Source organism: Syngnathus floridae, chromosome 16 (genome assembly GCF_059516105.1).
Source record: "Syngnathus floridae isolate MCC-2025c chromosome 16, RoL_Sflo_1.0, whole genome shotgun sequence".
In the NCBI taxonomy this organism is placed as follows: domain Eukaryota; kingdom Metazoa; phylum Chordata; class Actinopteri; order Syngnathiformes; family Syngnathidae; genus Syngnathus; species Syngnathus floridae.
Window position 1 is genome coordinate 1,491,488 of NC_142428.1, and position 243,226 is coordinate 1,734,713.

The 243,226-nt window shown below is 42.1% G+C and overlaps 12 protein-coding genes and 3 long non-coding RNA genes across 29 annotated transcripts; 9 read left to right on the top strand and 6 right to left on the bottom strand.

The window, feature by feature from the left end:
• The first annotated feature begins 494 nt into the window (after nt 1–494).
• On the top strand, nt 495–25,282 carry kif6 (kinesin family member 6). 3 transcript variants are annotated; one of them, XM_088401065.1, is made up of 22 exons: nt 495–653; nt 2,102–2,211; nt 3,028–3,102; nt 4,684–4,831; nt 5,185–5,294; nt 6,414–6,543; nt 8,107–8,313; nt 8,401–8,544; nt 8,664–8,750; nt 10,743–10,846; nt 11,316–11,421; nt 11,887–12,055; nt 13,348–13,506; nt 17,599–17,704; nt 17,847–17,902; nt 21,230–21,280; nt 21,370–21,457; nt 21,532–21,667; nt 22,193–22,275; nt 23,467–23,547; nt 24,400–24,515; nt 25,119–25,282. In XM_088401065.1, exons 1-22 carry the CDS (start codon nt 594–596, stop codon nt 25,133–25,135), a joined length of 2,343 nt encoding a protein of 780 aa, XP_088257191.1. In that variant the 5' UTR covers nt 495–593; the 3' UTR covers nt 25,136–25,282. The 3 variants fall into 3 exon arrangements, with proteins under 3 accessions (XP_088257191.1, XP_088257189.1, XP_088257190.1); XM_088401063.1 differs by having other exon boundaries at nt 24,400–24,511; XM_088401064.1 differs by having other exon boundaries at nt 17,602–17,704; nt 24,400–24,511.
• A 244-nt stretch (nt 25,283–25,526) lies between these two features.
• On the top strand, nt 25,527–29,124 carry LOC148384858 (potassium channel, subfamily K, member 16-like). Of its 5 annotated transcripts, none has more exons than XM_088401070.1 (8): nt 25,527–25,589; nt 25,660–25,737; nt 26,375–26,546; nt 26,686–26,934; nt 27,457–27,571; nt 27,645–27,811; nt 27,895–28,063; nt 28,510–29,124. In XM_088401070.1, exons 4-8 carry the CDS (start codon nt 26,722–26,724, stop codon nt 28,716–28,718), a joined length of 873 nt encoding a protein of 290 aa, XP_088257196.1. In that variant the 5' UTR covers nt 25,527–25,589; nt 25,660–25,737; nt 26,375–26,546; nt 26,686–26,721; the 3' UTR covers nt 28,719–29,124. The 5 variants fall into 5 exon arrangements, with proteins under 5 accessions (XP_088257196.1, XP_088257193.1, XP_088257192.1 ...); XM_088401067.1 differs by having other exon boundaries at nt 26,709–26,934; XM_088401066.1 differs by having other exon boundaries at nt 26,375–26,934.
• A 143-nt stretch (nt 29,125–29,267) lies between these two features.
• On the top strand, nt 29,268–32,665 carry LOC148384859 (potassium channel subfamily K member 17-like). Of its 2 annotated transcripts, XR_015863502.1 has the most exons (5): nt 29,268–29,903; nt 31,175–31,289; nt 31,348–31,515; nt 31,578–31,746; nt 31,818–32,665. XR_015863502.1 is itself a non-coding variant. In XM_088401072.1 (4 exons), the coding sequence occupies exons 2-4, from the start codon at nt 31,426–31,428 to the stop codon at nt 32,048–32,050; spliced, it is 492 nt and encodes a 163-aa protein (XP_088257198.1). In that variant the 5' UTR covers nt 29,268–31,289; nt 31,348–31,425; the 3' UTR covers nt 32,051–32,665. The 2 variants fall into 2 exon arrangements, 1 of the variants encoding a protein (XP_088257198.1); XM_088401072.1 differs by having other exon boundaries at nt 29,268–31,289.
• A 7,664-nt stretch (nt 32,666–40,329) lies between these two features.
• Nucleotides 40,330–48,746, top strand: kcnk5a (potassium channel, subfamily K, member 5a). Its single transcript, XM_088401338.1, has 5 exons — nt 40,330–40,942; nt 45,157–45,268; nt 45,371–45,537; nt 45,620–45,788; nt 46,201–48,746. Exons 1-5 carry the CDS (start codon nt 40,460–40,462, stop codon nt 47,163–47,165), a joined length of 1,896 nt encoding a protein of 631 aa, XP_088257464.1. The 5' UTR covers nt 40,330–40,459; the 3' UTR covers nt 47,166–48,746.
• A 2,216-nt stretch (nt 48,747–50,962) lies between these two features.
• rab3gap2 (RAB3 GTPase activating protein subunit 2 (non-catalytic)) lies at nt 50,963–60,808 on the top strand. Its single transcript, XM_088400786.1, has 35 exons — nt 50,963–51,316; nt 51,453–51,544; nt 51,797–51,911; nt 52,151–52,232; nt 52,352–52,399; nt 52,471–52,546; nt 52,644–52,745; nt 52,935–53,034; nt 53,240–53,338; nt 53,417–53,565; nt 53,655–53,734; nt 53,901–53,993; nt 54,063–54,202; nt 54,308–54,503; nt 54,597–54,740; nt 54,933–55,015; nt 55,294–55,358; nt 55,509–55,599; nt 55,675–55,796; nt 55,892–56,105; nt 56,187–56,284; nt 56,358–56,466; nt 56,531–56,691; nt 56,762–56,936; nt 57,011–57,154; nt 57,229–57,335; nt 57,403–57,469; nt 57,571–57,641; nt 57,711–57,746; nt 57,828–57,902; nt 58,448–58,663; nt 58,729–58,818; nt 58,994–59,218; nt 59,300–59,464; nt 59,620–60,808. The coding sequence occupies exons 1-35, from the start codon at nt 51,214–51,216 to the stop codon at nt 59,770–59,772; spliced, it is 4,086 nt and encodes a 1,361-aa protein (XP_088256912.1). The 5' UTR covers nt 50,963–51,213; the 3' UTR covers nt 59,773–60,808.
• A 2,779-nt stretch (nt 60,809–63,587) lies between these two features.
• On the top strand, nt 63,588–67,309 carry LOC148384862 (uncharacterized). The gene is made up of 3 exons (XR_015863464.1): nt 63,588–64,811; nt 64,886–66,203; nt 66,461–67,309. It is a non-coding gene; the product is annotated as an uncharacterized LOC148384862 (long non-coding RNA).
• Nucleotides 67,310–80,301: 12,992 nt separating this feature from the next.
• Nucleotides 80,302–85,265, bottom strand: LOC148384863 (uncharacterized). Of its 2 annotated transcripts, XR_015863561.1 has the most exons (7): nt 84,865–85,264; nt 84,696–84,753; nt 84,158–84,615; nt 83,754–83,865; nt 82,462–83,654; nt 81,230–82,396; nt 80,302–81,155 (listed from the first exon to the last, which is right to left on the bottom strand). It is a non-coding gene; the product is annotated as an uncharacterized LOC148384863 (long non-coding RNA). The 2 variants fall into 2 exon arrangements; XR_015863560.1 differs by having other exon boundaries at nt 83,754–84,615; nt 84,865–85,265.
• Nucleotides 85,266–87,076: 1,811 nt separating this feature from the next.
• iars2 (isoleucyl-tRNA synthetase 2, mitochondrial) lies at nt 87,077–94,119 on the bottom strand. Of its 2 annotated transcripts, XM_088401402.1 has the most exons (24): nt 93,759–94,119; nt 93,562–93,684; nt 93,333–93,486; nt 93,117–93,265; nt 92,976–93,025; nt 92,730–92,839; nt 92,581–92,668; nt 92,393–92,508; nt 92,150–92,319; nt 91,974–92,064; nt 91,719–91,870; nt 91,482–91,642; nt 91,302–91,404; nt 91,139–91,232; nt 90,851–90,931; nt 90,389–90,497; nt 90,131–90,233; nt 89,909–90,031; nt 89,680–89,811; nt 89,235–89,341; nt 88,949–89,094; nt 88,686–88,876; nt 88,407–88,551; nt 87,077–88,340 (listed from the first exon to the last, which is right to left on the bottom strand). In XM_088401402.1, exons 1-24 carry the CDS (start codon nt 94,023–94,025, stop codon nt 88,198–88,200), a joined length of 3,108 nt encoding a protein of 1,035 aa, XP_088257528.1. In that variant the 5' UTR covers nt 94,026–94,119; the 3' UTR covers nt 87,077–88,197. The 2 variants fall into 2 exon arrangements, with proteins under 2 accessions (XP_088257528.1, XP_088257529.1); XM_088401403.1 differs by lacking the exon at nt 90,851–90,931.
• A 406-nt stretch (nt 94,120–94,525) lies between these two features.
• On the top strand, nt 94,526–95,658 carry LOC148384865 (uncharacterized). Its single transcript, XR_015863316.1, has 2 exons — nt 94,526–94,754; nt 95,107–95,658. It is a non-coding gene; the product is annotated as an uncharacterized LOC148384865 (long non-coding RNA).
• A 1,023-nt stretch (nt 95,659–96,681) lies between these two features.
• qrsl1 (glutaminyl-tRNA amidotransferase subunit QRSL1) lies at nt 96,682–101,254 on the bottom strand. Its single transcript, XM_088399876.1, has 11 exons — nt 101,099–101,254; nt 100,644–100,803; nt 100,458–100,556; nt 100,278–100,374; nt 99,938–100,099; nt 99,689–99,864; nt 99,493–99,608; nt 99,117–99,309; nt 98,823–98,940; nt 98,549–98,754; nt 96,682–98,278 (listed from the first exon to the last, which is right to left on the bottom strand). The coding sequence occupies exons 1-11, from the start codon at nt 101,120–101,122 to the stop codon at nt 98,031–98,033; spliced, it is 1,599 nt and encodes a 532-aa protein (XP_088256002.1). The 5' UTR covers nt 101,123–101,254; the 3' UTR covers nt 96,682–98,030.
• A 20-nt stretch (nt 101,255–101,274) lies between these two features.
• On the top strand, nt 101,275–103,527 carry rtn4ip1 (reticulon 4 interacting protein 1). The gene is made up of 9 exons (XM_088399877.1): nt 101,275–101,753; nt 101,923–102,074; nt 102,140–102,208; nt 102,282–102,406; nt 102,476–102,524; nt 102,592–102,728; nt 102,869–103,052; nt 103,166–103,258; nt 103,361–103,527. Exons 1-9 carry the CDS (start codon nt 101,498–101,500, stop codon nt 103,484–103,486), a joined length of 1,191 nt encoding a protein of 396 aa, XP_088256003.1. The 5' UTR covers nt 101,275–101,497; the 3' UTR covers nt 103,487–103,527.
• An 88-nt stretch (nt 103,528–103,615) lies between these two features.
• crybg1a (crystallin beta-gamma domain containing 1a) lies at nt 103,616–122,276 on the bottom strand. The gene is made up of 23 exons (XM_088399872.1): nt 121,786–122,276; nt 117,462–117,603; nt 114,199–115,484; nt 112,468–113,429; nt 109,400–112,335; nt 109,290–109,328; nt 109,088–109,206; nt 108,742–108,919; nt 108,494–108,633; nt 108,206–108,332; nt 108,091–108,126; nt 107,843–108,006; nt 107,614–107,740; nt 107,396–107,541; nt 106,936–107,062; nt 106,825–106,851; nt 106,260–106,372; nt 105,952–106,084; nt 105,727–105,866; nt 105,419–105,542; nt 105,160–105,318; nt 104,767–104,929; nt 103,616–104,417 (listed from the first exon to the last, which is right to left on the bottom strand). The coding sequence occupies exons 1-23, from the start codon at nt 122,115–122,117 to the stop codon at nt 104,329–104,331; spliced, it is 7,809 nt and encodes a 2,602-aa protein (XP_088255998.1). The 5' UTR covers nt 122,118–122,276; the 3' UTR covers nt 103,616–104,328.
• ccr6b (chemokine (C-C motif) receptor 6b) lies at nt 121,783–126,082 on the top strand. Of its 2 annotated transcripts, none has more exons than XM_088399879.1 (2): nt 121,783–122,259; nt 123,804–126,082. In XM_088399879.1, exon 2 carries the CDS (start codon nt 123,813–123,815, stop codon nt 124,896–124,898), a length of 1,086 nt encoding a protein of 361 aa, XP_088256005.1. In that variant the 5' UTR covers nt 121,783–122,259; nt 123,804–123,812; the 3' UTR covers nt 124,899–126,082. The 2 variants fall into 2 exon arrangements, with proteins under 2 accessions (XP_088256005.1, XP_088256004.1); XM_088399878.1 differs by lacking the exon at nt 121,783–122,259 and adding an exon at nt 122,571–122,792.
• On the bottom strand, nt 125,180–151,127 carry pxdn (peroxidasin). Of its 3 annotated transcripts, XR_015863315.1 has the most exons (24): nt 150,870–151,127; nt 145,884–145,955; nt 145,726–145,797; nt 143,899–143,970; nt 142,366–142,437; nt 141,528–141,599; nt 140,890–141,059; nt 139,840–139,957; nt 139,570–139,739; nt 138,966–139,238; nt 138,598–138,873; nt 137,138–137,250; nt 136,748–136,904; nt 136,199–136,307; nt 134,961–135,118; nt 133,439–134,445; nt 132,864–133,360; nt 132,639–132,773; nt 132,307–132,515; nt 132,092–132,203; nt 131,869–132,001; nt 131,370–131,483; nt 130,367–130,873; nt 125,180–127,174 (listed from the first exon to the last, which is right to left on the bottom strand). XR_015863315.1 is itself a non-coding variant. In XM_088399874.1 (23 exons), the coding sequence occupies exons 1-23, from the start codon at nt 151,055–151,057 to the stop codon at nt 130,739–130,741; spliced, it is 4,434 nt and encodes a 1,477-aa protein (XP_088256000.1). In that variant the 5' UTR covers nt 151,058–151,127; the 3' UTR covers nt 128,909–130,738. The 3 variants fall into 3 exon arrangements, 2 of the variants coding, with proteins under 2 accessions (XP_088256000.1, XP_088256001.1); XM_088399874.1 differs by lacking the exon at nt 125,180–127,174 and having other exon boundaries at nt 128,909–130,873; XM_088399875.1 differs by lacking the exons at nt 125,180–127,174; nt 143,899–143,970 and having other exon boundaries at nt 128,909–130,873.
• Nucleotides 151,128–151,889: 762 nt separating this feature from the next.
• myt1lb (myelin transcription factor 1-like, b) lies at nt 151,890–230,922 on the bottom strand. Of its 3 annotated transcripts, XM_088400622.1 has the most exons (25): nt 230,482–230,922; nt 226,201–226,325; nt 216,856–216,974; nt 196,297–196,406; nt 192,907–192,952; nt 191,641–191,674; nt 175,617–176,053; nt 172,520–173,710; nt 170,007–170,141; nt 167,685–167,775; nt 165,758–165,865; nt 164,789–165,015; nt 163,826–164,103; nt 160,779–161,015; nt 159,375–159,496; nt 158,869–158,931; nt 158,431–158,499; nt 158,093–158,155; nt 157,926–158,009; nt 156,735–156,956; nt 156,510–156,604; nt 156,005–156,108; nt 155,761–155,904; nt 154,978–155,040; nt 151,890–154,452 (listed from the first exon to the last, which is right to left on the bottom strand). In XM_088400622.1, exons 5-25 carry the CDS (start codon nt 192,950–192,952, stop codon nt 154,315–154,317), a joined length of 3,951 nt encoding a protein of 1,316 aa, XP_088256748.1. In that variant the 5' UTR covers nt 196,297–196,406; nt 216,856–216,974; nt 226,201–226,325; nt 230,482–230,922; the 3' UTR covers nt 151,890–154,314. The 3 variants fall into 3 exon arrangements, with proteins under 3 accessions (XP_088256748.1, XP_088256749.1, XP_088256750.1); XM_088400623.1 differs by lacking the exons at nt 226,201–226,325; nt 230,482–230,922 and having other exon boundaries at nt 216,856–217,229; XM_088400624.1 differs by lacking the exons at nt 216,856–216,974; nt 226,201–226,325; nt 230,482–230,922 and adding an exon at nt 216,339–216,597.
• Between the last annotated feature and the right edge of the window lie 12,304 nt (nt 230,923–243,226).

The following is a 243,226-nucleotide window of genomic DNA, read 5'->3' on the forward strand; positions in this document are numbered from 1 at the left end:
CCCGCTTGGTTATATTTTGACAGACATCCAGGGCTCAGGTGAAATAGAAGAAACAGCATCACATGCATACGCTGAAATTGGAGACGGGTAAAGCCATCAATACCAGCCAACAAACGCAACACATATGGTCCTTTGTTCTATAAATACGTATGATGTATGTAAGTATTATTATTATTATTATTATTATTATTATTATTATTATTATTATTATTATTATTATTATTTGTAGACTGTGATAACTGTCCAACGGTAATGTTTTTTGACAATATTATTAAAATATTTACTACCATAGCAAAAGATAACTTTGATGGATGATAACTTGAATGATTCACTGGAGGCACGCACATATAAACGATCTCGAAATTGTGGTGTGATTGACGGCCAGGCTTTGCCTCCACGCAAGTGTTGTGGTTTCTATTTTTTTTTTTCCTTTCTCCGAGAGATCATCTTTGCATAGACGATCTCTGGCAAAACTCCTTGCGACTTTTGGTTACTATGCAACCAAGTAAAACACACAAGAGCATCCTGCCAAGTGTGGCTAGCAAGCTCTGCAGCCAGCATACAAAAGCGGAAAGTAAACAATTAGAAAGAAAATGGTAAAACAGACGATTCAGATATATGCTCGTATAAAACCCACCAAGAAAAATGCGGCGGTAAGTTGACACGTATCATAACTTGGTTCATTTTGCACATGAAACTTGCTTTTAATGCGCGTGCAAACGCAAGTAGGAATTTAAAACTTCACTATGTTTGTAGCTTGTGTAAAAAAAAAAAAAAAAGTCTCAATAAGTGTGCAAAGATCTTGTCCTCTTTATGTGCAGAAGTTGATCTTTTTTCCCCTTTTGCAAGCCTTTGTGCAAGATTTATAGTAAAAAAAATGAAGCAATGCAACAAACCTGTTGGATAATTAGTGGAGAGCAGGAAAATGCAAGCAGTTTGCACAACCTGCAAACATTAGCAGTAAGCGGTCATTTGTATTTAGCTGTTATTAGATCATTTCAGCTTCTATTGGATTGACAAAGTCACCATAGAGAGAAAGAAAAGTCCTCCTAAATGCAGTTTGTCTGAGCAACTGATGGCAGGAATAATCAAATGACACAGATGGTTTTTGTGGCCATTTAGCTTGCACGGACAATATTGAGCACAATGAAATGACCACAGCCACCTCATTGTGGCTTTTTGACATTCTGCACATGTCTATGAGAAAGAACAAAACATGCATGTCAGTGAAAACAATCTAATCATTAACGTTGTATCCTTTTCCCTGCCTAAACCCCTATGGGTTTATAATTCCATTAGTGTGTAAAAAAAACATATGCCAGCACATATGTTGAAGATCAAAACCAAAGAGTGGGATTGTTCAACTTGACCCAGCTGACCTCACTTTAAATGCCATCGACTGCCTGAATCCAGTCTGTTGGTTTAATGTTCAACAGTTTTTCTTGTATCCTCCCAGGCATGATTTTGGCCTGAGTAAGCGAGTTTCTACACTGCGCTCACTACACAACAATGAAAGTTGTTTCATTTCTATAGCTTTCCACATAGTGTGTCTTAAATTTCAGCTTTTCTCTTTTGGGGAAGACAATGACCTCACCACAAGAATCTAAATTTGCAGTGCAATAAACAGATAGTTGCATTTTAGGGTGAACTTCATGGCACTTTCACCAGATTGACAATTTGCGTCACTCATATCAATAGATTAGATAATATTTCAATAGAAATTGTCTTTATCAGGGTTGTGGCTAGTTGGAGCCTGCATCAATTGACGTGCAAAGCCCCAGGGTTCATCCTGGTTTGTTTGTCTGCCAATTGCAGGGCACATAACAATCCCGCTCACAAATGGACTATTTAGATTATTCAATTAACCAAGCATGCATGTTTGGAGCTGAATGATTTATTGTTTGTGGGATCAAAATCACAATCTCATACAATGCGTTTCCATCATTGCCAAAGCTGTGTTTTTTCTAAGACTAGAATAGAATTATAACAAACAAAAAAAATCACCAATCAGAAGCAGCATACTTTACATGTCAAATGGTTTCTTTAAAAAAAAAAAAAAAAAAAGTGTTTTTTTGGAAGTTGATTAACTCCGCTCCTTCAGGTGTACTCTATCAACAATGAGCAGCCGACAAGTGGCTCTCTGGAATTAGTGGTGCCCAAGGACATGGCTGATGGCTTTGTTAACAACAAGCGAGAGTGCTTCAACTTCAGGTACGTGCCTTTTAGAAATATATTTCTGTCTGACTCAATGTAATGATTTATCTACTTAATCTCTTGAATATTGATATGGGTGATATTATGAACTCAGTTTTTTAGTGTCAGCATTTTCTGTGCCTTCAAAAAAAGTATGCACTGTGGAGTTTTTTTTTCCTCCTATGTTGTTGTATATCATGGCACAATCTTGTCCCAATACTTCTGGATCTCACTCTAGAAATGGCTAATTTCAAGACAATGAAACATCAATCATGAGTGTGCTGGAGCCTTGGTGTGCTGAGTAAATAGCAGACAGCAAGACAGTGCCAAAATAAAGAGTTGAAAAGTTAAAACTGTTGTTTCCCAGGTTGCATATACAAAATAATCCCTTTAGCAGCTCTGTCATTGCTGAAGCAGAACATCTGGTGGTGAAGGCTGCAGCCTTATATACCCTCTGGTCTAGGCAGGGCTCACGCCACGCTTCCAAGCCCTAAATTCACAGTTAGGGACTCAGACAGTAGTGGACACGGCGAGTCTTTGCAAACCGCAAAGTCCTATAATAGCTTGCGGAGGTTCCCTTATGCCCTTGTATAAATACGATTTCCACATTTAACAGCGCTCCTGGGCGGATTCCACTCGCATCCCGCTCATCTTATTTTGTGGCCTGAAACAAGATTTGAGACTTCTTTACAAAACATAATGACTTCTTAATCCATTTGCGAAAATAAAATACGAAACTCTGGATGCACCTGTTTGTGGGTGTTGTTGGTATTTTTGGAGCAATTTAAAAAAAAAAGTTGCAAACAGTGTGTCATAGTTTCTTCTGTTGTCTAGGTTCCAAAAAGTGTTTGATCAAGCAACCAAACAAGAAGAGATTTTTGAACACATCGCAAAACCAGTAGCAGACAGGTAAAGTGATGAAGCCATTTTTATTTTGAATATTATTTAATTCACAAATTCAAGATCCTGCAGCTATCAGAGCTCATCCAAGATGAAGTCCAGTCACGTTAACTTGACTGCTAACAGGAAATCAGTCCAATGCAAGTGTTTTAAGATGCAAATGAGGGGTGCCTGATTTTTGGTGTACTTGACATACTTAAACCGCTAAGTGGACTCAGTTGGCAGGCAGGATGGAAAGTTCCGCCATTGTGAGTGTCAGAACTTTTACAAGCCAACAGCGCAGAGGGACACTCTCAAGATCAACTCGTTACAATGTGAGTTTTGAAATTTGTAAAAAAAAACTCAGTTGTTGTGTATTTTTAATGATGTGTGTATTTTTTGCAAAACAAAGTTCTCCACCCAAGAGAGTTTTTTTTCATTGCTCTCCAGCCCAAAGCAAATCTTCAGCCTTTTTAGGGATTATTGTGAAGTAGAAAAGTGGTTCAAGTTAAAGACTATCCCATTCTAGGTGGTGCGGAGGTCAGATGCCAGATGGTAACTGTGGGTACGCTTTGCTTTCCAGAATGTTCTGAAGTTTATTATTGCCTCTGCTAATATTAAAGGAAATCCCACCAAATTGCTTGGAGTAGCAGCAGTTAAATGTTTCGCTCCCTAACAACCTTTCCGCCCAAACGTCACTTTGGTCCAGCGGTTAGTCAACGCTTGCCAAATTTGCAACTTGTTCTCCAGTTGGGAAAACAGCCAGGAGAGGGAGTTTACGTGGAATTTCCTGTGTTGTCATGTAAAAAGGTGATTCCTCCTCCTCCTTCACAAACATTCATTAAGCCTCAACATCCCTTCATCTGTGAAGACCAGTATGACAGTGCAGAAGTATATTCTTTGCAAATGGGCCTCAGCATCATTTTCAAGTCATCAACTTTAACAATCAAATTTTTGCAAAAATAAATAGTTACATGTTTCCGCCCTTACCATGACTCAATCCGTGACCCTCCCTCGGGTTGTCCTTAAGGGTGGGTGTGTGGTATTACCCAAAGTGGTCATTTCAAGCCCGACACTAGTTCCAAAAAGCAACCATCATTAATAGTTTTATGAGAGGAAGAGCCAGTGTAGCTTTGGCAGCTACCTTCTACCCGAAAATGAGTTCAGCATTTTCTCTCTAGAGAGTAGCCAATGTCTAAGAAAGCCGAGGAATGAGCAGTGGTAAAAGCTCCAGTGTTATACTGTATTATATATCAACACATTTTGTAATGTGGATGCCACTCACATGCTGCTTTCAATTTTTCATTTCCCTCAATTGCACCGAAATACTATTGGTTTCCATTGGCCCTATTCCGAGCCAAACCAAAATGTACCAGTTGGGTGGGTTTTCTTTCACTCACACTTGAAGACATTTTTCCTTTACCGTCGCCGTAACGTCTCTCCACTCAAGTATATCCATCTTTTCTTGGGGATTTATATTGTCACATTTGATTTATTTTGATTTTGCTCTTCAGGTGCAGTCGTTTGGCCTTCAGTGTTGAATACCTCGTTTGTGTTGCCAATTCAAAAAGCCACCTGACCTATTTCTTTCTTACTGTTTTGTCGCTGCAGTGTCTTGTCCGGCTACAATGGCACCATCTTTGCCTACGGTCAAACGGGCAGTGGGAAGACATTCACCATCACAGGAGGAGCAGAGCGTTACAGTGATCGCGGCATTATTCCCCGCACGCTTTCATACCTGTATGAGTGTTTCACTCAGGTAGGAACATCAGCACTTACATTTTGAATCCCTCAACTGTGACACCAGCTATCCCATTATGTTCAGATCTCAACAAAGTTGGACAAAAGTTGTCTTATTATAGGGCAGAGCTCAGTGTAGATCAGTTACAAGACATTTTTAAATGGTCTTCTCTAGACTTTCAGTGTGAAAGGGAGAGCATGAGTCATTTCAAAAGATGCCAGACCCAAGATGTAGCTGAGGTCAAAGGTCAGGTCGGTACCTATATTTTTTTTCCAGCGCCCTTGAAAATGATTAGACCACACTCCAGTGTCCAATGCAGAAATGTCAATGACACTTGAATCAGCTTTAAATATCTGCTTTCCACCCCGCAGGACAGCAGTACCATGTATAGTACACACGTATCGTACCTGGAGATTTACAATGAAATGGGTTATGACCTCCTGGATTCCAGACATGAAGCATCTCGACTGGAGGACCTACCGTCAGTATGCTTTTCACACATCTTTTTGATTGCAGACATAAAGTTAGACTTAAATCTTGTGCCAAAGTTAGTTTTAGATCACTTGGTGTGGCCGTTTTTAATCAATTTGAAAATTAGAACTATAAATCAAACAGTGGACATGAACAGAGCAATTTTGCTCTTTCCTTTATTTTTAATGCTTGCTACAGTTGAATTGTTTAATGGATGCCAAAAAGCCATTTGTCCTTTTTTTGTTTTGATCTGATTTTAGCTACTCCCACACACAGGCTTAACTGGATTCAACTGTCCAGTCTGACAATCACCCAGCAAAACTAGTGGTTAGGTTAGCAGGTCTATTTTAACAGTGAAAAAACAAATCACCAATCATTCCATCATCATTTGAAACGTGTGGGTGTAACTGGGCCTTATTCCTCCACCGCTATTTCGCTGGCTGGAATGGATTTAGTGTGGTAAATATGGAGACGACAGGATTTGCCAGGCCAATACGGATTGCCAACAGGACGATTCAATAGCAATTCATGTGGTCAAATTGGTGATAGATTTTGCACTGAAGGGAAGAATGTGAAGAAATGTTATGGTTGTTTTTCAGAACTTGTTATTGCCACTCGCCATAGTCTAGGCCAGGGAATTATCATGATGAATTGTTTGAGCCATGTCTTTCTTCTCTTCTTCTCTTTTATATTTTATTTTTTTATTTTAGCCAATCACTTTGGTGTTTGTCCTGGTAGCATTTCCTTTTGAGGCAATTTCTCAATTTTGCAGATGATTCTGCTCAAGGTTTAGATAGCCACAAATCATAGTCTTCCGGAAATAGACAGTGCCCGACCTTAACCATGCTGTGGCTGCACTTGCTGATTCAAGGAGAAGCTGTGGCACTGTTGATCCGCCTTTCTCGTCCACTTCCTGTGTCTCATGGACTCTTCTTGTCCTTCTCGGCGGCATTCCGCTATCACCAGACAGACAAAATAATTCACTGTATCACTGACTTTCCATTCAACAATGGATGCCTACGTTACTTACAGGCACCGTCTTCCCTATGCTAGTTTGCACTTGTCTCTCATGCTGTGTTTTATTTCAATCATGTGTTTTCTTACAACACAATAATTTTTCTATTCCCAGAAAAGTCATGATCATGGAAGATACTGAGCAGAACATCCATCTCAGGAACCTGTCCTTGCAGCAGTCTGCAAATGAAGAGGACGCTCTCAATCTGTTGTTCTTGGGCGACACCAATCGAATGATTGCAGAAGTAAGAGGGGGTGTGGCCGATCCGGACATGTTTTTCTTATAGAAAAGTCAAAATTTGCAAGGGCCACTTTTAATTTTCTTTGACCTAAGCACAATAAAATCAATTTGGCCAAGCAGTCATATCGTTTATGCTGTTGCATAATGTATTGTTTATGCTGCTCTGTCAAGGCTCAGATGATAAAACATTTTTTAGACCTTGGGGTGGGCCGTGGCCCTGCAACCCTCTTGAATAGATCAGCCCCTCAACTGAACAGCAGCTGAATCAACATCTTCACATTCAGAACAAAAACAAGAGCGATTTGTAGTAAGATGACCATTGTTGAGCACAATAACACGATATGTTCACAAATAGGACACCAAGCAGAAAGCGGAGCAAAACATTTGACTTCGATTCACCTCGAGGACGTTGCGCTGGGATATCGGCAATGAAAACCAAAACTGTGTTTTGACGTGAAGTCTGTTGATCAAGCAGCTTGATGTGTATTGGTGAGCCCCCGGCAGCCAGCCACCCACTCAGAACCTTTTGTGAACTCACCCTCACTAGGACCTATTGACAAGAAGCTTTCACTGTTCGCCTGAAGCGAACAAACAGCATGCACATTGTGGATTGGTTGCTGCCAAATTTATCCCGGGAGTCTTTTGCTCCCTATACGAGGCAGTTCCAACAAATGTGCACAAAAGATCTTCTTTCAATTCTTGCCATATGGACACACACTCAGCAAAGTATGAGCTCATTCATTTATGACAATCCCCACTACTGTTTTATTGGAAATAAAATTCCGCTTCACTACTTCTCACCTTTCTTTTGACCTAATCAGAAAATATTTCCCCTCATCTGTTTTTTTCCTTAATGTCTCATGTCACACACGACGTCTGTCTTTTGAACTTCCTGTCCTTATGTCACCTTTGTGAGGACTGGAGTGCAATGAAGTTCATCCCAGTTTTACCGTGTTTGATTGCTGGCTCGTCCTAACACAGTTTGTGATCAACATGAACATTGTCATCTTTGCAGGTCTGGCCAGTAAGTCATTGGACCCAATTAGACAAACTGTGGTATGCATAAAGAGAGTCCAGAGTCAGAGGATAATTTCATAATGAATGAATTTATTCAAACAGCATTATATTTGAAATGAAGCACATATCAAAGACATTGCTGCCATCTTTTTTCATGAAGCACCATGCAAGTGTTTCACATCTTGTTTTTGTTGATACAGCTTGTTTGCGCAGAATGAATCACGATTCTATTTTTAATCTCTTCCGTGTCACAACCCACTGTAACTTCTGCTAGACTGGTGAGCATCTGAAAATCCACCTCAGCTTTTGCAAAGCTACCACCATCTGTTTACTGCTCATTGTTTCCACATGCTGCAACGTACGTAGGTTTTAATCAGTGGAAGCAAGAAAAAGAAGGATGAAAAGAAACCCATTCGTTGTTTGAATGAAACACAGATGGAAACTCAATGTTACATATTTTTCTTGTTTGTTTCCAGGCCTAATACTGTTGTTGATTCACAACATGATGTCTGTCGTTTGTACTGACTGCCCTTTCTTTTCCGATCTTTAGACCCCCATGAACCAGGCCTCTACACGCTCCCACTGTATTTTTACCGTGCACTTGTGTCGGCGCGAGCCAGGCTCTGCCACTCTCCGGCGCTCCAAGCTCCACCTGGTCGACCTGGCCGGGTCGGATCGGGTCAGCAAGACCGGCTTAAATGGCCAGTTGCTCACTGAGGCCAAATACATCAACCTCTCCCTCCATTACTTAGAACAGGTAGTTTCCTAATAAAGCCAATCAACCAATTTATGAGCTGCTACCATCATTTAGTTTCAGAATCTTTTCCATTTTGCTTTTCTTCAGGTTATCATTGCTCTGTCAGAGAGGAATCGCTGCCATATTCCATACAGGAACTCGATGCTGACCTCAGTGCTGAGGGATAGCCTTGGAGGCAACTGCAAGACCACTATGATTGCTACTCTGGCAGTGGACCAAAGGAACCTATATGTAAGACACTAAAGTGATGCTGTTACCAAAGTCACATTTTTGATATCTGTCCAGATGATGAACAAAATATCATATTTTATGTTCGTTAATCTTTCCAATTTATCTTACAAAAACCGCAGGAGTCGATCTCGACGTGTCGCTTTGCCCAGCGCGTGGCTATCATCAAGAATGAGGCAATGTTGAATGAAGAACTTGATCCTGCCTTGGTGAGACAGCTGCATACTCTTCAATACCTCACGAGTCATAAATACTATAAGTCAGACACCATTACACCACATCTGCCATTACAGCCAGGCCTTTCACTGGGCTTCCAAGCCCTAATTTGATCAGCAAATGAGTCGCTGTTACTGTTTTAGCTTCAAAATGGAACTAAGCGTAACCTACCATGTGTTTAAATGTCCTCTTTAGCAATCCAAAACCACTTTTTTCCAATGTCAGTGAGTCGCTCTAAAATAATCCCATTTTTTTGCTCTTCATCACATCAACGCCTACTCCTCTCGCTATATTTCAACTATTTGCAGATTACATTTGCATTCTCTCCATGTCCGGTTTACATGCCTTCAATTCTCTCGTGACATTATTTAGCCCAGCACTTCATATCTTGAGAAAGCATCCAGCTGAGGAGTATTAAGTTTATATTGTTTCTAGAAACAACTTCTCATAAATAGAGATATCTGATAGATATAGGAAATGAATCTCAAACCCTGACAAAGATCCTCAATGGAATTGATGGATCAATGCCAAATTTTTTGCAGTGTTCTTCAATTGTGTTTCAGCGTTGGGTTCATCTCACATGGTAAAATATACAGTAAAAAATATTCCAGACAAGTATGGTTTCCTCAAGAGCGTTAAGGGTTGTCCCAACCCTAAATTTAAAAACGTCAATTCCGTCTAGTTTCTTCCTAAAGCCGTGACCTCAATGTTGAAATTATGGCCTCCAAGACTCAAAGCCATACTTAAACTATCTTGAGTTAAACCGTGTCATGATAAAAGTGCTGAAAGGTTCAAAATCATTCATTTTAAGACGTAATGACTCACCTAAAGCCCCTCCTACAATTTTCAACACCATATCATCTATGAGAAAATGCATCTATGATTAGCGCATGGCTTTAAATGCTACACAGTGTTGGCGAGGAATGTATGAACGTCTCTATATTTGGTTGTATTTGTATTTTCATTGTATTGTGCCCCCTGCATTGGTCCAAAATGTCCACATCCTGTCATTTTGTTGTCAAAAGCTCGTGTTTGGATGTTGTGGGAAAACATGCCTTTGTTTCCTTCATAAAGCTGGGCCCCCTAATTGCAGCATGTTTGTGTGTGGCAAACTACGTAATAGTTGAACTTAAGATGGAACCTGTAGTTAGGCAGGAGTGCTTACACTTTACTATGTGTGTGTGCGCATAATTGTTTGCAAAAACAATTTGTGTCTATTTAAGTCATGACTATTTTTGCTGCTTGTTGAATTTATTGACGTTGTCAGTTTTTGACTTGTCGTTTCCTCAAAATAAGAGCATGAATTAATTTCCGCATCATAAATTCTGCATATAGCAACGCTGCACTAACCTGGCTATGCTGACATCATCAGTCACGCATTCTTAGTTCTTTTTCCGAGGATTTGAAATTCCGCCATGGAGTTGTGGTACCAGTGTGGGCTCTGCCCGCTGAAATAGACTATGCTGATTGTGCTGTCCGACCACTGGTGGTCAGTTGTTGAGGATGCAGCTGGGAGTCTTACATCAGACCGCAGGGTCCAAATAAAGGGACGCGCTGCAGCTTCGGACCGCAATGTCAGCTATGATATTTAAAAAAATCAAATAGAGGTGGATTACAGATGAGTATTCTTTTATACATTTATAAACTAAACTTTCACATATTATGGGAACAAAGCAAAGAAAAAGGAGAATTTGGCAATTCATACCTTGGGAGCTAATGTGCAACAGAAGGTTTACTTACAGTATGTTTGGCCTCTTTCATTTTCTTGTCGCCGTATCCAGTTGTCTGGAATCACTTAAATGTTCCTAAAAATGCATTAGCGTTCTAAACCACAAGATTGTCTCATCACTTGGCAACGGTGACATGACCTGGATTTTCTGTGTGAACTGGAGTTTTGTGTCATATATCAAAAAGTCCATCACGTCTGCCTCGTTTTACATGTTGCATACATGCGTGTTAACTTCTTCTTTTTGTGAAAATTCCAGTTGATTGCACGCCTGAAGCAGGAAGTTCAGTGTCTGAAGGAGGAGCTGACCATGCTGACGGGAGAAGAGAGAGATGACCAGCTAACTGTCGAGGAGATGAACAAGTGTGTGTTGTTGCTTATTTGGAAATCTGAAATGTCCATGGAGTCACTCTAATTCTAGTCCATATAAAAAAATGATAACCACTCAGCACTAATGATATATGTTTATGTATGTTTTATGATTTTTTGTTTTTTATGGCCTGTAATACTTATGCACATTTCTGCATGTTTGCGTGAAAACGAAGGACTTGTTCAGATAGCTTGGAAAGTCGCCTCCTCGTCTTTCCGGGTGCTGCTTGGGAAACTTGAGAAACCAATGTTTGGATTATTATCCAGAGATAGTTTATCAACTGACTGGCCCTGTGTAGCTGGAGCGCCGATTTAAATAAATAGTAGTCTTTGAACAGACCCAACTTTAAAGACTAGAAACACTTTTTAAATATAAATTTGCACTTTTGATCTGGTGCTGAATGTGATTGATTGCACAACTTGAAAGTGCAGCGGTTTCATATTTCTTGTCTGTGTGATTTAGGTTGGAAGAGTCGGTCAAGGCCTTTGTAAATGATCGTGATCCGGGCGTGACAATGACTTTGGGACCAGACATGAGAAAAATCCATCACTGCTTTCGTCTGCTTAAGGTAATAGATTAACAATATGGAACAATGCCCATTTTTATCCAGATGTGTAAGAATTCCTACAAAAAATACGGGAAAAGATTTTTCTGTGTTTTATAACACTCCTACATATCTATATCAGAGATACACTACAAATGGCACTTTTTCAATTGCACCATAGCTTTTCCTATCCCAACAGCCCAAAAAAATCATTGCAATATCTCACTGTCATTAAAAGGGAAGAAAATTTACAGTTTTGGTATTTTAACAAGAAACGTTAAGTTGACACATAAATTGTCTTTGCGGGCCGTATAAAATGATGTGATGGGCCAGATCTGAACCCCGCGCCTTGAGTTTGACACCTGTGAACTATCAGTCATCGTCATCATAAAGACAGAGCTGGATTTCTGACCCTTGTCCTAACGTTTCTCCTCCTTTGCATAAGGTCTCATAAATGTGTTTTCTTTTTTTTGTTATTGGTGGGGTCAGACAATGATTCTTGGCACTAGAAGTGGAAAGTGCAGTAACCATGATATACAGGAGACAGCAGCAGCAGCAGCAGCAGCCATACCAGAGGAAAAAGATATTCCCGAGCACCAGACTACAGAGGACGTTAACAAACTAAAGGAATTGCTGCAGCAGCGTGATCATGAAATCAGTATCCTTTTTTTAATATTTGAACTGTCCTTCTTTTAAAATGTTCATCCCACAATGCAAGTGGTTCTCATTGACAAGGATACAAAGAGCTTCTAAAAGTTATGATGTGGTCCAGCAATATTGATCTATATTTCCTGTGACGTCTGCATGACAAATGACAAGAAAGATGGAGCACAGAGATTGACTGAACAGCAGAAGCTGTGTGTAAGTGTGACCACAATATTTGTACTGAATGGCTTTTGAGGATCCAATGTGGAGCCCCACAAAGAAATATTTTTACCCAGTGCTTCAAGTTTATGGTCGTGCTTAGCATAAATGAAGATATCAGATGCCAGACATCTTCGTGATGGAAAAAAGGGACACCAATCCGAATACACCATGGGTGTAACAAATTTGTAGTGTGTTCAAAACTTGGCAAATTCAAAATGAATGCATAGTCAGTTGACTGAAAGACTGTAATGGATGCATCAGGCTGTTGTTCCAACTAATCCCTTTTATTGGCTCGCAGCAATATAAAGGTTGTGCCATTGCGGTGTTATTGAACATCCCAAATGTTCTGCTGACCATCACACTTTTGTGGTGCTGTCTGTCCACAGCTACACATCTGCTTATGTCATGAACATGAGCGTGCATGAGGAACATACAAATGTGTTATTTGGGAATGTGCTTCAGTCATCAATGTGCGTACAATGGGGTAAGAAGGGATTCAAGTATCTCAAACCCGGGAAGCCGCAGTACCTGTATAGGGGAGCCAAAGCGTGTGGCAGTTCTCTTGTTCCAGACTTCTCGGGTAGCCAGCCAATGTCTGTGTCATACTCACGCAAGTGCACCCGGCCGGCCAGCCGGCCTCACGAGCATTTTGACACTTGGACTCCAATAGACAAACACATACAATCTCATCAGTAGAGAAGATTTTGTGGAATCTTGGCAAAGTCCCCGCAGCCTCTCTGGCTCCCCTTCTCTTCACTGATTCTTCCCAGACCATGACATCTCCCCGAGTCTGTAATGTCTGACAGGGAGCACATGTCAGCAATCTGCCATTATTAAAAGCCTACTATTGTGCATGCCGTGAGGAAGCTAATGTGCTTTACTTTGTTGTCATTTTTGGCTCACCTCATGGAAATTTCTCTCTATAAGTAACTCATATTCATCAGTCTTGCTTTCAAGCGTATCTGCTGGCCTTCAGGTACAACATATTTCCTCATCTAAAGTATGATTCACATGAACTATGAATATTTCGTTTCGGTCGTCACAAACAAAAGACATGTTTGTTCCTTAATTCAGTGCCTATAGGTGTCCTGGTCAAGATTTTGAAGAAGGAAAAAAAAAGGGCCAACGATGCCACGATGCAGCTCGCGAGGATTTCCGATGTACAGAACACGGCCAAGAGTGATGCCAAGACGGGGAACGATGACCCTGCCTCAACTGGGACTGTACAGTACATGACAAGAGGTACTTAAAGTTACTTTCTTTTTCCAGTTGTTTGTATTTGAAAACACACACAGGACGAAGGACGGACCTGAACATTTTCCACGTTTGTCCTTTCTTTTCATCTTTTGTCATGTCATCAGTTAGCAGGATTGTTCAAAAGTTGAATGGGTGTTTTCAATCAATCCAAATAGTTGTGGGTCGGTCAGGTCCAAGTTTTATTGTGGAGTAAATATGCTTAAACGGTTGTCCTTATCCTGGCAGAAGTAATCAAACATCATGAAAACATCATCACCTCACGTTCTCAGCACTTCATTGTGACTTCTCGCTGCTGTTTAGTAGTGAGAATGAGACACATGGAGCCCGCTAACAAAGGAGTTTGGGAAAATGTTTTGCAGATGTTGTCTCCTGTACAGCTGACATCTAGTTTTTCTTGCTGGACGAGACAGAGAATTTGGGATGGATTAGATGCAGACACAGCAGTCAGGTGATTTCCTTCCTATGGAATGTGGGAGCCCAAGATGATCTTTAGCGTGCCGGTTTAGATTTTCGTACAAGCATCAAAAATCCTTGACAACCTGGCATCCCTCTTTTAGTCCATCCATCCATTCGTCCATCCACTCATCCTTTCATCAAATACAAACACAAATATTTGGAGGGGAAGATGGAACAGATTATTGGCATTTCCATTCATTTTACTATCCGAAGATGATTTGAAACAGGAATATTTTTTAGTTGACTGCATGGTCACGGAACAAATTAATCTCGCATCTCATGGCAAAATACTTGAATTTCCACTTTGAATTTTATACTCTGCTAAATATAGCTACAGGACTTCTATGATCATATGTAGCATCTTAAATGTACAAGATAAATATGTCGAATTTTTCTTTTCAGTAATCGTATACGTAAATATTTTGAATAGAAATTTGCTACACAGTCATCCCATTATCTGTCGGATTGTTCCCAGATGTGTATTTGTGTTCTGAAAGTAAAACGTCATCGCGCTGCCACATCCTTTCTGGAGCTTTAGATCCTAATCTAAATAGGAAAAAAAAAAAAAACATACCACTAGCATGCTGACGTGATGAAGACTGCAGAACAAGTCATTCCCAGTTTCTTGTGGCCGAGTCAGCGTACTTTCAACCTTACGTTGAATGCAGATGTTAGTGAGAGTCAGGCCATGCAAGCATTGAGACACGCTACTTAGCTGGGGCAGCTGCATTTATTTGAATTTTCCTGCCTGGTTTTGTCTAAGTAGATGATGATGAACCAGAGCCCTCATAACTAGTTCAGTCATAGCCACCGGGCAGTGGATTTTGAGCCAGTAACTCATCAAATTGAGGCTGTGCTGCTGTCTGCCTTAACCACACTTCCTCTCATTTTTGTATATCTGTGCCGAGTGTGGTAAAAAAGGCCAGTGGAGGGCTAATTGTTAACAGTGTCTCTGAAAGAGGAGCCTATTAGAAAAATAAACACACATTTGAATCCAGTCCAGACAGATGAAGGGGTGTAAATCAATCAGTCTGGTAAATGGAAGACTATGAACAATGCTCAATTTGCAGTAGTCTTTTTGAATGCTACTATGGAGCACAATTTTACCTGGTCTGACTCGTCTTTGTCTTTTTTTTTTTTTTCTTTCATTGCACTGAACATAAAAGTGAAGCATGTGTTGCTCTTCAACTACTAAATCATACACAGCGCTCGGCTCTATCTCGGCCACAATGAGGTTTTATGCATAATGTCCATGCCAAATCTTTCATTTAAAGCAAATACTGTAATAACATTAAAAGGCAGTCATTTGATATATATATATTTTTTGTATATTTTGTTTACGATGCATGCTTTTACATGTAGGCTACTCCAATGATCATGTTCTGGACTAAATCAGAAAATGTCTCCATCCAGTCATGGTCCACTTGCATAAATATACCTACTCCACATGAGACGTCCATGTAAATGATCCAGTTGCTCCATAATCAAATCAGAGGACTCGGGTCACTCCTGTCAGTCTCTGGCACACAATGCATCGAAAAGAGTCTTTTGCACTCCAAGCATAATAAGTGACCCTGTGAACAAATTTTGCATCAAGTTAGTTTTGGCGAAGGCCACTCAATAAAATCTCAAGTACAGGCTTTGAATAATATTTTTGTACTCGTAGCTTTTCATATTTAGCGATAAACTCTATCATGAAAAATGTGTTAAATAGTAGGTGGGAAAACGGACCTTGGGACCTTGACAATGAAACAAAGTGTGCCTCATACAAACACAAGTAAAATTACGGACGGTCATTCATGTGCCAAAACGGACATTCATCACCTGCCTGAAAAAAAAGTTATTTTGAGACTTAGCCACTAATTACTCACATTGTTTGTGGGCCAGTTAGGTCATCCGATGATTATATTTGAGTGAAGTTTTTTCTGCGTCTGCATTCTAAAGCCTCTATTGTGATAGCGATCTTAACAGATGTCTCCGTTGAAAAACCGTAAACGTAATGATGACCTTTGCGTGGAAAGCATCGCTGCTATAATTTGCTCCGCTCTTTCCACTGCACATCCTTCTATGTCAGCTCCCAAACTTTGCCAACACATAAAACATGGCCCATAGGGAGTTGATTTTTCTTTTTGATGACCACACTGGAAGAGATCTGCACTTACTACTAAATGTTGATGTTGTCAGAAGTACGCTTCCAATGTGTTCTCTGCACGTTGCAGTCTAAACTCCTTTGTGAGTTTCCTTTCAGGTTGATTTATTTTCGTCTCTCGCAAATACAGACGAATGTTTTTTTTCACTGTACTTAAGATTGTTATTGGAGCTAATGAATATACAAGGTGTTCCTGTAATAATTCAGAGCGGTGATGACTTGTTTTAGGCTTATTAGGACTGACAGGAGACTTGAGACGTCAAGACTTACATCTTACTATAAACTCTGCTGGTGTGTAATGAGATGCTGATGCGTCTAGCAGACCTTCTCCACGCAGCACGCCATCTTTGAATTAGGTTGAGGCTTTCGTGGCAGTCTACCTGTCAGAAGATTTCAATAGAAGCAAATGTCATGTCATGTACTGAGGCAAATGCATCATTATACTTCACATCATGAAAAAAGAAAATCTGTCATCCTAACACATTCCTCTGCGACAGTCTCACTACATGGGGGGGGGCATGGAAAAGAATTAGTGAAGTTATCCATGTGATCTCATTATCCCGCAAATGATGTTAGTACAACATAAAAGATGTCATATTGAAAATACGCCCGGAATGTTGCGCCTTAAGTCGAATGAATTGCAAAAAGCCCAACTGTTGAGGTTGGCTGGGGCAACACATGCTTGCGAGATCCCTGCTGGTTTCAATCAGGACTTTCCGAAAATAACGACCGAATTCCCCACTGTCCTTATCCCACATGAGTAACTGTCCTCCGTGTCTGCTTTGTTGCAAAATTCTCCTCAATGATGCATGGAATTCATCAAAATTTGTATGAAAGCAAACTGCCAAATAATGTTATTGCATCATTTGCATCATTACTGCATTTTTTAAATAATTTCGTCTGCCCCGTACTGAATATTTGATGCCAAATCAAGGAAAAAATATGTTGCTATATAATAATAATATATTTTTTCTTGAACCTAACCTACAGAAGTAGTGTAAAGTGTTTCTTCCACCTTCTTTTGTATTCATGATTTTTAGTATCTTGCTAATTAGATTTCATATTCACAACATTCTTTCCATTACAAGCATAAACCCGTGTAAGCGGATGTTTACAACGTCAATAAAAATGCTTGTTAAAGCGTATTATGAGCAACTACCGCTGGGAGGTTCCGTCCTTTCTTTGCATGTGGTAAATTGTGGTGCGGGGAGTTTCTTTCCTATACTGCTGATGTGTTCCAAATGAATGTTTGCTCTATACAGTGTTTGTGTCTCTGTTTACTGGAAGACACCAAGTTCTTTATTGTTGTTACAAGTGGGAGGTCGACATCGCCGCACATCTGGCAGCCAGACACCGATTGGGTATACCTGTGGAAGTGAATCGGCTCAGATGCTGCTGAGATGTCGTATCAGTCGACTAATTTATTTCAGAAGTATAGAAAGCTAACAGCTGAAGTATTTGTGTTTTATTAGCAGGACCGCAGCTCTCCATTGGAAAGCAGGAGGCCTTTGAGAGCTTTGTCGCTGATCATGAGGACCATCATGTCATTGAGGACAACAAGAGTCTGCTCAAACAGAGGTAGGGTCATAGATTTAATATGATCATTAATAAATAGAAAATTCAAGACTGGTTGTTCAAGCGGTTTGAACTTGCTGAGATCGTGTATGCTCATGAAATTGAATGATTAGAAAATAGTTAACGCCCTTTTTATTTAAAACAGGTCAGCAGAAGCCAAAAAACTTGGGGAGCAACTTCATGATGCCAAACAAAAAATCAGTAAGTGTTTTTTTTTTAAGAAATGACAAAAATAAAAACAGATGCTCTGCATTAACAATTGAAATATTATAAACTGCAGTATCCTCTTGAAAAAAAAAAAACAGTCGCATGTAGAGCAGTAAATACAGCAAGCCACTTTTATTATTTATTGGTGCGTCTCCCAAAATCTGCGGCATGTCCAACTGCCAGACATCCCACTAAAATGGAAAACATACAATTGGCATGTCACTGGTGTAGGCCTTCATACGGTTCACATTTACACATTTGCCAACCACGTATCCAAGTTTGATCATACACACAATGCTGTGAAAAAATGTTTGCGTTCCTCTCAGATGTTTGTTTTTTTTAAGATTTTTCCCCCTTTACAAATTTATCTGCATTTGAAGGTGTAAACGTTGATTCGATTTTCGAAAAAAAGGCAACAAACGACTGGGTTTCTGTTCAATATTACTGCATTATTAGACACATGGAGCTGCATTCCTTTTGGATGAGGAGTGTTTTTAGTGGACGGTGGTTGCCTCTTCTGGCTGGAAAGTGGTGCTGTAATATTAAGCTCCGCGTACTTGCCTGCCATCTTGGAAGCTCCGCTTGGAAAATAAATGCAATATTTGTCTCTCGGTTGATGTCGAGTGTAGAAGGAGCACAATATAGATAGAAGCTTTTTTACTGCTTTGTCTGTTGGATGCTTTCAGCATTGGGCTCCAAATCAAAGCAAGGAACAGCAGCCTCTGCAGACTTTTGTCCAAACATTTCCTTGGTTTACAGGATTATTCTTGGCCACTTTGTCTGCTTGTGGAATGGAGACTCAGCAAAGGAGCATATGCTCTGAGGCCTTCGGTCCAAAAAAGTGCGCAGACATATATTTATTTTGAACCATCGTTGGTGCACATATTGAACAGTATGCATGGCAGCAGGATATGGACAGGAACTCTTCATTCCTGCAGCAGACGTGAAGGATAATATTTATGCATTACATTCCTATGTCCAGCATATGCTATTTTGTATTTCATTCTCCTTCGCTTGAAATATGGAAAGCATATATGTTCTTTGTATCCATTTTCCATTAGATCCAACATGACCACTGCTCATTGAGCCATTATCACCTGCTGACACATCAATCCAATGAAAGCACCGATTGTGTGCCCAATGTTGTGGAAATAGCAATTAATTCCTTTTAAACACTTGACATGACATTTGATGGTTTAAATATCTGGGTTGAGGATTTGAAATGACAACCTATAACAGGCTATTGATTTTTTTTTTTTAAATGCACTTAAATCAACACACACAGAAACTGGATAGCATTTATCATTTCGCCATGGTGCAAGTTTAACGAGCAGCTGACAAATCATTAATGTGGCTTATAACTGGAAATTGTTGTTTTACATCCCCAACATGACTTCTGAGGAAATAGCATGGGGCTTTGGGGATCCATCTACAATGGAGGAAATGAATCTTTGATTTCTGATATGTCACAAATTGTCTTGTCTTTGTTATCCTCGCATCTCTTAGCATCATTTCATTTCCTGATTTATGAACTGACTTTGAGTTGGCTGACTGTAACTTTGAGTTTTTAAATCCCACCATAGCCTAACTGGATCCTTTTACTTTCCACAATGTATGAGCTGGAGTTAATCATTTGCATAGCCGCCCATGTAGTCAGAGCGGTTAATTGTTAATTTGTCTGTGTTTGGAAAAGTTTTTCCCCCATGACATAAATGGAAAAAAAATAGGGACAATTTATAATCATAAAACCTCTATTAACTGTACAGACAACATTTTATAATTATTATTGTAACTGGAAAACACATCTCAATGTTAACTTTTATAACTCTAATAAGAAGTATAACCACTGCTGGTACCACTAAAGGTGTAACATGTGACTCCTAGAAAGAAAAGGAAAAACGTGGGATGCCCGAAAGAACGATTTTGGCCAGCACGTGGTGAATCCTGCTGGATAGTTTAAAGGTACCCCCGATCAAACTCACACCCCCAACAACTTGCACTTCAACTGGCTGCGGGATCGCTTAACAGAGTCATACAAATGCACCGTCTCCATGTCCGAGACTTGGGGGATTGTAATAGAAACTCACCGCAGAAGATCCTGCCATCCAATCCCTTAAAAAGCTTTCACTCCTACACATAATTGCCTGGGTAATTTACTTGTCTTGCTATCTGATATACTGTCCATTTCATTTCATCTGAAGCTGAAATTGCTTCCTTTCTGGTTGATATTGTTTATACCCCGGTGTTGCTAATCATGATTGAGTTCAGTCGGTTAACATTTACTCAACAGTTGTGGCTCTGAGACGTCACTCGCGTATGAAATTGAATCTTTTCATTCGAGGAATTCAAGCTTTTAATTATTGGCACAGAGTATGACGAAAAGATGACTTGGCCATATGTGTTAGTCCCACAAGTGAGGCAATTATCTAAATAGCCTTGCCCTCTCGCTCACATTCTCCCTTTGTCGTCAAAATGACAGATATGCAGATGATAAAGAAGAATATTTTTCCCGCGTCACTTTCAGAAGCTCTTTGGTTCCTCTCATTTCATGGGAATTTGGGCATTGATCCTATCAGCGGTGAATGTTTTCACGTTTCAGACAGTTCATTCAAAGTAGCGGTGAGTCTTGGCTCACTCGTGAATTCACTTCTCATTGCTTCCATACATAAATCGGAAGGCTAATATTCCTGTGGTCACGTGTGGTGTAGCACTATTGTAAGCATGTCCATACATAATTTTTTCCAATGAGATTATTTTTTTCTTCTGGATATCTTCCTTGTTATTTTGACACTCTACATGGAAACACACCCCTATTTCTTAATGGCAGCTTGAACTGATGGCACCTTTGGTCAGTCTCTCGGTGGCTTCGGCATATGGAAGCAGAGCGTTACAAAAAAGCAGACATAACCCTGGGCTCACCTCTCAGAATAAATGAGTCTTGCATAAAAGCACATCCTAAGCAGCCTGGTAATCATCATCATGTAGCCTACTGTAGGTGCACACGCATGCATGCACGCACGCAGCTTGTCTCTGGACAGGCATGGTCGACATCTATAAACCAGACCTGCAAATTGTGGTCAAGCGAATGGACAAAACCGCAGCAGTCTCTGGTACTGCGTCTGGAGAATAATTTTGATGGAATGGCAACAGCAAGTAGGAAAAGCAATCTGCTACCTTTTCCTGCTGTGGATTAGCATGACAGAACAATGAATGTGTAGTTTGTCGTGTGTGATTTAAAAATGAGACAAACGATTTCATGTAGTTTAGGATTCTATAGATTCCAAATAAAAAATGACATTTGTTTCCATCTCACTTTGTCAGATGAATTTAAGAAGCAGTTGGAAGTGCGTCGAAGACAGAGAGCCGCTTACGGTATGTTGGTTGTGCATCCCCCCAAAAGAATCTTTAGTATATCTTCAGATGCATCAGATCGTCAATGCTGATTTTTTTTTCTGCACTAGGTGTGATTGGAAATCACAAAGACGTTGGTGTGGAGGTGGATCCAGTAGAGGAAAACCTGCGGGAACACATTGAGCAAGAAAAAAAGATGTGAGCTTGATTCAACTTAACTCCATTACTGGAGCTAATGCAACATATGTTGTCCTACTCATATCTTCCATCAGTTACAAGAGCACAGCTTGCCACTTGAAAGCATTGAGAACAGAGATCGAACACCTGCAGCTGTTGTTGGAGAGGGCCAAGGTCAAACTCCACAAGGACTTCCAGAAGTGGTGGAACGAGGAAGCTTCCAATGTGCAGGTGACTGAGCTCATCGCTCTTCTCTACCCATCTGGAAAGACCACGTAAACTCTGGCAAGGGACACATAATGGTTAAATCTCAAAACTACTCCAGAGGGCCTTAAATGTGTTTTTTTAAAAACATCAATCGTGGCCTCTAAGGACATTTAAGTGCATGTAAGTTGATATGCACATGTCCCTGACTTTGGAGGCCTTTATTGCACCAGTGTGACCCTTACAACCACTGTTCAACATCATACAAGAAAGGTCCTTGGTTATTTATCATTTTTCACGGAAAAGTATTCCAGAATGCGTTCACTGTAGGATTTATGTTGAGTAAATATGAAAAACAAAATGCTTTTATTCATTAGGCTGTCTGTTTCTGATATCAGGCTTGAAAGCCGTAAAATTGTAATTGTAAGAATTCACAGTGAATAATAGAGATTCAAAAACACCTTGTTTTTGGATGTGCCTTTGAAATAGTCATCAAAGCCAGTGACATTTTCGCTCATAAATTCTCTCCGTGACATGTGACATGATCTACAGGAGTCGAAAGATGAAGCCAGAGGTCACACAAAAACCCTGCATGGAACCTCACCCTCATCCTCACCTGGCACTCCAGACTTTGAGTGAGTTTCTTTCGTTCATCTCTTAAAGTCCATGTTTATGATCTTCTATAGCAGCTTTACCCGTACGAAGGCGGCCCAGGTCAGTTTTTATTTGTCGTGCAGAAAATACTATAAGCTGTCATATGGTATTTTTATTCCGGGTTACACTGTCAAAAGTGACTTTAAATTGCCTTTGATGCATTTTACACCTTGCCTACAATGACCCACCATAAGCTGTCACTTTATCATGTTTGGTTTGTGTCCCAATGATCCCCGGAGATAAGTTGGATGGATGAATGGAACATTTTTGAATTTAAAAACACAGTGGTCCCAAAAATCACTACCAAAAGTAAAGTAAAAAGTGAGAGCAGAATTTGCCAAGCGGCATGATGACAAGCCACAAAGCTTTTACACATTTTTGCACATCAATCGTGGCCTCTAAGGGCACTTAAAATTTCCTATTGACAGATGAGAAAACTGGGACATTTTGGCAAGGCACATCAACTCACACAAAAATGAAGCATACCAAGAAAAGAACAATACCCCTACTGTGAAACATGGAAAAGCTTGTGTTATGTTCTGGGACTACTTTGCTGCATCTGGCACGAGATGTACAGGGCACAATGAAATCTCAAGACCATCAAGGTCTCCTAGGAAGAAATGTGCGTTGATTTAAATTCTATTGAACATCTGTGAAAAGAGCAATAAACGTTAAAAGGGTGCCAACGAGCCTGTGTTTTTAAATACCACAGTTGAAAAGCATCTATTATTGGTTAAGTTTAATATTTTATTCATTTATTTTGCTTAATTTATATCTGTGGGGGTGATTAGCAGAGGGGGTACCGACAATTTTGCCCATGTGTGTATGTTTGCAGTCACGCAAACCATCTTTTCAAGCTCTGCATATTTTCAACATGGGATATTAATTGGCTTTTGATGAAGAAAAAAAAAAAACAGGGGGGAGGCTGATACTGACAACAATGCTTTGTTGTAATAATTAGCATGCTTCCAATCTATAATAACAACCATATTCTTCAGTCTCATTTTTTTAATTCTCCTTTCAAAATCATTCAGTTACTAGCATTCAATATTTCATGTTTGTTTGAATATATGTTCAGTAACCAGCTAGTATTTACATGTTGGAAGTATCAAACCATCTGGTCATCACTAATTTGTCTTTTTAATGCAATTTCAAATGTCTTTCCATTTTAGAACTCTCATTCCCAAGCCAGCATGGTCCAATACGGTGCAAGAGGAACCAGCGGCTGACTTGAGTTCTTCACCAGAGTGGAAGTAAACCATTCCTTCTTAAATTCTTGCAAAATATTTCTAAAGTTATATTTCAGTTCTTTTTCCTTTTATGAGTACAGACTACACCCTTTAAATTCGTCACCCGAAAACCACAGAGACAGACAAACATTCACACAGCAGCAATCAATCCCACTCCATAGATTCAAGAAAGGAAAGGAAAGGGCAGAAGGTCAAAATCATCTGATTCCATTTTGATGGTGCATTTAAAGCGTCACAGCAGTGATAAGCTTGCTTCACAAGGCAACCTCAAGTCTGCATTCATTATACAGACACATTTCAAGTGGCAATCAGGAGAAAATACGGCTGCAGAGCCACTTTGCATCCAAAGCTATGTTTAATCTGACATATGTATATTCACGCAACCATAGTAACACCCAGGGGAAAAACAATGTATAGTGTAACATACCACAAATGTTTGAGGTAAGCGCTCTTTTAGCCTCTAAAGCAATATTACATTTCCTCCAAGATTTGTTTTCTATAGAAATTCCATCGCAGATAATATTTCTAACTTTTGGAAAAAGAACAACCCGCAACCATAATGAGGATCAGCGGTAAAGAAAATGGATGGATGGATGGAGGCAAGAACTAAATCGAGCGAAAGGCTTTTAAAATCTTGCCCCTTAATATAATCATACACATTTGGAAAGTTATAGCTTACTGAATGGATGCCGCAATATTTTTATTGAATAAAAGATATTTATGGCTGCAGAGTTCAGCATAGAGTTAGCGTCATTCATGATACATACTTGATCTTGAAGAGTTGTAGACTAATTGATAAAAATAAAAATATACAGATATTGTTAAGCCACATTAAGCTTTGCGTTTGTGTTCCAGGGCCCTTTCCAAGTCTTCTCTCTCCCCATCTTCTATCCCCCGGACTGGAGACAAGCAAACTGATGCAGACATCCTGGCCTTCATCAGAGCCCGGCAAAACCTCCTCAACAGGGCAGGTAATACACAAACAAACACACTTAAGTCGTATTGATTCCCAACCACATTGATGTGCCTGCTACGAGGAAATTATCAACCAAACATTTTGATATTAATTAACAATCAATACTGCCCTCTAGAGGAAGCAGGAATGAGTCTTTTCCTGAGCCTGTTCCTGCACATATCTCCTCTCTGATGTAGAAGCCTGATTAGAGACCACAAATGAACTGAATATTTTTTCCTTTTTTTTTCTGCCAGTGCCGCATTATGTGTCTAAAAATCATACTATTTGTGCATCTTCCTGTTATCTTTTGTGTCATTTTAGTAACTCCTTCAACTTGACCGATTGAGCATAAAAATAGTTTTTTTATTGTCGTGGTTTTTCCAGCAGATGTTCCCACGTCCTTCCACTGTCTATTTTTTTGAGGTGATAAAAGGCTCATTTGCATGCTTGTGGTCATGGTGATTGTGCTTTGACAGCAACTTCATTTCTGGGGTTATTTTATCACTATGGTATTGGTTTTTATCCATCAGAAGCAAATTGGATGAAGGATTCGGTTTCCAAATGGGTTGAACAACAATTTCCCTAAAACGAGGTACGATATGTGACTTGTGTTTTCCAGGCTCTCTTCAGAACTGACCTCAAGTTGTTTGGAAGGAAACCCCATGATACCTCAAATTGTCATAAAGGAATAAAGGGACGCATCACTACACTCATCTTGCGCGAGTCACTAGCAGCACACTTAATGAGCAGTGGCAGAATATAAATAAAAGCCCTCGTCATCCATTTGATATGAGCAAATGTTGTTTCAAGATATGAGAGGGGAGACAACAAGAGGAAACCAGCTGACTTGAGTACGTCATGACTTGTAACATCTTGAGTGTCAATATGTGGCTGTAAATATAAGTAGCTGCCAAAAAGAGCAAAGTATTCAAGTATTTTTTTAATCCTTGCCAAGTTAAAACTCTTGTTAGGTCTTTTATGATTGTGAATCTTATATAAATAATCATCATAACCAATGCGACAGGGTGTTTAACAAACAGTTGGACTGCCTCCTTCATAATAGTTCTCCGAGCTCTGAGCCGACTGACAGGTATGAACAAGACCCGGTTGTGCTATTTATCCTTTGACTTGACTCCATGAATGCAAAGTCCATCCCACAGATTCATCCCATCCGGTATCCTGAAAGCTCCTGACTGATTCATTGCTTCTGTCAGCATCTGCGGGTCATCAAAATCAAGGCAAGACCGCCCCCTCACCCTCAAACAGAGAACAACCAAGTGGGAGCACTTTGTTTGTATGCCTTTGCATTGATTTGTTTGACAGATGAAGCAGCTGCACAATTTGCATCAGGGTGTCAGAGTTGCCTCCAAGAAAGACCGAGTCTTCTTCAAGTCATGACGTGTGTTTTTTCAACTGAAGACTCGCATTTATTCATAGCTGATTTGTTTTATGCATTTTAAAGAAATCCATCTTGAAGCATCTTTCAACTCATCGCTTTATGGCTTGCGGTTAAGTACCGCTCAGTCCAAAATATCAACCCTTCTCAATCTGGTAAAACCGTTGTAGGATTGGTCATGCAGGCGTCTGGTTAGCAAAAAAAAAAAAAACTGAAGCTTTCAGACTTAATGATATTTCAAATGACTCCCCTTTGACACGTGTCAAGCTGGCAGTCTGTATTATTTTGACAATTTCCACTAGGGTGTTAAATCATTTGTGGTGGATTTATATGATGTCTGGGTTTCCACTCGACTTGTCTGTGTCCTTACAACGCGCGACTCTAGCAGCAGTCAGGTGAAATATTAACTTTTGTTCTACAGACAAGATGCTTCCTTATTAGTAGAAACGGTTGAAACGGTTGTCTGTGTGTGTGTCCAGATGTCGCCCTAATGGAGAAGAGGTGTTTAGTCATCACCCCCAGCGACACATAAATCATGTCCGAGCAGATACTGGGCTTTTCTGGCCAATCAGAGGAGGAGCAGTGAGTAGGGATGCTCGAGCTTAGGAGGGCAATCCACTGGTCACGAGATGCAGCTTTACTAAAGAACAGGTACTAAGAATATACTTTTTGTTTTGGTTTTGACAATCATGGCAGCACTCTCCATGGGATATGTCCAAAGATGCTGCTGAGCTTTGCCGTCCGTCTACGTAAGGTCTTTAATGTTTTTAAGTCTCGATCCGATCACCAGCCTGCACGTCCATTGTGGCTTAGGGAAAATTTTTCAATGGCGAGGATTCAGCTGGTGCGTGTCAAAGTGAGCTGGACGGTACTTTTGGCTCTGGCCCACCTCACCTACTTGCTGTTTGGAGCCATCATTTTCCAGATTCTGGAACGAGAGGCCGAGAGCAACAATCGGAACCACTTCCAACTGGAGAAGTTGAATTTCTTGGCAAATTACACCTGCCTGGATGGACCGGCTTTGGAGAAGTTTGTTCAGGTTTGGCTTGTATTTTCTAACTGTCTTGATAATCTGCTGCGGAGCAAAAGTGTGATGAAAAACAGACAGCTTCATGGAGCTGTAAGCCTGTCAACAGCTTGTAGACACAAGTCTGTTTCAATCGTTGAGTAAATTTGTCATGGTAAAAGCAAAACATCAATATCATTAAAGGGTGAAGTACAGGCTAATAAAATACTTAGCGGTTGACTGGCCGACCCAATAAATCAACAATCGATCACTCCTGTCAGGGTTTTACTGTGTTTGTCTTGTACTTGTTCGTAGAACTAAATTGATTTTGGAAATCTGATTTATACCTTCCATTTATTTTTCAGCGCAAGGTGGTCTAATGCGATTTTGGTGTATTTGATCAAGGCGCAAGCACATCCATCTTTTAATATGATGCCATGAATATGAATCAATTCATTTAACTAATTATAGTCCTCCATCTTGACATGGAATTTATAAGGAAACTGCAATTTCTTCTTCTGATTAAAAAAAAAAAATGTGTGAATTGATTCACAGGTGATTTTAGAAGCCTGGGAGAGGGGCGTGAATCCCTCTGGCAATTCGACTAACCCCAGTAATTGGGATTTCAGCAGCGCCTTCTTTTTTGCCGGCACTGTGGTCACAACTATAGGTGAGAGATCCTCGCTGGAGAATCGTTTGAATTCCGACCTGTGCTGAATGACAATTCCTCCCTTGATTGACAGGTTATGGCAACCTTTCTCCCAGCACCGTGTCCGGTCAGGTGTTCTGTGTTTTTTATGCGCTGTGCGGCATCCCGCTCAACTTGGCCTTCCTCAAACAGCTGGGAAAGTGTCTCACCATTCATTTGGGGCATCTGGAGAAAGGCATGGTCTCTGTAGTTCCACACAAGGTAAGAAAAAAAAATCGGACATCCTTAAGTGTCATGTCTGATGGTGAAATGTTCAAGTATGGCTTTGCTGTGCACTTCTGTAGCAAACTGTTGAGGCATTGGCAGTGAGCTCCTTCTTCATCACTGGTAGTCTGCTGTTCCTGGTCATTCCTCCCCTGCTGTTCAGTTACGTGGAAGGCTGGACATTTGGTGAAGGCTTTTACTTTGCTTTCATTACCCTCAGCACCATTGGCTTTGGAGATTATGTTGTGGGTGAGTAGAAAGTGCAAAAGAAGCATTCAATGTTTGCATAAAACATGAGGATCTATGGGTAAGGTTTTACAAAACACACCGTTCTCATCCTTTATTGTTCAAATCTCACTGGACCTTCTCGTAAAATTTTAATCGAGTTTACTTGTTGCGCCCTCTGCGTTCTTGAAATCCAGTGTGAACTAAATCAGGACTGATTAGATTATAAATCACAGCAAAAAATAAAACGTGGTAATGTCGTCTCTACATATTTTGTAGTGTTGACAGTTGCCATGCCAATGACACACATAGACACTAGTGTTGTTATTAAAAGCCAGTGTGCCATCAAGATAAGCAAGCATAAAATGGTCAAACTCACAAACACATATTGTTTGTTGAGGGTTTCATTATTTGACTTGGAGTTAGCGAGTTCCAGGAACTCTTCAATGAAAGTATGTCTACTCGTACAGGGACCGATCCAGGCAAGGAGTACATCTCTCTGTACCGTAGCCTGGCGGGCATATGGATCATCTTTGCCTTGGCCTGGCTGGCTCTTATCCTCAGCATGGGATCAAGAATCATGGCACATGTGATCAGCTTGACTCATCCAAGCTTTAAGAAACAACAAGAGGAAGACAATGCGTCATCCAACAAACTGGAAGACGCCTCAAAGATCTGATAACATGTCAGATCGAGCTAGGTTGGAATATTCGTATGTAATGTCGTGGATTTGCGTTTTATTTTACCCCTAGAGGGTAATTCATTTTACATTCCATACTTTTGAAGTAGCATGCATTGCTGCTGTCACCACCGGAAATCATTCTCCACTTTAGACATGGATATTGTACATTTTTCTTTTTGCATCCACTTTTGCTTAGGCGAGCAAAATGCTACCGTTTCACAAGTCTACCTCAATAAGCCATCCGGAGTCATCACACACTACAAACATTTGAGTCTAAGGAGGTTTGGAATTGATATGTGAATTGTGTCATTATTCTGAAAGTGTTTACGTTCCATTCTTCCTGTATGTACTGTTTATTGTAGGAACTCAAAAGACTTGAAAAAATAAATTCTTACAACTTTGATCCATCCAACCACCCATCCAACCAAGCGAAAAAGATTTGAGTTGTGCAGGTTATATGTCGCATTAATGGTGCGGCTCAAATTCCGAATGATTGATCTCAATCTTCTTTTTTTATGGCTCAAAAGCCTGCCATTTGAACAGTGTCGACTTTGTATATCCACTGTGTATACGCATTAACATGAGTCAACATCTGTGTTTGTGTGCTGACGGAAAACTCCAGTGAATCGAGCGTGTTTGGGCTATCTAAAGCAAACACATTAATCAGGATGTGAGGTAGCCTGAGAGCACATTACATGCAGAAGTGGCCCCGGGAAAGAAGAGGAGAAAAGTGGCTTTGAGCTGTCTTATTTTAGAGTTTGGTTGTAAAATGGACGCTAGGCTCACTTTGTGGTCTGGAGTTGACTTTTGTCAGGTCTTCTTGCCTGCGTCTTGCTCCAAATTTGCATGACAGAACTCTGTTGTGATTGTAGCACGGGTGGAGTTTGATTTGCCTTTACATTTATGCAGGCAAGTCATGCCTTGTTGTCCACAGGCTATCTGGAGTTTCATGCCCAGGGAACCCAGATGGGAATAAAAGAAATGTTCAATTTGGCCCGAGTGCCTTCCATCCTTCTGTTGGGGGTGCTTTATGTCTTCTACGTGCTCATTGGAGGGGTGGTATTTTGGAAGTTGGAGGGCGATCTCGGGGAGAAGGACATCGGTCTCTTATTGGTAAACAAACAGAAGCTGCTGTTGACGTACCCATGTCTGGACCGAGGCGGTCTTGAGGAGGTGGTTCAGGTAAGGAACATGGCTAATGGGGCACGTGTGAACATTGCATCATAGTTCTGGGAATACCGTATATATGATATACAGTGGAGGAAATAGTTGGATGAGCGCACATAGAATCAACTAAAATAGACAAGTTGTTGAGAGTCATGTGAGAACTGCTGGAATCATTCCGAATAAGAAGACAAGGCAAGTAACGCCCGCAAATACTTGAAGGATCCTACTCAGACTAGTTTATCACCACGTGGCTTTAAATGGGGGACCATGACCACCTGATTTCCATCTGACCGTTTTGCTTTTTTTTTTATTTTTTTTTACTGTTTATACAATTTGCTTTCAGACTGCATGTCTCCTGTTAAAATACTTCAACAGATGTTCTCTTAGGCTGTAGCTATGCAAAACATTTTTTTTTTTTTGCTCTGATTCTACAGCTGCTTTATTTAATGCGCTCCAGTGAGCCTGTGAAAGAGTTTAATTTTAATGCGGCATCATATTCATTTGCAGTGGGTATGTCATTATCGCAATTTCTCAAGATTGCTGCTCAGTTATTATTTACAGCATGTGGCACTAAAAAGTGATAGGCCCGAAAGCTCTGACCGTGTCCTGTTCACAGTTGGGCCCTTGGGCCACATTTGAACCATCATTCACTTCCAAATGCGCACCACATCCGTGCGTTTTATTTACCGCACATCCTCGCCAAAGGAAATTTTGCTTTGGTGACGATGACAGCTAGAATAACTGCATGTCACGGTTTTACTCTCAATTTTCAGTTTTCCTTCACAGTAGTGGCCAAACTGAGACAAGTTGCCAAGTTAAAGACATCTTTCATAGTGACACTTTAATATTCACTTCCTATCATTTGCGGAATCCACATCTTATTTGGGGAAACTTGTCTAGCAATACCTATGTGGTTAAATTCACCCCCCAAAAATATATTTTCTTGAGACACTTAAAGACGCATCACTGTGGCTGCATTGTTCATGCGCAAGTAAAAAGTCGGCTGCTGTTGTCAGAAAACTAAATAGGCCTACAAAAGTCAAAGCCCCGGAACAAAATCTTTTGTGCTACACTAAGCTACTGTTTTCAAAAGAGCAGAGGAGGTTGTATTGCGTCATCGTTAAAGTTATAAATCAGAAGCTCGTCCTGATTATAATTCACATATTGACGATGAGTGTTATGTAAGTCACTGATTACTGAGTTCGGAGAAGTATCTTGACCCTACGTCAAGAACATGCTGTGTCTGCAGGCATTTTGTTTTTTCCGCTGTTGTTCTCAAACACCAGGTTATTCAAGACGCATCCAAAGTGGGCCTGAGTTTGAAAAGCAACAGCACCGCAGATGGATTTTGGAAATTCAAAAGCTCCGCTGTTTTTGCCGCCACTGTGGTCACAACAATAGGTGAGTTGCTTTGTAGGATTCAAAACATGGAAACTGTTTTCAAGTTTATTATTTGCAGGTTACGGAAACATGAGTCCCAGATCCACCAGTGGTCAGATCTTCTGTGTGTTCTTCGCCCTTTTTGGCATCCCCCTCAATGTGGTGGTGCTCAACAGGGTGGGCAAGCACATGCTCGTCCTTGAGCAAAAACATCTGCGACTTCCTTGAGGGCAAAACTGGCCGACGGGTAAGGAGCTCTTTCATGATCTATTTGTTGATGCCTCACCTTTTTTTTTTTTTACCTCTCAGAGGTGTTCGCGCTTCTTCGTCCACTCGGTGTCCTACCTGTCCGGAGCCGTCCTCTTCTTCGTTGTTCCCATGCTGGTATTCCAGCTTCATGAAGGTTGGACCTACTCACAGGCCATCTACTACTGCTTCATCACCCTGAGCACCATTGGATTTGGAGACTTTGTGGCTGGTACATCTCAGTCATTGCTCGTCAGGTTTTACTGCCGCCATCTTTATATTCAGATGTTTCTTTCTTTGCAGATAGTAACCCGGACAAAGTGTACCCTGAGTGGTACAACGTCCTCATGGCCTCCTGGATATTCTTCGGCCTGGCCTGGTTGGCGCTTGTCATTAACCACTGCATTGACATCCTGGAGAGGTTCAACAGGTATGTCAAACTGCGGTGGGGGGGTTGCAAGCAGGAGGAACGGGAGAACCACGACACACAGCCGGAAGGGGAAGATGAGGTCAAGCAGCCGCCTTCAACTCAGTAAAGTACCAAGCAAGTGGACTTACTTATTCATATGGACATGATGTAAGTGACCTAAGAATTGTGTTTATCTTCTCATTGACCCTCATACATCTTTTGGCTATGTCAGTGATCACTGTAGGCTATTGTTTGTATATTTTAAACTTGGAACCAATATTATCTTAGACGCTATCGTCCGACGGGCTGCAGTTGGCCCGCAGACCACAGTTTTGATACGAAAGTCCTAGAGGAAATTTAGTTGATTTGTATTATTTATGAAATGTGTTTGAAATACAAAAATATTTGAAATGAGGGCTTTAAAAAACATGTTTGACAATGTAATTGCTGCACTGTGAGGGGGAAAAAAAACACAATTTTATGAAAATATTTCACTAATTTAACCTTATCGTTTTGACATGTTGCATAAATTTCAACATCAGCGAGGCCCTGGATCCAGATCTTTTTCTGTGCTGTAATAAACTCTCCCTCCACTAAGTGGTGGTATTATACAAACAGCACCTAAGGGAACTGAAACCGGAGCATCAGCTTTCTTGTTATTGATTTTCCCTTTTGCAATTGTATTGCAAAAGCACTTTTCACTCGGCTGAGTTTAAATACATTAAAATCCACATTCAACACACCGCTTACTTTTCTGTATTGAAAGAGTAAGTGTACTTTTCCCACATGGGGGAAATAAAAGATGAGCTGTACTCTACTTACTGGATGCTCATAAAGGTCACAGTGGGCCTTTTAATGTACAAGCTCTCATCGTTTTGTTTATCTCATAGAAAGTCAGCAAGGAGGAGCAATGTTAAAGGCAGATGGCGGGCAGAAGGAGCGACAGAATGGAAAATGACAAGATGCCAAAGGCCACAAATATAGAGTCGTGCAAGAGGGAGAGAATAATGTGTGCAAAATTCCAAACAGTGGAGGAGGACAGAAAAGGCATAGTTCTGTGTCTCCCCTCCTTTGCTTGGTTATGGGAAGCTATGGGGAGTGAAAGTGACCGGGTTGCAACCATTGCACAAGGAAAAAAATTCCCAAACAAACATGCATGTTTTGCCATGGTTCAGTGAAGACTCATTATGCGTAATGGGAATGGTGCTTTTCATTTCCACATTTCAGTCACGAGTGATAGGCCCTGTCTACTGAGACCTAACTTTTAGTTTACAAAAAATAAAAATTTCATAAAAATGTTCATAACGTTACACAGAAAATAAGCGGTAGGTAGATTATTCGACTATATGGAATGTTAATGGCATAAATTCTGGAGTACCGAGGTGAAGTTGAGGTCTCACTGTTTATTGTTAGAATAATATTTCATGGCCAAAAGCACAGTGGCTGCAAGCTACTCATTAGCGAGAAGAAAAGCAAGGGCTGGCTGGAATATACTAAAAAGAGCCTCAAAAAATTCTGGCAGAAGCTGGACTGCTGATGCAAAGTTTCAACGATGCAAAAGTGATGGAAAGTTTGGGAAAAGATGAACATTTTCCTAAAGTGACTCATGACTAGATGTACGCTGCAATGCGTCCATCCATTGTGTACTATGAGTCTGTGGCAGCATCTCAACATTCACATGTTGTCCTTTTGAAGTTCCAAAAGTTTCATATAAAACCTGGTTTGCAACTATATTAACCAACGTGCTTTGGGGATTTTAAGTTTGTGGCATCATGTCCTCAGCATTCACGTGTCAGTCCTGAGGGGCAAGGTCATTTGAAGTCTTAAAAGCTTCCATTGAGGGCTTGTTTTTTGCTTTTATGTTTTTGTAAACGCTGAATGAAAATGTTTTGTGTAGAATAGAGGAGCACGCTGTACGGGAAAGTCCAATGTTTTCTACCCTTGAGGTAAGACAGCAACTTTCATGGTACTATTGATTTGATTCCACCTGTTCCCAAAAAAAATGATGAAGCGAGCCTTAAAAAAAACTGTTACTCCAGCCAAGGAATACGTATTGCTTAAATGTGTATTTTGAAGCGGTTAACGTGAGGTTAGGCTTTGGAGATAGGTCGCACTTTCACTTTTTCTTTTTCAGTCCTGCTTGTTAAAAACAAAAAAGGAATGAGTCTGATTCACTGATCAAAATTTTAATGCACTGCAGGTGACAGTTAGTAGGTTACCAGGCTGGTTATTCCTTCCTTGAGTTACAGTAAACACCTCCAGGGCAACAACAACTAAAAAACTTCCATGGAAGCCATTCAAGAGACAAACATAGCATTTTAGACGCATTTAGCTCAATTCTTGACGCTAGTTTCCCCCCCTCTTTCATATTTGCAGACTAATCTGTTTGCCCTAAACGTGTGCCTTTCCAGGCACAATCATTGGCCCTCTGTGAACCAATAAGACAGCAAAACATTTGTGTACATTATTTGCCACCTCACTCTCATTCCCTGCAATACTATGCACCAAATGAGTGTTACCTCCGCTGACTCTTGTCCAACCTGTTTTTTTACTTCCATCAGCTGATGAGTGCAATCAGGCCGCTGCTGAGCTGGCAGAGTGGCACGTGTGATACCACAAAGGCGTGCATCTACAGAGGAGCATGACGGCTGTAGGCTAGATTGAAGAAAAAGGCTTTTTATCAGCCAGAGAAGTGTGAAAAATCAAATCGGAGGTCCAACACGAACCTTTCTTGTTTCCTGTAAATGAAACGTGTGATGAACTAAACGCTCCTCAGCCAGCGTTTGACAAAGACCCTTAGCGTCTCCTGAATCTTAAGCCCCCAGGCAACGCCTACCTTTTTATGCTTTTAATTTTCTTTTCCTCATCTTAATGTGGTGTAGCATTTATAAATAACCATTTCTCCTTGAATTCTGCAAATACCGTGTAAGCAGGGCTGCTAAATTTCATTTCAAGGTCTTGTGCCCATTTGGTTTAGTCACGCAGTGAACTTCTGATCCATGTTTTCCCGTTTCCTGCAAGTAAGTTTAGATGTTCAAATGAGGCTTTTTTAAACACTGACAATAAAGCAACACGCACACGCGCTGAGTCACGTGTTGACCAGCGTGTTTGTCGTGAGGCTACCCATCTGTGTTTACGTTAACGTCAGCATGCGACTGTTATGTACAAAACATACCCAAACAGACGTTAAGTGCAAGAAAAGGACATTGGCCAAACAGTAGCTCAAAGGTCATAATGAAATAATTTGCGTCTCTGCAGATGCACAACACTCCCAGGTCACCTCTGACATAGCACACACATATCAAAACATGTGTGGTTGTGCACACGGAGAGGTCAAAGCCACGGCGTTAGGGACAAGTCACTGTACTTCTTACTACTGAACTGAATGATGGGTACAAATATGTGTCATACTTCCGTAAGTCGATTTAACAGGAATATGGGAAATGGCCACGACCTATTAACATCGCTTTACAGTATGTGCTCGTGACGCAACTCGTGTAAAAACGACACGGCGGTGCCTCAGAACAAATGCTTACACAATATTGCGGGATTGTGACATAACATAACATTAATTAGGTTGGTCGTAAATCAGCTTGTTGATATTCCTTATTTCATTTTTGGGGGAGTTTTGGATGTGCTGATAATTTCATTGAAAAGCAAATGTCATTGTCCTTGTTGTGCTTGAGATGCGGTACAACTTTGTTGTTCTATTTGTGCAAATATAATACGATCTAAAACTAGAATAATAATCCATAGCATGAGAAATGATTTCACAAGCAACAATGCGAACATTTTAAGACTTAATTGCCATAATTACAGCACCAAGCATTTCCTGTGTGCTAATTATTCGAAGACGCTTGTCTGGCTGAGGTGTCAAAATGACTTTGACCCTGTTCAGCATGTGTCACCGACGCACACATAGACAAACATGCGTTCACACTCACAATCACTCCTACGGACAATTTGGGGTGGTCAGTCAGCCTACTATGCATGTTTTTGGAATGTGGGAGGAAACGGGAGTACCCAAAAGCAACTCCAAGATCACTCCCATGGTCAAACGCTTTCTCCAAGACTGGTTGGACGTAGCAGATATTGTTTTCTCAAGTAGATAGTCCGTCCATCCATCCATCCATCCGTCCATCCATCCTCTCACCACACGCACACACATAGACACACAATGAGTGCATTCTAATGAACGTAGATGTAGGTCAACAATGTCTGTCGTGTTTTCGTAGCACACTGAAAGCTATTGTTTTAATCCAGCGTGGTGGTGCAGCTTCTGCTCTAGGGTGTCATGCAGTTTGTCATGCAGTGGTTTGTTTTGGCAATTTGGCCTTTCCATTTCGGGAGAGAAAAATGCTGCATCCCCACGTGCAAATTGCAATACTGTCTCTCAAGTTGCAGAACCTAAAGTGACCTTGACTTGTCTGGTTAGGCAACAACCATAAATTCCAAAATACGTATCTGTGGAAAGACTTTGTTTGCCCATCTGAAGATTATCTAGGCGCCGACAAGTATTTAGTGTCACTTCAGGGGCGTTTGGTGGGTAGACATGTAGACTGTGTGTTTAGTCTGTCCATATCTGTTTTTTATTGAGTGAAATGTGAGTATGTTTATAGGTCAGTCACTTGAGAGTATAATAGATGACTGATTGGTAAAAAGTCCAATTATGAAACACAGATGAAAAAACTATAGAGCTACAAATGATTTAAATTGTGGGGAAAAGGCTTCTGGCTTTAATTGCCCACATGATTTTGAACTGACATTCAGAATGATGTCATATAAGACGTCATACAAAAAAAAAAAAATCCTTTCCAAGACAGTACATGCAATTAAATGAAAATATATTTCTAAAGTAAAATGACTACATTTTACTGCATCTGAATGGGCAATGAATCTACGAGCTGCTACAACAAACATCGACTGAACAAAACCATATTGTCATTTTCAAAGTAAAACATGACCTTGAAGCAGTTTGTGTGACAAGCACAAGAATCATGCACTGCGGGTCGTAAAATTACCTCACATCATCGTGCAGGTTCTTATGTAATATTCACAAAAAGGTAATAGGCACAAGCAGAATTGGTTCGCATGACATCCTTTTAACCTGGAGCCCAATTGGTTTTTTTTGTTTTTTGGGGGGGTTTTTTGTAGGGCATACCTACTTACATTTAAAAAAAAAGAAGAAGAAAAAAAAAATGACCGTTACTTCACAAGCCCTGCAGGATGTGCTCCTCAGGCTGAAAGATCACATGCTCGTGTTATCCCAGGGTAAAGGGCAAAGCCATCAAATGAAACCAGTGACTGCTGTCAGATGAAAGATTCATGTTGCAAAATGGTGAAGATACTTGGAGATTTTAGGAAGTAAAAAAGTGGACTAAAAGTTGAGAAAAAAAAAAACTAAATTGCATCCATGTCTGAGTCATATGATGAAGTGTGTTCCGTCAACTTGCTTAGGTCTAAGTAGTCGAAATGAGTTATTTGGTCCATTGCCTGAAAAAAAAAATGAATGCAGGTTCTTTCTAATGCACATTGTAGGATAAGTTTTAACTTGGTTTTGTAGTAAATCTGTTGGAAATTCCTCCCAAAGTTAATGTTTTATTACAACCTTTAGCCTTGAACTGAAGAACTCAGTTTTGGTTTACTCATAAGTCACACAAACAAGATTCAGATTTATTGTTGTTGGGTTTTTTGCCTTGACCTCTGAGCAGTGACTTGAGTTTACAGTGAGCTCTTCACATCTCCAATGAAGTGAAAATGTTAGTAAGTTAAATTCAAGTGTCCGCCCCCGAAGACAGGAAGAGAACCTCCCACCCGCCAGCCCAGTCAGGGGACCCATCAGCCTGCTTAGCTTCTGGTGACATGAAAACATCACAACAAAAGCCATTTAACAGATTGCAGGTTTCCTTAGCGTAAAGGAAAAAAGAATACAATACAACAACAAAACAAAACAATAGATGTAGGAAGCGGTTCCTCTGTCTTATCACATGGTCCACACACCGAGGTTAAAAATAACTCAATCAATGGAATGACATTACTAAACAAAACAGGAAACACACACTCTTGACATTCAAAACATTTCAATAATGGGGAGGTACATATGCAAACTGAGAGGTAAAAAAACGCCACCCATCCATTATCTGTACCGGTACTGGTACAACTGGTTGCATGACGTCTCATTGTTTCCCCTCTTATTACAATAATTGCCGAATTTGACAGCACGTATACTGTTTAAAATGACAACTTTCAAGTCATATTTAACACTACAAAATGAATAAAAATACTCAGAAATTGCGTATTTATTTTGCAGATGAACATACTGTATATAAAGCAGTGTTTCATAATTATGATCTGATTTCTAGACTTTTCGTCACCAAGCGAAATAATGAATGGTGTGTTGTCCGATGTTGGTTGACTCTGGAAGTCCCCACCTCATTGATTACAAAAGGACTGAAATTGGCTACTTTGATAGTTGGCATGATTGCACTGCTCATGCTGACTGCCCCAGGGGCCCAAAACAAATGCATCAATCTTGAAAATCAGATGTCATTAAAAACCCCCAAATGGGAACAGACCTTACATTCTCAATTATTGTAAATTGACTTAGCTCTGTGTCACATGCAAGACAATCCTTGATCTTATGACGGCAGCATGCAAGAATACTTTTGCTATCGTTTTGGAACAGGAGGAGATGAATTGTTGACGTACCTCAACAACTTTGAATTTGATTCGGATCCGAGTTACTTGATTACGGTTTCCAACAATTCCCAATTCTGTTTGTTTTCGGAGGATGGGGGGCAAACCAATTTTTTTTGTTTGGTATTTTTGAGGCATCAGGTTGTTTCCAAATTGTCTCTCACAGGAGTGATAACTTCCCGTTTAGATTCTTAATTATTAAGAGAGAACAGTTTCTTGTCATACATGTTGGTTCACGTGTTTGTACACACCCGCTGTCGGAGGAAATCCATGAGAACAATTTTAATAAAACAATCCAGTCTAATGTGAATACAACTAAACTACAGTCTTGCACGGATCTATTTTTTGGGATACCGCTCCAACCCGACAGGAAAACCACAAATGCAACCCATAATTCCAATCTGTTATATCAGAAAGGAGCTTTATGCAGCAGAACTGAGGTGTAGTTTTCTCAAAGAATATCAGAAGTTTCTAAGTCAGTTGTCCTCTGAACGTAGAACATGTGTAGACGCAAATGAAAAGTGTTGGGGGGGGGGGGTTTGCCTCAGGAAAATCAAATAGCAGAGATCATGATGCAACGTCTGCCAGTCTTGCATGCCGGGAATCCCCAGAGAGACACAGTTTTACCACAGGCATATGTTGAAGGCTTATGGTTCTAACTTTGAGCTAAAGAGCGGTTTACATTTGACAGTTTCATTGGGAATTCGCTGAAACTGTCTCGGTGTTATGTGCTCTTTGTTATTTCCATGTCAAATATTCAAGAAGCTCTCCGGGTACCACCAAAGGTACAATCGTAAATAATGTAACCTTGAATGTGTGAAATATTTGTGCAAATCTTTGTTAATGAAGAAAAATGCAGTTTGTGATTTCCTGGATTGTGTACTGCAATGAACAGAGTTGAAACAAAGGAACATAGCTCGGGATGCCATTTAGAAGGATAGTCAACTCAAGTTACATGCAAAACTGTTGAACTTTTGCACATCACCCTCGATTACTGCAAAGTGTTTCCAACTCAGTTAGCCTTTTTTTTTATAGAGCACTTTAAAAAGAAGATGGAACCCATGTGCAACAGATACAATGAAAACAATAGAGGCCCCAAAACTGAACCTCGTGCAACACCATACCAGAATGGGGCAGAGTCTGACTCATAGCAAGTCCTGCTTGCCAAAAAAGATCTAAAGCACTTTATCAAGATTAGATGAGACGGGCGTGGGCACAGCAGGATTCCTCGTGGCTGTCCAACGTTTAACTGACGTGTAATCAATGTTTTCGTTCCTCTGGTGAGTCATTTATTATAACCACCAGACATAAACAGTCAGAGTCCACCGTATGATTGTTCATGCCCGAGCAATTATTGTTCTCCTTGCTGCCAAGCTGAAATAGTTCAAATATTGGAATGATTGATTTAATATTTTCAGAGCATGAAGTGGGCTCGTGTAGGGATGTGCACTATCATTTTGATTGATCACAGTTGTCGAATATTAAGCAACGTTATGGTTTTCTTTTTTTATATATACAGCAATTCATGCATTTTTTTTTCTTTTCGTATATAACTACATTTTAGTCACACCCACCCCCCTTTTATGCACAAGTATTTGCACTTTTACTTCAATAATTTGAGTACTTTAGTCCAAATTACGCATGACTTTCTGACGCATGACTTCCTTGCGCGTCTCCTCACTGTGAGGCGCGCACCTGTGCAGTGGTTAAAACCGGCAAAAAAGAGAGAGAGAGAGAGAGAGAAAAAAAGGGCAAAAGACGAAAGCAAAAGTCGACACCCCCCACCCCTCCTCGCGGACGCTCTCCAGCCTTCTCCCTCCTCTCTTTCTGGGCGGATCTTATGAGTCCTCCACTCCGACTTCACCGTACTTCTCCGACTGCACGTGGAAACAATAGCAGAGTGGCTGCACTTTATCTGCTGGCGACAATATTTGACCACCCATGTTTGCCTCTTCGGCTATGTGCGAGGACAAACGCTGTCAAGTGTGGCGCGCGTCGACTTTCCATAAAGCTTGCGTGGACCAAGAAAGCTCCAACATTCTCCGACAATGACTGCTTGAGCTGCACTCTTCCTAGCGCTGCTGTCAAGCTCCCCCTCCCTACTTTCATCCCCCACTTTGAGTCACTCCACACCAGTATGGTGGATAAGGGCCCATTGTTGACTTCTGCAATTATTTTCTACCTGTCCATTGGGGCAGCTATTTTTCAAGTTCTGGAAGAGCCCAATTGGAAGCTGGCTGCAAAGCACTACAGACGGCAGAAGGAAAATTTACTTAAGGACTTCCCTTGTCTGACGAAAGATGACTTGGAGAAAATACTGCAGGTATGAATAATAATTTAGCTGACCTTTTTTGTGACGCGTAAGACATGAATGGAGTTCACTAGTGTTGAGGAATTTAGTTAAGTCATGTCAGTTCATCTTGTGGATCAATGCTGTCATTGCTTTTGTGACTGCAAGGCTTAATTTTGCAGCCCGAGGGTTTGCATTCACACATACCAACATACTTTATGTATGTGTGTGTGTGTGTGTGTGTGTGTGTGTATAATAATGTGTGTGGAGAAAAACAAAGGAGCAACTGTTGATTAGTATTCCTGTTATCTGTGATCTTGTGTCCATGCCAACCTAATACTTATTTTATGTTTTATGTTGGGCACTTACAAACCTGATAGTCACTATGTGCACTTTGTACATTGTAAGCATACATATATGCACGGGTCAGCATTTTCGCGGGTGCATGAAGGAAGTTAACCTTGTGTCATTTCATCAACATGGTGTTCTATTGCAATGTCCAAAGTTGCCAATGTCAGAAGTGCTGGGCTATTAAACCAGTGACCTGTGGGTTCACCCTCTCCCTCCCTCCCGCCCTTCAATGAAAGCATTAGAAATGTAGCATTCCTCTTCCACAGGTGTTTTTCTCATAATACGGCTCACTCCCTTGATTTTTTTTTTTCCTCCCTTTCTCCAAGGTGTGGGTGCTTTTTCCTGAACCATGACAAATTGTTTTTCCTTTTCAGTTTTGTTCTGTTTTTAGTTTTTTTTACACTTGTTTCTTTGCAGTTTTGAGACAGACGGCAAGCATGTCTCAACATGTCCCCCATATGGGCCGACATCAGTATTTGGGAGATTTATTACCTTACCCATCCCCCCTTTTTTTTCTTTGCTTTTTGGGGTGCTGAAAAGGATACACCCATGAACCTCCCCCCATTCATTGGACTTGAGTAATCCCTGCAAAGGCCTGAAATGTATGGGAACATTAAGCACCTAAAGATTCTGGAAGTGTAATTTAAAGTTGCTGTGGGAAAAAAAGTAAGATCTTTTTTTGTGTGTTTCCAGTACAACTCCAGACATGAAATTTAGTTTCTTCCACTGGCACGCACTTGTTGCAAAGGCAGGTGGGATCTCATCAATACGACCACTTATTAAGAAAGTTAGCCCTCTTCCTTTTATTAACTCCAAGTTTACCATTAACGTCACGTCCCTTCGAATGGTTAGTTTTTATGGTCACATCAATGTAGACACTTAAGAAACTGTCATAAAAGTTCAGCAAAGTGAGGGTGGTGTTGGTTATCTTCCTTTTGCAAATAAATGATCATTATGCAAGCGTCCTGCTCCATGCGTGAATTGTGAGCAATCAGGTTCAGGGTGCAGTTTCAAGAACTTTGAATTCAAATATGATTTGCGTATATTTCCTTAGTTTTAATTATTCAGTGACTAAAATAGTTGGGGTTTTTTTGGGTTAAAGGAACTGCAAACCCCAAAAGCAGTGTCTTCTGAACAATGTCAAGAGATCTACAATAGGGCTAGTGTCCATTCACTTCATGCATGAATTCCACAACATAATGGCCCCATAGAGGAGATACTTGACCAACATAATGGGCAGTTCATATTGAAATGAAATGAAGAGTATTTGCCAAGAAAAGGGAACATGTTTATGATGCATGCAATGATTGAGACTCTCCCACCAAGCGTTCATGAATCACTCACGATGATGCAATCTTCACTTTTTAAACATTTGTCTTTTGGAACTCTTTTTAACGTGACTTTAAAAGTGCTTGTAGAGTCCAATGGCACATGCCTGGCTGGTCACGTTTGAGATCTGAAAAGTGTGCTCATCAATGCTACGGTCTCATCTTTGTCCAACATGGCCCGTGGTAAGATTAATTTGACAGTGAATGAAATAGCGTACTGTTTTCTGCACGAAATTGAACTGTGTCATGTGCCTACAGTGCCGTTTAAGCTACATATGTGGCTTGAAATAGCAAAGTGTGACTTTCGATCACATTCTTTATTTTTTCACACATTAGTAGTTTCTGACTGAATCTTTGATCCTTGACCTTGATTTTCTGTCATGTGTCTCTCTTTTGGAAACAAACATTTTATTCAGTTCATTTCCATCTGTCAACGGGTTCCATTTGGTCAAATAGTGACGCTATGATCCGGACCCTAGTTCACACCAAATAAGCCACACCACTCTAAAAATACTGTGAAGTCTCATGTGTCACTTCATCAACTGCTGCATGACAAATGACGGCAAAAAGGCCTTCGAACGTTGGCCCTGAAAAATGGCTTTTTGAGATTACAAATGGTGTGCAGTGAATAAGTCAGATGAAAGTTTATTTTGTCACGCAGCATAAGCATAATCTGCATTTTCAAATATTTGATGTAAATATTAATAGTAAACTGTACAAGTATTATTACAAATGCAGGTTCTACCTAAGTTGGAATGCATTATAGTCTATTAAAGGACCCCCTGTCATTTTTTTACTTGGTGTCCACAACAAGTAAGAACAGCGACTGTTAGTTTGACAAGTCTTGTGGTCTCGTGAAATTTTACAAGGAACTTTAAAGCAGCCACTTGCAAATGTGTTTATGGTATATGTGCGGGTTTGTTCTTACTTTCTAATGTCGAAAAAAGCAAAATGGGAAATAATATTCCTATGTCTGTTCAGCAGCAAATGTTTGATTAAGACATTTTCAAAACATTTCATATTTTTATTTTTAATCAGAATCAGAATCAGAAAACCTTTATTGTCATTCTACATAGTACAATGAAATTGGAGACCTCCATCCAGTGCATGAGGTAGATACGAGTAACATAGTCAAGTAATCGGCTAATAGAAAAGTAGATGAATAATCGGAAACAGTAGTGCGGACAAAGGCCCAATTTTCAATAGCACAGATACTTGAGCACGGCTTGTCCTTTTTGGTGTTTGCAAACTCCAAAGTTGAAATCAATCCAGAATGATATGAGCGAGCATGAGTTTGTGACTTCATTCATCTTGCCTACAGGCAGCTGTTGCTCCTTGGCTGCGTCACGCTCCTACCCAGAAGTGGAAAAATATCTTCGGAATGGAGTGCTTGCCAGCTGCTAGATAACAAATGGTCTTGCGGTTTTCACAGTTCTTTGCTTATCACAATGGCAGCATCAGCTAGCTCAGCCTGAAATTTGGTGATGGTTTCACTTCTTTAGTAGTATCAAGGAATCCTTTCTTTGTGATTTGAGCCAGGGCACAATAAACCTCATTTTCAAAGTGAAATACTCATTGTTGGATACTACTATAACAATACCTCAAGGCACACTTTTTCTATTTTGTTTATCAATGTAGAGCTTTGTTTTTATGTCACCCGCCCTTGTGACACGGGTGGGTTACCAGAAATAAGAGCAAAAATTCCCTTCATTAATTATTAGAAATTTGTATCTCTGTGTACGTTTACACACAATTTAAACAATATGTAAATACCTACCTTTACCTTTTGATTAATAACTAATGAATTTCAACTATTCGAGCCAAGAAAATTGTGCCAAGGGAGGCAAGGTTGTCTATTATCGGGTACCCTTTTTTGTTTTTGATTAAGACGATCAAGGTCGCTGAACTTATACAATATTATGAATTTTGAGAACATGTTGACCTCTGTCTTCCATATTACAAAGGTGGTGCTACTTTGCCCCCATTGTATTCCTGCGAATCAGCTCTTTCTTAAAACTCAGCACTTTTTTTTATCTGGCAGATGAAACGAATACATGCATTCAATGCCCTTCCCACTGAAAGAAGGTGAAACTATGCTTAGTTGGCAAATATTCAATTGTGTTGTGTCAGAAAAAAAATAAATCACAGCGCAAGGTCGGGTTGCTCCACCATGACTTGTTCATGGCTCGGAGCCGTTGCATATGCTGTGTTGAGCAGATCTTACTAAACACGTTCTGGGTTCGAGGATGGTCAAAGTTACGTAACCGTTTTTTGTGCACTTTCTGCACAACTTTAGATTTTAAAGCTGATAAGGTGCACAGTGCACTCTCCTTTGTACGCAGTGGAAAGATTATTTGAAGCCATCAAAACAGTCTATCTTACCTCTAGTGACTCAAACCTCAGCTACAGGATGTATGCGGTGAAGAAGAAAATATAAGCTTTCAGCCTCACACACAAAATACAAGTCCAACAAAATTGATTATTGTCATTTTTTGTAAAGCCACTTTCCATGATTCGTGCAGACAAAGTGTATTTATCTCACATCCTTTTTGTCATGTTTGTCTCCAGATCGTTTCCGATGCTGCCGGCCAAGGAGTCACTATAACTGGCAACAAGACGTTCAACAACTGGAACTGGCCAAATGCTGTCATTTTTGCTGCCACAGTCATAACTACTATAGGTAACTACTTTTACTTCTCAATCGTTGGAACAAAATGTTCTCCAAGTTCTGTTCAGCGGTTTGAGGAATTTCCTAAAACTCTTTTTTTTTTTTTTTTTGAAGGCTATGGAAACATTGCTCCCAAAACAGTAGTGGGCCGTATGTTTTGCATCTTCTACGGGCTCTTTGGTGTGCCTTTGTGTCTTACGTGGATCAGCGAGCTTGGGAAGTTCTTTGGTGGACGAGCCAAGCACATTGGTCATTTTCTCACCAAGAAAGGATTTTCACTGGTAACTTGATATTTGCTCTATTATGATGATATCAATGCAAAAGATCTCCATTTGAACAGATGTTTTGTTGTTTCTATTTCAGCGAAAGTCTCAATTTACCTGCACGGCTATTTTTCTTCTCTGGGGGTTGCTGATTCACTTAGTCCTTCCACCTTTTGTGTTCATGTCCCAGGAGGGTTGGACCTACGTTGAAGGCTTGTACTTCTCGTTTGTCACCTTAACTACGATCGGATTTGGTGACTTGGTAGCAGGTATGTTTGTGAGAAAATGCTGTATTTGTTATTAATCGGGGAAGTGATACAATATATTGCTGCTAATGGTTTGAGTCCATTATCAGGATGATTTAATATTTTGAATAGATAATTAACAAGGTTTTCAAAGTCGGGACTCTTGATTATGCTTATTCGTTCTGCTTTGTGACTTTTGTTTGATAACTTTGTTCTCACCATTTCAAGTGGAAAGATGTAATTGGTCTGTAATTATCCATTCATCATAATCGTCCTTTATTCAAACAAACAGACATTCCTGACAAGTCAGTTTAAACATTTCAAAACATTCAATCACACTGAGACTTTGGGCTTTTATTACATTAGTTTTATTACTTTTTTTTTCTTACAATACCTTGACGCGGTTTAAACCTTATTTTTTTGAATGTCCTTTCAGGTGTGGACCCTACCAAAAACTATCCCACTTTATACCGCTACTTTGTGGAGGTTTGGATTTATCTGGGCTTGGCTTGGCTCTCTTTATTCTTCAACTGGAAAGTGCGAATGGTGATCGAGGCTCACAAAGCGCTAAAGAAACGCCGCAAGTTACGCAAACTATCCCTGGACGAGCTACGGCACTATAAAGAATCTCACAAAGCCGCGCCTCGTCTGCCGCCCACCCCCAATGACGTTAACATCTTCAGATTTCTGTCCAAAAAGCAGGAAGGCTACAACGACCTGATCAAGCAGATTGGCACTAAAAATGAAAAGCAACTCGACTCCAACGCGGGGAACGCCATCAACAAGGCAAAAGCCAAAGCCAAAGATATGGCTCGCTCCAAGAGCTGCAATGATAGCACCACCTTTAATGGCCACACCATTCTCTGCTTAGACCGTTCGCCACGACAGAAAAGAAGATATAGCTTCAGTGATCGTGTCACAGTTGCCTTTTCCAAGTCCAAAAACTACCTCCTGGGCTCTGATAATGGTTTGCTGCTAACAGAAGAACATGGCGATAGGGATGTTGAACTCGACCAGGATCAAGTCTTTGAAAACCAGCTTGACAAAGATGTGGATCAGGATGGTGGAGGTGGAGGACATTGTGGGAGAACGACTCGAAGGACATGGGCTTCTAAAGAATACCAATCTCTGACGTTCCAAAATGCAAACATTACTTTCATTGATGAGGAAAACTTTCTTGGCAATAATCTAGAGGATGAGGAGGAAGAAGAGGAGGAGGAGGATGATTCCAAAGCAAAACTTTCTATAACAACATGCGATGAAAACATTGAAACCGTTTCCAAGGAGGAGCAAAGTTCCGAGTCGGACGGCTCGGTTTTTGCCGGTGATGTTTTCGAACACGGCCGCTCTTACGAGACTCTTGTTGAGGAATATGCAAAAGAAGACAATACAGAACCTTAGTTGTGAACGCTGATGCCGTTGAAACTTTTCTAATGTGAACTCAAAAAATCCCATTGCACTGTTGGCTTTGGAAAATGATCACTTTCCAAACCAAATGAATGTTCTTTTCCTTCATTTGAATGTTCTTTTTTTTTTTATAATGAATTCAAATCCCTATCATTTGGGACAGAAACAGCCTAAATGAATATTGACTTGAGACTTCATCACCTCTTGTGGAGATTTAGCAAAAGATTCATCAGGTATTGTATTTCCAAATCAACTGTTTTTCCTTAAGTGCATTTCTTCTACATCGAATAAATTATCGATATGTTTCAACATATTAAGAAGTCGCATACGCCATATTGGTGTTTAAAATATATTTGAAATGCTGGGCATGGTAGTCGTCTGGAGCTACGCGAGTGTTTGCGTCACTCGCACCATTCCATCAAAATGATCACAGGCCAAAGTCCATTGCAGTGCAGATGTTTTTTTGTTTTTTTTTCCTTGACCTGAGCCAAACGCTTTCTCTTTTTTTGTTGTTTCTTTTTCCAAAATCCTTGATGAGTAGCTGTCTGAGATTGTATTTTGTTTTGACTGCATGGAAAAGACTTTGCGAAGGGTCCATCAATAAACGATAGGGAGGTACTGTAAACCCAAATGTAAAGCTGTAAAGTAAAAAAAACAAAAAAAAAACTTGAGCAGGTAAATATTGCCGGTGTATGTAAATGATGTATGAAGTGGCCCTTTGACATGGCAATGTGACGGAAAAGTAGGAGTGAAAGTATTCTCCGCAGCACGGCTTCATTGTGTTTGTCAAGTCAATATTGTCTGAAAGCCCATCGGCAGCCACAAACACCTCAGCTGAGGACATGGCCTTGCTACTTGTTTGCTTTTGGGGGCTCGCACTGACACAGTAGTAGCGCAAATGACGGACAGCTAGGTTAACGCTCCGCAGATCCATACTCTCATGACGTACGTGTGCGTGTGTCAAAAAAAGTCTTTTTTTTTTTCACTTCCTGCTATTTGCACATGCATTTCAGCACAAGAACGTTAGGGTTACTTCTTATGGGAAGATGCCAACAATTGCAGTGTCAAACAAGGCTATTGTGAATTTGGAAATCCGAGTAATTTTAAGATTGTAAATCTTTGGGAATCCATTGTTTTTGTGCGCATGGAACACCTCCTGCCTTTTAGACTGCCTTAAATAAATCCACTGCAAAGCAGGGGAAATGAAGTATAATGCTGAAATCTGTGTATATTTCACACTGGGTCTTTTTAGACATTTCTTTAGGCCCCCCACCGTTTTGGGTATTTGGTCACATTTTGTGTACATTTCTGCCATTGTCATTTTTATAGCGGATACATTGGTGCGCCATTGTTATGCAGTCCTGGTACTTGTCAAACTTGTCCGAAGATAATTTACTTGCAAGTGGTTAAACCTATTGACCTGCATTTGTGTCTTAATGTCGCTCCATTGTGTAAAAACTCCAATGTTTGTGTAAATTGACTTTTTTTATGACGTTTTAAATTATTGTTTGTAGGCTGTTTGAATTAAAAAACAACTGTATATTTCAAATAAAAATAAACTTTCACTGAAAAATGGCTGTGTCTTCTTCTTTGTTTGGCCAATTTGGAAAACAGATTGGTGGATTTTTTTGTGTATGCTGAGATAACATGCTGAGTATTAAATCAAATTTTAGTCAGTAGCCTATTTGTTCCAGAAATTGTTGACATATTTTTAGACTTTTCCATCTAATTTATTTTACACCTTGTGATGTAGCTTTATTCAGATTTTTGTCTGATCATTTTGAGCAATTTGAAACAATTAATAAAAATCTTTGTGACCTCAGTTGACTAAAAAAAATGCTGGAAAATGGACCCTTGGTGTGATAAGCTATTGAAATTCTGCACAGATATGTTGAATAGTGTCACACAGGCCAGAAATCACAGGTAAAGATAACACATCAGTGTATCGTAAAATACGAAAGCAAAAACACATTTATTTTGTTCAATATGAGGTACCGTGACTGCAGTTCTGCTTTACCGTTGAGAGGTTTGTGTTTTTCCCAAAACATACATATCAGGTTAAACTGCAGATGTGGGCTGGAGTCGGCTCCAGTTCACCTGTGACCTCACTCAGAATAACTGCTGTCAAAAATATAGATGGATGGGTCTCATTTAAAGCTCAGTATAGCTCCTCACAAAGAAGCCAACAACACTTCAAGAGTTTTGGAATTCTGAACCTATTATAGCGCCCTCAGAGGAATACTTTCTGCATATGCATTACACAAGGAGTCCTGAAACCAGACTCGGGTTTTCACACTACGGTATTTTCTCCAAAGTTTGTGTTTCACAGGAGTAGAGTGTACCTGTGAAGAGATTACTCCTGCAAAGTCCTTTCCGATGGTTACATAACACGTCAGTGCAGTTTCCGGATATTGCAATATATAAAATGCTTTGTCTAGGCAGAGTTCCACACATAACAGGTAACACATTTGTTTGGTGCTTGAGATTCTGAGAAGCGTTATATGTCATTTCATGCAAAACTGGTCAAGAGCAAATTTTAATCAGAGATGGCTTCATGTGTCCCTAAATGTATTTTTGACTGTTTAAAAAAATATATATACTTTTTTCTAGCACGTAAGATATTTCTGCTTCAGAAAAATTCCCACCTGCTTCTGACCCTAACCCTTGATTCATAAATAGTACTAAATACTTATTTTATTATTATTGTTGTTGCTGTCGTTTGATTCCGGCTCCGGCCTTCCTGTGTGGAGTTCATAAGTTCTCCCAATGCTTGCTCCAGTTTCCTTCCACATTCCTAACACATGCATGGTAGATCGATTGAGCACTCCAAATTGCCCGTAGGTATGATTGTGAGGATGAATGCTTTGTCTATACGTGCCCTGCGACTGACTGGCAGGGCAAAACAAACCTCCAAGTTCTACAAGCTCAGACGCTGAAGAGGTCCTTCGATTAAATAAAAGCCCCGTTTATCCAGGGACACGGTGATGCCAGTTCACTTGCTTGTCAACAAGGGAAGAAGGGGAACCAGATGGAGATTTGTTTCTGCGGCTTATAAATCAGCAGACCTAACAACAGCTCTGTACCTAACGGACCAGGATGGGGAAATGTGACTGAAACCGACCCAAGGACCTCTCTGACACCCAATTATTTCCTGAGTTTCTGTGTCTGGCTTTCCGGGCCGGAAACTTTTGGTCACCCCCAAGAGGAGAATTTGTATGTGTTTATTTATATGTGCACGCACTGTACTCTGCGCATTTCGGATGTGGGCCTTAGTGTATTTGTTAGTGAAGATGCAGGAAGTACCCTGGTAACACGCATGCTGCTTTTTAAATGGATGAAAGGATGGGAAAGAAAGACAGTTTTGAACAATGAGACCAGCAGATGCTTATGTTGATCGTTGCATTCACAGGAGGGAAACATTCTCTTGACCTTTGACCCTGTAAGTACACGTTGGAGGGTTACAGTCATGACATAATAAAAAATAACAAAAGTGGAACCTTGAGTTATAAATGTGCTTGTTTATGAACAATTATTTTTTTGGGGTGGAAAAATACTGTTTATTTAAGTACTGTTTGTAGTATATTGTCTTGGTGAGGTTTTTTTTTTAGGTCTAATTTGATGTTTGTGCACATTTTGACTAACTGTGTCAGTGACATCAGCAAAGTACGAGTATTTTTTTTTGCTGTGCGGATAGCATAAATATATAACCATTAAATTGTGCAAAAAATATTCTCTTATTTTCATATCCGAATCGCTTTTACTTTGAAAAGGCTGACCTGATCGTAACCCGGAAACAAACCAATGTTATGCTAGATGCTCATGAGTTGACGTCAACAACATAGTAGACGCGTCTTAGTATTTTATGGCTATATATACAAATATTTTTGTAACGCCAATATCGTGTGAAGGGTGTCATAACACGACAGCGGGGAGTTTAAGCGCACCCCTAGACTGCGTTGCTCTTCTCCAAGAAGACTTTAGCACACATCAGGCTAACTGGAAATATTTCTGTCAAATTGGGTCCAGGTAGGACGGAGACGACATGTCCTGCTGCTTGTTGGAGTTTTGTCGTCTCCAAGAGCTCAAGACAGTGAGAGACTATTTATTCCACGGTCAGACTGAGCCAGTGGAGAAGAATCAAACAGGTAATCATCATTGACAAACAGACTAAATCATTATCGGATCTGGGATGAAGTGTTGCACACACAAGTATACATAATAACAAATGGTACGAGTCTCTTGTACACTTTGAAATGAACTGTTTGCCTTCCTCCTCCCTAGCTCAAAATGAACTCTCGTGGGACACCGATGACTGGGAAACAGCCTGGGAAAGTGGCATCAACAAAGAGCAAGAAGCTACATCGGCCACATCGGTTTGTGGTTTTCTTTCATAATCTGTTTTTTCTCCCCTGTAGCTGCATATTAGTCCATCTGCAAAAGTTAATGGAATGACAGTTGTTGTTTTTGGATTGATTGATTGATTCAGTCCATTAAACCACAGTGCAGGTGTCAAACTCTTTGTAATATATTCAAGCCCTATAAAAAAGGATGGAGGAAGTGAGAAATATTCGCTGTTCAGATGAAGGCCACATTGTTATTAGTGATGTTTTTCTGCTAACCTTTAGGTGGAGGAAAGCACAGAGTTAAGTGCACGGTGGCTGCAGGACTGTGTGGTATCCCTGTCCCCCTGCTCAGACCTGCTTGTGGTGGCTCATGAACAAAAGGCTGTTTTTCTCTCAGGTCAGATGTGCACACATGCCCCTATAAAAGTCAAAATCACGTTTCATTGCCGCCTGTCTCAAAAGACAAAGGTAGTATTTATCCATGTAGTTACACAAAACACGTTGCCACATGTGTGAGTGCACAGTAGATAGTTAGCTGCGTGACAACTCTTTGCTGACAATCCCCAAAGAAAATGTTGACAGTACGTAAATCATTTCTTGCTAAAATGGGGCATTATATTTGGCTGATTTTTACAGCTAAGTGGCGAACAGATGATGGTGGCAGAGAAGAGATGACCCTGGCTGTGTCTTGGAGTGGAGTACTCAGCACTGAAGAAGGGTAAGATCAGATGATTCTCATTTTTGCTAAAAAGTAGTCATGGGAAATGAAACTTCAAATTTGCTTCATGAACCAGTTGTATTTATTATGGGATTAGTTACAAGTATTCCTCTCCACAGAGAGCGTGTGAGCAGCACCATCTGTATACCACTGGCAAGCCAGAAAAGGTATGTTTTTGGTCCGCCCCGTCAGATTTGTAATACGAGTAAAGGTAACATTAGGTGGCTGTCATTTGTAGGAGTTCTACTGGGAGACCGGATTGGACATGTGTGGTTGTGGGTTTCACTTCTGGCTACGTCCGCTTCTACACAGAGGTAGAGTCATTTGAAATCCATCACCTCCATATTGCTTGCTGCATCGTAAATTTTCATGAGGAACGATATGACAGTAATGTGTAATGCTTTTCAATAGAATGGGGTTTTGCTCCTGGCTCAACTCCTTCACGAGGATCAAGTTTTAAGGTTAAAGTGTCGCACATACGAGATCCCTCGCCATCCCGGTGTAACTGAGCAGGTAGGAGATATGTAAAATTGTTCTGTTTTTATCGTATTCATCTTCTTCTACAATTAGTAACAAAGAGGTGCAACAATTAATCAACAATAGTCAAAGGAATCAAAAGCTATTTTGAGAGGTGATCAATTATTTAGAGCCACTGTTTATCCTAAGATTCTCTAGCCCTAATAGTAACTTTTTCCATCTCAGCATGAAGAGTTAAGCATCCTCTACCCTGCTGCACTGGTCACCATCGATGGTTTCAGCCTCTTCCAGTCACTGCGTGCTTGCAGGAACCAGGTGGCAAGAGGTACTGCCACGTGCTTGTTTGTTTGTTTGATTTCCCAGTGTTCTGCGCACCCATGTACTGTATACAACCAATGGTTTTAAAGTGGCTCACGTCTCCAAGCTAAGGGGAAATTGGATAATGGAATCATTGTTTCATGGGTTCTGGGAATATTGTCATTCTTTAAAGCTTTCTCATCACCTCATCCCTCTTTATTTTATACCTCTAGCGGCAGCTGCTGGTAGTGATGCAATACAACCTCCTCCCCTGGCTTATAAGAAATGGGGTCTCCAGGATATGGACAGTAATGTAGACCACTGTAGTGTGGGTAAGTGTATCAACAAATGCTTGCAACACTCAGCAAATTGCTTAATTACACGGATTTCTCCCTCTTTCTGTTTGGTAGGTGTCATGACACTCAATGTGTTTGATCAGATGAAGAATGCCTCTATTTTGGGGGGGTTCAATGCTTCAATTAAAGGCAGTCCTCCAGCCATGAGCCAGTACGTCACAGTAGGAAGCGGCCCGTACACTGGCTTTTACTATGCGGTCGAGGTGAGCCATCACAGTATACACTTGTGGAAAAGTATTTACATGCCAGCGATAAATGGATGGCTTTAATATTGAACACTTTGTGTTCCCAGGGAAGCACCCAGCCTCATCTTTCTCATGTGGCTCTCGCTGTGGCCAGTAAACTTACATCAGCCCTATTCAGTGCTGCCAGGTATGGATGCATATAAAAAAAAAACATAACAGCTTAATTGGTAAAAATGTGAATGTCTAGTAGAACTTCTGATCCCAGCTCAATTTTTGTTATGTCTGTATATACACTTGGACACAATATCAATCGTTGACAATGCTTTTGTCTCGTCCCTTTGCTCCTCTTTCAGTGGTTGGCTAGGATGGAACAAGAACAAGAATGAAGATGAGACTGTTCAGAAACACAAGCCCAAGGTTGAACCTGCAACACCACTGGGGATCAGGTGCCTCCCATAATACATTGATTCCTTGAGATTTGGCATTCAGTTATCATCCTGCTTTCTCTTGTTCAGATTTGGTCTCCCAGACTCTCGCCGCCATGGCGAGTCCATTTGCCTATCACCTTGCAACACGCTAGCCGGGGTGACGGATGACTTTGGTCGAGTCACTCTGCTGGACCTCAACAGAGGGATTGCAATTCGCATGTGGAAAGGTAAGGCGAAAGCAGCGGGAGAAGAACCAGGCCAAAAACTGGACTACGAAATGAATACCATTGTTTCATATGAAATGAGTAACAAATCATTTTATTTCCTGAAAGGTTACAGAGACGCCCAGTTGGGTTGGCTGCATGTTCCAGAGGAGCAAGTCGGTCGGGAAAGTTCTTTCTCAACTTCGCTCCCCAGACGCCATGCACTATTTTTGGTTATTTACGCCCCCCGCAGGGGAATCCTGGAGATATGGGCGATGCAGTACGGACCTCGAGTGGGCGCATTTACCGTCGGCAAACACTGCAGGTAGACAGAAAACTGGTGTTGTATGTCAAACAGCCAGTGTATATTTGATTGAAGTCTGGATTTCTTAGGATCTCTGTGTTTGTTCACCTCCAGGCTGCTGTACGCTGGTTACCGTCTGTTAGGGGTGAACAGTGTAACCAGTCAGGGCTGGAAGATCCACACACATCAAGTGTGTTTGCTGGATCCCGTCACAGAAGCCCTGAGGACTGTCAATGTTCCCTTCCACCTGGCCCTCAGGTTAGTTCACTAAGCTAGCATGCATGTGCACACACTGAAAATAATATATAAAGCATATATACATTACAAGTTACAATGTGTGGCACACATACGGCAGATCCTGACATCACGAACTCTTTGGACACAAATTCACCCACTACACGTTTTATTGTTTTGCTCGTTGATCATTTGAATGAATTGTGTTCATTGCAGTGACAAGAAGAGTGAAGGAGCCAAAGATATGCATTTGTTAAAGAAACTGACAACAATACTCAAGAGTGGAGAAATGGAGCCTGGTGAGAGATTACTGACCTCTGACAAATATAAAAATGATTATTTGGTCCCTGTTGACTTAGCAATTTTGAAGGCATTTTTATTTACATGTGATTTTTTTTTTTTTCTTTCTTCTGTCTCCCTATTAAGAATAATCCTGTCATAGAAGCTGTTCATTTATTTTTACGTGGGAAAATCAGCAGGGCATCAAATAATTATTTTCCTCACTTTAGTCAAGTGAACATCAGTTTTTGGTTAGACTTTGTAGAATCGCAGACATTCAATTTACTTCTCTTTTAAGATATTTTGGAGAGTGAGACCAAAAGCCTGTTGCTGGATATCAAAGATTCCTCCATTCAAAAACAGGTATGATTAAGTTACTTCCGTGCTACATACATTCATACTTTAATATTGCCTGTCTGCCTGCACACAGCTTTATAAATGAGATCACATGGTCACAATCAAAATCACACATTTCTAAGTATGATTTGTGCTCCTTCTTTTCATGCTTTGCAGGCTTTAGAGTCTTTGCTGTCCAACAAGAACATTCCTGTTTCATGTCTCACAAACATCACGCGCGCCTTACTCAGCAATCTGCAGCAGCAAGGTGGAGCGGCATGTCTGAAAGAAAGCGTTTTGACTTGAGCATTCCTCATGTCTAAATTTGTATTTCTCAAACAAGCTGGTGAAGAAGTGGATCCAGTGTTAATGCAGCTGTGCTCCTCCCAGCTCAAACTGCTCCAGCTTTACACCGACATCCAGCACATGAACTCTTCTGCCGACGCCGAGGAGCATCATGAACCTGTAAGCGTACGCACAAACATAAAAGTTTGCCTTTTGAACTGAATGTCATGATTCAGACTCATATATTATGAAATAATGATTTCGCCTCCCGGCAGCTGGACTCCCTTGATGGAATTGAGAGTGATTTGGCACGTGTGACTCCCACTTTGCAACGCTACGCCAAGTTCAACTCCAGGCCCAGCGTTTGTTTTGTTCAAGATGCACCGGACGCACCTCTGACCACCCAAGCCTTCCTATCGCAGATTGAATGCACAGACGACGGGCACTTGAAGCTTATCCAGTGTTCCGAAGCAGAATGGAAACAGCTAGGTACACACAGTTATCAGTTTATTATTCATATTGTGCTAATAACCCCAATACAGTTTCTCACATGAAATCCATTCTGTGCAGGGAGCTTCATCTTCTGGGCTTGTCTATGTGGTAAAAGCTCCATACATCAAATCTGTGACAAATTGCAACAGGCTGGCATCAGTCCACAGCAGCTACTAGTAAGATGAGAGCTAGAAATATCATTTTAAAAATAACCATTTTTACTCATCTTATCCCTTTGTCTTGTTTAAGTCTCTATCGTTAAATGTCTGGTTGCAACGGGAAAAGGATGTGCTCCAAACCCCGACAGAATGTCTGAGAAATCTTCACGCGCTTCTGGTTCTGCTTAGTAACATGGAAGGTATGTATGATTTCCTGTATTGTAATTTTCTTTCACAACCTTCCATTTTGCCTCTTCTCTTCAGGTTCCATAGAAGAGTCATGGGACCCCCAGTCGGTCTCACCTTGGTGGCAGCAATGCCGTAACATGTTGGCACAAACGCACAACTCTGCAGCCGCTCTGCTGGCTGCTTTTGTCGCTCATCGTGCCGCTAAGGCCAGCATCACCAGCAGGGCGGACAGCAAGGTAGAACACACACACACACGCCAAAGACTATTTACTGCTTATTAAAATTGCAAGTATCTCTTAAATACAGTTACAGTCCGAGTGGGAAGCAGTGTCTTTGGAGCTGGAGCAATGGGTGGTGTGTGTTCGTCAGCTGGAAGATGTACTGGTGCTTCAGACGCTACTCTTGGTGCCGCCCATTGTTGGATCAGCAGGAGGCCCTGCGTTGCTGTGTTCCATCAAAACACTGCTGGAGGGAGGCTCAGGTTCATGTCCTGATTAGGATTTTTTTTTTTTCTACCTAATTCACAAGCCTGAAATCCAATTATTGTCTCCAAAGGTGGCATCACTGACAATGTCTCCAAGTGGGTGTTCAGGCATAAACTGGCTCCCGAGCAACTAAATGAAATCCTTCAGAAGCCAGAGGATGAAGGTGTAGGAGAAGATGTGAAAGAAAGTCAAGAGAACGCAGATGGAACAGCAGGTCAAGTGAAATCAAATCAGGCTGTTGTAACATGCTGGACCTTTATTTACAATCTTCTTGGCATGCTCCCGCAGGGCTGTTGGTGGCACTGTGCAAACGCTTTCCACACTCCCTCTCGCCAAACTTGCTCTTTGCTCATTGCTGCTGGGAGTATGTGGTGCAGTGGAACAAAGATCCAGAGGTTAGAATCACACACCATTATGATTTTTCTTTCAAATGCATCATTGCTGATATTGTTTCTCCTCTAGGAGGGTGTCCACTTGTGCCGGGCCATGGAACATCTGAAGCTGGTTTCCAGTCCGCATATCCAACTCGGTGGGCTTTTCTAACATATTCCTGAAGCCTGCTACACAATGCCATGAGTTTGATTCCAAGCAATGTCATCAGCTCATTTCTTGATCAAATCTTTCCCACAGGTATTTGCACGATGATGTGGAGTACCTTTCTTGTCAAACGTTTCTCTGCAGCAGCCTACCTCATTGAGAAGGTAAGCTGTACCCTCACAATGACAACGAGATGTTTTCCAGACCAACATGTTTTATCTCGTCATTTCCAGGTGGGCAAAGCACCCAAGGATCGCCTTTGCCGACGGGTACGCATCTTTAAAAGATTGTCATTCAGTCACTTTTGTAAAAGATCAATTGTGATGGGTTCTGTTTTGTTTTATTTGAAGGATGTAGGAATGGGAGACAAAGCTTTGACCTCCTTTTTGGGATGCTGTGTCCAGCTGCTGCAGGTCCTCATGGAGGTGACTGGACTCTTGGTTAAGAATCAGTGCCCATTGTCTTTTGTCAACTACTTTGTAAGTCAAAAGAGTCCACAGCCCGGCATGAAGAGTGGCCAGTGGCTCGTAGCAATCTGCCGAAAGCATGAGCTGTAAATGATGCTTATCAGCTCCATTTGTGCTTTTTTTTTTTTATACCTTCCAAAAATGTCATGTTCATGGAAGACTCTAAATTGTCCATACAGTAAATATATGTATCAAGACTCTAAACTTAGTCTCTGATTGGCTGACTTTTGGGAAGGCAGCACGTGTTCACTTCCCACTCATCGATGTTGGGAATGAAAGAGTGAATTGTTGTTTGTGCATGTGAGACTGCTATTGACTGCTGACTCAGGCAGGGTGTCCCCCGGTGTTGATAAATGGACTATTGTGGCTGAAATTCACAGCATTCACATTTTACGTTACAGCTTCATTTCAAAATAGAATAAAAACTGTTTTTGATATTTGCGCCTGCATATAAAAAAAAATAATAATCATCATTTTTCTTTGCGTACCTTGCTCCTCTCCAGGCGGACTCCGCTGTAGCTGAGGTTCCTCCTCCAGAGCTTTCGGTGGAGGAGGCTTGGTGTGGTGCCGAAGGCCCGGCCTCCATAGCTGAACTTGCCATGGAGCAGAAAGGTGTCCACTATCCCCTGGTGCAGCACCACTGTCTGCTCGCCTCCTTGCTCCATGCCGCCTTGACTTTCAGCCTCAAGGTCAAACCCCTCAGCCTGTTTGACAGCAAGGTGAGGAGAGAGGGTCCTCCATCTTCCTTCTGTTACTTGATAAATAATTTGACTCCTTCTTCCAGGGTAAGAATGCTTTCTTTCGAGACCTGACCACCATTCAGCTAATGCCAAGTGGAGATATGGACCCAGCACTGGTCCTATCACGACAGGAGGTGAGACTTCTTTCCTCTTTTCTGTCTCATGTATTACTTATTGTGACCTTTAAAAAATAAAAATCTTGCACACATGAAACACTCAAGAAGAAAACGGATACTAATGCTGTGTTGTTATTGTCTTGTGTACGGTAGTCACTTGTTCATTTTCTATTCACTCTCCTGTATGCGTCAGTTCCTTCTGCGGGTGCTAACCGCCTGGGTGCAGTCCATCGACGATGCGTCCGTGGCCGACGCGAGTGCACGGTCCCGGACGCCGCCCTCGAGCGGTCCCCGGGCCGAGTGGTGGCCCTCGCTGTGTCTGGAGCTGGGCGGGCTGCTGCAGGTCTCCCCCGACAACCTGCGACGACACCTCGTTTGCCAGCTCTACAACCAAGGCCTGGACTCGCACGCGGAAGAGGTCAGTTCGAGGACTGGCACATTTATTCATGAGCAGATAACGGGCCCACATTTGGACCGGACGCACTGTTGTGCCTCTTAGGTGATGTTAGAGGTGGAAGACAAGGACGTGCTGGGCTCTCAGCTGCTGATGATCACAGGACAAAGGCTGAGCTACTCGCTGCTGCGCAGTCAGAACCAAACACAGCCTGCTATGGAGCTACTAGCCCGCCTGCCTCCAACCCTGTGCACATGGCTCAAAGCTATGGTGAGGACTCAACCACTTTCTTTTAGGATCTTTGGGTAGTCGGGGATCCGAATCAAAAATATCATCAAGAAGTGTTTTCCACAGAAATGTTTAAAAACACATTACTATAGTCCTGTATGCTTCTGCAGTGTATTCTATTTATTATGTGTTTGCAGGACCCCAGTGAGCTGCGGTGCCCCCTGGTGCCTCTTCATCAGACCAGCAGGCTGGTGGGCCGCGTGATCGAGATGCTTCCAGAGAACCACGGCCAGTACAGCCTGGCACTGCACCTATTAGAAGCCGTGGACGTCCTTACAGCGGAAGACTGACTCACCAAACATTGACAGTTAAATACACAAAGGACACCTTATGAGCTCCTCAAGTAAACAAAGTTCAGTCAACAAGGGTCACATTGTCTTTATTTTCCTTTGGGATTCATGTTATCAAATGTTGAACCATGTTAATAGAGCTTAACTATTTGTTTTAATGTCCCATATTTTTGTATGTAACAAATTAGCAATGTATGATACTTGAGTTGGTGATCCTCATGAGGTGTACCTAATCACACTTGAAAATAGTGGTGTACCTAATGGAGTGTCCGTGTGATTCCCTCGTTAAGTGCAGGTGCGGGAAAACTTTTAGCTCCTTTTGGACGTGAAAGAAGCTAAAAGTTTTCCCGCAGGTGCGCTTAACGAGGGTCACTTGGAAAACATGTTGGAAGGCGGCCCGAGTACTAGAGCTTGACACTTGTGACCTTTGACCATGATATTTCCCTAATAAAGTGGCCTGTTATTAGGCACACTTGAAAATGGCGGTGTACCTAATGGAGTGTCTGTGTGATTCCCTCGTTAGGGTTAGGCTTGCTCTTGCTGTGCTTAGGGTTAGGGTTTGTGTTAGGCTTGCTCTCGCTTTTGCTGTGCTTAGGGTTAGGCTTGCTTATGCAACCAAATCACCTCAGTTGTTTATCACTTCCTCTGATATTTTGGAACTTACCGTAATTTTCGGACTGTAAATCGCACCGGAGTATAAGTGAGCAGCAGGGGGGGGGGGCCCCATTTCAACCCCTTCCACTGAGTGCCAAGCAGGGAAGAAATGGGTACCATTGTTATAGTCACTGGTATGACTCGGCAGGGGTTTGAACCCACCACCTCCCAGTCTCAGGGCGGACACTCTCCTCTTAGGCCACTGAGCTGGTAAACACTTGTGTCGTAGTATAACACTTATAGTCGTTTTTAAATAACGTGTATACCTATATACGCCTAAATATTGTTATCCAATATATCTACTGCAATTTCACATTAGATTGCTGGTTTGAAATTTGCTTTTGATATTATTATTTTTAATAAACATTTATGTTAAAACGTGTCTGGCGTCTTATTCCTTGTTTTTATATTCGCCAATTAAAACATAGAAATCAGACATTTTATATGACAATATGTGTAGGTACACTACACGAGGTTAAAAAAAAAAAGAGAATAAATAAATAAAGGGTAATAAGGGTTTCAACGGATAGTCCGAAGCAAGCCTTTCCACAGTAGTCACCATGACAGGCGACCACCTGGTGGCGTCAGTGTGCCGAGCGCCGTTGGACGATCAGGAGAAGAAGATTTGAATCGACGGATGTGACGTCAGGGCTTTAGGTCAATTGAAGTCAGGTGTGCTCGCTCAAGGGGAGTTATCATATGCAGGTGCCACCGGGCGCGGGCCGGCGGCGGCGGCGGACGGTTTCTCAGGTAAGCGAGCATGCTAGCAAATGTTTGTCGTCTCCTGCCGTTTCTCACGACGGCACGCTTTGTTGCTTTTTCTCACAAGCCTTTTTTTAAAATTTATTTTGTTTGTCGCAGGATTGTCGTACTCTCGTGACTCGGCAACGTCACGTCCACCGCGACGGTGGGCCGGGAGGTAAATTGTAGGCCGCAGGCCATTTAGCCCGTGAGCAAATGTTTGCAGTTTCTTACGATGCCATTTATTATTTCTTGCAGGATTTTCGCTGTCTAGGGAGTGCTTGAGGTTTCGGCACGGCACGACACGGCACGCCACAATCCACTTTGCGTCGCGTCGCGTCGTTGCGCGTTTTGGTGGTATTTTAAATGTCTTTCGCGGTTGTTTTTTTTTCATGCTGGCCAGCATTTTTTTCATTCGTCTGTCTGTAGACGGTTCGTAAATGACGCCGCCGATAAGTGCGTGTTTGTCTGACTATAGGAAATATTAGTTTGACTCTAGTCAACTTAACCATTTTTTTATTATATTATATGATGCGTGTGCCATTTCCGTGTCATGCAAACTGGTGAATGCAACGTATGTTACGTCATGTCCAAATCGGACCAAATCCATTCAAAGATGGCGCCCGCCCGCTCTCGTTCCGTTACGCAACAAACATTTGCGCGGCGGGTTATTTTCTCCCGTCTTGGACGCCGCCAACCTGGATCATCTGTCCAATGTGAGGGGAGTTGATGAATGATGAAATTAAAATATGAATTATAATCCTGAATAATTATCATAATTTACTACAATGTGATGGTTATATATTTTTTCAAATGTAAAACTCTACTTAGAATGTATCAAATTCAAATAGGAACTATAATTTTGATCAATTATCATAACTTACTACAATATAATATTTTTTTTCAAATGTAAAACTCCTAGTATGTATAATTGTTGGTAAAAAATCATGCCATTGGCACTCGACTCAATGTCTATTTTTGTTGCAATCATTTGCTTGTCTTTTGTAGCACTAAAAACTGCCGCCCAGCCAGCATCCTTCTATACGAAGCAAGCAGGAGGCTCTTGAAGGAGCCCTTTCAGTGATGTTGAGTACACTGAGGAAGAGTAGTCCTAAATCAGGTGAAAACCTGTTTTTGTCAAGTTTCAATTCCCAACACACAATGGTTGTCGAGTTTTAGCTTCCCAGCACACAATTAATGGCTGTCTGTGTTTTTGTAGGCTGCAAGAGGAGCCGAATGGGATAATTCCATATGAAAAGGCACAATGGCCTATCCAAAGGAGCGATGGCCTATCCAAAGGAGCCATGGCCTATCCAAAGGAGCCATGGCCTATCCAAAGGAGCCATGGCCTATCCAAAGGAGCTATCCAAAGGAGCCATGGCCTATCCAAAGGAGCCATGGCCTATCCAAAGGAGCCATGGCCTATCCAAAGGAGCCATGGCCTATCCAAAGGAGCCATGGCCTATCCAAAGGAGCCATGGCCTATCCAAAGGAGCAATGGTCTATCCAAAGGAGCAATGGCCTATCCAAAGGAGCAATGGCCATATGCAAAGGAGCAAAGGAGCAATGGCCATATGCAAAGGAGCAATGGCCATATGCAAAGGAGCAAAGGAGCAATGGCCATATCAAGTCAAGAATCAAGCATCGCGCTGCTAAAGTCGACGTGTGCGGATCATGTGCCCAGGAGGGGGCAGTGTGGTTGCCTTTGGTTATGGGTGCACGACGGAAAGGTTGCAGGTGTGGACAGTGTTTAGGGCCCTGATGGTTGGTCTTGCTTTCGAGGTGCGCTGTGGTTGTGGCTGGTCTGGATCCAGCGTTGTCTTGTGCTTGGTTGCCATTGACGGCCCACTTGGGGGAGGACGTGGTTCCGGGGATGGACACAAAACTGAACTTTGACGTGGAGCTGAATGTCCAATTTTGCCATACGACTTGTACCATTGTGTATTTTTTTCTAACCTGCCACTGTCGTAGTTGCTGCGTTCTTTGTTCTTTCCCCTCGGTGTAGGGTGGCGTCGGAGCGAGCCGATCCCGAATGTCCAATTTTGCAATTTGACTTGTGACATTTTCTTTTTCTAACCTACCACTGTTGCACTTCCTCTAACCCTAACCTACCACTGTGGTACTTGTGTTCTTTGTTCTCCCCTAGGTGTTGGAGCGAGACAGTCACGTTGTGTCTTTTTCTAACCTAGCACTGTCGTGCTTGATCGAAGCCTAACGTACCACTGTGCGTCCTTTGTTCTCTAGGTGTAGGGGCGGTGTTGGGGCGAGCCGGTCCACGGTGAAGACTTAATGATGTGAGCAGCGCCCAACTCATTGCATGTTCTACCTTTTGCAGGCCGGACGTAAAAGGGGGGTGCATGGCCCGATTCGACCCGGTGACCGTCACCAAGAGTACCTAACCGCTGTGATCAAGTAAGCAAGTGACCTACAACTTGGGGTGCTCTTTGAGTTTCTAACATTTGTTTCCGTTTGTGCAGATGGCGACCGGGACGCGACACGATCTGCTCAGAGGTGGACGGACCGCTGTGGCATCGCTCTGAAGTAGCAGAGTTCTGAGGGAGACCCGCTTCCCTGGAGGCGTCGACCTGCGCAGCTTCAGCATGTGAAATGGATTTTTTTCTTTTCTTTTTAGTTCACACCGGTGGTGTCCAAATGTCTGTTTGAGGGCTGCATACTGAATCAAATTGAGAATTCTTTGACACAAATTCATTCAATCAATCACAAAATGTTGCCATTCATATTTTGTGCTACAAAGCAGTGTTGCGTTCATTCGTGTGGTGTGTTGATCAAGTTGGCCCGAGGCTACCATTTGGACACCAATGGTGACGTGTGTGTAGGGCTGCACCTGGATTGGAAAACCGTCATATGGTGGTGTAGGTCGTTGACATGCACTTTAGGAAAACAAAGATTTTTTTTCTATTCATGTGGCAAATGAAACATGTTTTCTGGCCTCCTAACTATTTGTAATGTAATTAGAAGATAACAACTCATTGATGCAAGTTAAAGTTAACTGGTCTAAGTGATGTCATTGGGATCAAATAGTTCCTCTCCATCCTAGAATTTTGCACAACTTTGCTCAATGCTGTGGTCTGGCCCAATACTGCCATATCGTTGGTATTCCAAAATGTTGTGCAGCCCTCATTGAGTGCCAAACGCGCAGCGACGGCAAGCGCAAGCGACGGCAAGCGCAAGCGACCGCGCAGCGACGGCAAGCGCAAGCGACCGCGCAGCGACGGCAAGCGCAAGCGACCGCGCAAGCGACGGCAAGCGCAAGCGACGGCAAGCGCAAGCGACGGCAAGCGCAAGCGACGGCAAGCGCAAGCGACCGCGCAGCGACGGCAAGCGCAAGCGACCGCGCAGCGACGGCAAGCGCAAGCGACCGCGCAAGCGACGGCAAGCGCAAGCGACGGCAAGCGCAAGCGACGGCAAGCGCAAGCGACGGCAAGCGCAAGCGACGGCGCAGCGAGACTTTTGTGCTTGTCTTGCAAGGTGGGAGAGACGATGTATGAAACGAAGAGCCGGTGGACGGAGGCCACCAGACCCGCGATTGGTGAGCGGGGTGCAAAGGAAGGAATCACCCAAAGAAAGCAGTCGCCAAGTGTTGAAGAGGAGCCTGATGCACGACTGGCCAAGGCTGGCCAGAGGTGGTGACATGGCAAGCCAATATGCAACGCACTTGTTAGTTTTAATTTGATTTCCTTATTTGTCTGCCGTTCAGGGTTGCCGGGGCGGCGGATGGGACGAGCGCCAGCCTGCACCCAGAGGGACTAGGCTGCACCCACAAGACCAGGGAGGGGGCAGGTCATGAGTACGTTGACAGATGTGAGCCGCATGCAACTGAGTGCCGTTTGTCTTTTTGCACTTGTGCGAGGCGGAAGACGAGTCCAACACCGGCCGGAGCAGACCCGGACCTTGGCCCGTGATGAGCGGCCCACACGAGACTGATGGGTGCAGATGCAGCCAGCGTTTTGGGGGGAGTATGACTTTGTTTTTTCTTTTGTGCTTTCCCTACCCCTGTCGGTTTGAATAGGGTAACTAGTAGCACGCACGGGCATTTGGGTTGCTGTGACCCTCTAGATACGAATCGGCAAAGTAGACACCCCCTCCCTGCCCCCCTCCCTCCCTCTCTCGCTCTTTCTCCAACGCGCCCGGCAGTACCTGCATGGCCTGGTGCACTCAGGGTGGAACGTGCACAGCAAAAGCAAGCCTAAGCCTAACACAAACCCTAACCCTAACCACAGCAAGTGCAAGCCTAACCCTAAGCCTCAGCACAGCAAAAGCAAGCCTAAGCCTAACACAAACCCTAACCCTAACCACAGCAAGAGCAAGCCTAAACCCTAAGCCTCAGCACAGCAAAAGCAAGCCTAAGCCTAACACAAACCCTAACCCTAACCACAGCAAGAGCAAGCCTAACCCTAAGCCCCAGCACAGCAAAAGCAAGCCTAAGCCTAACACTAACCCTAACCACAGCAAGAGCAAGCCTAACCCTAAGCCTCAGCACAGCAAAAGCAAGCCTAAGCCTAACACAAACCCTAACCCTAACCACAGCAAGAGCAAGCCTAACCCTAAGCCTCAGCACAGCAAAAGCAAGCCTAAGCCTAACACAAACCCTAACCCTAACCACAGCAAGAGCAAGCCTAACCCTAAGCCCCAGCACAGCAAAAGCAAGCCTAAGCCTAACACAAACCCTAACCCTAACCCTAACCACAGCAAGAGCAAGCCTAACCCTAAGCCTCAGCACAGCAAAAGCAAGCCTAAGCCTAACACAAACCCTAACCCTAACCACAGCAAGAGCAAGCCTAACCCTAAGCCTCAGCACAGCAAAAGCAAGCCTAAGCCTAGCACAAACCCTAACCCTAACCACAGCAAGAGCAAGCCTAACCCTAAGCCTTACCTTTGTCAAGGTTGGGGGGGTGCTAGTGAAATTTTTCCCCTTGCCTAATCCACCACAATATGTCTGCCTTTCAGGATGGCTGGGGCGGTGGATCGGACGAGTGCCTGCACAGAGGGACTGGACAGGACCGCGAGACCAGAGGGTAATAATAAAAAACTTTATTTGTAGAGCACCATTCATACAAGAAATGCAGCTCAAAGCACTTTACAACAAAGAAAGAAATTATAAGCATTGAATTCTTCATATAGGAACAGACATAAAAAGAAAACAAAAACATTCATGTATGCATACGCAATTGATAAAGGGAGCTTAAAATAGGAGCAAGCTTTAATAGACAGGTAATGAGTACGTCCACAGAAGTGAACCGCGTGCAACAGAGTGCCGTTTTTCTTTTTGCAGTGGCACGAGGCAGAGGATGAGTCCAAACGTCAAATACCGGCCGGGGGGGAGCCAACCTTCGCCCGTGATGAGCGGCCGACACGAGACGGACGGGTGCGGATGCGGCGAGGGCAGAGCGCCCAGCCAGCATTTAAGGAGAGTATGACTGTTTTTCCTTTTGTGCTTTCTTTCTTTCCCTCCCTCCCTCCACTTTTTCACTGGGTGTGCACACTGGCCGTTTGCATGAGGCCTCTCTCTTTCTCAGCGCTGCGTCATTTTGCAATATTGTTGTTTTATTGTTATTGTGTTTTTTAAATACATGAAGTGAACTGTTTGTACTGTAATTGTGTGTGCGTGTACCTCTGAACCTGAATTAAACTGAACTGAATTTAAGTGGTCCATTTTAAACATTGGCATGGGCAGTCTATTGTGCATACAAACTGGAATCATTTGAAACCTTCTCAATGACAAGACATTTGTAAAGTTAGTCTCAAACCAAATTGTCTTGTTTAATATGCAGTGTCAGGCTTTTTATATTTTTTTACTACACAAAGAAAAGCTGCATGCATTCTAAATTGTTGACAAAAGCCAAGTAGCCAGACACCCATAGATGCAAACGACAAGCGTACAAATGGTGTCTTTTGCGATTAATAAGTCATCTTTGGCAACCCTGCTTTAAAATGGCCACCGAACTCAGAATCTTGCAGAATGTTGGTACATTTTTCTGTACGAGTAAAAGCTGGTATTTTAATCTCGTCGGAACCATTTTTTGGTTTGTTTTGAATCGTCATGCATCATGTGGGCATTCTTGTGAATAAAATCAACAGTGGTGTGTTTGCTTCCTGTTGGTGGTCTTGTAAATAAAGTCAACTTTGGTGTCGGTCATCATTCGCGATGTGCCTCAATCGATGGTGCATCTCTTGAATGTGAAACTTCTTGCATGTTTTGTTGCAGGGCTGGGCGTTCCCATTGGCTGACTACAAAGAAGGCTGTTTCTCTACAGTCCAGGTTGTTGCTGAGGTCAATTGAATGTGTAAACAAAGCGTGTAACGTTTAGGACCTTGGCTTTCCATTCAAAGCACAGTTGCTTAACTACACGGCTAGCCTCGGTACATGCACTGGGTGGTACCACCCAGTTCAGAGTAAAGTGAAGGCCAGAGTGGTCGTCTTAATACCAGCATCCTCATGAAATTGACCATATCAGAAAGGCTAGATGAATTCCAAGTGCTACCACCGGGTGGCAGCATATTTCCCTCAAGCTGTCTGGTGCTGGGTCAACCTAATACACACTATTTGCCTCAACCTGTCTGACATTCTATTGAACTGTATGCAATAATTTTTAACTTGAAACAACTACATTACAAATGGTAGGCGCCCTAATTAGACAGCTGGGTCAATGTGATCCGTCTTTTGCGGTTTGTTTTGCCCAAAGCAACCTAACAAATACGCATAGGTACTGCCGCTATCTCGTCGATGTGCATGTCTCTAAAATGTACAAAGCAAATTCATTTGCATAATAAACTTACAAACCAAGCAATGCTTCTTTCTAGGTCTCCTCATGTCCTCAGCACTGCAAACGTTTGTGCCGGTACACCATATGAAGTAAATGACGGAATGTTTTTTTTTTTTTTTACACCTCTAATGTGTATCAAGCATACCAGATGATGTTTTAGAACAGCCTAGAATATTAAGTTACAAAAAGTTAAAAAAAAGTTTAAAAAGTTATTGATTATATATTTGCTCCAAGGACGCAGTATTGACAAACGTCACCTCCTTCATAGTCTGCGCATTGTTTTGTGCTTCGCAGCGCGGTGTAGACAGCAGGTAGCGTGGGGGGCGCAGGCGGCAGGGGGCGCAGGCGACAGGGGGCGCAGGCGGCGCATGCAGCAGGGGTGGGGAATCGAACCCTGGATCTCAGGTGTTCGAGCGCAGCGACGGAGCCACTCGCCAAGCGTGGCGAGCTCGGCAGTGACCCCGCTTTCACTTCGAGTCATTCTTATACGTTCAGTATTGCGCTCCGCGCGCGCTGGGTAAGTACAAAACAGAACTGGCGGCCGCCAGCTGCCATGTCACGCTGGCCGACCGGTTCGTGACACGGCCTCATGCCCCGCACAGCCCTGGTTCGATCCCAGTGGTGGGAACTTTCTCCGGCCCACTTTTGTAAGCGTCTGAATACATGCATATAGCTTGCATGTCGACGCATTTATTTATGTGAAAACGCCCAGTGTGGCCCCGCCTGCAAGTGGGCGGGGCGATGCAGCTGGCCCCGCCCCCATTGAAATGGCCCCGCCCCCTACAAAAAGACAGTATATATATATACAGTATATATATACTGTATATATATATACTGTATATATACAGTATATATATACATACTGTATATATACTGTATATATACAGTATATATATAGTATATATATACTGTATATATATATACTGTATATATATATACTGTATATATATATATACTGTATATATATATACAGTATATATATACTGTATATATACAGTATATATATACTGTATATATATATACAGTATATATATATACAGTATATATACTGTATATATATATATACTGTATATATATATATACTGTATATATATACTGTATATATATATAGTATATATACAGTATATATATACAGTATATATATATACTGTATATATATACTATATATATATAGTATATATATACAGTATATATACTGTATATATATATATATACAGTATATATATACTGTATATATATACAGTATATATACTGTATATATATATATACAGTATATATATATATATATACAGTATATATACTGTATATATATATATACAGTATATATATACTGTATATATATATACTGTATATATATATACTGTATATATATATATATACAGTATATATATACTGTATATATATATATACAGTATATATATACTGTATATATATATATATATACAGTATATATATACTGTATATATATATACTGTATATATATATATATACAGTATATATATATATATATACTGTATATATATATATACAGTATATATATACTGTATATATATATATACAGTATATATATACTGTATATATATATATATACTGTATATATATATATATATACAGTATATATATACTGTATATATATATATACTGTATATATATATATACTGTATATATATATACTGTATATATATATACTGTATATAAAGACAGTAGGGTAGGGGGCGGGGCTTTGCCCCGCCCCCTACCGTCTTTTTGTAGGGGGCGGGGCGGGGCGGCCCCGCCCCCTACCCTACTGTCTTTTTGTAGGGCAGGGGGCGGGGCCAGCTGCATCGCCCCGCCCACTTGCAGGCGGGGCCACACTGGGCGTTTACACATAAATAAATGCGTCGACATGCAACCTATATGCATGTATTCAGACGCTTACAAAAGTGGGCCGGAGAAAGTTCCCACCACTGGGATCGAACCAGGGCTGTGCGGGGCATGGGGCCGTATCACGAACCGGTCGGCCAGTGCGACACGACAGCTGGCGGCCGCCAGTTCTCTTTTGTACTTACCCAGCGCGCGCGGAGCGCAATACTGAACGTATAAGAATGACTCGAAGTGAAAGCGGGGTCACTGCCGAGCTCGCCACGCTTGGCGAGTGGCTCCGTCGCTGCGCTCGAACACCTGAGATCCAGGGTTCGATTCCCCACCCCTGCTGCCTGCGCCGCCTGCGCCCCCTGCTGCCTGCGCCGCCTGCGCCGCCTGCTCCCAGTGCCGCCTGCGACCACGATGAAGGAGGTGACGTTTGTCAATACTCCCTCCTTGGAGCAAATACACAATCAGTCACTTTTTTAAACTTTAGTAAGTTTTTTTTAAACTTTTTTTTAACTTTTTGTAACTTAATATTCTAGGCTGTTCTAAAACACCATCTGGTATGCTTGATATACATTAGAGGTGTAAAAAAAAAAAAAAAAACATTCCGTCATTTACTTCATATGGTGTACCGGCACAAAGGTTTGCAGTGCTGAGGACATGAGACCTAGAAAGAAGCATTGGGAGCTTAAGATCAGGGGATGCTTTGAGAATAATTGTGAATTATTGTCCATGTGAAGCCCTTTGAGACTGTTTGTGATTTAGGGCTATACAAATAACCTTGACTTGACATTGCTGATGTATCAATGCCCGAGCGATTAGGCACATGGACGGGCAACCCCCAGCCTCGGGTTCGGATACGGCATTGCTCAAATTGGCAAATCTTAGCAAGCTACAGATGACTTTCTGCATCATATGAATATTTTTTAGCATGTGGTTTGGAAGTTTATTATGCAAATGAATTTGCTTGCTTTGTACATTTTAGAGACACGCACATTCAAGAGATGCACCATCGATTGAGGCACATCGTGAATGATGACTGACACCAAAGTTGACTTTATTTACAAGACCACCAACAGGAAGCAAACACACCACTGTTGATTTTATTCACAAGAATGCCCACATGAATGACGATTCAAAACAAACCAAAAAATGGCTCTGACTAGATTCAAATAACAGCTTTACAAAACCAACAATACATACAATACATACAAAACAAAAAAGAAAAAACAAAAGAAAAAAACAAAATACATACAATACATGCAATACAATACATACAAAACAAAAAAACAAAACAAACATACAATACATACAAAACAAAAAAACAAAACAAACATACAATACATACAATACATACAATACATACAATACATACAATACATACAATACAATACAATACAATACAATACAATACAATACAATACAATACAATACAATACAATACATACAATACAATACAATACATACAATACAATACATACAATACAATACATACAATACATACAATACAATACATACAATACAATACATACAATACATACAATACAATACATACAATACAATACATACAATACAATACATACAATACAATACATACAATACAATACATACAATACAATACATACAATACAATACATACAATACAATACAATACAATACAATACAATACAATACAATACAATACATACAATACAATACATACAATACAATACATACAATACAATACATACAATACAATACAATACAATACATACAATACAATACATACAATACAATACATACAATACAATACATACAATACAATACATACAATACAATACATACAATACAATACATACAATACAATACATACAATACAATACATACAATACAATACATACAATACAATACATACAATACAATACAATACATACAATACAATACATACAATACAAGACATACAATACAAGACATACAATACAAGACATACAATACAAGACATACAATACAAGACATACAATACAAGACATACAATACAAGACATACAATACAAGACATACAATACAAGACATACAATACAAGACATACAATACAAGACATACAATACAAGACATACAATACAAGACATACAATACAAGACATACAATACAAGACATACAATACAAGACATACAATACAAGACATACAATACAAGACATACAATACAAGACATACAATACAAGACATACAATACAAGACATACAATACAAGACATACAATACAAGACATACAATACAAGACATACAATACAAGACATACAATACAAGACATACAATACAAGACATACAATACATACAATACAATACATACAATACAATACAATACAATACATACAATACAATACATACAATACAATACATACAATACAAACAATACAATACAAACAATACAATACATACAATACATACAATACAATACATACAATACATACAATACATACAATACATACAAAACAAAAAACAAAACAAAAAACAAAACAAAAAACAACAAAACAAAACAATACATACATACAATACATACAATACAAACAAAACAAAAAACAAAACAATACATACAATACAATACACACAATACAATACAATACATATAGTACATACAAAACAAAAAACAAAACAAAAAACAAAAATAAAATAAAAAAATAATACCTACAATACAATACAATGCATACAATACAATGCATACAATACAATACATACAATACATACAAAACAAAAAACAAAACAAAAAACAAAACAAAAAACAAAACAAAAAACAACAAAACAAAACAATACATACATACAATACATACAATACAAAAAAAACAGAAAACAAAAAAAACCCCAAAAAAACCAATAACATACATACATACAATACATACAATACAATACATACAATACAATACGTACAATACATACAATCAATACATACAAACAATACAATACAAACAATACAATACAAATACAATACAAATACAATACAAATACAATACAAACAATACAATACAAACAATACAATACATACAATACATACAATACAATACATACAATACAATATAATACGTACAAAACAAAAAACAAAACAAAAAAAACAAAACAAAAAAAAACAAAAAACACAACAAAACAAACAATACATACAAATCTTGGGATTTCCTGGGTTGAGCTGGATGAAGTGGCTGGAGAGAGGAAAGTCTGGGAGTCCCTCCTAAAGCTGCTGCCGCCGCAATCCGACGTCCGGATAAGCGGTGGATGGCTGGGTGGCTGGATGGATGGGTGGCTGCCTGGATGGGTGGCTGGATGGATGGGTGGCTGGCTGGCTGGATGGATGGGTGGGTGGATGGATGGATGGGTGAACAAAAAACAAAACAAAACACAAAAAACAAAACAAACAATACAATACAAACAATACATACAAACAATACATACAATACAATATACAAACAATACATACAAACAATACAATACAATACATACAATCAATACAATACAAACAATACAATACAAATACAATACAAATACAATACAAATACAATACAAACAATACAATCAATACAATACATACAATACAATACATACATACAATACAAAAAAACAAAAAACAAAACAAAAAAGAAACAAAACAAAAAAAACAAAACAAAAAACAACAAAACAAGACATACAATACAATACACACAATACATACAAAACAAAAAACAAAAACAAAAAAACCAACAAAAAAAAAATACATACAATACATACAATACAATACAATACAATACAATACAATACAATACAATACAATACAATACAATACAATACAATACATACAATGCAAAAAAAACAATACATACAATACACACAATACAATACAATACATACAAAACAAAAAAAAACAAAAAAAAAACAATACATACAATACAAACAATACAAAAAAACCAAAAAACAAAACAAAAAAATACATACAATACATACAATACAATACATACAATACATACAATACAAAAAAAAAAACCAAAAAAAAAAACCAATACATACAATACAATACACACAATACAATACATACAGTACATACAAAACAAAAAACAAAACAAAAAACAAAAAACAAAAAAATAAAACATACAATACAATACAATACAATACATACAATACAATACAATACATACAATACATACAATACAATACATACAATACATACAATACAATACAAACAATACATACAAACAATACATACAATACATACAATGCAAAAAAAACAAACAAAAAAAACAAAAAAAACAATACATACAATACAATACACACAATACAATACATACAATACATAGAAAACAAAAAACAAAAAAAAACAAAAAAAAAACAAAAAAACAATACATACAATACAATACATACAATACAAAGAAAACAAAAAACAAAACAAAAAAAACAAAAAAATACATACAATACAATACATACAATACAATACATACAAAACAAAAAAAACAAAAACACAACCAAAAAAATCAACAAAAAAACAATACATACAATACAATACATACAATACAATACATACAGTACATACAAAACAAAAAACAAAAAAATAAAAAATAAAAATAATACATACAATACAATACAATACATACAATACAATACATACAATACATACAATACGATACATACAAACAATACATACAAACAATACATACAAACAATACATACAAACAATACATACAAACAATACATAAAATACATACAAACAATACATACAAACAATACATACAAACAATACATACAATACATACAATGCAAAAAAAACAAACAAAAAAAACAAAAAAAACAATACATACAATACAATACACACAATACAATACATACAATACATAGAAAACAAAAAACAAAAAAAAACAAAAAAAAAACAAAAAAACAATACATACAATACAATACATACAATACAAAGAAAACAAAAAACAAAACAAAAAAAACAAAAAAATACATACAATACAATACATACAATACAATACATACAAAACAAAAAAAACAAAAACACAACCAAAAAATCAACAAAAAAACAATACATACAATACAATACATACAGTACATACAAAACAAAAAAAAAAATAAAAAATAAAAATAATACATACAATACAATACAATACATACAATACAATACATACAATACATACAATACGATACATACAAACAATACATACAAACAATACATACAAACAATACATACAATACATACAAACAATACATAAAATACATACAAACAATACATACAAACAATACAATACAAACAATACAATACAAACAATACAATACAAATACAATGTAAACAATACAATACATACATACAATACATACAATACAATACATACAATACAAAAAACAAAACAAAAAAGAAAACAAAACAAAAAAAACAAAAAAATACATACAATACATACAATACAATACATACAATACAATACATACAAAACAAAAAAAACAAAAACACAACCAAAAAAACAACAAAAAAACAATACATACAATACAATACATACAATACATACAATACAATACAATACATACAATACAAAAAAAAAAAAAAAAAAACAATACATACAATACAATACAATACACACAATACAATACATACAGTACATACAAAACAAAAAACAAAACAAAACACAAAAAAAATAAAAAAAATACATACAATACAATACATACAATACAATACATACAATACAATACATATGATACAATACAATACGATACATACAATACAAACAATACATACAAACAATACATACAATACAATACATACAATACAATACAAACAATACATACAATACATACAAACAATACAATACAAACAACACAATACAAATACAATACAAACAATACAAACAATACAATACAATACATACATACATACAATACAACACATACAATACAATACATACATACAATACATACAATACAAAAAAACAAAAAAAAGAAAAAACAAAAAACAAAACAATACAATACATACATACAATACAAAAAAAAAAAGAAAACAAAAAACAAAACAATACATACAATACAATACAATACACACAATACAATACATATAGTACATACAAAACAAAAAACAAAAAGCAAAAAATAAAAAAAAATAAAAAAAAAGAATACAATACAATACATACAATACAATACAAACAATACATACAATACAATACATACAATACATATAATACAATACATACAATACATACAATACAATACAATACATACAATATATACAAAACAAAAAACAAAAAAAACAAAAAAAAAACAACAAACAAAACAAACAATACAAAACAATATATACATACAATATATACAATACAAAAAAAACAAAAAACAAAAAACAAAACAAAAAAAATACATACAATACATACAAAACAAAAAAAACAAAAAACAAAAAAAAAACAAAAAAAAAAACAATACATACAATACATACAATACATATAATACAATACATACAATACAATACATACAATACAATACATACAAAACAAAAAACAAAACAAAAAAACAAAAAACAAAACAAAAAACAACAAAACAAAAAACACAACAAAACAAACACTACATACAAATCTTGGGATTTCCTGGGTTGAGCTGGATGAAGTGGCTGGAGAGAGGAAAGTCTGGGAGTCCTTCCTAAAGCTGCTGCCGCCGCAATCCGACGTCCGGATAAGCGGTGGATGGCTGGGTGGCTGGATGGATAGGTGGCTGGGTGGATGGATGGGTGGGTGGGCTGGGTGGGTGGATGGGTTTTGGATGGGTTTTGGATGGGTTGGATGGACGGATGGATGGGTGGATGGGTGGATGGGTTGGGTGGGTGGCTGGATGGGTTGGGTGGGTGGGTGGGTGGCTGGCTGGGTGGGTGGATGGGTGGGTGGGTGGGTGGATGGGTTGGGTGGATGGGTTGGATGGGTTGGATGGACGGATGGATGGGTGGATGGGTTGGGTGGGTGGCTGGATGGGTTGGGTGGATGGGTTGGGTGGATGTGTGGGTGGGTGGATGGGTTGGATGGACGGGTGGGTGGATGGACGGATGGACGGACGGGCGGACGGACGGATGGATGGATTGACATAGAACACATACAATACCCTGCCATACGCTACCATACACACAATGCATACAATACAATACATACAATACAATACCATACAATATCATACCATACTATATGCTCTGCATCTGGGAGTTACAATTATAGACATTGAGTAGAGTGGCAATGGCATGATATTTTTGCAACAATTACACATACCTACTCCAGTTTTATATTTAAAATATGTATACAATTATCAGTATATTGTAATGAGTTATAATAATTACAAAAGTATCCGAATTATAATTTAATTTTATCATCCATCAACTCACTCAAAAATGTCGGCATGAATCGAGCAGTCGACTAAACGGGAGAAAATCACGCTCGCAAATGTTTGTTGCATAACGGAAGGCGGGCGGGCGGGCGCCATCTTGGAATAGATTTGAACATGACGTAACAAATTTGTCACATTCATCAGTTTGCATAACACGGAAATAGCACACTATATGTAATGCAACATTGTTAATTTGACGAAACACAACGCCAAAGAGATTTGAAATACTGTAGCGGCAAAACGACAGTCGCGGTGGCCGGGACGAGTGTGAAAAGATTTTCAAGATATTTGTTCGCATCAAACAAACAAGGCGTCCGTCGTGAGAAACGGCAATGAACGCCAAACATTTGATAGCTTACCCGAGAAACCGCCACACGGTCGGTGGTGCCTGCATTTGATAACTCGCCTTGAATCCTGCAACAAACAAACAAGGCGTCCGTCGTGAGAAACGCCAATGAACGACAAACATTTCCTAGCATGTTAGCTTACCTGAGAAACCGCCCGCTGCGCGGGTGATTGCACCTGTATTTGACAACTTCCCCAATTCACCCGAAGACATGACGTCACATCCGTCAATTCAAATCTTCCTCGCCTGCTCGTCCAATGGTGCTTTGCACACTAGCGTACCACGTGACAGGCCACTTCACACGCGGGCGGTTGCACCTGTCGCTCACCTCAAGACTGAAAACTGCCTTCAAAAACCTAAGTGCCACTTTGCCCGCCTCCTACCTCTGCCCAAATTCAGTCTGACCAATCACAGCGCAACTGAAATTGGCTTGACCACGCCCACCTCTCCGACAGGTAAGACTGAAACCTGCCTTCAAAAAAAAAAAAAAAAAAAGTCACAAACTTTATGCAGAAGTGAGTGAAAATCGACAAAGTACAGCTCGTGGGTAAGGTCGGGTCCCGAACCATGGTTCCATCGTGTTAGAGGCAATGACGTTTACCACTTGACCAAAGAGTCGTGTCCATGACAGTGACAGAAGGGCAACCAACGCTCACCTCAAGACTGAAAACCCAGTGTTGGCTCGTGAGTGAACGATTCGTTCAAAGAGATTCTAAAGATTCAGTTCACCTAAAAGAACTGGTATGCACATCAGTACTTGGGGAGCTTCCGTAGTTGGTCTTTTAGCAGGCCCCGCCCACAAGTACCTCCACATTGGGTCACGTGACTAACAGCTATTTACATACAATAAAGTATGAAAACGTTATTTAAAAACACACACAAAATCATACATACACAAGACCAATGCCGCTGGAACCAGCTGGACTAAAGGAACACATCAGTTTAAATTTGGTCAGTTTTGAGAAATAAGGAAATCATGAATATTAAAAGAGGATTTTATTTTTAAATGGCAATATTTTTTCATTTTTACATAGCTTGGAAATGTATTATGATGGAGTTTACAGGTGCAGGCCGGAGGGGGCTCAGCCCAAAGGAAATTAACAGATGGAAATATTTAAAAACACTTGAGGTCACCATTAGATTCAGATTTATCATATATATACACACGTATATAAATTAAATTTCCTTGAAGGGGATTTACACTGTACATGAAAGTATTTGTAACACCATCATCAGTATCTATAAAAAACTTCAGAGGGGAAAGAAGACAATAGCAAAGTGAAGGGATGGACTGATTTTAGACATCACCATATTTCATATTTCCACAGACAGATATAATTTTGATGTAATTCAATTCAATAAACAAATCATAATGTTAATGTACATTCTTGAAGCATACATCAAGTTGTGCAGGACTTGTGCCATAATGTATACATGTCTGATCATTTCTTTTTTATGGAACAGTCACCCACCACCCTGCCCAGCCCCCCCTTGCTGGCACTACAGTGCTAACAAAAGTTCCACAAGCCTTTTTTTTAATTTTATTTATTTTTTAAACTCTCATACGTTTCACCCATTCAGTAACATTTTTTATAACTATATATTGGAGGAAATTCGACCTTTTAATTACTCTTTAAAAAAATAAAAAAAAATAAAAAGCCTGACACTGCATATTTAACAAGTCAATTTTGTTTCAGCCTAACTTCACAATTGTCTTGTCATTGAGAATGTCTCAAATGATTCCAGTTTGTATGCACGATAGACTGCCAATGCCAATGTTTAAAATGGACCACTTGAATTCAGTTCACAGTTTAATTGCAGTTCAGTGGTACACACACAATTACAGTACAAACAGTTCATTTCATGATTAAAAAAACAACAGTAAAAACAACAGTAAAACAACAATATTGCAAAATGACGCGGCGCTGAGAGAGAAAGAAAGAGGCATCATGCAGATAGCCAGTGTGCACACCCAGTGAAAAAGTGCAGGGAGGGAGAGAGGGAAGGAAAGAAAGGACAAAAGAAAAAAACTCATACTCTCCTTAAATGCTGGCTGGGCGCTTTGCCCTCGCCGCATCCGCACCCGTCCGTCTCGTGTCGGCCGCTCATCACGGGCGAAGGTTGGCTCCCCCCCGGCCAGTATTCGACGTTTGGACTCATCCTCCGCCTTGTGCCACTGCAAAAAGAAAAACGGCACTCTGTTGCATGCGGTTCACTTCTGTGGACGTACTCATTACCTGTCTATTAAAGTGTGCTCCTATTTTAAGCTCCCTTTATTAATAGCGTATGTACACATGAATGGTTTTGTTTTCTTTTTATGTCTGTTCCTATATGAAGAATTCAATGCTTATAATTTCTTTCTTTGTTGTAAAGTGCTTTGAGCTGCATTTCTTGTATGCAAGGTGCTCTACAAATGAAGTTTTTTATTATTACCCTCTGGTCTCGCGGTCCTGTCCAGTCCCTCTCTGTGCAGGCACTCATCAGATCCAGCGCCCCAGCAATCCTGAAAGGCAGACATATTGTGGTGGTTTTTGCAAGGGGAAAAATTTCACTAGCAACCCCCCCCCCCCAACCTTGACTAAGGTAAGTTTGAATCAGGTAACTAGCGGCACGCACGGGCTGGCGCATGTCTCATACGGCCCTCCCGCATTGGAGCGATCCGGGTTATGAAATGTTTAACCCCTTACAAAAAGGGAGGGAGGGAGGGAGGGAGGAGAGGGAGGAGAGGGAGAGGGGGAGAGGGGGAGAGGGAGGAGAGGGAGAGGGGGAGAGGGGGAGAGGGGGAGAGGGGGAGAGGGGGAGAGGGGGAGAGGGGGAGAGGGAGAGAGGGAGAGAGAGAGAGAGAGAGAGAGAGAGAGAGAGAGAGAGAGAGAGAGAGAGAGAGAGAGAGAGAGAGAGAGAGAGAGAGAGAGAGAGAGAGAGAGAGAGAGAGAGAGAGAGAGAGAGAGAGAGAGAGAGAGAGAGAGAGAGAGAGAGAGAGAGAGAGAGAGAGAGAGAGAGAGAGAGAGAGCGAGAGAGGAGATAAGAGGCTTTGGTGCGCACTGAGTAGAGCTGGCTTGGCCCCGAGTGGAAACAAAAGAGGAAAACGTGACCTCACGGAGAGTGTCACGGAGAATCTCCTTGTCCTCGACACCGTCGACGACACTGGGACCCAGTCTGGCAGACATTATACCCTGGTATTCCACAAAGGGCAAGGTATAGCCACGTTCCACCCTGAGTGCACCAGGCCATGCAGGTACTGCCGGGCGCGTTGGAGAAAGAGCGAGAGAGGGAGGGAGGGGGGCAGGGAGGGGGTGTCTACTTTGCCGATTCGTATCTAGAGGGTCACAGCAACCCAAATGCCCGTGCGTGCTACTAGTTACCCTATTCAAACCGACAGGGGTAGGGAAAGCACAAAAGAAAAAACAAAGTCATACTCCCCCCAAAACGCTGGCTGCATCTGCACCCATCAGTCTCGTGTGGGCCGCTCATCACGGGCCAAGGTCCGGGTCTGCTCCGGCCGGTGTTGGACTCGTCTTCCGCCTCGCACAAGTGCAAAAAGACAAACGGCACTCAGTTGCATGCGGCTCACATCTGTCAACGTACTCATGACCTGCCCCCTCCCTGGTCTTGTGGGTGCAGCCTAGTCCCTCTGGGTGCAGGCTGGCGCTCGTCCCATCCGCCGCCCCGGCAACCCTGAACGGCAGACAAATAAGGAAATCAAATTAAAACTAACAAGTGCGTTGCATATTGGCTTGCCATGTCACCACCTCTGGCCAGCCTTGGCCAGTCGTGCATCAGGCTCCTCTTCAACACTTGGCGACTGCTTTCTTTGGGTGATTCCTTCCTTTGCACCCCGCTCACCAATCGCGGGTCTGGTGGCCTCCGTCCACCGGCTCTTCGTTTCATACATCGTCTCTCCCACCTTGCAAGACAAGCACAAAAGTCTCGCTGCGCCGTCGCTTGCGCTTGCCGTCGCTTGCGCTTGCCGTCGCTTGCGCTTGCCGTCGCTTGCGCTTGCCGTCGCTTGCGCGGTCGCTTGCGCTTGCCGTCGCTGCGCGGTCGCTTGCGCTTGCCGTCGCTGCGCGGTCGCTTGCGCTTGCCGTCGCTTGCGCTTGCCGTCGCTTGCGCTTGCCGTCGCTTGCGCTTGCCGTCGCTTGCGCGGTCGCTTGCGCTTGCCGTCGCTGCGCGGTCGCTTGCGCTTGCCGTCGCTGCGCGGTCGCTTGCGCTTGCCGTCGCTTGCGCTTGCCGTCGCTGCGCGTTTGGCACTCAATGAGGGCTGCACAACATTTTGGAATACCAACGATATGGCAGTATTGGGCCAGACCACAGCATTGAGCAAAGTTGTGCAAAATTCTAGGATGGAGAGGAACTATTTGATCCCAATGACATCACTTAGACCAGTTAACTTTAACTTGCATCAATGAGTTGTTATCTTCTAATTACATTACAAATAGTTAGGAGGCCAGAAAACATGTTTCATTTGCCACATGAATAGAAAAAAAATCTTTGTTTTCCTAAAGTGCATGTCAACGACCTACACCACCATATGACGGTTTTCCAATCCAGGTGCAGCCCTACACACACGTCACCATTGGTGTCCAAATGGTAGCCTCGGGCCAACTTGATCAACACACCACACGAATGAACGCAACACTGCTTTGTAGCACAAAATATGAATGGCAACATTTTGTGATTGATTGAATGAATTTGTGTCAAAGAATTCTCAATTTGATTCAGTATGCAGCCCTCAAACAGACATTTGGACACCACCGGTGTGAACTAAAAAGAAAAGAAAAAAATCCATTTCACATGCTGAAGCTGCGCAGGTCGACGCCTCCAGGGAAGCGGGTCTCCCTCAGAACTCTGCTACTTCAGAGCGATGCCACAGCGGTCCGTCCACCTCTGAGCAGATCGTGTCGCGTCCCGGTCGCCATCTGCACAAACGGAAACAAATGTTAGAAACTCAAAGAGCACCCCAAGTTGTAGGTCACTTGCTTACTTGATCACAGCGGTTAGGTACTCTTGGTGACGGTCACCGGGTCGAATCGGGCCATGCACCCCCCTTTTACGTCCGGCCTGCAAAAGGTAGAACATGCAATGAGTTGGGCGCTGCTCACATCATTAAGTCTTCACCGTGGACCGGCTCGCCCCAACACCGCCCCTACACCTAGAGAACAAAGGACGCACAGTGGTACGTTAGGCTTCGATCAAGCACGACAGTGCTAGGTTAGAAAAAGACACAACGTGACTGTCTCGCTCCAACACCTAGGGGAGAACAAAGAACACAAGTACCACAGTGGTAGGTTAGGGTTAGAGGAAGTGCAACAGTGGTAGGTTAGAAAAAGAAAATGTCACAAGTCAAATTGCAAAATTGGACATTCGGGATCGGCTCGCTCCGACGCCACCCTACACCGAGGGGAAAGAACAAAGAACGCAGCAACTACGACAGTGGCAGGTTAGAAAAAAATACACAATGGTACAAGTCGTATGGCAAAATTGGACATTCAGCTCCACGTCAAAGTTCAGTTTTGTGTCCATCCCCGGAACCACGTCCTCCCCCAAGTGGGCCGTCAATGGCAACCAAGCACAAGACAACGCTGGATCCAGACCAGCCACAACCACAGCGCACCTCGAAAGCAAGACCAACCATCAGGGCCCTAAACACTGTCCACACCTGCAACCTTTCCGTCGTGCACCCATAACCAAAGGCAACCACACTGCCCCCTCCTGGGCACATGATCCGCACACGTCGACTTTAGCAGCGCGATGCTTGATTCTTGACTTGATATGGCCATTGCTCCTTTGCTCCTTTGCATATGGCCATTGCTCCTTTGCATATGGCCATTGCTCCTTTGCTCCTTTGCATATGGCCATTGCTCCTTTGGATAGGCCATTGCTCCTTTGGATAGACCATTGCTCCTTTGGATAGGCCATGGCTCCTTTGGATAGGCCATGGCTCCTTTGGATAGGCCATGGCTCCTTTGGATAGGCCATGGCTCCTTTGGATAGGCCATGGCTCCTTTGGATAGGCCATGGCTCCTTTGGATAGCTCCTTTGGATAGGCCATGGCTCCTTTGGATAGGCCATGGCTCCTTTGGATAGGCCATGGCTCCTTTGGATAGGCCATCGCTCCTTTGGATAGGCCATTGTGCCTTTTCATATGGAATTATCCCATTCGGCTCCTCTTGCAGCCTACAAAAACACAGACAGCCATTAATTGTGTGCTGGGAAGCTAAAACTCGACAACCATTGTGTGTTGGGAATTGAAACTTGACAAAAACAGGTTTTCACCTGATTTAGGACTACTCTTCCTCAGTGTACTCAACATCACTGAAAGGGCTCCTTCAAGAGCCTCCTGCTTGCTTTGTATAGAAGGATGCTGGCTGGGCGGCAGTTTTTAGTGCTACAAAAGACAAGCAAATGATTGCAACAAAAATAGACATTGAGTCGAGTGCCAATGGCATGATTTTTTACCAACAATTATACATACTAGGAGTTTTACATTTGAAAAAAAATATTATATTGTAGTAAGTTATGATAATTGATCAAAATTATAGTTCCTATTTGAATTTGATACATTCTAAGTAGAGTTTTACATTTGAAAAAATATATAACCATCACATTGTAGTAAATTATGATAATTATTCAGGATTATAATTCATATTTTAATTTCATCATTCATCAACTCCCCTCACATTGGACAGATGATCCAGGTTGGCGGCGTCCAAGACGGGAGAAAATAACCCGCCGCGCAAATGTTTGTTGCGTAACGGAACGAGAGCGGGCGGGCGCCATCTTTGAATGGATTTGGTCCGATTTGGACATGACGTAACATACGTTGCATTCACCAGTTTGCATGACACGGAAATGGCACACGCATCATATAATATAATAAAAAAATGGTTAAGTTGACTAGAGTCAAACTAATATTTCCTATAGTCAGACAAACACGCACTTATCGGCGGCGTCATTTACGAACCGTCTACAGACAGACGAATGAAAAAAATGCTGGCCAGCATGAAAAAAAAACAACCGCGAAAGACATTTAAAATACCACCAAAACGCGCAACGACGCGACGCGACGCAAAGTGGATTGTGGCGTGCCGTGTCGTGCCGTGCCGAAACCTCAAGCACTCCCTAGACAGCGAAAATCCTGCAAGAAATAATAAATGGCATCGTAAGAAACTGCAAACATTTGCTCACGGGCTAAATGGCCTGCGGCCTACAATTTACCTCCCGGCCCACCGTCGCGGTGGACGTGACGTTGCCGAGTCACGAGAGTACGACAATCCTGCGACAAACAAAATAAATTTTAAAAAAAGGCTTGTGAGAAAAAGCAACAAAGCGTGCCGTCGTGAGAAACGGCAGGAGACGACAAACATTTGCTAGCATGCTCGCTTACCTGAGAAACCGTCCGCCGCCGCCGCCGGCCCGCGCCCGGTGGCACCTGCATATGATAACTCCCCTTGAGCGAGCACACCTGACTTCAATTGACCTAAAGCCCTGACGTCACATCCGTCGATTCAAATCTTCTTCTCCTGATCGTCCAACGGCGCTCGGCACACTGACGCCACCAGGTGGTCGCCTGTCATGGTGACTACTGTGGAAAGGCTTGCTTCGGACTATCCGTTGAAACCCTTATTACCCTTTATTTATTTATTCTCTCTTTTTTTTTAACCTCGTGTAGTGTACCTACACATATTGTCATATAAAATGTCTGATTTCTATGTTTTAATTGGCGAATATAAAAACAAGGAATAAGACGCCAGACACGTTTTAACATAAATGTTTATTAAAAATAATAATATCAAAAGCAAATTTCAAACCAGCAATCTAATGTGAAATTGCAGTAGATATATTGGATAACAATATTTAGGCGTATATAGGTATACATGTTATTTAAAAACGACTATAAGTGTTATACTACGACACAAGTGTTTACCAGCTCAGTGGCCGAAGAGGAGAGTGTCCGCCCTGAGACTGGGAGGTGGTGGGTTCAAACCCCTGCCGAGTCATACCAGTGACTATAACAATGGTACCCATTTCTTCCCTGCTTGGCACTCAGTGGAAGGGGTTGAAATGGGGCCCCCCCCCCCCTGCTGCTCACTTATACTCCGGTGCGATTTACAGTCCGAAAATTACGGTAAGTTCCAAAATATCAGAGGAAGTGATAAACAACTGAGGTGATTTGGTTGCATAAGCAAGCCTAACCCTAAGCACAGCAAAAGCGAGAGCAAGCCTAACACAAACCCTAACCCTAAGCACAGCAAGAGCTCTGGTCGAGTGGTTAACGCCATTGCCTTCAATCAAATGAAAATATTTGTATCGAGAGTTCATCCTAAAATGAATTGTTCTTGCAAAAATTCTGCCGCCGTTGCAGTGCTCCCGTGGACTCATTTTCAAGTCAGTTGCTAAGAAACACCACACCGTTGCACAGAGACAATTCTTGAGTCATATCAAATCAATGATTTTCAAACGGGTCCAAACAAGTTTTTCCCTCATGGCTACTTTAGATCTTTTCTCTTCACTCTCGTTCACTGAAAACATTCGTTCTTTTGAACCCATCGTTCACTCACGAGCCAACACTACACTGCAGTAGTGATACACACACACACACACACACACACACACACACACACACACACACACACACACACACACACACACACACACAAACACAATGATACGACAAACACGACGACACGACTTTTCACGCACCTGCACTTAACGAGGGAATCTTGGGAAACATGTTGGAACGCGGCCCCGAGGACTAGAGCTTGACACCTGTGACCTTTGACCATGATATTTCCCTCATAAAGTGGCCTGTTATTAGGTACACTTGAAAAGGGCGGTGTACCTAATGGAGTGTCCGTGTGATTCCCTCGTTAAGTGCACCTGCGGGAAAACTTTTAGCTCCTGCGGAACGTGAAAGTGACCAAAAACTTTTCACGCACCTGCGCTTAACGAGGGAATCACACGGACACTCCATTAGGTACACCGCCATTTTCAAGTGTGCCTAATAAAGTGGCCACTTTATTATCTTGGAAAACATGTTGGAACGCGGTCCCGAGGACTAGAGCTTGACACCTGTGACCTTTGACCATGACATTTCCCTCATAAAGTGGCCTGTTATTAGGTACACTTGAAAAGGGCGGTGTACCTAATGGAGTGTCCAAATGACGTCACACATCAAACAGTCAATCAGGAGGTTAGGGTGAGTGAACCGATTCTAAAGATTCAGTTCACTTGAGAACTGGAATGCACATCACTAGTACAAAATAGTGCAGACGACCATTAGCTGCCAGGTCGAAATAGTCCACTGGTGAGTGACACGGGCTCATGTTCGGGAAGAACTTGGTGCAAACCCAGGTGTGAGAACATACCCAATTGTGCTTTTACCGTGCAATTAACCCTTTATTTAATTATTCTTTTTTTTTTTTTCTTTACCTCGTGGAGTGTACCTATTGAAATGTCCATGAGGTGTACCTACACATATTGTCATATAAAGCAGTAAACCAAATGTCAGATTTTTGTTTTCATGCCCCCAAAAATAAAAACAAGGAATAAAACACCAGACAATATGTATATATATGTGATTTACATTGTTATATGAGTTGGTGTTCAATATTTTATTCCTTAGTCTAAAAGCTTTTTTCAAAAACTGTCACTTTCATTTGCAAAAGAAATACAATTTAAAGTATATTCTGTATTTATTTTATTCAATTATTCTACTCTCCATACATATACAGGAATAGAACTTTGCGTCTTTTGTTGTAATATAACTGATTTTTATATGGAAGCTGGTGTTACACTTAACAGATTTTTGTTGGTGGTGTGCCTCGAGATTTTTCCAATTAAAAGGTGTGCCGTGAATGAAAAAAGGTTGGGAAACACTGCCTTGGAGAAATCGTGCATAAAAGAAGTGGTCTTTCAGTGAGTGGTTCTTTCTTTCCTTGGCAAATCGTCAATCGACATTCTGGCTTCCATAGTTCACGCCAGGTGGGAGACGCAACACGTTCCCTGACTGATCCGTTGATGCACGGGGGGAAGGAAGGCAGTTAACCCATGAACTCGTGCGTGAACGGGAAAGTCACAATTCGTTCCCTCACTGATCCGTTCTTCCGATGAACTGGAAATGCAAATCACTCACTCACGGACCCATTCACTCACAGATCCGTTCCGTTGGTGAATGAGAAATGCACTTCGCAACTCATTTGTCAACAGGAAGTTACATCATTTTCTTCTTCGTTTTCTTTTACAGCGAGGTGGCACCAGCTTCAATGCGCATTACCGACACCTACTGGTTGAACTCATATGAACGGAAAACTGTAGGCAGTAACTTTATAGAAGTTTAGCAAGTTTTTTTTTCTTTTTTTGTTATTTACTTGTCTAGGCTGTTCTAAAACATCAGCTTGTATGCTTGCTACATATTAGATGATTTATGATTTACATGATTTATTCCACAAAAGGTAGATGCCTCATGTCCTGCTGTCATAATCACATAGTGACGCTTCTGTAGAGAACTCATTCTTGATATATACACAAAAGTAAAACACCCTTTGACTGGCCCCCTTGCTAGACTCAACTTCAGTGCACTCCATTATAATATAAATACAGTAAACATCCTCAACATCATGAAGTTGTAAAGTCTTTGGGAAGCCCTTTGTGTGACCGATTACTTACTGAGGACACAAGCAGCAAGTTTCCATGGCGATGAGCTGGATCTGATCCATTACTAAGCTTTGGCAAGAACAGTCTGACACCGTGGGCACAGGCAATCTGGCGACTCCGCCGTGTAGCGTCGGCATCGCGGGCATCGATCGGCGCAAGTGGGCACGGCCGCTATACTGTAGCTGCCCTCCTCTCGAATAACACCACCTGATCACATGTACACGGAACAATCAGTAACTGCTTTTTGACTAGGCTTGCGGTGTGGCGTCTCACCTTCCAAATTGATGAGGAACGTGCCGCGGGTAACGAGGGTGTCGGAAGCTAGGTCACGAGGCAAGGCGCTGCTCAGGTTGACCCGAGCCGCCATCATGAGTTCAACAAGCTGCGAGGAAGTAGATGAGGGATCTTCTTGGAGAGACTGAAAGATGAAGCCCAGATCATGTTGTTGTATGATGTGTGTATACACACACACACACAACACAACACATACTGTTCATATACAGTGTGTGTGTTATTTATTTGTGATGACCTTGTTGTTTTGTTATGTCTTACCTCCATAAGTTCAAACAGTAGCCCGGGCTCAATGGCAATGGTGAGGTCGTAGTGGGCCGCATTTTTGCCCGGAATAGAAGACAAAAAGGAGTCCCTGATGGCGCAGGCCCCCTCCACCGCCTCCTCCAGTCCAGGTTGCTTCCACACAGAACTGGATTTGATCCAGCCGCTCCTGAATAGCGTTTCCTCTTCTGCACAAAATCCAGCAAAGACATTTTAGCCTACACGGCGAAGCCAAACGGTTTGCAGTGCGTTTCACTCACCGTCATGTCCCGGTGCATGAGTGTATACGTCTTCAGCCAAATGAGGCAAGATGGGGGCGATGGATCTCATCACCCCGTCCAAAATCTCCTCTAAGGCCGTCTGACATGATCTTCGGCCTAGCGAGTCTTCCGGATCGCAGTACAACCTAGTAAAAGAACGAGTTCAGAGTTGCATGTCGTAGTGAAAGCTCGAAATTGATGCACAATTTGTCTTTGCGGGCCACATAAAATGATGTGGCGGGCCGTATCTGGCCTTGGGTTGGACACCTGTGTGTTCGGACATTACCTGTCTTTGATAATGCTGAAATAAAAGCTGGAGAGGTCTCTGGTGATGAAGGCTTGGAGGAGGCGTATGACTCGGCCAGCGTCAAACTCATTGTAAGCGTCTGTCACCTTGAAAAAGATGCATCACAATTTTAATGTAAAGCAGGAAGTGCAACTTGTGGGCCTCTTCTAAAAAAGAGCTCACTGCTGATGCGACATTGTGATTTCCTAGGAAAAGCAGAAAGCAATTGGAAACAAATAGCCTGCATAGAGCAGCTGACAGAGTTAAATGTTACGTAAGGTTAAAGGCTTTAGAGTTGGCCTGGGCTGACCTCTGACCTGGTTCTAATCTAAAGATATTCAAGTCCAATAGCTTTAATCTCTTTACATTGCCTAGACGCATTTATCACTTGAGAGCCAAACAAATGAGAATTGTGTCAGCAAGTCCAGCTTTAGTGATGTGTTACCTTCATGCTGTACTCGCGCAGCAGGTGTAACATGTACTGGTCGATGTACATCATCTCTTTGGCGTCCACAGCCTGAGCCCGAGGGTCAAAGCCGTGCAGGTTGCCCAGCAGGAACCGCAAAGTGTTTCTGACCTGCCAGACACAAAGGAAAGTGAACAAATTGAGAAAGAGCACAAGGACCAAAACACGCAATAAATGCAAGTCTAAATAATCCAAATGGCACCACTACCTTGTTGATGTTGTCCCGGGCTGACGTTAGGGCCGAAGGTCCGATCTGAACTTCGGAAAATATGTTTGACTCTGCCACCCACCATCGTAGCACGTCTGCCCCGTATGCTGGGAGGCTGCCGTCCTGGGAAATTGTCAAGGAACACAAAATTGTGTGGGTCTTCTAAGATCAGACCAAATGTTCAAAAATGGCTACCAAAAAAGATGAGACTTTTGTTTTTACCTTCCTGCCATTGATGACCGCATCCGGATCCACGACATTCCCAAGGGACTTGGACATTTTGTCTCCCTTCTCATTGACTGCAAACCCGTGGACCACCAGTGATCTGCCCGCACACACATGAACTTTGTCAACAATAGACACATACACATCGGGGATTTTTTTCCATTAAATAACAGAATAGTAGTTCTGAAATGTTTCTGCAGTTGATAAACATCTGTAAACCCTGTTAAAAAAAAAAACGGGTTGTGAAAAACTCACTTGTAAGGCGCCTTGTTCCTGACGGCGACACTGGTGAGGAGCGAGGAGAGAAACCAGCCTCCAATCTGGTCCTTCCCTTCCACGTACGCGTCTGCCCGGCTGTCTGTCTCTTTAGGAAAAAAGGAAAAGAAGTCCATTCTCATGCTAGCAATAGAGCAGTGAGAGCATCATAACGTTTTGTTAGTTCTTGTCCGCAGAGCGTGGAAATAAATAGAGGGCAACGGCCGTTAGCAAAGAGTGCAAAAGTGTGCCAGGTCAGAGGCAACTAGAAAAATGGCGAGACCGGCAGTCTGTCTCATCCTCGACCAGACTGAACTTTGGCAAAGATGAATAAAGCAGGAGAAGTCCTGCATGCAAAGGAGGGTGATCTGCAACCAAACCCCAAGTAAGGAAGGACGAGCATTTGGAGCAACAAGAAGAGTCAAAGATAAACAAAACGGCTGGCTAAATTGGTCCAACAACCTGCGACCAGCGGCTTGCGCAGTGGCGCCGGGAGCCAGCTGAGACGAGACTCAGGCTCTTCAGAGTCAAACTCCAGCTCGTCTGGAAATCACAACCCGACAGTGGAATACTTTAATGCAACTTTTACGGCAACTGGACTTTTTAAATGGTTGGATACAAATGTTTGAATTTGTCTCTGGAGGACCTAACCATCCCACCTCAAGATAAAAATCACACAATATCTTAGGCTGTGGAGAAATCATTTAAGCTATGCATCCTGAAAGATAACAACTGATATCATTTTTTTACCTTCCAGGACAGCCGCCCATGAAGCTCCGCTGTCAAACCAGATGTCAAGCACGTCCTCTCCACGGACATAGTCGGTTACTGGTCCTGCTTTACTCTGATCATGATATCAAACGGGGAAACAGTGAACAAATGAACTACCCGTCGTGTACTTTGAGACACATACCTTCTTGAGCACTTTTGCTGGCAGTAAAGTGTCCATTGGAAGCTCCCACCAACAGTCGCTGCCCTTTTCCTTGAAGAGTCCGGCAATGTGGGACACCGTGTGCCTGCACAGGCAGAAAGTATTTATTTTCCCAATCTTTTTGTTCTTCATGATGATGCTGATGTCCATCCACAGTATTACTTGTTGATGAGCGCCTCGCCAGTGTCTTTGTGGTAGAAGACGGGGATGGGGACTCCCCAGCTGCGCTGCCGTGAGATGCACCAGTAAGTGCGTTTGTCCAGTGTGGTCACAAGGCTGTTCCGTGCCGACTCTGGTAAAACGCGAACTTTTTGCAGTGCGTCCTAGACACACAAACATGGCGGCCATTGCTTACGTGCCACCACAGTAACAGAGTGAAGGCCATTCACAAATCTTCACCTTAGCCTTGTCCTTGAGTGAGCCTGTGTTAATAAACCATTGTTTGCTGGGCCGGATAAGAACAGGTTTCTTGGTCCTCCAGTCGTATGGGTAACTATGAACGAAATCCTCTTCTTTTGCCAAAGCCCCGCAATCCTTCAGCATGTTGATCACTAACACAGAGGAAGAGGTGGCAACGTACATCAGCGTGATGAGAAAACAAATCCCAGACAAAAAAATGGAATGCTACCATTTTTGGGACACATGTCTCAGTACCTTTTTCATTGCCTTCTTTAAACACAGACAAATGCTGGAGCTCCGTTCCCGCCAGCTCTGTGAACTTGCCGTCCTCATCGACCATACACTCCTTAAATAGAAGCAGAACAGTCGACTCCACGCCAAGCACCTTCGATCGTTCTCATTGAGGTTAGCCTCACTGAGATAAGACGTACCACAGGGAGTTGAAACTGAGAAGCCACGCTGTAATCATCCATGCCATGAGCCGGTGCTGTGTGGACCAATCCTGTTCCTTTCGCCATTGTCACATGATTAGCGGGCAGGAGCGGTACTTCCTTGTCAGGAATAGTGGGATGCTTGCAGATCCCACCCTCGAGTTCCGATCCTATTAGAGGGATGCCAGATATTCACGTATCATTTATTTCTTTATTTTCTGACAAGAGTGTGTGTGAAGTTACCAGTGAAAGTGGCGACACTCTCCAGTTCTGTTCCCAACACTGCTGCCAGAGTGACAGAACGCTCAGTGGCCATTAAGAGCAATTGGGAGTTGTCTTTTCTCCTCACCACTGAGTACCTGGAAATACATGTAACCCTTAATTACAGAAACATCTGCAAATGCCTGAAATTTTAGCACTATATTTCTTACTGGGCATTTGGCATGTAGCAGACTGCCTGGTTAGCAGGAATAGTCCAAGGCTGTGTAGTCCACACCAATACAGAAACATCACCCTGACCTGCAAAAATTCACTGACATTAGAAAATAATCCTCCCAATAGAATAATTTTTTGGCAATACCTGTTTTCGATGCTATCTTAGGTGGAAGCGTGACCAGCGGAAATGTGGCGTAGATGGTTTTGCTGAGATGCTCAGGGTTGTACTCCAGTTCTGCCTCGGCTAAGGCAGTTCTATCAGCACAAGTATGAAATAATTGGATCAAGAAACAAAGGCTGTGCGTTAAAAAAGAAAAACTGAGTGCAAATGGTGAGATTTGCTGTTGCAGAAAGTACAGGAGCAATGGCTAGTCTACAAATATCTTTATACCTTGATGAAGGAGACCAAAATACAGGCTTGTAATCTTGATAGATGAACCCCTAAGGGACAACGCAGAGAAAATGAATACACTTGAATCAAAGAAATCTCACCAAATGTGGATGTTTTTATCTGTTTTTATGAATGGCCTACCTTGCTGTGCATCTCCTGGAAGACTTTCAGCTGAGCGGCTTCATAGGTACCATCATAGGTGTAGTAGCATTGGTTCCAGTCGGCCATCACCCCCCAGCGCTGGAAAGCAGCCTTCTGACGCTCGATGGCCCCGTTTGCAAACTGACGAGCTGCATAGAAATGAAGCAGATCCAACACCCAGGCAGGTTTAGGAGACCACTTGCATTTCTTTCCTACCTTGACGCCTGATCTGCAGAGGGCTGAGATCCACAGCACCCAGCTCGCCCAGAGCCTTCAGCTCAATAGGAAGACCATGACAGTCCCAACCCGGGACATAGTGGACCTGTCGGCCCCTCAGCATCTCAAACCGGTTATGGATGTCTTTCAGAATCTGAATCAAAGGAATGAAGAGTTTGAATTTATGGAATGCTGTAATAAGCAATATCAAAATTGGCAAAATTAGGACCTTGTTGAGGGCATGCCCCACATGTGGGTCTCCATTGGCGTACGGGGGTCCATCGTGAAGGCAAAACTTCTTCTTGGCCTTCCTTTCGCTTTGCCAAGTGTACAGACTTGCAAAGCCACACTTCTGCAAACAAAACACACGCACTCAATAAGGAAGTCATCAAACACCTTGATGGTTTGGGAACTGAAGGTTTGTACCTCCTGAATTTGGACTTCTCTGTCAAGTAGCTTCTGCCCCGTCAGTTTCATTGGGAACTCCGTCCGGGGAAGGATCACGGTGTCTCGGTACAGTCCCTGGGCAGAGCCCTGCTCTGCAGACTGAGCGTTGCCTTCGCCTGCAGAAACACCATGACAGCGGCTCGAGCTACACAAGAAAGATCGGTAGGGGAGGCCACCTTCTCGGTGTGACCTCCGTCCCCATCTAGTTAGCGTTCGGCTTACTGCCGAAATACGGCACAGCAGCATGGAGATGCTTTTGGGGGAAAATGTCTGCGACTTCTCTATGGAATGACAAAGATAACCTTTCACAGGTAGCGTTGTTTTGCCCGGAAGAAATACAAAGGAGGACAACTACGGAAAACCTATACGGTCAAAAATGTGAGGAAGTGCAACAGTTTGACAACTCTCCACAGGACGGCGCAATTGATCAACTTTCCATTAACTAATTGACTGCAATCTGCAGCTGCTTTTCATTTTTACCACTTTAGACTAAAAGAGCAGGAGTGTTATAAATAAAAAATAAAAAAATAAATTGTGAGGTTGATGTTCTGTATACAACAGAAATGTTACTTCACCAAATCAAAAGGACTATTCAGTATATACAATTGATATATTTATACATTTCATTAAGCATGTTATTTGTTGGGCAGTGCCACACAAAACAAATTACGTACTAGAATAAAATCGGATGAGTATGTTACTCAAGTAAAATTCCATTATAATTAACGTTTTTATGATAAAGTCAATGGAAAATAAAATCCGCAAGACTTCCGACCGCACCTGAATGCACCAAATCAGAGCGTGACGTCTTGTGGGGTATAAATACGGGCTGAGCCTCACTTTCAATCATCTTGCAACTAGTCGTCTACCTTCGTTGACGTCCGATCACTGAACATTCTTTGCACCCCCAGCAAGATGAAGCTGTGCGTTGTCTTCTTTGGAGTTCTCCTCGTCGTTCTTGCACTTTCAATTCAGGTAAATTCAAAACTAAATGTTTTCTTAATTTCTAGTTTAACACTTATTTCTAACAAGCTGAAGCGGGTTGCCCTCATTTGTAATTAACAAGGCTTTTTTTTTTTCAAGCAACCCAACTTTTTGGCTGCTTTTTAGAGATAAAACCTAGCACAATGTAGGCGCAAAAAAAAAAAAAAAACCCAGTTCACCATTTCCATTTATTTTCCCCACGATGTAGGTAGAAGAGTCTGAATAGCTGGCCCTGATGACTCATAGAGCGCACAAAATGATCAGCTCATGCAAAGAAACTGCAATGTTCATTTCCTTGAAATGAAAAGACTTTAGCCTAAACTAAATTTGGTCTGTGTTGCAGGTGGTCCACGGACAGAACACCACAGATGCGCCCCTGAATACAACTTTGGCTGCACCAACCAAGATGCCAAACCCCACCACCAACAACACAACTGATAAGAATGCATCCTCCAGACTCAACGCCCCCGTCTTGCTCACGCTGGCCCCCGCCTTGGCCCCTTTGCTGCACAGTTGGTGGTGCTGATATGTGCGCTCGTGGCTCCTTCACTGGACACCAAGAAGAGTTCAACAGCCTTGCCACTTGGCTTCTCCCAAGATGACACCTGGAGTTTGATGTTCTGAATGTGCAGCTGCTGCTCTTCATGTCGCGTAAAATTATTTGTGGGAGTCTTGCATGGACTGGACTATCACCAGGAAGTAACGCACTGTGTGCTATCTAATCGTTGATGTCCTTGTCTTAATGTCCAGTGATGGTTTACCCCCCCCTTTTTTTTTTTTTAGAGGATGCCAGTTGGGGAAAAAAGTAAAGCTATCTTTGTACTTTGGAGTTCTGAAAAATTGTGCTTTTTAGGCCATGAAACATTTTTGTAAATTCAATAAACATTCAACTTAATGACTTTGCCTGCAGTTTTTTTAGATGTTCACTTGGGTTTTGGGGTACTCCAAAATGTTAAGCTGAGTTGGTAGTGCAGTTGCCGTAAAACACTTGTGTTTGTAGCGTTGGAAACTAATTGAATTGGTATTTAAGATGCTTAAGTGGACAGCTCTGGTGTCATTACATGTGTCCTGTACTAAGATCTAAGTTAAAGCTCTTAGTTTAGTGAAACTGGGCTAATAAGACAGAAGAAATTGAGTAGCTTAAGCTGCCCCCTTTTGGCATGGCCCATTTTTATTTTTTTAAACAGCACCTGTTGGGTTAGGGTTTAAAGCTCTAACCTTTTGAATAAAACCCTAACCCTAGTTTTACACCTTACACTGAAATCCTGACCCTAATCTTGTGCAACTAGCATTTGGTAAACAATTGAAAAGGTCACTGTAGTGACAAAGTCAAACAAGCAGCTCCTAACAATTACCGAACGATACGACACAATGAAGGCCGTGAGCATGTGAAGCTTAATCATTGACTTTCAGCAGGTCATACTGACCAATCCAATCTTCACCTGCTGCTTGGACCTTCAAAGGGACTCTTTCTAAGCATGACACATGGAATTCTCTAAACTCCCCCTTCGTTTGGTTCTGTGTGGGAATTGCTTCCCAATCCGCACTTTTGAGACAATGGCTTCATTGTCCAAGCCCATCTTATCTTCTCAAAAACAGCCAGAAAAGAGCCCCGTCCCTCATTCCTTCCTGGTGCTACACTTACCACCATTACACAAAAAAGTTTCTTCCCCTGTGTTTTTTATATTTTGAAAGGAGAGCAACATTGGCATTCCTGCAGCTTGGTAGCAACTCTTGAACGCGGGTGGAGTGTGGTCAGGTGATGGAGACAAGACTTCTGTTTTAGTTGACCAATAGAGTGTGACCACTCAAAGGTCTTTGCTACTTTCCTTTCCCGCCACTCCATACATCCCCTGAAACTTCCAGAAACCTGAGATCAGGTGCGCTAACAAAGTGGGGGAGGAACGCAAACAGGGACTGAGAATGGCTTGGGATTTATTTTTCAATCTCTCACTACATACTAAATAGTCATTCTTTAAATGATAAAATCATCAATCCAAATCCAATGTTAAAGTAGATCACAAGACCATCGAGTAAAAAAAATACTACTTTCCATACATTGAAATTGTGCAACCTCTCTAAACTATGCAACCACGATGACTTCAGTTGCTTATAGTCAAGTTTTTTTGTTTTTGAGTAAATTCACTAAAGCTTAGTAATTGATTGAAGATAAGCTGATGGTGGTCAGATATCTAAAAACATACATGGGTTTGTTGCTTAAGCATCAAATCGACCACATTTCTCCACCCTACACAATTCGAGTGCGTCACGTGCCCTCGCCGCACCACATCCTGTACCCAGAACCCGAGGAATAAAGGCTTTATATCTTATGATCTCCACTGAGTTCCTTCTTGTGTAAACGTGAGAACAATTTGTATTCCCCTAACTAATGAACATTATTGGCAAGATAATGAATACCTCCATGACATGATACTTCAATGGGCATGGTGTCAACTTTGCTAGCGACAGTTATCACATTCCACGAACCCCCAAAATGAGATAAGGCGGCAAAAACATTTGCACAAAATATGGCCAATCATTTGACTGCCATCTGTATAGTACGTGTGACTCTGCTGCTAGTTTGCTCCAGATAAAGTTTGCATGACCTGCTTTTGATGCAGCATGCATGTGAATAATCTGTCGGTAAATGCGCACCTCTTTTTGAAATGCTGATCTAAGACAACACTACTTTAAACAATAGAACAATCCAGTCTTAACTAGATTTGCTACAGAAAAAAAGTGACTTTAAATACAGCGTATTAATTGTGTTACTCCAAGGAGTAATCTAAACCCTCACCAACAAGCTAAATGTAGCAACTGTGAGCTGGGATTTGAGGATTTGGAGTTGTACAATTTTATTTAAGAGCGAAAGAGTAGTTAGTATTTAATTGGCTTAATTCAAACTACTAAAGTCTTACAACTTTGTAATCAATATCATTTGCAATGTACAGTAGTACCTCTTTATACAGGCGATATGTATACCTCAAGAGGGCACATCCAAAATTCCAAAGAGCAACTGAAACACAGAAAAAGAAAGTGCACATTAAATACAATTTTTTTTATCTTCCATTGGTCACGATGTAGTAAGTCACTGTAATCATTTGGAATGGATCTGTTCCTTTTAAAACTGTACTGACTGCTGTATTTATCATCATTGAGAAGAAAAACAAAACAAAACATGATTTTCACTTGAACCCCTGAAACCACCATTCCACAAAGTTGTATGTTGCCGCTTTGTCCAACAGAAAGGAAACTAATGGTGAACTTTCAAGAGTTTTTGATTCTGCTGATTTCTTTGGTGTTCATCTCTCCCCCCCCAGAAAAGCTAATATTGTAACTGGAGCTCTGCCCGTTGGATTCCTCAAAGTCACCGATGGAGGGAAACCCAACCCTTTGTTCGATCCACTGGGCAACACTAAGGAGCTTCTTGTCTCGGAAGGCGGGACCTATGAGCTGTAAGCCAATGGGAAGGCCTCTTTTGGATAAAGTAGTTGGCACAGAAACAGCCGGGAGACCTAGAGTGAGGAAAAACCACAGCTGAAGGACGGTTCATGGAAAGGTGATGATTAGGATCTTAAGCGTAGTTACAGGTTAATTTGGAGAGTGATAACAAGCAGGAAGAACCGACATGAAGGTAAACATCTCAGGAAAGGTGCATTATTCAAAATATTTGCAAGTAAAATAACGAAAGAGAGCAAAAAAAAAAAAAAAAAAAGAAGAAGAAGGGCTGATCCAAAAACCTTCATCTGAGTTAATATGCAGCATTTATCTTGCTGCGTCTGTACCTGCTGTGTTGGCGGAAACAGTGAAGATATCCTCCTGCACGCCGCGTGCTCGGTTGTCCTCTCGCGTGAAGTCGACATAACGTGCGGCATCCGAGAGCGTGATGGGTGTCAGCAGCACGTCAACACCTGAGTCGAACACACGCTTGAAATCGTCCGCGATCAGTCGACGAACCTTCTGGGCTTTCACAAAGCAGTGCTCGTAGTTTCTGACAAAGTGGGAGGAAAGGCTTACAAAATTGGATGAATACATTGGAAACATCAAAAGTTGCCGTACTGTTTGAGTAGGAAGTAGTTCCCAGATAATATCCTGCTTCTCACAACGTCATTGAAACCCTCGTGTCGTGTGGTGGCATACATGGCCTCCGTGGAACTGTCCACTTCGCTACGGTGGCCTGATCATGGGATGTAAATATATAAATGATCATCAATCAGCAACATCTTCAAACTGCAGTATTGTATTACCATCTGAGGCTACGGGGAAGTTCCCGCCTTGTTTCGAAACTCAGAAATCAGATTTCCTGTGCGACCCCAACGTGGGATGTGGTCTAGAAAGAAAGCGCTTTCTTACCATACTGGAGGCCATCGAAACGTGCCATGTTCGACGCCACCTCAGCACAGCACAGGACGTAGTAACATGCGATGGAATACTGGCTGTGGGGGAGGGACACTTGCTTCACACGTGCACCCGATTTCTCAAACATGTCAGTGACCCGACTCCATTGTGCGGCCACCTCCTCCGACAGTCCAGGGGTGTAGAACTCCTAATAGTAAGAAGGTGCCACCAAATCTTACTTTTAGGACACAGGTTAAAAACTGCTGGTATACTAATCAATCGATATAATTAAAGGCAAATCATCATTATTGGACACAAAAGGTTACTACAATAGTAAATGTTTAATTTGCAAGTCAATGAGTGTCCTACGAAAACATAAGAATGGATGAACCTTTGGAATGCCGACGCAGAGGTTCTTAACGTCAAAGTTTTCAGGCAGCTCTGCTGATGACGATGCAGGAGCAGGAACTGTAGTGGAGTCTTTTGTGTCGAGTCCTTGGAGAATATCTGAATGATAGATTATCTGGTTAAGTTTTAACATTTGTGTTTACAATGCAACAAATGTATCATTTCCAGGCAGAAAGTACCTAAAACAATGGCTGCATCTCTGGCACTTTTTGTCAAAATGCCTGGAACATCAAAAGAGTTGACCAGCGGGATGAGGCCATGCCGCGACAGTAGTCCATACGTTGGCTTCAAAGCCACGATCCCGCACTGCGCGCCCGGGTTACGGGTGGAACCGCCTGTATCCGACCCTAAAGCGCTGAAAACAATGTTGCAATATCATCCTCAGTCACGTCATCAAGATTTTCAGACTGAAATATGTGACGCCTCACAGGTAACTGGTCAGTGAGGCCACGGCTGCTGCGCTTCCCCCAGAACTGCCTCCAGAAATGACCCAGTCAGAGTCTGATACCGCTCCTGTCTGCTCACAGTAGGGAGTAGCGTAGCCCCACGGGTTCCTCACTGGTCCAAAGGCACTGTCAGTGCTGCCTGAACTGGAAGACAAAGAAGCAAAATGCTGACAAATATATACTAATATTTCCTTAGATTGTGGCAGGATTTTATTTTTGAAATATAAAAATAGCATTAAAAGTGAAAACCAAACACATTTACACTCAAAATGATTTAAACAAAGATATTAAAATGTTTCTTGATTCAAAACAATGCTTTTACCCCATAGCAAACTCATCCATGTTGGTCTTCCCAAGAAGAACAGCTCCTTGGTCAAACAGCTTCTGTACTACTGTAGCATTGTACGGCGGAGTGTAGTCTGCAACAAGGAGCATCAGCTAATCAACAATGCTTAGAAATAATATTATGTGCACACACAATGTGTACATTTCCACATACTACCTTTGAGCATCTTCGAAGCACATGTGGTTTTAATGTTCCTTGTGCAAAAGTTGTCTTTGACTGCAAATGGGATTCCATCCAGAGGACCTTTAGAGGTCCCTACAAAAAAAATCATAAAATATTGTTGTGACGTAACAAAACAGACATGTTACAACAGATGTAGATGCTTTTTTTTTTTTTTTTTACCTCTTAGCAGTCTGGTCTCTGCTTCATGAGCCTGCTTCAAGGCTAATTCCTCTGTCACCGTGATATAGGCATTTAGATGCCGGTTTTGCTTGATGCGGTCCAAACATTTTCGACACAGCTCAGATGGAGAAATCTTTCCCTCTCTGAATGCAATAGAAACCTGGAAAATGGAAAAAGTACATTCTTGATTTATGTGCTGCTTGAGTGAAAAATTCAGTCGTGAAATTGTAAAAGAAATGTTCCAATTTAAACATGAGGAACATACCTCTACGTATTTTTGGTATGGTTAAAATAAGATATAACTGTATTTAGCTGGTGATATGGTAAGTATAGTGATAGTATAAAATTCGATATTTAACATAGCCTACACACATGCCTGGTTGCTGGACAGGAAGTTCTATCATGTTACATATAAACACAAAAACAGCAACTTTTAAACATGAAGTCGTACTAACCTCTCGTAGAGTGAGGTTGAGCATATTGACGATACGCTGGGGATTTAATAGTCAACCTTCACAAAGGTGTGCGGTATCAGAGGGCTGCCATGTTTGTTTGGAAAGTCGTGTTGTAACAACGCTTTGTTTCATTGGCCTGTACACGCAGCAACCTCTGCTCTGATTGGTTAAACCTTCTTGTTGCAGGAAGTGGGGTTTTTTCAAGAGAAGCGCGTCGTATTGAGAAGACACCAGAATATATTTCTTTAATATAATAATTAAAAAGGAGAAAATGCTCACATTAAAAAGGTAGCACTTTAAGAAAATTTAATAGTTCAGCGAAATGACGACTTTGCATGTCCATTTACTTACAAAGATGGAAACGTTGGTCTGATGTTTTAATAATTTAACTGTCAAGAAATGGCAACTATTAGACGCGTGGTGGACTGCAGATTGTTACTTCACCGTAACATTTCAAGGACATCAGTTTCCAGATTTTTTAAAACCTCCAGCAGCTCCAGAACTGTCATGCCCGCATGGGTCATTGATAAGTATGGAGGCAATGATGTTCTGAGGTTCACCAAAAATGCCAGCTTCCCCGTCATTACCTACCCCAATGAGGTTATTGTCAAGGTGTTTGCTGCAGGACTGAACCCGATTGACGTCAGCATGAGAGGCGAGTGACACCTTTCTGCTCTTGATATTCAATTGTGAATCTCAAAATACTGTTTTTGGAGTAGTGGTGGTGCATATAACATATCACTGAAGAAATATTTTGACAAGACCTCTTTAATGAGGAATACTGTTAATAGTGTGTGCACTAATGATGTCTTGCATTCGGCTAGGTGGCTATGGTGCTGCAACCATGTCTACGAAGAGAGATCCTCTGAACATAAATCAGAAGGGCAGTGAGTTCCCGCTCACCCTGGGGAGGGACGTGTCTGGGGTTATCATGGAGTGTGGCCTTGATGTGAAATACTTCCAAGAAAGGGATGAGGTAAAAACATCGCGTCATGTATTCAGCCCTTCAAATCAATAAAAATTGAAATTATGCCTCATCAGGTGTGGGCTGCCATCCCACCATGGAAGCAAGGAAGCTTGGCTGAGTTTGTTGTGCTAAGTGCCAATGAGGTACGAATCACGTCCTAATGATGCAATAAAGATTTTGACTTGTGAAGGTTGGCATGTGTGCGTTTCTTCTCAGGTGTCCCTCAAACCAAAGTCACTGAGCCACACGGAGGCTGCAGCCATCCCTTACGTGGCAACCACTGCTTGGTCGGCTCTCGTCAACACCGGCGGGCTCACTAAAGACAACTGTGCCAAGAAACGGTGAGGGAACACGCTTGCACGCATGTGTACATATATACACACTCACACTCTCGCTCTTCTTTTTCATAGTGTTTTGATCATCGGAGGGTCTGGGGGAGTGGGAACGTTTGCCATCCAGGTATATGTGTGACGTCTCACGTACTGTATCGTAATATAATCTCAAATAATCTTGATTATTGTTCAAGATGCTGAAAGCATGGGGAGCCCATGTGACCGTAACATGCTCCCAGAATGCTGAGCGTTTTGTCAGGAAGCTCGGCGCGGACCATGTCGTGGACTACACGTCGGGACCTGTTGAAGTGCCGCTGGCTGCCCTGGATAAGTGAGAACAAGAATGCACATTTCATTTCTACATGGTGCTCTTCACAAAGCTGGGAAATATGGCCTTAAAATCTTCCATTTTCTTTTCGTCACTTACCCATACTTCTCTTTACTCCCACCATCCTCTTCCTCCTCATGAAGGTTTGACCTGGTCCTGGATAACATTGGAGGCAACACAGAATGCTGGGCGCTGAATTTACTCAAGCCATGGAGCGGCGCCAAGTACATCACCCTAGTGACGCCATTCCTCCAGAACACCGACACCCTGGGGATTGCTGATGGAATGCTGAAGACTGCTGCCACTGTGGCCAGTAAGGCCCTCAAGGTAGGGAAAAACAGATTTGACACTAGACCACTAGAGGGTGCAATACACCATCTTACTGGTGTTATGAACAGACCTCTACAATTAACTTTACCTTTTGCTCTGTTCTCATGCAGCACCTTGTTAAGGGAGTCCACTACCGTTGGGGATTCTTTGCACCAAGTGGTCCAGCACTGGATGAAATCAGGGAGATGGTAGATGCAGGGCAGGTATGCGATGCATACTCATTTTCAAACCTCAACAGAAATGCACACAGATTGAACTAACCACAGATGCAACACTCACATTTCCTGGGCTGGTTTCATTTGCAGGTCCATGCAGTTGTAGAAGAAACTTTCAGCTTTGCACAGGTTCCTCAGGCTTTTGCAAAAGTGGAGAAGGGCCACGCTCGAGGAAAGACTGTGGTCCAGATCAACGTGGGGACAGATGATGCGTAGCAGCAAATTACAAAATAAAAATATGTCTTTGACTGCTGAAATTGAGTGTAAAGACTATTTAGAAATGTGTTTATTTTTGTCATCCTAAATCAGATGAGTTATTTTCCTGTGCAAGCTAGCTTTTCTCACTCTAGGAATTTCCATTTAATTGAGCCAAAGTTCAAATAGTTAAGCAGAGTGAGCCCAACTCAATCTTTAACAAATGCATGGTTAGACTTCACATTCAAATTCTTTACAATCATGGCGACAAAGTGCATCATAGAGTTAAATGATACACGGGAACATAACAGGTATTTTCTCTTTTATGTTTACATATTTACAACAGTTGATTCAAAATTTGTCTGATTGAAAATTAATCTAATCTACAAATAATATGAATCACATTCAGTGTTAAAACTTTAACAACGCTTTACAATATTATCAACAGCAGTGACGAAATATGTAGTAAATAAAATATATCTTTGGAGTTTAGACTTCATTGCGTCCATCGACATGAGATGAGGAAACAGACACCATGGAGTAAAGACGTTAACGTACCATAAAGTCAGGAGAGCCACCACATTAAGATGGAACTGACGTTTTGCTCCGAGCAATGCAACATATCAACACAATGCTAGATAAATAAGAACATACTTCTTTTGCTGATATAATACAAAAAATATGAACAAAAGTGTTAAGTTAACGATAACTGTATAGAACATTGTCAGAACATGGTGACCCTCCTCCAGAAGGGTCCAAATGCTACAAGAGTGCAATGTTTGTGCAAAGTCCCACTCAGGACTGAGTGGTTGTGTGCTCCACGAGCAGAGCCACGTTGGTGGGCCACAGCATGGCCCGGAGTGTTACAAAACCTCCAGTGTCCATCTTTGGTTTGCTTTTCCTTCCACAAACGTGTTGAGGATCACTTGGTTCTGGTCGTACTGGCGACCTCCTATGATACAGACCAGAGTGTTATGTTAAGTTACTAGTCATGAAGTTATTTCAAAAAGCTCAAAGGAATGTGTTATTGGCAGATCTGCACATTTACCAGCAGGTGGTGCTGTTGCATTGGAATAGGTCAAGTACCAATATACATCAGGAAATTAAGCCCTTAAATTAAATGGTAGTAAATTAAAAAATATCATTAAAAATAACTTTTAGCTTTTAATATGTATTTAATATGTGTTAAGAATATTAAAATGCTACTGAAAACACGGCCTGCCTGTACACACATCATATAAATGACTTCATTATTCCAGTTTCCATTAATTCCAGTTTCAGCAACAACAGGGGAATCTGACCTTTGACCTCAAGGACCAGGCCAGGTTGGAAGTGGCAGCGCACCACACCATCCGAGGTTATATCCCACAGCTGGTTGTCTTTTCCTCTCTCTGGAGACACGCAAAGCCGACTACCTGCCATCACCATGTCTCCTGAGGTCTGCAGGCCACAGTCCTCGGCCAGCTGCAACAATGCAAACGGTGCAAACGACTTCGTTTTTGGGGCCATCGAGAGATATTGTAAATATTCTGAACTGATCATTCAACATTCCTTGCGAGCATTTGTTGCACAACCACAACAATCTGCTTAGTGTCTACAAAATTCAAACACATCCTGCTCAAGAGAGAAAGCCAAAAATAGTGATGTCCTGCATTTAAGAAGCACATTAAGTATTCAGTATTAGGCATGCTTACTTTACAGATAAGCTGACCATCTCGATAGAACCAGAGTTGCTCATCGCCACCAGTGTCTTCTATAGCATTCACCCTCATCAGGTGGACATCTTGTAGCGCCCCCGTCAATGACATCAGACATCCCGTCTCCTTGTTCCGCAAACGGATACTGATCTGTTTCTGTTGGTGAAACACATCAACATCGACTTAGTTAGCTGAACAATAGTGTCACATTGCGCAAGACAGATGATGACATTTGGCATCGAAGGTCTCTCACTACCTGCCGCAATGGCCGCAACGATCCGATTCCCTTCCATCCACTGAACGTGCACCAGTCGACAAATTGACCCGGCTGAAGGAGGAGCTGCCGACCGCGGTAGTTGCTGCCTTCGTACAACACCCAGCTAATAGGGTCAAATGTTAAACAACGCCATGAACGCCATGTGAAAAAGTCTTTGTAGTATTAATCATTCGACGACTCGATACCATATTCTGGATCATTAAAAAAAAAAGCATTATTATTTGGATTTAAGTCAGCAGCAAGTCAAAACTAAGCGCTTTGTTAGTAATAAATAAGTCGGTACTTACATTCCTCCTTCTACCGTCAGAGAGCGTACGTGAGCAAACAATCCTGCTCGGTGTAAGTTGACAGTCCCTCGAGTCAGCACCACCCTGCGACCTGCGCAAGCCACCTTGCTGAATAGCAAGAGGGAGGGTAGGGACAACTCCTGCACAAGATAGCGGAGAGCTTTATGACTCACGTGCAATATGATACGAACCCGCCGCACAAACACAAGAAACGAAAGCACTCACATGGGCAACAGTTTGCATGGAACGGATCCTCACGTCTGAGGACGGGAAGCCCATCAACTCAGTGTCGGCATATTCTCCTTCCTCCAGCAAGTACATGTTGTTAGTGAAGTTGCCCCCTTCGTATGCAATCCAGCTGAGTGTGAAATAAACATGATTATAGATACTGTACACCACGTGTTATTTGCATTTCCAATATCTTGAAAATTTACGCTGCCTCAAATGTAGTTGTCACATTGTGTTTATGTGACCTACATTATTTATATCTTGCAAATATGTAAACATTATCTGTTGGGTTGTGGCTTGCGTACCTGCCATCCAGCACCTTACAGGACCTGGGCACAAAGTCCTCATCCAAAGCTTCTGCGGTGTCTTCCAGAACCACCAGTTGACCCTTAAAATGGGGCTCAGAGAACAGCTTCACCTGGATAGAGGTTTTATACAGTTAGATTTCACACATTTGGGATTTGAAACTTACAGTATCCTCCCATTTTACAAAAAAAATGCATAAAAAAGTCAATTGAATACATTGTCAATAGTTGAAAATGGCTGCCTCTTTTGACCCTGGACAAGGAACCCCATTAGACCACATAAGCCATCAAAAAACTAGCCTGATGAATTGTATTTTTTCATGTCAGCGTGACATTTGGGATAATTGGCTTTCCGCACGGAATCTGTTCTGTTCTGGCCCAAATACACACAGCAATAGAGATTGTTATAGCTCCGCCCTCTTGACCGACATTTGCGACCTGTGACATCACAAGCGTCCTTCTGGATGAATGGCTACAAATTCCCACAGACCCACCCTAACATTTTGTACAATGCAATACTTTTGTTCATTTACTAGAAAGGAGGGGAAATGGTTACATAACATACCTTGAACCGAGATTCCAATAATGTTTCCTGTAAATTAAAAAGTGAGAGAATGTGAATGAGGGTTTCAAACTAAAGTGACTTCTTGATTCAAATGGAAATTTTTTTCTTTACATTGAAAACTGGCTGAATGGATGATATCTTGAAATTCTGGGCACCCCAGTCTTCTGGACACAAATACAGGCCTCTCTCCAGGATGTAAAGCTCGCCGCTGAATGCAGAATTCTCAAATGCCACCCAGCTGACACCAAGAAGAAAAAAAAAAACCATCTTATTTTGATATGTATCCTCAGGGGCTGTTTGTCTGCATCATAAAGGTGTGTCAAGTTTGAAAAGCGACAAAACTCTTAGCTACATTTCTAAGAAGACTGGCACACACCTTAAATTCCAAGCGTCTGCATGAGAGGACAAGATCCCAAACAATTTATGTTACGCCTTAATGTTTTTACTGTCTCAATCCTCTGAATGTCGATTCTAAAGTCTACAGCGGCAGTTTTGTCCCCTTAGTCAGTACGTGGGGAGCATTTCTGTTTACAAGTGGAAAATAAAAAGCAAAATATCATGTTTGACTTACACCCCACTCAGGACGTTGATGGATTGGGTTTTGATGGCATGGCCGATTTCCTGCATGTTGACAACGGGGCCCATTAGATCCACACTCAGCCCCCGCTCATCCAAGTTGGGCTCACTGAACAATTTAATGTGTGGGGATAGGAAATCCTACACAAAAATATTCTGTCTCATGATCCATTCACATTCAATGAAGGCACTCAAGAATAAAATAAAGCTTACCGTCCTAATGGGCCGAAGGGATAATAGACCATCCTCCGATCCGCCCCAATGGCTGCAGTGAGAATATTCCCCTTCCTCCAGGATGTATTGCTGACCCTCAAAATCTTCCTCTTGATAACCAACCCAGCTACCAGACAAAAGCGCAGAGAAATGATGTCACATAGTCCAACAGTTGGACCTTTCTATTATTTATCCCACCCGATTGGCATGGATGACCTCAAATACTCACAGGCCACCGAGTATCTTGATGGACCCCACTGTGGAGATTGTATTCTTCGTTCCACCAGAGCTGCTTTGTTCTGCTTCTCCCTCTTGCACACTCTGCAGCGTGTACAAGTCACCATCCACCTCTAAACACTGTCCTTCAAAATTGGCCTTCTCGAACACGAATGCCTGAACAAGACAAAAAAAGGAAATCAACTGGAATGAGTGACAGTAGATACAATTTCCAACATCATGAACAGAATGAATGCAAACCTTGACTTCTTCAGGATGTTCCACCCTTATCGCTCCCTGTAAAAATAGGCAGAGGCTGTTGGAATTCACCAATAAACAAAAGAACAATGCGATTCCATGCACAGTCAATGCTTACAATCCGAAGGGGCCTGAGAGAGCCAACAAAGGGCTGAGGGAATCCCCACGTCTGCGAACAAGGAAACTCGCCGACTTCCAGCACTCCTACCATACCTCCGAAGCCCGGATCGCTGTACACCAGCCAGCTAAACGAGACAAAGTCGATTCATAAAAACAACGCAGTTATTACGGGCGCCTAATCACTAGTTTTACCGTCTTCTCATAATAACAATCCCTTGTTGCACTTAGATCATGCAAACGACACAAGATTAGATCTTCAATCAGGCAACAGTTAACGTCCACTTACACTCCAGAATGGACCTTGATGGAACCAGTGGCTTGGGGGATTCCAAAGGAGCCAATTTCAAGAGTGTCATCGCAGTAAGATGACACCCTTCCCAAACCATTTACCTCCGTGAACAAGTCAATTCTGGGTTGGCTATAGTCCTGTAACAGATACAATATTTGCTGATTAATAATGACAAAAGTCCAGTCACACTTGAGATGGAAACTGGAAGCAATGGTTGGATAGCCAGATTCAAGTTAGCAACTTACGTTTACTGCCAGTCGAACAGAACCGATGGTCAAGGGTGTCTCGGATACAGGCTGACCCTTGTCGTCCAGAGTCGTTGGGGCGCCTTCGTCGGCCCAAATGTTCGCTAGGTGATCTGTGTGACCTTCCTCCAGGGCAATGACACGACCCTGGAAGCCCTTGTGTTCGTACAGGAGCCAACTAAATTGAAAACAATGTGACGAAATAATTTACAAATTCTAAATGTAATTGATTACACTACAAAGGCAAGATATTTAATGTTCCGACTAAAACGGAACTTTTGGCAAACGTATCAAACATAACATAAAAAAAAAATAGGACACGGGGGCGAAAAAGCAGCCAGTTTACCATCCTCTGATGGCCCGCACCAAGATGACAGGAGAGAGTTTCATCTGCGTGGCATCCTCCACGTCACCACACACTTCGTAGACTTCACCTTCTAAGTTGTCGTATTGGTGTATGAAAAGCTGGAGCGGGACACAAGGGCTTACTCATCAAGAGAAATGTGCAAAAAAAAAAAAAAAAAAATGATAATAATAATCACTTGTACCTTTGCAGGTCTTTTGTGGACCCCTTTGACCACAGGTGTCTGCAAGGAAATATCAAAATGAAGGAAAACGACTGAAGTCAAGAACTTCCTTAAAATAATCCACTGCCTACCTTTGAAGGATTCTTCGGGATGTATTTGGTGGGTGGAGGTAGCTCAGCATTATTGACTTTAGGCGTTAAGGCCTCGTCCATAGTATAAAGTGGTTCCGGATCCGACTTGCTTTCGGGTGCCCTTGTGGAGTCCTGGTCAGTATCTGACTCTTCTCTTGGTTTCGTTTGTGAAAGCAAAGGCAGAGGAGAGGGGGCGGGAATTATGGTTGATTCACAGGGTGCGTCTTCGGGAGTCACGCCCTTGCTATCCGATTGATGTTCAGGAAAGGTCGCGTCAACTGCTTCCTGTTTTCCAAGTGAGGGCACATTTTTCTGCTGTTTGTTATTTTGGTCGGCGGCTGCCGTTTCCTCTTGGCTCCTCTTGGTGGAACGGGGGGAACTCAGCAAGCTCGAGAGGATGGATAACCTTTCTAATCGGGAAGATAGCTTTCCGGGCCCCTCTCCATTGTTCTGCTCAACCTGTATCCCGACTTTGACGTTTGTTTTGTCTTTTTCCTCATCAGGTAATTCATTTTGGTCTTTATGGACCGGCTCGTGCTTTTCCATGGCCCGCGCTCGCCGGCTAGCGGCTTTTTCTTTTAACATCATGGCTGGAGATGGGTCCTTGAAAGCTTTGCTTTTCTTTCTCAAGCCAATTTGGAATTCTTCGGGATCAAAGGTCTTCTCAAAATGATCCTCCTTGATGGCCGGCATAGGGGGAATGGGGGATTTTTTACAGGGGTGCTTTTTTAGAGGTACCGGGAAGGGGATGCCGCCTGCTTTAATGCTGCTGATGAAATGGTCCAAATCGTCTTCGCTGGCCGAGGCGCCCGCCTTCCGTCTGTTGTCCTTTTTCGGTTTGTGACGATGTTCCACGTCTAACCAGCTGGATGGCGACTCCTTCTTCAGCGGAAGAGGGGAGATGTCCTTAAGGAATGCTTTTATTGGCTGTTGAGAAGCTTCTTGCGTTGTCTTTTTCTTTTCTTGGGATAATTGTTTTAAACCATCAGCGGCCATGTCTTTCTTAATCAGACTGAGCTCGGACTCATTTTTTTGTTGAGACGCTGTTTCTATACTTTTGTCCAAATTTGCATTTTCTTTTACGTCAATCTCACGGTCATCGATTTTGCTCGTGGACAAGTCGGCAGGCATTTCAGGATCTTTGTTCTCGATAGGTTCTGTTGTTATCTTATTTGCTTTGCTAGATTGAACGCTGGATTCTGCATCGTTAGTAACATCCTCAACTTCATTCTCATTTGCAGGGGGCGCTTTTGCTTCCAAAACTTCTGGGGGAGAATCATTTGTTTCTTTTTGAGTCACCGATTTGTCCAAAAGTTGGCTTTCAAGTGCATTTTCATCATTTGCAGTATCAGCAATTCCATCGTGTTTGTCAGCACTCTTTAATTGTACTCCAACAGGTTTCTGGTCTTCAACTTCAGAGTTGGGACTCTTGTGTGAACTTTCATTTCCCAAACCTTTGGGTGATGAAGCATTTGTGTCACTCTCTTCAATTTCACTTTGCTCCTCGTCTTTGTCACTGGTGGTTCCCCCATCCTGAGCTAGCGGTACTTTGGGTTCCAGATCTTTCATTGTTGATATATTAATCGGCTCCTGAGATCCCTTAGCTGCACATTCCTTCAAAGAATCATTTACAGCTTGGTGGGAAGCCAACGTCTTGGTTGTACTTTCACAGACTGCAGTTATTTCTTCTGAATTGTGAAGTACATTTTTGGATGTTAGCTGGGTCGATTGAGTAGATCGGCTGATTTCTTTCTCTGTGCTTAACGCCTTGAGCTCCCCCATGCAGTCGTTGCCCATCGCTGTTGTGTGCTTCAGCTTTTCACTGGACTTTGATTCTTGTCCCTCCTTTTGTGAAAGAGCCACTTTGTCTAGCGAACTCTCAACATTCTTGGGTGCTTCTTCATTCTCTGCGTCTATTGACTGTGTTGGTTCCTTGCCAAGCTCCTCTTTAGGTTTCTCCTCTTCTGTAGTAGTTTTGACTGAATCTGTGGTCAGTGCAGACGGCAACACATTCTGATGAACTGTAATTTGTTCCTCAATTTTTTTTGTTTCCTCAGCAGTGTTTTGAGAAGTTTTCAGCTCAGAATGAGGCTCTTTTGGAACACATTCAATTGGAGGTACATTTGCATTTTCTTGAGGGTGTTGAAGGTGGGGAGAGGCTGTTAGGTTGTCACCATGGGCAGTGTGAGGCACCACTGCTAAATCTTCTTCTGAATGGCCCTTTTCCAGCTTTGCGTCATTTGTGGGCCGGGCTGATTCTGAAAATACTTCATTATCCTTTGCCATCTCTGTTTTCACTTCCGGTGCAGCGCTGTCATCTTGAAATGGCTCCAATATGGTTTTCTGTAGGTCTTCATGCTCTTTGACCTCGCAACTGGGTACCGACTCGGTCGGCGCTACCTCGGCTATTTTAACTTTTACCGGTTTAACTTTGTCTTGGAGCGTGACTGTCACCACTGTTCTATTTCCTTTGACTATCGGAGTCTTTGAAATGTTTCCTTTAGGACGAGCGAGGCCCTCTTCGGATCCTCTGGCTTTTTCTTTGGTTTGGCTGGCACAAGAATGATTTGCGAGTGTCACACTGTGCTCTTGTTCCTGCTGAGACACGGATTTAACGTTCCTGTTTTTCAAACGATCTGCATCAACAGCGTCTGCAGGTTTGCCAGCTGTCTCGGTATTACCGTTTGGATGTAAAGTGTCCGAATCAGCGCTTGAAGTTTGTTGATTTCTCCTGGATTTAATATTGGGGGAGCTCCTTTGGCCTCTTGTGGGGAGCTTGCTGGGAGATGGGGGAAGAGAACTTTTTAATGGAGTCTTTTCTTTGGTCATCTTTGAGTCTTTTTTATCTTTCTTGGTGACGACGGCGGGGTCGCTTTCCTCTTGGCGTTGTCTTGTTTTAAAGATGTCACTTAATGGTTTGAGGGAAAGCGTGCCTCCTGTTGGGCACAAAAACACAAACAGAAATCAGAAAATTACATAACATGACGTGCTTCAACATTAATCCACTTAAAAGGCCACTTTTTATGTCAAGCCATTTTGTAGGAAAGATTTTTTTTTTTTCTTTTTACCTTTCTTGGGACTTCCAGGAGGAGGAGGAGGCATGTCAGTAGCAGCTCTTTCAACATGTGCTGCTGCTTCTTGCTGGTCTGGGCATTTCTGGGCTTGTTTGGGTTTGTCCGACTCTCCTTGGGATGAGTTCGTTTTTCTGGAGTTAGTGTCACTCAATTTAGGTAGGTCACTTTTCAACTTTTTAGGAGATGAAACAGGCAGCCGGCTCTTTGGTATTGAGGAAGCGTGTTTTTCCTGACTATCCTCTTTCACTCCATTCACCAAGTCAATATGTTGAATGACATCATCATGGTCCTTTGACAATGGCCGGCAGGATGCTTTAGTAGGAGAAATATCAGCCTTGTTTTCCTCACAACTTGGTTTCCTGACACATTTGGGAGTCACCACTGCAGATTTCACAGATTCGTGAGCTAGTTTGGGAGTTTTCTGTAGTTTAGGAATAGCTGAAGATTCATCTGCTTCTGTTGTTTTGATCTCACTATCTGATATTTGCCTTTTGGGGATTTTAGACTTTGTAGGACTACTGCTGGATTTGTCTTTTGATGGTGTGATTGTTTTTTCATTGTTTTGTTGCTTCAGTGGCGGTAGATCACTGGATGGTGTAACTTTAATGTCCTCGGTGGAGCCCTTGGCTTTTGTTGCCGCATTTTTGGCCTTGCCTCCTGTTGCCGAGGCTCGCGCTATGCTTTCAATGGTACGCCGGTTTTCTGCTGCTACCGTTTTGGAGCCCGTTGCTTGCTTAGTCCCATTGCCTCTTATTCCAGATAGTCCAGGTTGTAGTTTGGATCTGTGCATGTCAGGGGTCGTAGGGGTATCTTCCGTTTCAAATGAGTCTGAGACGGAATTTTGGTTGATTAAAAGTTCCGACGCGTTTTGGTCTTCATTTTCATCAGACGGTGTAATTGATGTCGTGTCTACGTTCCTGTTTTCATTAGATTTGTGTTTTGGGAGACTTTGTAATCTGGAAAGAAAGACAAAAGAAGACAGAGTAGATACATAAATATGGACAACATGGACATCTGAGTTCCCACAAAGACAATAAATTCCTCATAATGCAGTTTTTGAGGAAAAATATGTTTCCATTCTAATTGTTGCAGTGCATTTTTTTAAATTGCATTCATTTTTGCGATGCAGAATTGTGACAACAAAAAGGGGTATAATATTTTCAGAACTACTTAGAATGGGCCATGCCATTGCAAATACGTAGTTACTTAGGGAATACGTCATTTTGTAACTAATACACTCGTACTTATGAACTTTTAAGATAAAGCTGTTAGGAACTTGATCCATGGTGTATTTATTTAAGTCAAAAGATAAACGAGTCCAACTCATTTTTGACACTGAGTTCATTTACAATCTTGCAGTCTTATAGCTGGCTCAGTGTCTATGGAGCTTCTTCACAAATGTGCAGTAGTTGGGTTGTCCAACAAGTTTTATAATGACTAACCAATGCCACACAGGAATGATGACGATTTACACTGTCGCCGAGTCCGAAAAGTGAATGAAAGTTAACTACATCACATCTTGCGCTTTAACTGTTTTAAAACTGTCATCACTCTGTTTAATTAGACTCTCACAATATAAATATTTCAGCGCCTCCGTCGGTGTCTGTTGTTCCCTTCTGGTACAATAGCGCAGGAAAATCCAAAGCTCAGGTTGCATGGACCCACCTGCTTTTGTGTACTCCGTTCAAAGGAGCCTTTCAAACACAAACAATCAAAAATACTCACAAGTTGTTTGTCTGCTCCTGTCCTGTCTTCAAACAAGAATTGTCGGCGTCTTCCTCTGGCACTTGCTTATTCCGTTCCGAAGTTATCTCTGGGTTACTGAGCACTTCACGGGCCGCATGCTTGGGCTTTGAAGGCAGATTCACAGTCTTGCGTGTCACACAAGTTACTTTTGACCCTTGTCTCTCCTTAAAGGGGTGTTTCTTTGAGTCGCTGCCAGTGCGAGGCTCCTCGGGCTGCCGTAAAATAATTTGCAAATGATCGGGAGTTGGCGCGGAGGAGGAGGAGGAGAAGGAGGAGGAGGAAGACAACTCTGGCAAGCTGCTTGTGGCGCCTGGGCTCCCCTGAGTCATGGAGTCATTCTCTGGAAATACTGTGACAGGTATTGCTAGCACGGGAGGCGAAAGTGGTGTGGAACCCTCCTCCTCTTCTTTCATCCGATCTTCTGTTACCTCCTCCTTCCCAATTCTCTCCTCCTCTCCCAGGTAGGTATCAACTAATATGGCTTTGAAGAGGTGAGTAGGAGATGCAATAGGTTGTGCTGAATTTTCCCCGCCGTCATCTGGAGGACCCTCCTGAGTTGAGATGAGGTTAGTTGAGCCCAACGTTATTCCCGTTAAGGTCGTGCTGTGGACATGTTCGCCAACTTTTACTGATGCTTTTGACGTCGCCAAGCTTATGGAAGTTAAGTTAGGTGATTTTGGAGGTGCGACGTTACTGGGAAAGGGAATTTGAAGCGTTGGCAGCTTGGTTGGGGTATTACCCACAGTGATGTCCTCCAAATTCATATGCAACCTTTTGCTCACCTCCTCCACCACTGACTCGGCAAATCCCACCTCTGAATTGGAATCAGAAGAAAGCGGCAGAGTGGGGTTTTCAAAGTCGAATGCAGTGGGGGTCACATTTCCTGAATTCCTTTGACTGTTGGAGGTGCCGAACACAGGAACCTCCCTCACGCTGCTACAGCCACTGCTGCTGGAGTCTGAAAATGGAACATCTTCCCCATCAGCCAATAGGCAAACCACACTGGAGGCACTGGGGCTGGAGCTTTGGCTGAGGGTCTCCTCACTCTCGGAGGTCAGTCTGTAATCATTGTGGGAGGGGGTAGGAGTCTTTGAGCCATCTTCCTGCTTCAGCGGAGATGAATCTGGAGACATGGGGGACGTCGGGGAACCGGGAGAAGATGCATTGAGTGAAGTGTCTGAAGTCTCGCTGCTTCGGCTCCTCCTCTTCTTGGGTTTGAAGAAGTGACTGAGACGGCCCAACACGCCCTTTTTCTCCTCGGAATTCTAACAAAAGACAGACACGAGATAAATGTCCAAGTGGTGAGAAAAGCATGTTGTCTCTTGGATCCCTATGTAACTTGTTTAAAAGAAGAGAAAAACCAATCAAGTTGTAAACGCTTCAGATTAATCTGCTTATTAATTGAAATAGTCTGCTAATTAAAAAAAATGAAATAACAAAATCAATAAACAATTTAGCAGTACTACTATTGAACGAGACGCCTTGAATTTATTCACTTTATTATTTTGGACATGTTTTCCTTCAAATACATATCTCAACATCCAAAGAGAATAAACAGCCAAGCTAAGGTGAATAATTAACTCTGGATATAAATATGAAACTAGATGAGAAGATCAAGTATAGGGCAGTTCTATAAAGCAAACTGACATTCAGTTGTTATGTCATAAAATTTGCAAGTGTATGTTAACTTTAAGCGTCTTTTCATGTAAAAACAAAATGTTAGCAGCAACAGCTGTGACTAAAATGTGAGCAGCACGAGCCTTTGTCAATCACTGGACTTATTATTCACAACCCAATGAGTATGAGAATGCAAAAAAAACAAGTTACATACCATTTAACTAGCTGTAAGAGTTCTTTGCAGACTATGGTGAAAATCATTCAAAGAGCACCGACAATCTCCTTTAGAATAATCTCTAAAAAAGCATCTCTCCTATGTTGTTAGTCCTGCCCCGGACGAGTGACAACAAACAGCAGTGCTGGCGTGTGGCTCTGCTTAAGGGCACGGCCACGATAACATTGGAGGCTTTGAAAACGGCGGCAAACAAGAACGTTACAATACGGTAAAATTGAAAGGGTGTGGGAAAAGAGGGGAAACCCCACCCTTCCTCAGCCTGAAGGGATATCACGAGAGCTGCTTTCTCTCAAGCCGACGTTATTTATGACATTTGTTCCATAACATAAAAGTTGATCTCTTTTCATATAGGGAATTCAAGAACCGTTTGCCAAGTGTGTATCACAAATCTTTTTGTAATATCAAAAAAAAAAGGTCAATAAACACCACAGTGTCAAATGTTACCACTATTTGAATAAACAAACAGCCACACTTGGCTGGGATTTCCAGTTCATGTTTAAACAGAATAAAGAAAGACAGACAACTATGTATGAAGTCTCGCTTAGAGCTTGAGTCCGTAGAGTAACACATCAACTTTAACACTGTTCAGTATTTGAGTCTTAATAACACAGCGGTGTCCCCTTTGTATATATATAAAAAACATTTAAAAGTTAATTGATAAACATGTGCATGCTCACACTCACTTTAAAACACACTTAAAGTCTCACACAGACAAACAGAACACTGCCGTTACAAAATCTCCTGAATGAAAGTACAGTAACTCAAAGTTCAAAGTACACTTTGAGTTGAACTCAATGTTAAAATTTGAAAAATGAGCGTTCTACAGACATAACGATAATGCAAATATGGGGAAAAGGGTAGGCAAGCAGGTTTGTCAAGTTCAGGTAGTAAAAGAGCCCGAGGGACACAGACATCCCAAAGGATAATGCTCATCAGTACGAGTTTGGTTATCTGACATGTTATTTTGCGCTCTCTGCCGGCTGAAATGGGTTACGACTCTTCAACAATGACAATCAAAATAACAAAAAAAATACATTGTGTCAAATAATTGCAATCAATCTGACAGATATTACTCTGAACTATGTCATCCAAGTGAACTCTAACCTCAAAGAAAGATTCCAGTTGAACTTATCAAGAAGTCTACAGATTATTGCCGGTTTTACGACATTGTCGGCCTATTAAATGACAAGAGCAGCGCATCTTATCAAGTGCTTTATCAGAAAAGCAAGTCAGACAATAGGCATAAGAGTTCCCTTCAAATGCAGAGGACAGCACTTTTAAATATGCATTCATATCAAATTCAGAAACCAAACTGAGCGCATAGGATGTGCACATTTTTTTCAATTCAAGAACACCATTCATAGTTTGTGCGAATGAATTAAACACTGACCTTGTAGTATTTGGGTGGTGAAGAGGGATTTCCTTGCTGAGTCATGTTGAAGTAGATCATGGACTTAGTGTCAGAATGAAGGTCCCACTCGGATTCGGTTTGGAATGAGCACGCTGTCGAAACACTCATCTGGTCGTAACTCCTGGTAAAGTCAGGCGGGAAGCAGAAAAGGAGGGGTGGGAGAGAGAAGGGGAGGGGGTCAAGAGGATGTGAGGTCATTAGGTTTTTTTTTCCCCCCTCACTGTTCAGTGGGTCTTGACAAAAGATTTCACTCAGGCTTTGCTCCTATATTTGGCGCTGTCCTGTTCTCTAAGCCAAAAGGAGTGTTCCAAGGACGAGGTGCACTAACATTTAAAGTTGCATCAAAATCTTTGGCGTAAGTTTAAATGTACAAAAGAAGACAGAGGAGAAATATAATAGGAGACTTGGCAGGATACACAAGTTCAAAGTAGGGGAGCAATTAGAGGGCCTTTGCAAATTCTGGCTCATGTGTGAGGCATGAGGAGCATTTATCTGCAGCTAGAGATACCACAATATAGGGACACAACTATTACACCCTAATCCAAAAATAATATTGTGGTACTAAATGAAAATTATAAATAATAATTTGTTAAATTTACATTCATTTGAAGTAAAGTCAGCTTGGCAGTTTTTAGACTAGGTGTCAGCAATGATGTGTTTTCTCCACAAGAGGGCGCAAAAGGTTTGTTTTTCACTGAACATTAGCCATTAAATATGGCTTTTACTTTCCAACATTTAGAATGCCAGGACTGAAAGCTGACCTGAAGATGAGCTTCCTATCACCAAGCATTTAATATGAAAAGAAAAAAGGAAAAACCTTGTCAATCAGGGTTCTGCCTTGTTTTGCACACCATAGCAGAAGTGGAGCTATACGGTTTCATATTTACATTCTTCTCCAGGGCTGATCTTACCTCAGCACACCACACCTCACTTCATGGCATATTTTGCTCAATTATGGGCTCTTTTTGTTTCAGCATGAGCACCAAGTGCACAAAGCAAGGTGCATAAAGAAATGCTTTCATGAGTTGCACTTGAGAACCCAGATCTCATCTCGTCTCAAACATTTTTTGAGGTCAACTAGAGTTGATTTAACCTCAACGATGGCCAACCATTGAAGAAGCGGACTGATCTCAAATATGTTATTTATCATTCAGTGTGGTCAGTGAGATGCACGTCTTCAATCAATTGAAAACAAGGAGGGGGAGCGGTCATGGATTACATAACCTTTGACACTGATGGATTCACTCAAGTTTCCAAGTGTGACTTGTGTGATCAAAGTTTGCTCAGTTAATAACTAGAACTAGAGTCTAATTGATTGACTGATTTAAAGTCAATGCATTTAGGTGAAATTTAGCTCTCTGGCACAAACCAGCCCCAACTTGTCTGAACTTTGTCAGTGCACAGCAGACAAAGGGTCTGCTTGTTACTCCACTCCACATGAAAACTAATGTTCACTGATAGGGAACTGATAAAGAATGCCACACAAAAATACTTCAAAGTAAATACTTCAGGAAAATCCATAGGACAAAGGGTAAAATTGAACAACAACAAAAGAAATAAGGGCCAGGGCATTGTTGAAAAGCTGCAAGTATTCTAGGCCCCCAGTAAGTACTGTGTGACCTCATGCTGCAAACATTGCACGCACGGAAGGGCAAAATAAATGTAGCAGTTCTTTACTGCTGCTATCTCTTCTCTCCATATTTTTTTATTGTACATGATAAGAAAATTGTTGTGGTTTCAACAATAAAACTGTGGGATCATTTTAGAAAGTAGTAATCTCTGATTTGAATGTTTTCAAGATCATAATAAACCACAATTCAAGTCAGGATTAAAATATAATTGCTCAGCGCATATGTCATACAGGTACATGCACGCACGCACACAAGCAAACACTAAACAGCTGTCAACAGCTCCTCATCTTGCCATTATAAACAGGCAATCTGAACAAACACACAGGTCTACCACTTAATAGAGGTCCTCTCCATTATTTAAGCAATGGAGAAGAAACAAAGCACATGACTTAAAACTATGAGCAAACCTGTTTAATTGCAACATATTTTCTATGACTTCCTGAATTGCTTCTGATAAGAGAAAAAGCACGCAGCAGCAAGTAATTTGTCTGATAACACAAGACCTCAATGTTTGTTTAGAATGAGAATGTGTGTTTGGAAAATGACAGTTTGCCAGATGTTGGGTGTGTCCTGAATGCTCTGCAGACTGCAACCACTTCCCTTGGAACTAATAACCAACAGGAGAGTGGAAGGTGAACCAAAAGCATTATATCATGTGTTCAGCTGTAATGATATTTTAAACTTTGTTACGGCAACAGCTCGTAGTGAAACGCTGTATAAATAAAGATGTGGATTCTATTGTATTGTACTTATGAAGGCAAAAAAAAAAATCATCAACTGCAAGAATAACATTCAAACTCAGTTGGGATATTATTTGTTTTGATATTCTGACATTTCTTGAACAATAAGACCTTTCTTCTGCTACTAAAAATGTGCTGGCCTCATCCCAATTGGACTGTGCAAAAAGCACTCCAAGCCCAGAGGTATGTTTGGCTAAGAGCTTTGCTGTTCTCGAAGTTGTGCACACCTTCAGGAAGAGCATTTGGCCTTAAATAAAGCTGCATTATTGAGGCTTAATTTGGACAATTGTCACCAAGGTGATATTGTTGCATTTTTAACACTGTGATATGACAACCTGAAACGTGTGCAGTCAGGCAAATATTGCTTAATCAATCTGGTGAGTGGACTCTGTACTGCATCACGCACGCATCGAGCAGGGGAGTTCGTTACTGAATTCTTTGCACATCATCATTGCATGCAAAACTGAATACGTGATCCGGTTTGCGCAATCTTGCAGGGAATATCTGGGTTAGATACCGTGGGGTCATATACAGTCTTTATCGCAAACAAGAGTTTCAGTTTTGGTTTGCACCTGTGTACAATCTTGCGTTCACGCCTTCCAAAACAAGCTGTACCAGTGTGGTACAAAAAAAACGAACCAAACACACATGATATTATTTGCCGAGCACCATAATAATGAGATCACGTTGGTTCTTTCTTATTGAAAGGCAAATGGGTGTTAACAAAGGTTGGCTAAATACAGAGTTCAATTGGCCAGGTGTGGGCACACAAATAAATGCTCACTCCTTTAGGACAAAATGACATTCGAGACAGAAGAGCAATGTGGAGACCTGGATCCAGCACAGTCAAATCTCTGTGGTGTGCTAATAATGCAAGATTATATATTTACATCTAATGGTTTTCAATAATGATTGAGAAGAATCCCATGAAATCAAATCTTGCAAAAAAATTTAATTGAAAGCTAATTTGAAAATTGAAGCCAACATAATGATGTAAAAAGAATAAATTAAAGCAGATAATGATATCCATTATATTATTATATCATATATGCAATATATTAATGTACAGGCTCAGAGGGATATATTTTGAAACTAAGAGGAGATGCAAGACAAAGTAAGATTAAAAACAACAAAGGTTAATATTTGTCACGCAATTAAAATCTTGTCTGACTGTTTCGTCTGGAATGACTGTTGTTAGTTAACAAGTGGCATAGCTAATCATGTCTGTCACGTGGTGATGAATTTGCGGTGTTCTCAACTGTCTTTTGTGTCTGACATTTTGCTGAAGTGCCGCATTAAGTTGATTTAATGATTGAGGCGTCATACCCGCATGACAAGTTTCTTTAATGCTGCTGCTGCTGCCTTCTACAAAATGTTATTGTAGGTCAACCTAAGTGACAACAGACGTGGAGGCAAAGCACACTTGAATGGACAGTTAAAAATCTTATATGAACTTTTCATGCATGCTTTGAAAATGTCGGAGGAAGCTAGAAACCCGCAGAAACCCCACACAAGAAGGAAGAAAGAGTGCCCTGGAAAAATATTGTGGTTAGATTTGCATGTCAATTTGTCACGAGGCTGCTTTTACATGTTGACGTAATAAGAATCAGTGGGCTGGGTTTAATTTATCTCTTTCTATTTGACTTGCATATGGAAAGAAAAAACTTGTTACCCAAGACTCATTCTGCCTTCTCATGATTCTTTTTCAGCATTCATGCTTAGGGTTCAGAAAGTAGGTTAATAAGGTGCTGTCAGTCATTGCAAGAATATCTATGGACCTAATCACCTTGGTGCTTTTGCATTATGTCATTTCTAGAGCAAAATAGACAAAGTTCCATCATTGCACAAGAGCATTTGAGATAAAATATGGTTAGCTCCACAACAAGTCAACATGTATCAAATGTGAAGGTGTATAATTGAGTTCATTCTTACATGTGTCTGGTGAAGCTGTCCAGTTCATTGGGGAACAAGTCATCGTCGCCAACAACTCGGTCTTCTTTCTGCTTAGATTTCTTTCGTCTAAACCTGAACGACAACGACCGCTTTCCTTTTTTTTCCTTGGGGGAAATGAAAACGCCATCACCGGGTCGTGCAGCTGCGGCAGCTGCGGCAGCTGCGGCGGCGGCGTCTCCGGGGCTCGCCGGTGAAGTCTGCGACGTGTCTCCATCTGTGATGGAGTCCGATTGTTTGGATGCCTTGCCTTCTTTATCCGGTGACTTGACTTTGAACAAATTCTTCACTTTTAAAGAGCTCGACTTACTCATGGTGAATTGGAAAAAACGTCAAAGAACACAAATGGATTGAAAACTTAGAGAAGAGTGGACCAACTTGAGTCAGTTGGAGGCGTGAACGACTGGGAGAACCTGCGGGGCGGGTTACCTGCCTGCCTGCCTACCTGCCTGCCAGGTAATCAATCACGTGGTGGCTTGATCAATTCCGGTTAATTATCAAAATAAACGGCTAGTGTTGCTTAAGGATCAAACTCGCGAAGACGACAGAATACGTGCTTATTGTCCTCAATATTGAGGAAAACTAGAATAGAACATGCCTTAGAAATAAATCATTAACTCTTACTTTCAGTTCGTTGGAATGATAGCGCTACCTGCCGGTCATATTGGGGAGTACACCAGGGTCACCTTCTGGAAAATGAGAAACGAAAGTCGCATGAAATGTGATTTGTTGCAAACTTTTCTTCACAAATGAATGTTGCTTTATTTTTGGGAGGGGGATCTCTGGTGCCAGGTGCCGAAAAAAATTCTACAGAAAATGAGCAGGAAGCAGGAAGATGAAATCAGTTGAGAACCCCCCTTTGGTCTCCTTCCTTTTTTCTTTTTGAAACTTTGCTGCTTACCTCTGTGACTATAACCTCCCCTGCTGAAAGCTTTTTTCATAAGCAGCCAAGACATTGTGGAACTTTTTGCCAGCATTTGACACAGAGGGTATGTTTTGAGTTTCATGTACATATTTTGGATTGGTTTGCATAAAAATAGAAGGCTCAAAAATGAAAACTTAATTTAAAAATATTATAATGTCTAGGTACATTATTAATTATTAATAATAATTATTATTAATTATAATTATTAATTGTGCTTGTCTTTTAAGAAAATGAATACAGTAAAACAAATTTAGGGATTAGATATTTTGCATTTATTTAATTTGATCAAGCGATAAACAGAGCAATAATTTGCAAAGGTCGATTTCCACACATCTTTAATAATATTGGCTGTAACCATTCAGTGTGCATGTTGGTTAAATTGTCTTTTCAAAAGGTTAAATTAGTATGAATGAATAAGTAACTTCAATCAGTGTTAATGTTGCAATTCCTGGTATTAAAGTATCCTCCGAGACAATATACAGTAGTATTTAAAACACTTCTTCAAAAGGACATCTAATAAAATGCAGATTCCTCTTTTAAACTCTCAATTCAATTCTTTCATATAGAATCTAGCTACCACTTATTGACAAAAGGTGCTAAGTTCTGCAAAATGTTATTCAACATCTGTTCGACAGTAAACATGAAAAAAAGTTTCTCAGAAGCCAGATTGCTTTCAAAACATACATCATTATTATCTGTATGGATGTTTGATGCTGTGCAAAAGATTTTTGGGTGATTGACAGAAAAAGCTATCTTGAAAATGGATGGATAGATGTTTTTTGGTGACCTGGTTTCATTTCTGCTTTAGATACGTGACTTAACACGCATACGCTTTGATTCTTGTCTTAGATCATCACTGATAAGGATCAGATCAACTTTAAAGATCAAATGAAACCCTAACCTGTCAAAAAAAAAACGCTTAAATTGGGTCATGCACAACCAGAGGAACAGACAAACTAGAACACTGCCTTTTATCCTTCACACAGAGTACGTGTGAAAAAGAACTTTTGCTGACATTGGCATTGCTTATACCAGAAATGTTTAGTATCACTCACCACTTGTTTTTCTTCCCCAGAACCAAAACATGTCTTCAGTGGCTCCAGACTATTACAATCCCGGCACTGAGGACTATTCAGACGCGGAGCTGTGCAACCTGGATCCAAATCCCGCTGAAGTCATCACCCAAACCTACATGCACTCCCTCATCTGTGTCTTTGGCCTAGTTGGGAACATCCTTGTGGTGGCGACTTACTTATTCTACAAGAGGACCAAGACAATGACAGACATCTACCTGGCCAATGTGGCGGTGGCCGACCTGACCTTTGTGCTGGCCCTGCCTTTTATCATTTACAACGAGCGGCACAACTGGGTGATGGGCACGGCGGTCTGCAAGGTGCTGAGGTCGGCCTACTGCATCAACCTTTACAGCGGGATGCTCCTGCTGGCGTGCATCAGCGGCGATCGTTACATCGCCATTGTCCAAGCCAGACGCTCTTTCGGGGCCCGCTCTAGTTCTCTCATCTACTGCCGCATCATGTGCACTGTCGTGTGGCTTTGCGCGGCTGCCCTAACGCTGCCCACCCTGATATACACCGAGCGCTTCGAGGAGAGCGGTCTGGGGGCCGAGAGCGCTCATGCGACATGTGAACTGTCTTTCAGCAACGACGAGACGGCCAAGTTAATCAAAATGCTGATCCCCTGCCTTCAAATGGCCATTGGGTTCCTGCTGCCCCTCGTGGTGATGGTGCTGTGCTACTCCAGCATCACGTGCACGTTGATACGAGCACGAAGCAGCCAGAGGCACAAAGCCATCCGTGTGATCTTGGCCGTGGTTGTGTTCTTCATCGTGTGCCACCTCCCCTACAATGTGGCTCTGCTCAACCACACGCTTGATCTGTTTAAGCAGAGAAGTTGTCAGGGAGAAAGGCTCAATCTTCAAGTTCTGGCCGTTATGGAAACTGTGGCCTATCTCCACTGCTGTGTCAATCCCATCCTCTATGCCTTCATTGGCTCCAAATTTAGGAGCCACTTTAAGCAAATACTGATGGACCTGTGGTGCTTCGGTAAGAGGTACATCTCCCCGGCCCGCTCGTCACGCGGCACGTCTGACGTCTGCATCTCGGGCTTCAGGTCTTCAGATGGTTCCAACAACTTCTCATTTAGTGTTTGACTTTGACTCAACTTTATTTATTCCTTGGGATTCCTCGCTCAGGAAACTCTGGTTCAAGTAGCTTACGCAGAAATAGTAGAAAAGAGAATATTGTCTTTTAAATGCATTGTATTGTGTGCTCTCAAATGCAATCTGTTTTTTTTTAATTAATGTAGCAGTATTTTTGGGCATTAGTGAAATATACATTTTTCTAAGTGCTAAAATGCTTTTCAAACAGACTCCATTGTTGATTTGAAGAGAGGAGAACTTCTAAATGTATAGCTTTGATTTGTTGCCTTATTTGATCCTAGATGAATTCAAATCAGACCTGATTAAAGAGCAGAAGGTGGGGGAAAAAGTTTTTGCTTCTTAGTTTATTTTCTTTGCCTATTGAAATGCATATATTCTCCTCATAAAATAAATCAAAGACACCTGGCTTACGAATCATCAGTAATTGAGCTGCATTAGTAATACATTTTACTTCCACTAGATAGCGGCAGTGAGCTTTTGGAGTTTTGGGGTAAACTTGATTACACTGTATTAAGTATACACTCCATTATGATTAGAGGGTAAAAATAAAATTACATCTGTCACCTCTGTTCATTCAGTCTTCATTGTCCATCTATCTGCTCCTCAATCTGTGTGTCCTCTCACAGTCTCCTATATTACATAATATCTTGTATCTCTGTACATTGTCTAGAATATAAAGACATTTAAAATCATCTCAAATGTGTTGACATCTATTGCACAGTATTCCAATAACAAAGAATGAACTGGAGGACACAGGGTGTGTCTTAAAATGTTTGAAGGTCTCTGTTGGTAGGTCTTTGCGCTCTCTGGTGAGGCATTACACCACGGGGGGATATGTCTTTTCGCATAGTTCACTGCAGTGATTTTGGGAGGTTTAAACCTTGGCCTCATTCCAGAAAACTCTTCTGTTACGGTAACATGAAGTAACTCTTGATGGTAGCTACGGGACCTTGTTGGAACCTTCTACTTTGAGGGGAAATGCTCTCACTTTTTAGCCTGGTTGAAATGTGTTAACCTCAACATCTGGTGTCTTATAATGAAGTCACATTTCTCGCTCTTATGTACTGTCTGATTCATTTTGCCTTGTCAGCAATGCTCAAGAGTTTTGCCTCAACATGCTCTCACTGGATGATATGAAAACACAGATTTGATTAAAGGAAGAAATTACAAAAGAATGCGACTTAAGTATTTTTTAAGGAGATGCCCTAGTCTCATGCAACTAGTTCCTTGGCGAATAGGAATTTTTATAATGAATGGGATTTTTTTTCCATCATAATTTGATACGGCACTGCTCAAAACGCACAAAGGATAAAGAATGGTCACAAACTTGATACTTCTTGGTGGGGCAGTTGAGCGTCATGCAAAAGCCCAGAAGAGTTTTCTTACTATTACGACCAGTGCATCCAGGGTTGCTCACTTCATTGCTATATTCCTCAACTTTTCCAATCACTATTTTTACCCCAAAAGTGAATCAACAATTTTATATGGTGATGTTATTACACCCCGTATAGCCAGAATGCAAATTAACAACTGGATTTAACTATATCCCCACTTTTGTTATTTTTACACCAAAAAAAAAAAAAAATGGTTGCAGCCCCAATGTAATTTCATTTAACAAACCAACAAACACATGTTTCTATTTAGGCGTGTATTCAAAGCACCAGGCAATTTTGCTTGGCTGGCAAGAATTCAGGTCTTTCAGGCAACTAATGTGGCTGCCTTGTAATCCTTTTTCATGTCAGAGTGGTTCTACTTGTGCATGGCAACACATTCCTCGCCCCCAGCCTTCACTCCACTCCACTCCACTCCACTCCTCCTATTAGTTGGCTCATTTTAGGCCCAAAGCAGAACTGATAAGGGTTCCTGGCAGTTTCAGGATTATCGTGCTGGGTCAGACTGTACCCTGCTGCTCTGCACCAAGGAATGCAAGCAAAGTAACAAGTAGGTAGGTCACGCACGAGCCTTCCCATCTGCCACTCACCCAAAGTGCAAGTGAGGCTCTCAGCCAACCTTCACAGTCCATCATCTTATCAGCGACATTTATTTGGGAGAACAGTACAGTAGCGTAAATGTGTATTTTTACACGGCTCTCTTCTCGAATTGTCTTTATGCACGTAAAGAGAAAATACTAACCTCGTCTCTTCCCATCTGTCGTCTTGGGAGGATACACTCCGTTTTGGCAGTCACATTTCATAGAGCTGGGAAACGAGTTTGGTATTTTGATACAGAGTGAGAGGCCAAGAGAGGACGCGGTGAAAATCTGATATCTGTTGAAAAATGGCAGGTGTTATTTGAGTCAGTGAAACCAATAAAAACAAGCAATAGAGAACAACAGCAGAAACACACTTGTTCTGTTGAACAAAATGTAAATATGACATTTTGAAAATATTCTTTTCAATGTGGATAAGATCAAACTCATTAGGAATACACTAAATGACTATTCTAGCTGCAATGATCAGGTTTCTAATGCAATCTAGCATCCCTCCAGTGCTCTAATGACCCATTGTGTTTGCTAATTGTGTTAGAAGGCTAATGGATGATTCGAAAACCCTTGTGCAATTCTCACAGAAAACGCTCAATTGTCTGGGTGACTTCAAACCTTTAAACGCTTGTGTAGTACTTGTGTTCAAATAAAAAAAAAATAAAAACAGAATTAAATCAAATAGCCTAAACAGGGATGGTAAGTCTACATGCTGCATGCTTTTCCATCTGCAATTGTGTAATCACATGCTAAAGTGTGTGGGCTTGTTTGTCAAGGGACTGGAAGCCTTCCTTCATCACATTTCTCTCCCACACTCTGCTGTACTTCCCAGGAGTAAAAAAAAAAAAAAAAAGCCATTTAGCCTCTGTGGGACACAGATTCTCCTCTTTGCTCTGGAAACCAGGATGTCTTTCCACTTGCAAAGGTGAAAGACATTCCTTAAGGTCATTACAAAAAACAAAAAACCCCAAGAACCAAAGTTGCTGAAATGAAATTCCCAAATGTGATAGTGGGCTGATTTGGCTCCATTTCTCAAATTGCTCCATTTTATTTTTGCTCCAATAGTCTGTCCATCTTCCGGTTCAATGAACAAATTAGAGATTTTATTGTAAACACCACCTGCAACTGGGACGGACTGCTTCAGGGATGGACCGAAAGGAAAAGAAATACACATTTAGAATAGACATAATACTGACTAAGTGATGTCTCTTACTGTGGGGGTGATAATGTCTTTTCCTGTTTAGTAAAGAGATGGAGGTTTTTATCTATGCACCAACTGGAAACTTAATTTCCTGCTAGTTTTCATTCCAGGATCTCTGACCACTCATGGGCCAAAATGGTCCTGTCAGCTTGCAGCACTGAAGCTGTTGACCATTTTTGGGAGCACTGAAGTTGAAGTAAATTGAATGTAACATTCTTCGAAAACATTCGTGGCAGCTGGAGAAGCTGAGAGGGTAATACCGCTGACCTTTGACCCAAGGGCTCAAGAAAAGCATCTGGTGGGAAATCTGTGCCAAAACTATCACGTGAATGCTTACAGGAAAATTCCTTTTTCTTCTGGTATTAAAATATTCACTATTACCTAACCCTAACCATCCTGATATAGATCACCCAACACTCCGGTACTGGCTGGTTAGTAATCTCACTAGTATGGGTTTTGGGAAACAGGCCAATATGCAATGAGAGGTGGAGCGGCAAAAGTCCAGCAGCAGGACGACTAACTGCTCCTCTGTGCAAGAAGCAACAAGAGTGTTGTTGCAGAGAGCTAAAAATTGATGCCAGATCCACATCTGGGGGGACAATCCCCACAAAGACCATCCATCATCTCATCAGACACGCGGAGGGCATACGGGTAGAACAAGGTCACACACCCTAGCAAGCCTGTGATCTCATCTTCCATGGGTGTAATTCTGAATCCACACCTCGACGAGTTAACGATTTAGACTCTATGAATGCACGTGATGACATTTGCAAAATGTGATCTTCAGCGTTGCATGTTCTCAAAAGAACTAACAATGGGTATCTAAAACAAATGTGGCTGATTTGTTTTTTTATTTATTACTGTTGAGAGGCATACATTACAGTGCAAACCATTCTTTGGCATTAAAAGCCACATTGACCACTTGTAAGGGACAGTGTTGGTAAGGTATGTTCAGTCTTGCAAAGCAGTGCATTCCATTGACACTTGGGAATGATTTGAAGCGGTGAACAGGGGCAAGTTACTGTAAAGAACCAGGTAACGGAGACCTCGCAATGTTATGGCACACAACATTGGAAGTGGGGCCAAATTGCATTTTACTATTAATGAGCTAAGGACATGGGCATTCAAGATTAAAATGGAAACATTGGAGCAACATATTAAAGTGGACTAGATGCTGGCACGGGAAGAGAAGAACTGTAAACACGTAGTTTAATGTAAAAACCCGTCCTGAATGGAACATTCCAGACAGTATTATTTCGGTTTAGTGACAGATGCTTGCTCAGGACGTTACGGCATAAAGAAAACAATGGAGGGGAACATTGCGGCTGCTTTGTCACAAAACAGGAAGACAAAGAAAGAAAACATGATTTATGTTACATAAGTGAGCTGCCGCTGCATTGAATGGCATTTGTTTTATGTACATTATATGTGCTTTGATTGTGTGTGTATGTCAACATTCAGCACATTATTTCCTACCTCTCATATGGCTTCCATTACAGCGGAATGAGGGTCAGCGGGTTAAAGAAACCTGTGCTCTCTGCAGCGTGCTTGGCTAAATGACGTAACGCAAAGTTTGGCAATGAAACACTTACAGAAAATCGCTCCAAATGTATCAGTACTAAAGAGGACCCGCAAAGGGGGGTAGGTAAAAGCAGATTTGTGTAAAAGTCGATACGTTTGACAACAGAACGCATGCAATCCAGTGCTGCAGGTCCATGGCAGGCAAAAAAAAGTCAACAGTAATCATTGCAGTCCTTCAAATTGTGTGAATGATGATGACAAATAGTGTGGCAGTAGATAAAACAGCACCACAGATGAAACCTCTCCTCCGACGTGGTTTCACAGTTCCATATATTCTAGATGTTAACGTTTGGCTTTGCGCACTGAGGACAATAACGGGACGGTCGTGACGTCACGACGAAACAGTCATCGGAGAGGGCCGGTCGGCAGAGACATTTAGGAGCAGAAATCAGTAGACATCTCTCTCTCTTTTTGTCCGTTCAATTTTCATAGGGCTTCACATTATATTCGTTTGGATTAAAAAAACAAAACAAAAAAACCATCCATTTTTATAACATGGCATGAAAGCACCTTAGATGAAAAGAAAACCTCTTTTACCTTGCATTAACTGATCTCAATTGTGATTTTAGCATAGAAAATAGGCAGATATCAAGTGGATATAGGCTGCTTTGCATACAAATGGCAATACTTCAAAGGTATTTAGTGATTAATTCATTCATAAGGGATACAATAGCACCAGTTTTCGGCATCTCTAACCTGAGAAAACACTGGCCGGCCTCCTCAATCTACTTCCCTTCTCCTGCTGGCTGATGGCAACCGGCGGTGGCGGCGGCGGCAGGCCCTGTGATTTGGCAAACTAAATTGTTGCACTGCAGAGGCCTCCGGGAGCAGACATGAATCCATTTCATCCCAGAGGAGGCAGCGATCCAAAAATAACAAAACATGACCCCCCCCCCCTAAAAAAAAAAAAAAAAAAAGAATACAAAAGAACAAATAAAAAACAATGAGGCTATGGGGTGTATCGAGGCCACTGGCGGGCGCCGACACCTTCAAGAGTCTCCTCCTCTCAGTGGAAGTCTGAGTGCTTCAGACACTCGAGTGTGATTAGCGGGAGGGACGTCCTGAGGATTACTCCTGGCTGCCGTCTGCTTTTTGCCACTTGGCTCCATCCAAGCACATGGGGCAGCAGGCGCCTTTTAGTTTGACAGGCTGTTTGCACGGGGCCGGCAGACAGGACTCCACAAAGCAGGTGATTCTGGTGTCCTGCGGGAGGGAGCACAGAAACAACGGGTTGCTTACTTTATTAGATTAGGGAGGATTGAAAAGTTTCCCGTGGTTACAACTGGGACTTCCAGCCGACAGCAGAACAAAAGGGAGACCGACCAAACAACTATGACACACCCTTTTTTTTTTTTAGCACCCTTATTCGGTGATTGAACATTATTTCAGGACCCCGTCGAGTCGTTGAAGTGGGCAACAACAAGTCGTGAATGTGTCAGCCGTTTTCCACACGCTGCTGGGAACAGCTTCAAAATAAAAAAACTAACACCATAAATTGAAACTACGGCATTTAAAAGCATACTGTAGAAAAGCTAGTAATGAACGTGTGTTTCCAGATGAAGTGAAATACAATAATTATGATGATAATAATATTAACAACACAATTGTTTGATTGCACTTTGTATCTCGGTACAAATACGTGCGCAGCAAAGCGTGCAGTTCATTATTTGGTGGTTTCCTGTCCATATGTTGAACCTACTTTGCATTCACATTGAGTGCACGAATCCTGTTTCCACCGCTCTCCATCTGTCCGCTCACGCCCGTTACCGTCAACGCAGTCAGTCTTGCTCAAGCGGGCTTCCAGTCGTCGAATCTGAAAAGACAAATCAAAGGTTGTTGTTTCTATGGGCAGAGACCAACGACACCATAAAGAATGGACTTTCTATTGATTTGGTTTCATGCTGTTGTTCCTGATTTATGAGTTACTTCCTGTCCGAGTGCTTTTTAAATATGTAGGGAGCATGATTCCTTCAGCATAGTTCAGGGGCAGCGATGCTTGAAACGCAAAAAAAAAAAAAGAAAACCTGACTTGAATTAAAAGAAAATGCAAGGAAGAAAAGGGAAGGAACGCACCTACGGAAAAATTGATGAAAAACACATTTGCCTGACAAAAAGGCAAAAGACTCAGTGATCGAGTCTGACTAGACCGCTGTACAGAACATAAAAATTCTGCCAATGTCCACATTTGGGAAATTTACCTGTTTGCGTAAGCTTGTAATTGTCTTCTGCATGTCGGAGACAAAGTCTTGGAATTCACTCGCTGGGGGATCAGTGCTTTTTTTTGAGGTCACCGTAACATTGACATGTTCTGTTCTGGTTTCTTCCAAGGGACTGCAAACCAATAAAACAATAGCAAAGTGGTCAAATGACACTCATGGAAACTAAAGTGTTGCTGTTTTACGACGGCGGCCGGTGTGTCACCTGTTTTCCTTGATGCCGTCAGCAGCTCTGCTGTCTTTGTAACTGTGATCAGCTGACCTGCGCCCTCGAAAGTGGTAGGACAGCGCGTTGAACTGACCTTTGGTCCTGCAGTCTGGCAAAGCGAAATACAACAAAGCTCAATTGGTGTGCACAACAGCAAGAAAGGCAAATTGACAGATATTAGATTTCTGTGTTACAAATAAAATCAAGGTTACCTTCGCAGCAGTCTTGCCACATGCGCAAGTCAATGTGCGGGATGTTGTCGCAGCTGCCGTAGCCATGCGGCACCTCTGCCACCCTGAAGACGTCCGACTGCACGCGCGTGATGTTATCGCCGTTATCGCACAGCACCCGAGAAAGAGAGGCCTGCTTCAGCTGAGTCAGTTGGGCGGGCGTGAACGTTCCAGGGTTTTCGTACCAGAACCTGCACATTATGAATATTTGCCAGGTTCAGGAATAATAAACGTACAACCCGGAATGGCTCAGTTCAGTTCAGCATGAAATTTTGGATGTTTACATCCTCCATATGACACAGGCAAGGGCTTACCTGTCTCCATCCCGCAGACGTTTGAACTGAGAAGCCAGCAGACACATGAGGGTGGGTCCAAGCCTACTGCCAGGAACCACATCTTCAGCCATCAGGGCAGGGAACAGGTCAATGTTCAGAGGCGTACCATAAAGCCTATCACACAATAGATACGGTTTGGGTGACATAAATCCAAAGAGTATCTTCGGTTTTTCACCGGAAATGGAGCGGCAGCTCTCAAATCACCTCTGTAGCTTCTCTCTGACGTCAGGATTCTTAATCTCGTTCCTCAAGTCCTCAAAGGTCTGAGCCGAGGTCAGGTTACAATAGGTCCGGTAATCATTGTACGGCGGTATGCCGTGATCTCTTCCTCGCTGTATGTTCATGGCGGCCAGGTCCAAGGCCACAGCGTGGGCCATCGAAAACAATCTCTCGGTCAGCTCTGTATTGACTAGCTGCGAGGAGACCCGCATTTTACCCGCCACGCCAAAGAGCCCGCGGAGCAGCGGGTCAATGCCACCCTCGTTCACGATGCGAAAGGGCGAGAAGAAGGCCCGATGCAGGGAGATGTGACCCTGGGGGATGGGCTGGAAGTCCTCATCTAACCTGTAGAGTATCGGGTTAATGAGGGTGTGCCCGAAGCGGAATGCCGCAGTGGCGAAAGCATTGAGGATGCCCGCGTTAATATTGGGGTCATAACCTGTGTACGGCCCCATCATCTTCATGCCTGCCTCGCCTAGGATCTAGAAAACACAAAGAGTTAGGGTTGTCCGTAACGCCGCTCCCGCCGTTTGGCCCAGGCGAAAGGAAGGAATCGTTACCTTTGGCAACCAGTGACTGTACGTGATGTGTTGCATCTGGGCTCCCACTATCTTCCTGGCTTCATGGTAGATGGTGTCCCCATCCCAGTGGGGGTTCAGCCTGAGTAACTCTGTGGCTACGCGGTTGTGCTCCCTGAACCACACGGTGTGCATGGCCGTTAGGCCCAGCTGTTCGTTGGCACGGTGGTCTCCGGCCAAAAAGCAAGGAATCGGACTTTCATTCTCGTTCCTCATGCACTCGGTGGGCGGTCCCGTAGCGAAAGGCAACAGCGGCTTCCCGGTACGCTGAATGATTCCCTGCCGGAGCAAACCCCGTTGGCTGGCCAAGTCGCGGATCTCCTCGGATTCGTGCCGCGAACTACCGTAGACGTTTGAGGCGTCGATGTAAGCCGTGAGCTGGTTGATTTGCTCTCTCGGGTACACGCTGTTCATGAGTAGGGACGTCATCCCGCTGCCGCACACGGGGCTGGAGCGCACAAAGAACATGCAGCGGGCGCCGCTCCTCAGCTGCCGGGGATCGTTGGGAGGGAATTGGATGGGGAAGCATGGCGGGTCATTGGTGCAAACCTGAGTGCACAGCTGTCCGTCAGAGAAGCGCGACTGGCTGAGGGCCGCCACGGTCGAGTCCAAGTCATGGTCGAGGAACTGACCCCATTGCATCAGCATGTGGGTGTAGTGATCATCCGGAGTGATGGTCTCGGTTCCGATCAAAGTGGTGGATACAAATCTGGGCAGAGGCAACCTGTAGCTATTGTGCGCCTGCTCCGTAGCTCCCCTCGGTAGATTAAACCCGTTATCGTAGACGGATTTCAGGAGTCGTTGGAACGGGGTGAGCGAGGCCCCCCACATGGAGTGCTGCAGGTTGTTGCAAGTGCCGTCGTGAGTGCGGTACTTCTGGTGGAAGCAAATGTCGGAACAGTTGTTGATGCGGCGGTGGGCGGTGCAGCCCGAAAGGTTGGCGATCACGTCCAGAAAGTGCGGGGACACCAGGTCGTTGTAGCGAAAGTCTGCGGGAATGCAAATGGTGGTATTTATTTACTTTGTATTTATAGAAAAGTAACCCACTCAAATTCTGACATGTCTCATGATAAGTGCTTTTAAGAGCGTATAAACTTCCAGTTGGACCTTCTAGAAAGAGGAACTGCCAATATCGAAGTTGTGACCTTGTGATGCTGGGCAATGATTCAGGAAAGAGCTGCGTTCTTTCACCAAATATTTGGGAGCTTTTGAAATCCTGATTTGGGTCTGTGTACGCGACCATGTCTTTTTTTATTCCCTTCTATTTTTTTAAACTGAAGACTCCAGATTGTCTTTGGGTATTGATGATGGTCAATCCATATGTGTCAGTCCTGAGCAAATGAGGGTGTAACCCGCCTGTCAACCCAAGTCAGCAGGGATAAGCCGCTATTTCCGAGTAACCTGAACCAGAATAAGCAGTCAAATAGAATGAAGGAATCAATTATGAAATATGTAGCATAGATTTAGAGCCACCAGCGTTTATTTATCGACTAATCAGCCTCACCGGTGCCGTTGGTGTCGACCGTGAGACCCTGGTTGACGTGGTTCTGGATGAGAAGCAGGGTCTGCTCGAAGATCTCGCCAGCGCGAGCCTGCTCCACTGTGTAAGGGTCACGTGGATAGCGGAAAAGTGCAAGTAGCTCTCCTGGGGTACGAGGCTGACTAGAGGGATAGGGAGATGTTGGAAGGACAAAAAAACAAAAAAGTAAGCAACCGAGTCTTTCGGATAATTAACTCAGGTTCAGACTTTAGACAGAGGAGGAACCAGAAAACGACAAGAGTTCAAATAAGCACTTTATTGTCGATTGACTCAGGTGACTCAATATCTGCACGAGCTCTTTGACAGAGTGAGTCCGTATACCTGTTCAACCTTGCAAACAAAATGCCTTTGACTCTGTAAGCACAGTGATGTCATATTATGGACTGAATCCAAATCCAACATGAATGCCTCATTTGGCATGCTGAGTCCTCAAACACACATTTGTCAGTCACACCTCAGTGTATATATATATATATTTTTTTTTTCATGCCTGGTCATGCAGGAATAAATATACACCATATACTTCACAACTACCGTAACAAACAGGAACGAAATGAAGGGCGTATGAGAAGTTTCTCGGAGTAACGTCTTCAACAAAAATGCGCTATTGAGTTACCTTGATTAGAATGAATTCATCTTTATATTTTTTTTACAACAGAGCTTTGTGAGTCAGGCATTTTTTAGTTCAACCAGCGGCCTGTGATTGCCATTTAAAACGGAGGCTGGAAATCCCCTCGTCTGATTTTTGGCTTGGCGGTTTGACTTGTGTGTATTTCTGTTCTTTGTTTATGTGTTTGTTGATGTTCACTGCATCATGCATGCGCGGGTAAGCCAAGTGCGGTGCCGTTTGTGCATGCCAAGATCAACACAACTGCTTACCACATTTTTTAAACAGGATGGAAACACTTAGGATGTGCACAGAACCTGCCAACAGTGACTAAGATCACTTCTTCTTTATCTTCTCCGCAATGAATAACTGGCCGGATGAGAACATTAGTAACCTTGATTATGAGTAAACTCATTCAACTTAAAAAAGTCTGCGGGAAGGTACGGCCAGCCAAAATATTCCAGTACAAATTTGAGAGATGTCGCTAGATTCATTTTAGGAACCCTTGGTGATGTCATTTTTCTTATTAAATGTGCTGGTGTACCTAATGGTGCGGCCATTACGGTACATATCGCACGAGTCATTCACAGCTTACCCATCAAACAGCCGTCTCCTCGTCGACTCAATGGCACTGTCCACATTTCGGATTGCCTGCTCAATGGACGTGCTCACAAAGGTGTCGCCTTCTCTGCTTACTGCTGGAACTGCAAGACAAGTAGACGTGAGAAGAAGTGTTTTAAGAGTAATTCTGGGAAAAAGAAAAAAAAAAAGTTCCTTAGTTTTATGACTTTACTTGAATATTACAACCTTATCCAGCTCTCCAGTAAGCGGATGCCAACATTAACCAAATCAATAACTCAAGGATGCAATGTGGATGTGGCCAACAAAAACAGAAACAGAGTGCAGGGATGGACATTCGAGCAGAATGAGAAGAGCTGACAGCAATCTGATATCACTGACTCAAACAGTCACACTTGGGCGGTTCACTCTGTGGACTGACTCTACAATAACATGACAAGCACAGCCGGACAGGAGAAAAAAAAACAAATCCTGCTTCAATGTGAATTGCGGGGATGAACTTCATCAATTCACTACAGTCAATATTTTATTCACTAAAGTGGGAATAGAACTTGTGTCTTCTCACCTGTGACAGTTAGCACCATGCTTGCGACCTCATAGCCAATGGGATTGCGGGCTACGCACTCGTAGCGGCCAGCATCGGCGGTGCCCACGTCTTTTACCTCCAAATAGCCATCAGGGCTGATATGAAATTTACCACTCTCTGTCACCTGCACACCATCCTGAGAGACAAGATGATGCAGTCGGGGAGGTTCGTGATCTTGGGAGCTCGCATCTCCAAGTCATTCACATAAGATGCTAAATTAACTTTTCCTGTAAAAACGACCAATGCTGATCAATGCAGCATTCAAACCAATCTCCCTTGAGGAACTAGAAATCCTTGAAGATGGTTTTCCATCTCCTGAGCCTCAAGGAGGTCAAGGCTACTCCTAAAAACATCGTCTTAGCATCTAACCTTGTTCCAGGTAAGGACAGGTTGTGGCTGGCCCTGAGCACTGCAGGGAATCTGGACGTCCTCGCCAGACTCCACCGTTGCGTCCCTTGGAGCATTTGTGAAAACAGGCGTTACTGAATGAGTTGAACATACACACACACACACACACACACATATGCGCACGTGTTAATGATTGTGTGACAGTACAGGACAGGTAAAGTGAGAACAATCATTGCAGAAGAAACTCAAAGTCTACTGTCTTGTTTAAAAGCAACACTTTTAAAAAAACCAATGCTTTGTTTTGTAAGAGTGTATTTATAAGTACACATCACATAAAAACTGATCCGTATATTAAATGTCTTTGGGTCTTGTGGTTGTTTTCACAATAATAATGCAAAAATTCCAGAAATTTGCACTAAATCTTCCTTGAAAAAAAAACCCTATCCCATTCTTGCCTTTGTGCTTGCCAAACATAAAGTGTTTTTTTTTATTTCCCTGCCAAAACATTGAGGTTGAAACTGTTGTGTACTGAAACGGTAACAAAAATGGACACATATGGTTGCAAGCAAGTGTGAATTTGAATATGACGTGTTGGTAAAAGCAGCTGCTTTCCATTCTGAGTCCATCATCAAACACTGGGTGTCCCTGAACTATGTCTTTATCATGCACACAAATGAACCACTGAGCATTGCTACACAGTGACTCACTCTGTTTCATTGTCTGGGAGCTGAGATGACACTTGGAAAGCCAAGGTGTTAAGACATCTCACACACACACACACACGGCATGGGAAAATCCTGCTAACCTCTCACAAATACTTTGTGGTCTCGCCTAAACTGTCTACTATAAATCAGAGCTGAACTTCCTAAAAACCCATTGTTCACAGCAGTCTACAATTAACTCAACGCGGTCCACTCCAATCCCATCATCAAATATGCATGCAAACTGACAATTATTAAAAGTAAACAATTTCCTAAATGTCCCTAAAATGAATCTCGTTCTCGTCTTAAGCGCCAGGATACAATGCACGAGGCCTGTCAGTCCATATATCACATTCATCATGACTGTGGCCTGTGCGTCATTTTAAGTGGAAGCATTAAACAACGTATACTTTGAGGCGTGTTACGAGCCATTACTACATGGAAAAACATGGAGTCATCTCAGAGTTATGGTCTGACATGCTTCCCTATTTATAATAACAAGGCTGTCATTTCAACACCGGTCGGTTCATCCCGCCAACACATGCCAACATAGGCTACACGTGATAAACAGCAGCTACATTTCTTTCAGCGTGTAAATACTTCATAGCAATTTACAACATACATGTACAAATGCAACATGAATTAGTTCAGAAGAGTGCGTCAGCTTCACTCTGTTGACAACTTTGCCATCTTGCACACCCTAACTCCTCCAAAACAAAACATTAAAGCAATTTATTTATTACCTTAGGTGGACTTTCCACTAACTTGAAATCTCCTCACCTCTCTGTTGGATGTTGAGCTGCACGGCGGTGCGCACAGTCCCTACTGGGTTGACCGCCTGGCACTCGTACTGGCCTTCGTCGTGGGCCGCCACCCGAGTGATTCGAAGGGTGCCAGAAGAAAGGACCGAGTGTCGGCGGTCCAGAGGTAACGGGCTGCCTCCGCGAGTCCAGGCAATAACGGGCTGTGGGTAACCCGTGGCCTCGCATGGAAAGTCCACGGTGTGGCCGTCAAGGACGGACTGATCCTGTGGCGTGACTGTGAATTGGGGGATTGCTGGAGGTTCAAGAGAAACACAATGACGTCAATGCATCAATATGTAATCGTATATTCAATCATGTAGCGGTGAAAGACTATTGTTAACCTACCTTGGACAATAATATAAGCTGTGGCGTGAATGGTATCAACATTATTGGAGGCAAAACAAGTGTACTGCCCTCCGTCAGCCTGGACCACATTCTGAATATAAAGCCCTCCCGATGGAGTGATGTTGATGCGAGCGTCAGTGGGCAGCGGTGTCCGATCTCCTTTGGTCCAGGAGATTCGGGGCTGTGGCTGGCCCGTGGCGCTGCATTCCAAAGTCACACTCTCACCCACCAGCACTTCAGTGTTTTGGGGCTGGATGACAAAACTTGGCCGTGCTGCAGGCAGAAAGGAACCATTAGTTGATCGGAATGATAATCGTCAGGTGCTGATAGAGAACACGACATCACATCTGTATCACAGATTGCGCTCCGTGTCCATACTTGGCCAGTGATTACAGTAGAAAAATGGATACAGCGAGAGCCCTGCTGTTTACAAACACCCAAAGAGACGAAATGCATAACATAACATTCCATGGCCACCTATCAACCGAGGAATGACCTGCTGGTTTACAAAACCCAGCCAATTTGAAAGCCATTGACGCAGTTGCGGGTTATAAAATTGATATGCATGATAAAACATAGCCAGGGATGATTAAACTTCACTTACAAGGTGCTCCGAAATATCGCAACGTGACCTCTGAGGTCTTGACCTCCCCGGCCACATTTTTAGCCATGCACTGGTAGACTCCCTGGTCGGTCTCTCTTGTATCCTGGATCATTAGAGTCCCATCCTCCAGCAGGTTCAGACGACTGTCATCTCGCATGTTAAGAGCATTGCTGGTGTCAGAACACAAGAGATGAACAACACAAATCATGGCTGGACTTTCATTGATGCAATTTTGTACAATATTTAGTGTCACACATCCAAAAGGCTTACTTGTTGCGGAGCCAGATGATCTGCGGTTTGGGGTTTCCCTCAGCCCGGCAGGTGAAGTAGACCGTGTTCCCTGATGTAACATCTACGTCTTGAGGCTCTGAGGTAATTCGGGGTATTTCTGGAGAGAGTTTTATAATGGAAGGTTTGAGGACGGTATTATGGTATGTCTGTACATATGTACTGTATGTTCCATTACGCAACAGTTATCATCAATCAGCTTCATTCTTGAGCGAGCACACCATTCTTTTGTGGGGGGTAATTTTGTTGTCTTGCCAGAATTCAAACTCAACTCCATAAATCACGATAGCCTGGAAATCAAGACTGTAGGAGCCTGGTGTTCATCATAGTCAATTAAATACAGAAAAGTGGAGTAGACAGCGTAATAAGGTTGCATTTTATTGCATCTGTTCTGACAGATGCCTTAATTGCTGTGCATTGCATTTGATGCCTTTAGTGTGGAATGATTTCCCTGAAAAAGAACTTTTACTCCTTGTATGCACCCAAATGGAAAAGGTAGTCATACACGGAGTAAAAAAAATGAGGGCTCAAATGAGGCAGATTATTTACTTGACCAAAGAAAAATACCAACACATTCAAGAACTTTTTTTTTTTTAAACCCAAATTGATAACTTTTTGAAAGCAGCTGGGTGCTTGACTAACCCAGACACAAAGAAGGGATGCACCTGTGTCTAACTCCATGTGGTCATGAGTAAGACCAAGTGACGGGCATTAACCGCCATCTGCAGGAAGGAAGCCCGGAGGGGATTCACTCCATATACTGTAGTCTGTTTATTGTTTGTATGCCTGTCTAGCTTGAGAGCTGTAATCCTGATGTCAACATTCCACTCAATGCTGCACCATCCTTATTTATTTCTATATTACTTATTAATTTGTTGCTCCCCAAAGTAAAACTGGAAGCCCTTCGCACTCATCAGGAGCCAAGAAGCAGATCTCGGTTTCAATCTCTCATCTAGACTGGTTTTCATTGTGAATGTGCCTGCAGCTTTTCAATGGCATTCTCGAAATTGTAATTTTCCTCCAGTTCCATACCGCAGCTGAGCTCCTCTGCCGTGAGCGTGGCCACGGATCTTCCCTGCAGGCGGCTCGGGTAGTCGCACGTGGCGGCAGCTTGGGCATTTCCTGACTCTGCGTATTGCTTTAGAAGGTCGGCCAGCCACAGCAACTCGCAGTCGCAGTTCAACGAATTGGAATCCAGTCGCCTTGACACACAACGTGCACACTCATTCAGTTAGCAGTCATTGCAGGAAAATTTGATCATTCATTCCAGCTATAATTGAATATAAATAGCCAAAACATTTCAAGCTAAATTATGTTGACGTATTGATTCATAGCCATTTTTAAAATTCTGAATATTACAATACAGAGACAAGATGGCTTTCGTAGTGACTAAAAGCCCAGATAAGGCATAGGCGTTCTTTTTTTACATTTTTTTCCTCTTCTGCAAAAAACCCAGCCAAACATGGCCAAGAATGTGCTGTGATCCTTTAGATGAAAATCATCTTGCCCCTCCCAAAAAAAAAAAAAAAACACCCAGCAAGACCACAGTGGTGGCGTGTAACTGCAACTGATTAACACGGCCAGCTTCTCACTGGGCGACACGGTTTGGAAGGTGGACATGCATTCCCACACAGCTGTTTTAGAAGTTGACATGGAGCTTTTCCACTTACAGTCGTTTCATGGCCTGCAGATTTGAGAAGGTTCCCGGGACCAGCTGTGTGATTCTGTTATTGTGCAGAAACCTGAGGGAGAGGCACAAGCAAATTAATGAGTCTAAATAAATGCTTGAGACTGAGGGATCACTCACAGCATACCCCAAACTTTAAAAAACATTACTCATGATCTTTGAAGATATTTATGTGATTTTCCATCGCAATTTACTTGGAATTTTTCAACGTGAGTGTGTACCACAGAACTACTTTGTCACATTTTGTATGGTACTGCTGTTCTAAAGTTTGAATAGAGCTGGCAGCAAGCAGCCCATAAAAGGGCTCAACGCTATTTAACCAAATTCCTCCATCTGACAATACACCTTTATAGAAACGGGACATTGTGCTTCAAGTTATGTTTTGTTCATTTCAATAATGGAGCCAGGATGTGTTCTCAGTCATCGGTCTAATCCAGGAGTTTAAGTCGCATGTCGTAATCTCTTCCTCTTCCGCTACTCTCGTTTTTCCCAGGCTGATTGTACCAAAGAGAATATTTCTGGAAGCAGATAAATAATTGGCCGAGCAATATTTCCTGACAGCTGTTGAACAAATATACAGCAGAGTGAAAGAACACTTGCATCATCTCACTACTCTGACAAGACAAATTAAACTGGCGGAGACTAAATATTGACATGACTCCACTCTTACAGTCTTCTATATTTATATGCATTATTTTTTCTTTTTATCAGATATTGTTTTCCGGCTCGTGGGATCCTGCAGAATTCAGCAGTTGTACTATTGATCTGTTGACTAAAAAGATAATAAGAGGTTCCACGTCAACGGCCAAAAGTGGACTTACAGTCGTTCAAGCTTTGGTAGGTGACTGAATGATTCTGGTTCCAGTGAGTCAATGTGGTTGAAGTGGAGGTACCTGAAGAAGAACAAATGACACATTGTACATTATTGCCAAGTTAAGAGCTCTCCTGTCATTTCTTTCATCGCTGACAATTCATAATAAATTCATAATGCAAGGAAAACTGGAAGGCTTTGCATATTTTATCTTAAACATGCCAGTGATAAACAATTTACATGATGGAGGATGGCTATAGAAGTGGCAAATAGACAAATACATCAAGTGCTGTGAACACATTAAAAGCCAAACAAATACTTAAACTGTACTTAACAATAACGACAATAAAGATCAAATCTAACTGAAAAAAGCAAGAGATTAATATGCGCATTTAAACAGGAAAGCAAGCGACAGCAGGCCTTGAAGTCAACAAACAACGATAATACAAATTATTTCATCAAACGGCACATTTTTAGAACGGAGCTGGATGGATAAATTCAATCCCACTAATAGAACAAGCAGTGTAACATTTGCAATGGTGAATTTGAATGCCATTATCTCCTTTTCATTCCAATTTCTAGTCAACATTTTTACCCACATTTAGGATGCTTAGCTCAAATGAAATCAGTGTTGGCGAGTCATGTTGGAATGTGCCTTTGAATCAAGTCATTCTTCCAAAAGAAGCATGTGAGATCAGGTATTGGCATATTTATGTTGCTTTGTGGCTTGTAGTCAAAGTATTCCTTTGTATGCATGCTGGTTCAGAACTTGTCACTTGCTAATAAAACTCTATATTCTTGCACAATTCAAAGCATCTGTTGGGCAGCCAGCCTGGTGTTGGAATGGGATTTAGGGAATTAGCCATTTGGTCTACATTAACGCAGCTAAGCCAAGTCACATATAGTCAGTCTCGCTCGGAAATTGCGGGAATCATCCACGTTGATTATAGATGATGCTTAGATTTGTTTATAACAATACAAACAATGTATCAATTAAAATGACCAAACCACTGATGAGCTTTTTTTTTCTTCTTAATTTGTGCAGTTAAAAACTATCGGCCGTCGCATTTTCTGACATGTGGACAGCAAACAACAGCAAAAGCAAGCGTAGCAAAAGAAACACTCCAGCTCGCCGCTATGACGACACGAAGAGCAGCACAAACATGGCGCTACAAGCACGGGGGGTTGGGGCGCTGTAACTGCGTCCAGACTAAACGACATGCGAGTCATGCAAAAAAAAAAAAAAAGGGGTCAAAGGGGGTCAGCGCGGCACACAAGGGTGGGTGCACACACGGCATGCACGGTGGAGGAGGGAAGGTGAATAGTGGCGCGTACTGACAGACAAATGTGCAATGCGATCATGACACTTGCGAAAGGCCTACACAGTCATGACATGAAAAAACTCATGTTAGAACCATAGAGAACTTTCTATTCTTCATGACTTGTCGGTAGCGCCTGTTTCCAGGGCAACGGTGAGAAAGTAGGCGGGAGATGCGACGGACAACGGAAAAAAAAAAGCTGGCGGAAAAAGATGGTCACTTACAGTTGCTCAAGAGAGACAAGCCCCTTAAATGCTTGTCTGTCAATTGATTGGATTTCATTCTTGTACAAATAGCTGGAAGGAAAGATAACCAGTAACATTAGTATCACACTCAGACATCCGCATCATCTAAATACCGCCTGGTGGTTTAGAAAGGAGGTAGACAAAATAAAGACTTGTTTAGGTTGAAATTCTTCAGCGAGGGTGGCCTTAAGGCTGTTTTCAATCGGCTCACGTACTTGGAACTGCGTTGCGGGGCAAACCAAGCAAACAGCTGCTTATCCACTTCTTTGTTCTCTCTTTAGCAGTAGACCACAACGCAATTACATACTGTACACACGCCAATGAATAATCACTACTATATAGTGTTTATGCAAAAAAAAAAAAAGTACAAGCAACAAACATTACAATGGCACACCACAGTTGTTTATAAGAAGGAACCGCATTTGGTAACAACACACCTCGTAATGGGAAAGTAGAAATTAAAAAAAACAAAATTAAAAAAATATGAATTGTCTAGCTCCACAATTATTTATTGCAATAATTCAGAAACTCACCATATTTCAGAAAACACCCTTTAAAAAAATGACAAAGATGTTTTCAACGTCATAAATTCCTCGGGCTTTATTTCAGCTCTGCTCTGAGACAGACACCCCCCGCCCGCCCCTCCTTCTCAACGTGTAAACGTTTCCTCTATTTTACGCGCCAAAAGAAATGTGATACAAGCAAAGCAACGGCTTGCAGCTGTCTTTCATGTCCCGTCTATTTTGCACTCTCCATCATCGCACCCGCAGCTAGATATGTAAGGGGCTCCTTTGTGGCATATGTGATGTGGTGCATGGAAAAATAAACACTGCATTCTTGCATCATAGCTAAAGCGTGTCCGTGGCGGCGATATCAGCTTTCGGTTCAGGACCGAGGATAATGTTGCATGAACTGGAGGTCGGGCCGGACACCGACTATGAGGAAACATTAGAGGCTAATCACAAGGGTCAAAACAATGGCGCAAGTTTACACCAACTGCTTTAAAAGGAGCCGATCTCTGTCATTAAAACAGCTTAATTAAAAGTAAGAAGAGTGAGGGATGTAAACAAGCACTTACATGTTTGGAAGGTTATTGAGCTGCCAAAACATAGAGTGGGGAAAACTTCCTTGAAACTCCCAACCCACTTAAATCTACTGATCCATCATATTAGGTGGAGTATTTCATTTTTTCTGGTTGATATTCGATATCAGATGGGGATACGCCTTGGAGCAACATATGCCGACATCCAAGCAATGTCTTCTCTAGGATGTCCCTACTTATTTCAGTACGACAATGCCAAGCCACATGCCACAACATTGTGGCTTTGCAGTACGAGTGTGACTAGTAGACGGAGACCCCACAGTGATGTGGACCTCAAATTGCACACCAGGCAAGTTTATGAACTTGAACATTCCTTGGAGTGTATTTGATTTACATTTTTGAAAGGGATTTGCAGGTCATTTGGTTTTTATTTACATTTTACTCGACACTATCTTCATTGGAATTGAGGTTTGTATATCATTATTATTATTGGACAAATAAATACCTGACAAGTATGAGATGAGTCTCAAAAAATACTGCCGTGTTCTGGCGCACACCCAGAGGTGTGTGCAGCACATCCTTGTACCTCCTTTAGCTAGCACAATTAATTCAAGTCCTTGAATGTGGTGCAAAACCCAAACCAACTGGCAAAATATTTCTATCACTAAAATTCATTTTTACCTTAAGGCTGCAAGAAAAGTGCTCACTATGTTATGTGCAAAGGGAGAGTATTGTTTGCAAAAATGCAAAACCAAACAACTTACAGATATTTGAGGTTTTCAAGATCTTCAAATGCTCCTCTGGGTATTCTTCGTATATGATTGTTGTTGAGGAGGCTGCAAAGAAAGGAATTTTGAGGTTGCACATTACATAATAGTTCTGTAGATATTAAATAAGTACACTAAAAGACACCAAAACTTACAGTGTGTTGAGATTCTTTAATCGACTAAATGATCCCGGTTGTAAATCCTTGATTTTGTTGAATCTTAGGTCCCTGCAGAGCAAAAGAAAACATAAATGATATGATTAGGCAAAATTTGTGAGAAAAAAAGTGATTGTAATTGCGTCTTTTTCATTTTTCTTTTGAATATAAAAAAACCCTGCAGTACCCTATATGGTATTTATAATAATAAAAATAATAAGGGGCCAATGAGAAAATGAACTGCTAAGTTTGTAGGTCACTCTCTTTGTACAAGCTCAGCTCCTACACACATAAGGATTCAATCAGAATTGACCGACTTTTTTCATGCATTCACTTTTTCATTCAGAGCATGTGTATCCAGTGCGGGTGTCCTATTTCCTTTGGACCCTCCCCTAAATTGGCTATAGTGGAATTTCTAAGGTTGCCACTTCCTGTGCTAAGAACACTTTTTTTTTCAAGCAAAGCCACAACCACCACGTTGTTTCTGCCGGATTTGAGAATATTATAAATGTCAGTCTGTCAAAGGTGTTTTAAGCGGTGCCAATGGTCCTCTGTGGAAAAAAGCAGGGATCACTTGCAGGGTGAAGAGAATGGCCACCCTCAGGAAAACACGGTGACAGGCCCCAAGATGCAGAGTGCACTTTGCGGGCATGCTGAGACAGCTGTCTTCAGCTCGGAGGGAGGGAGGGAGGGAGGGATACATAAAGGAAGGCATGCTGGAACTCAATGCAGGTTCAAGCTGCAGTGATTTAAACGTGCGTCTTGAAGACTGTAAGCTGTCAATTTTGCTGAGAAAAATGTTGCAGCAAAGCAGAACAAAATTTAACATACCATGATTTAGGACCGTGCTTATTTCTAAGCAGTGGGTCAAGATATGCTAAATATAAAATACCTGAAAAACCTTGTGGTTCCATCAAGTTCATCGCCCCCGCTGTTTTATGCATAACTGCTGTCAAAAAGAGTCCGTGACATGTTTTAAGAGTGACACTTCAATTTTTTTGGATGAATAAAAGGCTTGAAATATTTGTTTTCTTCATCTTTTGGGATAATCACAGGGAACTGAAGCAATTAAACTATTACAATATAATGAAGGAACAATCATTTGTTTGGTTTTAATGCAATTTTAATGTCATTCATTTTTTTAATTGCGTGATCAAGGCTCATTTCAGCTTAATTAAAGAGTAAAAAATGTGATTAATCGTGATTAAATACTTTCATCGTTTGACAGCACTAAAAAACACAAGGGCGGGTTAATTTTCAGCCAACAGGAAAAATAAAGGCGTCACTGTTCCACTGCCTGAGTTAATGTTTAGTTAAAGTGAATTAAATGTTACATGTCGACCATATGTCGCTCCACTATATGCAGCATTACAAAAACTTTCTTATAAGCACTTGCCTAGACCCAAACAATGAAAAAACCTGGATGGTACCCAATCCTTCATCTGAATACCATGTGTGAACTTCTCTTGCTTTTCTGTTTGTGGTCAAGAAAGTAGTTTAGTTCTGTCACACATGCCCAAGTCCACTTTGCCACAGACTGTGTGGGTCAGAGACTTTGTGACTCATTAAAACTTAAACATTAGAGAATGGAAGAAAACTACTGAACCCGAATGAGTTAGAAAATGAATCCATCTGGATGAAAAAAAGAAAAAAAAAAGAGACAGACCAAGAACACAGACTTCTCATTGAAAGCAGACCAAAAGATTTTGTTCATACATCACAACAAGCAACGTTTGATCGTTGGACCTTCCAAATACAATGCGCCATAGAAATGTCATAAAATTCCCTTTTAGCAGATTAACAGTTGACATGCAAGGCTGGGGGGTGCAGAGAGGGGGGAAAAACTTGACTAAGTGTTTCATGCAGTTTTTTTAAGCTTTTTAATCTTAGCTATTTTATTGATAACTACAATTTTTCACAGTGCTTTGGTTTCACAAATAATGTTGTTTTTCTTGCTTTATTATTACATGAAATTCATTTTAAAATTGGTCGTTAAAAAGAACCACAAGATTTGGCATTATTTTCAGAATCAAATTCCCCAAAACAGTATAATTCCCTTGGCTGCTGGAAGGGGCAGTTGAGTTCATTCAACAACTATCTTGGGGCCAATCTCACTGTGCAAATTAGTAAAGCTTGGGGGATTTCTGGCTTTGCATTCCATAATACTGCAGAGACTGAATGAGTGAGTGAATGAGTGAGTGAGTGAGTGAGTGAGTGAGTGAGTGCCTCACAAGGTCTGACTGCAGCAAATTCCCAACAATGGAGCTTCACTTTCTCTCCCTGACTCTGTGTCAATGTCAGAGCAGTCCACTGTTTGGGGCCAGAGAGGGGACATTTAACAGTCAATTTGAGACAATCCACCCTTCTGGAAACATTTCAAATGGAGAACATTTCCCATTGCAATTCATGGAATGGAACTGATAAGCATATCTCAAAAATGCATGGCCACTGGTTAGGCTGCAGAGGATAACGATTGTCTATTGTCTTCAGTCGTGACTGTTCATTTTTCTTGCCAAGCTTATTCTGATGGCTTCAGAACTGGTTACATCATCAAGCAAGAGCTTTGACTTTTCCGTATTGTCACAGGTCTCGACACACCAACACAGGTTGCCGTTGGAGTGGAGCAGAACGTGCTTGGAGAGGATTTTCAAATGCACCCATGGATAAGGAGATAAGGAGAGCGAGGAGGAGACAGGCCAAAGCAGTGTAAAAAGATGGCAACTTTTAACCACACCTTAAACAGTCACAAACTGCAGAGGGAGCAGAAAAGCGCTAGACGACCGGATGAAGTTATTACCCGCAGACACGCGAATGCACCTTCACGTCAGGGTTCATCAAGTTCAGCAAAGGTCGCCAGACGTTTGCAGTTTCAATACCATGTAATACCATCAAGCCAATACAAATTCGGTTAACATGCAACTAATGAGGCAAAGTAAAAAAAAAAACAACATTATTGAAAAACTTAATTGGAAGGTAATCTTACCAGCAGTCCAGCACTGGTACAAACAGTAAAGCATCCAATATAAATCTCAGAAGATATTACTTTTCTAAATCCTTGAGAAACTATACAGCTGTGTCGTTATTGTGAGAAAATATAATTTACCATCATGTCTCCAGTCAGTCCCAAGAGAAAACAGCTGAAAAACACATGGCTGCCAGAAAAAAATTCTGGGGGAAAAACATCAGCATCCCCCGCTTCAAATGTCTTGTAGCAAAGTGTTTGGAACAAAGCCTGAATGCGATAGTGTCGAGATTGTTTTATTTTTTTACAAGAGCATTTAGCTACAAGATTCAAGATATCTTCAAAATGTCAATTACTTAATCATGCCATTAATTATTTTGTAATCATTTCCCCCCTCATTAATAAATACAAATACACTACCAAACAACAATCCCAGCATTCTACCAATATGGGTTGTTCTCAGGAAGTGTGGTCCACCAGTGTGACATTACACAATAGTCCTGCGTTTTGATTTTGAGTTTAGACCACTGCACAATACATCAAATTAAGTTTAAAGATGTAAATTATTTACAATATTTTTTAATGTGTGGGATATCAAGCAGCCAGGTATTCATGTCCTGACCTGACGACAGACGGGAGGAGAGCTGACGAGTGGCTGTGACTTCAAAGTTCGCAAGCAGGAAATGACAGCATGCACTTGTGTTCTATCAAGCTTGCAACAAATTTAGACATCCTGCTCAAACACCTAAACAATACTCTCATTGCAAAGTGGATGGGTCGGTAGGTTGGGGGTGCGGGGTGTGTCAGGTCAGGACTGGACCATGAATTGACTGCACGGCAAGTCATGTGGCCATCCTAGATTCCAAAGCACAAGCCCGGTGGGCTGGTTTGGTTCAATGTGACTAAGATGCCTCTTTGTCCTACTGTTTCCTGGCAGAGTGTTACTATTAATAGGTTGGTCAGTGTATTGACAACTAGATCACAGTGCCAATTCCACACAAAGGCAGCAATGTCTTTGAGGAGTTGGCCTGATTGGTGGCCTTTTTTTTTTTTGCCCTCAGTGTGAAAAGGGAACCTATTCAGCTGGGCAAAAAGTACACTCAGTCAGAAAGGGGGTCAGCAGGAGTTAATTTCTGCCTTGCAAAGAATAATCAGCACCAATGTAAGATAATATTGAAGTTCAAATGACACAAGGAATCATTTAGTGATTTGCATTCTAATTACAATTATGTGCCATTAGCGGTAGATAGCAGTTCTGTTTGAGGCCTTTCTCTCAGTCACATCACCTTTGAGAAGTACTTGACTTTTCCACAGCCTAAAGGCTTCAGGTACATTCCTAAACTGATATTATCTATACTAATGGACCCCATAGGGGTAATTTCATGATATTAAAGCTTTTCAGGTTAGGGGCAAAAAGGTGCAGGGTTGTGTGGCTTCTTGTAATTTGGTTACCAATCCCCCATTTAAACCTTGTACTTTAATTTGGAAGCGCTCTCCAGGAGACATTCACAAATGATTCACGATGAATGCGTACAGTATTCCTTCTGTCAAGCATAAAGTATGCAACAACAAAAAACAATTGCTCCATAACATCTCAATGACATAGTGGTCTTCAAACAAGGGTCTTCACAGCTTTCAAATTCATGCAGCCTGCAAAAGCATGCCTTTTGCCGCTCAAACAGTGGAACCCCCACTGAGTAACTTTCACACTCCACATTGTTCCTGCAGCGCCCCTTCACCAGCTGCTTGACCCCCAAAACTGACCATTAACCCCTCCAGCCAAAGGCTTTCAAGCAGGTGTTGAAAACTTCCTAGTGCACAAGACAGCACCACTTTGAAGATCAGATTTAGTCAAAGTTCCTTTCCACAGTCCAACTCAGGAAAAAGACAATAATAAAGCTTTCCACCGAGCCTGCAAACTTTGGCAGGGCGGCCAATGGTTCCGTGAGCATGCACAATCTCTGCGCTCTTGTTGCTGTTGGAGTGACGGACGGACGGCAAAAGCAAATCAGGGCGCTACTTACAGAATGGTGGTCTGCGGAGAGACAGCTGGTACTGTTTCCAGATTCAGATGCATACATCGCACAGTGGTTCGGAAACATAAACAGCGACTCGGACAAGACACAACCGACTGCGGTCCGCTGGCGAGCAAAAGCCAAGCCGTGGCGAGCAGGAGACGCGCACAGAGGAGCTGGGCAGCCTGCAGCGCCATTGCTAGCTGTGAGCCCAACACCACTGAGAACTGCTCTGCACAGACAAGTTGCAGCCGACGACGCTCACGCGCAAAGGCGTGCACGCGCGGGACGAGACAGACAAGCACTTTTTGCAGTTTGTTTGCAATCTATTGCTCAGCTACTCCGGTGGTTCTCAAACTTTGCGCACTCTTCAAAAATACTTCTCCAAGTACCACCATGACATTACAATACAGTGCATTTATCAAAAAACAATTGCATTCTTAAAAGCATATTTAATATACTGGAATATTATGCAGTTTGAACATTGTGCTGTTCCGGAAACTTTCAAAATTCCATATAGACCTACATGTTTTTTTATTAAAAGTAGTTCTCAGACTGCTTATGAGTTCATATTTACTGATCAAGAGTCTAATCACTTTTGCATTGTCTGTTTTCCATCCTGTTTTTAAATGTGTTCTGGAGACACAACAGTGCTCTGATTTCAATGAAGCACAGGAAACATCTGTGTACTCTATGTAGCTACTCTTCCCATTGTGTTTTCTACATCACACATTCAATAAACATGTTTAGAGCCCTTTGTTACACTTTGTTGGAGTCACGGGCACTGATTCGGACAAACTGAGGTCCGAATACTCTGCAGCAATTCAGTATTTGCAAACAATTAGGCAATTGCACGTTGTAACCTTTGCATTGTCTGACACCTGCTGGGGAATTGATGTACTGACGCGCGCACGCGAGCGCAAACACACGCACGTTCACTTCCTTCAGAGAATCAGAATAAACAATGAACTATCAGAATTCTTCAAATTAGATTTGAAGGAAAAGCAAACCAAAAAGAACATGAGGCAATTTACAGGCCTCTGGCAACACATTTTCTTTATTCGAGTAAGATGTGTCCACATCCAGCATGACAAAAATTGTACAAAGTTCACAATTTATAAATGAAATATCACAGCAACTTGTGATCTCACACATTTATAGCAAAATTAAAATGTCAACAAATCCATGCTGTGTCGTACAAAAATAAATCAAACTTCAGTTCCACAGAGAGCACAATAGTTTATACAAAATCCAGTCTTTGTTCATGGTCACTGAAACCCATCTCAAAATTTAATGGTGCAAATAAAGTAACAAAATCTGATGATCTCACAATCTTTTTTTTCTTTCAATTATTATTCTTTTTAATGAAAAGTCATCATTCTAAACATGTTGCAACCTTTGTGTATTCCTTAGATAGTCACAGATAACTCTTCAGATTTGTTATTGATGAGCCGTTTGTGCTTTAATAATCCCTTGTTCCATTTGGACTGATAATGACAATTCATCCCAAAAAGTTGAACTAACAATTACTCTACTGAAGCATCACTATATTGTCAAAAAAGCTGCAGACACAATGCCGTGGAAAAAGGCCAATGCAGTCATGGATGATGTGCAGGAGAGAGTCTTGGAAGTGGAAGGGCAAAGTTCATTTGATGACAATCAGCTCCATTCGCTCCGGACAAGGCAAATTTTGATGGCGGCTTCGAGCTTGAACGACAGAATGGAAAGGTCTCGTTCCACCGGGCCTTTGTTATCTTCTGCTTTTTTTTTTTTTTTTTTTTTTAAACCTTAAAATTGATTGATTACTTAATTCCTTTGTACAGTGATTAGATATAAAGTGCTGCTGGGGGATAACGTGGTCATCTTCCTAAAACATAGCAAAAATGAACATGTTTTTACAATAGCCTACAGTACAGCTGCTATGGTTATAGTCATCCTCTTCCCTGTTCTTCCTTTTTTTTTCTCTCCGTGGTACTTATTCCACACAGTGGCTCCAAGCTGTTAGTTGCTCCAATCGTGTGCCAAAGAGGTCACCTGGAAAATTGCACGTCGCCATATCTAAGGATAATATCTTCAAGGACAAGTGCAAATAGTCTACTGGCACATACGTGGGGACAGTGACCCTGTAAGTCCTGCTGTCTATAAATACTCTTTACAAAAGCCTCCTTTTCGTCTCTCGGGTACTGCTTTTAGTTCTGTAGGAACATCAGAACATGGAAACGAAGGTGTCCCTGTGCAAAATATGACAGAAAACAGTGGAACAAAGTTTCACTTGGAGAACGCAACAATCCGATTCCTCCTTGGTTATTTTAAAAAACTTTTTGTATTAAAAGATTTGTATATAAAAAAATCACTATTTTACATAGATATATGAAAAAGATTAGTGTTGACCCACTTGGTTTATAAACAAGAAATTGCATATAGCCTATATTTTGTCCCTTTGTAGATTGTATCTCATCACTACGATACACAAATGATTTACGTTTTGTATTGCTGAAGTATTATTTGATTCTAGCAACAAAATTTGGATCGATAGGAGGATATGAATGATAGCTCTAGCTCTGTCTCTATAGTTGGAATTGAGATTATATAATGAGATGCATGTGATCGCACATGCACTGCACAATTGTGTTCCCCTAGGAATTAATTTGGTCTCCTAAATAACGGGATTTCCACCATCGGGTTTCCGTGTAATGATGTTTACAATATAACTGCTCATACATACATTCATACATACGTCCGGTCAGTTTTCTCCATCCAGGTTCATGTACAGCACCAATTACGAACCCCCCCCAATTCAGCTACACATATTCTTTTTTTTTTTTTTTAGAAAAAGAAAACACAACATTTGTCAAGCATTGTCAAAAATAAAGTCATTTGCAAGCCAGCTCTTGCCCTTCAACACTCCACAAGCAAGACATACAAAAAAAAAAGAAAATTCTAAAACCACCCGTTGAGGCAAAACAAATGTTTTCATCTTCATGTGTTTTGTTGTCCTTTTCGATCAGTGTCCAGCTCAGCTTTTATTTTGTCATCTAAAATGCTCTGTGGTCAAGCAATAAAAAGAACTCATGGTTCCGTTTGTATCAGCTTACTGTTCAATGGTATACACTAAAATGTGCATATGTGAGCAGCTAGAAACATGACATGACACCGTCAGCTCATATGAAAACGTACAAAATGTCCTCAAAAACTATTTTGCTGTTTATGCTTGTGTGTTCTTCCTCGAAGCAAGACACCCTCCAAAAAAAAAAAAAAAATTGTCTTATGTCCCTTGCTAAGCATGATACATCTCTGTGTGTTTTTTCTTTTTTAAGTATTCCGAATATTTAACACTGTACATTATATGTAAATGCTCTGCACCAAAGAGATGGAGCCTTCAGCGCTCTTGAGGATTGAGAGAGCTGGCTCACATCTTGCAGGGGGTGAACATGAGGTTGCCTTTTGTATACGGTTACACTTGGATCCCTTGGACCGCCTGCTTGATGTTGTCCAACAAAGCTTTGTTTTCCGGACTGTGGTACTGGTCTTGGGTTGTGTACATGTCCGTTAAGGAAGTGACATAGGCGTCAAAGTTTTGTTCAATGGGCTCCTGGAGGTCCAAACACAACACAACTGTTAGAAAAAAATTCATCCTGACATGCAAATATAAATGTGGACTGAAGTTTTGAAATCACAAACGAGTAAAAACTAGCAAAAAAAAAAAGAATAGTAATAAAAATTGCAAGCTATCTGGCCCCCGGGCCTCGGGTTTAACACCCATGCTCTATATAAATCTAAGTTGTTATTCTTATTTCATTTCTTCTTTTATACTCAGGATAAAATTGCTGAATCATGTAGTGATTATCAGCAGTTTTCCAGATGTGACATTCCAACACACAAGGAGAGGCCTATTCCGTCATTCCGAGGGACTCTGGTTTATCTCCAAGGTGTTTGGGATGAAGGCCCCCATTGTGAAAGTCTAACTATTCCAGGGACATGTGACCAAAAGGGCAACTACAAGAACTGCAAATATCTTGTGCACACAAGCAACGGAACAATTAAATCATGAATCATTTCACCCCACGACATATTGCAAATGTATTTTATGTATTGTAAATGTCGTATAAAGACTCACTTGCTGGTGGAGCTGTAAGCAGCTATTAGTCCGAAGAAGAGGTTCTTTGTGTGCCAGCGGTTTCTGTGGAAATAAGAAACATTCGGGCTCTTACATGGTTTTATATAAAAACAAAAAGTCAACATTTAATGCATTAGAAATAAAGATGCATCTAAGTGCTTTTGTGTAGCTATGGTAACTTCTTTCCAAATGAGTTTTAAACATTTCTTTTGGTAGCTGAGTGACTTTTTTTTGAAAAGGTGTCACAGTGTTTATCTCTCGCTGAAGGCACAGACAACATCTCAGTCCCGGATGTGTGGACTTTCTGATTATCTCATGGAGCTGCGTTGAATGTTTAATGAGTGCCTTCTCTGAAAAGAAACTCCAGAATGCTATTCCGTCGCACGTGAGTGCTGAAAGCTCGTGCCACCCAGTCAATACACCAAAGCAAGGAATTAACTTGAGGACGTTGGGTAAATATTCATCTCATCATAGTTGAATTGCAAAATGACCCCATATTGAAGCTGTGAGCTTTCAGCCATCTCCCTCAATAAATAAATAAAAAAAATAAAAAAACTTGTGTTCTGTGTCTTGCAATAGAGGAATTCTACTTTTCAGATGACATCGTAGCACTAATATAGATTTAATTTGAAATAAAAACAATAAAATTGTACAGGAAAATAAACATGAAATGTTAACACAAATGCAAATAGATCATTGTAAACATTCACACAATCAAGTCAAGCCTCTCTGCAAGCACTAATAAGCGCAACTGTCTGGCTTGCTGCTCCTTGTGGCCCTTACCATATGGGGGAGCTGGGCATTAGCTAAACTGTTAACCAGTGACTGGCTGAGGTTGGCCAGCTCATGCAGCAGAGAGTCATTTTGCTGTTCAATCACCTTGTTTTCCTCTTCCATGGACTTCAAGTTGGACTCCATAGTGGTGATCTGGGGAGGGAAAAGCCCACAAGGCTTATCGAGATGACTTCTTGCATATCCCAGTCAGTCAGGGGGGAAAAAAATAAATGCCAACGCTTCAATGCGTTACCTGAGTTCTGAGTTTGATCATGTCTGCTTCCACTTGTGAATTCGAGTCACTAATGTCTTTGATCTCTTCATCCAGTTGTTTGAGCTCCTCTTCGTGATCCAAGCCTGCAGAAGAGCCAGTCGCACGTTAGCGCACGGCCCCGCAAAGGTTTAAAATATTACAGCAGGCTTCATATTTGATAGGGATCATTAAAATGACACATTAAAAGTCGGCGGCAATGAATTACGAAGGACATTATGACACACTGTCTTCGCTGCTATGAAATATTTGACATGGATCATTTTAGTCAATTAAGGGAAGAAAGAATCTCAGACAACTTTGGATTATGATCTTCTCTTATCATTTACGAGCATCTAAAATTCTGTAAAGGCTAAAGTTAAGTGTCAGCACGATAGGTAGCGCAGTTAATCAATGTTAGATTTATGTGCAGGATATCTGGCGATATTTATAACCTGCTCTTAAGCAAGCCGAGTCAACATATTTTGTGAATGGAACTTGTCGGTACCATTGTTGCTGCGCTGCTGCTTAATTGTGAGCATGTCCACTCCAGAGAGCCGGGCTTTCCTCATAGCGGAGGTGGCACGCGGACAGCCTGACAAACTGGGGACGCAATGACAGAAGAAATGTTTTATTCAAGAACTATTCTGCAACAAAGATTGCAAAAATGGGCCTCCGTTTTTATTGGCTTGTAAATCAAATCAAATAAAATCAAATCAAATAAATTATATACCTTCGGTGTGTGAGGAAACTGCCGCTGACGTGTCCCGAGCCGTCGCAGCCCGGCGTGGGACAGGACATTCCCTCCGTCTTGCCAGACTTCCACGTGAACTGGATGCCATTTAGGTAGCCATCTTTTTGTCTCTTGGCAGCTATGGGACATCCTGACGCACTTCTGTGGGATGCATACTTTCCCGTCACATGACCCTGACCGTCACATCCAGGAACAGGACACCTGGCGGGCCAAACATTTTTGAATTTCTCATTAATGTATTGCACAATGGTTGGGAATCACTGCCTTAGAATGATTGCATTTTTTTTAAATACATTGATCTTCTACAAGTACCATATGTCTAGGCTCAATGAGCTTTTTAAATCATTCTTAATTATGATGTCGTCTTAATGGAAGAATACAGACTGTTTTTTATATCCTTTTGTTAGATTTTTTTTTTCTTTTCTCGGGGGGCCTCTCCCAAGACAACATTCAGACTTTCATTTGAATTCTACAAGGATACCCTTTTGAACAAGGACGTTAATGTGCATTTTGGTGATTAACACTCTTATGCGACACTTAGACAAGTGCTTTAATATCTTGAAAGGTAACTGTCTGTTACAATCTCTGAAATATTTGGATCCAGAGAAGCTTTTTGTACAAAGATAGTCAGAGACTAATTATAAACTGTGCTTATTGCCTCACACAAAGTAGCTGATGTTTGACATGCAAAAATAAAAGACTACAAAAACAATAGAAGGTGATTTCTTTGCATAGATAATTGTCATCTCATTTGCATGTACTTTTATTGCACTGCTTATTCCAACCAGAGTTTGTTTTCTACAGAGCAAACCTTTTTGAAATTATGACATCCATATACATATCATAGCTAAAAGTCAGCCAATCATTCTAGCAGTCAAACATATGGTACAAAAGCCGGCAACAAACATTTAGCTTGAGAATAGCCCAAGTGTGTTGTTTGTGTTCTGCACCACAAGAGAAATCAATTTGGCTGCAGGAGCGAGGCCCGCAGAAGCGCACCCAGGGATTTAGGTAACGTCCAATCAATCTTTTCCTGCTTGCCCATCACTCCCCTCTCTCCTGGTGCTTCTGCAGGCAGGAGCACACCAAACACTGCAGAAAGCTCACCTTTGCTGAAAGGCAACCATCTCCAAATGTATATCGTAGCAATTTCTCAAGGGTTGTGTCTACCTGATTGGTTCTTGGTCTTCTTTGTTTTCTTTGCTGTGGATGATCTTTATCCCACTTTTCCTGGCCCGTGGACACCCTGAGAGGCTGCAGGTAGAATGTTGCAAATGGTACTTAAGTACAAATATGACACTGGAATAGTCAGTTGGGGAAAAAAAAATGTTGTGTACCTTCTGTGAGAGGCGTAGTTGCCAGTGATATGTCCCGAACCATCGCACCCTGGTGTCGGGCACCTGGGGCAGAAAACACAAAAAGGGCTCAGGGTCGAGCATCGTCACACTATTAAAAATAACATGTACCCGTTTTCATTTCTTGTCACGCGACAGAATTATACATTTTGCCTGTTAATCCATTTAAAACAATTTTGAAAAAAGGCACGTAAAAGGTTTTAATGAGCTTTCGTGACATCCATTTAATAATGCTAATGTATGTCCTATCATTACTTTTCATCTACTCCCTTGCACTCAGAAACACAAGTGTAAATCAGACAAGTCATCTCACGCCTTACTTGAGCTCTTGCGCGTTGTTGGCCAGCATACTCCGAATACTTTTATCAGCCAGTGGACAACCTGAGAGACTGAGAAATACACCCTGACATTAGCAACAAAACAATTGGAGTCACATGAACAAATAGTTGAGAATGCAAAACAGTCATGATATGTTGGGGACGTGTTGTTGGGGTCTGAACACCTGCTCAGAATGTTTCTCATTTGAAATAGTAGATTGGTGTGCATATTTTCAAAATAACGAGCGACTTGATCAAAAAAATAAATTAAAAAAATCTTAATTTAATTTGAGGGTTTATTGGTAATATTCCTTCTTAACTCAATGTTAATATTAGACTTATTTGAGGCTGTTAATTGGCCTGATGTCCATTGACAGTATCATCGAGGTAAGCTGAAAACAACAAATAGTAGGAGACCACCAGGAGAAAAGGAAGTCACACCTTCGATGTGAGGCGAAATTGCTCGTCAAGTGACCACTTCCGTCACACCCCGGTGTGGGACATCTGTCACCGAAAAAATAGACAGATTTATAAGGCCAAAGGGAAGGAGAGGAAAATGTGACAATTGCAGAAAGGAGGATGCTGATTGGCTTTCATTGTTTCCAGTTTAGCTTCACTGTCTGGGATTCATTTCTTAGTTGGCACACCTTACATTATATTTTATATTTTAGATGTTGTGTAAGATGGAAAGATTCAACCAAGCCTTATTGCTCACCCAGGCTAGTAATTCCCTTGAGTTAATGACTTTGTAAAAAAAATATTTTGACTCAATGAGGGACTAATGGATAAAATGATGCTGATTGAAATAAAATAGCAAACACACAGAACAGGATGGAAATGCGCACGTGGTGCTCTGCAAATAATGACTGAATGGATCTTTGATGGAGGATGCAGGTGTGTCCAGGTGCCTACATAAAATGGAGAAGTCATTGTAGGCTGACTCTTACGTTAGCAGGTCCTTCTTACTCTCCTTGCACTGGGCATACTTGGGCTTGGGACTGGGCATGTTTACGTCTGTGCTGTAGGAGCGGTCCTCCAGTAGATCTTGAAAGGGGTCCAGGTCATCCTGCTGGACACAAAAGTAGCAAAAGATCATGTCAAGCAAAATTTTATCTGGGTATTCCAAAAGGTTAGTTGAATTGAATGCTCTGTTGGATGTGGGTGGTCATGATGTGCCTTGCAATTGATGGCTGATAAGTCCGCTGCCTCTCGCCCAAAGTCAGCTGCTCCATCTCAACCGTGACTTAATTGATGACAAGCCGTATAGAAAATGGATGGACGGCAGCTCAATGTGGATGTTGATATATGTGGCTGTTGAGCCTAACCTTGCTATCAAAATAGGATCTTCTTTGTGAGCTTCACTGCAGATATACAGTATTGATTTTTTTCCCATTCTTAAGAACAATTGAGGGAGTTGGCTAGGCTTCTTCTTGCAATGCATAATCCATCCGCTAGATGGGACTGCTGTGTCGTTGCCTACACCCATAAAAGGGCCATGCTTTGTCTGCAGTGTGTGCACTGTGCAACCAGGCCACAACGACAGTTGATACAATTCCCTCTCCTATCTTTTTTTTTTTTTTTCTCTGTTCCATGCCCGCAGTGTAAGTACAGTATGGCTTATGAACAGACAGAAGCAGAAATTGCCCCAAATGATTCGCGTATATCTAAACTGTGAGTGGGTGAGGCTGGCTCATGCAGGCCTTGCCAATTAAAGGAAGACGTGATGCATGCAGGTAGCAAAAAAAGTAGGCTAGCTCAAACATAGACTCAGACGCATGGAAAACAAAAGCATATAGGGAGGGAGAGGGAGAGAGAGCAAGAGAGCGAGAGACTGCACATGGGGGCGCCTGTGCACATCGACAGATGCACCCAGCAGTGGTGCATTGATTTCCAGCAGTTCTTTGATGAGATGAGCTATTCCGCCTCCCTCCCAAGGTGCTACTTTGCATAATTCATCTCAGAGAAGAGCAAAAATGTGAAGAAGAAAAAAAAAAATGTAGCATGATGTGGAGAACATGACACAAACAAGAGACACGTCAATGCATTTTTACTACTCATGTCAATCCGCTTGTAGATTTGTTCGGACTGCCTTGGAAATGTTTCCCATATGACTTTTTGAGCGGTACCAAATATGAGATCCATTCAAAGAGCAATGCAAACGCTTGACAATGTGGAATCCGTACATGCACTTTGAAATGAAGCATCCGCATCATCAATCTGTGCTGTCTAAATCCAGTCAAATGCTAGAATTTACTGTATGTGTCATTAGTCTTCATTTTTGCTATTCCATGTGGATCAGGGTTGTCTAATTCTTTCACACCAAACTCAAATATTTGTATTCCGTCTTTTACCTCTTTCTCGTCCTCATCTATGTGTTTGATCTTGGTGTAGTCTACAGGCAGGTCCCAACAGTCGGCAGCGTCGCCCATGCCGTAGCAGCGGGAGCCCAGAAGGGCAGCTTGCCTCTGGGGGGACATGGGCTCTAGCGGGGTGAGCACAGAGTCGCCGCCTCCACCGCCGCCGCCGCATAGACGCTTGCTCATACTCAGGTCCAATGTACCGTTCTCGTCAACATCCAGGCTGGGACTCTGGATGCGGTGGTTGGAGGGGGTCAAATGAGAATGGTGTTTTCGGATGCATGTGTGTGTGCGTATGTTTTCAGACCAATGATAGTGGTTGAAGGGAAAAATGTTACATCAGGAGGGAAAATAGAAAGAGAAAAGAGAGAGAGTTTGGGATTAAATAACAGTCAAACATGCTGTACCGAAACAATGACTGGATTTAACGAGAAATACATTTTTAAATCAGCTATCTCAAAGATAATTTTTTTAAATTCTGGCCTAAATAACAAATATTGCAAGGAGCCAAAAGTGGACGAGGTCATCAGCGCTCAAGGACGAGCGCATCCCTCTGCCAGCATCCCTTTTCTCTCTGTCTCTCTTTCTTTCCTTCCTTCCTTCCAGCCTGCTGTATACGTAGTGGAATATCCATCCCATGTTCTGCTCAGTCACAAGTGGGGGCGCTTTGCACGACTGCGTGTTGCACGCGTGTGACTCTAATGTGAGTGGACGTCATGGGATGGAGGTGGTGGAGGGGCTGAGAGGTTGGCTTCCAGAGCTGTGATGAGCAGCAAAGGCTGGAACTAGAGCGCTGCAAACCCCAAAATAGAGATATTATATTTTTAAAAACAAGCTATATTTCAAACATTTTGCTCCTCTTGTGCAGATAAGAAAATGTTGTGGTTGTGTCCTCTCTAATCTGCATGACTCTTGATTCACATTTCTCCTCCTCCCTTTACCCCCTCTCACAAATAATAATGCTGATTCTAGCAGACACTGTCCCAAGGGGGGCGAGGTCTCCTGGTGTCATAAGTCCAAACCTCTGTGACGCACTCACTTGATTGCATTGGGCGAGAATATTTACTTCACACGCTTGTCTCTTTGAGCATATTGTAACAAACAACTTGCCTTTTTATAGTCATGAATGTCATTCTTCACAATTCTGTGGTACATATTATTCTTCAGGGAACACGCAAGGTGCAAATAATGGTTGGATGAGTTTGGTGCGGAAGAACTTGAGAGCCTCGACCTCAACCCTTTAGTTTGTGAACCCCAATCCTTGATGCAACATTAAACCTCTAATGTCCAATTCAGATTGAGTGGCATTGTCAGTGAATGCATCACATACGACAGATCCAATGACATGACTCAACCCCGCATAATATAATCATGATAACATGAGAGGATGTGCCTTCTCTCTTTCATTGAAGCCTTTCCGTGGTTCCACTTCTGCATTCAATGGCGCTGCTGCTTGACTGCAAAAGCTTGACCAATAAGCTCATTTCAACTCTTCGCGATCCGTAGCAGTTCTTGTTAAAGAAATAAAGATTCTCTAAAGCCGTGGGCTTGAAACTTTGTGCATGTTGGCCAACTGTCACAAATACTTCTCAGCAGTTTTAAAAGTACTGTACAAACAATGGTTAGCACTCGCCCCGAGCGCCTACAAACAGTCCCATGAGTCATGCACTGCGCTGCTCTTTTCAAGTTGTGATAGAATTAAATGTATTTTTGTAATAATCTCAACTCTTTAGCCAATTTTCCCGCACAGGATTTTGTGCAGCAGCAATCACCTTGTCGACACGTACACAGAGAAGCAAAGATGTTTTTTAAAATCACTGCCAGAAATATATTGAAGGACACATAACATCTGAATAAAATAAATGAATATGCTTTTTTAAATACCAAAACGAACTCAAACCTAACTCATTTGAAATACTACAATACTTGATAGATGCAAATGTGACGGGTCAGCAGCAGTATTTTGAAGGAGAATAATAAAAAGCAACAAGGTTTCCCTCAAGCTCCACAAGTGAAATCAATTCTCTCATGACATTCAAACACTGCATCCATTTAAATGAAGGCAATTCATTTCAAGTTATAAGTCAAATGGACTGAGCTGTAAATAATAATGAGGGCTAGATTAGCGTTTGTGAGGAGCACAGATAGTCAGAGAGAGCTAGTGTTGGGCACGACCCGAGGTGCTGAGATGAAAGAGGATGAGGAGTCAAGGAAGGAGGGGAGGAAAAAAAAAAAGGCCGTGTGAAGTCTCCTGTCTTCCCATCCTGCCCCAGGAGCATCCTGCCTGTCTCCCCCCCCCCCCCCCCCCCCCCACGTAGGACAGACAATGAAATGATTTAGGACCACAGGAAGTCCTGACTGCTTCAGGCGTTTGTTTCCGCCAACTTTATTCTTTTCCACTTTGCTTTGAAAATATGTGGCTTTTGGCTTCTCTTCCACTTCCCTTCCTTGTTTTTAATTTGACACTTCACTGTATAACTCTTTCCCCTTCTGCACTGTGGTAGTTCGAAAAATGCCACAAAAGAACCAAACAGGAACCAAACAAGTTACCTCCGTTGAGCAAGTATTAGCTCTCTCTCTTTCTCAATCTCACTCTCTCTTCCATTCTCCCGCCCGCCACCATTTTCCTGCTCAGCATCTCGCATCTCGGCGCAGATAATACGGAAACAGCGTCACCTTATCTTCTCAGAAATGACACATTGGGTTTATGCCATGTCAAACGACGCTTGGTCCTGTTCCTATCTGATCCCCAACACAGGGGGGGAAAAAATAATGCCCAGCTGACTCCTGAGTATCAGACGCAGTCGTGGAGCTTTGTCTATATGTGTTTGTCTATTTAGTGTACAGGTGAAGTCTCCCTATCTTTGTGGGGTTTCTCAGCCAGCATTTATCTAATGAAGAAAGCATGGAGATAATCTATGACTGCTACAGGAGATGGAGCATGAGGCTGCAGGATCATGTGAGGGGACATTTTCAACCTTGAGAACCTCCCAAGAATATAGATATGTATTTTTCTTTGCTGTCATGTTGTGGTCGCCTACCTGCGAGCACAGATCCTGCGGCTTTCCTCCCATTCCGTGAGGCATCTCTCGGCAGCGCGTGGACAGGTTGAGGATGGCCGTGGCGGCCATATGCGCGGCCTCCATGTCGTGGCTGTAGTCGAAGCTGCTCTTGCTGCAGGTGCTGCTGGCGCTGCTGCCGCCGCCTCCTCCGACGCCCCCTCCTCCACCTCCACAGCTCAGACTGCTGCTGCTGCTGCTTGGAGCGTAAGTGCTGGTGGTGCTGCTGGCTGAGCTGGAGTTCTTGCAGTAGCGCTTAGCTGCAGGACACATGGGAGAAACCCAAAAATGTGTTGGTCACAGGAATATTGCTAATTGACTAATGAGTCAAACAATGCAAGAGTATTTACAAAATAATGTAAACGCACTTAAATGATTTTAATTGATCAACCAGATTAACACCATTAATAAGAAAACATTTATTGCAAAAGACCTTTAACCTCCCTCCCTTTTGTTTGGATTATGCACATTTCATGTTTTGTTTGCTCACAGCCCAAAATTGAAAACAGCCGGTTTGCCAGGTTGTCACAAAAATCGAGCAGACAAATGTGATATCTGCACACTACAATGCTAATATGGCCTTGGATGACAACAAGCCCAACGCATTCTGGTTATCGCTTGGCTTTCTTCTGGCTTTGATAGAAATACTTCTGTTCTCTGTGGAAATACCGCACATTTCCAAATGTCTCTGACTTTGTTTTTTCATCAAAGACTTCTTGACTTTAAAAAGATGGAAAGTGGATAAATTTCAATCCACGCTTATTTTCATTTTCCATGGAACAGTTTAGCTTTTTTTTTTTTTTATCAGATTTACATTTCTTTAACCCGTCAAAACAACTCAAGGAAAAGGAATTTCAGATATCTATGGACTTGTAATGACTGCTTTGAATGGCTACCACATGAGATGGCCTGCTCTGATTAGGTCATTTTGTTATGAAATATTACCGTCAAATCCTTTGGGCGAGGTATCCCTGTGCCCGTGAACCTTGGGTGCAATGGCCCGTTTGCCGTACATTTGGTGGTTGTTGGTGCCCTCGAAGGCGCTGTAGTCAAAGCTGGTCTTGGAGTACTTCTCCAGCTCCTTGGCCAGGTTGGATCGGGGTGTACTGGTGGAAACATTGTTCTTGTCACCATACTGAGGATAGTCCAGTTGTTTGACTAAGCACATAGGCCTGGAAAATAAATGACGAGGGGGTGGAAGTTGGACCGAGCCACTGAAAATTGCCCAAGGGAGGGGAAGGAAATTTGGCTTTGAGTGGGCAGACTCAAAGGAAAGCAAGTGCAGACTCTTGGCAATGCTCCAGGATTGGAAGATGGAGGCTGTTTAAGAGAAAGGAGATTCTCTTTCTTAACCTGCACTGCTAATAAAAAGAAAATTAACTTTCTTTTTATCACACTTGCTATTGTTGCTAATGGTTTGATAATTGGACACGTGTGGCCGCAATCCATGAAGTGCGACTTCTTATCATGTTTATATTCAGTCATATCTGAATAGAAAAGGTGGAATGATTTGTGACATTTAATATCTGTATGACTTTAAAAGAATCTAATAAAAACAACCTGTGCAACGCCATTATAAATTCAACCGAAGGGAACGAGATTTGTCTTCAATGGTAAGTCTTTTGAAAGTATTCGCAAAAGGATGGAACATAAAAACAAAAGCACTTCAAACGTCAACAGCTTTACGAAACACAAAGGGGAAAAGGAACAAAACATTTCCGTGTGACAGAAATTATTGAACAAACATGGAGCTCCCTATATAACATAGTCAGAAGGTACCAAACAATCCATGCCAATTCATCAAATGGTAGAACAAATGCAAGCGTTATCTTTTTATCTGTGAAAAGTTTTGACAGCTTCTATGATTGAAGACCACCTGATGAGAAATAAGAGAAGAGAGTCGTCCGGTCCTACCTTAAGACTCTGTCAGAAGCCTGGTTGGGCTTGGAGCCGTCACAGCTCTGGTGTTTCTCCTGGGCCTTGGCCAGCTTCTCAGCTGCAGCGATGGGGCATCCAGACAGACTGAAATACAAAAAACTGTGTCCACATTGGCACCATACAATTTTCAATTCTGAGCTCAACGTGTGTGTGTGTTCTATAAAAGGTGATAATTGTTGATGTGCTTGTGTGACAAACTCATTCTCGCATGGCTGAGTCTCTGAAATAATATTAATTAGAGGAGCTTGTATCTTTCTTGTTGGGGAGATTTGTCTTCATACATTTTGCCATTGCAGTCTGAAGAAGCACATTTATATATTCACATACCTGCTATGGCTTGGTATAGAATGCAAATGTCCTGACAACTAACTGACCAAATGTGTCAAAAACCCGCTGCAATCCTTAACCTCCATTTTCAGGCCTCACTAAATGCACTTTGACAGTGGCCCGAAGCCAATATGGAGCTGTGCTCATGAGCACCTGTCACAACTGTGTGTCTGTGCATAGAATGTGTACGGCTTTGGAGCCAAAGTGAAAGTTTATGGCTCGTGCGGATGCACGTGCCTATTTGGCGCCCGAGCCGTGTCAGTGAGCACGGTATGGGGGCACTGTGGTCTTCCCAGGTCTACACCTTTGCTGTCACCCCGTCTGAGTGGCAGAAAGGTGCTAATAGCTGCTGCTATACTCCAACTCCCTGAGCATCTGCTGTAGGTGACTCCTTTTTCACTCCCCCCCACCCATCTGACGGCATGGCTATTTTTGTTTCCCCCTCCAAACTTGCACCTGATAGATTTTTTTTTTCCTACCGGGGACTGTTGAATGATTTATGCTTTAGCGTGTATGAGCCAATGCATTGTAATCAGTCTCATCTGAAATATGGCATCATGATCGAGGGGAAGAACTTAAAGCCCTCAGAGAGTGAAGGCTTTTACGGCAGTCAGTTAAAAAATAAAATCAATGGGTGAACATTAGGCTATGTTAAATTTCAAAATGCTGCACGGTCTGGGTCAGATGAAAGATGCTTTGATATTTCTGATGAGACTTTGGTTATCTGTGTGCTTTTTTTTTGTCCCTGTGCATTTAGCAAGTATACCCTGGCCTCCATGTCGGTGTATGATTGTTAGCTTCGTTCGCTCTCGTTGGCTTGACCTAACACTTTGGTGTCTTAGTCACTCGTCTGCCTTCCTACCCTTCCGTACTGCTCAGTCTTGCCTTGTCTTGGGTGAGTCTTAAGCTTTGATTCACGCTGCAAGTCTCGGGCTCTAAATCAGATTTTTTTTTTTTTTTTTTACATGTGAGTAATATCCAGTATTTTTGTGTTAACAGTGTGTACTCTGCAGTTGCATTGATATAAAATTCACACCATATTTCATTCTGTTGTCCTGGTCTTATGTTTGAGAATACTGTGACTATTTATTTATTTTATAATATTTATTATTATATTTATGTATTTATTGTATAATATTTATTTGAATAATTTTCCTTCCAGGTATTGTTCATTTTCCGTGGGTGGTTTAGGTCCAACCTGCCTTAACTGTTTCATTGTTGTACAATTTCATAACAATGTGTGTCGTCCTCACTATATGTTAATTGGAGCAAAATGACACATTGTTGAGTGTATAACATTCCAGGTGGATGCATCAAAAAAGATGTTGCAAACAAAAACAAACTTTTCGAGAAAAAAACCCAGCAGACAATGAAAACAACATAACATCGCCGATGGAGGTAATGATCCCCATCAAGGCAACAATAGGTTCATAATAACACACAAAATAATGATTGGATGGAAGGGGAAAAAGTCAAATGAAGATCTCACGTCCATACCAACTGAAATAAGATCCCACAGAAAAAAAGGGGAGATGGATCGAGCCTGTTTCTTCCGGGCAGGCCGTCCGTCACTTACCTCCTATGGGAGTTTCTGTTGCTATTGACATGGCCGCGTCCAGTGCAGCCAGGCGTAGGACACTTAAGAACGTTCTCATACATAGCCACAACTTCATAGCGACAGGAGACAGGAGTGAGAAACACGCAAGGTTAGGAGCCCCTCGAAACCACGCATGACTTCTATTAGCGTGTGAGCTTGGCATTATAAACATCATTAAGGAATGAGCCTGCGTGAACCCAAATGACCTCTTCTTCATTTTAATGAACGCAAGTTTGAAAGGGCAGGCAAGGTTTCCCACCATATTGCTTCCACTTATCCGAGCCTTTCCAATTAATATTCATGCAATAGGCACAGTCATGAATAAAAAGGAGCCATTTAGGTTCAGCAAGACGCAGAAATGGAAGGGGGGGAATCGGGGCCATGCCGAAAGCAGATTCAACCAACGGCAGACAATCATGCAAAACACATGTCTTGAAATCAATAGACGATCCCTTCCTTCTGTTATTTGCGCTTTGCTATCGCCGGCACGTCGTTAGCGTCGGTAGCCTGCTCCTCAATACCGTTTACCATTAAAACAGTCCATAACTGTCTCACGCCCCGTGGCAAGCCGCCAATTAGATTAATGATCTATGGATGTCGGAGAGGAGCTGTCGGAGCACTGCAGGCAGGGGCGCCGGGAAGGGTCGCGGCGACACCGTGGCGTGCCGGGCCAAACCCCATCGGCATCAGCTTCATCATTATCGCCCCCTTAAACTTTCACCCCTCATCATCCTCTTTGCCTTACATACTAATTGGTGTTCGGCGCAGGTAATTGGAAGAAGCCTGCCGCCGCAACTCGCCACAAGCCAATACATTATGCATAGCCCGGATTTGTCCTGCCCTCTGCAAAGAGGCAGGAAATTGAAGCGCCGCAAAATAGTCTTAATCAAATTGCAAGATGGGGAGGAAAAAAGGGGAAGGAATACGTACAAGGATGCCAAGTGTTTGTGGAAGCAAACGCATTGTGCGTTACATGTGCAAATCACATTTTAAAGTATTAATCAATACTGGAGAGAAAGAAAGCAAGCTAAAAACGAGCAAATGGCGAAGGGAATTAATGAATTTGAGATATAATTTAATTGTCATTTTTCACATTTCCCAAGGAGCTGTCTGGCTGCACTGTGTGATTTCCCAATTAAATGAAACCACTGCATTAATAAAACATAATCTATCCAGCACAGCAAATGCATTAACAGCAAAAAAGAGGAGCCTGTCGCTGAGTCTGCCCTGCAGGTAGTCACTTGTGTGGCATGTTGTCATCTTCACCTTTAAACTAGTCAAGCAAAGACTCTGTCTGTGTGAGACTATTGAACACGTATTGACAGGACGTTAGCGATTGGCTGACGAGGCAGAGACCAGCCCGATGAAGCAGGTCACCTTTTCCACTGCGCAGTCTGGGTGTCATCCTTGAGCACCAAAGGCAAGGGCATGTCCACCGCCATATTAGCAAGTATATTATTTGATCAATCATTCAGTCATGTTGTCATTCATGGAGTGAAATAGTGAGAAAGGTTTCAAAACCAACTCCATTTATCTGATATATCCACAAACCTCTATCAGCCAAGTTAACAGCCTGACGTGCAATCAGGGGAGGCAAGTGAGGCAACCGCCTCACCTGTCATCATGACAAGTGAAATAAAAAAAATAAGGATCAAAAAATGAATATTAATTCATATTTGTCCACTATCGATATAGGCTATATGTCACTATGTGCCGATTTCATTGGAAAAATGATTGAGTCCAGTTTCATAACCCTTTAAAAAGAGCCTATGAACCAATAATGCAATGCAGAAGTTCTGCTAAAATCTACATTGTGGTTTATGAACAGAAAAATAAGAAGTCTGTGATCCGCAATCTCAGATGTTTTTTCATGCAAATCACTTCTATGGTTATGAGGTTGCGCAAACATAATACTCATAAACATCTTGGTGGAGGTAATGAAACCTTTCAGCCAGTCATACATGCTGTGACAAACAATGAATCTGACCGCACAAGTGGACATTAGCAGTGTGTAGAAAGTGAGCCTCATGCAAAAACACTCATCAATTTCTGCATTTAACAGATCAAGTTCCCATTTCATACCTCATCACCACGGCACACTAAGCAGGCAATCAGCGAACAAAACTATGGCTGCATGCAAAAGGTCACCAGAGAAGTGGCGCTGCAGGCCTTCACTATCAAACAGATCCACAAACACGTAGCGAGTCCGACTCAGCAGTGATCACAGGGAGGCATGCGGAGTGACATGGAAGATTGAAGGCCACGGGTTGGCTGCTGCTGCTATGAGAGCAGATGGCTTACTTTCTGGTGGCACTCTGTCTTTGTGCGGACAGCCCGACAGACTTCGATGGTGAGGGTACAAGCCAGTCACGTGACCCGTGCCGTCGCAGCCCGGTGTTGGGCACCGACTCTCTTTCTTGTCTGCGCGCGAAGCATCTGTGCCAAGGAAAGATCAAATGAAGCACAATTGGAGGTGGCTCAAGTTGCAGAGAGCCAAAGGTCAAATGAATATATTTTCAAACAGTCAGTTTTGCTAAATTCTTTTTTTTTTATTTGCATGACCTAAACCTTGGACATTCACTGAAATAATGAAAAATTCAACCTTTGGCAGTGATTGGAGAAAACATTTTTGGGTCAACACTTTGTATTACAATAATTCGTTTCAAATATCAATATCAATATATATATAAGTGGTTCAGAAGTTGAATGAAAGAATATATTATTAAATGTCATCATTCCATTGAAATGTTTTGGGCCTTCATTTGAATGAAATATTTATTACTTTGCTGTCTATGAAGAAAAAAAACACAATTCCAAACGGTGACTGCATATGTACAACAGAAAAGTCAGTGACCTGCAACAAGTCTTTTCTTCAACAAGCGAGTGTATGACAAATGGCACAGAAAAATCCATTCTTCCTTTGCTTACTTCTTGTTTTGCAGAGCTTATCAGCTTGTGTTACCAAAATGCAGCACGATGACAGACTGCAATGTTCATTAGGCGCTACAGGCAAACCTATGCGCGGCTGATTAAAGGTTTCTAACTCTGTAACTCCTAAGGCACTAAGTGACAACCCCACAAAACCCCCAGAGGCTACGAAATAAGAACAAAGAAGAACAGAATCAAGTGAGGAGTAGGGTTAAGAAGAGGTGACATCGAGCACAACCACACTTTCACCCAAATCAAATGTCTGTGTAGAGGCGGCTGTGTGTTGTCATTCATTTTTTCCCCCTCCCTCCCTCCTCTTCTGTCTGGCTTTGATATAAAACAGTATTTTGATCATTTGACTCGTTAGGAACGGTTTCTTTTGAGGCCCTGGCTGTAATAAAATACAAATAAAATTTTTAACTGCATGCCCCGATATAGTACCTACTTTTGGTTGCCAGCCCTTTTTCGGAAGAAGGGATATTGATTGCGGGGCTGTGTTTTGCATAGAAAATGGCCTCCATTACCATACAATGGCTGGATAATTAATGTGCAGTCAGCGGGCCTGTTGTTCCTTATCGGTCATTCGGGGAGCCCTCTATTCTTGTGGTAACCTGGTGCATCTTCTTGCCGGAGCGCCTTCATCCCTGACCCCCCTCTTCCCCGCCTCAATCTCTTCACCACGCTGCGTTTTATAAATCACCGAGAGGAACCCCGCCGAGCGAGTGTCTGGTACTATCGTCTGGCCGCTACGTATCTAGATTATTATCAGCCTCTTTATTTCTCCGTCATTCGAGCACAGAGTGTGCGGAAGACTCTCCAAATTAACATTTGTGTGGCATTTACGTTGGAAGATATACCTGCTGAGAATTGTGTGGCATTTGAGGTTTAATATCAGCCTGCTGTGAATTAGCATGCTCTTATTTGTGTCTCTTGTCTAAATATCCTGTGTGGGGAGAAATAATTTCGCCTAATTAAGGCAGAATATTACTGCAGTAAAAAGATATTATGAGAGAAATCGTTTGGAGTGAAGTGCATTCAAACAAGCCGGAATGAGTTTTGCACTTTCCCCGAACAGCCTGCAGATAGCCAGCGTAACCACAACTCATGTTTCGTTTGTCCTTCTGTGAGCTCCACTGAAAATCCGAATCTAACAGTAGGGTGTAAGCATAGTAAAGGAATGTAGAAATTAATTCTCTGCAAAGACTTCCTCTTCCCTGAGTCCTTAAAAGTAGGTTTAAAAATAGGAAGCTTTACCCCAAGCTGCATCCCAGGGATGAATGTACGACCCTAACAGGCCGTGCAGATTGCCATTACTTATGCCTGACAAGCCTACCCTCTGATGTTTCCATGCTGGCCTATTTTAACAACATAAGATGCTGCTGCTGCTGCTGCTGCTGCTGCTGCTACCAAGATTCAAATTTTCAAATTGGCTTGTCCTGAGGTGATACTGAGGAAGCCAGAATGTATCTGGGTTATCTGCTGTCTGCAGAAAAGGATGGACACTAGAGAACAGTGGGCGCTCATAGATTATATTGTATTTGAGTCTTGCAATGAAGAAAAAAGTGACCCAGACGCTGTAATGAGTACATCAAACAGCTGCATTCAATAAGATGCTGTGTATCAAAATGTTCTTTTATATCCTGAGTATGGTTTTAATTAGCACATCTACATTAAAGTCAGAAGGTTCTGTCCATATTATTATTATATTTTTTTTTTACAGATTTTATCACACCAATAAGTGTTTACTGTACATATGTATTTTGATATTATTATTATTATTAATCTTTACAGATTTTGTATAGTATCACACCATATTAGATTATTTAGCGTAAATAAGTATTTTGAGGGATAATTTTGATATGAGCATGCTTGTGTTCAGCACTCACCTTTATGGTAGAAAAGCTTCTTCATTCCATCAGGGAGTCGCCCTTTCCGCTCAATGGCATAGGCATGCCGTGAGCCGTGGTCGTCGTGGCCGTACCTCACGCCGTCTCTCCTCGCTGCTTCCACCTCCATTTTATCCCGCAGCGCCTTGGCACGTTGGGACTCCAGCGCAATGGCCTTTTCCAACAACGACAGGTTACCTTTTGTCATGTCAAACACTTCCTCCGACCTGTCTGACGTGACGGAGGCCGTGTCTTCGTCAAAGTCCCGGTGGTGAAAACGCTCCCCCTGCGCGCAACTGGCGAAGGCCTTGGATCGCGGGCTCAGTTGCTCCTCAAGCTTCATCAGATTGTCCATGTCGGAATAGTTTCTGTCTAGCGTTCGTCTGTCGTCCTGGCTGTGCTGGAAGTCCCCGTAGCCGTGATGCTGGGGCTGCTGGTTCATGTCCCCGCATAGGTAATGATTCTGCTGGAACGAGCCGTTGCGGTCGGCGGGTTTTGTTTCGCTTAGTTTCCGAGCAAGATCGAAGCATTGATTCCGTAGGCACTCCAGACTGCTTAGACACACTTCCTCGTCGCTGTTTTCAAATTGTCCGTTCCCAGTACTCTTATTTAGTCCGTTCCCCCCGCCGTGCACACCGACGCCGTTGTGGGAACAGTCTCCGTTTCCAGCAATGCCTCCCTCATAGTCCTGTCCCTCTAAATTGTCCGACAACACGGCACCGTGTCCCTGTGCCAGAAGTTTGAGCGAGTCCACGGTCTCTCGAACCACGTCGCTATGAACGTCCAAACTCAGATCGTTCTGATTGCCTGTTGGTGTTTCCTCGTTCTCTTCCTCTTCTTCTTCTTCTTCTTCCTCCTCCTCTTCCTCCTCCTCCTCTTCTTCCTCCTCTTCTTCTTCCTCCTCCTCTTCTTCCTCTTCTTCATCTTCCTCCTCTTCCTCCTCCTCCTCCTCTTCCGCACTGTGAGAGGAGTTGCTGTTCATCTCGGACTCCGTCATGGCCCGGTTGGCGGCGTCTTCCGCAATCTTGCCCAGGTTGAGCAGCGATTTGGCCACAAGCTCGTCGTAGTTCTCATACTCGTCGTTGTTGTTGTCGTCCTTCTCCATTGCGGGACCCGACTTGGCGTTCCCGCCACCGCCACCTTCACCTCCTCCTCCACTGTTGACCTCACCACCGCTCATCGGCTCCTCCTCTGTTTAGAAACAAAGAACAAACAACTTTTAATTTCATATACATCATCTTGTTGGAGCAGATTTCTCAATTCTATATCTGCTTCCACTCATAATGTACTTTGAGAGTCTTGCCAGTAGCTTGTATTCTGAGTTGTGAATCAGTACAGGAAATTAGATTGCGGTTTGAGATTCCAAGAAGAGACGTTCCTCGGAAATGTCGCCAAGCTGCTACGTTGGCCTTTAATTTTGAATTGCAATCAGAAGTGCTTTGACTGAATTCACGTCATATTTGGACATTACAGTTCAATTACGATACAAATGTTCATGCAGTTCAAGTCAGAATTGCAAATATTTTGTTTTGCACCAAATGTTCATACTATATAGACAGAGCTACAACATTCGAAGATGGGCACTACTGCTACTTCACTGCTAAGGAATGTCACAAATGTCCAGGCTGGTATTTTGACAGTCCTAGTCTTGCAGCAGAAGCCTCCTGCACTGGTACGGTTGAATTTTCCATGCTATGACACATGGCACAGGGAAGCAATTAGAGGAGCAATCACAGTACACAAAAGGAATGTGGAAGTGAAACAGATTAAGGGAGGAAACGGGACGCTAGCCTGCCGTGAATTGGTTTTGGATTAGCTACAGAGATGTACAAGCCACAGAGGAACACAGCAGAAGCTCCAGGATGTCACCTCTATTACCTTTATGTGATTGGAATCTACAATCCGGAACCGCTGTCATGTGGAGCATAATACTTGATGCATATGGAGCGATTTCTTTTGCACTTCTATGGGGGGAAAAACTGCCAATAAAATGCTGTAAGGCATTAAATTCTAATCAGGCAAATGATATTATGATTACAGAGCTCAGTGCTTAGAATGACTCGGATTAAATATTTGCCGGTAAAATACGTGGGAAGGTGAGGAGCCAGTATGGGCGCTGAAGGCTTGGCTCGGCCGCGGGACGTAATGAATCGGTCTGGGATGGTGCTTTCACATGTCTGCGAGAAAATAAGAGCACGGCTGCTCAGGCGCCACATCAACACTTTGGGTGGGTAGAACGGAGCGTCAAACGGGGTTAACACACTTCCCCCTCAGAGCCTCACTCTTAATTGGACTTGAAGGCACTGTCAGGTCCAATCGCCATGCGGGGGTGCAAAGCAGAGTCTGCTGGAGAGAAACCTGCCAAATCTGGTGTTAGGCACGTCAAAGAAGTTAGGGGGTCGGTAGGGGGCAACATATGGGCTAGAAGTCTCAAAAATACCAGTCACAAAACTATCTACTTTTAGAGTCAGAGTACGGGTCTTACAAAAGTTAGCCTGTCTGCTTCACAGTTAGGAAGTCTGGCTTTGAGGCTCTACGTGGAGTTTGCAGACTCTCATGGTGTCCTCCAGTATTCCCAACGCATGTTTTATTAGGTGTCAAACACAAGGCCTGGGGGCTTGATAAGGCACGCCACATCATTTTATGTGGCCCACAAATCATGTCGTCAGTTCCTAAACTGATTTCAGGAATACTCAACATCTTCATCTTAGGCGGAAACATGTTAAGGTTTTAAAAATGTCGCCATTGCATCAATAGAGTGTAATAAAAGCTTTTTATATATATCAACAGTAAGTAAAAAGAGTCAGGGAATGAATGAATGAATGAATCATATAAACAAACATCTCAAAGGAATATTGGATCACAGACAAGTTGTTCTTCCAGAATGTTGCTACTGATCTCATTCCTCATTCGGATGCAAAACACAATGTTTGAACATCATGTCGACCAGCCCCAAATACTTCACACAGCCCATCAAATATGGAAATACCAGCATGAATATGCAAATGATGCACACCAGCAACTTTCTTTTTTTTTTTTTAAATCATGATAATGAAATTCCGGCACGGTTTTCTGATGTGAATTGCAATTTACTCACCTTGCCCTTGCTCCCCTTCCTCCTCCTCTTCCTCCTCCCCCTCTTCATACTCCTCCACCGCCACTGTCTCCTCCTCTTCCTCCTCTTCCTCCACTCGCTCTTCCTCTTCCTCCACATCTACCTCTTCCTCAGCCTCCCCTCTCCCCACCTCGCCTTCCTCATGCTCCATTTGCTCTTCATTGTAGTCCATATAGCCTTCAACCTCCTCCACCTCCCCCTCCTCCTCCTCCTCCTCCTCCTCCTCCTCCTCTTCTTCCTCTAGCGCACCATCCTCTTCCTCCTCCCTGTCGTCCATCTCCTCTGTTCCATCCGTCTCGTAGCACTCCTCCATTGTGGAGTTGTCCATGTCGTCTAGGTAGGTGCTTCTTTTGGGGGAGGTCTCCAAGGTTTGCCTGTCTAGACTCTTTCTCTTCTTGGCCACGGGGCATCCATACACACTGCACGGGAGAGATAAGAGAGAGACGCCATTAGCGCTTAGCCTCACCTGGACAGAAATGTTCACTTTCTCTGTCGGGAGTTTCTTTGTGTCTCCGCAAAGATGTGCACATGCAGTTATGACAGCAAAAAAGTCTTGATATTATTTCATAATAATATGAATTCTTTTATATTAATATGATTAAATATTATAGTAGTTGAATGATGTATTAACAATGATTGCATTCAAATTGAAATACAGTATTTTTGTTTTGAACTGAACAAAGGATTAGTTCACTTTTTTGCAGGTCAAACCAAATTGGGGAAACCAAAAGGCGAAAAAAAAATCACTCTCAGACATGAACTCAGCACATCAAAAGACCACTAAGTGACTGTCTGGAAATGTGATTAAAGGGGAAAAAGTACAACAAATCTGATTAAATGAATCTTGCCAAAGTGTGAGCAATTTTAACGCATGACTCTCGGTTCTCCTTTTTATTTGGAGGAGGAGAAGAAATCCAAATGAAATCACCGGTGTATTTCTTGAGGCTATCGACCTCACAGGCTGAAACTTTCTTCACACAAATACCTGACCATGTGTGTTTTCCCATTTGGACTTTGACTAAGAGCGTGTGCACGTGTGTGGCTGTGTGCACAAATCTAGCACATTTGAACAAAAGCAACCCACACAGTCAGAATTATGATGAGCCCTGAGTGTTTTGGCCATCAAATAAAAGCCCTTTCCAAGCTTGGAGCTAAACACGTTTTGGGCACGTTCACTCGGCTGTGAAATATCCCTGGGCTGCTATTTTACAAACGCTCACACAACCTCTGGATATTTCCCTTGGCCCGGCTCTACTTTTACACACACACGGAAAAAAAAAAAAGCTTTAACTGAGTGAATGGTACAAGCTTGTGTACTGAATTTCAGAATTATAGTGATTATATAAATAGATTTTGGGGGAGTTTGTGTCTGTTGCTTCTTTGGCTTAGGAGAGGTGGCTTTGTTTTCAAATTTTTCGTATTTGCAGCCATAAAATCTCACTTATCATGAGTTAACGTTGAAAACTATTTTTCGGTAAGACATTTTAATGCCCCATTAAGGCCTTGTGTTTAAATTTATGTTTTCAACTTTTTAAGGATCTGCCTGTCAGCCATGTTCCATCCTTTTTTTTGGGATGTCCATCAGTCAGTCAGCGTCCACACTGCCTGGCAGGCTCAATCTCACTCTGCCCAGGGATTCCTTAATGGTCTGACCCCCTGGCCCCTTCTGCAACCAGGGGCCCTATTTCATTAATCCAAACCCGCATGGAAACTCATTCCCTGCCTGACAGGCAGGCCTCTGCCCCAGGGCTGCATGAGGGTCTGTGGGCCAGTGTGTGTGTTTGTGTGTGTGTGTGAGCGTGCATGTGTGTGGGGAGCAAGCTGCAGCACTGTGAGTGCTGTGATCAATAGTGTTTTCAGCCAAACACCTGAAAATCACATTAAAATGCCGCTCCTCTGTTCCAGGACCCTCCAGATAAATCAAGGGCAGGTCCCAGTAAGTTAGCTGCTGCCAAGTCAGGAGAGGAGAAAAGGTGAAAGGGGAATATGAATGTCCCGTACATGTTTCACCCCCCCCCCCCCCCCAAAAAATAATAAGGTCATGCATCAAAACATCAACCCCTAACCTTATTGGCACATAGCTTTGTGTATTTTTGCTCTTGAATTACTATAAAATATAAAACGACGGTACTGCTGCAATTTCCACATCTAATGGATTGTGTCGCTCAGCTCTTTATTGTATCTAAAAGGATTCAAGTGCTCTTCACTCTTTGGGGTCACAATCAAAACAGAACATGAAGTAAACATACAGCAAAAGCCGTCTTAATATTCAACCTACAACATCATATTTGACTCCGAAAGTTCAAACGATCCAGTTGTGTTTGAAGCTACCAGAGGAAAATCTTATGTAAATGATTTTTAATCCCGCTGCGTTGCCTCTTGGGTCTCAGGTGTCCTTATGTCCCTGAGCTGTCAGCTTGTTGTGGAACTGGGAGAGGAATCCAGTATTTGCCCGAATGCTCCCAAATCTCATTGATGACTAAACACCAGGAAGCCTCCACAGCTCCGTCCCACGTTCCCTGATACTGTCACTGTGTGACCTTGGACACGACATTCCTCATTGCAGCCACGTATCAGCCCACTCGCTCCACTTGGTTTTAAAATTGGTTCGTTTAGATCAATAAGAAATATCATGTAAAAATTGACAGGAAAATTGTATTTGATTTTATTCAATTTATTTCTTTATTTGGGACCCCAATTACTTATGCCCTGTGTTATAATTTTTCTCTCTAATCATCTCCAAGATGTTGCGATGTCGATAGGAAAGTTTGATTGGTCAAATGAAAACACTTGTTGATTACTAATCACAAACAGAATCAACGTCCCTCTCTCCCTTGGGAAATCCTTAAGGATGAAAACGCAGGAGAGGTAGCAATCAAAGAGGAAACGGGCTTCCCATTGTGAAAAAGACCACTTCATATTTTATGGAGTGGCTACCCTCAGCATTCTGGGATGGAGCAAATTCTATTACACTTTGAGAAAGTGGCCCTTACATGCAGAAATAACACTTGATGCGAGGAAAGCCCATTTGTGGAGCCTTAATGTGAGACAGGAGAGGGGAGAAGCAAGAGACGGAGGGCTCCCATTTGGCTAATTTTAGGTGACAGCTGAGCGACTGGCGGAATGCGACAGCGTCGCGTGCCACCTTTATTAGCAGTCATATTAGCCGCTCTTCTCAGCAGGGGCAAAAGCTTTAGCCAGTCATTAGCATTGCATGTTATTTGTCTCCATGACATAAGGAGGAGGCTGGCTCTTCCCCCTTCTCACTGCAGATTTTTCCTCAATAATCCTCCTCTCCTGTCACCCAACTTCCTCCCGGCATATTTCTCTCCTCCCTGCATCACCTCAGCTGCTCCCTTCCCTTCCCTTCCCTCCGCTGCACAGCCTGTAGATATTTAAGAATATATACAGTGCACTACATATCAGCCAAATCTTATCTGCTCCACACTCCCTGCTCATTGTTGTTTCTCCGTAGACCAGAGATGCAGGGAACGAATGCAGCACCTCTGCTTGTGGCTTCTATCCAGCAGCAGGATCTATAGACACGTGTGGCAGAGCACCGTCTCCATGGTGATAGCCTCCAGAAATCCATGAGGGATTGGCTATCCTTACTGGCTGACTGTGAGGGTAGCCAGTCCCTTACAAAAAAATGGGAGGTGTAGTCAAACAAGCAAGTATCGATCTAGAGAATTTTTTTTTTGGGTCGTATTTGGGTGCATAAAGGGACAAAAGATGGTCATTTTCTGTAATTAGCACACACACACCCCAAGATACACGACCATCCAAATTCACGCTGTACTTTAAACAACATAGCATTGTAATTTCATGTCAATTCTGCACATTTATGAATATTAGTCATATTTATATTACTTCAGCTATTTTATGCAATATTTTGACAATTTTTTTTTTTTTTTACCCTTATGGCAGCCCTAAATTGGGCTGTCCATCCGCAGAACTTACTAGACCCACGGCTGTAGTGTCCTTGAGCAAGATATGGATACTTTCAACTTCTGTCTGAGTCTCAAGGGGCTATTTAAGCACCTGGGGAGTGTCGGTGTCTTGCTCAAGGACAGCCACAGCTGTGGATCCATGGATGGACCATGTTCTAGCTGATTTCGCATCCTCTAGTGATAAAGCTAATTCGCTGTAGCATGTAAAAAGAGAAACAAGGACATTGCAATATGGAGAAATGAGAAAAGCCCCTGACACACAGGACCATATTTATCTTACTTATTTGGTAAATGTGTTTATGCACGTGTGTCATTTCACCGACTCATTCCTTTCACATTACAAGTCACATATGTTTCTGTAATGTGATAAGTGTTGCCCATTTTATATTTAGGGTAAATGACCTGTAAAATAAAAAAAAAATCTATGCGATGAAGCTTTGCAAACACAAGTGTGCGACTGTATGTGTGTCTTAGAGAGAGAGAGCGAGAGAGCGAAAGAGAGCAGAGCGGATCATTTCAGAGCTGTCAGGCTTCTCCCGCAAGCAGGGGAGAACAAAAGAGAGTCTTGGTGCAGGAGGCTCAGCGCATGGCAGACGACGGCAATTTGGGGCGTTTTCTGGCGGCTCAGGCTCAAGCTCACATCTCAGCCACCGCGGCTCATTCTTGTGCACACAGCAGCACGCCTGTCACCTCTTACTAAAAGTAGTCAAATATTAAGGTGTGCTCTCCAAATAATCCCTCATCACAACAAATGAATAGCTCTCCCAACATGTCCACTCGGGTCTTTAAAAAACTAGTAATGTTTAATTATAGTCTCCTCGTGTTTGGAAAGACAACAACCAACTCAGATGTCTTGACTGCAATGTTTTTGTTGAACACAACGTTATGTAGCTGAGAGGAATCCAAAGCCAGCAGCAGCAGCAGCGGTGGGCTGCTCAGCTCAGTGGCTCGATAAGCCTGTTGTTCTCATTCAATAGCACATCTCCAACATTTGTAGCCTGCAGCTAATGAGCCCTGTCGCAGCTTTAGGAAAACACTCTTGCCACACTACTTTTTATCCATGTCACTGTAAGAGTCCTACTGGCTGCCCAGTTTGAGCTTCATAACATGAGCGAAGGTACAGCAGTAAGCAACGACTCCAGACAGGCAAGTCGTTCAATCCATCCAGGCAAGCTTCCTACCTTCCATTCATTTTTTTTTTTTTTCCCCCTGCACCATCCAGAAAGCTCAGGCGGTTACATTTATTTATTTCTTTTTCTACATCACACTTGGTGGTAAACGCCTCCACACAGGCTGTTAGTGCACCTTGCTGATACTATTCCCATCAAGGCGCTGCAGTTTAGTGGATGGGCGAACTGGAGAACCTTCTGGGGATGCAGCAGAAGCCATTAAAGACGGGATGAGATAGATTTGGGGGCTGCTGGAGTGGTGCATTGTTTTATTTTTGCAGCAGCAATTAAGGTGGACTAAAGATTGCATTACATAATATGGAGGACGGGGAAATGTTTTAATGTCAAGCCAATGCAATCCAATTAACAGAACTGGACAAATAAAAACGTGAATTGACCTTCTTGTTGACATTTGCCGATATATCGCAGACAAATAAGAAAACTAACAATGATCACACAATTGCGAGTCCTGCTTTGAAAAAAAATATATATTTTTTAATATAAGAGCTATTTTATTAAGACCACCTGATTCTTTATTAATTAGAAGAACTAAGGAAATATAAACAACGCTCAAGGAGAGTAATACAGTGAGCAGATATGGAACCGCAGTGAAATATTTGTATAGTACTTGTGCGTATCAGTCACCCAGCCGTCCTTTTGCATAATTTGGTAGTAGATTCAGAGTTCTTGAGCATGAGTAAAGCTCATCGGGCAGCCGACTGGTGTGGCGTGTAATTCAGCTATCTGTCATCCTGCAGCTTCACTCCTGGATTAGCCAGGTAAGGAGTCTCTCTACCACTGTAATGACTTCAATCAATCATGCAACTCAAACACACACACACGTGCACACACAAGCACGCACGGGCACAAGGCAGCAAGTTAGCGACTAGCCGAAAAAGCCATTTTTGAAAGACTTCCTCCTTCCAGCTCATCCATTTATCTAAACAAATGTCACAGCAGTTGTTTGCGTGTACGAGCTGAGAGAGAAGCGTATATAGGAATAAATTAAGATCATGTAATATGGAATCAAGAGACTGGGCAAAAAATTTTGTTCTTCCTCTCTTCTTATGATTATTACAGTATCTTTCACTTTTCCTTGTCTACACCTGTATTATTTAACATAGGCTTATAGAATGACTATTTAACTTTCAGCTAAATTGCATTTTGAGCGCATGCGTGTGTGTGTCTGTGTGAGCGCTCTGTGGTCCTCCACTTATTATGTGCTCCGACTCCCCAACAGAGGATCTTTGACATTGATGCAATTTAGTTGGCAGCAGCATGAGGACAGGTCTGGGGCTGAGGGTTTTGGGAGGTCCATGGGGTCACAGGTCAGGATGTGGAAAGCCTTGAGCATGCCCTAAGCAGCCGCCCGCCCCCTCGCCTAAACCCCCCCACACTCATGTGCCCGGATCCCCCTGGCACGCTCCACACTCACAGCACATGATCTGTTATTCCCTCTGATGTATCTCCTCGGGGAGGTGTTTGGAAAAAAAAATAGAAGGGGATGGGGGTGAAAAAAAAAAAAAAAAAGCACAAACACCACCTGTTTGTCTCACGCCAGTTAGTGTCAGAAAGGTAATCATGTCAAAATACGCAGAATGAGCTGGCTTTAATTTTGAATGCTTTCTAAATTATATTATGGCCTATATGCAAAAATACAGCATAGTAAGAAGTATGACATTGAAAATACAGCTACTGTTCTCCTTTTTGATGAATGATCATATCTATTACATGCAGTCACTTCTCAGCTTCATCATATTGTTGACATTGCAACAATAGTATTGAAAACAAGACGGATGGACCTCAAGGTAATGACACAAGTGACAGATCCAATCTACACACAGGCTCTTTTTTGACATATGCAGCATTCTCATTAAAAATGGAAATTTGCATTTGGGTGACAGATACCACACAGAGGGAGCTTGATGGCATAGACGTGCGTTTTTGGCAGAGGAAGTGGCACATTTTGATTAATGCGACCTTATCTGGTTGTGCACATGGAGACAGAGGGGAGCTTGATGGGGGCGGATGCTTGCCCTCATTTCACTCTTCTGTTTGGAATGGGTTCACTCGTTTCGGCTCTGCCTTGGTGACTTTTCTCCATTTTAGCCCCATCGCTGCTTGCATAAATACAGACTGGCCACATTATGATGACAACAAACAACAACAAACAAACACGCAATCGACACGCTGCAAATTTGTGATTCGGCAATCCCAAAAATTTTGCAGGCTTTTCAAACGGAGCCCCTGTAACCGCAGATAAGCCAAAAAATTATGATTATTTTTTTTCAGATTTTTGACAATTTTGAAAGCAACTCACTTTCTTTTCCACCCCAGCCCACTTTTCATCTTTTTATACTTCCCTCCCACCGCAGAATTGACTGTACTTGTTTTTGTTAAAATGTCAATGTTATTATCATTTTATTTTCAAATAATCCTCTCTATGGCAACGAGCCATCCTTCTCCTCTGAGCCAGAAAGTGAGGTATAACGACGCCTCGCCCTCGCTCGCATCGTCACCACCTGGCCCACTTCCAATGCTTTTAGTGAGAGCTACGTATCTGTCAAGCCATGAATAATACAAGCCCAAGGCTGCCACTAGCTGGCTGGCTAGCTAGCTATGTGGAATCCAAATGAGGCCCACGGCAGGAAGGGAACACTTGACTTTTAGCTCGCGTCTGCGCTGTCCCGATGAAGACAGGCAATTACTCAGCTGAAGATGTGGCGACCATAAAACACCTGAATACATGCACCAACGCACACACATGTACATGCCTGAATATACAACACAGCTGCTGATTAAAAATCGTGCATATGTTAAGTGGAAGGAAAATGTGTTACGTAAAAAGATGCACAAGAATTTGGGGTAATTGGATGTCAGTAAAAAAAAAATATCAAACACTAAGAAGATCGTGAAGCACTTTTAAGTTTGTATACAGATATGCCACACTCACACTAATGTGTTAGAGTAAAATAGACTTCCAAAGAGTTGTTATATAAAGTGATTGAACAAAAAACATATTAATGAGTTGATCAAAGGCGCTGTTAGCCAACCACGAGCTGACATTTTTACGACGCTCACTCGATCTGCTTCAGACTACACTCAGCATCCACCCGCATCAAATATTTTCAAATTTAACTTGTGTCAGATTGACGTCATGGATTTCAGCGACCCAAGTCTAATGAAAGATCCAAGTTTCTACGATTTGAAGGCAGCCCGAGCTGTCGGTGAATCACACCTCTTTGATGTCTACATGTTCATGCCCAGTTTAAAAGTCTGGATGAGGGAAGAGACCAAAATAAAAGTGCACAACTCCAGGCATGTTAAAAAAAAAACGACTTCCAGGGAAACACAATTCAAGTTGCTTAAAGTCAAGTTGAAATTTACAATGATGGCTTGGGTACCATGTCATCTGCAGGAGGTTTGTAAAATCCAAGGTCAGCCCAGCTTTTTATCAGAACCAGGAAAATATTGGAACACTTGACAAGCTAAATGGAGAGTATGCTTGAATGGCCAGGAAACTGCATGCCTGGACTCTGTAGAGGATCTATGGCTACTATCAAAGTAGCTTGGTCTTTCTTCAATAACCTCTCAGCATTCTGACTGCCACACTGCGATTATTCAGTAATTTATGCAAAATGTGCTCCAACCAAATATTGACTGCATGTGAATGACGCTTTTAGAAGGCCAACATTTCTAGACTAAAAAGAAATTCCTTCCACATTCTAAAAAGCTGCACATTAGGTTAATTGAAGACTCAAAATTGTCCTTAGGTATCAATGTGAGGATGAATAGCTGTCTATATTTTCAAATGGCGGACAACCACTTCAAGGTGTTTAGGGCTGAATGAATGGACTGAGAAAGATTGGGAAAAAAAAAAAATCAACCTTTACATGAAGAATTTGAAGAAATCACCTTGAATACTGATAATCTCAGTTTCAAATTCAAAGACACGGCGGGTGATCTTTTTAAAACTCGACTAAAAATAGAAAATTGCTGCTGCATTTCCAACAAAATATACAACATACCACTTTAAACTAGATCAATAAATACCAGTGGCCTAGTGGTAGAGCGTCCACCCTAGGACAGGCAGGTTGTGGGTTCAAACCCCGACCGGGTCATACCAAAAACTATAAAAATGGGACCCATTTCCTCCCCACTCAGCGTAAAGGGTTGGAAGTGGGGGGTTAGATCACCGAATGATTCCCGAGCGCGGCTCGCTGCTGCTGCTCGCTGCTCCCCTCGGGGACGGGTTAAATGCAGAGGACAAATTTCACCACACCCAGATGTGTATGTGATGATCATTGGGACTTTAAAATTCAGTGAAGCCAACTATCACTTGGATTGCACTTAAGACAGCTTTAAGGCGTCTGTGGCTCTATTAATCAAAAGTTGACTTACTTCATCATCTCTTATCTGTTGATGAACAGCACAGTGGCGTCCACCTTTATCGCACTTGTCCCACAGCTACGGGGCACAATCCTGCCAGGGCCATCACATGTATCAGGTCTATGACACATGTACGTATGCTGGTGTAATTAGCTATGCGCTGAGGCATCCTACGGTGACCGTGTTAACCCATACATCATTGCGTCTCATCATTCACTGGTCGAGTGTGGGATGTAATTACATGTTGCTAGGCAACCACAGGCTTCACAGGTAAAAATAGTCATGTAGGATAAAGCAACACCTGCATATGTTTCATATGCATTCCAGCAAGTGTTGCGGTAATGAGCTCTAGTTAGCAATTCTCACGTGCGTCTTATTAACAAATAATTTTTTGTTTTTTTTAAACCTCTTCTTCTATTTATTATTCACGCCACACAGATTTACTCATGATTCATTTATGGCAGCATCTTGTGGAATCTACAATGCAACTTGTATCCGCCAAAACAACACATTTGACATGCACACACACGATAACAACAACTATTGCCTTAACCCCTCGCCATCATTCCTGTTTTTGGATCTTGCAGGAGCCTACGCTGAAGCCATTTGGCCATTCAAGCCTCAACCACCCGTGGTGAAACCACCTGATGCCCTGAATACTCTTCTGAAATTGCCAGCTTGGAGAGAAGCACTCAACTGGGAATGCTGTTCTACATGTGAAGCAGGCTGTGTGCGTGCAAAAGCTTAGCAGGTGTGTGTGTGTTGCCCTCTGTCTCTCTTACCCTCTCTGCCTCCAGGTGGAGAGCCTGTTCTGAAGGCCCTGCTCCAGTCAAGGGCTCTTCAAGCCAGGACGGCAGCACTTTAGCCAGATAGCGGTGTACCTACAGTGCACCGTGCTTAGTGGCAAACACTCTGTGGACCATTAGACAGTAGCCACAAGTGATTTTGTCCGCCAGGCCATATCGCAATTCACAATATATAATGCATAAAACAATTGAATTTAAAGATAAACAAGGAAAACAAAAGCAACTCCTAATACAGATAAATAATCAAGGTCACATTTAAAGATTCGTTATGTCGCATCGATGTTACATCAATGTGATTTTTCCAGAAGAATCTCTTTTCATTTTGAGCATCCAATATAAAGCCAACTGTTTTGTTTTTACCATCCACATAAGATGGTGTCCTGAAGCTATTTTGTCTCACTATAGGTACACAGAAGCCATCTGTCACTCATCTTGCCTTCCTCCTGCTGCTGTTGAGCTCTTATGCCGTACATAGCCCGAGATCAGGAAACCTCTGCCACTCTACTGGTTGCTTGTTGCTCTCATATCAGTCTGAGTGCTTTGAGAGCATGAGTGAGTTGAGATGAGTGTGTGTGTGTGTGCGTGTGCGTGTAAGGGTGGTGGGGTAAGTAGCATCCCAACTGTAGAAATGGCATTTAAGAAGCTTTTCCATTGCACTCCAATTGTACCGCAGAGCAATTTTCTCTGTGCGTTTGTCAATATATATATTTTTGCAGGCGTGTGCATGTGCGTGTGTGTCAGCAGATGTATTACAGATCCGTTCCTCCAATCGTCTCGGTGCTCTGATGTGACTCACCCTCTGCCTCTCTGTTCTCATCATTTTCTCATTCATCATGCTTCCTGTCCTCTTGGCAGAGGTCTTTGCAAATGTGTAATTTAGCGCCTGCTGTTCTCTAATTTTTGCCTTAGTCAGGAGGGGGATGTCCCCTTGACACCTGGATGCAATCTGTCAATCATTTCAAAGTAAGCGTAATTATTAAGTCTGCACTGTGAGGGTTGAACTAAACGCCCTCTTTGTTGGGCTGGGATGAAAATAGAAATACAGTGGCAAGGGCTAGTTGGATTTAGGGAGGTTTTTCTTATTTCAAAGAACCAGGTGATTACTCACCTTGTCTGACCTACATTTAATCTCTTGGAATTGTATGTATCTTTTTCCTTCTCACTTGAATCCTCCTCAAATACTGTGCAAAGGAGTCTTAGCACAACACCAAAGAGGGAAAAAGACATTTCCTGACTTACTTCAAGGTACCTCAGTGCAGTTTGAAGAACTAAATATAGTTTTGGTCAAGGACAGTAATTCCCTGGATGTTGCGCAGCAACATTTTTGCTTCCAACATCTCTTGCCATTTGTAATTAACGTCAGCAACGGCCGCTTGCTGAAAGGAGCCCGTTCAATCGATGGCTTATATGCACTCATCTGCAACGTAATGCCAAGTGAGCCCTGTGAGAACAGGCAGATACCATGAATGACCTGCTAGACTGTGTTCCATGAGTAGATAAGTCAAGTGTCATTTTCCCTCCAGTGGGCTATTATTTGCAATCATTCCATACGTATGTAAAAATCAATCACATGGACACTGCGTGAATAGAATAGAACAAAACATTCCGAAACCAAAAAGGGTTTTAGTCTGTAGATTCTCCATGGTGCATAAAGCAAAGTGAGCAAGCTGGTGGAGGATATGGCTTGATGCACCCACGACTAAAACTGAGCAGGAGAAAATGGAGGAGGCTAATTAACATATTAACGACCCCCACCTTCTTACGGCTTCTGTCGGCGAGTCCAAACACATTGATAAGTATGCAAATGGGAACTGTGCCATCTGAAGGGGGAATTAAGAGTACGGCCGACAGAAATGGGAAGGAAGCAAGCAAGGAAGGAAGGAAGGAAGGAAGGAAGGAAGGAAGGAAGGAAGGAAGGAAGGAAGGAAGGAAGGCCAAATACAGAAGGGGCGTATAATGAGCTGATTATTGCATTTGTTTGACATTCCTTTAATTATCTGGTGTGCAGCGTCAGCGGCGGCCATGTACGTGTTTGATCGTATGATACATATTTGACGAAGCGGTAAGAGAGAATACAAAGAAAGACCTCGGCTTTTTGTTTTCTGCTGCTCCTGCTCGGATCGATACGCCAGCAAGTCCTGCAGTGACACGGCGAGTGGCCGTAGGGGCTCGGGGGCAGTGGGCATGAAGGCAGGGGTGGCTGGCATTGAGCGGCGAACCAGAGCGGACCAGTACAAGTAATTATAGCTCAGACTGATCTCTCTCGCTCTCCTGTGCGTAATACAGATGAGCGAAAGCAGCTGTTCTCAATGGCCAAACAAAGGAGAAAAAGAGAGAGAGAGAGAGAGAGAGGCTATCTGGAATGTGCGTGTGCAAGCGTGTGTGTATTAGTGGGGACACCTTGCAGACCTGGGTTTCGCTGACACGTTCATCACATTCCACAATGATGTTGAATAATTAAAATGTTTCATTAACTTGATTATTTCCTGTTCGACCGTGTTTCAGCCCTGACACCGGCAATTAAAGCTCGACTGAGGTCTACATGAGTCTCCTCTCCCCTCCCCTGGATGCTTTGCGGTTGAGGACAAGTGTGTGTCTTTGCCGTGCACAAATCCGACAGGGGAAAAATAAGAGCTCGTATTTTCCGTACTTAGCTAAGCTGCTCTCATACCAGGACTGAGCGACAAAGGAGTCTATCGTAAAGGGAGTCAGGACCACTGATGTGCAAGTTACCCCTGCCATGGGCACGACACAGATGCAAGCCAGCAGACATCAAATTCAAACTAAGAGCTCTGGAAAAAACTAACGTTCATGAGTTCGGAGATCAAAGATCTTGTAAATCACAAGTGGTCATAATGTTTTGGGTGCTTGTTCTATACAGTGGAGTTTTGTATAGTTCTTCATTTTTTTCCCATTAAGACAATGATAGACGGGGTGCTTTTTAGAGAGCCAACATCCAACAAGACAAAAATATCTTCCAAAATCTTGGTCTCGGTTCCAAATCAGGGGATTTCTTCCCCATGCATTAACACTATAATGAGCATAAGCTGTTCTAGTTACATAAGACGGTTCTTTTTGAATTGCATTGGCAAAGCAAAAACAATTTCTTTTCAAAGAAGGGTTTGTGTCTTGGGGAGCAGCGGTCGTGTGGAATTATCTTCCGAGTGCATCGAATAAAGGCCGTTATAAACGGCGTCTTTCTCGAGCGAGCTCATGCACATATCCCCCAATAAATGTGATTAGCATGGCAGAGTGCAAATATGCAAATGCACAGAAGTGGGTGGGATTGCACGCTGCCATATCAGTAGCACACTCCCCTTCTTCTCTGTGCACGCACCCTGAAAAGCCACGCTGGAGTTTATTCAGATGGGGTCTCTGCTGAAACCATCTCTTTTTTTCGCTTCTTTCATAAAAGAGATTCAAGCATGTAATTGGAGCTCTGAATAGAATTGATGCTTTTCACATCTAGTCTCTGCTGCTTGTTGTCAACTACCACGGGCAGTCTTATAAACAACTTACATATGTATGTATACAACAGACATACATATTACATGCATACACATGCAACATGTTCTGCTTATGTTCAGTGAGCAACATGTTATATATATATAATTTTATTGACTAATAATTTATTTTTTATTAATTAAAAAGAAATGATAATAATAATTAATAAAAAATAATAAATAATTGTTTAATCACTTATTAATTTTTTCAATATATATTTGGTTTTATTTTCACACTTTTATCTATCGTTCATTTATTTTGTATTTTGGCAGTGGCTATCCTGCAATACAGAAAGAATGTTGTTCCAATGAGTGATGCTGACATTTGTAATGAGGAATGTGCATTTGTCATACGATGTAAAACAATTATAATTAGCTATACTAACATTCAAAGTTATGATGTACGGCATTAGTTTATTTCTTTTCATCTACTGTTCTACTTCCTCTGATAACACAACTTTTCTTATCAAATGATTTTCATTTCAAGGATTGCGCTCAAGATCTCGTCTGCTTACGAGAAGAAAACCACTGCAGTTCAAATTCCCTCCCTCATCTGCGTTTGTCTATGCAAAATATGAACACCGTCTCGGAGAAGCAGTCTCTGTGACCCAACCCGGGATGTTCTATCGAAAGTCAAACATATTCATCCTGGCAACGATCAGCTGTTTGGAGCGAGGGCCCATCGAGCCACATTATCGACATTATAGACGCCCCGGCGTGGAGATAGGCCTCGCATCGATCCCGTGATTAATTACTATCTGCAGGCAGCAGGAGCGGGAGCGAGGTACAAGCGAGGGAGGTGCGACCGCCTTGAATTGGGCATAGGCTGGAGAATATAGGGAATGAAGGATTGGGGGGGAGACCAGAGAGGCTACACCTCCGCTATCTACGGATATCAGCTAAAGGCAACAAAGCAGTAATCATCCAGGTGCAATATTATTTATTGATATAAATAGGTGGAAGGCCTTATCTTTGCTGCAGCATCCTAACACACAGTCAAGGACAAATGAAATTCACACATTGTAGGGGTGGAAATAACTCCCAAAGACAAGTAGAGGACACCCAAGAAGACACTTTGGAGCTGGCTAGCAGAATAGTCTTTGTAACGACGACGATGGAGAATACATGCCACATCTATACATAGTGCATTTTAATTCTGCCCTCTTTGACTAACTGCGGCAAGCGAGCCTCGTGTGGATTTGCAGGCTGAGTGACGACCATTAATGAAGCATACGCATCCTTTGGGCTACATGCCTCATTCTCCCAAGAGAACATGCCACACTTTATGGAACATGAGCAAATAAACTGTGACAAGACTTCAGCTAAGCCCTTTAAGGGTTAGATATGTACATTTAAATTGAATATACCGAGGACTGAGTAGGAGTCTAATTCTGGAGAATCGCTTCGTGATTTCAGACAATAATAAATGTATTATCTAACTTCTATCTTAGACTGGATAATCGCAGTATTTTATATATATTAAAAAAGGTATGGTACAATGTGAGAGAGAGGGAAAAAAAAAGTAAATGGATGTTAGCGCAAAGACATTGTACAGTTGCGCCGCGCTGGCGTTATAGACTATGAGTAGCTGTTGCCATGGTAAAATCAGATGGCAGACAGTATCTCCTTGATGCTTTTTGAAAGTAACAATTAAAGTAAGTTATGGTGACAAAGAAAACCTTGAAGATCCACATAAAGTCAAAACATTCAACATTTCACTCACTCAAGAAGTGCTTTAAGGATGCACTTCAAAAGAGTTACACTGCATGGATAATGAACTGATAATTGGATATCACTTTTAACATTATCAAGCGCGTTAGACGAAAGGGAATAATTTAGGTTGCCTAGTTTAGAAGATTAAAAGCAGAGAAAAGCCAGACCTAAATATTGCATATGGTATATATTTGTTACTTTGCTTTGGTCCCTTTTGTGACGTTAAAGACGCCCAAGGTGCAAGACAAAGTAGCAATGACATGGCAGAAGGATATACAAAACAGACTTTACTGTCGCATTGTTTACTGCTAAAATAATTGATGATAAACAATGAACTACATAAATGCCTTCAAGTGTTTCACAAACTGAGAATGGCTTTTTGTCAAGTGTTTGATGTTGGAGCAGGTCTGTGCTTGCTTTATCTGCGTGTGTGTGTGTCATCTTGGAGAAGAGAATACTTTTAAAATTCAACTGACCTGAAAAGCTGTGTTAATGCCGGATCCACAGGCACTGCGAGGGTGAAAGAGAAAAGTCAGTGAAGAAACAAGAAAACGTCTGATAGCCTTCTCGTGTCAAACATAAAAAGAAACCTGCTGTATATTTTATCAATGGGACTTTTTATCGCAGTAGCTTAACAATGAAATAAATCATCGAACGGGTGTAGCGTGAACTAAAAAACAATTCTTACGGTTGTCCCTTTAAATGCAGTTTGAACACTCCCCCATGGACTTTTAGTTGATCTTAAAAATATACATAATAATAATAATAATAATAATAATAATAATAATAATAATAATAATAATAGGAAACGCCTACCACAGCAGTGAGCGCAGTGCCAAATTGCCAAAGAGTCAAAACAAGTCTCGCAAATCACGATGAGCCACTTTTTATGCTTGAGGGCAGCTGTGCCTTCTATGAGCACCCAATTCTAAAAACTCAGACCATAACATCTGTCAACTTAAATGGAAACAGTTATCAAACTGTTTAAAAAAACAAAACAGGATTAATTTGTTTTCACCACAAATCAGGCTGTTATTGAAAAAGTGGCTCTTCAGTTACTTTCACACAAATGCGGTGTTAATTTATGATGGCTGTGATCACGCTCACCGATATTAGTTGAAGTTGTTTGTCAAAATGCCCATTTTTACAACTCTGTCCTCGCAATTAGAAAAAGTCGGAAAAATATCCATGTTTGTCAAGGTATGCCAGCCATTTTATAGCCTTGTAGTATAACAGAACCGATTTATTGTAATCATCCAATGGGGAACGTATCGTTAGGAAACGTCATTTGGGACGTGCTGATGTTCTCTTCGATTTTTCCCTTCTTTGACTGACAAGATGAGGCGACCCATGGCTTCATCAAACGGAGATTATGACATGCCTACCACTTCACCAACTGATTGATTAATTTAGTGTTAGGACAGGGGTCGGTCCTTTATTTCTTGTTCTGTCGAGAATGTTTGATCGCTCATACAGTCAAAGGACAAAAAGTCTGAACCAAATTAGTCCTGTCATTATAACATAATAAAACGTAGAGTAGGGCCACGATTTGTTCAACAATTTCATTTGTAATACAAACGCACACACAAAAAAAGTTCTAGACAGGGTACGCGGTGACGTGGGAAACTGAAGTGTGACTGTGTGAGATGTGCAGTGGTGTGTACGATATATATGTGCGAGTGTGTTTAGCTGTTGGGGGAGTGAAGGTCACCCTGAATGGCTGTGTGTATTAGTGCGGATACCTTTGGAGCGTGTGCGGTGGCGCTTATCGTCTGCATCCACCTCCATCTGCGGAGAAGGAAGGCACAAACAAGCTGTTAAGCGCTGGCTGCAGACAGCATCACTAAATTATCTATCATTTAGATACACGGGTTCCTAACGCTATTGTATACTTGTCAAACATGCCCCGTATGTGATGTCCACCCCGACAAGAGATTTTGGGGATTTTTTCAATGATTTTGAAATCAGCATCACAACGCCTGAGCGGAAAGTGGGCATCAGAGGTGAACGCATTTACGCAATGTAACGTTAAGACTGAACTCACGGAGGCGTTCGTAGTGTGCGTGCGGCTTAACGCGCTGAGATAATGAGATGCGCGGTGACATCAGCGCCAACGTCTGCAGCAGCGCCAAGTGCTTTCCGCACAAAGAGCCGTGGGATGTGAATGTTGGGTGTTAAGCTTGGCACTTTGATGGCGGCTTCACGCCGTCCGCCTGCCTCTGTTACGGCATCGGACTTCTTATATCTATCAATCTATCCATACATTGATCGTACGTCTATCAATCACTTACATTCTATCCATCCATAGCATTATAATGTATCTCTTACAGTTCCGTATTTAAATTAGATTGACTAGATCGACTCTCCACATCACTTGTTCAGGGGCCTGATAACCTTTGACCTCTTTATTTTTAGATGCCCCTAAATATTCATCCAGGCTGGGTTTAGACAATAAGGGGGCCATGATCCTGTTTGGATGTCTCTTTTTTTTATTAAACATGATTTATTGATACTACACTTAGGCCACCGTCGAGCCCTTCAGTCTTAATGGTGTGTTTCTTTATGAATGCCCATAAATGTTTCAACGGGAGGAAAATAAAATGATGAAAGGCAGAGATATCTTGTAAATATTAGCAGCTACGCTGGGATGAAATGACCTTAAGACTTTGTGAGGGAGGATGAGAACATAAATATGTCTACGAACAAATGACGGACAATGATGAGCAACTGCCCAGCGAGCAAATTATTCCATATTTTGCAAGCTACATGTCTGAAAATTACGAGAGGCGTCCTTGGCTCCATTTTAGAGCAGGTGAGCTGCTGCTCTATGGCCTTGCAGAAGTTTATATACGGTATTATAACTTTCAATTGACTTTAAAACAATAAATTGGTCACGCGCAAGGCCGCCAGTCACTTTTCTAAATAAACTTTGCTGTGATGGAAGTGGTACAAGAAATAGCCAAAGACCTGATTATTTCTGTTTGTTTTGGATAAGTTCAGAGTTTGCAAGTGTAGCTAATAGTGTGTACAGGAAAGGTCAATATAGAAGATACATATTGTGCAGTCAGTGTAGCCTAATAAATTCACAAAATGTGTTAATTGAATTTAACACCATGGTAAGACCAACCCCAGGAATCTGTTTTAATTAAATGTGGTGGGGATGAGTCAAAACTGATTGACGTTATATAGACCTTCATTTTTAACATTTCGAGAAGTGCTGTTGAATTACTAGATATTTGACATTCCAACCGTTTACATGCATTTGTTTATTTATTTTTGTTTCTATCCAGAATAAACCAATTAAATCAAATATATTAAAAAAAGGGCTCCAAAATCAAGAAAAATAGAGCATGCCTTCCACCTGGAGGACTGTGTGGGCGAGTCTGACCTTCACCTGTCAATCAAATGCGTGCCTGTTCCACGCCCCACTGGCTGCATCTGTGTGATGCCTGAGCAATGCACACTCATGAGCCATGGGCGGGCTGGGACAATTTTCCCCTCCTTTGCCTCTGTTGAAATTCAGCAGGTTGTTGGAGGAATTATGGCCAAGCGTGGGGCACTGTGAAGTGGCCAAAACAGTGCAGCCATGCACTGGACGATTTTCTTTTTCGCCTCACGACATTGCGCCGCACAAAAACTTCTGCAATATAAATCACTAAACTAAATGAGAAAAAGTCATTTAAAGAAAGAAAAAAAAGTTTGGTCCGCATACTCATAATAAGGAGGAAGCGCACTCCATCATGTCAAGTGCCAATTACACCCGGAATAAAAGGCAGTTATAAAAGTTAAAACAAAAAAAAGCACTTCGCATTAGAACCTTCTATTTGTCAACCGTTGGATATTTTATTAAGTTGAGTTTGGCTGCATTTCAAACAGTCTACAAAAAATATGTGAGCTATTCAGGATAAAATGAATGTGGAATTTTAAAAAGGGGGAAAGTGAGCATAATATAAATAAAATTTGCTTTTGATGGACACGATTCATAATCTTACCATAAATGAAACATACTAAGCTACACAGACTTTAAGATAGGAGCGTGTGTGTGCTTAGCATTTTGTTAAAAGGGACGGATGAAAAGAAATCTGTCAAAACATGTCACACAACCATCACTTTGTCTTTGTTTCACCTTCAAGTTTTGGGAGAAGGTTTCACACATGGGAACCAATCCCGCCCTCTCACAAACACATGCACACATCCATGCAAAAAAAATAAAATATAAAGAAAATACACATATTGGTATTCTATCCAAAGCAGCACGAGAGAGCCACCAAACCTCCATCGGCATGATCAAATTTCTCTGCAAATAGCTGCGCCATGCATCATCTAGTGACAGCAAACGTGTGCCAACCCGATGCTAAGTGCATCTGAATTAGCGTGAAAGGCTGCCGAGTTTTCCACATCTGAGTGGGCACCGAGTGAGAACGAGACAGAGTGAGTGAACGACCGAGAAAGATGGAGACAGAAATTTGCTGTGGACTTTATAACCAGTGTGGAAATATGCCCTTCTGGGTACCACTGATGTGCTTTGAGCATGAAGCGCTCTGATCAGAACACCATCGCAACAACCTCTTTGCTGGTAATGATAGAAAATCTGTTTTTGTGTCAATTTACTACGCAATCCGAGCTGGAAAATACGGCTTGTAGAACCTTGAAAGTGGAACACCGCTGATGTTGCACAAAAACAATTTGAGTGTGATGTCCATTGTGTCTAGTGTTCAACAAAGTATTGACCTTGTTTTGACGTAGGAACAAGGTACATGGCAACTATTTCCTGGGTACTTAGCGAGAATAAGTTGCTAATTAAAAAAATAAAAAATACAATGATATCAAAATAACGATAATAAAAAATAATCAATGCAATTTTTTAATTGAAGATAATAAAAATGACAAATGTTGCTTCAAGAGGCGGTCAAATGAATAATAGATCATTTGTAATAATCTTTTAATCGGAGTGTCACTATCAAATATTGCTGGAATCGATTATTTAATCGATTCATCAGATCATATATCATTAGTTTGATTGTCGATTAGTTCAGCTCTTAAAAATTGATCCGATTGTTTTAATGCATGCACCTTGTTATAGTTGGCATTTTGACAAAATATAGTAACAATGGAATTTTTTTTCACTCTACCTGCAATGGTTTGGCGTTGTGACACTTCTTCCCGACCTCTGCTTCCACTGTAACCTACTGGCGTTCACTTGGAGAGGAAACGCTCACCACATCTCCTCCAGACTCATTTTCTACATTGAAGGAAAAAGAGGGAGAATATACATCATTAAAATCATTCTCACAACAATCACATTCACATGAGGCATCTGATAACGTCTTCCTCTCCTTTGACTCCAGCTCATGAATAATCATATAGCATCAGCTATGCGGCGCATGCCGGAGCCAATGCAGATTTTTACCACTGAGACAAACGCTTGTCATGTGCGATCGGCTTTGGCAACGTGGGGTAATTAGCTAGATCTATCATCTTCCGCAGGAAGTGGGGGACAAATATAGCTAATGATCCGTGCCTGCCTCCATGATTCCTCTCCAGCCTTCGCAGAGTTACACAAGGAGAGGAAATGGGTAGAGAGGGAAAGGAAAAGAGGTCGCTCTCTGTTAAAAAGGTCAAATATTCTACCAGGAAATGAAGACGGAGATAAAAAAAAAACGACAGAGGTGTCGTTCAAACACTGCCAGCCTGTCTGTTTCGTTGACTCAGATGCTGCTAATTGAAAGAATGTATTGAGGGAAAGCAGATGTTGCGCAGACAAACAAATTACAGCCACATTGAGAAGCTGCAGACTGGTCGTTTAACACACACACACACAGACACACACACACCCGCCCGCCCGTACGGTCATTCACAACACATCTCAAAGCAACTCCAAAGAAAAACAATCATTGCTCCCGTGGGACAAACACAACTGTGGGCAAGCTGTGAGTGGGCAGAGTGCCGATTGTGTATTATGTAAAAAAAAAGTGTTGGCAGTTAAGTGGGCTTCTACTTTGGACCAGCGGGACTCGCATTTTGCTTTTTGTCACAAAAAAAGCACAAGCAGAAACATTTGTTGTTCCCATTTTGGGCAAGCAACACCTGTGACAACCATTCGATAAAAGTATCACATTGTTAGCGGATATGTTCCGTACCACTTTTTTTTCCCCAAACTGATACCAGTACAAGTATTCACTCTTTTAGTACACGAGATCTTTCTTTCTGACGCAGAAAGTCACCAGAGAAGATTTGAAACAGTTATGATTACAAAACAAAAACAAGCTCTTTACTGTCTACCTCACATTTCTGTCGGCTGCTTTCCCAATACTTTTGTCCAAACTGTTACATCTGTGGCCGAGAGAGAAAAATGTCTCACCCGCTCTTCTTCGCTCTCACTCAAGGCACAGGCATATGTACTGCACATATCGCTGTCCTTGGTGCTGAAAATAGCAGTTCTAATTACAAAACACAAACAAGCTCTATATTGTCATCCTCACATTTCTGTAGGCTGCTGTCCCGATACTTTTGTCCAAACTGTCACATCTGTGGCCGAGAGAGAAAAATGTCTCTCCTGCTCCTCCCCTCTGTCGCTCTACCTCCCTCCCTCCCTCACTCACAAGGCACAGGCATCCTGGCCTCTTGGTCATTATAATCAGGGTGTAAGTGTTGGCTCTGTCCTCTGATGAAGGTCTTCATGTGGGGGCTGATGACAAATCACAGCTCTGTGACTCTTAATCAGGACACATCCCACATTCCCCTGGTGTTTTGGTCTGCATGTGTGAAATAAAAAATGCGTGGGGGCTTTTCGACAATAGCAAAGCGATTGAAAGAAAGACAATAGAAATGGATACAATACAACCTGCTGCACCCTTTGTGTAATCTACGCAAGGCATTCTGGTCATGGCTCCTGTGTGCGAGTTTCAGCACCAAGGACAGCGATGTGTGCAGCACAGAGAAGGGAATAATAGACCTCCAACTGCAATGGGGGCACACCCACAGAGAAGACACACACACAGACACACAATCCTTCAACCACACACAGATGTACAGACAGCTGCAAACACATATGTTCAAAGCTATTCACATCCTCTTCTTTTGTTTGCAAAAAAAGAAAAAAATGCAAGGTTGTACAAGAATGTGAGCGTTTGCAACTCAATGAGTGTTCCTGGAAGAACAAGAAGCACCATGTCTGACCTTCTCTGGCCTCCCATATCTATCAAAGCCACCACAAATAGCCGGGGAAGACTGGCTGCTCTGTCATCCACGAACCAATGCAACAATGAAAGACTTTTGAATGGCTACGTTTTCCGCGCTCCGTGTCGGGAGATGTGATGACTGCTGTCACATTTCCGGTGACACATATTGTACATGACAGGAGTTTAAAACACCGCCGACACACCAACTCACAGAAATCATACCCATTATTGAAATAAAATGCACATACGACACTTGAGGACAATGAGGTACACAGGAATGCTTAATTCATGCGCATACACTTTCACACACGCACAATCAAACCTCGTCTCCCAGGCTCTGATGGGGACTGTAGCTGCCTGACCTACATTCTAGAAGATATGTATACAGGCAGAGAGATGAAATCTAGCTCTGTGTTCTATATCCTGTGTTCTCACACAGAGACACACACTGACACACCCGCACTTGAAATGATTTCTTCGCCTGAATGTCATCATGTTCCACATGAAACTGGCAATTTTCAGAGCCCTTCCATGTGTTTGATGGATTTCTGGCCAAGTTGAGGGTCAGACTGGCATATCTCTGTGTTGCATATCAAAGATCTGCTGAGTGTTGTGCGGGACAAAGATCAAAGAGGACAGATAAAAATGTGTTTTGGTGTTTGTAGCATGACCCTGTGTACAAATCCAACATCATTTGGGTAGGTTCATCTGATTCTCTTGATAGGCACCTTTGCATTTTTTTGTCCTCGCACTGCTCCGTTTCAATCAATAACTGTACTGCGAGCATAAAATGAGATTCAAGACAAAGCATTCAATAAAATCTGAATGAAACATGTTCTCCTAATAGCGAGAAAAAGAAGAGCCGGCCAGAGGAAAGGTCAATTACTATGATTCATGAATTACCTTTGTTGGGGAGATCTCTCCTCTCTGAGTGTTAATTCCCACTACAGGGACGATATCAAAATGAAAAGTGTTTCCTTCTGTACAAATACTGATAGAGCACAACAGTGCAATAAACCTTTTTTTTGCACTCATCTATTCAGATCAAAATCGTCACTAATTGGCCTCATATAATTATATCAATCTGCATAAAGTGCATACATATCCACAATCAACTTAGGTCTAAGTTTTTTATACAGAAGAGAATATGCACAGATCATACCATGTCATAAAAATTTAGAACAATTCATAGATAAGTCGCACCAGACTATAAGACTGAGTTCAAATCCACATCAGAATCCTTAAGGCAGGTGGGAAATGCACCACAATACCCCAAGAGAATTGATATTGAACCGTTTCCAAGATGAAGTAAGGACATTTAACTTGTTTCTTTGAATGTCTTCACAGTGTTTCATGTCACCCCTCACTCCTTTGATTTTCTTTTTCTGGGCCACACATTTTTATAATAATGAGCTCAAGCGGTGGAAAGATAGTCCAGCTCGGGTTCATTGAGAGGATAGCCGAGCATTTCTTTTTTTCTTATTGCTCTCCAAAGTCTAGAATTTACCAGCTTAAATTCAAGCCAGCCCTCCGATGAACTGACAAAGAGATCTACAAGCATATTTTCAATCAGCCAATCCAGCGAATGTACCCGCTGCGTGCAATACATTTGAGCCGCGGTATGCTCGGCGACACAAAGGTGAGAGAAGCCGTCAGGTGCTGAAAAGGACTGCTGCTTTATGACCTCGCTGCTCCTATCAATAAGAACGAGGGAACCGAGGTAAAAGCCACATTTTGACCTGCTCTTTTATTCAAAAGCAAGTGAGATCTAGACGCAACTGACTTGGCTATGCTTGACCTGCTGGACTGAACTGCCGTGACACGTAAACATGACGTCCTTGTCTGCCACTTGACACACTTAAACTCATCTGTAATGCCAACAGGGCCAAACTCAAGCGTGTCACTTGGTGGCAAAATGGCTTTAAAAAAAAAACACATGCACAGCTGAGTATAAATGGAGTGAAATCCCGACCCTTCGTCTTGACTCCTAACATTTTGGGGTAGAAATTACACACAGTGGGGTCATCGACAGCGCCATACATGTTAGTCGGCGGCTGGGGGAGACGTGGCGGAATACTCAGGTGAGCAGAGAAGCCAGACGGCAATCAGACCAGTGTGAGGAGAAACGGAGTGAGATAGAGAGGACCACTCTTTTTGATTTCCAAGGGAGAGCTGGGCTCTTAATTACTCTCTCTCTCTGTCCCTCACTCTCTCTACCTCCCTCTCTCATCCCAATTCTCTTTCCCACTGCTGTGTGTGTGTGTGCAAGTAGGTGTGTGAAAGTGTGTATCAGCTTGTGTATGAGGGGCTGATTATCAGAGTGGGAAGCCTTCGTTCGCTTCACAAACCAAGATAGTGGACTAAAGCGAACATAGTAAGCATGTGTGTGTGTCTGTGTGTGTGAGTGTGTTTATGAATCAGAGCAAGCAGCAACAGTACAGTGAGTTAACAGAGCCTGTACTCAGAAAAGCCACAGGACATCATTTCATATTAAAGATCACACAACATATTTATTTTTCTTTCTTCAAGCAAGCTCTTGGGGACTCCAACACTCAGCAGCTGTTTTAATCAAGACCAAATAAAAGAAAAAATTCAGGAGTACAGACATGGTTAAAAAAAACAGTTGAGCACTCCATGGCCATCTTAGCCCATTCATCAACAACCTCGATTACTTTAATCCCCCTTTCTGGTCCACTCCACATTTTATGAATAAACTTCAGCTGCCCACATCATTACCAGAACCTCCTTCACCCCCTTACTGAGAAACCTGCACTGGCTCCTGGTCAAACGGAATTCAATATGAGTCCAAGCATAACCATGGAACTAAATAAGATCTTTTTTTTTTATTAAATCACAGCATAGTACATTTCATTCTATCTATGCAATACATCAAAATGTGAGAAACCATTTGAATCTTTTTACCTGAGGCTTGCAAGAGGACCAGTCAGTCACTAGTAAAACTGACTAGCCAGCTGGCAGCCTGTCAGAAGTGGCATGTTCAAAGACACCCTGTGATTCTCATGCATGGACCGTAGCAGTGAGACTATAGGAGCACAGACTCATTTTTCCCCCAGTGTGACGGATAGAATGTATATAAGCCAGGGAGCCTACTATATCTACCCGTAGCACGCATGGTGCCACTGACTCAGTCGACCAAGAATATCCTTACTGATGTCGTACTGTGTAGATATTCATGTCTGTATGAAGACATACACTCGCGTGTGTGTGTGGTGTAACAGCCTCCACGTCTAAATGCACCGAGATCTATTGTTCTCCTCTGCTTGGATTTCTCCCATCCCAAAACTCGACTTTTTCTCTCATTTCTTTCTACTCGCTCATTCTCGTTGACTTCACAAGCGGCGGTGGGAGGTTGCGATAGTGTGAATAATAAAGTTGCGCTCCCGAGGAAGCTGAATACACGTTCAGAAAATGTCTTCAATTATAGAAACGTTCATGTTGCTACGGCTAACGACAAGATGACTCTCTATAAATCTACAGCTGTCTATATTGACATCCTCCATGTGGCCGGTAGAAGCGGTATTTGTTCACGTTACAAATTGTGCGGCATCATAGACCAGCTTGCAAGCAACAGAAGGTTGAATCAATGAATTTCGGTTTTTATGTGTTTTGGTAAAGGCGCATCATCACATCTTCCGGATAAATCTAGGCCTCCTGGTTTTGTAGCCGTATATTTCCCTTCCTTGTCCCCCACCCACATTGCTGCCGGTGTCGTCGACCTAGAATACCAATGATGCAGGCTGCAGATAGATAGGGAGGCTTGCCTGTCACATGACCCCATTTGTCCTGAGGCTTCACCCAGGGATGACAACAGAGCCAAGCAAACACACACACACACACACACACACACAACTTTCAATGCTGTATGTCAGTGCAACACAGAGGCATGCAAACGCTCAGCATCATAGTCATTAACATTCAGAGTTGCACACACAAATGCAGGCACACACACGCACACAGAAAAACACTCACTGATCACTGCAGGGGGGAGAGCCAGAAAGGATGAGAGAGAGAAAGAGAAAAAGAGAGAACACCCAGCTACTGTACACACATGCCATCTCTCTTTTCTCTGACACACACACACACACACGATTTAAAGGTAAGGTAGGAAAACACTGCACACCTTCCAAATTGCATCTCAAATCCAGCCACACACACACACGCCCGTGTCTAAGTGTGTGGAGGCAGCCTACCCCTGTTGATCACACAAACACATTAGTCACTGAGGAGTCTCTACACAGTCAGTGTCTCCTGTGGCACCAAAAATAACAGCATAATAGAATTGTGAGAGAATGCCCCCTCACTCACTGCTAAATTTCAAGAGTCGGAAGAATCGGGCGTCACGAATGTGTTTCAATTTGGGGGAAATCACCCCGTAATTCACATTAGCCGGAGATCATTTTTAGATGATTTCAAATGAGCAGATTGTGTCCTCTGTTCTTCTGATTAAGCAAATAATTTAAAACAAAATACAATACTTGGTCATATACGATATTTGATATATGAATGCGCAACAAATGATCAAATATATCCTGATGACAAATGTTCAAACATTTTAATTGTCCTCTGCCGTTCCTCAGCGTTGTTCTCCGCATCATCAAGCATGACGCTTTGAGGAATTATCTGTTACAGCTGACGTATTCGCTGAGTGTTCAGGAAACACGTCAAGTACATCTGTTCTGTGGTCTTCAACATTTTATTGCTCAACATTCTAGTAACCACCTAATCGTGTCATTCATTTCAGGTAGTATGATAATACTCATAAAAGCGAGACATGCTTTGAATATATGCATTATTATAGGCCGAACGATCACAAATTGCATCATTGTTATATTTCGGGCAAGTGTTTCCTTACACCAAAGCAGTGCAAATAAAAATCACTTGAAGACCTCATATTGTTACACCAAAGACATCATTATTGGGCAGTATTTGCTTCTTTGAGGTTTTTCATTGGACAAAGATCATAAATTGTGTGCTGGTTTGTGCATAGTGTTTCCTTCGCCTCGCCCGCATAGTGTACGTTTCATAACACCTGTTGTGAAATATGGATCTGTGCATTTTTGGAAGGTTGTCAAGAAACTTGTTAGGTTGCGATCACCCTGCATATTGCAGCCACGGCGAGGTGACAGCTCCTGGAAAGGTGGGATGTTTTTATGCAAATGGATGCCAAAGCTTCAATGGAGCTCAAATTAGAAAGCGTATTTGTTGCCGGGTTTATACGAGGAGTTTCTGCAATTATCCTTGAGCCACTTCTTACACACTGATCGTGTATGAAATGATGAAAAACAAATTTGAGTCCAAACTGATTTAGACAGAATTTTTTTTGCCATGACCTGGTTGTGTACATGGGTGCATATACATTAACATGAGCGCAGCTGCCTGTGTGTGTGCATAAGTTATGTGTGCGTGTTTTTTTTGTGTGTCTCAGTGAATGAATCTGCACATGTGTGAGCAGGCTCAGGTGGATTGTGAACCCGGCAGATGGACATTTGGAGCAGCTTTGCCGCCTGCAGCAAAACCCAAAACTCTCCCAACCCGTCTCTCTCGCTCTCTCTCTCTTCCTCTCCCTTCTTTCACACATATATGTATTATTTTCACAATTATAAGATGATTGATACTAAATAAAGGATTTTTTTTTTTTTTTTAAATGAAAGCAAGAAAGGTCCACGATATGAAAATGCTCTGTTTCCAAGCGGAGGCCGCTTGATCCCCAAATTGGGCGATGGACATATTTAACAAAGTACTGCAGTGATAACTGAAGGTACTGAAAAACGTTCCCGTTTCAAACCCCTCGGCCATCACTCGATAGCAATCGCTACATGCATGTGGACGAAAAGTCTCCTCCAAGGCTTAGCTTTCAGTCCAGCTGTAGGAGGAGCAAAAGAGGGAGGCTGTGTGGAGCTGCTCTGTCCCTGAGGAGAATCTTCTGCCAGCCCAATGCCACAAAGATCAACAATCAGCCAGCCAAGCGTGCTCTGACCTCATCCTCTCTCTCCCTCTCTGCATCTCTATTTCAGGCTAGCTGGCTCGCCCGCTCTGCCAAAGGCATTTGCTGTCCCTGCGTCTCCTTCCGCCAACTGCCTGTCCTGCTAGCAATGGTGCATGTCTGCAGCTCTGCTTTCCTGTCTTTGGTCCAGCCAGCCTGTCTATCTCTCTTCCTCCATTATCCCTCTGCTTTTGTGTCTCCGTCTCTGTCCATCTGCACGTCCGCCTGCCAGCGTCGCTTTCTGGCCAATGGTTCTCTGCCGGAAAGCAGCCAGGCTGTCCGGCGCTCGGCCAATCCGCCCGACTGGCCGCTTGTCTATTCATCATCTGTTTGCTTTCCCACCTATATATCTGCCTCTTTACCTGCTAGCGTGCCATCTGGTTTTTTTTTGCTTTGTGTCAAGGTGCTTTATAAAAAAAGTCCAAACATGAACTCCTCACCCTATTTTAAATGGAGATGAATCATTTGAAAATAAAACATCATTCGATGCACAAGTTGTCTTTGCGGTCCAAATTTAGCCCACGGGCCAGAGTTTGACACCCAAGGTCTAAGAAACACACCTCTCGGTAGGTCTGTTTAGATTGTTCCTCAAGCAAGTTCAATAGGCATTTTCACATTTGACCAAATAGCCGCCACCAAAGGGAGAGAAAAAAAACAATATACTAACATAATGAGTCCCTAGTTAAACGGTGTATTTTATTTACTGTCTGTCGAAACAAGATTCCGAGAGCCCTAGAACTTCCACATTATCCTCCTCTAACTATAATCCTGTCTCATTCACAGCTCAATGTGGTTTGTGGAAGGTGTTTGCTCAATTGAAAAAGGCTTTCTCTTCTATTTTGACACTATCCCATTTGGACGTCTCTCCGCCCCTATTCTTGCCACAACAGGCGCGCAAAGGAGGCTTTGAATGGCTCCTCTCAACTAAAGGCTGCAATACACTCGCTTGCTCGTCAAGGACAACTTTAATGGACCTAGAACAAAAGAATAGGGGAGAGGCAGAGAGGGAACGAGAGACAGATGGAGGAGGAACAAGAATGCATGGTGCACGGGTCATGGAAATTACGCATACGTTTTTGAAATAGAACTTGTGTGCCGTCGGTTGCTAGTGTGATTGGCTTTTGCCTCGTATTGTTGTCCGCAGGTGAATGAGGAGAACAAAAAAAAAAATGTCACACAGATCCATAAACAAAAGAGCAACTCGCCACTGTTCATTTAGCACGTACAGAGAAGCGATAATTACGAGGGCTCAAAGTGAAGTATATTTCGGGCTGGATTTACAATTTATTTTTGAAGTGACACAATTCAGGCACAATTTTCTCTCCCATGTGATCCAGCCTTTTCAATCTATGGGGGAGAGTCAGGCCAGGCCAAACTAAATACGATGTTCGTTAACCTCAATTGTTTGGTCAGTTTTTATACGGTGCATGCTTTGTTATATGATTTCTCCAGCATCAAATGTTTCTATTCTCCGTGTAATGCCGAAATAGCGTTCCCTTTGTAACATCGTATTAAAACATTCCCCATGAAACGGTGCGGCGCGCAGAGGGAAGCCCATCTATCTGGTTTTGTGTCTTTCTTCTCTCTGACACCTCTGCGTGTGTTTACAGTCATTCCCACATGAAGCACGCATCTTGCTATGCGCACATTCAAAGTCCTCTGCAGCCAGATAGCTAAATCCCTGATGTGGGTTGGCCCACTTATTGGTTCCCAGCTTTTGGAAGAGAATGCTAAAAGCGAGAGAGGAGATGGGAGGGGCGTGTGGGTATCCCTCTTTTTAGAATGATAAACCTGGCCATGTTGCTGCCACACTGATGGATGTTATCTGTGTCAGCCTTTGTTTCTTCCCCTCTCCTTCCAACAAAGTCCGTCTCTTGCTTTGCAACTTCTCAGCCATTAATTGGGTAGACACCACAAAAGCATCATGCAGTGTCCTCAATTGTAACCACTGTATCCATTCTACTATTGGAAAATGCTCATGTAAATTAATAACCAATTTCCATTATAGGCAGCCATCCCCATCTTTTTTTTCCACATTGTCTCTCTGCATTTTCATCCTCTGAAATGAGATGAAAGCAAGCTGCTGTCCTTTTGGGCAGGAAAACAGCCTCTTCCAGCAAGCTCCCTAATAACCAGCAATTATTGAACTGTACATCCGCAGTATATCAATAGAATGAAACAGATCATAGAAAAAGCTCACTCTTGATGCTATTTGGCCAGGGATGCACAATTGGCCAGATTGCCCATGAAGTACTTGCCCACATAGCCCAAATGAGGTCCCTAAAGATTTTTTTTCAAGACATCATATAGAAATCAACGGATTAGACTAAGAAGCTAAACGACAACTGTCAACAAAGAGAATGAACATCTCGCCGACTAGCTGGGGATCTCATTTAAGCTGGCTAATCAGTTGTGGCGCTGCTTTGTGCTAAGGTGGGGTCCTCCCGAGACCAAAGCTTCAGAGATAAGGGGTGCGTATCATGTGACTGCCGGGGAAAAACGCACCCAAACACGGGGGGAGCTGAGGGAGACGCAGGCAGGCTGTGGGAGACGTTGCTGTAATTAGGTGCCCTGAGTTTGACGCCCACACGCCCGCCATCCAGTCCTCCCTCCCTCCCTCCCGCCTGCAAATAGGCTCCCAGGCGCCTGGGCTTTCGTACACACAAACACACACGCAGACGTTTGGATCAGAAAGGCCATAGTGGGGGAAAGGAAAGGTATATATGTCCTTTAAAGAAAATGACCTGGAATGACACTCAACGCAGTGCTATGGAATCCAAATTTAGATGCATGCTGAACGGAAGAACTGACAAAAAAATTTAAATTATGTTATATGGGTATTGCAAAAAACACACACACAAATACATACATACATATATAGTGAGTCCCTAACCTTGCTAAGTCACCAAAAAGCAAAGGAAATGTTCACTCCCACAACGGCGCAAACCCCCTTTTCTAGCTGTGCCTGTCTAAAAAGATACCAAAAGAATAAAAACTCCTGCCATGCACACACTTAGACTGCACTTTGAACTGTAAGTTGCAAAACCAAACGCTGAAAACTCTTTTTCTTGATCATTGCTAATTTCTCTGAATATATAATGTGTTTGAAAATGCCAAACATGGCCAAACTCTGAATGGAATAATAAATGAAGGTAATAATAATAATAATAATAAAAGCCTAAAATAATAATAAATAAACATTTCCAAAGCATAGAGAGCACAGCAGAGCCCGTCTTCACATCTCCCCTGGCCCGCAAGAGCAGAACACATTGGTGTGCTGGCTTTTGACCATGGCAATTTTAATCAGTCTTCTTCACACTTCATTGGGGATTCATTGCCCCCTCCTCCCTTCAAACATTGTTTGGGAGAGTTATCAGCAGCAGGCAGCATATCCGGTAATTATACATGCAAGGTAATGTTGGGAGCCCAGCTGAATATTTCAGCCAAGTGCATGTGCTGCTGAAAATCACTGGAGGGTACAACTGCTTCACAATACTTGGACGATGGCAGCCATAATTGAAGAATGACGTCTGAGAGCAACCAGGGAGCTAGATCTATTGGCTACGTGATGTGCGGGAGGTTAAAGCAGAAAATTCAACACTACAATGAATCATTTTGGCTCAGGCATTTCTCTGAAGGTTGCCGTGTGGAAAAATAAAAAAATGCACAATGCAAAAAGAGTTTGAGGGCATCATGGATTGGGTTGTGTTGCAAACACTTCTGATGGTTGAACACATTTTTTTTTTTTCTCCTGCAAGTATGAAGCCAGCTGTTAATAGAGGCCGAACACACGTGACAAAGACACATCGACAAATGAAACTACCAGTCAGACAGGGTCCTCTGGGGGAGCAGAACAGCGGAGGCATAACAGTGACTCATTCAAATGGTCACGAACACGCACACGCACACGCGCGTTCTACCACAGCAGCCAGGATGTCAGATAGAATCAGAACCCAGCCTCTGGAATACTCTTGACAGGTGTGGCCCGCCAGTCACGCACACACACACACCAGCCGGCCATGTCCTCCAACCCAACGCATGACAGGGGGATCACATGTGATAATGTACCACCACTGAATGACTGTGTATGTTTGTGTTTGGCAAACAGGGATTATATGAGAGGCTGCATGTTTGGTCAAAGTGCACACGTGAATCCTTGTTTTACGTGAGTGTCTGTTGTCAAGCCTTGCATACAGCAGAGCGACAAACACTGGCGGTATATAACGAGAGATCATCAAACAAATGTTCTGTCATGTATGTGGGATGCACACGAAAGCTATATGCATATGAATCATCCCTAACGGAAGAATCCTTAGTATGGGCAAGGTGGTTTGTGTGAGCAGAGGCAATAAATACAAACAACGCTGTAGTATGTACACTTAGTGTGTTTCGGGGTGAAGCTTTGGAACTTGCTAGTCACATGTGAAACTAGTCTTCGTGTAGTACAGAGCTTCAAACAGTCATCCAATTTACTGGACAACACATTATGGGCATTTTAAGAAATATATTTTCTACCTGCATAAATGTCACTGTTCCGTCATAATTAGAATGGTGTGTGTTAAAAAGTGTGTGACCAATCATTTTATGATGATTATTAGGTGAGCATGTAGGCACGTGCGATGCATTCAAACATGCGAACAGATGGGCCAGCAAGATCTCGCATGCATGCAGGCAGGCAGGCAGGCACACAACAGCCACCCACACTATTGCACATTAACACACACGCGCATAAATCCAACCCACTCTCTTGCCTCTAAGCAGTCTAGTCAAGCTACTACAAAGCCCACCAAGAGGTCTTTGCAGATCAAATAATCAAGCCTTCCATCTGTTTCCATTTCTCTACATTAGCTTTGTTGAGATGCCCTACAGACCACGTTAAGAAGCACTGCTGCCATGGATAAAATAATGATTGTGCTCTCAACCCTCTACTTCTTATTATCTGCATCTACAGCCAACGCAACAACAGAAAGTACGTGCAGTACGGACTTTAACCCTTATTGTGGTTTTATTGTTAGCGTCTATGTCTGTTATAGCAAAAGTTGCGTTAAGAAAAATATTCATCTGGTCCTTGTGTCCTGGCTAATGTATCTGGTCCAGTTCTTGTGATGTCACGTCAAGTTGAGTTAACTAGTGTATGATTTGGAACAGGAAAGTTGGTGTACTGGGATAGAAATGGTTGTGTCAGCTAAGGGCATTTAGAACTCATTTTTTTCATCATCTTACTGGGAATGGCTTACAAGATTTGTAAAACGTAATGCTTGTGAGAAAGGCAGATTTAGTATTTTACTAAACTAGCGCTGCATACATTGTAAAAGAGGTACTATAAAGATGAGATGTGGAAAGAAAATGAATTCATTAAATTCAACAACTTCCTCTGTGAGGGAAGGGGTAGATATTAAGCCTGTGAGAGGATGTGCCATTTTGCTTCTGAGCTATGGGTGGAGGGGAGAGAGAGAGAGAGAGAGAGAGAGAGAGAGCGAGGAGGGGGTGTTTGGTTCCTGTTATGCAAGATGGAAATGAGAAAAGCCATGCTTTGCTGTAGCCGTTCTATTTTGGAACAGCTCATAGCAGAAAATGCTGGGCCGAGCAGGAAAATTAGGTCACTTACATGAACAGGCCAGTACCTTGGTCGGGGAAGCGAGGGGCGGCCGGCGCTGAGACTAAAGAGCTCAAATGTGGAGTGCGTTTAATTCAGGACTTAGGTACACAGGTTCTAACACCGGAGCTCAGCACAAGAAAAGAAAAAAAAAAGTTGTGTTCAACGATGCCCTGGCAATGACCTGAATACATTTCGGCAATAATAAAGGGGGGAGAATCCTGCTTCAATTGCTTCTATGTTTTGCAGAAAATCACCACATGCTTGTCTGGTGGGTCTGATTTGTTATGCATGGGAAAGCGGGGTGCAATTGATGATCCCGGATCGGGGAGGATATGAGGAGCAATAGCAACCCGTCCTGATATCGGTAAATATGCCATCCGGCCCCCTTCGTTAACTGCGAGAAACGATGGGAACACTTCCACCGCCACCCACCACTAACAGACATTTGAGCTAATCATCTAGCAGGACAGAGGAAATCCTACTACGGAAAATCATATAACGATAAAGATGCATGGCGGCAGCAGAAGAGCAAAATGGCTAAGGGGGGGTCGCGAGCTGGAGAGAAGAAAAAATAAAGAGATGCACAGGATTCTGGGAGACAGTCAGGCTGAGATAAAGGAGCTTGACAGAGGGAGCAAAGGGAGGACAAGCAAGGAGAGGGTACATGAGGATAATCGTGCATGCGTGCATGCGCCTGTGTTTAAGTGTTTGTGTCTTGGAGGGACTGAACATGAAGGCTCAAAGTTGCCTTGTCAGTGGTTTTGGCGGAGGAGGTCTCCAGGTGGCAGGTGGCTGTGCTCTACTTTGAGTCCACGCTTTAGTCACAGCAGAGACGTACTCGCCATGACATTATGTACAGATGAATAAGATAAAAAAAAAAAAAAAAGGGTTGCCTGTAGAAGGATAACAATGCTCATTTTCAATGGAAACCAAAGTGCAATGCATCATACATGGTAGAGTTCCTTATATTTCGATTTCAAATGCTACCTGTGATGTAATCCAATTTATCGCCGCTGCTGCAACTACCATAGTACCACACTTTTGATAACCAAAATAAATGCCACGCGGAGCTGTCATTGAAGCCCATCAAGACAAATTCGCTTCTTTGAAAAATGCACACTTAGATCACATTTATTTCAGAAAAAAAACAACAGAAGTTCTCAGTAACAATGGCAACGTAAGATGGATGCCCTCTGCCTTCAATCCATGTGCGACAAGCAAAACTTGGACAAACCTCATGACAAAATACACATCTGGAGTAGCTCCAACCAAAGTCTATCTGCATCTATCGTATCCCTGACTCGGCGCCAATCGCGGCGAGCGTTCCCCTCGTCTTGCATGCTTGTGTACATATGTGGCGGCCTATTTGCACGTTGGATTCCACGCTGGCGCATGTGTGTGTGTTGGAGGAGCCGTCAGTCCTTAAGAGGGACTGTGCTGCTGTCATGCAATGACACCTCTCATTTGCTGCTGTCCTGTGAAGCGGAGCTGAAGGCAGAGGTCAGGCCACCCTCACAGAGACGCTGCGGCTCAGAGCACATCATGTCTGCCTGGCTGCCTCCTCCCAGTGCTGTCACACACACACCCTTACAGGCTCATGCTTGACCAAACCACTACTTTTATTTCAATTTTCATTTATTCACACGAGCTTTGTTTGCACAGAAAATGTCACGACAGCCCAAAAAGACCGAGAGGATAATACGGTAATTCAAATCGTCTGCTTCATTGTCCGCGACAATAACAATGTGATCATAAGAATCATTTATTCCATTGTCTCTCACAATAAGCACTCGGAGCGGTGACTGAAATAAATACAGCGCACTCCAATGTCCTCTTTAGTCGATACACGTTTTGGGATTCTATTCCTTCCCGTGCCTCGCTTTCCCCACTCAAATTTATATGCAAACATGATGATATCACATGAACTTATTCACTGCCAACCCAGTTAATATCTTTGACGTCTATAAACGGCACTGAATGAGGCTAAAAAGATACCTACACACTTTATGGCCATCCTAAAGTTCTATAAATAATTATAAATCTAACGGCTGTCTATTTCCTAGCTGAGAATGTCCACTTGGATGGAGAACATTGATGTTCAAGCCCCCTGTCGGTCATGGGCGCTTATAATCGTTTGTATTTTCCTTCTCTTACCGGTGACTGGATCCCCACTTATCTGTCGTCTCGCCTGACTCACCTTCGGTACACCCCCCCCACCGACTGCTCCCATCGAGCGAACATTCGTCTTGACCGCTGTCGCATGCCATCGTCAATTACCCATCAAACATCGTAATATTCACCCAATATTGCAGATATGACGGAGAGTGAGATCAAAAGTGACAAATCAGATTTATGGAGCAAGCATAAATAAGGAGCTTGTGACCTCTCGTGAATAATGGATGCCTGTTTAGTAATCATTTGCTATTATCAGTCCATGTTCGCTTGAATAGCTGAGCTGAGATGTAGGCAGACCTAAGGGTCAGTTTGGGGATAATAGTATGATGCTATTCATCTTTTATTTGTTTACATTCGGCTTGGGCTTGCGAGAATATCTTAGTGTGTTAAATTGAAAGGAGAACAACAGAACACAGTGCCACAAAAATGGAACCACCTGATTGAGCAACTTTTTTTTTCTAACGTGACTTGAATGGCAAAGCTTCTTTTCATTCTAAAATAAATGAACAGAAAAATAAAAAGCAAAATGTAACGGCCCAAAAACAACTCACGCAGTCCCGAGGTCAGCGCTTTGAAGATATCATAGCGACAGTCAAAACGGCGACTCTGGTGCTCTTTACAACAATCTTCAAGACGCCGTTTGCGTTTCTGATGGGAAAAGGCTAAACCAGGTTATGAAAATCCTTATTTACAGCTGCCTGGCTGTGTGAAGTAGGTCACAGCAGCTTCTGAAATGGAATGAATCCCCTCACACACACTCTTCAATAGTTTGCTTTTCAAGCGGCCTTACTTTAGAACCGGAGGGCAAAGATACAAAAACGGTGTTTTCAGTTGTATTTAGCAAGGGCGCCTTAAATAGTATACGTGTCAAGTTTGCCACAAACAACCCGACACATCCAGAAAGCATATCAAGGGATTGAGTCGATCGTTTTGCCATTTTAGTGACTATGAGTTTGTTCCTCCCACACCAGAATGCAAATGGTACAGTTCAGTTGCAATACTGTCAAGATGGAGAAAACTGCAGAAATTGTTTTCTGCAGTTTGAGGTTGCCATATGTTCCTTTTCGTTACTAAAAAAAAATCATATAAATATTTGACTTCTCCATTGTAATGACAAGCTCTTATGTTTCCCTGGAAGTTCATTGCCATCTACTGAGCCGCTAATCAAAACTATCGCTTGCCACAATACTAAACACAGATAACCATCACGATATTTTTTTTTTTCCACTTTTGTTCCTTAAACATATTTTTCAGTTTGCAGTACACTTAATGTACAGCTGTATTGAATAACATTGTCCGCGGCTCTTATTAAAAAGTAAAATTCATTTGCCATTATCAAAATAATCAGTAGGATGTAAAACCAAATGAATTTTCTTGTCATGAAAGACTTTTTTTTTTCATTTGCATTAGATCTTGCAGTTGTCCCTGATGTTGTGGTCAGCGAGTGTACGTACAGTATATTGCACAGTGGCAGCGAGTGGCATGTAGGAGAGCCTTGTCCCTGAGGGTGATGGATGCTGGTGGGAGGCTGTTATGCCACAAGGTGAAAGTGTCCATTTATCAGGCCCACTTCCACCACTGTGGCTTTCCCATTACCAGCGCACTTCATGCAGCCTGATTGGTTTTTAATTGGCCTGCCCGCCAGGAGATAGATCATGTTTTCCCCGAGGAGAGTCACGGCCGTGTGTGTGCATGGTGGACTCCCGTGCTATCTCAAGAGGGATACCCACATCAAAATTCCTGTCTGGCTACGGACCTTAGATGCAAATAACAGGCAGATGCGATGATAATCCCCGCATTAAATATTTAGGATCAGTCCCGATACCACCCCTTTTGTCTCTTCTCTGCACCAGAACCGAGGCGTTTTGCAATTCACCCAAACATTCAAGGTAAAGCGACAAAATGGGTGACGCTTAAACACGAAGGCAGAGCCGAGACGACAAGACAGTCCGCTTCCTCTGGTAACATGTTAATAATTAATTTTTTTGTGTGTTTGGATGTTACATGTTCCGTACTTTGCTCAACGTTGTGGGTGAACACTTGCCATCTTAAATGGCGTCGAAGCAAATTAGTCTGCTTATAACAAACAGCACAAAGCTCCCAGTGATGATGTCACAAGTTTAGTTTATTCCCAATTCGCGTTTTTCGTTTCTCCAATGAATTAAAAATTGTTTTGAGACAGCAAATACTGTACCACAAAAAAGGCCAAGCAATGCTAGTTTGGAATTTTTAGATGGCAGCATGTTTGATTTTTGTCATTTCCATTCAGCGATGTCAAATCCACGTCAAGAAAGTAGAACAGTTTGACTTTCGTCAGAGAGAATATTTTAAAGACAAATTTTAGCTGTGTGACATTTGATTTTTTTTGTAATTGTTTGATGTTCAAACATTCTAATTGCTAATGTCATTTTTGGGGTAAGAATAAGAGTATATAGAGTTCAATGATGAAGGCGGCTTAATTGATGGCGGCTATATATCAAACGTTGCAGGGAGATTTCAGTGAAGGACACGAGAGCAACCACATCTCACACTGAGCAGACATCAGTATTGACATTGTGTCTGCTCAGATGGATCAATCCCCGCTCTGCCCTTGCCTGACCACGTCATTGAGAAGACTGGAAGAGCAAGTTGATTCCCCAGGTATCTTCTCGAACTTTGTCAAGAATTTGTCTTGCATTATTCTTTGCCGTTTGTCAACTTCTGTCAGCTTCTTGTTGCCTTCGCTGATTGGTTAGCTAGAGGCCAATCTGACGCCAAATATGTATTCACGGATGTCTACAAGTATACAATGATAACATTAAAATCAAACAAAATAAAGTTCAGTTGACATATTGATCAAAATGGTCAATTTTCAATGTCTCAAACACAAAAGTTAATCTACAGACTGAAACAGAAATTTTTTGAACAACTCTTCGGGGCTAATGAACACATTCGTCATCTACACCACCAACCACTAGCATTCACTGCTATTTGCATGCAGGAGATCCCCGAGGGCTTTTTGCAATTCATTAGGCTGCAGTAGAAGGGAGTGGACTCACTTTTTCCGCCATCCTGAGACTGGAGTAAAGAATGTCACTGATTGTCTGTCTTCTACTAAACTTGTCTCTCATCACCAAACAGTGTTTGATTATAATATCAACGGCCAAAGTGGAACTTTAAGGGAAGTGATATATATATTGCAGCTCTGACCAGACAGTTGAGTGAGGGAGAAAGAGGGAAAGAGAGAGAGAGACAGAGAGAGAGACAGAGAGAAAAGGAGCAGAAGAGAGCAAGAGAGAGAGTGCAAGAGAGAGAGAGCGAGAGGGCTGAGGGGCAGTGGTTGGCTGGGGGTCCCCGTGTAATGTTGCTCTCAGTACAAGCAGGGTAGCGTGATTTCCCTCTCTAATTGAATCAGTGGGGCCTGTCTTCCTGTCCGCCCGCCGCAAAGCACATCAGGCACCGTAGCGGTGCGACACATTCGCCGGCCGCCGCACGACAACACCAGTCTCCTCTTAACAAGCAAAGATATTAGCAGAGGAGGAAGACCCCAAAGAACATGCTCTCACTTTATGCCAAGTCAGCTGTCCCCACCTGGTGACTGTGCAAAGAAAAATGGACACAATTTCACAGCATCCTCTTTGTTTCAAAGAGGATGAAACATACGGTTTTGTAGCCAATTAATTAGTTGACGAATTATTGCGCAATATTGTGCTAATATTGATAGGTTTACAAATAATTTCTATAACTCTTCTTCCTGTTTTATGAGCGCAATTAGAAGTCTTGATAATAGTTGATGCATTGGAACAATTTGCAGGGTGAGGTAGCGAAAATATAAGCAGCTCTCTTTGTTTATCTTTTTTTTTATATGTCTTGAGTTATATTTGCAGGCACTCACAGCTCCGTCCAAAACAAATGCAACAATATCCTTGCATCCTCTCAGATGACAACTAAAGCAACCCTTTTAAAAAATATCAAAGCGCGAAAAAATTCTGCAAAATGTCATTTGTAAAGAACATCCCAAAGGCAGAGCATTTGCATGGAGTTATTCACTTAATAACTATAGAAAAAAAAACTTTGAAAACAAACTTTTAAATGTGTATTGCATTATTCAGATCATTTTCAAGTCAACATGCGAGAAAGATCAACTATCCACACACAACAATAGGCCAACCATGTGTTGCTTTCTGTCCAAAATGTAAATATTGCTTATCTTTATGAGAAGTGCAAGTTACATACCAGCTGCAGTCTTCTGGTTCAACTTTTCTCCAAAATGTGCTTCCTTGTCTTTCTTTCTTTCTTTCTGACAGCCTTCCCTTTACTTCTCCCCCGATTCATTTAATGCGCTCAGTGCAAACTTCTGCTCCCGCATTGCACGCAAACTCATTTTATTTTACGACTTCGGAGATGACTGGGAATGGGAGAAGGCAGAGCGGAGGGAGACAGGATGACAGAGGGCTGGACGAGTGGAGATAATGGTTGGAAGGCGGGCGACCAATGGGCCCGGAGCCTAATGGAAAAAGGGAATCAGGACACACCAATGAGGCACAGCCTGGAGAGAGGGAGCGGAGGGGGGAGAGCGAGAGAGAGAGTCGAGGAAGCGGGGATGGGGAGAGCACAGTTGGGAGGAGACGGTGTCAAGCAGACTGAGAAAGAGGCTGAGGAAGCAAGAGATGAGAGCTTGGTGGAGCTCACAGGCGATGGAGAGTAGCAAGCATGAAGAAAGACAGGCAAGGCAAGGAAGGAACGGACTTACCCGGCCGGCTCCCGTTAGCTGCATCCTTTCCATACACTGCCCGGTAGACTCCACAAACACAAAACACCCTCCCCAACGAAAGAGGCGCACGCCACGCTGCCGCCGAGACTAACCAATAGCTGAAACAACAAAGGGGAGGATTGCCAAAGCCGACTGGTATACCCTAAAGCAATTCTGCCTGTGTGTGTGTGTCTATGCATATGTGTGTGTCAGGGAGAGAGAGAGTGGAAGTGTGTGTGAGCATGTGTTTTCTCGGAGGAGGAGGAGGAGGGATGTGAGTTGAAACCCCAAATGCTCCCTCTTTGCTTTGCTTTCCTCTCCCCTCCTAGTTCTGTAGCTCTCTCTGTACACTGTGCAATGTATGTCCTCCACCACTCAGTATGTGCTCCCTCCCTCCCTCCCTCCTTCCTTCCTTCCATCCCTTCATTCGCTCTCCCTTGCTCCTCTGCCTGCTAATGTGCCCTCCCTTCCCCTTCTCCCTCTTATACATATATTTAGGGCTGCAGACTGTCTGCTCCCAGAGTCTGCTCTTCCCACGGGCCCTGGGATGCGATGGAGGGAGGGAGGGAGGGAGCGAGGGAAGGCGAGAGCGGCAGACGAGAGATGATGGGGGGGCGGGCAGGCGGGCTCATGCGAAATATGTGCAGTGCATTTAATCCCGAGACACGTTTTGGTGTGTCCTTAAAGCGGCTCCCGCATACTGGTATTATTTTTATGCCGTATATAAAAGAGATGCAGGCGTATAAGTCAAGCTTTCTTTATCATTCTTAGGGGTTGAATAAAGAATACACAAGGTGAAATAGTAGGAAAAAGATGCAGTTGCCGTCTGGGGATGTGCCATTTACAAACACGGAACCTCAAACAAGGCTCATAGAATTTGGAATTTTCGGGAAAAACATACAGTTGTTTGCAAAAGCGTCCAAGTTGAAATTGACACCTTGCATGATGTCACATCGCTGACCTCTGCACGTGTGTTTTGATTTTAAAGCTGTGATCAGTCACAATAAAATGGAGCAAGAGAAGAACATGGCCAATAAGAAGAAAGGGGAAATTATTTCAATCTTCCTCATGACAAAATAAAATGGCATACCACTGTTTTTTTCCTTTCTTCGGAAAACAAACAGCTATTTGCAACAATGCTGCCAGGCTATTGAGGAAGACATGATAACTACTCTGGTGGGTTGGGACACACAGACACCCTTAGGGCATCCGATACTGTATTAGTAAATTCCACTTCTTATTTGGCTATGTTAATGCCAATTCAGCATGATTAATTCATTGTTAAACCAATAAACAAAAGTGGAGCAATGTCCACTAATGACAAATTTCATTAATTATCGTATACTCCTCGGACTCTTCATTAGGTACACCATCTCAGTACACGGTACTTTCTTTTGTTTACTGAATCTCATTCTTTCATCAAACTCAGGGTTCACAGTCATTTGTGTCAAGGCATAAGTGCTCTGTCAATCAAAATAGTTCTTAATATTATTGGCTTGAATTTGATTTTGTCAAGGCTTTTTACTGTAACTTGGCACACTTCATGTACGTCTACCGCTCGGTGTTGTTTCGAGAGTGTACAGAAAATGAAGGACGAGATGGTTGCGGGGGGGACGGAGGGAAAGAGATGTTACCGAGTTTGGAGATGTGGATGTTGCAGAGTAAAAAGCGAGTTGCAGCAGAGAGCAGGGAAGGGAAGGAGGAGGAAAAAGTGTGGTGTGGGACTCAAGATAATAGCGTGGGAGAAGGTGAAGACTTGTTGTTCACTGGGATTGAGGGAGACGAGCTGCTGGGAGAAAAGGAGCGCGGGAAGAGTCAAATCTTCAGGGAGGAGAAACTGCATTGCTGCTGCATTGAGAGGAAGACAGGAGGAATAACAAGCTTTAACCTCATATCATCATTTGCTTCCGTGTGTGTGTGTGTACTTGGTCGTGTGTTAAAGAGTGTGGAATGACAAATATGACATGAAAGAACGGCACACAAATTGACACACACACACACACATACATACGCATTCATTGGATGGATACATTAGTGCCCTGGCAATTGAATAGTGCCGTTGCGAGGACCTCGACCAGGAAACCAGGAAAGAAGCACTCACCTGTGCTGTGATCTAAACACCACAGATGAAAAGCTCTTTATGGCAGACGTAATCACCATTTAACCTTTTGACATACAGTGTCAAGAAGAGGCAACTTGCAATTACAGTGCTTAACAAATTTGTGAGCCGCCGAAGCAAAATGAGTCTGAACTTGCTCAGGTAGCTTTCGAGATGCGGGGCAATATTGCTTGGGTAGGTCAAGCTTCAAACCAATTTCATTTCCTTTAAAGTGTCATGAAACACACACCGTGAAGCATTCAAAAAAATGATCTGCATAAATATAATCACCATAAACTGGCATAGTAACAATTGTTTTGTAAATACTGCCCTCTGATTGGTCTATTGCTGTTCATAATGTGTCATGATTACAAATGTGCCTCTGCAGAAGCCCGGCTAACTCCGCCGTAGCAAAGCATAATGGTTGATATATCAGTGGGAAGATGAGATCATTCTCTTTTTGATTATTCCAAAACCTCATTTGTGAAATATAGGTCACAGTGACCCGTTGTACAATGGCAGGTCAGCCTTATTAGAACACCACAAGCTATTTATCTCCATGACCATGCAGTATCACCAGTTGCTGCAATGGCAACTCTTCCGTTTCTGTGCGCTCTCAAAGTTTTATCAGGAATTTACAGGAATGAGGAATTAGTATTCTGGACCTGCAATGAGACGGCTTACTGGGCTTTTAAACTCTTTTAATTAAAGAACTGGATTCGAGCAAACCTGTTTTTTTTTTCTTGTTCAGGATTTAAAATAATTGTATTTTAATAAAACTGCCAATCTAAAATTGATAATAACAAATACAGTGTTAGCATTAAAAATATTTGGGTTAAATTGCTTCTAAATACTTTATTTAGCATTATAGTATTTTGGTGATTACTTATACTGTTTCATTTAAAAAGTTGGTATACCTTGTAAACTATTTCAAAGAAACTTTTTTTGCACCAAAACTTGCACACTTAATCTTTAGCCATCAAGTCATCGTATAAGATGTACATAGAAGTTGGTGGAAGTCTGAACTCCATTTCTGAAACATTCTGACAGAATGTAGAATAATGCAATTAGAGACCAACTACATGGTGTCAACCAACTCCAAAATGTCAAACAAAGTTAGCAACTAGCCTCTAGTAACTTTAGATAAGTGCGAACAATAGACTCACTGCGTGGGCTGAAACAAAAATCCAGCGGAAAATATTGCAGCACACCACCCACTTAACGATATTTCTATCGACAATCACCAGTTTCGACCCCAAAGCCACAAGTCTGCAACGGTACACGGACTGACCCGTGATGGGCAGCGTGGTGCCACAGGGAAGAAGAACAAGTAGTATAAGTAGCGAAGATACTTCTTATCTTCTGATATGTACATTATTGTGGCAAATATTTTGCATCACTCAAATAGAATCTGACAATAAATATTTCATTAAATTGATATTGTTTCCCAAAGATGATCATGTGAATTGGGCCATTATATCAGTTGTTATTCAAATGGTTAGGTAACTTTTATGTAAAGACTACATAAATATTCATCCATCTCTCATTATGCTATTGTTCTTGTCCAGCTCAGGGTCGCAGAGACCTGGAGCTGACTCCGGCTGACAGGCAAAAGGCAGATTGCACCCCGGACTGCTTGGCAGTCAATCAAAGGGCATCGGTAGAGGCAGCAAACATTCACTCTCGCTTGCTGCATTTATATTTAATGGATTCTATTTCTATATACCATTAACTACATAAAGTGTATATTTAAAAAAATCTATTTCTATATGATAACAAAAACATCCACAGCCCACCCCCCCCCCAAAAAAATTAAATTGGTCTGCATGCAAAAGTGGCACCCACACACAAACGTGCTTATGCAAATTCAGAAGCATCCAAATGAGAACAAAGGCATGGCATGAGTATAAACAAGAGGGCATACATAAACATCCGACGTGCCGATAGATTATGCAGGCACACGCGCATTAACACCTCAAACACACACACACACACGCACCCCCAACGATCCTGTACACCTTATTCCTAAAAGTAAAACCTTGCATCATTTCACAGGGCCCCCTCCCCTCTCTCTCTCTCTTTACCCCCGAAATCCATGGCATATGACCTTCTGTGGGACAGATAAAGAATGAGAATGTGCTTATCAGTCATGCAAATGAGGCTGAATTCATTTTCCACAACAGATGGCCCCATAGATAATGATGATGGAGGAGAGAAAATTAAATGTCTCTCGCTCTGTGACCATGGCAACCGCGCCTCTGCGGCGTAATATCAATAATAAGTGTGCCGCATAATAAGGTTGTCAGTCCTGTGAATCAAACCCTTCCGTGATGGGACGGGCCAAGTGGGGTACTGTCGCCGCTCAAAGTTTACTTGACTCTGTCAAGCTCTTCACAAGAGCTTATGCCATTTTGGGCAAGTTCAAATATTTAAACATGAGAGTTGCTGACTTGCGCACAAGTGTACAAATGTTGCGGGAACGCAAGGTGCAAGTCAGAATCTTGGAGCATGACTATTTGTCTCTGGTCTGCTTTTTCTGTCATGACAGCAATAGTAAAGTACGAATCCAAGAAAAAAAATTGGTCAATATGTGAAAAGCTGACTAAACAAACTCAAAAAGAAATCCTAAGATCAAACAAAAGAACTAAAAAGTACTCCAGATACTCAATAGAAGGAATTGTGTAAAACAAATACCAGCCATGTGTCATAGCTGGGAGAAAGAAAAAAAAAAATGCTACATGAAAAGTCTGGATTGGCACACACAATGTTTTCCTCCGGTTTGCTTCTTGGTTATGCTTCAGTTTGTTAGTCTTAGGCACATCCATTGGCCATTATTTTCTTCATTGACGTATTTCCGGAAGTGGCTATTCCACCATAGTTGCAGCAAAGCAACTGAAGCCCATAAGAGACAAGTCAGCATAAGGGCCACCGTGCACCTCGTCAGTCACGCCTTCTGGCGTTCTTTCTCGAGTGGTTTCTTTTAATAAAAAAAAAATAGAGATAAAAAAATGGGGCCAGACAGGAGTGATATATGTGTGCACGCGTGTGTATTATCTCTCTGGAAGTGCAGACGGAGAAGACGGTAACTCTTTGTGTTTGTCACACGTCGTCCAGGCACTGCACATAACTCTGTTAGCAACAACTCCAGCTTGGCAAAGTACTGCCCATGTTACAATCCACTCGACTATTCACTTCATTAAGAAGCTACTATTTTAAGATCAAGCAGATAGTATATTGTTGTATAATAAATGTGATATCATGTCACCTTCTCTGTATCTTTGGCAAGTCCGTCATTGTTTCTCCATCACTCTTGCACGCTCTGCACTCGCCCCCCCCTTCTCTCTCTCTCTCTCTTTTCCTCCGTGTCTGCCTGCCAGACGCTCTCAATATAGCACTGCTCATAAACACACAGACGGAGAGGAAGAGGTAGCAAGAGAGTGCGAGAAAGGCTCCAGTGACAGTCATAAAAATGAGTGAGGGGCCAGAGAGAGATAGAAATGGGTGGTGAACAAGTGGGAGGAGAGAAGGCGGCAGGAGAGGACACACTCCTCTGTAGAGCAGTTTAAAGAGTGAGTGAGTGAGTGAGTGAGTGAGTCAGGAAGGATGACAAGAGCAAGGAGGAATTGTGGAAGGCTGACTGTTAACCCTTATGTATTCTTCATTTTCTATGCACACTGCGTATGTTCCGGGTCATCTTTTTTTTTTTGCATCACAAGCATGCACTTAAGTGGAGGTAATAATAAAGGAAAACAGTAAAGCTAACATTTATTTTATTAGGTAACCTTTGAATCAGGACAGACTCAGTGTACACAAGTTCTACAAAAGAATGTCTTTTTTTATGAAGTCACTTTTGTTTAAATCTAGTCTCCATATGACATGTTATTAAATTCTAGGAGGTACAAAAAATACATTCAGGATTGTTTTATTGTCGTAAAAAAAAAAGATCAAATTCGACCAGATCACTATGTTGCTGAGATTTAAGGAAACAGGAAATTCAGTGGTACTGGAAAAAAAAATAACAGGGATGAATCAAAATTGGGAGAATGGAGTGAGGTGGGGAACATTAGGAATGGGCTGTTGAGAGGATGGAGCCAAAGTAGGTGGGAGACCCAGGAAGATATCAGCGTTTCTCAGTCAGATCTCTTTGAAGCCCAGGCTGTCCTATTTTAACCACTTGTAAATAATGGATGGCTTGATAGGAGAGACCACACACACACACACACACGGGCACATACACTCCACTCAGCTGCAAAACATTGTGGGTAAGCCATGGGAGCCATACAGTAAGATTAAAAAAAAAAAAAAAAAATCATATCACCTACAAAATGTTAGCCTGATTCTCCTCTTTCAACAAAATCAGCAAAGTATTATTATTATTATTTATTTATGTGGTGTGCTGTGTTGGTCATCTCTAGACCGCCGCAAACTCCAGGAGGAATTAAACAACACGTACATTATATTTAAGTGTACCTTGTAGGATTTCTCAAATCTGTTGAGATGTTAAAAAAGGGCTATAGAGGATCATCACACTTGGAAGCCTACAGCAAAATAATCTTAACTCATTAACATTAATGTGGGGCTAGGATGGGAGGGGGGGGGGGGGGGGTCAGGCATTTCTATAATTGTTTTAATTTGTCCAAAGCAATTCAAAGTGGGAACTCAAGTTGCAAGACTAATTGATTTTGTCAGCCGGTTTGTAACCTGAAAGGTTTATAAATCCAGATAATGTTTCTCTTTGAAATGAATGAAAATTCAATTAAGCGCCAAAACGAAGTTATCCTTTGTTATATATCAGTTTGTGGTTAAAATTCTTGTCACAAAATACAGAAAACACAATTATGACAAAACTAAACACCACTTTAAAAACAACTATTGAGGAGGACAACACCTCCTTTATTTATTCATTGAAATCATTTTAATATAAGTTATGCGTTTATTCCGATGGTTGATTCCAAATTTCCATCAACCTTCACAGGTTTGTAAGACGGAAAGGTGTGAATGGCTGGGAGGTGAAGACAACGTACAGCAGTAGGCTAATTACAGGCTCCATGCTGGCTGGCAATCATAGCCTCTTTTTCTCCTCACTTGTGCTCCCCCCGCCCTATTTTCAACTCCTGCAGAGTTGCGCCATTTCTTCCACTGTCGCACTCGCAGGGGGTCCAAGTCGCCATGTGAAGATGAGGTGTAGATTTTGCCCACTGTGCAGCTATCAAGGTAGATATACATGAGTAGCTATTGGGCTTCTCACTTCAGAAAATTGTCAAAGCGATACTACGCCACAATAGTTTCTAATCCAAGTGCTATAATGGGCCACGATTATTAACATCGTAACCAATTGTTCGAATGTGAACGACTTAACACACGAGAAAAAAAAAGTGTGTTTACTTCTGTTATAGGGCATGATCTAAATAAAGGCACCAAAACAGCACACTACTTATGTAATGACATTTGTTGTAGTCCCAAGACTGAGCTCTGAGGAGACAAGGGGGTCCTTAATACAAATACTACAGGCTAATCTATGTGGGATTCATATTTTCATATTCAAATTCAGAGGTCTCACCATTCATAAATGTCAGCGCACATCACTGTACACGAGACTTGCTAAGCACTAGGGAGTTTGCTCTAGATCTTTTTTTTTTTCCATCACTTAACAAATCAGAGCTTTTCAGAGATGCTAATCGGAGAAGTGGCAACACTCAATGGATTCACGGAGGCGGCCCGGAAGGCGAAGGATGGTGTGCTTAATATGCCAGATAGAGTGTCTCCCTTTTTGCCTAAAAATCTGCACTGACCAATTTGCTCCAGTCTTCACAGAGACCTTCGACAGATCCTCAGGGCTGTGCTTCAAACTCTCCAACATCATCCTAGTCATGGCAAAAGCTAAAATACCAGCACTGAACCACAACAGACCTGTAAGCGGTAATGAATCTGCATGATTTGAAAACCTTGAAAATGATCATGACTGAAAATCAAATTGTTGAAAAAGCCGTGTTATTGTGCGACAGAAGGTTGTCGGGAGGTGGGCGTTGGCACCGCTGTGTTTGCTGCTGCAAAGTTTGGAGAAAGTGAAGGGCAAGTTTTTGTCTTTGCAGCTGCAGTGGAGGTTACGTCTCTGCATGACGTCGGACATATCCGGCCGGCAGCACGGAGGACGAATCTGGGGACCTACAGCCCAGTATGCAGCTCTCAGCGTTCCAAACAAACTAATTCACTGGAGGCTCTTAATGAGCTTATTGAATAGAATCATGAGGTTGTCAGCTGTTCTTGGTTTTTCGGAGCAGAGCAGAGTCACCTTTTTGGGTTTTTTTCTTAAATTAGAATTTTATATTTTCAGGTTTTTTGCTTTAAAATGGTCTGACCCAATGTGATATTTGGTAATGAGAATGGCTGACAGAAGCCAGGTCACACAGCCCCACATTTGAGCTCATTTTCTTTTTTCATAGTGTTGAGAGCTTAAACTATGTTGGGTTATTCAAGGTTACAGTAAGATTTCACAGTTGGCTACAACAGCACTCTCTGAATGCATGGCTGACCACATTTATTGGAAGTGTTTGTCTTCATTCACTTGACTACAAAAAAACAGAGATCCAAGAAAGAACCATGCTGATTGGCTGCTTGGTAAGGGAATAAAAATCACACACACAAGCAATCACAATCAATTTGGCAATCCATTACTTCGATCAAAATCAAAGGGAACTTGTTGAGACTTAGTTTCATGCTGTGAACCTTAGGCAAGCCTTCAGAAATCACTGCTGCATGTTATACTGGCGTGACAAAACACCTTTTCAGTGTGACTAACTCTAATAAGGTAGCAAACACTTTTACTAACAGCTAGACACTTATGCTTTTAGTCCCTCTTTTAAAAGAACAATGCTGCAAACACTAGTTGATGTAACAATTAGAAACATATTAGAAATATATTTTTACAAACCCCAGATTCAAAAAAGTTGAGATTGTGTCATTTTTAACCCCACTGGATTTTTTTTACCAAAACTGTTTTCCCAATAAACCTCCATACTAATAATGCACATATGATCCATTTGGAATTTTGACTTGAGAAAATTATTTCTTTTCTAATCTGGTTCAAACAGCAAGTTATGCACTGAATATAAAGTCTTTGACATATATATATATATTTTCTGGAAGGTGACCAATACCACTGCACTATTTGATTTAAATACATGCTCATAATGAATATACAGCACCCAACAGTACAGTGCAATGGAAATAGTAAGAGATTTACTCACCTCCATGTCGATGGACTTTGTGCCAAAAATGCAAAGCCTCCATTGTATGTGATGAATATACAACATAGTTGAGTGGGTTTCTTGGCAACAGGCGAGGTCAGGTCATTAGTAGGAGTGCCAGACGGCTGCAGGGACACACAAAAAAACAGGCAAGTATGTCTATGGGCACAAACAGTTGGCACATATTCCGCTTGCTGAGGTCAGAGTTCAGCGTTTTGGGTTTGTCTTTTTTTTTTTTCTTTATTCAGGGGGAGCGATGATCTACTACTGGACTGTATATATGTAGTGTGAAGGTTTTGGACCATTGTAGCCAAGGGCAAGGAAAGACAGTTTATCAGGAAGCAGAACCAGCTCCTATTTCTGACCTGAGCAGTTAAAAAGACCGGTAAACTAGACTTGCCTCAGCACCTAAATGAAACGTTTTTTATGCCGAGCACACGGTTGCCTGTCTGCAAAAATAGGGCCCATGGTGTTAGTGAACAGCAGGTTTTATTAAAGTGAATTTGTTTAACGTCTTTACTGTCCGACTTTTTTTTTTGCTCCAGTATAACTTATTGCATCATGAAGTCATTTTTGAGATCTACATTATGATGTTTGCATTGTCTAACTTTTCCCTCCTATTAGGACACAACCTGTGTATTCTTTACACTTTTAAAAAGAGAGACATTGCCAGCAATATTTATTATGGTTCATTTTTTTTCAGCCAGCCCAAATGCTGAAGGTTTCATTATCAGCGAGCTGCTTCTTGATGTTTGAAATAAAAATCAGCATAGTGGATGAGAGGAAGCCTATTGTCCCATAAGATCTTCTTTTGGTGGTGGCAACAACCTTGAATCATCTGCTATGCTACTCCAGATAAAAAGCAGCACCAAGGTGACTTGCAGCAACTGTTGTCAGATGGTCTTCATTTTTTTCTCCAGCAAAGCGTGAAAGTGAAACGACCCACTGAGGTCCCTTGGTGCTACGTAGAGAATGTTGAAATGCGCACAACCGCCGCCTAGAAATTTTACATTCCACTTTGGAGAACATGTGGATGCCAAACAATGCTTGTATACGCTTTAAAAGATGGACTCATTTAATAGCTTTACAAACTGGAGCTTTTAGAAGGAATTCTAGAATGTCTATATATTTTATACTGTTTCAGAGCATGCTTAAGTTGTGCCTTGTTGTATTTTTTTATTCCAATTTCTTGTTTATTTGTGTGTTCACTTTGTTCTGCAGCTGAGCTAAGAGGGCACACTTTTTGCCCAGGTCAGTGGTATGATCCAATTAAAGCGTGTGATCAGCCAGAACACTTTAATGATGGTTGTGGTGTCGGAGTTGAGCAGCTTCCTCAGAGAGGGGGAGCGAGCGAGAGAGGTGGCATGCTGTGAGATGGTGTCTGGAGCATGCCCGTGTTGAGCCCCAGTGGGTCGGCTGCAGACAGACAAAATTAGCCTTCCTCTTTTGCTGTCAGGACAAGGAGCGAGCGAGCCAGCCAGCCGCCCACCACAGTAGCTATCTGCAACAACGTTGATAACCGCTGTTTCCACGTGATAGTGCAACGCTGTTTTGAGACTTTTTGCCAGCCTCTAGTTTTTAATCTACCAATTAACACCATATGCCTCAAGTCTTCCCCAATGTTCTAAAATGACTGCTGAGACATGTACAGTCACATTTTAAGGCTGTAGTTTGACAAAATGTCATTGTGAAGCGACCAAATTTGCATTTCAGTGACCCAGTGCAGAAATTCAAACTCATGACTGAAGATAAAAAAGCATGGGAGAATATTAAATTCCAAACAATGCATCAATCCAAGAGCTCCAAAATCAACAAGGTATAAAAAAAGTATGGTAGTGACATACAGGATGAAAAATAAACTCTTTACATAAAAAGTGAAAATCCAAAGCAAATACTTGCTGTAATTGTGTCGGTTTGTCTTACTGTGTGGCAACAGGCATGTGTGTGTCTCCGAGTGTTTGCATGTATAGATTGTGACCCCTGGCTCTCCTCAGTGGGCGGCGTCTGTTGTGGAGCTCTTTAATGGTTGCCCAGCTGGAGTCAAGCGCTCGCAAGTTCAGCCAAGGTCACAGTCATTGCGTCCTCAGAGCCATCATTTGGCAAAGCTTTTCAGCCTGCAGTGTACCATGGTTCTAGCCAGAGTGGGCTCGCTCACCTATACGTAGCACTGAGCCAATTAAAAAAACTTATCAATTACTGATTTAAAATATGTGCTGAAAAATTTACAGGACTATGACTAGGTTTGAGGTTGGTATACAAAATGATGCTATTTCAAACTTGCATTGCATGCACATAAAAGCCTATTAAAATTACAGTAGAGTCAAAACTAACAATGTTTTGTGCTTCATTTTTAACAGACAACGGATGACAGACATTAAACTGTATTTTTTTAAAATTATTATTAGTTCAGTAACCTTAGTCTCACATACTGTACTTGTTGAATCATTTGCAGATTTCTTCAAACTAATCTGACCTCACAAAGATATTTTTTTCTATAGTATTTGGATTCCAATTAAACCTAATCTTCACACACACAAAAAAAAATGAAGTCCTAATTTCCGGAACAAATGAATCATTCATGATTGAAATTATACTCATTGTGTATTCTCTCATTATTACCTCTACAATTCTCTCTTCACACCTGGACATGGTCATTGATGGTAGCATGAATTTATACTCAGTGAACTGTTCATATTGCAGGAGGGCTGTCTGCATGACTCAAAAAAAAAAAAGATTTTCAACCAAGAACTATTTTCCTGTTGTAATAATTTTGAGATGAAAGTTTATGGATCCATGATTTATGCCTAAAATGCCTTGCCAATAAAAATGATGGCATTATGATTAAGTTTTCTTTTTTGTATTTTCTGTTACACCACACACCCAACACACATCAATGGTTGATGTGTAGAAGTTCTACATAAGCAACTCCCTCCAAATGTATGAAGAAGTGGCGCTCGCACACCAGTCCTGCACGTGTGATCTGACACAGCCTGCAGGATGCTACACAAAGAACATCAAATAGAATGCTAAAGAGGATTCAGGTCCTCCCTCCTAACTTAAACCAGAGAGACACAAAGTCATGTGTGATACACACATTTGTGCAATCAATTTACAGTCTCTATATACATTTACAACATTAGGAATTTACAATAATAATAATGCATATATTTTAAGGTAACACTCCAACCCTACAAAAGCCCAATTCCATTTCTCAAATAAGTAATTTTAGACGATACAACCTGTCAATCATTTTTTTGTTCATGCAAGATACAATTTAAACAGAACGCCGACCAAGTGCCTGAAATTAGAGGGCTGTTCGGTGGAGTTGCGAATATCAACAAGCAGAAAATATTCAAATTATGTGAGCATAAAAACATCTAAAAAAAGAAAAATCAAAATAACTTTGAAAGAACAAAATCATTTGGATGGATAAACACCATCAGATGTGACAAAACAACCTCTTCAAAACATCTACGCATTTACCTGTGTGCTTTAATAGCATTCACTATGAACACGTGGTGCTATTTGAATGCAGAGAGCACAAGGTCCTTTAAAGATCAATGGGCAGGAACGACAGCCTTGCTATGGCCCAAAGCCTCCTGTATAATCAAGTGCAAGCGCATCAGTATGTAGAAGCGTGTAAACAGGCCTCTTACATTGTGTATATGTGTAGGCTTATGTTCAAGCATGCAGAAATAACTAGGTGAACGTTAGATTTACATGATATGAAAATATTCTATGTAAAAAAAGGGAAAAGAGCCACAGGGCTGATCCTTTTTTAAACGTCTGATAGATGGGTTGTTTGACGGTACCGTCGCTGAGTGCAGCTCCCTTTTCTTTTTCTTTTTTTTCATTTGCATGTGTGTTAAAGCTTGTCTGTGGCTGTTCAATGGTAAAATGTTATGCAACAGCCAATCAAGTGGGTTACAGTCAAGCTAACTTTTATACACATCCCTTAATAATCATCATGGAAAATAAATAATGTAATCACAATTTCTCCTTCGGTATAAGTCCAAAAACTGAAAGTGTCTCGATTCAGTTCTATTCAGAAAAAATAGGAGTGCCGATGCAGGACAAAGAGCGCCATTGCTATCTGTATTCAGAAATGAAGCAGAGCACATTCAGCCTCCTGAATGTGCCCATAAATTCCAACTTCCTCCGTGATTAGCCAATAAGTATGTAGTATATGTCAGGTCCACACTTTTACAAGAATACAGAGACACAAAAAAACACATTCACTTGAGCAGAGCTAATTATCGGCTGTGGTGACATCATACTCACGTTCCCTGAAGCATCCTCCAGATCTCATGCATTCATTTGATCCCAAGGTAATGTGAAGCAACCATCAGGGTGTTTTTCTCTTTCTGTCAGCACTCTTTTTCTTCCCGCCTGTAGGCTTTTAAACATTTTCGTGTTCCGTCGGAGCACATTTATGCAGGGCGAGCATTTTCTGTTGCCACCAAGCAAGAGCAGCACAGGATCTGCTCTGATCAAACAAGGGTCGGCATGCAGACGGAACAATTGTGTATGTTTTTTTGTCATGCATGTGAGCCCCGGCCTAAGCATGTGCTCTAATATTCCTGCATGGATGTTATGTTTCATACAGCAGCAGGTTCTTGTGTGCAACCTTTGCAATTGCACCAAACTTTGTGGGTAACAACAAAAATAACAAAAGCCAAGGAGGGCTATCCGCTCTATTGACACACCACTCACTGCAACAACTAATTCTGCAGGAGGGCTCTTTATAACCACACCCACTTCATGAACACAGGTGTCTTCACTTAGACCACAGGTGTCAAACCCAAGGCCCGGGGGCCAGATACGGCCCGCCATATCATTTTATGTGGCCCGCAAAGACAAATGAATCAAAACATCAAACGGAATCAATATATAATGGGGAGTTTAACTTCATGTGTGTGTGTGTGTCTGCACTGCCATGTATGATGTGAGAAAAGTCAACATCATCTTTCAAGGCTGTTTGACACCACTCTGCAATCTTTGAACCCTTGCTGCACGTCCCAGAAAGCACTGCTTGAAAAGTAAATGTCAAGCTCATATTGTTTTGACTTTGACCTCAGTCAGAGCTGTGGACAGATACAATATATGGACAAAAGTCTTAGGACACCCGGGGAAATCCACCTGGAGAGGGGTTGGGGGAGCGCCTGGGTATCCATAGCTACCGTGTCCTATTTTAAAATGCCTGTCTGGATTTGTTTCTTGTCATTGTAAAGCGATCTGTGCTTGACTGACAATGTGAGCGTATACAGAATGATCTGATAACAACCGCTGGAGATGGAAATATGTTTTCAGAGCTCAGTATCTGTCCGCCTGTGCCCCCGAGCAAATTCCCCCAAATCACATTAGACCAGCACTCTACCTTGCACCTGCATTTAGACGTGGTCTGAGCAGGTGTAAATTTCGATTGCCTCTCAACCATCACATGGCCACGCCGGCAGGCTACCTTCAAGGACATTCCCAACGCTGCATTAGAACAACCAGATTGGTGGAGTCAGTCTTCCAAATTGGCAAACATTCTCAGCCAGCCTTGCGCCTGCATGAAAATCAGACTCTGCCGCACTTCCACCTCGCAGATGCTCTGTCTTCAAACATAGAGGCCCATGTGTTATTCAAGTGGCTGTAATACAATAAGTTGTTTGTATTTGAGGTTCTAGGCAGAAATGGATTTTCTTGGAAATATGAAATAGCGTTCGACTAAATCTTGAATGGGCGACTATTCATAAAAAGTCAGTGAGTGACTCCTGGCAAAAGTGCGCGTGAAAAAAAAGCAAAGGAGTCACTTAAAAGGTTGATTCCTTTATTAATATTCAAAGAAATCGTGTTAACAGTATTTTCATAGAGCTTCACACTCTTGACAGCAGTTTGTACAATAAAAAGGGAGAAGTTTTGATGTCATTTGAAAACAAGGTTTTTTGTGTGTGTATGTGTTTGAGGGTTGAATTAAAAAATGCTGTGCCGCAGTCTTGACTGTTTGCACAATTCAGTAGCGGTCTGTCAGGACTTGGACTGGAGGCTCAAAGATACTGACCCCGCTGCAGACAAAATAAATATTAGAATTGCAACTCTTTCTATTCTTTTTTTTTTCATTTTTTAAGCGTTAATTGTTATTGTTGGTGATGATTTTTTTTGAAGCTCAAATTAATTGATTTGCAATATTTATTTTTTTTACTATTATATTGAGATACTACGTGAAGACACCACAAGGTGGCAAAGAGAGTAAGGTAACACCATGAAGAAGGGGGGAAAAGGTTTAGCGAGATGCAAGATGGAAGAAAGAAGGAGCTCCTTCTGCGTTGGCCAGGCAGACAGGCATGGAAGAAGGGATTTGCACTGAGCACTGGTCCAGATCCCCCGCCTGTTAGACTGACACAGCAACAACCCTGCCACTGGCCTAATCCCCAAAATCATCCCTCTGCCACACCAGCACGGATCCAGGGGAGGATTGCGCATGGAGAGTGCATGCAAGGAAATAAGACCGGATGCAAGGTGACGAGAAGAGGAAAGAGGCGGGGAGGGGAGGGGGGGCTCAAAAGATGAGAATGGAAGTTGAAGAAAGGAAATAAATACACAAGATGATACAGATAAAAGATAAGCAAATGGGAGAGTAAATGCAAAATGCAGAGGGTTAAATTGGCTGCCAATGATAGCATTAGAGACAGACAAAGGAGGAGAGATAAAGAGCGACAGTGGAGGGGGGGGGCATACCAGTAAAGAATGAAACAAAGAGAGGGAGGAGGAGGGTGGGGGGCTTTTAGCTGGTGTTTCAGCTCTGTCCCGGTCTTTGGCGCTAATGAGTGTGGCTGCTCTCGAGAGTGTGTGCGTGAGCAGACACAAAAATTGTGGTTGGAAGGAGGTGTCTGGAAAAGCTGGGTGTTTGCCCACCACTGCCAAAGCTGCATCCTCTTTTATCCCCTCCCTCTACTCCCTCATTAGTATGATTGAATACCCTCCTCCCTCTTTCATCTGCCATTTGCCACGGCCACTGACCATACAGTACATTTCCAATCACACCGCAGCATCCACGCACTGCCAAGTTCCCGTCATTTTTCTCCCCAGAAAAAATCAAAACAAATAAAAAAAACATATCTTTGCTTCTGGGTTCTCCACACTCTCAGTTGGTCTTGCACCCCCACATCCAAGGACCAACATGTTGGTGGCTTTAAGTTCTTTTACTACTAGTGCCTGCAAAGACGAGAAGGACAAGTATTGTTTTTCCTCTGCTGGCTTTCCCCTCTCAGAGGCTCTTCTGGAATCAAGCTCACCATTGATTGTAAAAGGGCAATCAATATAGTGTTTCTTGGGCAGATGGAAGTTATAGAGGCGGAATGGTCATGGAGGCTCGAAATATGTTATTGGACTTGAGCTACTATATACGCCATGAATATACATTCATACGATTAAATGAGTTCCTGATTCCACACCCTTGTGGTTATTGTGTTGATTAGTGTAATTTTGTGTATACGAGGTATTAAAAAATACAAAGATCTGATGACAGGGCGAAAAAAAACATTTCATATTGTACCGAGACCATATATTCAAGTTCAGTATAGTACGACACATGCTGGGTATAAAAACCGAGTCCACAGAATTTCAAAATTTGAAGTTGAGTCAACTTTTGCAATACAGTACTTTTCATTCCATTTCCATTCTAGATATTTCCAAAAATATCAGTGGTGGTTCAGTTTTACTGCCATTTGCGTGCAACCTTAAAAACATTTGTTGTAGGCTAGTGTAGGTCGATAATATGTTGAAAAGGGTTTTGTCAGAAAAGCTGTTTTCTGTTATACAATTATGATAACCTTAGCTTTTGACAATGTTGTAGAGTCAAAACATACTTGGATGAAGCGGCCTGTGAAACATTTCCTTCAATGCATGCACCAAACTGAATGAGGACAAAAAAGATGTGGTAGAATCTCGTATGACTTTGCACACACACACGTACACGGTTGCTCGCCTCCACCCTCAGACGAGGGCCCTCTTTAAAAATTCATTCAGTCAATAATGACCTTTCACCCTCCAAGTCTCTCCTAGGAGCTCGCATAGCTGCCTCCTCCCACACAGCCTCTGAATCTCTCTCCATCTCTGAGAACTTTCTCACTAACCCGTGTCTGCACAATTCTCTTCATTCTTTCAGCCCAAAACCTGAAAAATGCACAAATGACTTTTTCCTTGGCAAAGTAACATCCTCATTATTCGGGTTTGCAATTCAGTCTCAAATTCTCGTACAGGGTGTTAGCGGGGACCGGGCCACTGGATAGTTTATCAGGTACACCTTGCTATTATTCGAAGTTCCTTTACGAGCATTTTTTTGTGGCATTTATTCAGCACGGCAAATCTCTGAGGGAAAGCTAAGAAACCAACCTTTCTCCATAAAGATCCTGAGCTAAAGTCACAGTTGTAGAAACAACTTGATTATTCGAGTTTATTTTCTGTCATGTCAATCCACCTTCTAATGCAAATTGATAAATAGTAGTTGATCCCGTAATTTACGTCGACATGGAGCCTTATGTGAAGCCAGAATTCACGGGGGAATTTGGACTTAACACATTATTCACTTTTGACTCCACCCGCGTCTGTTCCCATTACCAGCTACTAGCGTTGACATCACCAAGAGGAGGTCCCCTGGTGGCACCCTGTTCCCTAAGCGCACAGCAGGACGCCATTCTCCTCGACATCCCTTGCTCCCTCCATTCATCCATCATGAGTCGGCCGCTAAATGAAGCAAAGCACCTCGCCTTTGACCCCTTTCAATGAGCCATTAGGTCTTCCAGGGGGTGCAACGCTCCTGCGGTCCAGAGGGGAGCGATTTGGAGTAACCCACCGGCATCAGTAATGTCCCAGAGTGTTCAGGGTGCATTAAGCCTGTGGACATCCCCTCCATCTCCACTGCTCTCTCTTCCCCTTTGCCTTGAGGCATGATCTTTTTCCTGCGTTCATTTATTCTCTTCCTTTCACAACAGTGACGCTTAACTCATTCACTGCCAGCTCAGTACAAAGTGACGTCAACGGCGGTGAAGGAGTTAAGTGAGGAGCAGATGAATTAAAAGCTGTTGCGACAATCTCAGGCATTGATTTGCATTGCGGCAGCCAAGAGAAAACGCTGCAAGGTTGTAATCGCCGTCTTAAATCAATTTAACATAACTCCAAATGCAAATGCATGAACATCAATGAAAACAGAGAGATATTATGCTTACGCGGGGGTTACTTTAAATCAGTTCTAATTCAATTTATAAAATCTCAAATTGGAGGAAGCATTGGCAATAAGGTTTGTTGACAAGACAACCGTGCCGTGATTGTATTTCAGTAATGTGTTTAGAAAAAGCGGGAAATCACAGGGCTGGTCATAAACACACTTGGTTTTAGAGGTCTTTCTTATAAATATACATCAAATCAATCTTCTTTGTCAACTAATCAATAGTGGTTTGATACAAGTACATGTGAAAGAGCTGAAAATAGCACCAGGGGACCTTGAATTGTCCCCTGGCGTATTCTTCCATGACTACATTGTTGCTTAGCGGTCACTCGACCACCTGTCCGTCCGATCAACATATCGTCCATCCGTCCGCTTGTCTCGCGTCATTACATTTATTCTTCAGTCTTTGCCCCAAGTCTTTTCTTTTTTCCCTGGGTAGATTTACCTCCTCCATCCGTCTATGCTTCCTCCAGCCATTCTTCATCCTGCTCACTCATTCATTGCTCTTGTTGAGATCTCAGGCTCATTTGGGATTTGACAAGGCAGAGATGACGCCAGTTGAATACATTCCTTAGCAGAACAATCTGGTGTTAATGCTGTTGTATATGAAGAATCAGTTAAGCGAAGATTGATTAAATACTGTTATTCTCAAATATATTCAAGTTCCATTTCATGACTACAAATACATTGATGTTTAAAAAGGAAAATAGTGGCTGTGAATTTGGATAGTTGTGTGGACTCTTGTCTCTTGCTCAAAGTTCAACCGAACCAATAAATAGTAGAAAATGGAAGACTGGATGGATTTCCATTTGCGAGTAGCTTATGTCATAAAAACTTTAAATGTTGGTGCACGATTTAGGTATGTTGGCGAAACATAAAGCGTAACTGTACTGGCCTTGGCCATGCTCATCATTTCACTGTGACTGATGTCATTATGACTTGAAAGCTCAGTGGCATCTTCATTACTTTCAAATATCACACTTATATATTGAAGAAACAAGATGAAATGCCTTTTGAGTTGTCTGCAGGTTTTGTAAAAACTAAATAAGATTGCGTCTGGAAAAACAATCAGAGGCGCCCAAATACAATTATCTGACAAGCACACAATCAGGCAGCTTTCTGTAAATCTCTTGGTCCACAGCACAGTAAGAGTACCAAACACAGCGTCTTTGTCTCCGGCATGTAATTGAATCCTCTATTGTAATTTGCTAGGTTTTAATCAAGGCACATAATTGCTGCTTATAACTCTACATTAGCACTCATAGTTGAAATTATGATTGCACAGGCAAATGATGATTATTTGCCTTGATCTTACCTCTCGCTGCTGGCTTCATCAGAGCTACTTATAGATGCGAGCGATGGCATGACAACAGCTCTCGCATCGGGCCATTCTCCACCTTGTTCCACAGGTTTCTCCGTTGTTGACAAATGCACCGCGGCAGCGCCACACAGAGGGAGGATGGCGCTGGATGAATGTGGCAATCAGTGCTTGGTGACTAGCAAAGAGTCATAGAGGCTGATTGCACGGTGGGGAACTGCGAAGCAGAGCACTCCAGACTCTCTCCATGCTTGGAATAACAAGCTCCGTCGCCCACAGTGTGAAACAACAGACTGCTAATTGGAATCAGCACGGCTCTCCCTTAGCTTATTCTAACATCCTCTGGCTGTCTGCTTTGTGCTATTATAGGTAAGGTGTGGGCGTGTGCAGCTGTTTTTGGTGTGCCATGCAGATTTCCGCAGTGGCACATTTATTAATGAGGCATGATGTCGGATCCCTCGTTGAAATAATAAGGGGAGCCCAAATCTAGTCCATTGGAATGTCGACAACCGTGCGTCACCTCTGATTCTGTTCTCATAAATAACTAACTCGGGAGTGGGTCCAAAGGGGAGTGAGCCGACGCTGGGTTATTTATAGCCTGCGCATCGGCTTGACCGTTTGACACAGCACGTTGGATCAAGATTTGGATCCAAGCAGGGATAAATATCGACACCAGGGGTGTCAAACTTGTTTTTTGTCGCGGGCCGCATCGTAGTTTTCCTCCAAGGGCCAACGTCTACAAAAAAAACCTGATGAATAACTAGTTTTGAAATCAGAGACTAGTCAAAAGTGTTGAAATATTTTAAAAAGACGAATGGGAATAAAAACTACAAACAACTGAAGACGATTTGAAATTTTAGTAAGGACACAAAGTTGTCTTCACGGGCCACCTAAAATGATGTGACGGGCCGTATCTGGCCCCCGGGCCTTGCGTTTGACACCCATAATCGATTTATGCAACTGCTGGTGATACCTTTCCAAGGAATACTTTGAAGTAACTAAAGACTCAGACTATTGACCTCCAACATCCTAGTTGACAGACCATCAGAGTGGCTCCAAGTTTGACCTTGCAGAGTTATAGAGCATGTCTCATTGAGATGGCGCTTCGCCCCATGGACTGACCAGGATGATAAATTACCAGATTTTATGGTGTCTGGCATTAACCGTATCATCAAAGCTTAATGCAGATGATCACCGACTGTTGTGCTGCCGATGTACGAGGAGAGAAGGGTGACCATGTGGTCGCGTGCGTACCTGACTGTTGCGCAATCAATGGCTTCTGTCGAGTTTATTTACAAAGATATGTGTGAATCACACTCCAGCTGCCAACTGAGATGATATCCAAGGCGATGTTTGAGCAAAACTACCTCTAACAAGCATTTTGATCTCATTGATTCCTCATTAAATCCCCTGGCTGTAAATCCAGCCTCATGTTGGCGTTGAGGGACGACGCAGCGCGTGTGTGTCATTCACCTGACGAGTGGAGATGCCAACTCTGCGCGTGTTGCGGCGAACGCCCCCACACTGCTTAAATTGCAAACTGCACACCTGGCACACAACTCCACGCACATACCTGTAGGCACATCTTCACAACCGCTGCACTTTGCCACTAACTCTTCTTTTCTGTATGATGTGTGCATGTACCCCTCCTTGTTTTCCCATGCCCCCCCCCATCCCCTCCCCTCCCCTGCCTCACCCTTTTTTAATTAAAGCATGCAGCGGGTGTGAAATTAACTCTCTCCTACACCAGGCCTGACAGCTCTGAGTGGGAGGAGGGAGAACGAGACGCCTTTGTCTCTGCACATAATTACAGCGATGGAGGGAAAGGGAAGGAAGGAGAAAGAGAGAAGAGCAGCCCAGAGACATAAAAGAAAGACAAGACAGAGACGGAGAGGTTGAGGGGCTAAGAGGCGGGGGATTGGAGGGAGCCAAAATGATGAAGAGTGTGAAGGGGAATTCAGCGAAAACGCTATTGGACCGACCAACCGTATGTAGAGCGGCACGGCACGGCACGGTATTCCCGTTCAGATTCCTGGGAGAATTTTCACCACTTGTCTGCCTGCCTGCCTTGTTCTGTAGTAAGCAAAGACAAAGCACAGAACAAGAGTCAAGGAAAGCGGGAGAAAGGCAGGAGGTGACTTGCTTGATCGATGGTACAATTTGGAAAAGGAGAGAGGCGGGGAGTCTTATGAGTTTAAGAATTGATGAAGATAAAATGGGCCCGGGTAGCAGGGGTAATAACTAGCGGGCCTTTACGCTGCTCCTTATGGGCCGTGTCCCGACTCGGCCTGCCTCTGATGGACACTTTCCTCCTCTGGCTGCGTCTCCCCTTCTGCAGCTGAAATGAGAAAGGGGGAGGAGCCTCACGCTATTTGGATGACTGTAGACAGAAATTCCAACTTCTAGCGCTTCCACCATCACAGTCGAATGGCAGTTAACTGTTGTCGTCACGGAGCTGGCATCCCCAAACAGGTCAATCAATATTGGACTTGAGTCCTTACAACGCTGTCTGTTGCCTTAAGAGGAGAATCAGTCACATTGACCTACTAAAGACAATGCAAAATCCATTTCTCTGCACACTGGAAACCTATCCCAGGTAACTTGGACGTGAGATGAGACCGGTTGCCACCAAAGTGCAGAGGACAAAGAGTTTCTCTCTCCTAAAACTGGATTTGGAAAATACTTGTTGCCGTCTGGGAAGACATTTGTATTCAACACATCGGGTTGGGGTTAGATATGTTTGTTTTTACTTCTCAGCGTCGAGCTGTTTCAGGACAACCCCAGTCGCAAGGTCACAATGATTCTTGAAAATTATATGATGTCACATTCGCCACAATGGTTTACTTCACTGTAAAAATCGGGAGATTAGAGGAAGAAATGACATTCGGAGTCTGGCATTCATTGATACTTTTCCGGATGGATGAGCTGTCATTCATTATCAATTGTACTTAGAAATTACAAGTCGAGCATAATATCCTAGTTTTCAAAAAAACGATCGGACATCTAAACCAAGACTTGACAGTTAAGTCAACGCTCTAATCTGGTTGCACGCCATTTTTAGTTACATTACGATAATGACAATCGAGTGTGCTGATGGCATATTATTACGCCATTTCAAACATAACAAAGTTAATTTGACAATCCAAACTTAATCAGGCACTTAAAGTGTCCAAAGTGTAAAAGGAGGCCTGTCAGAGTCAACTCAACGAGTGACTTGCTTTCATTCTCTGCCATTGATCGCAATGTCCTGTGCTCTTTTTGTCATGTTTACAACATTTCACAAGCTGTCATCATGGCCTCCTGTCCGGCGTGTCTATCAAAAAGCCCCGCTAGCGCCACCCACTTTCCCGTCTTGCGATGTACACCGAAAAACCTAGGCGACCTCAGTGGAAGCAGACAGCCCGCCTCAACCCATGGCTCCGGCTATCGATTGGTTCTTACGGTAATGGGCATCTGTCTCCCTATTGTCTAATTGGCTAAGTGATGAGATTGATCCTCAAATTGTTGGCTAAGTTCATTTGCTGCGGCTGCCATCGAGGCCAGAAAGTGGAATGCATAGCATGTTTAGAGCTACTGGGAGCCGTGCAAGTCATCAAGTGTAATGGCTCTGTAAATGATCAAGTGGAAGCCACACTGGGTGGGGCTGGATACATTAGTGGCAAAGGACGCATAGAGAATGTTGATTAAGGCACATTATGGCCATTCTCATGTGCTAATCAATCACAGGGCATGTGTTTTTTATGACCTGGTATATGCTTTCAAAACAAACCTCTTAACATGGACTGTAGAACAGACACGCGTTCATTGCAGGGTTTCAATTCCAGAAGCACGCTTTGCTTTGTTGTCACTCTTATGTATTCTGTTTAAAAGAATTTAATATTTCCCTTTAATATGTTAGAAAATAATTCTGTGGGTTGTTTGGCTTCCTAGCAATCATCCACTAATAGATGTTCTTCAACATCTTTTCGATTAAAGTCAAGCCAGTGTCACATTAGAAATGCGTCATAAACACGCTGAACGTGCCCTAAAAAATGGAACCTTGGGAAACTTTCATTGTTTTACAATGTTATCGTTTTTTTTCTGTGTGAATAAAAGTCCACTTGCATTTTCTAATTTGAAATAATCACGCTCTTGTGCGTGCGTTGCTGTGTTGAAGTGCACCATGGAAAATGGCCAACTCTTCCACTCCCGCATTCACAAGGACACACTGTACAAAAAGAAGTAGCGACTTCCTATGTGTGTAGTACGTATGAGTCATACTGTTGTATAGCATCACACACACGCACATATCCACGCACAAATTGTCGACATGTGTTTTGTAGACCAAAGCTTGCTGGTGAGCAGATCAATTGAATAAGTTGGTAGGAAGAGTTGCAAGACAATACGTGCAAGACATGTGGTTTTAGGATTTAAATTATTTTTAGGCAAAAAAATGTGGCACTAGACAACATGAGGACCAAAAGGGATTTGCATTGATGACAATGTTTGTTTACAGATTGTTTTTGTGTTCATTCAAACATCTGTTAGATGGATCAGATATGCCTCTAGGAGTGCCCATCTGTCAGAGGGGTTACACAAAACCTACTGATTACATAAAGAGGACTCCAACTGTGTGTATTTTTACGTTTTATTTGATTTGATTCCTTGTAAAAAGCCTGTTTAAGGTGAATTATTGCCAATTATCATTTTACTTTTTTAATTTTATTATTATTAGTGATGACCATAACCAGTAGAATATTTCAGAAGATAAATTTACCTGGACAAAAAAAAAACATCATGTCTTAACGCTACAATACGGCAAGCACCAAGCTTCTCCTAGTAATAAAACACAAATTTAATTTTATGTTCTTCCCTTGCAAAGTATGGGCAGCTATAGGAGTAGGAAGGCAGGTGGGAATCCTATTTTTACACTTTGACTGTATGCTGACACACTTGCATACACACATTATGAGTTACAGCGGTTATCGTACATGTACACATGGCGTAAAATGTGTGCGACACTCCTCTGGCACCTCAATGTGTTATCTTCCTCCCATATGTGTACCTCAGGGCCGTTTCCAGTCCCGGTAATAGACTCTCTCAGTTTCTCAGTTCCACAGTCTCTGTCATAGCTGGAGGGACTCAAGGGAGGTGGCGTGCACTCCTTTCTGTGTGTGTGTGTGTCAAGGCCACATTTTTCCATGCCTGCCAGTCTGTCATGCTCGCATAAAACAATTAAATCCCGTCCGTACCTTACTTCACCCTGCCGCAGTTTCCCGCAGTGACTGCGACGGTGATTGCGGCATTTTCCTACGTACTACGTGCAACACTGTCTCCTACAGGTAAGCTCTGCCCTGTATGCACGCCGGTCGTCGGCATTAGCTTTCTTCTCCATCCGTCTCATTATAAGTCGTGACTCATCGACGTGACGTGATGTTCTCAACGGATAAACTTGTGCTAATTTATATTCAGGGAAAGGCTGTGTGTCTATCTATGATGCTTTGCGCAGATGGCGGCTGTATCCAATAGGGTTCGGTGCCCGTCTGTGTTAACCCATTGCTTTCCTGTATGTAGACAACAGCTGGGAAGCTGAACATTGGCAGTTGTACCTTTCTATCGTTCCCATATGGAATAATAAGCCTGCAGGGTTTACATTTCCACAAGGGAGAATAAAAGCTGCAGAGCACAAAAACAGTCAACACAGTTGAGTGAGACAAAGACAAGACACAACCAGAATGATGCGCTGTCACTGAGAAAGAAAGGTTAATCCGTTTGAGTTGCTGCATATGATGGCAAAAGCTGCACGGTGATGACGTCACCTCCAGAATGTTGCTTTTACCCTTTCGGGAATCTTTTTTATACTGTACCCAATCATGATGGCTTCTTATTGTCTTTACATATACAACCTGACAGTATGGACAATATCAAGGTCACTGCTGACATTCACCTTTATAAGGCATATGGATAGAATGAGTAGCTCCATAAAAATTATTGTGGCAGCAGCAATGAATATCATATTTCGTATTAAATGTATGTGCAGCTTGAATGTACTGGATACAAGGAAACAAATGGTGACCCGAATTTTGTGTCTGTTATATTTGTAGTTGTATTCATCACGCCTGGGGGACATACGGCACTCAAACAAGGATCCAGAACGTGTACCAAACCAAAATACAGTATGGTCACATTAACGAGCTACGCTTTAAAGTGATTCCGCAGAAAAAATTATTGGCACTAGTGTTAAAGAATACACTGCAGATGCTGAGGCCAAAGTGTGAACCGCCGTTGTCAGAGCGACGTCCAATAAGAGTGTCTTCAGCTGAATCTACGACTGCTGTGTGTGTGAGGAGTTCATGACCATTAATGTGCCTGTTTGCTTGTCAGGACTCCAATTACAGAGTGGAACAAGAGAGCGCTAGTGATGTCTGTAGGTCACCACTGTTGGTCCAACTGCGGCCAGTTCCGACATAGCCTCTTTAATGGACACCAAGGTGTTTGGCCCATTAAGCTTCTCCGCT

Bases quoted from the DNA above. Each gene is read 5' to 3' on its own strand.
- kif6 (XM_088401063.1), top strand. From the start codon at position 594: ATGGTAAAACAGACGATTCAGATATATGCTCGTATAAAACCCACCAAG. The intron at 5,295-6,413 runs GTCAGTATGCTT...TTCTATTCCCAG, and splicing joins TCTCGACTGGAGGACCTACC to AAAAGTCATGATCATGGAAG. The intron at 10,847-11,315 runs GTGTGTGTTGTT...TGTGTGATTTAG, and splicing joins ACTGTCGAGGAGATGAACAA to GTTGGAAGAGTCGGTCAAGG.
- LOC148384858 (XM_088401066.1), top strand. From the start codon at position 26,617: ATGCTGCTGAGCTTTGCCGTCCGTCTACGTAAGGTCTTTAATGTTTTT. The intron at 27,572-27,644 runs GTGAGAGATCCT...CTTGATTGACAG, and splicing joins CACTGTGGTCACAACTATAG to GTTATGGCAACCTTTCTCCC. The intron at 28,064-28,509 runs GTGAGTAGAAAG...CTACTCGTACAG, and splicing joins CTTTGGAGATTATGTTGTGG to GGACCGATCCAGGCAAGGAG.
- LOC148384859 (XM_088401072.1), top strand. From the start codon at position 31,426: ATGTGGTGGTGCTCAACAGGGTGGGCAAGCACATGCTCGTCCTTGAGC. The intron at 31,516-31,577 runs GTAAGGAGCTCT...TTTACCTCTCAG, and splicing joins AGGGCAAAACTGGCCGACGG to AGGTGTTCGCGCTTCTTCGT. The intron at 31,747-31,817 runs GTACATCTCAGT...CTTTCTTTGCAG, and splicing joins ATTTGGAGACTTTGTGGCTG to ATAGTAACCCGGACAAAGTG.
- kcnk5a (XM_088401338.1), top strand. From the start codon at position 40,460: ATGAGTCCTCCACTCCGACTTCACCGTACTTCTCCGACTGCACGTGGA. The intron at 45,269-45,370 runs GTAACTACTTTT...TTTTTTTTGAAG, and splicing joins CACAGTCATAACTACTATAG to GCTATGGAAACATTGCTCCC. The intron at 45,538-45,619 runs GTAACTTGATAT...TTTCTATTTCAG, and splicing joins CCAAGAAAGGATTTTCACTG to CGAAAGTCTCAATTTACCTG.
- rab3gap2 (XM_088400786.1), top strand. From the start codon at position 51,214: ATGTCCTGCTGCTTGTTGGAGTTTTGTCGTCTCCAAGAGCTCAAGACA. The intron at 59,219-59,299 runs GTCAGTTCGAGG...TGTGCCTCTTAG, and splicing joins TGGACTCGCACGCGGAAGAG to GTGATGTTAGAGGTGGAAGA. The intron at 59,465-59,619 runs GTGAGGACTCAA...ATGTGTTTGCAG, and splicing joins GCACATGGCTCAAAGCTATG to GACCCCAGTGAGCTGCGGTG.
- iars2 (XM_088401402.1), bottom strand. From the start codon at position 94,025: ATGCTGCTGTGCCGTATTTCGGCAGTAAGCCGAACGCTAACTAGATGG. The intron at 92,840-92,975 runs GTATAAAGATAT...TTGTGCTGATAG, and splicing joins TTTTGGTCTCCTTCATCAAG to AACTGCCTTAGCCGAGGCAG. The intron at 88,552-88,685 runs GTAAGACATAAC...TTCATCTTTCAG, and splicing joins TACTGTTTGAACTTATGGAG to TCTCTCCAAGAAGATCCCTC.
- qrsl1 (XM_088399876.1), bottom strand. From the start codon at position 101,122: ATGCTCAACCTCACTCTACGAGAG. The intron at 99,865-99,937 runs GTGAGGCGTCAC...CATTGTTTTCAG, and splicing joins GCCTCACTGACCAGTTACCT to CGCTTTAGGGTCGGATACAG. The intron at 99,609-99,688 runs GTACTTTCTGCC...TCTATCATTCAG, and splicing joins AGATGCAGCCATTGTTTTAG to ATATTCTCCAAGGACTCGAC.
- rtn4ip1 (XM_088399877.1), top strand. From the start codon at position 101,498: ATGGCAACTATTAGACGCGTGGTGGACTGCAGATTGTTACTTCACCGT. The intron at 102,407-102,475 runs GTGAGGGAACAC...TCTTTTTCATAG, and splicing joins GACAACTGTGCCAAGAAACG to TGTTTTGATCATCGGAGGGT. The intron at 103,259-103,360 runs GTATGCGATGCA...TTTCATTTGCAG, and splicing joins AGATGGTAGATGCAGGGCAG to GTCCATGCAGTTGTAGAAGA.
- crybg1a (XM_088399872.1), bottom strand. From the start codon at position 122,117: ATGAGTAAGTCGAGCTCTTTAAAAGTGAAGAATTTGTTCAAAGTCAAG. The intron at 112,336-112,467 runs GTAAAAAGAAAA...TGTGCCCAACAG, and splicing joins TCCTGGAAGTCCCAAGAAAG to GAGGCACGCTTTCCCTCAAA. The intron at 107,063-107,395 runs GTAAGTCAAACA...TCTTGGTGTCAG, and splicing joins ATCAACGTCCTGAGTGGGGT to CTGGGTGGCATTTGAGAATT.
- ccr6b (XM_088399879.1), top strand. From the start codon at position 123,813: ATGTCTTCAGTGGCTCCAGACTATTACAATCCCGGCACTGAGGACTAT.
- pxdn (XM_088399874.1), bottom strand. From the start codon at position 151,057: ATGGCGCTGCAGGCTGCCCAGCTCCTCTGTGCGCGTCTCCTGCTCGCC. The intron at 136,905-137,137 runs GTTAGATGCTAA...CTTGTCTCTCAG, and splicing joins CTGTCCTTACCTGGAACAAG to GATGGTGTGCAGGTGACAGA. The intron at 132,774-132,863 runs GTGATTTGAGAG...ATTGTGTGATAG, and splicing joins GTCAGAGAGAAGCTACAGAG to GCTTTATGGTACGCCTCTGA.
- myt1lb (XM_088400622.1), bottom strand. From the start codon at position 192,952: ATGGAGGTGGATGCAGACGATAAGCGCCACCGCACACGCTCCAAAG. The intron at 156,957-157,925 runs GTAGACACAACC...TTGGCCCGCCAG, and splicing joins GAAGACCAAGAACCAATCAG to GTGTCCTGTTCCTGGATGTG. The intron at 155,041-155,760 runs GTAAGGGCCACA...TTATTTCCACAG, and splicing joins ATGCCCAGCTCCCCCATATG to AAACCGCTGGCACACAAAGA.